This window comes from Dromiciops gliroides, chromosome 5 (genome assembly GCF_019393635.1).
Source record: "Dromiciops gliroides isolate mDroGli1 chromosome 5, mDroGli1.pri, whole genome shotgun sequence".
NCBI lineage: Eukaryota > Metazoa > Chordata > Mammalia > Microbiotheria > Microbiotheriidae > Dromiciops > Dromiciops gliroides.
In genome coordinates, this window is record NC_057865.1 from 64,957,314 (window position 1) to 65,245,671 (window position 288,358).

At 38.5% G+C, this 288,358-nt stretch overlaps 4 protein-coding genes and 2 pseudogenes across 14 annotated transcripts in view; 2 read left to right on the forward strand and 4 right to left on the reverse strand.

The window, feature by feature from the left end:
- The window catches only part of ABI1 (abl interactor 1), a 111,343-nt gene extending 70,422 nt beyond the window's left edge, over positions 1-40,921 (reverse strand). For 2 of the 9 annotated variants that reach the window (XM_043965707.1, XM_043965703.1), the window contains exon 1: positions 40,616-40,917. In XM_043965707.1, coding sequence (XP_043821642.1) covers positions 40,616-40,732 — 117 coding nt within the window. In that variant the 5' untranslated portion in view covers positions 40,733-40,917. Of the gene's footprint in view, positions 1-40,615 lie in introns of all 9 variants that reach the window. The other 7 variants (XM_043965701.1, XM_043965700.1, XM_043965704.1 and 4 more) reach the window with 7 other exon arrangements.
- Positions 40,922-43,127: 2,206 nt separating this feature from the next.
- Positions 43,128-43,245, reverse strand: LOC122730167 (annotated as a pseudogene).
- Positions 43,246-60,543: 17,298 nt separating this feature from the next.
- Positions 60,544-119,127, forward strand: ACBD5 (acyl-CoA binding domain containing 5). Of its 3 annotated transcripts, XM_043966658.1 has the most exons (14): positions 60,544-60,602; positions 61,800-61,966; positions 68,128-68,248; positions 73,216-73,288; positions 78,961-79,075; positions 79,227-79,259; positions 88,206-88,331; positions 90,878-91,081; positions 93,250-93,356; positions 98,635-98,902; positions 103,377-103,576; positions 110,233-110,277; positions 110,505-110,614; positions 117,105-119,127. In XM_043966658.1, exons 2-14 carry the CDS (start codon positions 61,891-61,893, stop codon positions 117,115-117,117), a joined length of 1,491 nt encoding a protein of 496 aa, XP_043822593.1. In that variant the 5' UTR covers positions 60,544-60,602; positions 61,800-61,890; the 3' UTR covers positions 117,118-119,127. The 3 variants fall into 3 exon arrangements, with proteins under 3 accessions (XP_043822593.1, XP_043822594.1, XP_043822595.1); XM_043966659.1 differs by lacking the exons at positions 60,544-60,602; positions 79,227-79,259; XM_043966660.1 differs by lacking the exons at positions 60,544-60,602; positions 61,800-61,966; positions 73,216-73,288.
- LOC122727916 lies at positions 76,374-77,543 on the reverse strand (annotated as a pseudogene).
- A 707-nt stretch (positions 119,128-119,834) lies between the features above and the next one.
- On the reverse strand, positions 119,835-151,925 carry MASTL (microtubule associated serine/threonine kinase like). Its single transcript, XM_043967445.1, has 12 exons — positions 151,625-151,925; positions 149,130-149,267; positions 145,744-145,883; positions 144,793-144,881; positions 143,671-143,777; positions 143,137-143,287; positions 137,327-137,499; positions 133,368-134,543; positions 131,438-131,579; positions 127,139-127,252; positions 126,945-127,046; positions 119,835-121,453 (listed from the first exon to the last, which is right to left on the reverse strand). The coding sequence occupies exons 1-12, from the start codon at positions 151,871-151,873 to the stop codon at positions 121,296-121,298; spliced, it is 2,739 nt and encodes a 912-aa protein (XP_043823380.1). The 5' UTR covers positions 151,874-151,925; the 3' UTR covers positions 119,835-121,295.
- Positions 151,926-172,519: 20,594 nt separating this feature from the next.
- Positions 172,520-219,917, forward strand: YME1L1 (YME1 like 1 ATPase). The gene is made up of 19 exons (XM_043966628.1): positions 172,520-172,746; positions 176,055-176,186; positions 183,180-183,342; positions 184,727-184,825; positions 186,658-186,767; positions 187,731-187,881; positions 188,520-188,603; positions 190,139-190,221; positions 198,603-198,693; positions 200,034-200,186; positions 201,082-201,214; positions 202,349-202,411; positions 203,231-203,343; positions 204,014-204,169; positions 207,774-207,925; positions 209,019-209,145; positions 209,235-209,308; positions 211,537-211,623; positions 217,997-219,917. The coding sequence occupies exons 1-19, from the start codon at positions 172,714-172,716 to the stop codon at positions 218,138-218,140; spliced, it is 2,148 nt and encodes a 715-aa protein (XP_043822563.1). The 5' UTR covers positions 172,520-172,713; the 3' UTR covers positions 218,141-219,917.
- Positions 219,918-288,358: the final 68,441 nt, after the last annotated feature.

Consider the following 288,358-nt stretch of genomic DNA (forward strand, 5'->3'; position numbering starts at 1 on the left):
CTTCACATAGTGTGTGTCCAATAGGCAGAGACCAAATAGAAGAGGAGAGGGCAAGGAAGGGGAGACAGGGCTGGAACAAAAATCATGAATCCTGATGATTCCTGCCTTTCCCTTTAATGTTTCTCTCAATTCTGCACCAAAGATAGTAATAAAATAGTGGGAATAAACACAAAATCTTGACTGACAAACTGAAAACAAGAGAAGCTGGGAAGGGGAGCTGAAGAAAAAGCAAACGTTACAACTGACTAAAAGGACTGGCTAATCCATGTGGATAATCTAGAAATGATTAATCAGCAAGGATCCTATTTTTGTAAATCACAATCATTTAGAAAAAAAAAATCAACCAAAATCTTTAGACTATTATCTTTTCTTAAAGATTATTTTTGTTTACTCAATGAAAAAAATCCCATTTAAAAAACTTAACATTCAAATAAGAAGTGAAGAGGTTGAACTGGGGGGAGGGGAGAAAAACCGTAGCAAATTTCTCTGCTAAGTGTCCAAGATATATAAATATTTGAAAGATATCCTATATAGAGAGATATTAAAAGGATATGTATATGAATGTAGAAGACCAAGTCATTCCTCAATAGATAAATGGTAAAAGGATATGAGCAGTCTTTAAAAGAAAACTATCAAACAACTTTATAAGAGTTCTCTGAATCAATAATAATAATAATAATAATAATAATAATAATAATAATAGAAATTTAAATCAAAATAACTTTGAGTTTCTCTTCACATCCTCCAAACTGGCAGGCATGCTATAAGATAGGCAAAGTCAATGCTGATGGGAGTATGCAAAGAGAGGTACACTAATGTACTGTTGGTGAGCTATGAATCAAGCACAATAATTTTAACAAGAAATTTGAAATTTATACGAATAAAATGACTAAAGTTTCCATACCTTTTGACACAGAGATTCCACTATTAGCTTATACCCCAAAGAGAACACTGATGATAAGTCAACTATTATTAAGCACCTACTTACTATGTGCCAATCACTGTGAGAAGTGCTAGGGATTCAAATTCTAACATGACTGTCCCTGCCCTCAAGGAGCTTATAAATCTGAGAGGAAGACAAATCCCCCCTCCCCCAAAAAAGGTGATGGGGTGGGGGGAACAACAGTGCACAACAATCCCATGGAGTAGGTCCTATTATTATCCCCATTGTACAGATGATGAAACTGAGGCTGTGTGTTTTAGTAACTTACCCAGGGTCATACAGCTACTGTCTTAAGCAGAATTTGAATTTAGATCTTCCTGACTCAAAGTATACTGTGCTATAAAAAATGATGACGATGGGGGCGGCTAGGTGGCGAAGTGGATAAAGCACGGGCCCTGGAGTCAGGAGGACCTGAGTTCAAACCCAGCCTCAGACACTTGACACTTACTAGCTGTGTGACCCTGGGCAAGTCACTTAACCCCAATTGCCACCCCCCCCAAAAAAGATGACTATGATGAAGACCGAGAAGGATGAAAAAAATTACATGAACTGATGGAGAGTGAAATAGAGCCAAGAAAACACACATTATAATGACACCAATATAACTGGAAAGAACAACCAAAAACAATTAAAAATGAATGTTACAAAACTACAAAGAACAAGCATGGTTCCAAAAGAATGTTGCCCCTTTCCAGAGGTGAGAGGCCAACAAATGTAGTGCAATACACCTGTATTTGGACATTCTCAACGTACTCATCATTTCTGCTGATTTGTCTCTTCTTTTTTCTTTTACAATATCCTTTGCTATATGGAATGGCTCTGGGGGAGATGGAAAATTATAAAGGGGGATGATTTTGGTGATGTTGGGTGATGTTAAGAAACAAAAGAATGAATACACAAGCAGTAAGGGGGAATCTCAGTCTACAGGCTGGTAAAGTAATTTTCTGTTAAAATGCAGCCATTTTCGTTTTGGGTGGGGTTATTAAATGTTTTCCATATCTGATGTCTTCATACTCTCTTAAGAAAAATAGCTATATCTGCAGATAGGAAATTTGTGAATAATATTTTCCAGGGTCATCATCATCTTCACACTGAAGGCCCTAAGCATTATTTTTGATCTTGTCGAGTTCATTAAATTTGCCTACTTCACCCTTTACTTAGAAGCTACATATCTTCATAGAGGTATGCTTGTTTAAGTTCGGTATGACTGCCGGGGCGCAGACCAAACTTCACATGAAGTGATCTTTCTTGTCTATAAGAGGATGAAACCAACTCTTTTTGCTTGCCAGTGAGGAAAACCTCAGGCTGATCCTTCTATTTAACTGCAACATTTTTATGCCTTTTGATATCATTTTAGTAAGAATGGCAATTTATAATAAATAGTAGAGGACGAGAACAGATTTACTTACTACTAGAAACAACACAATTACAATGAACTTAATTTCCACACAGCAGTACTCAAAATGTTATATTTATAAGAAGGCTCACTAAAGCAAAAAGTGATAGAACATATCCTAGCTTTAAAGTAAATTTAAAAGCTGTATCCTATTTTCACTGATTTTGTCTTCACATAAGTACTATTGCACTTGATAGTACTCATCTAAAGCAGGGGTCAGCAAACTATGGACCAGTAGGCCAAATCTGGTCCAACAACAACATAAATAACAATTTTAGCTCCAAAGTCATACAGAAATAGGCAGTGGCTGACTCCTGATCTAGAGTAGAAAAAGTACTCTACACCAAAGCTTGGTCAAGTACAAGTTCTTAAATTGCTACAGTCACTGCGAAATCTGCCACGTTGGTCTACCCAGATCTCTATTTGTCAGAGATCAAAGTTGTATGACATAAGGCAGCTTCATATTAGACCATCCCATGAGATGTTGTGCCACTGCAAAATTGTTCAACATTTCTTTAAATTGTATCTAGCTCTTTAGCCCCAGGGTTAAAAAATGAAAAAAATTAAATCTAACTTTAACCAATGCCATACCACCATGTTTAGATATTAAGTCTGGAATGTATTATTGATTAATTTTTATGGGTGAAGAAGAAACATTATGTACACTAAGTGCTGCATATGTATTATTCATAGTATGAGCAAAGAGTCACTGAAATAAATTACTATTCAGGGAAGGACTATCAAGGACATAAACTAGAAAATAAATTATGAAAATTTACCTAAACTTTAACAAAATTCCTTTTAGCAAATCCATTTTAGCCAAAGTTTCCAGGCAAAAGCAGCTCTTTGTTACTTCCCCATGGCCACAGACAGGAATAACTGTCCTTTCATTTAACCATGCTTTCCAAAATAGCAGTTTCCCTTTCTTCTGGGAATTGGAATTCTCTTGAAAAATTCAACTCAATAACTCAAGATGAATAATACTTATAATTGTAGTTCAAAATTCAGATTGAATAAATATAATTATTCAACTGTAATTAGATATGTTATGCTAGATCCAAATAACATACAACATGTGTGCATTCAATCACAATGTTGAGGTATGGAGGGCTAGGGAAGTCCTTTGGCAGTTTTCTTCATGCTTTTTTGATGTGTAATACAAAACATTTACTTCTAGTTTTGAGATATAATTAGATTAACTGAAATATTTCCCTCTCACTCTCAGGCTTTTGCTCTAAGCTTCCAGCTGCCTTCTTTTTCCCCTAGAAACAATTTAACAACTACCTACCAAACAATTCAGTTATCACTTTTCTACTGATACCTCCCCAATTCTTACTTCCTATACTACAAACCCTCAAAAAACAACATATATACAAAGCCACATTTGTAATCTCCATCCAGCTTTGTCCTCCTAACTTCTTTATTTCTGGCAATGACACTCCATTTACAGGACTTTGCATGTTGAAAAGCTTGGTGTCATCTTTGACTGTCTTCTCCCTTACTTTTAACATCCAACCAGTTACCAAGTCCTGTGTGTTCTACCTCAGAAAGTCTTCTCCAACACCTTTTTTCCCATCATCCCAGAACTATAACAACTTCCTAAACCAGTCTTCAAGAATATAGTCTCTCTTTCTCTTCTATTCCAAAATCACATTCTCCCTCCCTCCTCTCCCCCCCCCACCAATAATCTTCCCTCTATAAAGATCTGATCAAGTCACTTCTCTGCTCAAAACACTTCAAAGGCCTCTGCATACACCTATACTTAAAATGAATCTGCCCTAGTCTTTTCCAGTTGAAATCCTGATACATCTTTCAAGACCAAATGCAAATCCAAATGCCCATCCACTATCTGTGCTGGCATCTAATTTATTTCATGCACTTATCATGATATAGTTTGCATTATTACTCCAACCTGTATAGTAAGCACCAGGAAAGCAGAGACTGTATCTTTGCAAATGTCTTCCAAAGCCTAATACAAATGCTCTAAAGTGTTTACTGAACTGAACTAGACACAGGGACCAAATTCTTATACTCCTTTTGTATCCCACAGTGTGAGAAATAGGTCAGTATAGCAGTAACTCAATTAACAAATATTCTGGGAACAAAACTCCTTTATAAATCTGAAATATTAAAACCAAATTTTAAAAAAACAAACTTTGTAAATTTTTTTTAAAGTCTTTTCAGTCACAGATGAATAATAATACCTCTTTAAAAGGGTTTTGTCCTATTTAGATGGAATAAAGCATATTGAACATAAGCCAAACTGAATTCTTCTCTAAGACTTCCCTTCTGCACAGGGTTCCATGTATCCCACCCCCACCAGACTCCATTTCAATACCCTAAAGTTCCTGTCATATGTAGCCCTTATCAAAACAAAAAATTGTCTTAGTCACTGACATTTGCTCATTGAATGTAAATGTTTGAATCAACATGTTATGCCCTTGTATTTTAGGCTTTTATCTTCAAAATTGTGGGACTAAAAGCTTTTTCTTCATTAACAGACTTCAGTCTTTAGAGGGTGGGTAGAGATTGGGGGGAGGCCAGAGTAGCTCTGATGATTGAGTTCTTTTAGGTTGTCTCTTCCCCCAAGAGTAGTACATCCATCAATCAATAAATACCTACTATGTTCTAGGCACCATACTAGGGGCAAAGAAAGAAGGGAAATTAATAGTTCCTGCCCTCAAGAGAGAGAATAGATATACATACAAGTAGATAAAAAATACATAAAAAGTAAATGCAAGGTAATGAGGCACTAGCAGCCAGGGGAGATCAGACTAACCTCATATAGAAGGTGGTGCTAGAATTAAGTTTTGAAAGAAGCTAGGGATTCTAAGATGGGAACATGAGGTACTACTACATTCCGGACATGGGGGAATTGCGTATCAAGCAAGTAAGCCAGTTTGGCAAGAAGAGCAGGTGATGATTCTTCTGGTGATCCAGGTTCACAATAGGAGTGTCACCCTCAATGCTTCATTTCTGCCTCACCCCATGCATCTCATCTGTTGCCAAACCACTCTCCTGGCGCCCACCCTCATCACTTCTTGCCTCCTGTTGCAGCAGCCTCCTAATTGGTCTCATTCTCCTCTCACCACTCCAAACCAGTTTCTACCAAATTTAGAGGGAATGAGTGCCTGAACTAGAACAATGGTCATATATGAGAAAAGAAGAGATGTGAGAGTTGTTGTAGAGATAAAATCACTTTTAAATGATTGTATCCAGGGGAAAGGTCAAGTGAAGAATCAAGAATGACCTGGATTCTTTAAAAAAAATAAAATAAAAAAGAATGACCTGGATATGGCAAACCTGGGCGAACCAATCAGATCCTTCCCTGGAGAGGTGGGGTTGTCCAGATGTAAATGGTAAAAGAAGTTTTTTCTATATCCAATGGGTTTATTTTTTTTTTGGGGGGGGGGGGGAGGACAATGAGGGTTAAGTGACTTGCCCAAGGTCACACAGCTAGTGTCAAGTGTCTGAGGTTGGATTTGAACTCAAGTCCTCCTGAATCCAGGCTCAGTACTGTATCTACTGCACCACCTAATTGCCATGCTGATGTTATTTTAATAAGAGAGTGGGCCATACATCAAACTGCTTACCCTCTCAGGGAGGGGCAAGCAAGGGGGAAGGAAAGAATTTGGAACTCAAAATGTTTTTAAAAGAATGAATATTTCAACACAAAGTTTTTTTTAAAACTGATGTTAAAATTTTGTTTTTACATACATTTTGGAAAATAAAATTCTATTCAGAATAAAAAAAAGAACGAATATTTAAAATTGTCTTTACATGTAATGGGGGAGGGAATAATTTTTTTTTTTTTAAGAGGAGGCTAGTACAGCAGAAAGAACACTGACCTCTAATTTAAGAAACATTAGCTCCAGTTCTATCACGAGCCAACTGTGGGTAGCAGAATCACTTTAAGCCCTCATTTGTCACAGCCATAATCAACCTATTCTCATTACCTGCGATTATGCAGCTAATGAAAGAGACCCCTTTAGTATTCCTAATTTCCAGGAACATAAAGATAATCAGGGTTCCCTCAGACCTGTTCTCACCCCCACCAAGTGGCGAAGGCAAAAAGAAGGGGAAAGAGCATATTGGTATTGATAAAAACCCTATCTTTTCTGTTCTGCCACAAAGATTTTGCTGCCAGCATTTTATTTATTTTTAAAAAATATATATTGTATGTTTATTTCCACTGAAAAGTACAAGTAATCAAAGATGGAAAAGGGTATAAGAAAATAGAACATGTAAACTGAAACAAACACAGATTTTGAAGTGATGGCAAGTCTTGAACTTTCCTTACTTTACAAACTGCTAATTCCATTTCAATGGATATACCCACAGATCTCAAAGTACTCAAATTGTCATTATTTTCCTAATCCTTTTTTAACTTTGTTTACTATGTATTTAATATGAATTTTCTATTATTACAGTCTGTAACCGCCTAAGTGTATCAACATACACATACACTGTCCTTTTAATTTTGCTTTGCTCCTTCATTACTTCATCTGCATCACTATGTTCCCAAATTTCTTTGAATCTATATTCGATCTTATTTTTAGTGTGATATGTATTCCATTATATTTATGTAATTATTTTTTTTGCTATTCCCTAAATTATGGATATTTAATTTGTTCCAAGATACTGTGGAAATTTGTTTTGATTTGGGGACCCTACCTTTGGGCTGAGATTGGAAAGCCTTAGGCCCTCAGGGTCTCTTCTGTGTGGGAGGAGCTGGTGCCCCTCCCCCCCTGCTTCAGCTGAGCCAAAGAGCCCCGTGGGCTGTACAAAACTCCAGGTCAGACAGCTGGGGGGGAAAAAAGCCCCCAGCTCCCTCTGACCTGAGTGGAGCTATCTGAAAGATCCTGGATAGCCTGTGCTGAGGCACATGAGGCTGGAGCACCCCCCCACACACACACCCCTGCCACAGCCCAGGCTGGCAGATTAGCTTGGTCTGTGGGGGCGCAGGAAGCCCCGAGATTTAAGTGGAAAAAAGAAAGGTATATATAGACCTGGGGGTTAGACTTTGGGGGACGAACAAGAAGAGGTCAAGAGGCTGCTGAGGAGACGGCAAAGGTTGGAGAAGACAGACGGGGCTACACGGATGAGAAGGACTAGGAGCAGAGAAAAGAGAGGCCAAAGGGCAGACTGATGGAACAGACAGACAGAAGGTCGGTGAGAGAGAAACACAGGGGCCCAGCAGTGGCAATAAGGAGAGGAAAGTTAGAAGCAGGGGGATTTACAAAGTGAAAGGGGCTCAGAGTTAGAATAAAGTACCTGAGTGCCCTAAGGCTAACCGCCCTTATTGTATTAAAGAAGTTCCAAAGAGATGCAGAGGAAAGAGACTGCAGGAAAGCAGTCAGGTTGTACATTTTATTTCCCTGTATTCTTAATTTTCAATAGTATCTCATAAATAAACTCTGCTTTGATTATTTGGCTAAGAGGCTTCTTAATATATTGCTTATCAATTTGGGAGTGGAGCAGTGTGGTGGAACTTTATAAAGGGGCCAAGCGAAGTTAATAGCAGTCAGATAGCCAGTCAAAAGTCCCCAGATCAGTACCCCAATCAGATCAGTCCACTGGTCAGATTAGCCCCGAAGTTAGCCCTAGTCATTTAAAATATTTTTACAATACCAAGAGTGTTGCTAGAAATATTATGGCACAGGTCAATCTTTTTCTTTTTTCCTGTCAATAACTTCCTTGTGGGCAGAGTCCCAACAGTGGGGTCACCAAGTTTTGAAATGTATGCACAACTTGCTGCTGAACCGTATATTGCTTGCCAAAAAGGTCTGGACCAAATTCCCACTTCAATATATGTACGAGCATCCCTGTTCTGATGCACAGGAACACGGGACATGTGATGGCTATTGTGTTTCTTCTTTCCAGGACTGCCTGTTCATTTCCTTTCCCCACTTAGCAAAAAGAAAATGGCTCTTACACTAACTAATAAATCTGTGTCAGTTCCTTATAAATTTTGAATGCCAGATTGCTCGGAAGTGTTGTATGCAAAAATGTCTCATTCTGACAACTGAGAGCATACTACATTTTGCTGTGCAAAAGCTATACGTGCATATATAAAAATCAATTAATCTGTTTTATCTTCTACTACTATAATTTCCTGAATGTCCCCAAAAGTTTAATTATCATCTCTCTGGAAACAATTCTGGTACCAAATGTAAACTCTTATTTGGCATTTAAAGCCTTTTACCTGTCCCTGACCCACCTTTCCAATCTTTTTATACATTATTCCAAATCCCTCCTGTACTCAATGGTTCAGTTAAACTGGTTTTCTTACTGTTCCTCACAATACAACACTAACTCTATACCACTGCCTTTGGCTGTCCCTGTGGGCTGCAGTGTCCCTAATGCATTCCCTGCATCTGCACTTCCTTAAATTTCTAGTTTTCTTCAAAATTCAGTTGAATTGCCATCCAACAGAGAAAGTCTTTTCTGATTCTCCCAAGTGCTTGAAGTCACCTGAATTTATTTTGTATATACTTATATATGCACATGTTGTTTCTCCTAACAGAACCTAAGTCCTTTGAGAGCAGAGACTGTTTCAGGCTCTCCTTTTTATCCTTTGCACCTAGTAAACTGCAAGGCGCACAGTACAATGGTTAAGAAATTCTTGTTGGCTAGATGGACTTAGCTTCCTTCCAAAGTTAGCAATCTCCTGTCCTCTAGGGTTTTATGTAATTTAAATTGTCTTATATGTACCTCATTGATCCATTTGGAAATGGTGAAAGAAGTATTTATGAAAGAAAGAATATGTATGAAATTTTTGTCTGTTCCCATTTTTTACCAAAATGCTATCCAATTTTCCCAAAAGTTTTTGCTGAATGACAAATATTTTCACCAGTTGTGGTGTGATCCTAGATTTAGACTACAAATTAGTAGTGTCAAATTCAAATAGAAATAAGATGGGTGTTAACCAAAAATAGTATCACAACTTCATGAGACACTGAGTTGCAACTAGATTTATTACAAGAGAAATGCACGTGCATGTGGAACCTTAAGCCAGGGCAAAGACACAATTCAAACAAAAGATCGCATATTTATGAAATTGTGACAGAGAGAAGAAACAGAAATATCCACCTATTTAGTGGGAGGGGAAGGGAGGAGAGATCATGAATAATTAAGATGGCAAAAGCAACACTACTTTTCCCTTAAGAACTGTTAGACTATGAAGATGGGATGGGATGAAGATAGCCTAGTACGGACTGATTGATGCCTGTCAACTCCCAAGGACACACAAGGAGTCCACCTTGGGGTGCAAACAACACATTATGTCATCTCAGGAGGGGTTTCATCCTTGACACACTGAGGGCCTCCTGCATACTCTGGGTCCAGTGTTTCTGGAAAATATGGGCACTCAAAAAGACAAGTTCAGGGAACCCCTTAATATTCCTTAACATCCCTGTAGGAGCATATTGACTTAGAAAACTACATATCAACTTTATCTATATACTAGCAAATATTGATTTGTTAAATATTTCCCAATTAAATTTTAATCTGGTTCAGATGCACTTAGGAGAGCTTGAGCCACAACTTCAAAGCAACCTTCCCCAGCCTTCCTTTCCTCTGCTCTAGATTACAGTCATATGCTTCTGGCTCTAGCTCTAGATAATAATCTAACCAGACAGACAGACAGATAAGCTTCATTATGTCTCAAGCACCATGCTAAGCTCTGGGGATACAAAAAAGCAAGCAAGTAGTCCTTACCCCCAAGGAGCTCACATTCTAATAGGAAAAGGCAACAACACACAAAGGAGAGCTGGTAATCAGGAGGTGGAGCGTTACAAATTGATATAGTGTGCAGATGGCCTGGAATAAGATGGCAGGCTCCATAGGACAAGATAAAGCACAAGCTCACTGTGGTGGAGTTCAAGGTTAGAGTTAGAAGGCTGAGATGTCATGGTATGGAGACATGCAGGAAAATATGGTGGGCCATGATTCTGACAAAATAACCAGAGACCAGGAAGGACTTGTATAAACTGATGCAAAGTTAAGTGAGCAGAACCAGGGGACCGATTTATACAACAATGACAACGATACTTTAAAAAGAAACAACTTTAAGAGGAATAAGAATATTGATCAATGCAACGGCCCACCATGAATCCAGAGAACCAATGATAAGGAACATGCCTCCCTTCTCCTTAAAGAATGGAAGTGGAAAATGAGGTGTACATTTTTAGATATGGCCAATGTGTGGAGTTGTTTTGTTTGCCTGTGCTTAATGGTTACAATGGAGGGTTTGGGGGGAAAGTGGAAATCAGGAGGAGGCAGAAGAAAGGTAATGACAATAACTGGATGAAAAAGAATGAGCACATAAATGAAGCATTAAAAAACTGCACACAACAGAAGCCTCAAAAGAAAACAAGTGGGACAATTTTGAAACGTAATGAGTGTATTACATGCTAATTAGTGGAAATATTTGTTGTTCAGTCATTTCAGTCACGTCAGATTCTTTGTGACACCATTTTAGGATTTTCTTGGCAAAGATACTAGAATGGTTTGCCAGTTCCTTCCCCGGCTTATTTTACAGATGAGGAACTAAAAAGAATGGGGTTGTGTGACTTGCCCAACATCACACAACTAGGAAGAGTCTGAGGCCTAATCTGAATTCAGGAAGAGGAGTTTTACTGACTCCAGGCACAGCATTTTTTATCTGCCGCACCACAATGAACATATACATTTTCATATATAATCTTTTTCTGTTCTTTGTATATGGAAATGCTCACAATTGCTGTCTGTAAATTCAGAATAACCAAAAAAAATTAAATAGCTTTACTGCTTTACACTATAATTTTTCAAATTTGTTTTTAATTTTTGTATTTTCCAATTACATGTAATAAATACTTTTAACATTTTTTTTAAGTGAGCTTCGAATTCTCTGTTTCCCTACCTCCCTTCTCCTTAATAAGTAATTTTATATAGATTATATGTGAAGAAAGGTAATGGTCTCCTCTCAATAGGATATAACCACCACCATTCAAATTACACTCCTCCGGACCTGTTTGAAGACAAATGTCTCAGTCCCCCTTCCCTCTGGCAGACAGATCATGTGGTTCAAGTAGCCCTGAGCTGGTTTCAATGAGGTCCTCTTCTGGGCTGTCCATATAAGGGAAGATTGAAGGATGTCCCTGTGTTACCTCCCCCACTGGCTGAGAACTCAAAGAATAGTTATGGAAATTAGGGTTAAAAATATTTCATCCTGGGGCAGCTAGGTAGTGCAGTGGATAGAGCACTGGCCCTGGATTCAGGAGGACCTGAGTTCAAATCTGGTCTCAGACACTTAACAATTACTAGCTGTGTGACCCTGGGCAAGTCACTTAACCCTAATTACCTCACCAAAAAAATTTTTTAAAAAATTTTTTTTAATTTTTAAAAAAATAATATTTCATCCCATTAGCTAGCTTTCAAGTGTAGATTGTAACCCTTAAGTAATCAGCCAAAGATGAACATGGGGAGAGTCAATTTCAAGTTAGGAACTAGGGATTAAAACAGGGCCTGCTAGCCCCTATTCTCTTCACCTGCCTGCTGAACACTAATCTTGGTGTCCATTCTCATGAGAATAAAAATAAACTAGGCTTTGACACATCACTGAAAGTTCCAGAGAATTATTGAGCAGGAGTTGTTTTCCTCTCATTATACATCTGAAGTCATGCAAAACATTTCCATATTAGCCATATTACAAAAAGAAAACAGAGGCCAAAAATAATATAGAAAATGAAGAAAGTTTTTTTTTTTTTAAGTATGCTTCAATCTGCATTCAGGCTCCATCAGTTTTTTTCCTTTGGAGGTAGACAGCACTTTTCATCATGAGTCCTTGTGAACTGTCTTGGATTATTTTTATAGTATAATTTGAAATCTAGAACTTCCAGTACCCCTTCCTTCTTTGTCCTTTTCCTAATTTCCTTTGAGTAAAACCATCAAGAAACCATGTCTACTTTCTCACAGTCATATAATAAGATGGTTTTTAGAGTCTCTATTAAATATTTTGATAGCACAGTTATCAACGTAGCTGTTAATAACCTAAATCTGATATCCTTGTTCAATTGCCAACAAGATGACAATCAGAGGAACTGAATCCTATCAATTTTGATACTCATTTTATAAATGAAACTTGGAAAAAAAAGTTGAAAGTTAAATGAAAGAAAGGATAAGTCACAGACTCTCCTTTGAAAGGCAAAGAAAAGAACTGGTTAAGTTGATTTTATTAAGCATTCAAAGAAACATTTCACAGGACACTTGACTGTTTCTTATTGAACCACACTAAGGATAAACATTTGCAAAAAAGACCACCATGGACAACTGGGACACTAATGCTTGGTTGGTTGGCTCTGTGAGCAGAGCCAACCATTCCGGAGAGCAATTTGGAACTATGCCCAAAGGGCAATCAAACTATGTATACCCTTTGATCCTGCAAATACCACTACTAGGTCTGTATCCCAAAGAGATCATAAAAAAGGGGAAAGGACCTACATATACAAAAGTATTTATAGCAGCTCTTTTCTGGTGGCAAAAAATTCAAAATTGAGGGGATGTCCATCAATTGAGGAATGGCTGAAAAGTTGTAGTATACGAATGTAAATGGGATACTACTGTGCTACAAGAAATGATGAGCAGGATGCTTTAAAAAAAAAAAAAAACCTGTAAAGATTTACATGAACTGATGCTGAATGAAGTGAGCAGAACCAGGAGAACATTGTACACAGTAATATCAACATTGTACAATACTCAACTATGACTGACTTAGCTCTAATCAGCAATACAATGATCCAAAACAATCCAAAAGACTCATGATAGAAAATACAATCCACATCCAGAGAAAGAACCAATGGAATCTGAAAGCAGATTAAAAGTATGCTATTTTCACATTTTTCCAGTTTTTTTTCCTTTTGTTCTGTTTTCCTTCACAACATAACTAAAATAGGAATGTTTTACATGACTGTACATATAATCTATATAAAATTGCTTACTGTCTTAGAGAGAAGGGAAAAAAGGAAAGGGAAGGAGAGAGAAAATTTTAGAACTCAAAATCTTATATGAAATTGAATGTTAAAAATTTTATTTACATGTAATTGGAAATAATACCATTTTTTAAAAGACCACCATGAAAGTAATATCATTTTATATGCCAATGCCTACTGCAAGAGATAAAGGACACTGACACAAAGATGTTAGGCATAAGGTAATGGTCTCATATATACCAAATATTTGTAGGAGTTCTTTTTGTAGTATTAAAGAATTGGAAACAAAGCAAATGGTGGTTAAATAAATTATAGTACCTGAATGTAATGGATTATTACTGTGCTGTAACAAATGACAAGTATGAATATAGAGAAACATGGATTTACATGATCAAATACTGAGTGAAGTGAATAGAGTAAAGTGACACAGTGACAACAAACCACAAGAGTCAAAAGTGAATGTTTCAAAATTACAAAGAACAAGCATGCCTTGAGAATGAGAAGACAATTCCCACCCATTCCTTTGCAGAGGTGGGAAGTCCACCGGTGAGGAACATTGCATTGATTTTTGGTTTTTCTTCAATATGTGGCCTTTCCCCCCCCCCCCTCCTTTTTTTTTGGTAAAAAGTATTACTTATATAGCATGGCTCTCTGGGGAGGGAGGGAAAAATACTAGTAGAAATTCTGGTGATATAAAAATAAAAAGATATCAATAACATTTCTGTTTAAAAAGAAATTAAATATAGAGAAGCATTGAAAGACTAATATAAACTGGTGCCAAGTGAAGTAGAACCAGGAAAACAATATATGTAATAACAACAACGTAAAAGGTGAGGGCAATAACAAAAAACTGAATACTGTATAAGTATGATAACCAAGGTGGGAAATTATGAAGGTAGAATAATGTTTACACCCTCAAACTGTTGATGTGTTGGCAAACTTTGCTGAAATTATTTTTTCCCCTTCTTTCAATGTTATTCATTGGAATAAAGAATAGCTCTTTAAATAGGGTAGTGGTAACAGATACATTTGGAAATGAAGATAATGTAAAAACAATATATCGATAATTTCTTTAAAAAAAAACAGAAAAAAGAAATAGAAGAGATAAATCCTACAAACAACTTGATAAGCCCTTCCCCTCGCCAAGCTAAATCCATATACTCTACAACCCTTTTTTTCAATGCAAAGATGGGCAAAAGGAAGGAAAACAAAAATATATTGGTAAATAAAGATTTAACAACAGGAAAAACTTTGAAATAATCAATGGAGAATGTAAACTGGAAAAAGGTTTTGACACCATTATGAATTGGATCATTTACCTTCAAAAACTGAAATTAAATGAGCTGAGCTTAATCTTCTCTTTTCTCTCTTCTGCCTAACCTCTGGTAAAGGTATATGTGACTTTATATGCTTCCTTGAGTTCAATTATCAACTCTACCCAAATTATATGCATTTCTTCTCTACATGGATTTCATACCAACTCAACATGAACTTCCCCACTTCTGTTCATGGCATCGCCATCCTCTCAAGACTCAAAAATTCAGGTTTCTTTGATTCTTTCCTTTCCATCACCCTATGTCCAATCACCAAATTTTGTTGATGCTACATCCACAACATCTCTCTCATCTAACTCTTGTCTTCTTTTAGTGGCACCACCCTAGTTCAAACTTTCTGAAATCATCCTTCTTGTCATTTCTTACAGAACAATAATATTCCATCACAAACATATTCCACAGCTTGTTTAACCATTCCCCAATTGGTGGTCATCCCTTTGATTTCCAATTCTTAGCCACCCCAAAAAAGAGATGCTATAAACATTTACTGTACAAATAGATCTTTTTTCTCTTTTGGGGGATATCTTTGTGATATAGACCTAGCTGTGGGTATTGCTGTATCAAAGAGTATGCACAGGTTCCTAGCCCTATGGGCATGGTTCTGTAAGAAACAGGTAAACTGAGGCAGGACTCCCAGTCTGGTGCAAAGCGGGAAGGCCATTTTATTATGATCTTGCAAGAAAGGGCACACACTTTCAAGGAAGTTGTGCAGCATAAGCTCATCACAGCAGGCCCTTTATTGTGTCTCTAACACAGATTTCCACCCCCATTTCACTGTTGGCTGGCTACTCCAGATGCACACTCTTTGCAACACTCCTACTTCATATTAACTCCTAAACATGTACCCCCACCCTGATCATACTACATATGTCTAATTATAATGTTAAATCTCCACCCAGAGGTGTGTTAGATACTATGCATGAGGCTTATTAAGCAATTGCCATACAATTTGGGGTTAGCTAGGGAACACAAAGGGGCCGGTTTGGGCTAGTATGCTAGTCTTCCTGATTTGGGGGGAGAAATCATCATTGTGAGACAACTTCTGATTGGATGGGGTTTTCGTGGTTCTCCTGTTATCTGACTTTAGATAACTATAACTGCTAATTCAGCAGGAAGAGGAAGAGGGGGGAGCCCCCGGGACTTGAACAATGTGGCCTGCCTAATCTGAGGAGAGCACATTTTATTTATTTCTCTCAATTCCAAATTGCTCTCCAGAATGGTTGGATCAGTTCACGACTCCACCAACAGTGGATTACCGTTCCACCTCCAAACTCATTACAAATAACTGTCTTTTACACTAGGGATGTTCCAGTGAAACTGAACTACCAGCTATTCCTCAAACAAGCTATCTCTCACTTCTGGGCATTTGCTCAGGCCACTCCCAATTAAGGAAATATATTCCCTCCTCATCTCCCTTTTCGATACAATCCAACAGGCAACTATTAAATGCTTACTATTGTCCAGACACTGTGCTGGGGGGAGAGAGGTGATTTCAGAAAGAAGAGGGTGAAGATAGGGAGAGGGGACTACAAAGACAAAAAGCTTACATAGAAAATTCAACACAATATATAAATGTTAATACTGGGGGAAGAACACTAGCAAGTGGAGGGATTAGTTCAGATTCCCTATAGAAGATTATTCTAGCTAAACTCTAAAACAAGCTAGTGATTCTAAGAGAAAGGAGAGGGGAGAGGGATATATCCACAAAGAAATGTGAAGTAACAACAAAAAAGGCATCAATATATCAATAAAATGGGTTTTAAAAAAGGGGTTCTCCCACTCCTCAAGCTTTTCTATGGTAGGCATTGACTCTCTATTGTCTAACCCTCAACATCTGTATTATTTTGAACTGTAAATTATAAATTTAATAAATATCTATATAAATATAAAATATATAAATATCTATCTTTATCTACCAACCCTGTAGTAGACAATAAGCTCCTGTGGTAGACAATGAGCTCCTGCAGAAGCAAGGATAGTACCTTAATATATTTTTGTTGAATTTAAAAACAAATTTAAGGTAAAAGGCCTATATATTATATATCACATGGCATAATTGAGCATAAGAATGAAATTTTTTCTTCCTAAGCATTCAGATTGACCTTATAATCAGTGTATCAAAAGCCTTCCCCTTATCTCCCCTAAAGAGGACCTTAAGCAATTGATGAGTAGAAATCAGACTTTTCTGCTTTTCAAGTACAGCTGAGAGCATTAGTGGGCAGGATGATTCAGCAAATGAAATTAAAAATCTGACCAATTCTGATTTTTTAAACTTAAATGATCAATGTATACTCCTATAATATATCCATCAATTCAATTACTAACCTTGGTGATTAAGAATTTCTTCCAGTTATTGAGCAGGCTACCTGGTACAGTAAAAAGGGCACAGAAGTCAGAGGGCAACTGAAGACTTAGGTTTTGCCACTTACTGTAGGACCCTGTTCACTTCAAAATCCCCTTGAATATCAGTCTCCTTACAGAGATAATGTATACCTGCATCACTCACTTTAGAGCACTACAGAATAGCTATGAGGAAAAATCCTTTATAAATATTTAAAGTGCTACAAAAATTCAAGTTGTTATTTTCAGAAAGTTTACAATTAAATTTAATCATGCAGGTTATCAAAAGCTAAATTCTCAGAGGCAGCTAGGTGGCACAGTAGACAGAGCACCAGCCCTGGATTCAGGAGGACCTGAGTTCAAATATGACCTCAGACACTTGACACTTACTAGCTGTGTGATCTGGAGTACGTTGATTAACCCCAACTGCCTCACCAAAAAACAAACAAAACCACTCCACTTCCTGGTCAGTTAGGTGACACAGTGGATAAAGCACTAGCCCTGGATTCAGGAGGACCTGAGTTCAAATATGACCTCAGACACTTGACACTTACTAGCTGTGTGATCTGGGGCAAGTCACTTAACCCTCATTGCCCCCCCCCAAAAGCTAAATTCTCCACAACTAAACCAATTGTATGTACACATATATTTACACATTTTTCAATGTTTCTTTTGTATTATGTATTTATACACAGTATGGATTGGCAGAAAAAGCAATGGAAATGAAGTCAGAAGACACTTCATTGAACCTCAGTTTCTACATAAACTCACATCACAGGAAGTGGAATGACGGAAGAGAGGGGAAAAGATTTATTAAACCGAAAATAAGCTAAATTTTATAGACTTTATAATATAAAACACTTTAAGTACATTATCTGCTTGATCCCAAAAGCAATATTGTAAATATTGTAAGGGTAACTATTTCCCCTACTTTACAGATAAAAGAGAAAACAACCTCAGAGAGATTAAATAATCTATTCCAAAAAGTGGCAGAACTGGTACCAGAATGGTACCCTTTCTCCTTTGATTTTCTTCTCCAGGAGTTGGGGGGGGGGGCGGGCACGCCAGAGAGAACAACTAGCTGCAATAACACATGTTGCTGCACGTGCTTTCCCAGGTGGCCTGCAAAGGGACTTCCTGGACACATTCTGTCTGTTTTCCTTCCTGAGCACACATATCAAAGACCAGGGAATGTACTTAGCCCAAAAGATGGCATCAGCAGGACCTGTGACATAGCTCCTGCAGAAGCACGTGTGCTTGTCACTAAACCCAAAAGTGAAGTTCATGACAATGTTCCTGAACCCCAACCTCCCAAACTAGAGGCATTTCCTAAGCAGCATAATCCTGGAATCTAACCTCTTAGCAGAAAAGGGTGATTTCTCAGGCAACATCAGGCATGGAGGTTGCCTTGAGAATCATCCCAAATTGCAATGTTTGGGGACCTAACTTCTAAAAGTTCCCAAGAACTGTGCCTCTTGGAGGAAGTAGAGGATTTCCTATGTGGTCCAACACAAAAGTCATGTCATGAGGAGGAAGAGATTAGAACTTGCCCACTCTGGCTCTCCCCTATTACAATGAGTTATCCATACAATGACCATCACAGGAAGACTCATCTTCATGAGTTCAAATCCAGCCTCAGGCACTTACTAGCTGTGTGACCCTGGGAAAATCACTTAAATAAATCAGTCATCTATAAAATGAGTTATTGAAGGAAATGGCAAACCACTCTAGTATCTTCACCAAGAAAACCCCAGAAATGGGATCACGAAGAGTCTAACAAAACTGAAAAAACAAATTCATACAGTGCAGGTATAATGGAAATGGGTGCCCATCTAGCTCCTCCAAAGTGTGTCTGCCTAAGGAGGGAATGTGAGGAGGGAGGGGGAGAGAAGGGAAAGAGAGGGAACATTACAATAAGAACCTAAAAGACTTTATAAGATCTTACAGGAGAACTAGAAATTCACCAGAATGTCAATGTGTGGCCCAAATGTCAACTCCAAGTTCAGTTCTACCAGAAAAATGATAGGATTATAAGATTTAGAGCTGAAAGGAAATGTAGAGGCCAACTAATCCAACCCACTCATTTTACAAATTAGGAAACTTTTTTGCATCTTTTGGATCTTATGAATTTTGCAAAATAAAGTTTGTTCTCTACCTATACATCTCTTATGCATGCCTTAAGGGGGATCCTGTCATCACTTCTGTGGAAGCCTTGATGTGAGCTATTCAAACTACATTTGGAGATTACCCCAGAATAAACTTAAGGGGTAAGGTCACAGCTTCTGGAAAAGGCTGTCCTCCTCCCCCCACAGGTCTCATTTTCTTAGAGTATATTGTTACCTCTCCCTCAATGAGTGGAATATAAGCTCCTAGAGGGCAGGGACTATAAGGATTTTATTCAGAGGGAAAGAATTGTAACAGTGCTATCTTTTTATCTTTAGCTCCATTTCTCCCACAACGTGGGGCAGGGGGACCGGAAGGGCAACAATTTGAACCTTTGCTTTCATAAGCATAAGAAATTCTGAGAGCAACCTCCCTCTAAGCAATAATTACGAGCTCAGCGAATAATGAACTGCCACTGCAATAAGAGAAAGTAACTCACTTAGGCTGATAGTATGTATCTCAGGCAGGACATACCTGAACCTGGTGTTCCTGACTCAAGGCCAGTGGTCTGTCTTTCCAAAGACATGCTAGTTCTCTGCCTCAAACACTGGAGGCAGTTTAAAAAATGCTTGTTGAACATCCAGGGCTCTTTCTGTTATTACCGTTTTATAAAAAGATGGATGGATGGATGGATGGATGACATATATAACATCCTGTTTATATAGGGCCCATGTCCACTCTTCCTTTTATCAAGCACACCTCTAAACTAACTTTGTACTTTCTGATATTACTACTCCTCCTAAAGTACAGAAATAATACCAATACATATGAAATTAACTTTTGTGGTACAAGATTTGCTTTGTTATATAAGAAGCCTGCTGAGGTACCTCCAAAGCAATTAAAACAGCAGTGTAAATATAAGCATATACAGAGTGGGCCAAAAGTCAAGAAGTTTTAATAACTTTTTGAAAATTATTTTATCTTTATTTTTCACCATTTATGAGATTTGATTTTTCATACATCATGTAAATTCATTTCCTGTATACACTGTATATGCTGCTATGGTATTGTAAATTAAAAACAAAAAATAAAGGAGTTATTAAATATTAAAACCCCTTCATAACTTTTGGCCCACCCAGTATTTGTAAATAAATGAACTATCATCTGACCAGCACAACAAAGAGAAGAAAAGAAAATCATTCTAGGAAGGTTCTAGCTCCTTATTATCCCAACATCACAAAGAAATACCTTTTAATAGATACCACCTAAAATTTGTCTAGTTAACCTATGGAGGGAGGGAGGAAGGGAAGGAACAAGTATGTATTAAGCACCTACTACGTGCCAGGTACTAAGCTAAGTGCTTTAGGATCTCATTTGAACCTCACAACAACCCTGAGAGGTAGGTGCTATTATTATCTCCATTTTAAAATTTAGGAAACTAAACAAAGGTTAAACTAACAAAGGTTATGGGTCACACAGCTAAGGAAATGTCTGAAGTTGAATTTGAACTCAGGTCTTAACTCTAGACCTAGCAGCCTCTGTAGCTTATGTGGCTTTCACATTGGATTTTGAGTGTGTAGTTAGTTATCAACTCTCCAAAATTTTACCACAGCTGAAAAACCAATGAACAACAGGGATAAAGCTCAAGATTCAAAACAGTAGAAACCTAAAAATTACTAGAGGCAGAGTAAAACGTAAGAAAATTAAAGAAGCAATGGCTGAAAACTACCAAAGTTTTGATGGTTTTCTTTATGTCCACTCACTTCGGGAATTTTCATTATTGGTCACTGATATATATATTCAAGTATAACCAAACAAGGGATAAAATATCAAAGCAACTTAGGACAATGCAGAAAATATTTATTTGCTAGCAGAAAATCATGATCCCATATTGTTTGTCTGCTGCTGTTTGTTTTACAGAAGTATTCTAAAGGGATGCCCTTTCTTTCTCCTCCCAGGCATTCCCTCTGATAAATCTAATATATTCTCCTCTAGCTCAGGGATTCTTAACCTGGGGCCCATGAACTTTTATTTTAATACTCTGATAACTTTTTCAATATAATTCGTTTCTCTTGTGATCTTACAGATTGTTTATTATGGATTTTAAAATAATACTCTGAGCAACTTTACCAGACTGTCAAAGGGCCCCGACACAAAAAAGGGCAAGAACCCTAGCTGTAGCTACTTTCAGAAAACAGCTGAGATCTTTTTACCCCCCCACCCCCAACCCAGAAAAGTGGGCAAAGAAAAGGAAAGCAGTTGTATTAATCTGAGCTCATCAGTGCTCTACAAATGCAAGAAACATACACTCAAAACAACTTTCAAAACACTGTCCTCACAAAAGTAACAAATTCACAACTTTTAACTCGCACAATGGAAAAGTAAAATCTCACCCACTAATTGTGACTTTGCCAGGAAATTAGCTTAGCAAAAAAAAAAAAAAACACTCATTACATACTAAACATGGGTGATAGTTAACATCCTTATCCAACACTACCATTAATTAATTGATATGACAAAAGGCAAAGTGCTAAAACAAAAAAAAAAATCAAGGCTCTGTTTAATCCTATAAATCATTTCGCTTTATCATGAATCAATTTTCTCAAAAACACAGGATCACAGATGTAGAGGCAGAAGGTCATTTATTCCAACCTCTCATTTTATAAATCAGGAAATTGAGACTGAGTAACCCACCCCAGGTCACAGCGGTCACTGAAGAAGCATGGGACAGTAGAAAGAGAACTGAATTTATGGGTACAGGTCCCATCTCTGACACTCACTATACCTTCATGGCCCCCATATCACAAAGTCCCTGGGCCTCCTCAGATTTCTCATCTGTAAATTGAGAGGGTACTGGGTAAGCAGTAAGGCTAATTCCACTTCAAGAAACTGAGATTGAAAGACCATCAAATGAAATAACATTGAAAGTCTTTATGTTAAAAAGAGAAGGAAATAACCAAAAAACAAAATCCTATATTTATTTTTTTCAATCTTAATAGTATTTTATTTTTTTCCAGTTACATGTAAAGAGAGTTTTCAACATTTGTTTTTATAAGATTTCTAGTTCCAAATTTTTCTCCCTCCCACCTTTCCCTCCCCCCTTCCCAAGACAGAAAGCAATCTGATATAGGTTATATATGTACAATAACATTAAATATATTTCTGCATTAGTCATGTTGTGAAAGAATCAGAACAAAAGGGAAAAACCTCAAAAAAAGGAGAACAACAAAAAAGAGTAGAAACAGTATGGTTCAAACTGCATTCAGATTCCACAGGTTTTTTTTTCTGGCTGTGGAGAGCATTTTCCATCATGAGTCCTTTGGAATTGTCTTGGATCACTGTATTGCTGAGAGGAGCTAAGTCTATCACAGCTGATCAAAATCCTATATTTAGTTGAATTCTTTACTTCCCAGGAACAGTGGGAAAGATAAAGAGGAAAGGATGCAGGAGAGAAAGGGAAAGAAAAAAAGGGAAGTTTATTTCATTGAAGAAATCACACACTCAAAGCAATTAAATAAGTTTAAACTAATTTAATAGAACTAAAGCAAATGATATAGTAATACAAATTAAAATTCTGAAATACTTCATATCCATTAAAGTGGCAAAGATGGGAAAATTCCATATTGGCAGGGATGCAGGAAAACAAGCACACTAATACCTCTGTTAGAGCTGCAAAATGGTCCAATTATTTTGAAATTAATTTGGAATTCTCTAAGATGTTACCCCAAAATTTTCATATTTGACTTAGCAATTCCATTATGAGTTTACACCCTAAGGAAGTTACAAAAAACAAAAGACATATCTGTAGAAAATAATCATAGCAGCACTGTTTATAACAGCAAAGAAGTTAGAAATAAACTGTGTGCCCAACAACTGGGAAATAATGGAACGCATTGTGAGATAGAGATATAGATATATATGTATATATATATACATATAAATAAAAATGGAATATTCCTGTGCCATAAAAAAAGAATTCAAAGAAATATAAGAAGATATACATCAAGAGATAGAATACAAAGCATCACTAAAAGAATATAGGTAAGTAATACAAACTACATAAGTGAAGATAATCTTAAGCAACAACAAAATAAAAATAAAAGCACTGGACATCTTAGTAACAACCTCTCTTGAGGACTGAACACTACTAGAGTAACAGTTCTCTAAAGGGAGAGGGGTCCTTAAGACCCTTTCAGGGCGTCTATGAGGTCAAAACTATTCTCATAATAGCAAGTTTAACTTCTAAGATGGTAAATATCAATAGATAAAACCCACATAAACAAAAACTCTTGGGGTGGTAGGAGTCCTCAATAATTTTTCAGAATGTAAAGGGTTCCTGAGACCAAAAAGTTTCAGAACCACTGGGCTGACTAGTTAAGAGTATAAGAATGAGTATATTTTCACTGTTGATGGGGTTCTGTGAGGATTCAAGAAGTTGGAGCTTTGTATGTTGTTGTTTGTCTATCTAGGGGATCTCAACTTTTGAGCCAATTGGATTTAAGTGAGGCAAAGCTGCATTCATCCTCATTCTCTCCTCCAGTGGCAAGACAAAAGTCAAGACAACTGGCAATGGCCCAGGATGCAGTGGGTGACCTTAGTCTTTGTTGAAATTAAACTTTTTATTTGTATATAATAGTTCAAATACAGTATACAGGCCAATCAGTACCCAGTACTAATGGTTTACAGTTTATAGGAATGTTTTAAAAAGAAATGTGGTATATTACAAAGGATGCTAGATTTGGGAGTCCAGAAAGATGTGGGTTCAAATATTAGCCCCTATCACCTATACCTAACCAGCTATGTGACTATGGACAAGTTTCTGAGCCTCAGTTTCCTTATCTGTAATATAAAGATACTGCTATAGCACAAATGTGAAGTTTTATAAGAATCAAATGAAATGTTATTTAATTATTTAAATTACTCTGCAAACTTTAAGGGATTGCCAGTTATTATTGTTATCATTAATGGACACTGTTCAATACTCAGATAAGATTCCTTATTAAAAACACCAGCAGTTAACTGTCTTCCAGCCTTTTCAGGAAAGGCTGGAGAAAACAAATAATTTCATAAGAAAAGTAGTTCCCAGAAAGAAAAAGTAATAAGTAGCAAAAACTTCGGAAAGACCTAGGAGGAGACACGGGACAAAAGCAATTTTTTGGTTGCTAATTCACTGTGTTAAATGCTATGGTTTTTATGTAAGATATTATTCCAGGGGCAGCTCAGTGGCGAAGTGGATAGAGCACTGGCCCTGGAGTCAGGAGGACCTGAGTTCAAATCTGGCCTCAGACACTTAACACTTACCAGCTGTGTGACCCTGGGCAAGTCACTTAACCCCAATTGCCTCACTAAAAAAAAAAAAAAAGATATTACTCCATATTTGGTTGGCTTGTTTTTATGTTTTGTTTTGTTAATGGCACAACTTTAATAAAATTGAAATGTATGTATTATATTGATTGTTCCTTCCCATTTCCTCTTTTCCTAATCCATTCAACTTCACTCTTCTAATCCCTTGAAGAACAGCCCCCCCCCAAAAAACAACAACAACCCATGAGAGAATTTTCAAATAAAGAGTAACTGGGGGGCGGGGAGAGAGTGGAAAAAAGATAAAGAAGTTACATGAGCATAGCTAAATTCCTGCCAATGAACTATTGAATGAATAAACAAGTAGGACAAGTAGCTATCCATACCAGAGTAAAATTGCCTAACTAGTGAAATAAAGAAAAAAGCACAGGAAATGGTAACATGGAAAGGCTACTTGGTGGTTTTTACTTTTTGCTTCTCTATTCATTTCATGAAACCCTGCCAAAGACTCAAGCTTCACTTCTGCTGATCCTTGATTGTTTTTGCTGATATTTAACTATACATGTATATGTATTTAACTATATTTATGAATTTAACTAAACATAAAGAACTGAAAACAATGGTATATTTAGGGCTAGGATACTCAAAATTTGCAACCCAGATTTTGCCTTATGATGATCATCAAGAAACCACTGGTTCTATAAATAAGGACCCTGTATATCCATTTCCTACTCTCTGGAAATCAAGAAGATTCCCCTGAACACTTCCTCTTCCCCCAAATCCCATTACAGTGTTGTGACCCACACTGATAAAAATACATTAGAACAAAGAATACACCTAATTCACTTGCCAAAAAAAACCCAAAACCCTGAAAAATCAATATAAAGGTTAGTACTCTCAAGCCAAATACACAAATCTTGCTCTACACATATCTTAGCAAAACCCTAAAAACATCTTTGCCTTGCTACTCAAACTTTCTCCTGGGTGACAAAAATCTAGAGTCAGTCTTCCCCCTCCATTTTTGATTAAAAAATCAGCATTAGGGGCAGCTAGATGGTGCAGTAGATAGAGCACCAGCCCTGGATTCAGGAGGACCTGAGTTCAAATCCGGCCTCAGACACTTAACAATTACTAGCTGTGTGACCCTGGGCAAGTCACTTAACCCCAATTGCCTGCCTCTCTCTCTCTCTCTCTCTTTCTCTCTCTCTCACACACACACACACACACACACACACACAATTAGCATTAGACTGATTTTTAACACCAAACCTGCCCTGGAAACAATCCTTCTTAAATCAAGCCCCTGTCACAAAGAAGAGCATTTTCAGCCCAGATTCAAACTATACCTGTTGGAAGACATAGGTGTCACACCCTATAAAATTCAGACAAAACATCTGGAGTATTTCAGAAATCTGAGTGTCCCAGTGGTGAGTCCTTCTCATTACTATCCCATTCTGTGTATTACAGTCAGCTACCACTCAAGACTGAGTCCCAGTCTCCAGCCTACTCCTCTGCCAATCAAGGGATTCTAGAGGAGTAAAAACTAGACATTGTTAACAGTCAGCTCTGAATTCAGAACCAGAAAGGAGAAGAATCACAGAGTGGAATAAGAGCAAGTAAAAAAAAGGGGGGGTTCTCCCTCTCTTCTTTATTTCTGAGGACACAAAGACCATTCCAATCACTACACAGGCCTTGCTCTCCAAGAGCTTAGAATCGAATGGAAATGAGAGGTCAGGTAGACAACTTAACAGAGAACTATGATATAAGAGAGTTAGATAAGTCAAAGAAGTTCAAGCAGAGTATTACCAAAAAAAAATGTTAACAGAGAAAGATCATAGGGGTGAGGTGTCAGACAAGGCTTCATAGAAGAGGAGAAGGCATTGAAGTTGAGCCTTGAAGGAAAGAGAGACATCACACAAAGATGTATGGGAAGAGGAGAGTCCATTCCGGCCACAAGGTGAGAGGGTCAATGTGAAAAAGAGTTGGGATAGAAGAAAAATGAAATGTAGGATAAATAATGAGGCACAGTTTAAGGTAAGCTGAAGCCAAGATTATGGAAGGCTTCAAATACAAAGATGAGTAGTTTGTACTAAAGTAAAGGGAAGAGATACTTAACATTTTAAAAGAGAAGAATGATGCATTTCTCAATTGGAAAGGCAATACTAGTTAGGAGAATATTATAACTATCTGGAGAGAGGAAAAAAAAAAAAAAGAGGAAGCTCTTCCCTATGATGGCTTCAATGGCTAAAAAGAAGGGCCTGAATTGAAATATTGCTAGAATAAACAGAACTTGGCGATTGATTGCATGTATGGGGTGAGGGAAATAGGAAGAGTTAACAATAACTCTAAGGTTAAGCAGAGAGGAAAAAGCATGGTGAAAATACAAACAAAAGAGAGGAGGTAGGAGGGACTAGTGCGAAAATTTTGAGATGATTAATCAAGTTTTGAACACTCAGAAATGTCCAGGTAGAAATAGCCAACAGACACTGGAAATAATAGACTGAAGTGGGAGTCACATAATGCTGATAAATGAGTAAATGAAATTACCAAAGAGGACACCATAGAGAAGGATGTTAAGCAAGTCTGGGGCAGATGTATTAGTTGGTTTTGCTGGATGAGGAGAAGGGAAATATATTCATAAATGTATGTAATTTTTAAAATATGTCAATATAAGTAAGATTTTAAGGACAGGAAGAAAAGCCTGAGACAGTCTTTGATAGAGAACCATATTAAAATGTACTTGGGAAATGTTTAACAGAATAAATAAATGCAGAATATATAACACAGACCATGTTAATTTGTGCCTTTCTAAATCAGTATGAGGCCCACAGAGATTTGAGTTTGACACCCCTGCTATGGACTCTTCTTTCTAGGAGTCCCATAATGCAGGAAGGCAGTAGTAGCGCAATAACTTTAAGTATTAACAGAGTTATAGGAAGGCTTTTTTAGGGTAGAAGAAACAGAGCTAGTAGAAAAGGAGAGATCAGGGATTAATGGAACAAAATCTCATTTGTCTTAAATTCCTCCCTTTTTATTTTCCATGATCCCAACACAGTCACAAAGTCCTACCTGATTTTCCTTTGCAACCTCACACTATTCCCTTTTTTCCCATTCCCACTTCCTAGACCCATAACTAAGATCCTTACAATATTATAGATTCAGTCTAACTGATTTTCGTGCCTCCATGTTATACCCTACTCTGTCACCCAACAAATGTGAGTCTCAAATTACCTGTCCCAGGGGCAGCTAGGTGGCGCAGTGGATAGAGCACCGGCCCTGGATTCAGGAGGACCTGAGTTCAAATCCGGCCTCAGACACTTAACACTTACTAGTTGTGTGACCCTGGGCAAGTCACTTAACCCCAATTGCCTTACTAACAAAACAAAACAAAACAAAAACAAAACAAATTACCTGTCCCAAATCATTTTTCTATGTTACCTTCCTCCCCTCAAAAACTATGTATGCTAAGCCTTGCCAGATATTTCTTCTACTTTCCACTACAAACCCTCTGTTCTGGCCAAACTGATTGATGCATTCAGTCCTGCCCTCCCCCCCCCATCCCCCCCCCCCCACACACACACACACACACGGCCTTTTAACTAAGCTTTTGCTCACACCAGGGTTCCATCTGCTTGAAATAATGACCAACCCCTACTTTATATTAAACAAGATCTTCCCCATCCTTCAAGACAGAGCTCAAATCCTAAATTCAAAAAATATCCTGAAATTCAAAAAATATTTATTAAGCACCTACAACATTCAAGGCAAAAGCACTGTATAAATAAGCACAAAAATAGTCCTAGTTGGGAAAGGGCTTACAAATTCCTCTGGGTCAAATAGAAAAGGATGACAAAGTATCACGAAAGACTTCACAAAGGTGTTGGTACCTGAACTGAGCTTCCTTCAAAGGAAGAAAACTATTCTAAGAGACAGATATGAGGAGGGAATGCATTATAGGCCCAGGCTGTTCACTTTAATACACAAAAGCTGATGATGAAATGTCAAGTTTAGAAAACAACTAGAAGCCTAGTGTTGCTGGAATATATAAGTGATTGAAGGGGAATAATATGAAATAAGACTAGAACGGTAGAAAGGTAGGTTGCAGCCAAACCGTGAGGTGACAAAGGCCAGGCTGAAGTTTGTTATTATCCTAGAGAAAACAGAAGAGCCTACAGGAAGTATTCTTTCCCTTTTTTGTTTCATGGACTCCTGTTGGCAGTCTAATAAAGCCTATGGATGTCTCAGATTAATATCATTCAATGGATAAAATTAAAATACATAAGATTACTAAGGAAACCAGGTATTTAAAGTATTTTATTTAAAAAAGAAAACACAAGGGGACAGCTAGGTGATGCAGTGGATAGAGCACCAGCCCTGGATTCAGGAGTACCTGAGTTCAAATCCAGCCTCAGACACTTCACGCTTAATAGCTGTGTGACCCTGGGCAAGTCACTTAACCCTCATTGCCCCACAAAAAAAAAAAACTTAAAGCAACCAAGTTCAGCCCTATATCCAAGTTTTTGAACAGGGACTAACATGAAATGTGTTTTAGGAATATTAGTATGGCAAACCAGGAGAGAAAAAGACTGGAGAGGACACCGACTAGAAGCCAAGAGACCAACAAGGATGGTGGCCGTATGAGCAAATAAAAGCAGTCAGATGTGAAGGTAAAAGAAACAAATAACTTGGCAACTTACAGCCTTTCATGGAAGGAAGCATCAAATAATACTATGAGAGAGCCTGAGGAATTGATTATCTTATTCCTATAGCCATCATTTGTAAAGGTTAATTGCCAAATTAGTTAAGTGCCAAATATGTTCATTGTTGTTTGAACTATTCCTTAATAATTTTGCTCTTTAACATTTACCATTTTTAAAAAAACAAAAAACATTTACTATTTTTACATCCTGACTTCCCAACTAGACTCAGCATTTGATGTCTGTACCTACAACCTAGAGCAATATCAGCCTTAAAGGAAGCAGCTGAAAAGTATCTAGGGACTTGATAGAGGGGCACCTGGTCCTTCAGCATTCATTCCTCACACCTTATCTCCCAAAACCCTAGCACTGTTCAATTCCTACATGATTTCAATGCAAGTAAATCCATCCACAACCCTCAAACCCTAGCCTCACCTCAGAGTATTCATTTAATTTGCTGCCAATTATTTTTCTCCTAATCTTTCACATTAAATCTTCACCCATTCTAGCAAATAATAAAATAAAGCAGCATCAAATGAGAATGATCAGAACTGGCAAATTTCTTCTGTAATTTGTCACCTTGCAAAGCAAAAAACCAACAGTATCATTTAAGTATTCTCATTGCACAATATCTCTTCTAGATCTGTGGTTCACACTTGTGTGCCAGACAATTTTGTCATAACGCTTGCAAAAAATGAATTATGAGGCAATGAATAGAATAAAAAAAATCTTTCTCTAAGAGAACTGCAATGTTGAAGCAAAGGTTCCTTTTAGTTCTTTTTTTTTTATGAGCAAACATCAATAACCATGAACAAAGCAAGACTTGAGAGCACCACTGACAGCTTCCTCCACTACACAGCAAGCTAAGATTAATTATTAATTCTGCAGCTTAATGGCATAGCAGAAGGTAAAAGGTTTCTCAACCTACAACTAACTTAGCAGCAAGAAGCTGACCAGATTGATCCTTAATAAAAATTAATCCGATTCAATTGTCTACAGAAAGCTCAAAGACTGAATTTATTTGGAGTGGGGGAGAATAAAAAGAAAATGCAGGCTAAAAATGACGAAGAAGTACTTTGGGAAGGAGGTCCCTGCCACCACTTGTTTTATTTTTATAAAAAAAAGAAAAAAAGTCTTCAATTTTGTCACACAAGACACTTATGGAAAAAAAAACCTGTGTGTCTCTAATTCCCCTTTTTCATCTCTCCTCCCATACCCAATTTGGAATCTATTCTACCATTTAACCAGTAGAAGGTTCTGGGGACAGTGAATGAATTACTAAAATCTTTTAGTGGATTAAATTGGGAAGAAGAAACAGATACAATGAAAATATTTGAATAAATGGATTTCCATATTAATGCCAATAAGATTCTTGATGGGAAAAAAAACCCCTCCCTATTCACAAATCAGAACTGTCCTTTGGTCAAAAGTTAGTTTCCTAAGTAATAGACATGCAAAGCAATCATAAGAGCCAATATCATTCACCGACCAAAACAATTAACATACAGTAGTGCTTAAGAGAATTCCTATAAATGCAGCTTTCAAGTTTTAAGAGGAATTACCCAATGGACTTCAAGCTTATGTTCAATATACTCCATTGTACACTAACATATATTCAGCAATGTTATTTAAAATGCAGGCATCCATTACCATAAAATAAAGCCATTAAATTTATCAGGTCAATAAACCATACTGAAAATACTAGTTCAAGGATTAAAAAGAGAAAGTCTAAAAAAGCTTCTTATATGCTTCGGCACAGGTTCTTTCTCATGCCAATGGAGCACTGCCCTTCTTTTTTTTTTTTTTGGAGCTACATAACTGGAGCTAAGTAAATTTTGGATGTTTAAATGTCCTCATCTTTAAAAAAACACACACACCAATTTTATTTAAGTTATTCCTGATAATCTACTTTACATTAATTTCATAACTAAAGAAACTTAGAACTTACTTTCAAGAAAAATAAGACTGGTAACAAATTAGTGGAAAACAAATATCTTGGGGGGGATCAATACATTTTTAAAATATGTTAATAGAACTGAAAGCTGGAGATCAGACCCACTTAATAATGATAAACATATAATACAGCTGGGCTTCTATGAACATAGTTTTAATAAGTTCTAATAGTTAATAACAGAACTAAGTAGAGTTTTGTTATGCAAAATACCCATTTTCAGTAATAAAAGAGGAACCCTCTTATTTCCTCCTATGTTGTAAATAAGGGTTCTCAAAAATGCTCAACTCTTGCCCTTTTACAGAAGCCAGTTAACTGTGAGGTAAGTGCAATTTCATCATAACAAGTTAGTGACATAAAACACCTCTTAAAAGTCTTCTTGAAAACAATTTCACTATCATATGTGGACTTTCTGAACACTGGTGAAAATGTGATTGAAAACTTTTTAAAAATTCATTTGTGACTAAAAATTGACCGCAATCAAAAACTAAATTAAATCATTTGTAAATATCTCAAGACACTGCATCACTGATTAACATTTGGGATGATTTTAATTACTAGATGATGTCACAGTAGTCTCAGAAAAAAATAACTTACACTTTTTTTAATCTTACCACTTAGAAAGAAATAGTCTGGGGTTTGCAAATACATTAAATATAAGAATTACTAAAAGGCTATCTATATAAAGTGAAATTCTATATATCAAGCCCTTTTTTCAAATTCATTTACAGTGAAATCTGGAGATTTTGCCTAATTCCTGACTACTTTTCTCATTACAGTATCAGAATATCAAAATTCTCAAATGGAAATTTTAGTTATGTTAATACTAAGTTATTATAATAGACAGACTTAGAGCTAAAGTCCATGAACTTTTAAAAATATTTTGATAATTATATTTCAACATAATTAGCTTCCTTTGTAATAATCCTATGGACTTTATGAATTTGAAAACACTCTGAGAAGGTGCTCATCCATAGGATTCCTCAGACACCAAAAAAGTGAAGATGCCCCGGTCACAAGTAGGAAAGGACCTCAGGGTGTCCATCTAGCTCAATCCACTCATCTTTCAGATGAGGAAATTGAAAGCCTGGGGAGTTTAAGTGATTTTCCTAAGGTCACAGAGGTAGTTAGTAGGAAAGGCATGGTTTGAACCCAGATCTTCTGACTCCAAATCCAGTGCTCTTCATACTATACCACCCTGCCTCTAAAGGAGGTGTGTTTTAGCCCTGTGACAGGAAGATGAGAGGTACATTACCTGTAGTCTGCTCTAATCAACTTCAAGAACTCAATATAAATACACAAGACTCACTTTTCACCTTTTGCTGCCAAACACCTAAACACTGGACATGTTAACCCCTCAACATGTCTCCCTCAGGAGCTGAAAGGGAATGGAGACATAAGGACAGGACAGAAGTCACTAACAGTATCATCATGGCTTAATAATGCTGGGTTTGATGTGCTCCACCCAGTCCAGGCTGGGAGGTTCCCCGTCCCACAGGCATTGCAATGACCTCAGCCACCTCGCTGGGGGAGGAGCTCTAACAAATTCTGTGCAGGCTCTCTCGGTCATTACTATCTCACTGACTCTTTCACTCTTCCCTTTCCCCTCAAAGATAGACATAATCCCATGGTTACTGGTAGACACTTCACCACAATTATGATGTCTTTGGTGATCTCCTTGGGACACAGGAAAAAAGCAGCAGAAACCAACAAGAGGACATAAAATTCAAAGAAGGCATTTAGGGACCCAGGCCACTCCACAAATTAAGAGCCATGGGGTCACTTCAGTCCAAGAAAGAGTTCCAATGAGATACAGTGGAAAGAGGGCTGCAGCTCAGTCCTCAATCTATGACCACCAAAGTGACCTTAGGCAAATCACTTCACCTCTTTTGCACTAACTTTTCTCATCTGTTAAATGAGGTTTTTTAATTAGATGGCCTTTTTAGTCTCTTCCAATTGTAAATCTATGATCCTATTTTTTTATTGCTATGAGAAAATTCCTCACTTAAAAACAAATACTATGCTAACCTATTTGCAAAATAAAGGATTCATGAATTTCTCTGAAGTTCAAATAAATTTAGTATTACACTTTCTTATAATTCAATAGGTAGGGGCAGCTAGGTGGCACAGTGGATAGAGCACCAGCCCTGGAGTCAGGAGGACCTGAGTTCAAATCCTGCCTCAGACACTTAACGCATACTAGCTGTGTGACCCTAGGCAAGTCACTTAACCCCAATTGCCTTACCCCCCCCAAAAAATTCAATAGGTAACATAAATCGTTGCAAACTTTTCTTTTGCAATTTCCTTCATGAATATCACTGTTAGTAGGAAGCCAATTTCTGTTAAAGAAAATGAGTATTATTTTATTCTACTAATGGAAGACATAAACAAGAACCTGAGTTAAAAAGACTTTGGCTTTGATAACATACTGTCAGTAGTACTAACAAATCTGTCTCCTTAGTAAACAGGAGACATACTGTTCAAACCACTAGGAAAGTTACCTTCTCCAAAAAAAATCACTACTGTTTTTTCTAGTCAATCAGTAGCCCTCCTATAAGTAGTTTGAGATCACGCACCATGTGTTCCCTATACTGTATAAAGCCACACTTTTTAAATATATTTTCATATACCTTGACTATACTGAAAATTATTTCATTCAACGTAATAAGTACCTAATGGGGCAAGGCAATGAGAGGTGCAAAGTGCTACTAAGGTTTATTTTTTCTTTCTGGTAAAAGCATATCAACAAACACTACAAAAAGAAAAATTCCACTAAGTTCTGGGATTTTTTTCCCTTTACCAAAGCCTCAAAAGTGCCCCTAAATTACAGTTTAACTTGTTCCTGTTTTTACCTCTTCTTCTCTCATCAGCAGTATTTTATGTACTTTACAGGAATATATTTGCATATTCTTCTCAATGTCCCTTCAGTTTCTTTTTCTTCATAATAGTAAGATTCTTTCCTTCAGGACACATCTTGGGCTTTTAACTCATGAATGCCTAATATTAAGTCTAAAATTTCACTGAAGTTATAGAGGAGGGTTTCTTCAAAGTCAGATCACAGCACAAATGACACATGAAAGAGTCATTTTCCACTCCAAGAAGTGTTAACATACTCCGGAGATTAAATCAGCAGAGAAAAGCATGAGAAAATATGATTTAAGTGTTCTCATGATTAAGAGAATATTTTAGTAATTATTTTTTTTAAAGATTCTCACCAAAAGCATGACAAAATCCTATAGTAGAGCCAAAATTATCAGAAAAATGCTAAAAAAAAAGTTAATGAAATCTAATTAAATCTTTAAAAAATTTAAATATACTTTAGGTCCAAAGAAAAAAGATACTTATTTCTAGATTGAATACAAATTTCAAATAGCATATTGTCAAATGAAATATCAAGTCATTTGACTGGGCATAGAAGAGTACCATTTATGAAAACACAAGAATTACCTCATTAGGCCAGATCCATGATCTACCCAACCCTACAATCTGTCTGACAATCACAAAAAATGTGTTAATTTAGAAATTCATTTGTGAACCAGTCACTCAAAGAAAAGAGTTAAACTTTTGTATTTCTATGTCTACTATATTGGATCTCAATGGAAGAGAGTTGCACTCTGGAGTCAAAAAATCTGAGTTAGTATCTTAGCCCTCCTCAAGCCCCACCCCCCCAATTTCCTCATTTGTACATTGAGTTGGTTGAAGTAGATAGACTCATAGATCCTATGATCTTAGAATAATGGATAATTTAAGCTGCCAGCCTGGCAGAATGGAGAACCTAGTCTTGGGTTCAATTCCATCTCAGAAACCTACTAGCTTTGTGACCATGGGCAAAGTCATATAACTTTTCTGGACTTCAGTTTACCTTTTTGTAAAAGAAAGATCATTGCTATAGTAACCACCTAATAGTTCCTGTGAAGTTCAAATGAAAGAACATATGTAAGGAGCTTTACAAACTGTGGAATATAAATGTAAGTTGTTATTACATGTTGGGTAATGTACCATTTCCTTTTTATTTGCCCCAAGCTACCTTCAAGGGATATCCCTCTGCTTTCCCAAAGTTCCTAATATGGTAATATACCTTCTGATAAAACTAGACCAAGGGTTCTTACCCTCTTTTTGTGTCATGGACCCCTTTGGCAATCTGGTGACAGACCTCTTCTCAAAATCATGTAATAAAATAAAATACAAAGAATTACAAAAGAAACTAACTATAATGAAATACAGTTATCAAAATAGTTTTTGATAACAAGTTCAGGCCCCAGATTAAGAACCTTGGATATAGTTCTCCAGTTCCATCAGGTTTAAGATCGGAAATGCATAAGCCATAGAATTCCATGGACCATTATTCCATGGTTTTGTATAAAAGTAGGGCAGTGCTTTCAGATATTTTTCCCATGACTTCTTTTTTGATGGAGCTCAGTATTTTATTTATCTCTATCAATTCTTCTACAAAGGTCTCTGATGCAAGCTGTGAACCAGAAATCAAGCAGCTGCCCAAAAAATGAAGGACTCAAATAAGGTTGTTAATAGTATCTAATGATAACTGCTACAATTCAACATCTCACACATGAAAATAAGGTGCCACCTTTTGGTAGTACTTAATGATTCACTAATTTAACATTTTTTTAAATGTACATCGCTGCTACAATGAAGGTGATAACCAAGTTTAAACAATAATTTGTGGAATTTATGCACAAACCATAATATAGACTAATAAATGGTAAGGATACTAGCAAGTTGCCCAACAAAGTGTTATGTGAGGAGGGAGGGAGATCATTTCAAGCATTAAGAATAGCACAAGAAAGGCACAAAAACTGTCAGGAAAACAGTGTAAGTTCAGATGCAGAGTTCTAATATACTTTAAGTACAAACTCTGTTTCAGCAGTTTGGCTGGAAGAAAGCACATGGAAGTTAGCATTATAAAGAAGACAGCAAAGGTAAGATGACATGTTATTATGAATGGCCCTGAATGAACTCAAAGGTGTTTCAAGTATACATAATGATTAACAGGGAATCAAGTAAGACTGGGAAGTGAAATGGCCAGACCTGTACCAAAGAAATATTGGTTTATAAGCTATGCAAAAGACAGAGAAAGGAAAAAGAAAACAGAAGCAGTAAGAGTAAGACTTGTTGGCCTACAAATGACTAGACTCGAGGGATGGAAGAGCAACAGCAAAAGGAAAGATGCATGCCACATTATAGAAATGGAGCTTGGTAACTGATGAGAAGGGAGAAACAGGAAGGAAGCAAAGATCATTCAGGCCAATTCAGTCTGGCTACACTTGAGAGGATAAGCCAAAATGGAGACTCTAACATCCTTTTTCACCTGTATCATACAGACTTTCCAACATACTTTAACATCATCTTCTAATAACCACTATACCAGCAAATTATTTCAGACACCGGTTTCTCAGACAGCAGACAGTGAATTCCATGATACTTAGGTGCAGGAGATTGTAAAGTCATTTCCAGTCTTACAATCCAAACTGTGACTATGCAGCCATATTTTCACTACAATGAATTCACAGGACATAAAGTTATAGAAAACTGCTCTAAAAACTAATCTGCCCCACAAACACATGGGCATTTACAAGGAAGTCTAACTGAAGTGCAGTAGAATCAGAATCTGGGAGTGGAGAGGGACCTTAGAGGTCATCTTGTCCAACCCTTATTCTAATTCCCAAATCTCTGACAAGTGGTCATTCTACTTCTCTTTTAAGACCTGAAATGAAAAGCTCATGACAATACAAGGTAGTCCATACCATTTTCTAACAGCTCTGTTAGGAAGTTCTTCCTCATACTTTTTACCGAAATATTTTGCCTTCCCATAACATCTATCCATTGCTTCTAATTCTCTCTCTCTCTTTCTCTCTCTCTCTCTCTCTTGGTGAGGTAATTGGGGTTAAGTGACTTGCCCAGGGTCACACAGCTAGTAAGTGTGAAGTGTCTGAGGCTGGATTTTCACTCAGGTCCTCCTGACTCCAGGGCCAGTGCACCACCCACTTTGCCACCTAGCTGCCCCAGTTCTAATTCTCTTGAGAGCCAAGAGGCCTAAATATAATTCTGTTCTTTCAAGTGACAGTACTTCAAATATTTGAAGGCACTGATGAATTCCCTAAATTCTCTTCAGGCTAAATATCTCTGGTATGTTCAACATTACCCAATCTGTAAAAAGGGTCAAACCTGCATTCAAGTTACCATGTAAAAAACCATAAGGCTTCGGCTCAAATTCACCTCAGGACATACAATGTTTCTTTCAAAGAATTGTATAGGGGCAGCTAGGAGGCACAGTGGATAGAGTACCGGCCCTGGAGTTAGGAGGACCTGAGTTCAAATCTAGCCTCAGGCACTTAACACTTACTAGCTGTGTGACCTTGGGCAAGTCACTTAACCCCAACTGCCTCACACACACAAAAAAAGATTGTATAGCAGCACATCATCATTACCCTATTCCAAGATATTTGTTTACATAGTGCATTGGTTCCTAACATTAGAAAGCACACTAAAGGGGCAGTTAGGTGGCACAGTGGATAGAGCACCGGCCCTGAAGTCAGGAGTACCTGAGTTCAAATCCGGCCTCAGACACTTAACACTTACTAGCTGTGTGACCCTGGGCAAGTCACTTAACCCCAATTGCCTCACTAAAAAAAAAAAAAAAAAGAAAAGAAAGCACACTAAAGGTACACAGAAAGGTCACAGAAGAAGCTCAAAAAAAAAAAAGTCATTCTCCAACATTTAGGTCAAACACAGGAGAGAACATTAATAAGAACCTCATGCAGCCAAAGCAATGACAAGAACAGCAGTGGTGATACCTTCTACCAATACCACTAACACCACATTCACTCTCTACATACTCTGGAGGGCAGGATGGGTTAAGGAACTGGGCACAAGCAGAGTCTTAAAAGGTAAAGGGCTAGGGCAGCTAAGTGGCGCAATGGATAGAGCACCAGCCCTGGAGTCAGGAGGACCTGAGTTCAAATCCGGCCTCAGACACTTAACACTTACTAGCTGTGTGACCCTGGGCAAGTCACTTAACCCCAATTGCCTCACCAAAAAAAAAAAAAAAGGTAAAGGGCTATATTCTGATAACCACTGTTACATGCACCTGGTGTTATTTTTTAAATATATGATTTACTGGTGCTCAACTGATAAAATGAAAAAAGTTTGGGAATCACTAATGGGATTCTTAGCTTTCTGGTTTTACGAGGGAGAGTAAGTATAGAACATGAGGCAACTTACGTTAATAGAGGACACTACCTGTAGAGTTTAAATTGCTTCCAAGTTTTGCAATAGAAAAACAAAAAACAACTACACTGACAAAGAAAAAAAAACTAGACAGGTTAAAACATGCATTAACATACCACGTAACTGCCATATTTCCCAACATATAAAACCAAATGGAACCTCCCCTTTTTGAAATACCTATCTAACAGACTTTAGAAATAGGCTTTTACAAGATTCAAATAAGGTATTTTATATTCTGACTTATAAGATCCTTCCAATTTTCGGGGCAGCTAGGTGGCGCAGTGGATAAAGCACCAGCCCTGGAGTCAGGAGGACCTGAGTTCAAATCTGACCTCAGACACTTAACACTAGCTGTTTGACCCTGGGCAAGTCACTTAACTCCAACTGCCTCACCAAAAAAACCCCAAAAAGATCCTTCCAATTTTCACCTGAATTTTCAAGGCTTGGCTTTGTATCAACAGTTCACTGTGTATTTTTCATTTTGATGAACTACAAAATTATTTGTTAGTTTGCAAAATGAACTTTTTTTTTAAATCCATGTTATCAACGATTAAAAATAATTATTAATAATCTTTGCACAATGTCTAGCATATAATAGGGGCTTACTAAATGCTGAAATGAATATGAAAATTGAGAAAGGTTCTAAATATTTACAAAAGCAACTACTCATTCTGGTTAGTTTTAAGGAGAGATAAAGTAGAGGAAAAGCAATATTGGAACTACATTCGATTTCCAAAAATTTTCTCTATACCTCCTCATTATTGAGGTAACCCAAACCTTGAAGAAGCCCTTATCCCCTATGACTATCCAGTATTTAGGGAACTCCTTACCATATGTTTAATATGAAGTGCCTCATGTAATGTATCAGCAGCGTCCACCACAATTTGTCCATTATTTCCACATCCTAAAAATTTACAGCTGAGTTGTGAGAAATGCATTCCCATCTAAACTCAGTTCAAAACCATTAGCTGACAAGCACTGATAACAATTCTCCAGACATTCTCTAGGTTTCATAACTATATTAGTACATGACTTTTACATTATTAGAAAAGGTGTCCCAAAAGTCTTAGTACAGTTCTGACTCTTGGCACACCCAGAAAGTGTGTATATATGTAGGCATATAGGTGTGTATAGATATGTTTGTGTCTCTTTTTACACACATACATGTGAATGTAAATATGTACATATATATTGTTTTCTGCTCCAGAGACACTTTTTAATCATCCTAACCCTAACCCTCAGTTGGAAGGAAAGGAAAATGCGCTCAGAAAACAGGAAACCCAACAGAAAGAAGAGGCTCTAAGTTCCAGATAAATTCGGGAGTTTTAAGAACTTTTTTATTTGTGATGGAGCCGGGAGAAGAGCGGTCATTCAAGGCATCTCTCCAGTGGTTAAAAATAATTCACCACGAATAATTCTACCCGATCACCCCAACCACCCTCCCGCACAAGACGCTTAAGCAAAGAGCGGAAGTGAAACCGATGATGGGGGGGAAAACCAGCCGGGAAACCGGGGAGCCCGAGGCCAAGTCCGGGGGTCAAGGGGGCCCATTCACTCTCTCTCCCCGTCCAGAGCCCTCCCCCAAAGGCCCTTCTCCCCGGCGAGGTGACTCATGACAAATAAAAAAATAAAATAGAATACAAGGCACACCCTCTGGGGCGAGCTGACATAATCCACCCCCCTCCCTCCTCGCTCACCCCACCCTCTCTCCGACAGTCACACTCACACTTACACACACTCTAGAACACACATACACATGCAATGACACACGTACAACCACACACAAACACGCACGCACGTACATACAGTCTCACATAGTCTCACACATACATACAATCACACATACAACCACAACCACACAACCATACATACATACATACATACAACCACACACACATCCATACGATCACACACACGCTCACCCCCCGCTGCCTCAGTTTCCCTCCCCGTGCCCCCGGTCCTCCGGACCCGGGGGGCCACGGGCTCACTTCGGGCGAGGCGCGCCGGGCGGCAGCAGCGCCGGTGGCGGGGGCTGCAGCAGCCGGAGCCCGAGCCCGAGCCCGAGCCCGAGCCCGAGCGCGCGGCGGGTGTCAGCGGGGCAGCCCCGCAGCCCGGCGGGAGGGCGGGCGGAGAGCCAGGCGGCGGCGGGTCCCCTCCGGGCGCTCGCCCATTTTCTCGCTCTCCCCCTTCTCTTCCCACCCCAGCCCACTTCCTGTAGTGGAGTCCGGGCGGGGGGCGGCGGGAGGGCGGCAGCGCCGGTCCCCGGGGCCGGGGGCCGGGCCCGGCAGCCGGGCGGGGGCCGCCTCTCCCCTTCCCTCTCCCCTCCCCCTCTCACCTGTATGTAGTTGTTCTCACAGTAGTCCGCCACCCGGGTCAGGTTCTGGTAACTCTCGATCAGCGCCCTCTTGCCGGACGGGATCTCTTCCTCTAGGAGCATCTGCAGCTCTGCCATTTTCCACCCCTCCGCATCGCTTCCTCTCCCCTTCCAGAGACAGCGAGCGGCGGCAGCGAAGCGGCGGTGCCCGAGCCTCAGAGCCTCCGAGCCTCACAGCCCGGATACAAGCCGCCTACCCGCCCTCCCGCCTGGTATTGTGGGACATCACCTCCTCCTCTTCCTCCTCCTCACCCCCACCCGCCGCGGCCTCGCTCTCGCGACGCGCGAGCTTTCGGCTTCCCCTTACCCCCCCCTCAACCCCCGCGGCTTCTGGACTGGGAGATTGGGTTTTCTCTTTTTGCATTGCCTTCTGGGAGTTGTAGTCTTCCCTTCCCACCACCCCACCCCAGGGACTTTCCCCGGATGACAACTGCGCACGCGCGCGAGCTACCGGCGGGAGAGAAAGAAGGGAAGTGTGGAGGTGAGAGGAAGGAGGAAGGAGCGTGGTGACTTTATGTGCGAGCCCGCCGAGGGGCCTGCCTGCCTGCCAGCAGGTGGCACCTGAGAGGGCGAGAGCGGGGCGTACTCTTAACCACCACAGGCAGAATCCGAGAAGAGAGACGCGGATGGGCGTGCCTTGACCTTAACCTTGCCCTTCCTCCGGCTTCGGGGAAAGGGGCCCTTCTCCGGGAGACACAAAGCAGCCTCCTCCCTCTGCCCAGCCGAGCCCCAGCGCCCCTTCCCCTTCTCTTGGGAGCACGTTGCTCCTCCAATCCCTCAGTGCTTGGCACGTAGTAGGCGCTTAATAAATGCATATCTCCTCTCTCCCTCTCTTTTAATCGTCTCCTCCGCGGGGACGGGACCAGGGCGCTCCCTACACGTTTGCTGCCCCAGATGCAATGACTGCAAACTAATTTGGAAACTAGTTTGAGCTCGTATTTAATTCCGACTCACGTAATACCGGCAATTGGCAGGTGAACGAGCATTTGTTAAGAGCCCACCTATGTGCCAGGAAATTGTAGCACGCGGCACTTGAATGGGGAATTCACTAATTGGCGAGCATTTATTGAGCTCTTGCTGTGTACGAAGAACAGGCTCGGGAGATGGGGGTACTATAAGTAAAACATTAAAACTTCCCTCCGGGAAACCTGGTCTCCTTAGTCACAAGGAATTACATTGCTTCTTGCATTTGAGGGAAAACTTGCAGTTTTCACCCGTATTAATAATAACTAGCATTTATATAGCACTTTAAAGTTGGCAAAGTGCTTTTCAAATACTATGTTTTCATCCTTACGGCAACTTTGAGGCGTGTGGTTCCTAGATAGGCAGCTTAAGTGACTTGCCCAGGTAATGTGACCCTGGACGAGTCACTTAACCTCTGTTGGCCTCAGTTTTCTCATCTGTAAAATAGAAATATTATGACACCAACCTCCCAGAGTTGTTATGAGGATCAAATGAGATAATATTTGTAGATGCTATATAAATGCTAGCCAGTAGCAGTAAGTATTTGAGGTCACTTTTGAATTTGAGTCTTCTTTGAATCCAGGTCTATAGCTCTTGTCCTAAGACGCAGCTAGGTGACAATGTGGATAGAGCATTGGCCCTGGAGTCAGGAACACCTCAGACATTTACTAACTGTGTGACCATGGGCAAGTCATTTAACCCCAATTGTCTTAAACATGGGGGCCATCTCCAGTCCTCCAGATGTATATCTTGCCACTGGACCCAGATAGCTCTAGAGGAGAAAGTGAGGTTGGTGACCTCGTACAGCCCTCCCTCACTCAAATCCAATTCACTGCAAGTCATGACATCACCCCAATGTCAAGGTCATCTTCAAGAAGGAAGGACAAACAACAATAGTTCTTCCCATTGTGCCACCTACCTGAACTTCAATAAAATGGGCATTTTCATATCCGCAGTAGAAGACAGAAAGACTGCATGAAAGTGCAGATCTCTATTATGTACTGCTTGCTTTTCTTTTTTTTAATACCCCATGAGATGTTTTTGTGGTAATCCTTATTGGGTTTGTTTGTTTGTTTGTTTTTTGTTTTGTTTTTAGTGAGGCAGTTGGGGCTAAGTGACTTGCCCAGGGTCACACAGCTAGTAAGTGTTAAGTGTCTGAGGCCAGATTTGAACTCAGGTCTTCCTGACTCCAGGGCTGGTGCTCTATCCACTGCGCCACCTAGCTGCCCCTTGCTTTTCTTTTTAATAAATTCAACCATACCTTTTTCAAAGCTGTTATATTTGTGCTTTCTGGCCTTCTTTACAATATAAAGCTCAGAGCTGTTTTGATATGGAAACTTCCCTCCACTGGTTTGGGGGGGGGGGGGAGTCAATTGGGTTAAGTGACTTGCCTAGGGTCACACAGCTAGTAAGTGTCAAGTGTCTGAGGCTGGTTCTGAACTCAGGTCCTCCTGACTCCAAGGCTGGTACTCTATCCACTGCACCACCTAGCTGCCCCATTTTTTTTTTAAGCCTACAGCACCCGGTATTCCCAGGTGGTCTCCCAACCAGGTACTAACCAGGCCCGACCTTGCTTAGCTTCCTAGATCACATGAGATTGGCCCGATCAGGGTGGTATAACCATAGACCCTCCACTGATTATTAAGCCAATAAATCCATAAATGGATTATTTTCCAATTCATATTTAATCATATTGTGCACATAATTTTAAAGTAGTTTAATATGAGTTATATTGGTTATATCCTATACATCTTGGCCTCTTTAGGAATAAAGGCTAGACCTGTGATTTCACTAGTATACCCAATCACCCAGGTGAGGAAACTCCTTCCATCAATGCTGGTTAAGCAGTTATAGTTTTTTGAGAGTTGCCTGGGTAGAACTGCACAGCAAAAAAAAAAAAAAAAGTATTTAAATATAATGGTGTATTTGAACAATGTAATTTTTTACAATACCGATTAAGAAAAATTTCTCACTTGTCTACAGGGCATTGCCATTTTCAAAGTGCCTTTTCTTATATCTCATTTAATCTTCATAGTAGCTCTCTAAGGAGAGCAGAACAGGTTTGAGAATCCCCATTTTAAAAAGAAGAAACTGAGACTCAGAGAAATAACTCGGTCAATTAGAAGCTAAGTGATTTATCCAGGTTGACACATTAAGAGGCAAAACCAGAAATGGAACCCAATTTTCAGGTTCTGAATCCACTCCTTCTTCCACTAATCGATGCTACAAGCACTTGCAATATGTAAAAAATACGATCCGTTAGAGCATTCAATCTGTAGTCATGGTGCCGTTATTTTCCAAGCTCCAGGTCAACAAATATCATCCAACAGAATATTTTTTTTATTGACCTATAGGGCAACAGGATCGAATATTCTAAATCAGATCTAAAATGTTGAGGTGGATAATCATCAGGCCTTTAGTGAGTCTCCCAACTTTAAGGGACTCTGAATGAATCTCCTACAACTAGATTAGTGCCTCTTTCTGGGAAAGGAGGGAGGGGTTAAAACCTGAAGCTATGGAGCATAGTTTTTATAGATTCCAAAATTTAAAAGCTTATATGCTATAAAACTCATAATTGTAGAACCATATTCTAACAATTTGAGCTAACTGTGCCAGATTCTTTAAAATGTATAGCAATGATAATAATAGCTAGCCTTTTTTATAGTACTTTAAGGTGTGAAGAGTACTTCTCACATTTTATCTCCTTTTATCCTCACAATAAGCTCTAGAGGTAGATGGTCTTATTAGCCCCCTTTTACAGATGAGGAAACTGAGGCAGACAGAAGTTAATTGAGTTGCCAAGGGTCATTCAGGTAGTAAGCACCTGAAGCACTATATTAACATAGAAATATTATTACTTATTATTGTCATAGCATCTTAGAATCTTAATAACTGGAAGAGATGTTCCCAATTATCTAGTCTGGCCTCTTAATTCAGAGTCCCTTCCTTGGCATTCCTAATAAAGGATCATTCAACATTCTCTTGAACACTTTTTTTTTTTTTGGTGTGAGGCAATTGGGGTTAAGTGACTTGCCCAGGGTCACACAGCTAGTAAGTGTCAAGTGTCTGAGGCTGGATTTGAACTCAGGTCCTGAATCCAGGGCCAGTGCACTGTGCCACTCTTGAACACTTTTTGACAGAAGACCATCAGTCCTCTGCTTAAATATTTGTGGAGCACCTGGCACATAGTAAGTGCTATATAAATGTTAGCTATTATTATTTATTATTATTATTTACAATGCCAGAGAACTCACTACTTCACAAAGGAGCCCCATTCCATTTCTGATTGTTAGAAGCTTCTTACTCCTATTGTACTAAAATCTGCTTCTCTTATCATTTCAACCATTCGGCCTAGTTCCACCCTTATAAATGATGCATATTTAGTCTTCCACTTAACAGCCCTGTGATATATCCTGCATACATATATCCTTATATATGGATATATTCTCTTCAACAAGTTAAAAATACACAATTCCTTCCACTATTGCTTATGTGATGTGGTTTTCAGATTCTGGTCATATTCCTTCAGGCATATGTCAATGACCCCAGAACTGAATCCGGTTTTCCAAATGTGATCTTACTACCGAAGAATACAGCAGAACTATCACCCTTCTTTTTTCTGAAGACACCCTTAGGTACTGCAGAATCTGTTATCTCCCATATTTTCTCCTTGGATACTAATCCCAGGCTGTCTGAATCTTCCTGTCCAATGTGATTACTGTTAGTGTCTTTCAATAAATATATGAAGAGTCCACCCAAAGTACTGAATGCCTTTTCTAGGAATTTTAATTTTGTGTGACCACCTGTAGAACACACGAGCTGTTTTAACAAATCTAACTTTCTCTTTTTTTGTTTGTTTGTTTGGTTTTTGCAGGGCAACGAGGGTTAAGTGACTTGCCCAGGGTCACACAGCTAGTAAATGTCAAGTATCTGAGGTCGGATTTGAACCCAGGTACTCCTGAATCCAGGGCTGGTGCCTTACCACTTCGCCATCTAGCTGCCCCCCAAATCTAACTTTCTAACAATTAGATGTCAGCACTTTTTGAGATTGCCTTAAAATGCAATGGAGCTCCTTGTGAAGTGTGATATTTATTCCTTAGCATTGTTTTCCCTTGCTCTTGCTATGTGACTGGCTCATTTCCTTTTCTAGTCTTACATATGCTTGATGATATCTCTTTTTGAAATTTGAAATTTTTTTTGAAAATTTGCTTTGACATCTTTTGTTTTTATATCATCCTCATTTCTCAAATTTCTGCTTCCACCACTGAAAATTTTTTCTTGTTTGTAGATTCAGTTGTGTCTAACTCTTCATGACCCCGTTTGAAGTTTTCTTGGCAAAAATACTGGAGTGGTTTGTAATTTCCTTCTCCAGCTCATTTTACAGATGAGGAAACTGAGGCAAATAGGGATAAGTGATTTGCCCAGGATCACACAACTAGGAAATGTCTGAGGCCAGATTTGAACTCAGGAAGAGGATTCTTCCTGAATACAAGGCTGGGCATTCTATTCCCTGTGCCACCTAGCTGCCACATCTCTTGTAACAAAGATTAAAAAGAATAGGGGTAGGGGGGGCAGCTAGGTGGCTCAGTGGATAAAGCATCGGCCCTGGATTCAGGAGGACCTGAGTTCAAATCCAGCCTCAGACACTTGACACTACCTGTGTGACCCTGGGCAAGTCACTTAACCCTCATTGCTCCACCACAAAAAAAAAAAAAAAAAAGAATAGAGGTAGGAGGGAAGGAAACAGTTCAGCAAAACTACAAGGGAGAGAGGGAGGCATGGTATCTTGGCATAATGTCTCTTCGTTAATAAGCACAGGTATCGTACTGATGCAGCTTTCTGTTTCCAGGTGAAAAGGTAGAGGGAGAGGCAGCAGAGAATACCGTCCTTTACAATTACGTTGTCATCATGCACATTGTTTTCCTGCTTCTACTGATTTCACTCTGCCTCAGTCAGGTTTCCACAGGGTTTTTCTTGTTCATTATTTCTTATGGTACCATCACATTCATGTTGCACAATTTGGTTAGTCATTCCCCAATCGATGAGCATCCTCTATGTTTCCAGTTATCTACTGCTACAAAAAGTAACGCTGGAAATAATTTGGTGTATATTGGACCTCATGTTTATTGACTGATCAATTTGATCCCCTCGGGGAGCCACTGTAGGCTCTCGGGCAAAAGTTATGGAAACTTTAGCCTCTCTCTTTTTGTTTGGCACAATCCCAAATTGCTTTCCAGAATGGTTGGACCAATTACAACTCTACTAACAGTGCATTAGTATTCTTGTCTTTCCACAAATGCTCCAGTACTGACTATTCCCAACCCTCCCCCGCTTTTAGTTACTTTTGCCAGTGTGCTGGGTGTAAAGTTAAATCTCAGATTTTTTAAAATTTACATTTCTCTCATTAATGATTTGGAACACTTTTTCATATTATTAATAGCTTGCAGTTCTTTTGAGAACTGTTTTTTCATATTGTTTGACCACTTGATGATTTTTGTTTTTACGTTTCTTGCATATTAACTGTCATTGGTCATTTGCTTCAGGCTTCTTACACTATCCATAGCTTCTCCATTTCTCTTTGAGTTACCTGCAATTTTGATTCTTTTGAAATCCTGAGGCTTCATGTTTTGCAGCCTTATAGCATTACCCAGAGAATACTGATGATAAAACAATGCACTCTTTGTGTCAGAAAGCAACTTGGACTCATTGAAAGTATGCAATTTCTAAAATGCAATACAACCCATTTTCTCACCCCGTTTCATTCATGGAATTTGTATCCCAGCCACTAGCACAGTGCTTGTCACATAGTAGGCACCTATCCAAGTCAGGGGGTGTTTAATTTTAAGAAGAGAACATTTTAAGGGGCAGCTAGGTGTCGCAGTGGATAAAGCACCGGCCCTGGAGTCAGGAGTACCTGAGTTCAAATCCGGCCTCAGACACTTAACACTTACTAGCTGTGTGACCCTGGGCAAGCCACTTAACCCCAATTGCCTCACTAAAAAAAAAAAAAAAAAATTAGAACTGTCCAAGAATCGTGTCCTTCCTCAGTGGGTAGTGAGTTCCCTAACTCTACCATACCTGTCTTCACTCAGTGATTGCTTCCTAGGTAAGTCCTGGGAGTAGGGTGTAGCAATCTTTTCTTTTACAGATTGAACTAGACAGCCTACGGGGTCTCTTCCAACTCTGACATTCTGCAACTGTACAATCACCCTTCTTCTATAGAAGCCCAGGGCTTCTTAAACTGTTTCCATTCCCAACCTGTTTTTTGCCCAAGAAATTTTTATGTGACCTCGGATATATAGGTATATGAAATTGGGATATATGACCTTTTACTGTTGCCAAATTTTTCACAACCCCCACATTCAGTTACACGACCCCATATGGGGTCACAACCCACAGTTTAAGAAGCTAGATTCGAGCCTAATGGCAGAATTTTCCATCAGCCTTCCCAGATCTTCCTGAATCTTCATTCTGTCATCCTACATATTAACTAAACTGCCCAGCTTTGTGGCATCTGCCTTTGGCTACTTCTCAAACTGGTTGATGGGAATACTAGTTGATCTTGACCTTAATCTAAGTGAGTATTTAATGATTTCCTCTAAAATAGGAGCTATTGAAAAGAGAGATCTATCCCTAACTTTATCCCCACTAAGTTTAGTCTTCACTGCTGCTTGCCAAAATGCCGACTTCCTGAAAAAATCTGGGATGATATCCAGGGAATGTGGTTGAAATGTTGCTATCATTCTTACTGATAAACATCTACAAAATAAGTGCTCTGCATTTTCCCTGGTATAATACTTTGACCATAAATCCATCTTAACCAAATAAGATCGGAGACTTTATATCAACATTTACTTCAGAATGACTGTATTATGGTGCTCTCTGGGTTTTGCCCTATCTATAAAAAGATTATTTTTCTTACTTCTAATGACCTAACATGCAGCCTTTCTATACAGTAGATTAAGAGCTGGGATTGAAGTAAGGAGGACCTAGTTTCCAGTCCCAGCTCTGACACATACTGGCTGTGTGACTCTGGGTGAGTGATTTAAGGTCTCTGTGCCAGAGGCAGTTCTCTGGTACCATCAGTTGCAAAGCAGGTACTAATTTGCATCAGTGGACTAAGTTTCCATGCCAGAAATTCTCCAAATGAATAAAATCACAGATCCTTGACAAAAGGCATTAAATTTTTTTTCAAAAAGCCTGCAGAAAAATTTTAAATTTCATAACAAAGTAAACAAACATTTTCAAAAACAAACTTGCCATTTTTAGATACCATTAACTTTAAATAAATTTAAAAGAACGTTCCTGACATATCATGTTGAGTGATATAGCATCAGTAACATTTATTTGTAGAGGACCTTAACCTTTTGCAAAACTCTTTCCTAACAGCCACCTGTGTGGCAAAATGGTTTCAGTGAAATGGAAGTAATGATGAGTATACAGTGTAGGAAGACTGAAAAGGTGAGGAGAGGGAGTTATGAAGGACTTTCAATGTCAAACAGAAAATTGTAGTTTTGATCCTGGAGGTGATAGGGAGCCACTGAAGTTTATTAAGAAGGGGAGGGGGCAGCTAGATGGCACAGTGGTTAAAGCGCTGGCCCTGGATTCAAGAGGACCTGAGTTCAAATCCAGCCTCAGACACTTAACACTTACTAGCTGTGTGACCCTGGGCAAGTCACTTAACCCCCATTGCCCCACAAACCCCCCCCAAAAAAAACCAAAACAAACAAAAAGAAGGGGAATGACATGATCAGACCTTAGGAAAATCACTTTCTTTGCTGACTGGAGGCTGGATCAGGATGGTGAGAGACTTGAGAAAGGCAGACCCACAAGCTGGCTGTTGCAATAATGCAGGTGTGAGGAGATGAGGGCCTGCACAGGAGGATGACAGTGTCTGAGGAGAGAAGAGGGCAGATTCCAGAGGTACTGAAAAAGTGAAATAAATCCTAACATTTTGACAAAGTCCCACAGGCATTATGTGTGAGCCTGGAACCCAGGTCTTTCTGGCTACTACACTACAGCTGCCTCTCGAAATCACAGCTGTTCCTTCTCCTCCTCCTTCTCCTCCTCCTTCTTCATTAGCTCCTGTCCCAAAAAAGTCTGTACCATACATTTCTGCTCTTAGGTTTATACTATTGTGTCTGATCTATTATTGCCTCTAACATTAATCTGGTATTTCCAAGTAAATGGGAAGTTGAGTATACAAACTGGCTGGAATATAGGGACTTGAATGCATTCAAAAGACTTTTTAAAAAATTTATCTTATGCTATTTTCAGGGCACTGTACTAGTTTTATCTACAAATCTGTCGGGGGGATGGTCCCTGCCTTTTGGGAACTTCTGTTCTAGGGAGCGGAGGGCATGCACCTTATACACAAGTGAGTAGATACTAAAGCACAATAAACATCTCTATCAAGAGCACAGGTTTGACCAGGTCACTGTCCTGGTCAAGAAACTCCATTGGTGACCTATTACTTATAAAATCAAATACAAACTGCCCAGTTTGTCACAACTGGACTCCAGAGTGCCTTTCTAGTCTTGTCCTATGTTCCTCACCTTCACAAACCCTTTGGTTCAGGCAAACCGGCCCTCTTGCTATTGCTGAAATACATCTCCTCCATCTGTCTCTGAGCCTCTTCATAGTGTTAAGGGCTAAAATTCTAGCTAAACTGTCTAAAACATTTAATGAGTGGTCACCAATAAATTATAAGCTTTAGCAAGAGTTAGACTTTTAAGCATTTATTAAGGAGAATAAGAATTTGGTAAAGAGAGAGAAAGGCCTAGATTCCTATCTATTAAAGGGAAAGCACATTTCTAGCTCCACTCTCCACCAGAGTCCAAAGGAAAAAAAGAGTGAGACGGAGCACCAGTCTCTTCCTTCCTCCTCCCACTAGCCCAAGTCACTTCCTGATGCCAAAGAAAAGACTCCTGGTCTTGCCCTCAAAGACCTTCGCTTCATGGGTGGAACTCTTCTACAGTAAGTCTCCAGCAGGTGGCGTCATTCCAGTCGTTACAATAGTCTGTGTCCTGGATGCCTAGGATGTCTGGCCTGCTCCCCTCTGCCTTTTAGAATCCCTATTTCCCTTTAAAGCTCAACTTAGATGTCACCTCCTACCTGAGGCTTTCTTGATCTCCTCAGCCACTAGTGTCTTCCTTCTAAATCACCTTGTACTTATTTTCCTAATATTTTGTATATATTCTATACTTTTATGTTTATATGTACATATTGTCTTGCTTTAAGGAATGGAAGCTTCTTGGGGTCAGACACTGTTTCATCTTTGTCTCCAGCATCTAACATAGTGATACTTTGTAGTGACCTACATAGTAGATGTTTTTAAAATGTTTGTTGGTTTATTCAAAGATTGAATACATTGTAATTTCAGGGGACAGAGAGAGAGAATGCTAATGATGAGTGCTAACAGGGAGGGATAAGATAGGCCTGCTTCAAATTGGAGGCAGCAGGGGGCCCCAAGTTAATGTATAATTGAAATGAATCCTGTTTCTTCATTACCCCTCATGGTGCCACCTCTCAGCATGGAGAACATAGGCGATGCAGCTGGGCATTCCCCACTTGTTATCATCCATTTTAATGCTAATGCCTTTTACTTCATCTCCACAAGTTGAAATCTAACTCAACCTTTAAGGCCAGGTTCATATAGTACTTCTTCCAGGAAGTTTCCCTGGATTCTGGATTCCCCGCCCCCCCCCACCCCCCCCCCCCCAGCCAGAAGTGATCTCTTCTTCCTCAACATTTTCGGAGGACGATGTCAGAAGTGGTTTCTGGTTTGGTTTGGTTTGTTCATTTATTTTTCTTTGTTATTGGGGGAGGAAAAAAAGAGAGATTGGGGAGTTATCATATCATAAAAATGGAAAGCATCAGTCAGACTTTTAAAATGCATTCTTGGGGGGGGGCAGCTAGGTGGTGCAGTGGATAAAGCACAGGCCCTGGATTCAGGAGTACCTGAGTTCAAATCCGACCTCAGACACTTGACACCTACTAGCTGTGTGACCCTGGGCAAGTCACTTAACCCCAATTGCCTCACTAAAAAAAAGAAAAAAAAACAAACAACAAACCAAACCTTTCCTATGCATTTATCATTCCATGTTGTCTCATTTTATATGGACATGCATTACCTCCGATGTTTTGCAACAGGGACAGCATTTTAATTGTTTGCTTTTACCTCTATATGACACAGCATCTAGCAAGGTGACTTGTGAACAGCAAGCACTCATTAAACGTCTATTGAATGGTTGAATGAATGAATGAATGAATGAATGAATGAATGAATGAATGAATGAATGAACAGATGAATGAATGAGATGTGCTGCCGTGGAAAGAGCTCTGGAATGGGAGTCAGGAGTAAATTGAATCCCAGCTCCATAATAACTCCTGTCACCATGCTCAAGTCAATAAATTTCTCCGGGCCTCAGTCTCCTCATTTCTAAAAATGCAGATTGGGACAAATCATCCCAAAGGTTTCTTCTAACTCTAGAATACTATCGTGCTAATAAATCAATTTTATTCATAGACTTCACAACACAGTTATATGGACTTAATTCTATAGGTTTTTATTTAGAAGCTAAAAACTATGCAGTAAGAGTAATTTTGGTTTTCAAAGAGGCAGAGAGCCCAAATTGCCAACATTCTCTGGACTGTGGAGAAAACAAGGGATGTCCAGAAAAACATCTGCTTCTGCTTCATTGTCTACACCAAAGCCTTTGACTGTATGGATCACAACAAAATGTGGCAAATCCTGGAAGACATAGGAATACTAGATTATCCTGCTTGTCTCCCAAGGAACCTGTATGCGGGCCAGGAAGCAACAGTTAGAACTGAACTTGGAACAACGGATTGGTTTAAGATGCAGAAGTATAACAAAGCTACATATTGTCACCTGATTTATGTAACTGCTAGGCAGAGTATATCATGCAAAATACCAGACTGGATGAATCAAAAGCTAGAATTTAAGATCTGGGAGATATGTCAACGATCTCAGGTGTGCAGATAATAGACAGTGAAGAGGAATTCAGAAGCTTCTTAATGAGGGTGAAAGAGTAGACTGTAAAAACTGGCTTAAAACTTAACATAAAAAAACCTAAGATCTTGGCAACTGTTCCTATCATTTCCTGGAAAATAGAGCAAGAAAAAAATGGAAGCAGTGTCAGATTTCGTATTCTTCGGCTCAAAGATCACTGCAGATGGTGACTGTAGCCATGAAATTAAAAGACTCTTGCTCCTTGGAAAGCTTTGGCAAATCTGAACAGCATACTAAAAAGCAGAGACATCACCTTGCTGACAAAGGTCTATGCAGTCAAAGCTGTGGTTTTTCCAGTAGCGGTGTATGGCTGTGAGAGTTGGAGTAAAAGGAAAGAAAGCTGAGTACCGCAGAACTGATGCTTTCAAATTGTGGTGCTGGAGAAGACTTTTGAGAGTCCTTTGGACAGCAAGGAGGTCAAATCAGTCAATAATTAAGAAATTAATTCAGGCTATTCATGGAAGGTCATATACTGAAACTGAAGCTTAAATACTTTGGCCACATAATGAGAAGATGGGACTCATTGGGAAAGACCCCAAAGTTAGGAAAGATTGAAGGCAAAAGGAAAAGGGGACAGCAGAAGATGAGATGGATAGAGAGTGTCATGGAAACAATGAACATGATCTTGGATAGACTTCAGGAGATAGTAAAGGTTAGAAGGCAAAGAATTGGACATGACTAAATAATAAGAAAAACCAGAGTAATCGAATTATTTTATATATGCAAGTTAATTGAAGGGGATACTTGTAAAACCAGAAGGTAAACCATCTCTAATTCAAAAGAGACAAACATTTGTGGAGTGTTTTTCTGTGCTATTTTAGGAAGGGAATATTAGTCACTAAAAGCAAAGCACTTATTGTTTAATTTTTAATAAACTCCTAAAGCTTATGAATTCTGGATTTGCTTTTCCACAAGAAAAACATACAGTATAATTATTTTAATAGGCATTTATATTTTTAATATTTTGTTTATAAATTTGACATGTTTTTTAAAAAGAGACCATTTCAACCAAGCTAGGATAAGAAACTTTTAAATATTTTTTCAATATTTTTTCTTTTGTACTTCAGTCAGTTCCCAATATACTGGCTTGGCTATTTGACCCATTCCATAGAACCCCTCTTTCTAATAAAGGAAAAGTTACAATCATATGTCACATTCCACACCCTTAGTGGTCTCTTACCTCTCTACCAGGAATATGGAAATGCCACTAAGTTAGTTCAGGACCTCAATACATGTGGCCTAGAACAGAGCTTGTTAAACTTTTTCCACTAGTGACCTTTTTCATCTGAGGAATTTATACACAACCTTGAGTATAGAGGTATATAAAATAGTTATACATAACCTTTTACCGGTTCCAAATTTTACACATCCCACAGTTTAAGAAGCTTTGGCCTAGAGTGTAAGCCCTAGACTACTGTAATAACCTTCGGGCCCTAGTCTTTATCTCATCCATGCTAGCCTATCCACTGCTACAGTAATGTTGCTAATGCACATCTCTGATTATATTAAATCCTAGCTCCAAAAGTGTCAGCTGCATCCTATTTCCTTTCCAATGAAGCGCAGACTCCTTTGTCTAACATTTAAGGTCCTCCACAATCTTGCTTCCCCTATATCCTTCCTAGCATTCCTCTCACGGATAACTGAATTGAACCACCTATTTCCCAATTTCATTTCCTTGGTGTTCTATCCCACATACCTGGAATGTACTTTCCTTCCCTATTTACAACTGTGAAGATCCTACCAATTCTTCAAGGCCCAGTTCAAATATCATCCCCTTCAAAAAGCTTTCCTAAACCCCTCCAGCCAGAAGTCATTTCTTTCTCATCTGAACTCATAGTATTCTGTTCACACCTCTTCTATATGCTTAAAATATTCTATTTTGCACGTACGTATTTGTTTCTTATCTGCCCTAATTATAAGTTCCCTGAGGGCAGAGACCACATTTTTGTTTTAATTTCTGTAACTCTAGCGATCATATGTATGTACATATACAGTATACTAGAAATATACAATATTGTATATGCATTCAGATATAGGTATGCAGATACTAATATATACATATGAATAAATACGTGTGTTCATATGCACACACATATACATTCATATGTATATGCACACACCACACATGTGTGCATACACATAAATATATGTGCATGATCTGTGGGTCCATGATTCTACTAGGCTTAAGAGTTTGGACTCCATTCTAATTTAATTCTATATGTACTTTACTAAGTTATATATACACACATATTTATATACATACATTTGTGTACATACAACTTTATATGTATGTGTATATAACTATACATAGTTATACATATAACTTAGTAAAGTGCATATAGAATTAAATTAGAATGGAGTCCAAACTCTTAAGCCTAGTAGAATCATGGACCCAAAGATCATTAGAGGTGGAAGGAATCTCGCAGATCATGTAGTGTAACCACTCTACAGATAAAGAAACTGAGACCTAGAAGAGTAAAAATGACTTCTGATGACAAATCTAGCATTCTCTCCACTGCATGCCATACCACCTCTCTCTTCTCCTGACTGGAATACCTAAAGTTCTTTATTTTGTAACAGAAAATCAATACTTGACTAGCAAAGTATATTTCTTTGAATTCTTCTTTGGTTATTTCATCCCTATCTCATTTCCTTTGAGATAAAAAGCTCCTAAAGAGAAAGAACTGTCTTTTACTTCCTTCCTATTTCCTACCACACCCAACACACAATGTTCTGCATGGGGTAGGGCACTTAACAAATGTTTGTGTGAAAATTCATCTTGTCATTTTTTTTCTTTCAGGTACCACTCTCCTTACTGTTATATTGTATGAAGTATCCTAGATTAATTCTAGGAAGTATTTTCCTAATGAGTAGTATTAGAAGCAAACATTTCTGGAAGTATTTATACCAGGGTACATTATTAAAATACTAAATAATAAAAAAACAACAATGAAGATTTTCAATCCTCCTGTAAATAAAAAGCCATAAAATGCTGAACAACAATCTTTTAAATTCTGCAACAGGAACAAATCAACTTTATTTCCATATGCAATAACAGTTAATATTGCAGGAAAAACTAATTTTCAATGTATAACATCTGTTTATTTTAAAAGAAAAATAACCCTCTTGTTAGCATTTTAAAGAATCAAACCTAAAATAACAGGAGTTTAAATTGCCTTATAAAGAATTATTAAAAGAAACATTTTATAGTTCTTGGCTTTAAATATGTCACTGCAAAAAAAAAAGTGCAGTTGTCGCATTTTTTTTGAATTCCCAAGATGGAAAAACTACACAAAGCGCTCTTTTGAGAATTCAGCAGCTGTGCTTTGAAAGACTCAAAAAGGGCAAATGCTAACATCAACCATTCTAACTACCCTAGAATTCCAAATATTGCAGCTTCTTCCTCAGAATAATGTAAACTTCTCTATTAATATGAAATTCTCTCATTCAATCAGCAATTATTAAGCACCTAGTCTGTGAAAAGAAGTACTGATGCCTATGTTAAAAATACAAAGATGCTTGAAGCATCACTCAGAATCATTTGTCAAAACCTGTTTTGATGTATCTTTGGATGTCACCTCTTTCCCAAGATCCATGCTGCATCACCTTTCATCCTTCAGGATTCCACACTAGGTTGTGCCACTGGCATCTCCAGACTCAAAAAAGGAGAGGACATATGCTAGAAATATTGTGGAGGTAGAATTGACTTGACTTAGCAAATGCTTCAATATGGTAGAGGGAAAATCACAAGATCATAGATTGATTTAGCGCTGTCAAGCACTGGTCCTGAAAAAAGCATGTAGTACTGTAGATTATGTGGCATGAATATTGCTCAAAAGGGTTATGCTTCTGCTTTTAAAAATTCCTGATTTTATCTCATATGGCATTGTGTGATTATAGTACTAATCTAAAATTGTATAAGTAAGTTAATCTTTAAGTTGATTTAATAAGATAAGAATGTCTTTACTGCTGAGCAGCTGAGAAATACCTTTTAGATAATTTTATAAAGCCATGATAAAAAACAATTAGTAGCTCTTCTGTAGTCTCTGTAAAAAGATCTCAGGATTATAGATTTAGTGCTAGAAGGAACCTCAGATTTTACATATAACCAGGATTTCTAACTAGGTCTATGGGACAGATTAAAAACTAATATCAGAAAGTCAGTGTCCTTGGAAAGGGAGTAAAATGGTCCTGTAACATACAGATAAAGAAACTAAAGCCAAGAGATGTTAAATAATTGGTCAAAAGTCACACGAGTCTTCTGACACCAAATATAGCACTTCCTCTCCTAGTCAGGCTTTTTGGGGGTGAGTAGAAGTAGGGCGTTGGTCTGAACTGGTGGTTCTATTGGTTTAAGGCAGGGGTGTCAAACTCAGGGGGCCATGAATGCTTACATAAGGATCCTTGACTGAGCATTGTTACTTAGTTTTAAAATATAACATCACCTATGCTTTTTGTTATTTTATCATTTATGATATTCTCTATTCTTTATGGTATTTTTATTTCTCTTGTTAATATTTCCCAATTTAATTTTAACCTGTTTTCAGTGCACTTGAGAGTCTTGTAGCAAGCCTACTGACTATGTTTGACACGTCCTCAGATGGAAAATCCTTCCACCAATTCAGCAATTCATTCATAATTTATAGCCCTAGAGAACTGCCTAATAAGTTGTCTGGCCCGTGCTTACTCAGCTCGTATAGTAAGAGGCAGGGTCATTATTACTCCAAATCCAGCCCACTCCCCACTATTCCAGGATTCACCAAATATTCATACTGAAAGATCCCAGCACCTTCAGTAGGTTTATCAACCACTTTAAGAGAGGCCAAGAGCTAAACAGCCATGGAAATGAAATCAAAAGTCCTTTACCAGAGGGGCAGCTAGGTGGCGCAGTTGATAAAGCACTGGACCTAGATTCAGGAGGACCTGAGTTCAAATGTGTCCTTGGACACTTGACACTAGCTGTGTGACCCTGGGCAAGTCACTTAACCTTCATTGCCCTGCCCCTCCCCCCCCAATAAACTAGATGCATCTTTATAGATATTCAGAGAAGGAATGAACTAAAAAACATTTCTTACATACTTATGGCGCCGAGTGCTGGGGTTAGAAATAGAAAGTCACGATAGTCCACTACTCTCATGAGTTGGGGGAAATCACAGGCACAGCACAGAGGGGAGGGCCAGCGGTCTGCAGGGTATGATGGCGGGAGCAGATGGCGGGTATAAGTGGTCCATAAAGGACCATGACAGGGCAGAGGGCACAGGTTGGCGGCACTCTGTTGCCCCGTCATCAAGTATTTAGCGAATATTCACTCTGTGTTAAGTTCCGTAAGAGAAACCTTGTCCTAGCCCCCAAGGAACTAACAGCTTACGGAACTCGTACACGGTTAAGTGAAACTAAATACATGCAGATGTATTTGAGGGGCAAGGATCAGTAACAACCGGGAGAATGTGGGGAGACCTTATGTAAGAGGTGAATTTGAACTTGAACTGAGCCTTGAAGAGATTCCAAGAGGAGAAGGTGAGGGAAAGCAATCTCCGCACGAAGAAACAGGCTTTTGCAAGGGCCCAGAGAGTGGAGATGCATGCATGTGGAGTGTGGCAAATAGCTAATAAGTCAGTTTGTTTGGAGGTGAGAGTGTGTGCAGGGAGTGATGTGAAATTGGGCTAGGAAGACAGGTTGGAGCCAGAATGGGAATCGCTTTAAATGCCAAAGAGAAAATTATTATTATTATTATTCCCCAGAGATGATAGGAAGCAACATGGTCAGACTTGTTAGGAATATCATTGGCACCTATGAAGAGAGTGTATTGAGTAGGGGAGAGGCTAAATGCAGCCTGTAATAATAATCCTAATAATAGTCTAGAGTAGAGATGAAGGGGTCCTGAACTAAGGTGCTGGTCTGTGAGTGTAGAGAAGGGGATATATTCAAAAGATGTCATGGGGATAGAATTGACAGGACAGGATCACGTGGTAAGTGTTTGAGGCTGGATTGGAAATTGGGAGTTCCGATGTCTCGCCCAGCCCTCTAGTACTGGGCTACTTAGCTATATCTTGTTTTTTTTTTGGGGGGGGAGGCAATTGGGGTTAAGTGACTTGCCCAGGGTCACACAGCTAGTAAGTGTCAAGTGTCTGAGGCCTGATTTGAACTCAGGTTCTCCTGACTCCAGGGTTGATGCTCTATCCACTGTGCCACCTAGCTACCCCCTACCTAGCTATATCTATTACTGTAAAAAAAAAATTAAAAGCACATGTCCAATGGATAGAATTAATAATATAATTTTCTAGGACATAATATTTTAATTTTTCAATATAGATTTATTATATTTTAATTTAATAATAGTTATTGATATTTTAATAATATAATTTTCTAGGAGGGCACATTATTTTTAAGATTTTCAGCTTCAGTGGGCCAAGTGCTGTGTACAGATAACATTTATTTACACATCCAACTTCAAACTATTGATATTTTTGGGATTCAAAAAGAGTCAGAAGATTCATTGATTGTTCATCACTTGAGAAGAAAGAAGAACAAAATGAGTAGTTTAAAAAAAAAAAGAAATAGAAAAAATCAACCCCCAAACAAACAATTAATCTGTTTTCTTGACATACAACAATTAGTGTACTTTCAGTCTATAGTACAGACCTTCATGGTCTTGGAAGTGACCTAAACTGATATCCCCTTGATCCTGGCAAAACTATACACAAAACAATATGGGTACATGAGAATCTGGGCTAGTTTTAAAAACTGTAGAGAAGAAACTTCCTCTATCGTCTTCAGTCTTTTACCTTACCCAATTCTTCTTTGCAACCATCATTGCCAGGAAATCTAACCTTCCTCTTTCAAACCTAAGCCCTTCCAAACTGCAGTTTCAGAAGATACCTCTTCTTTCTTCTGTTGTCAGATGGTTTAGATTTATACAGAGATAACTATAAGCATTTACTAGAAATAAACACACAAACTGAAATAAGTTTCAATCAAAATTTATTAAGTCAATAACAATTGTACCAAGCTGGCAGTGCAGTGATAGAGTGGATAGAGCCCTAGACCTGCAGTCAGGAAGACCTGAGTTCAAATCCAGACTCAGATACTAGCTGCGTGACCCTGGTAAAGTCACTTCACCCTGTTTGCCTCAGTTTCCTTATCTGTAAAAAGAGCTGGAGAAAGAAATGGCAAACCACTCCAGTATCTGCCTAGAAAACCCCAAATGGGGTCAGGAAGAATCAGATAGTTCTGAAGAACAACAATGTGCCAAGGCACTGTGCTGGAATGTATTCCTAAAAGGAAGAGGACAGAGAAGAGAAAAGAGAAAAGGAGACAGTAGAAAAAATCAATGACCAGGCAGCATGGCAGTGACCCCTTGATCGCCAGCTTCAGGGTCAGCTTCGAACCGCAGCTCTGCTACTATCTACCTGTCTATTCTACCTTCAACAAGAAAAACCCTTTCCTTATCTCTCTCTCTGTTTGACTATCCCAATTTATCCTGTGCATGTGTCTTGCTTGTACTAGGCCTTTTTGCCTTTCTTATACCCAGCAGTACTTTGCACAGTGCTTGGTATATAGTAGGTGCTAATGCATGCTTGTTCACTGACTGATTCTCTGACCTTGGGCGTCAGTCAACAAAATGTCACTTCTTCGATTTCAGCTCATCTGTATTTTGAGGACGTTGGACCAGAATCATGGGTTTATTAGTCATGGTTGACCAGAACCGTGTGTTATTAGCGATGTGGGACACTTGAGGGGGAAATCTGTCTCCTTAGGTTAGCAATAGCAGAGCCTCCCCGACTGAAGGGACGGGACAAGACCCGCTAGGGGGAGCCCTGGAGCTGACTCGATTGGGGAGGGGGAGCCGGAAGCGGTGCAGGAGCTCGAACTACATTTCCAGAAAGCAGTGCGCCGGTGGCGGGGCCGGGACAGGACATTTCTGGACCTGCCGGGCCTGGCAATGCCAAGGTAAATGCCGGCGCCGCTGGGGACCGGGGGAGGAGCCCCTCACCTGTCCACGCCTCCTTCCGCATCCCAAATTGTCCCCAAGCGACGAGTCCTCGGGCTCATAGTGACCTCCGGGGCCTGGGCAGTTCCTCTACCCCTCCTACCCCGTTTAGGGCCCCAGAACACGGGTCCCGGTGTAGAAGAGAACACTTCCCGGGCTGTGTGGAAGCCTTTGTAGAAGGGAATCGAATAATGGGGAGGGGTCTGGGTCAGCCCCTAGTCGGCCCCAAGCGGGGGAGGGGGGCGGTGTGTGGAGGGGAGAGGGGAGGAAGGCGGGCTGCCCAAGTTCCGGCCCTGGGGGACGTCGCGGAGGGTGGTGGGAGTGATCCTCCTCTGCTCACCCGGTAAACTGGTAAATGGGGTGATGCAGCAGCCTGGGGAGTGACTAATGTAGGGGCTAATCTCTCCCTCCTCCCCCCCAAACCTGGGGTCTGTGGACTGGGAGGGCGGGGACTTTGGGGATCCCCTTTGCAGCTTCACGATATACTTTCCGCCTCCCCCCCCCCCGCCCCTGCAGCTTGTGGTCCTGGTCCCGTTTCTTCTCCCCCCCCCCCCGCCCTTCTGCATATTCTATCAAATGGGGAGGGGACGGTATGCGGCTGTCCCCGTCTCTGAGTACGTTAAGGGTTGGGGTCGATCTTTCCCAACAAAGCCTGGAGAAGAACCCGTTGGTGACCCCCTTCCCTGTGCACCCGGTCCAATTGGTTTTGGGAATTTTGGTTTTGTTTTCCTCCTGGGGAAGATGTTGAATCGGGGTCACGTCCCTTGGCTTCTCTGAACGAAGACAGCGGGAGAGAAGGAGCTGCACCTTGCTGCAGCCAGGTGGGCGCAGGGATGGGACACCCAGCGGTGGGAGAGGTCCCTCTATCTCCCGGGCTGCCTCTCCTGTGCCGGTGCTCCCTGCCCCAAGGCGTGCCGTGGCCTCTGGCTATTTGTGCTTTCCGCCCCCAAGCTGGGCCTGGTCATTGGCGGGGGGAGGAGGCTGCAGCAGCTGTAGCAGCAGCAGCAGCATGCAGGGTCATCTGAGTCCCGGCACGAGCCCAGCTCCGGAAGGGCCGGACTGAGCAGATCGCTGGAGGGAGGGTTGACCGGCTCGTCGGGTCCCCTCCCCCACCCCCCCTGGGGGAGATGTTAATCCGCGGCTGCGCTTGGTGTTAGTTTCATGCAGGCTCCCGGGGAAGCTGCTGTTGCGTGATTGCTGCCCGTAGAGATCGGGACGTCGAGGGCGGGCCGGGGCTGGTGCCTGGAGATGGCGGATACCCGATCTGTTCACGAAACCAGGTTCGAGGCGGCCGTGAAGGTGATTCAGAGTTTGCCGAAAAATGGTAGGTGCATACAAGAAGTCCTCTCTGCCCGCTGCCTCCTGGGACCTTGCCGGAGAGGCCTTGGGCCCCGGGCTACTTGCTAACTTCTCCCTCCATTTCTTTAGACTATTAGTTGGATTCTGCCGAATATATAGACCGCACCTTTACGCAAAGGAGAGAACGTAATTGGGGGAGGAGGGAGCGGCTGAGACCTCCCAGTTGCTTCTCTGCTCTGAAACACCTCCATTACCCAGTTTTAAACTACTTCTCGTGGTTGGGATATGGTTCTGCTTTAATAAACAGACTTTCAGACTCCCTTGTACTTGCTGCCTCTGGATTGGTACTGATGAAAATAACTGACCTACGGAAACCGGCTCTGGAGAGCCGCGGCCTTGATATGGAAATCCCTCAGCACTATATAGGATCATAGATCTAAAGTTGGAAGAAACTTGAGTCGTCGTCTAGTTAAATTCCCTCATCTTACAGAGTAGGAAACTGAGGCCCAGCATAAGTTCAGTGATTGGCCCAAGGCCAAAGAGGTTGCAAATGACATTTTGAACTTAGGTCCCTGCCTCAAATTCATCATGGTTTCCACTGCACCAAAGGAAAGGAGCAAGAATCTTTGGCAGTACTGTACTGTTTATGAATACATGCATATGAGATACGGTTCTTTCATTTAAGCTTATGATTTAGGTCGCAATAATTTTGTTTTATTTTCCTCTTATATACTATGCAAGTTTACTAGTGTTGCAAAAGAGTGCATATATTACAATATTACCAGGGTAATTGTAGTATTAATTGTCCACTTATACATTCTTACAAGTAATGTACACCTGTATCATATAAAAAACAAAACAAAACAACCCAGTACTTTTTTTCAAATCCCAGTTCTTTGTTTCTACACAAAGTAAAATGGACAAGACAAAATAAAAGCCCAACCATTTTCTCCCATTAGTAGCTTTAAGGCCAACTTTACTTTTTTTCTCCTGTTGGATAAAAAGAAAACATGGGGAAGGTAGAAGGTTAAGGAAGTGAGAAAGGCAAGTAGGGAAATGATAAGGGAATTGCATTGGAATCGTTACTTAAAATGTTTGACCAAGAGAGGTTTTTTTTAATGAATGTAATTTTGAGAGTTATAAAATGGTTTGTCTGTCATGGAGTAAGGTAGAGAGTGCTGGACCGAGAGTAAGGAAGTTCTGGGCTTAAATCTTACCATTTCATGTTTGACCTCCACAAATCTTAATTTTGGCGTGTGCCTTTGGCTCTTTCCGTGGCAGGATTCATCTGTCAGAGATTGGTCTACAACCTTTTCTTTAGTTGGAAAGAGTTCTTAAACCAGTCCTTCCCAAGTGCTTTTGGAGTAAATAGCTAACTATCTCCCCGCCCGCTCCCCTTTTCCCCTGTCTTTGCTGACTGGAAAAGTTGTATTTTGAAGCCCTTAGCTTATAAACTCCCATTAGCCTCTCGCCATTAAATAGAATTTACTAAGTACAGGGTTATGAATGACTGGTCACTATACAGAACAAGTTTAACATGATTGTCTTCTATTTAACATGTGCTCTGGACAGCATAACTTTTTTTTCCCTCTATGCATTCTTTTTTTCCCCATTTTTTTCTAATAATAAGGCTTTTTATTTATAGTTTTGAGTTCCAAATTTTATCCCTCCTTCCCTCTCTCCCCTGCCCCCTCCCTGAGGCAATAAGCATTCAGATGTGGGTTATACGTTGACAGCATAACTGTAGAATCAAACCCCGTGAAGTTTTAGCCTAAGGGTAATTTTTTAAATCAATCTTGTGAACCAAGAGTAAAAGGATCAGCATTTGGAAGGGATAAAGCAAGTTATGTCTATTCTTCTCCTTGAAAGGTGTTGCGGCTACTTGAAAATATTATGTAAAAGCTTGAACTGCAGCTTATTTTCCTTATTCCTTAATCCTTAATAAGAGACTATAATAAACTTGAATCCTCTGTAGAGCTTATGTCTAGCATGTCCTTGGCCTTTAGGAACTTAAATTCTCAGGGAGTAATAGGGAGATGTTATTAGACATACAAGCTTATATGCATTCCATTTTAAAATTTTTTGCTTAATTAACAAAAGAGATGGAATGGAAAGAAGCTCTTTGGTCTTTTAAGTTAAGATTGTTTCCCAAACAGGTAAAAATATGTAACAGCAGTGCTCCCCCCCCCAGTTTCTTTTCTTCCTTGCTAGATATATGTTTTATAGTTACTCTTAAATACATATTTACTGTTCATTCAGCAGTTATTAAATGTTGGTGTGGTGGGAGATGGAAAGATAAATAAGGAATGTTCCCTGTCTGTCAAGTCACTTATCTAGTAGATGGATCAGATATATATGATATAGTAATTGTAATGCAATAAAAATAGTATGATAAGTACACATAAGAAATTTAACAAGATTCACAGTGAGTTTAAAACTTTCAAAGAACACTGGAAATTGACAGACTTTTATCTTTTGGCTAAATTGGACAAAATGTCTTTTAGATGTTCTTACTGTAGAATTAATCATAAGGAGGATACTTTTGTAATTGTTTCTTCTCTCTCTCTCAAGACTAAAATAAAAACCGATGGCTTTGTCTGTGATGTCTAGCAGAGTTCCAGCCTTAGATACATTAGTTGTGTGACTTGGGGCAAGTCACTGAATCTCTGTTTCCCTCAATTTCTCATCTGTAAAATGGAGATTATAAGAATACTTACCTTTCAGAATTGTTGTGAGGATCAAATAAGATAATTGTAAAGTGTTTAGCATAGTGCCTGGCACGTAGTAAGCACTATATTAGCTATTATGATGATTATTTATAAGAATTGATAAGTAAGAGGTACTACCTCAACACCTATCAGACTGGTTAATATGACAGAAAAGGAAAATAATAAATGTTGCACGGGGCAGCTAGGTGTTGCAGTGGATAAAGCACCGGCCCTGGATTCAGGAGGACCTGAGTTCAAATGCGGCCTCAGACACTTAACACTAGCTGTGTGACCCTGGGAAAGTCACTTAACCCTCATTACCCCACCCCCCAAAAAAATGTTGGAGAGGATGTGGGAAAATTGAGACACTAATGCACTGTTTGTGGAGTTGAGAACTGATCCAACCATTGGAACTATGCCCAAAGGGCTATAATATCATGCATACCCTTTGACCCAGCAAGAATTGATAATAACTGTCCTATCTATGTTTGAAATAACATATCTCATTTTATACATATATATAGAGAGAGACAGACAAACAGAGACAGAGAGAAACAGAGAAACAGAGGGAGGGGAGGAAAGGAAGGAGGGAGGGAGGGAGGAAAAGAGATTGTACCAAGGTCACACAGAACTTTTCTCCCTGCAACTTTGTAGAAAATGTAGTATAAGTGTTATCCTCATTTTACCCATAAGGTAACTGAGACTCAAAGGTAGAGTACCTGTCTGTGACCATATATATAGCTAGTATTTGTGGCAGGATTCACACCCAGAGTTCCTGACCTCAAGTCCTGCACTCTTCACATTAGACCATTCTGCCCCTTATCATACAGATTCTTAATATAGTCTTTGTACAGTTTTTAAAGGTTAGACTTAAAAACAGATTTGATGATAATGGGGGAAATAGCAATATATGACATTAAGAGGAAAATGCCTTCCTGTGCTTCCTGGGGTTCATCATATCTGTCACTTCTCACAACACAGGAAGATTCCATTACATTCCTGTTCCACAGTCCAGTTAGCCATTCCTTAATCAGGGAGTATCTACTTTGTTTCCTATTCTTTGTTGCCAGAAAAAGTACAGCTATAAATATTTGAACATATATGAGGCCTTGCTTTTTGTTATTGACTTTACACACTACATTTTTAATCTTCACCAAAGAAAGAAGGAAAGAAAGGAAGGAAGGAAGAAGGAAGGAAGAAGAAAGGAAGGAAGGAAGGAAGAAGGAAAGAAAGAAAAAGAAAGAAAGAAAGAAAGAAAGAAAGAAAGAAAGAAAGAAAGAAACTAATCTTGAGCATAGCAGAAAAGTCCCTGCCTCATGAGGACTGGGTTCTGACTCTGCCACAAACATTCTGTGTAACCTTTTGTTTGTTTCTTGTTTTTTGTTGGGGTAGTGGAGGTTAAGTGACTTGCTGAGGGCCACACAGCTAGTAAGTATCAAATGTCTGAGGCCGAATTTGAACTCTGGTCCTTCTGAATCCAGGTCCGGTGCTCTAACAACTGCGCCACCTAGCTGCCCCCTCTGTGTAACCTTTAACAGTTTATTTCCCTGGATCTCCAGTTCCTCATCTATAAAATGAAGAAACTGGCCTTGATTTCTCAGCTCTAAAAGTCTCTTCTAGCTTTAAATGCTTCGGTTGTCTCTATGTGGGTCAGGTGAATCAGGTGGCATAGTAATTGGTCTACTTTTGCTAATTCACTTCTTGGGAAAACATTTTCTAATTGTTGTATGTTCCATTGTGGCATGGGGCCTGACCTCACTGGAAGAAGTTGGTATCAGATTTGATTATTATTCTCACTAAAATTCCCTTTGAATAACTCTTGGATAACTGTCCCAGTCTAAGACCGAGTCCCCCAAATGAGCATTTTTGTCACAATTGAACTAGTTTCTTCTAGTTGAAAATGTAGTTTCTGTATGTTACATATTATTGGTAAAAACAAAACAAAACGTGAATTTTCTCATCATAGCTCTTAGTAAACTAGTTCTGCTAATCATAGGCGCCATAACTTTGCCTGTGGTAGCCTTTTTTTGTCCCTAAAGCTGAAATAAAATTCCATTATGTACAATTGTGTATTGCCTTCAAAAGCCATGTAGAATTTGTAACCATTACATCTACAACCTAAGTTATTAACATGGAAAAGTAGACATAGACTTTATGGAGGACTTTGTAATTTTTTTTTTTTAATTCAGAGGTGTTTGGTAAAGGATCCAGCCATAACTATCACCTGTTTATTTGTGTGGCTGGATTTCCATACATTTTAATTTAAAGCCCATATGCTTTTCAGACTTATTTTATTGTGATTGACAGCCATAGTATTAAAATGTCTGTTATAAGGTTAAATGTAAATAGAGGCAGGAGTTCTCTTAATATAAACGGAAATCATCATACTATCACAAGATGTCTGTTTGCTGTTATGCAAAGTAAGCATCATAGATCATAGATTTAGAGTTAGAAGGGACCTTAGAAGCCATCGAGTATAACTTTGTTAATTTACAAATAAGTATATGGTTGTTGTCCTTTGCTCTCAAAGAAGACCAAGATGCCATCACTGTGTTAGAGTCAGGGTACTGTGTGTCTGCCCATGGCTGATCAGATCAATGTGTCTGCCTGGCGCTCTATCCACTATGTCACCCAGCTGCCTGTTCCTGGGATAAAACACACTCTCTTTTGGCTCCAAGCATTTCCCCTTGCTCTCCCGCATACGCTCCCTCCTTGTCTTTGCTTCCTAACTTTTCTGCATTTCTTCAAGTCCCAACTAAAATCCTGTATTCTACAGGAAGCCTTTCTCAACTCTTAATTCTATTGCCTTCCCTCTTATTATTTTTATCTCATGTAGCTTGTTTGTACATATTCGTTTTCATGTCTTCCCCGTTAAATTGTAAGTTCCATGAGGGCAAGGACTGTCTTTTGCTTCTCTTTGTCACTGTACACAATGTTTGGCACATAATAGGCACTTAATAAGTGCTTATTGATTGACTGCTAGAGCTCCAAACATGAAACTCCTTACCCTTAAGGAGTTTACGTTCCCCTGGGGATATCACTAGTAATAGAAAGTTAAGAGTTTTCTCAATATGGGTTGAGGCATTGAGGGGATCTGGAAAGATAAGCTTGTGGGAGCTGGAGTATGAATTGCCCTTTGAAAGAAGCTAAAAAACGTGAGAGTGAGGAGGGAACACGCTTCAGACATGGTGGAAACAGGTTATACAAAGGCAGGTTCGTGGTGGAGGGAAGGAACACTGGGTCAGGAATCTGATGATCTGGGTTCAAATCTCAGCTCTGCTCCTTATTCCTTGTGGGCAAGCTGCTTCCTCTCTCTGGGCCTCAAATTACTGAAATGAGAATTGTGGGAGTTGGATTAGTAGACTGCCAAAATCACTTCCGGCTCCAAATCTCTAATCCTGTAGGATGTATTATCAATATTAAATCATCATTCGCCTCTCCAGGATCAAAACATTGTATTTTAAATTGTTTTCCTTAGGTTCATTCCAGCCCACAAATGAAATGATGCTAAAGTTCTACAGCTTCTATAAACAAGCCACAGAGGGACCCTGCAACATCTCGAGACCTGGATTCTGGGATCCCATTGGGAGATACAAATGGTACTTATGCATGTGTGATGAGGGGGATGTAGTTGTTATGACAGATCACTCATTTCTCCACCATCCAGGTAGAAAACACCCAGCCTTTCATGAATCTTCGATTGCTACCTTCCAAGATCTTAATTTTTAAACAGAATCATACTCATACAGAAAACATCTTGGCAAAGAGAGAGGGAGAAAAAACAGTAAGAAGAACCAGGTATCCTAATGGCTCAAAATAATTTTTCCCCTCTAGAAAAGCAAATAACACCAAAAGAATTTTTTCGTAGTCACCAAAGTCTATATTGGTTTATTTCTTCAAGTAAAATGTATGGTAAAATAATTTGTTTACCAACAAAAGTAACTTACTTTGGTATTTCTTTTTGATAGCAATTAATGTGGGAGGGAAGACTAAAACTAATGTGGGAGTATATCTAAAATTCCTCTCCTCTCCCACTCTGCTGGAAAATGCACTGCATTACTTTTTAATAGGCATATGAAAAGAGTCACCAGCTACCAGGAACTAACCCTGCCACTGTTCCAGAGCCAGAGTCTGACTAAAGACTGTGGGGACACTTTTCTAAAAGGCAGTCTGGATAGCCCCCCCGCCCTTGCCATTTCCTGAGATTGCCATCACTTTTTGAAAGACTCCATATTTTATGAAAGATACTGATTCACTGGAGGCAAATCAACCAGAATGGTGAAGGGTCGTGAGTTCTGCTACATCAGGAGTAGTTGAAAGATTTGGTAAAGGAGCATTTAGCTTGAAGAAGAGAAGACTTAAGGAGGGACGAGAGAGCCATCTCCACATACTTGAAGGTCAGATGGCAGACGTGTCTTCCTTGGCCCCATAGGACAGAGCTAGGAGGAATGAATGGAAATTTCTAAGAGGCTTTAATTAAAGATGTCCAGACATGGAATGAGCTGCCAGGAGGGTTGTGGCTTCTTAAAGCAAAGTCTGGGTGACTACTTGTTTGGTGTAGTCAGCAGTTAGTAAGTATTTCTTAAGTCCGTACTATGTGCTACACTGTGCTGTCTTGGGTTTGCATCTGTGAAAAAAGAAAGTCTCTACCCTCAAGTAGTTTGTGATCAGATGAGGGGAAACAAAACACAGAAAGCTGGAAAGGGGGGACAGGAGGAGGTACTCTCTAGCTAGGCCTAGTAGAGGAGTCAGAGAAGTCCCCAATGAATGTAGCCAGATGAGAAACGAGATGTTCCCATCTGAACTCTCTCCTTAAATGAAGATTTGGAATTCATGGCCCCACCCTCTAATCCAGATAGTGGTGAAATGGAGTTTCAAGGCTGATGGGATTTTAGGATGCTGGGATTCTCCCAGGAATGAGCCTTCTGGGGAATGGATGGTAAAGTGAGCCATGTGCTGTGTGGTGGAAGAAATTCTTTTGGAATAAATAGCCTTTGAAGTCCCTCCTACCTCTGAAATAAACAGTGGTTGTCTGACTTTTGTTTGTTTGGGTTTTTTTAGTGAGGCAATTGGTGACTTGCAGCTAGTAAGTGTCAAATATCTGAGGTCATATTTGAACTCAGGTCCTCCTGAATCCAGGGCTGGAGCTCTATCCACTGTGCCACCTAGCTGCCCCTTTTTTGTTTTTGTTTTTGTTTTTGTTTTTTTTTTTTAGCGAGGCAATTGGGGTTAAGTGACTTGCCCAGGGTCACACAGCTAGTAAGTGTTAAGTGTCTGAGGCCGGATTTGAACTCAGGTACTCCTGACTCCAGGGCCGGTGCTCTATCCACTGTGCCACCTAGCTGCCCTTTTTGTTTTTCTTAATGCACTTATTATAAACTTATTAACTACTGTCAACAGAGGCAAGCACCGTTTTACTGGAATTTAGAGTTCTCTTTCCCCAAAGGGGAATACTGAAGAACACAAAGGCCAGTTCTTGAGATTTAAATCCCATTCTTCCTAAAAGGGAAGGAAACAGAGAAACACACTGCCTATAAAAATTAAAAGAAATGTTTTAAGGGGGCAGCTAGGTGGTGCGTTGGATTAAACACTGGCCCTGGATTCAGGAAGACCTAAGTTCAAATCCAGCCTCAGACACTTGACACTTACTAGCTGTGTGACCCTGGGCAAGTCACTTAACCCCAATTACCTCACCAAAAAAAAAGAAAGAAAGGAAGAAAGAAATGTTTTATTAAACAGGGAAGAAAAATCTAACATGATCATGGGTGCTATCCAGCCCATTGCCAAATGGGACACCATGCAATAGATTGCAAGGGTTTATATACAGTTTAAACAGAGAAAGGGAAGGAATTTGAGATCATACTTTTTTTTTTTTTTGTGAGGCAGTTGGGGTTGAGTGACTTGCCCAGGGTCACACAGCTAGTGTCAAGTGTCTGAGGCCGGATTTGAACTCAGGTACTCCTGAATCCAGGGCCGGTGCTTTAACCACTGTGCCATCTAGCTGCCCCTAGAAAGGGAAGGAATTTGGAAGAAAGGTGGGCTTAGAAAAGCCCACTCCCAAAGGGAGGGGGTGTGTGTGCATGCGCATGTGTGCATATGAGTAAGTTACTGATTTCATGCATGTCCAGCTAGGTTTTTTCTCTGCCACACAAAGGATTGTTGTTGTGTTAGCCAATGAAGCTAGTCCCCATATAGTTGTTCTGGTTACCTGGATAACTGGGGGCTCAACCAAATCAAGGTATCCATTTTAATATGTGAAACCAGAAACTTTTATCATATACAGTTTGTTTTGTAAGGTATTAGCTTTTTTAAAAAGCATATTAACTTTAACAAGGGAGGATAGTAACTACTAAACTTGTGATTTCATTGGTATAGTGAACTTTTTTGGGGGGGGGGCTGGGCAGTGAGGGTTAAGTGACTTGCCCAGGGTCACACAGCTAGTAAGTGTCAAGTGTCTGAGGCTGCATTTGAACTTGGGTCCTCCTGACTCCAGGGCTGGTGCTCCATCCACTGCACCACCCAGCTGCCTCCTATTTCTATGCACTCTCAGCTTTTTCTCCCTTCTGTGCATTTTCCATATTTTGTTGCTGTTGTCTGCACAGTTGTAACCAATGTGTACGCTCTTGTTTTACTTCTGCTTGGTTCGTTATTCACTTCTTCATATGTCATCCCATATTTCTGTTTGCATATTTGTATGAATCTGTGTCAATTCCTTAGTATTTGGGGTATTGTTTAAAAAAATTAGAAATGTTAAAAAGCAAAGTTTTTTTTATTCCAATCTGTTTATTTCTTCTTTATTCCGAATCCTATTTTATTGTGTAAAAGCCATTGATTTTCATATAATCAAATACATTTTGTCTGGCCTCTGCTACATTTTGTTAAATTATCTTTTGTCAGAAGGAAATATAATATTCCTCATTTGACTAATATTAAAATGTCCTATACTGAGCACAAGCACATGAATACGCTCACAGAACACTAAACACATTTTTGTCTATTTTGCACAGTCTGCTGTATAAGTTTTGCTAAATTTTTACTTTCCCACCACCTTCCCTACTTGAGATATGAGTGTTGTTCTGGGGTTGCCTCTCTGACCCAACGTACCTTCCCTGGCCCTTTTTCCCCCCCTCTCCATTATCTTTTTTTTGGGGGGGCAATGAGGGTTAAGTGACTTGCCTAGGGTCACACAGCTATTAAGTGTCAAATGTCTGGGGCCCGATTTGAACTCAGGTCCTCCTGACTCCAGGGCCAGTGCTTTATCCACTGCACCACCTAGCTGCTCCTCTCCATTATCTTTGAAGCCCAAAGTCAACTCTTTGCTCTAGTCCTGTTTGCTTCTTTTTCTTCTCAAATGGGTCTATTTCATTCACTTGTTTTTCACACAAAGCCAGCTGCTATGGCTTGTCATACCATCATGGTGATCCTCTTGGGTTAATGTCTGGTTCACCTCTATTTACCTTGAGGCATTGCCATCTCTTCTCTAAAGATATGAAAATCTGCTTTAGGATTATTTCTGGCCAGATGTCTTTAGACAGTCTTCATTGTTTGAAGACTAGACAAGATGGGCTTTCATTTCTATATGAGAAACATGGAGATTATTAGTACTTTCCAATGAATGGCTTATAAATTCTTCAAAGGCTCAGAGTGGATGAATAGTTAAACAGATGTGTATTATCTATCATCTAAGAAAAATTTACTGGCTTAAATTGACTATATTTTCCCCAACACAGATTTTCTATAAAATTAAATTACCTCTGGATGAAGTTTATAAGCTAGAGAGAAGGGTATTTGTATACATTAAGTGATGTTTTCAGGAGTCATTTTCACCATAACTTTGCTGTTCCAAAATGATCCTGAAGGCTAAAACATAGCCTCATAAACCTATCTTCATTATTAAAGTTCAAACATATCATATGTGAAATCTTCGTGGTTAGGGGAATGTTGGTATAGTAGAAACAGCTGAATTTGGAGTCCATGTCTGCCCCTTTTCCATTGGGACTTTGTCAAGTTTCCTGAGCCTCTTTCTACATCAGCAAAATGGGGGTCATAATATCTCCTCTGTTTTCCTAATAGAGTTATTGGGAAAGAATCAAATGAAAACTTACCAAAAGTTCTTTGTGAAATATTTAAATATTGGTTAGTGTTGGTATTCTCTTTGATGCTAGCTTGTAACCAAAATGTCTCTTCATTTAATAATCTACTCTAATAGCTTATTTAACCTCCTCAAAATGTCGACATCACTGATCTTTCCTTTTCTTCTATGCAATAATTTAATAAGCATCTTTTAAAGAATTCTCGGAAAATCTTCTTTATAGTATTATAGATGAGATGTGGAGTAATTATGAATTTGGCTTTTTTAATCCACAAGTTTATTTACTACACTATCTTTCTTTGGGGTGAGCCAGTTAAGAAGGCCCCTCTTCCTAGGATGGCTCTAAAAGAGCCTGTTTCCAATTAATTGTGCCATGTAGTTTGGCTGTAGGTTTTACCTTGAGCAAATCTAAAATCAAAGGTAAGGTCTAAGACATTCTTGTGGGCTTTCTTATTCCAATATTTTAATTTCTAGGGATGCTTGGAGTTCACTGGGGGATATGACCAAAGAAGAAGCTATGATTGCATATGTTGAAGAAATGAAAAAGGTAAGAAGAAAATAATTCAGTGTAAAGGAAGTGTGGTTAGAACAATTCCTAATTTAATTTTCTTAACTTACAAGGTTTAATTTAATTTGAAAGTCAGTGTGGAAATAATCATTTGTCATGTGAAGCTGAAAACTGGGACCACATTCACTGGACTTTCAATTTTCAATGGAGAGCAGGTTGGCAGGAGTGGGCCAGAAAGGTGCTGATTTGGTGTCATGCCCATCCCCCATCCCCATCATATTACCTGGAAAAATTCTTAAATTAGGGAAATCTGTTGGTTTGGTAGTTTTCAAAGTCATGTGATTTTTTCCCCACAGATTCTAAGCTTCTTGACATTAGATACGGCTTTCATCTACAGGAAATATGATTTAATAGAGTTGGAGATAGGAAGACCTGGGTTCACATCTTACATCCGGCCCTCATTAGAGCCTCAGGCACTTCTTTAAGACTAGAAGTTGAATTTGGAAGGAGTTCCCACACCTATAAAATCTAGGGGTTATAGGAACATAGATTTATAGCTGGAAGGAACCTTAGAGACCCTGCATTCCTACCTCTTGTTCTTTTTTTTTTTTTTCCATGGGGCAGTGAGGATTAAATGACTTGCCCAGGGTCAGTAAGTATCAAGTGTCTATAGCCGGATTTGAACTCAGGTCCTCCTGAATCCGTGGCCGGTGCTTTATTCACTATGCCACCTAGCTGTCCCCCCAGGCCCAGGGAGGTAAATTACTAGCCCAGAGTCATACAGGTATTTAGTGGAAGAGCTGAACTTTGAATCTTAATCCTGTAACTTCAAGGACATCTTTCCTACTTTGTCGTGTTAGCTTTCTCCCTCAGTGCATCACTGCATCCAGCTCCTGTGCCTTGCATATATAATAGATATATTATATAGTAATTTATAATTTGAATATGCGAATGCATGATTTCAGACAGGGAATACTCCCTCTTCCAATACAAATGCAAGTTTCTTTATGATCTTTATGCATTTCTGAGACCTAAAATTGAACAACCTGTGGTGAATGTGGTAATTAGTATTTCCGCACCTGACTGGGCTGGTTCTCAGGTGCCAGACATCTAATTTATCCTCAAGCCTTTCTAGTCGGGAGGGGGGCCTTACTCCATGGAGGCATCCAATACTTAGCACATGCATATTGAGTTGCAGCTCAGCTTATTAATACTGCCACCCCACCCACCTCCAAGAAAGGAGAAGCCACTTGAATGGCATTGAAAACTGGGATGCCAGTGAACCTCTCATTCAGGGGTAGCACCTGGAAATTTTGTCCACATAAAACCAGCTGTTATAATGGAATCTTCTATCATGAGTGAGCTCCCACTGTTCAGTATGTTTTTTAACAACACATTTTTATTGATATCTTTTGTTTTTATATCACCTAGATTTCCCTGTTTATTTCTTCCCTTTCCCATTCCTAGAAAGCCATCTCATATAACAAAGAATTCTAGTGTCAATTTTAGGTACTTTAAGGAGATGACCACTCCTTACTGTTTGTTTATGAAAAAGAGGTGTGTATGTGTTGGGGGGAGGGCAAGATTCTGTATTCCTTATTTGATTTAAAGCTAATTTCAGATCTTAATAAGGAATTTTTTTTTTAAATTAAGGTTTGATGGGGGAGAAGGAGGAGGGAGGTAAGAAAAAAGGAAAGAAGAATGGACCAAGGAACATGGGTATTTTAAGACTAATCCTGAGAAGATAGGAAGAGTGGCCTAATGTGACCCCGTAGTTACTGGTGGAATCTGGACCTTGGGGGTTCCTTACACAAGGCCACAAACTTTAAATTTATAAAACAGAATAAATAATCAGTAGGACCATATGTATTTGGTCAATATCTTCATGTATGTTTGGTAGACTCAGAACTGATTTTTATCTTTTACACTTTGACCTAAGTCTTGCTCTTGGTTACATTTTCACAACGTTGGCTTCATGGACTTTGTCAATGCTTTATTTGGCGCAGAGGTTAGTTCTTTTAGGTATAACCACCAAGAAGTGAGAATATCATAATTAAAGATAATTTAAATATTTTTTCTCCCTGGATCTTTTGGTTAGTTAAGTTTCTGCTTTATTATTTTCCTCCCTTCCCCCCTCCGCAAAAAAAGTTGCATTTTTTTTTAAAGTGGGGCAGTTGGGGTTAAGTGACTTGCCCAGGGTCACGAAGCTAGCAAGTGTCAAGTGTCTGAGGTCAGATTTGAACTCAGGTCCTCCTGATTCCAAGCCAGAACTCTATTCACTGTACCTCCCAGCTGCCCCTAAAAAGTTGCATTTTTAAAGAGTGTATCTTTTCTTGGTAAAAGTTTCATTGACACATATATGGAACATTGCACATTATTTTCAATTTTGTTTATATTTTGAAATTATCTGCACTCTGCCTGTGGAAGACTTTGCTTCATTGGCAGAATGTAAAGGACTCAACTTAATGGCTTGAATTGTCTACATTCTAAATTCAGTTCACTCTCACTTTCTACCTTAGCAGGAAAACTTTTGTAAACTAAAACACTCAGCTTTTTCCCGACAGGTCTAGGAAAGAACAATTTTGTGTAAACTTCTGCAGATAGAAACACTGATTTTAGGTGTTAGGATTATCTTTAAGTCTGACTTTGTCAATTAGCCATAATCCCAGTTCTAGAAAGAAAAAAGTTCTAAGAGAAGTCAATTCTACATAAGCTCCTGCTGAGAGCCAAAAATAAAAAAAAAATCATACACTTAGCCATATTCCAATTCTAGAGGATGTCTGAGAGGCCAAATTTGTGTAAGATTCTACTGAGAGAAAGCAGACAGTCGTGTGGCATGGACTTGGGCTACAGCAGGTGTTAGCAGGATGGGATAAATTGAATTAGCAATTAGGACACCAGTTTCCATAACACATTTTTGTAATTTGGTTTGAAATAAAGTCCAGTAAACCTATTCATTGTTGCCACCACCAACTCATTGAACACTTTTTTTTTTTTTTGGCAAGGCAATGAAGGTTAAGTGACTTGCCCAGGGTCACACAGCTAGTAAGTGTCAAGTGTCTGAGGCCGGATTTGAACTCAGGTCCTCCTGAATCCAGGGCCGGTGCTCTATCCACTGCGCCACCTAGCTAGCTGCCCCTTTGTCTGGATTTTTGCTGGGTCTGTAGATCTTTTGGGCCAGATCTTTGCCACTTCTCCATGCTTAATCATAAACATTACATTTCATCTTCTCCACTAGCAAAACCACTGACTATCCCTTTAGTCTGGTTATATAGTCTCTGGCCATACTGACGTCATTGGAAGTCTGAGGAGTGGGCACACCGAGAGCAGTGACTTCACCGATAGCTTGATCCTCTTTTCTCTCTAGTTTTGGCCTCTTAGCAGGAGCTACTCTGGAAAGATTTCCTGTCATGTTGTCTCACTTTGAAACTGTCATGTCCTATTTCAGCCTGTTCCTGCGCTTCCCCATGCTCTTTTTCTCCATGGGTTTTGGTTCCAGCTCTCCTGAGCTTTCTGGGCCATTTCTCAAAGCTTCTCTTCATGTTTCTCCTTTTCCTTTTGGGCCATCTTTTTCTCTGCATAGGCCCACATCTCCACTGCCATTCTAGCAGGTGTGACAAAATATTTATCCTCTCCCATCAACAGCCGCATGTTTGTCTATTGGAGCAGTGTGGCACTTTGCATCTTTCCAGTTTGAAACACAGGGAGGAATTTTCCCCTCTTGCTGTTCCTTCACAGTCGTCTTTCGGCTAGGAGAATGCATGACAAGTGCAGGAGGAAAAGGAGGTCCATGAGGAATTTTATTATGAATTTTGAATCTTGGGGGCTCCTTGGGATCTCTTTGCATTTCCATCATCCAAATAACTCTTTGCTCAGCTCCAGAATTGAATGGCTTTCTCCTTGCTGACATGCTGTGTACCTCATATATGAGCTAGAGCTAGTTTTTCTGCATCTTGAACTGGCATAAGCCTCAGTAACCTTCTGAGACACAGATTTCTCTAGGGCTACCTGTGTCTTTTCTGTATTCGCTTTAATGACTGCTTCATCAGGTCTTTGCAGGTCTGGGCCATCTACATTCATAACTTCTTTGGGAATCAGGGCAGTGTACTTGGCTACAAATAAACTTGTCCTTTGATTGTCCCTGTTGAGCAATTTTATTATATTTAATTTTTCACTGGGCATCCACCTGAATGGACTTCTTTCTTTCCATATCCAAGGGGTTCCATCTCCAAAATCCTGACAAATGAGGTGTCCCACTTTTCTGATACCCATAATGGGGAGAGGTTCTCTTCATGATGAGTCCATTGCATCTCTCTTGATGTCTCTGATCTTGCCCTTTCTCTAAGTCTCAAGCTGGTCATGAGAAAGCCAAGTTAGAGCGGGTTAAAAGCTGGTTAGTGCCATCTTCCTCCACCGTTTCCAGTGCTTGTGGTGGCTCACTTGGGAGGGGCTTAGTAGGCCAAAAGAAGAATTTTTAAAAATTTGCAAGCCTAATATAAATGATTTAAAAATGATCTTTTTCTCTGCTTCATTAATATAAGTAGTTAAATGTTGTCTTCAGACTGATAGGGGTCATGTCCTCCACAGCTCAGGACTCTCCTTCATAAAAAAAAAATTTAAACAGTATTATTTTTACTTCTTAACATCTTATATGAAAGAGCACTCATTAATGGGAGCAGTCACTCATGAACAGTTTTATTGGTTATACATTGCCAACATCAAATTTAACAATATTTAAACCAGTAACTGTTGTCATTTCAAGTATATTTAATTTCATTTCTCTCTTACAAGGTAAAACCAGTAGTGGTAATAAGTATGTTCTGAATGAAAGTAATAGACTTATTAGTTTATAACTTAGCAGGAAGTTGTCACCCATGTAGAAGTCATTTGGAAGTGACAATAGTGTTGCCAATCATAATGTTTCTTTTTGTACCAAGCTCCAGAGGACAACCTGATTTTAGGAGAGAAAGCCCCCTTGGTGAGGGGGTGGAGCATGGCGGATGGGGGTGGGGAGCCAAATTCCAGGCATGACCAAATAAAACCAATTTCTTTTCTGGAAAGGGTTTTTTTTTTTTTTTTTAAGTTGTTTTACTTATAAACGAAATCTCAGTTTGCAGAGGAGACTAACTACTTTTGAGACAATACGTGGTTGGTGTATATGCAAGAATCTTAATTTTTTTGTTTTTTGTTGCCTTTTCAACTGATTAACTTCTGTCTAAAAAGTAACAGGCTCTACATGTGATGAAATGTTAAATGGATACTTAATTTCTGGGTTCCATGCTACCCTTTCAGATTTAGGATTGGGGCAGGGTGGGGAGGCTGGAATGAGATGAGTTCTTACATTGTGCACATTTACAAAGCATTATTGCTTAACCTTCTGGTATTTCCAGGGCCCTGGATTTTATTACACTAATAATTAGTTAACAGATCCAAGACAACCATGCCTGTCTTCTGCTTAACAAGTCAGTTGCTTCATAAAATGGACTTCATAGTAGAAACACTTATAGATACTTAATTATTGTAGCCACTGCATTAAATTCATTTAGGAGAACATGTGCACTTAGGTCTACTGTATTTAATGAATTTGGATATTTTATGTAAATGAACTTTATATCTCAGAAGTAAAAAAATACAATTGGAATATTTGAAGCCAGTGTGAATCAAATGAATCCTTTATTTCTGATTTCATAAGACTTGTATTTTGATCACAGATTCTTGAGACCATGCCAATGACGGAGAAAGTTGAAGAATTACTCCATGTAATAGGTCCATTCTATGAAATTGTAGAGGACAAAAAGAGCAGCAGAAGTTCTGATTTAACCTCAGGTTGGAATACAGTATTCTTTGTTATTTAGCAACTGACTATACCATGAGTTGAGATTGTTGTATTTTCAGTGGATGATATATTACATTTGAAAACAGTGCTGTTTTTCTAAGCTACATTAAAAAAATTCATTCTCTTATTTTTATATGCCAGTCCGACTGGAGAAAGTCACTAGGTATTTAGAAGGTAGGAATGATGAAATTTATGTATATGTGTTCTCTTTTTCATTTTTATCTGTCAAAAGAATGCTACTCAAACTTTTGCAACTATTGAACTTGCCACCTGTGAGTTGTCACTTGAAAATAAACATGCTATGTTCAGTTTCAAAAAAGAGATCCTTTTATCTTTTACTGCAGAAAACTCTTGAAAACCTGTCTTAGTGACAAAAGGTACTTGACAGGTTGATTATTATAAGGATGATTTTTTTAAAAAAAGAATACTAGTACGAATAACAATATAAAATATGCCTTTTCTTTGCATACTTGTAAGTACAACAGTAGTCTAAATCCTTTAATCTTAGCTCTGATGGCCATATGCTGTTCATGGTAGTATTTAGAACTGTCATTTTGTAGCTGGCTTGCTTCCCTCCAGGCATGTGTGTTTAAGATGGTTGTTTATTTACTAGGGTCAATATGACATGCAGTGCAAAGAAGAGACTTTTAACTTGTCTAAACATCTGACAGGTGGCAACTTAGTCATTATGTTATTGTGACAAAATTCTTCTTAATTGGTTTTAAGTTTAATACATATTTTCCTCACTCAGAAATCACATTGTAGCAATACTATAGTTGGGATAACCTTTGCCCAACTTACTGCTTTTAGACTGTAAGATATTTTCAGTAAAATTTAACCAAAGTGAGTATGTAACACCAGCAGAGGGAATACCTTGATTGTATCTGTGTATAAAGAAATTTATCTGCTATCTGTGAAGAGTGTATTAGAAGAGACAAACTGACTGCAAGAAGGCCTAGTGGGAGACTTGTGCTGCAGAGAAAATTAGAGCCTTTCAACAGTTTTTTCATGTTTTGATAAGGGATACTCTTGATGCTGAATATATGTCTTCATATATATTTGATAGAGATGAGAAGGTAAATATATAGATAAATAGTTCTTGGTATCTCCTTAATAACTTTTTCATAATGTTTCTATTCTTTTGGAATATTTCCTAATTTGTGATACCTTGAAAACCTATCCCCAAATGCCTTAAAATGGTCAGTTTTAGGGGGCAGCTAGGTGGTGCAGTGGATAGAGCAGTGGCCCTGGTGTCTGGAGGACCTGAGTTCAAATGTGGCCTCAGACATTTGACACTTACTAACTGTGTGACCTTGGGCAAGTCACTTAACCCCAATTGCCTCACCAAAAAAAAAAAAAGGTCAGTTTTAGCAGAGATTCCTTGTGTGTGCTCACGTGCACCTTTATCTATATGTAACATCTACTTCATCATCTTCAGTGACGTTTCCACTTCCTCATGTGGCATATCAGTTATAGATTGCTATACAAATGCTGGTAGATCTGTTTCCTTTCACAGTTATTTGTTGTTTTATTTGTTAAAATTTACTGACTTTTTAAAACTTGTGCTAGGAGTTTATCAAAATGGGATTAGGAGTCTAGACTATAGTAGTAGTCATAGAGTTATTTTTTACTTGGCTGGTTTTTGTACTTAATTCATTTTTTCTTTTTAATCATAAAAGTATTTTATTATTTTCTAGTTACATGTAGAGATAGTTTTCAACATTTGTTTTTATAAGATTTCTAGTTCCAGATTTTTGTTTCTCTCCCTTCCCTCCCCTCCTCCCCAAGACATCAAGCAGTCTGATATAGGCTATATGTATTGTACTTAATTTTTTTTTTTTTTTTTTTGGTGAGGCAGTGAGGGTTACGTGACTTGCCAGGGTCACACAGCTAGTAAGTGTCATGTGTCTGAGGCCAGATTTGAATTCAGGTCCTCCTGACTCGAGGGCGAGTGCTTTATCCACTGTGTCACCTAGCTGCCCCATACTTAATTTTTTTTTTCAACAAAGATCATGCCATTTATTTACATGGGATTGGGGGGATGGGGTAGGGATGAGGAGCCTATTCTCTACTATCTTGGTCTCCAACCCCAGTACTTAATTCACTTTTTTTTCCCAATTAATAAAGTATTTTATTTTTTTCCATTACATGTAAAGATAGTTCTCAACCTTTGTTTATACAAGCTTTACAATTTCAGATTTTTCTCCCTCCCTTACCCCTCCCCTAGACAGCAGGTAATCTGATATAGGTTTTATATATATATATATACATAATGACATTAATCCTATTTCTGCATTAGTCATGTCATAAGAGAAAACTCAGGGCAATGATGAAAAACCTCAAAATAGAAAAAACAACAGCACCAAAAACAAAAGAAATAGTATGGTTCATTCAGCATCTATACTCCACAGTTTTTGTTTTTTTTTCTTGGATTTGGAGATCCTCTTCTATCATGAGTTCCCTGGAACTCTTCTGTGCCATTGCATTGGTGAGAAGAATATAGTCCATCACAGTAGATCAACACTCAATGTTGATGATACTGTGTACAATGTTCTTCTGGTTCTGCTCATCTCACTCATCATCAGCCCATGCAAGACCCTCCAGGTTTCTCTGAACTCCTCCTGCTCATTGTTTCTTACAGCACAATTGTATTCCATTGTATTCATATACCACAACTTGTCCAGCCATTCCCCAGTTGATGGGAATCCCCTCAAATTCCAATTCCTTGCCATCACATAAAGAGCAGCTATAAATATTTTTGTACATGTGGGTCCCTTTCCCCTTTTCATGATTTCTTTGGGAAAAAGACCCCAAAGTGGTATTGCTGGGTCAAAGGGTATGTACAGCTTTATCACCCTTTGGGCATAATTCCAACTTAATTCACTTTTAAAGAATTCATTCAGGGGCAGCTAGATGGTGCAGTGGATAGAGCACTGGCTCTGCAGTCAGAAGGACCTGAGTTCAAATCTGGCCTCAGACACTTAACACTTACTAGCTGTGTGACCCTGGGCAAGTCATTTAACCCCAATTGCCTCACCAAAAAAAAAAAGAATTCATCCAGATGGTCCACTAAGTCATAGTACCATGTTGCCTCCTCCTTGGATGACTAAAGACTGAGAGCCTCTCTTGGATCTCCAGTTCTATCTTAGTACATTTTAAACTGGAGGCGATCTGTTGTACCAGAGTGGTTAAGCAGGCATGATTATATCTCATGACAAATTAAGCCAGTCTTGCCAGTGCTTTGTAAATATTCCACTGAAACCGAAACCTACATTTGTGAAGCTTACATTAACCTTTCTGTGTCCATTACGGTTGAGTCAAAAATCCCACCTGGATCAGAGAAATAGAAAGAACACATTTTAAATCACAGCATTTATGTTTGAGCATATTCCTTTCCCCTTCCCATCCACTTGCCATTTCCAAACTGCCGAATTTTGTAATGTTCACATTTCACAAGCTCAGCAGTTTTGAATCTTGTCCAATTCAGGAAGTACAGTGAGAGATTGAGTAGTTTTTCCATTTCAAGTACATGCAAACAAATGAAGGCGTCTTTCTTCATTTATTATGGACCCATTCCAGGGCTCCCTACAAATAGTAAAATAAGCTAATGCTGAGCCTTACTTATGGTGCCTACAGAACACAGAGAAAAGCTTCCACGGAGAGAGCACACGTCAAGGTATTAACAAGAGAAACGAGCCCGTCTTATCTGGGTGCAGGGAGAGTGTGTTGGTGCTGAGATGTTTGATGTTTGAAACTGTGAATTGTGAAACTGGTAATAGTGACTTTATGTTTTTATGGCAAAATGCTTTCCCAGCAGCAGGCCTTTAAGATGGGTAGTGGGAGGAGCCAGTGTTGTCATCTCACTTCTACAGAGTAAAGACCCTGGAGCTTAGGATCTAACTGCATTGTGCACATCAGAAAGCTAATAAGTGGTTAGAGGCAGGATTTGAACCCGTGCCTTTTTGATTCTAAGTCTAGCACTCTTTTCATCACATCAGGAACCTGGAGGTTTCTAGTAGTAATAGCACTGAAACCAGAAATGACCACATTTCTACAAGAGTTTAAGTCTTCCATTTGATGATACTCTACTCTATCCCAGCCCCACCAGGATATCATACTGCTGTGCCTCTGGGAATGATACTCTTGAGGATTTAACAATCTGACGTGTGTATTTAATTGAAGCTGCCAGCTCTTAGGTGTCTTTCAGGATTCTGTTTAGAAATCGTTTGATCTTGTTCCACAATTTTAGCTTGTTCAGAGATTTGACCAGTGCAGAGTAGGTATTAGAAACAGTTTTGAAAATGGATGTTCACTCGTACTTGCTTTACAGTGCTTGTAGATAGTCACACTATAGCTTCCAAAACAACTGAGTTCCAGACTTTGGAGTCAGGATCTGAACTGTACACTTTCTGTTGCCCTGTTCTATGCTCCTGATTCTTTCCTTATCCCTGCATATGTGTGTATGTGTGTAGAGCTACATTATCATTTTCTCCTAGTAAAGAAGGGAGAGGGAGGACAGAATTTGAGAAGACAAACAGGAGCCTTTTAAATAGTGATCATCTCTTTGAAGATTTTCTACTATAATGGTACAGTAATAGCTTGAATTCATATGTACCTTTATTTCAGAAAATTTTAAATGCTTTGAAATACTATATTACTTATACCTACAAAACACTGGAGTAGGTAAAAGTATCGTTCCTTCCTCTTGATGTGTAGAGTTAAATATTTATAATTTTCATATAATTTTGAGGTCCTTAACTAAATATTCGTACTAATATTAAATAAATCTTAGTGTTAAAAATGACCCTCAGACAGATAGCTATTTGTCTCTTAGCTGCTTTCCACTGGGCTAATAGATAAATCATTTAGGGATAATCATTGTACTTTTACAAACTGTATAATACTGACCTCTTCCTATGTCAGCAGAAGTGATTTTGTATTCAACCCGTCCATGCACAGCTGAACAGTAAATTGGCTCAATAAGATATTTTTCACTAAGTATGGCCTCTTTAGCTTAAGACTCTGTGCTTCATGTGCTTGTTAGAATTTTCAAGGCTACCTCTGACATGACTGTTGACATATTGACACATCAGTAGTAATGGGATCACAGCCAGCGGGGGCTTCCAATGAAGATAACCATATGAAAAGTCAGAGAGGAGCCAAGTTCTCCCACTAGTATTTCAGCAATAATCTAAAAAGAGTACCAGATTTAACACTGAAAAAGGGAAACATCAGCAAGCTCCTTCATCTAGCTTAGAACCTCACAAAAAGATAGGCAAAAACTATAGACACTGAAAGAGGAGACCCACTAGAGTCAGTACCTTGACCGAGGAAGCTGAAAGGGGAACAGAAGACTCAGGATAGCCAACTGTAAGGGTTGGATGAGGGATGTTGAAGAGTGGAAGCATCCTGAGTGTAGACACACCCAGGGAAATGGAAACCAGCACCCAGAATCTAGGAAAGTGAGGTTAGGATCAAACAGGGACTGATCCCACCCATTTAAGGAGAGGATAGAACTTGACCCTGGCACAGTGTCCCAAATCAGGAAGTGAGGCTGGAGATAATAATTTATATAATACTTTAAAGAAATTGTATGGGTCTTGAGAGACCCAAGAGAGAAACTCAGAGTAACTACAGTAACTACAAGCAGAGCCTCAGAGGAAAACATGGCTTTTCTACAAGAGCTACAAGAATACTTGGAAGAAATGAAGCAAAAAAAAAAAAAAAGCATTTGAATTAGAGGTGAAATAAGAACTCTGGAGGAAAGAATCACAAAAAAATAGCTTAGAACAGAAGATGAAAAAACATAACCAAGTATCAGGCTTGATGACAATAAGAATGGACTAACAAGAACTCTGACTCCACAAAACAAAATGAAATATTAGAACAAAATCAAAAGACTTTTTTTGAAAAAGGAAAATCTGCTAATAAAAGCAACTACCCTGGAAAATGGGTCAAAAAGGGACAAGTTAAGAGGCATTAGACTCACCAAAAGCCATGACCACGCAAAAAGCTATATTTCAACTATCAATATTTATTAGAATCACAGGACAAAGTAAAAATAGAATCTATCACTTATCTCTTAAATGAACACCCCCCCCCCCCAATGTCATTGCCCAAATCCAAAGCTTCCAAGTCAAAGAAAAAATACTGCTAGAGCCAAAAAGAGGCCAAATACCAAAAAAATCAGTCAGGATCATACAAGTTGTGGTAGCTACTTTCCAAACTTTAAAGCAGAGCTGTCAAACTCTCAAGGGCCATATGTGACCTGATTAAAATTCAACTGGAAGATGTTTGAGAAAATAGATTAAAATATAGTACAACATAGATAATGTTAATTTGTGCTTTTCTAAGTCAACTGGGGATCCCGTTGAGTTGACACTATTGCCTTAAAACATTGCATAAATACTAGCTATTACTGTTATCATTAAACTTAAACTATTATGGGGGTGGCTAGGTGCCGCAGTGGATAAAGCACCGGCCCTGGATTCAGGAGTTCCTGAGTTCAAATCCAGCCTCAGACTCTTGACACTTACTGGCTGTGTGACCCTGGGCAAGTCACTTAACCCCCATTGCCCCGCAAAAAAAAAATTAAAATAAATATTAAAAAAAACCTTAAACTATTAGCTCATCTTATTTTTAAAGAGAGATAGGAAAATCAAACTACCACTATCAGCAATGAAAAAGGAGAATTCTTTTCAAATGCAGAGAAAAGAAAGGGAAGTGTTAGAGTGTTTTTTCCCAAAAAAAGTTGATCAATGGGGCATATTAGGAATACAAAACCCAGATACAAATGAACATAATGACAGTGTTTGATAGTATATGCAGTATTTTATACCCATTTTTCCCCATCTTAGCAAAGATAAGCAGAAGATATATTTTCACAGTTCTTCTCTAGGGTTAAGTGTTTCCCCTATAATTACACAGTAGTTTCATTTTTGTTTTTTCATTGACGATGCTGCAGTTGTTCTGACATCTATGTCTTTTCATCCTTGGCAGTTCTTGTCCATGTCTTTATATAAATCTTCTAAAAAGTATCTACCCAGTGGGCCGGTGATCTTCCTCTCAATATTTAAATTAATTTCATAAATGCTAAGGCAACACTCCTGTGGCCCATTAGTTATCCTTCACTCTTACTGAAAATAATTTTATTGATACTTTTTGTTTAGACACAAGAATAATTTTCTAGTGTCGGTGTGTGCCCTCTGTTCTCTACTAGTTGTTGTTCAGTTGTTTAGTTGTGTGGGGCCTTCATGACCCCATGGACTATACTGTCTATGGGGTTTTCTTGGCAAAGATAGGAGTGGTTTGCCATTTTTTTCTTCAGTGGATTAAGACAGAGGATAAGTGACTTGCCCAGGGTCACACAGAACTAGTTAGTGTCTGAGACCAAATTTGAATTCAGGTCTTCCTGACTCCAAGCCTAATGTTCTATCCACTGAGCCATCCAGCAACCCTAAGGTACTCTACCAGTACCTTCTCTTGAAAAAAAAAAAAGTTAATTAAAACAGCCTGATAGCTCTTGTAATTGACTAAATAAATAATTAACAGTTAGGAAGGAAGTTAATAGTCTACTTCTTAGCCACATGGACTTCTGCTAATATGAGTGAGGGCAAGAAGTGATACCTAAAGTTGGCATTGAAATTTGACTTCACTGCTTTCCTGTAGAATCACACCTAGTGTGACATAGAGCAAAGCGCTTAAACTGGCTTGTGATCCTATATGGGGTCACATAACTGAATGTGGGTGTCATGAAAAATTTGGCAACAGTAAAAGGTTATATAAACCTATTTTATATAGCTGTATACCTGAGGTTGTGTAAAAATTTCTCAGGCAAAAAGGGCTCACAAGTGGAAAGTTTAAGAAGGCCTAACCAGTCACAAGTATCTGAAGTGTGGAGGAATGGGGGACAAGGGAGAGGGCACTTCAAAATTTTAATTAACTGTTTGGATGATAAAAGAGTCTCTGAAATATTTGGGCTGTGTTCTTCTTGGTGCCTCTTTTGCTGTTTCAAGATACGTATTGAAGAAAGCCAGTGTTTCTACTAGGTTACTATTTGAAATCTACGATATTCGCCAAATCACAGAGTCTGAGTGGGAGGGGATCCCAGAGGCCATTGAATGCCCTGTGTATACCACCAAGAATCTATTCTACAACTTACTTGACAAGGAGCCACCCATTTGTTAGCTGAGGACTTGCAGTGAGGGGGACACACTACCTCTAAGGCCTTCCATTCCACTTTGGGATAGCTCTGATTGGTAAGAGGCTTTACCTTACATGACATCAAAATCTGTGGATCTGAAAGTTCCCCGCATTGTGTATAGCTCTGTCCTCTGAATTAAAGAGAGCTAGCACAGTCCCTAATAAATCGGATCTCTTCTAGATTCACTATGCCCGGTTCATTCAGTCTAGGCCTTATACCTTTCAGGTCATCTTCTCCTCAGTGCTCTCTAGCTTGTCAGTCTTTCCTGTAAGGTTGCAAATATCTAGAGATTCTTTGGTAGAAAGTTGGACACATAAGGTACCGCCTGGTCCCTTAGTGAACTGTGGGAGTTAATATACATCTATAACCACCTAATTTGCTGCTGTGGGATAACTTACGCACTGGAAGGCTTGGTTTCCTTTACCAATTATTCAAAAATCCTTCAATAGAATTAATAGAGGTAATTTCCATTTAAAAAGTAACCTATGGGTAGAAAAAAGAATTCTAACCTTAACTAGTGTTAAATATGTAAATTCTAAAAATAACCTTCACTATAGTGTTGCTACAAGTGATCTGAACTGAAGATACTGCATTTTTGTTGTCAACAGCATGGCAAGCATGACACATTGCAGACCCAATTAGCCACTTTAAGGAGAATTATTCATTTGTAGGTATACTTACTTTGTTGATGCTAATATAGTAAACCCAAAAAAGGAGGGAATAGAAGTTTCATATGTAGTATTTTACAGGAAAAAGAAATAGTATAATCATCACTTCTATATTGTAGTATGTATCACATATTTGCAATTTTGAAATATGTATCACCATCATTGGTTATGCTAAAAGACTATTACAGACTTAGTGATTAAGCAGCCCGGTTGAAGATATTAAATTAAATGTCTTATTTTATATTTTAGATCTTGGCAATGTTCTATCTTCCACTCCAAAGGTCAAAACTGTAAATGGGAAAGCTGAAAGCAGTGACAGTGGAGCTGAATCTGAGGAAGAAGAGGCCCAAGAAGAAGTGAAAGAAACCAAACAAAGTAAAAGTGATAGTTTTTAAAGTTTGTTCTAGCAATTCGCCATTATCTGGGGTTGCTAAACACTGATGAACGGCCTTCATGTCATCCACACTCCCATTCTAATAGGCTAGCTTCCTGCATCTACAGAAGAGGGAGCCCACTACCTATCCCATTTAAGCAACATTTTCAGTTTGAGTTGAGAGGTGTTGAGAAAGACCCCCTTGTCCAAAAAAACCATTATCCCCTGGCTGTCCATGGCACTTGGAATACCACCATTAGAGAAGAATTCTTTTGGGTTAAAGAGTTACTTCCTTGTTAAAATGCATGTCTGTTTCTCCATTTGTAGTCTGTGTGTGTGTGTGGGGGGGTGTGAATCTCAAAAAGAGGAAATAGAAGTTAGAAATATAGCATTTTATAGTATGAAAATAGCATGGGTGTTTGCATTTGTGTGTGTTCATATATATGAGGGAAAAGATAGTAATCCTACATCAACCAGAACCTCATAGAGGTTAACCTTATTAGGTTAGGGAAAGGAGGACAAGGGGAATGAGGTACCGGACTGAGGTACCAGACTGAGGTTTTACAGGTGGGGAGAAGTCTGGATCGTGGCGCATTCCAGTGAGTAAGAAGGAAACATCTTCAGGATGCTGAGTGCTTGAAACCCTGGTCTAGTGAATAAGTAGAATAGATTATAGAAAGGGACAAAACAGGAAGGCCCTTCTGATTCACTGACCTCACAATCTCAGGTGACTAGGGCTAGCTTTCTGCTAATGACATTATCGATTGTGGAACCATTCTGGCCAGGGAGGACTGAGCCATTCTGGGCCAGGGCATCTTATCACAGCCAACTAATAGAATCTTGGGAGAGCTGTCAGTGGGGGAAGGTTGTTTCCAGGCCACATAAAAAACTAAGTAAACATTTTCAAGAGTACAGTAGCCTGCCCTCTTTTACTGTAGTTAATATCTGCATTTTAATTCTGTTTATATGAGTATGGTAAGACTTTTCTAATTTTTTTTTTTTTTTTTTTTAGTGAGGCAACTGGGGTTAAGTGACTTGCCCAGGGTCACACAGCTAGTAAGTGTTAAGTGTCTGAGGCCGGATTTTGAACTCAGGTACTCCTGACTCCAGGGCCGGTGCTCTATCCACTGCACCACCTAGCTGCCCCATCTAATTTTGGTTTTTTACTACCTATTGGAATTATTTGTAAATTATAGTTAAGTAATTGCCTAAGATTATGAGTAGAAGAGAAGGTTCTGCTCTTCGTGGGTAGTAGTTGCTTACCAGGAACTTACTATACTACACCAAGAAGTCCAACTCCCCTAAAAAAAATTGTGAATTTACTATTTTGACCAAAGTATAAATATTTCAATATTTGCTACCTTTCTCAGAACACAGTTCTAAAAATGCACAGGAAAATCTTAAGACTTCATGAATTCAGACTTTACTCATTCAGAATTGGGCTGAAAATTAGCTTTTCAATATCTTTGAATAAAGGATTTATTAAATTAATAGTATTAAGATTGCAGAAGAGAGATGTTATATATTTAAGAGAACAGACTTTCTCATGAACTTTAGCATAGTTTGTAATTTTAGTGTTGCTTCCAGTTGCCAGTATACTTAATTAAGAAAGGAGACCCATCCAGGAAGATGTCTTCTTGGAAATATTTTGCTTTTTGTTTTTTTTTTTTTGCCGGGAAATGACAGTTAAGTGACTTGCCCAGGGTCACACAGCTAGTAAGTGTTAAGTGTCTGGGGTCAGATTTGAACTCAGGTCTTCCTGAATCCAGGGCCAGTGCTTTATCCACTGCACCACCTAGCTGTGCCCGGAAATGCTTTGTTAATAATTTAGAATTATTATGGACACTTAAAGTACCCCAAACTGTATTCTTTTAAAAATAGTCTAGAATTCACACTTGCCTAAATTTTCCCAATTAGTAAAGTTTTCATTTAAATTCCATTTCTTTTTAGAAATTGACAAAATTAGTCTCTGATTATACTTTTATACTACTTTATTCTTGCACTCAAAGGAATTTAATTTACTTAATGCGTAACATCCAGCTGTCCTGATTGTAAGAAAATGTTTCCTGCAAAAGGAGAGAGTAAGGTCTCGTTAGTTGCGAGGAAAGGTGTAGATTGGATTTGGATTTAGACAACTAAATTTGGTTTAAACAACCAATAGTGCATCTTTAGAGGCTTTCCAGTGAGTGAGTGAGTGTGTGTGTGTGTGTCTGAGTCTGTGATTTCCACATTTTCCACATTGTCCAAATATATATGGAGGTGGAGGTATAGAAATTGTGTATGCTTCTGTTACAAGACCAGATGTTAGAAAAGGAGTTTCCTCTGCTTATAACCATGAAAGCAGGTCAGAGGTCAGGGTAGTTCTAACTCCATCTCAGAGGAAGCAGGATGTAGTCCTGAGCTAAAGAAGGGAACCACTTTAGAAGGGATGTTATCAGTAGGGATGACATCTCTTGGTTGAAAGAGATGTATGAAACAGGGATAATTCTCATCTGGATGATCAAAAGTTGACGGTCTGACTTGTATTCATTTCTTTTCTTTATAAAAGGTAAGAAAGTGATGCCAGAGTCACCCGACAATAAAGATTTGGAAATTGTTTTCACGAATGGTTATGACAAAGACAGTGTTCTCCAAGATGTACCGAATGATAATCATGCCGATTCTTCCCTAAATGGCTCAAGCACTGAAGAAGTCAAAAATGGGGACCAAAACTTAAAACAAACTGGACAAACTGCTGTCAGCAGTCATCAAGGTATTGACTGTTGTTCACTTTTCTTCGGCAAGAATGGATTTACCTTAAGATTCAATGATTTCACCGTCAGTCTCTTAAGAGAAATTACACATAAATGAAAACTTATTTGCACAATTAGACAAGTTTGAATTCTAGACTATTTAAAAACAAATGATGCTGTTGGTACTTTTAAGTATGTATGGTAATAAATTATTAACAAAGAAGAGATCTTCCTGGGTCAGCTTTCATGAATCTCTATGTGAGGAATTACATTGTAGCTTTGAAAGCTAATAGTATTTGGGCCCAGGCTAAAAAAAAAAGGTTTTTGTTTGAGGAGTTGGCAAGCCAAATTCTCTGCAGTTGTGTAACATTTTAAAACAACCTTTGTATTTATTTACTTTTGTTCTTGCCCCCCATTGTTCTTTAGCCATTGTAAATCTAAACTTCTGAGTAACTCCTAAGAATATCATTTTGTAAATTAGGTGTTCTACGTGTGGCTGACTGCTGCATTTCTGACTTTGTGCCAGTTCATCTAAGGAGTATTATGGTTATACTTTACCTGACATACTTTGTTAGCTTTAACTCTTGTAACTGCATTGAAAATTTAGGTATATTAGGTATTAGTAATTACAGTTACAGAATTATTATGTGGCAGTATTTCCAGAAGGCCAATTTTTTGTTGTTGTTCAGTCGTTTTTCAGTCATGTCTGATTCTGTGACCCTATTTGGGGTTTTCTTGGAAGAGGTACTGGAGTGGTTTGCCATTTCCTTGTCCAGCAAATTTCTTAGTTGTTATCGTTGACATTATCATTGCCATTGTTATTGTTACTGTTACTGTTATTATTATTAAAACCTGTGATTTCATCAGGTGGGGAGCATCCAGGAAGGAAATCTTTCTACCAGCATAGATCAGCAACTTGTAGTCTTAGACAGTGGCCTAGGTCCTAAGAGATTAAGTGACCACCCTGGGGTAGTATGTATTAGAGGAGGGATTTGATTGAAAGGTCTCCTTGCAGGCCTGAGCCGACCACCCTGCTCTACAGTGCCAGGCTGCCTCTTTTCAAATTTTGCTTCAAAATTCATAATGCATATGATCTCATTTGAGCCTCACTACAACCCTCTGAGACTGGTGTTAACCCCCATTTTCCACTAAAACTGAGGCTCAGAGAGCTTAAACATAGTCACCTAACCAGTAAGCGTCAGGATCAAATGCAGATCTTCTTGTCTTCAAATCCACCACCCCGTCTAAATGCTACCAAAAACCCCCAGCAACTTATGTCAACTGTGATTTTGTGTGTGCGATAGACACATTGAGATCTCCCAGAGAGGCGTTTCAGTGGGGTAGGCAGTGGTATAGCTGGTCCAGCCTTACCTGCTAGGCACAAACACATAGGTGTATCCTCCTCCTTCCTACTGATTACTTTTGACCTTTACTCTTTGGCCCAATATATCAAAAAGAAAATATGTCTATCTAAGACGTTGTGACTCACTATGGTTTTATTTCATAATATCAAAATACCCCAGTTTACTCATGCGAATGGGCCAGAATAATAAGGCAGTTAAGTTTCCTTCTCTTTTCTAGTCCCAGACTGCACTTCTAAATCTAGCCAGCCATTTCCCAAATGTCATCATAAGAATGACCAGGCAAGAGATTACTATGGGTGATTTATCTGTCACTGCAACTAGAAGAAAAAAAAGAAAATCAGAACCCTTGTCAGAGCTGCAGAGGAGTGTCATCTTTATAAGTGAAAAACTACGGCCTTAAGTCACTTACAGAAACCATTTTGTGTTAATAAATATGACCAGAGGCAAAGTTCAAGTTCATCTCAGGAGAGTTGTTGACTTGTCTTTGTTGTGCATTTTGCCAGTTTCTCCTCTGCCCTTTATCTTGTTGGTTGTAATCTATCTTATCAGTATTTTATGTTCTATTGTATTGTTAAGTACTTTCCATCAATTAGTGGTAATCACTTGAAACCTTTTCATATGAACATCATCAGTTTTATCTAAAACTTTGGCAAATTAGAAAAAATAGTTTAAATTTGATATACATTAATTTGTGGGGTATTTTTCTAATTTGAAATTTGAATGAATATTAATTTTTACACAGGATCTTGTGGTAACTGAATTAATGCATATTTCTTCTCTTAAAGCACTGTCATACTAAGTGAGCATTTGTTCATTACATTCAGGCACATATGATGATCATGTTGAAGATATTTCAGGAATTCAGCATTTAACAAGTGATTCAGACAGTGAAGTTTACTGTGACTCTATGGAGCAATTTGGACAAGAAGAGGTAAAAAATGACATTTTTCTGATAGGTAAGTTTTCAAAGTGGTTTATCAGAAATTACATGACCAGCATCTGTTCATCACTTTGAAAACATACCTCTAAACTTTTAAATTATTTGTTTATCATTCAATAATTTTTAAAAATTCTTTGTTTTGTTTCCCTAAGAATTATTTAAATTCTCTAGAACCCTCAACTTGTTGTTAAATATTTTGGGACATATGAATTAGAGAAGTGTTGACTTCTTATTTTCTTTTCTTTTTTTTTTTTTTTTTTGGCGGGGCAATGAGGGTTAAGTAACTTGCCCAGGGTAACACAGCTAGTAAGTGTCAGAGGTCGGATTTGTACTCAGGTCTTCCTGAATCCAGGGCCAGTGCTTTTCCCAGTTCTTCACATACCTGCCCCCAATGACTTCTTTAAGACACAGATCCCAGGGGGCAGCTTAATTTTCATTTTGGTAACTAGTCATTCTATTGTTTGATAATCTGTCCTATTTTCACTGTGTCTGTCTTCACAGCACTAAATAGAAGTGATTTGGTAATTAGTTAATTAGATCACATAGACAGCTAACCTTACTTATCCAGGCCAAAAGGAAACCCCACTTTGAAGTCTGAATTACGGAGAATATTCTAGAGTATACTAAGTCCTATGTATTTATTCTCTTTTGTATTGCTTACTTCAAAGTATTCTCCTTCAAATTATTTTTAATCCCTTGAAAAAAAGAACAGCTGTGCCAAAGATTACATTTTGAAATGTCTTACTAATCAAGTTCAGATGCTTTTTAAAAAAAACTGTTTTTCGAAAAGACAAGATCACATTTAAGCTTGTTTGCTGTTCCTTGTGATGTGCTGGTTATTACCTGATAAAACTCTCTTCCTCACTGAAAGCATAATTCTTTTCTTGGTGTTAAGCAGAAATTTGACTCCTTTTGTAGTGGAAATGTCTATGCCCTTTTCCTTCCTTGGTGTTGAAGTGTCTTTGGCCAGATTCCACCAGAACAACCTTGCAGTTTACTCAAATCAGCAGAAAGCAATCTGACAAGCCATTTGTTTGGTTTGACTTAATAAGTTGTTAGACTAAATTACAAGTTGAGTCATAATGTACATGATGTTATAGAATCTTGCCTGAGTGGTTTCCACCTCTTTTGCTGTTTTAAAATGGTTGTGACCTTTTATTTGTCAAGGGCTATAAATATTTGTATTTTTCTTAATGTGAATGTGGATGTGAATATCCATTATGTTTAATGTTCAATAACAAGAGAATGGTAGATCTTCATGTGTTAATGAGCCTTTAGATTAGTTTCAAGTTCATTGTTTACTGTAAACCAATACATTTGCATTTCTTCTTTACCTACACCTTTCTTTGAATTTTTTTTAGCAATCCTTTGCGCATAATAGGCATTTAATGTTCATAGAGTTGGATTTACAAGGTCATTCAGGAAAGATATAATGATGAAATCAAAGAAATCAGAAGTGTAGTAACCACTCGGGCTACTGCTGGACCATAATGTACAATATCTCAACCATTTATTGAATATTAGCTTCTCCCCAACTTGTAATTTCATTGATACTGGGAACTTTTAATGAGAAAATTCCCTCTATGGAAGCAGATCTTGTTGTTCAGTCACATTGGGACTCTTTGTGACCCCATTTGGTGTCCTTTTAGAGATACTGGAGTGGTTTGCCTTTTCCTTCTTCAGCTCATTTGACTGATGAGGAAACTGAGGCAAACAGGGTTAAGTGACTTGCCCAGTGTCACATAGTTAATGGCTTGAGGCGAGATCTGAACTCAGGAAGGTGAATCTTCCTGACTCTGGGCTTGGCACTCTAGCTACTAGAACATCTAGCTGCCCATAAGCAGATCTGTTCTTCTTTAATTAGAGTTGTCTCAGGGCATCGAGAGATTAAATGGACTTGGCCAGGGCTTACACAGCCAGTATATCAGAAGCAAGACTTGAACCTGGGTCTTCCTGACTCTAAGGCTGTCTCTTTAACCATTACACCAGTGGTATAAAACTCAAATAGAAGCAGGGGTGACTACACCAGAAATTGGAATCCCTGTGGGTCAAACATCTTGACTTTAAAAAACACATATTAACGTTATCTATGTTTTATGGTATTTTTATTTTGTTATATATTTCCCAATTACATTTTAATCTGATTCAGGCCATGTGCTTGACAGCATTTTGTCCCTTGGACATTGGCATATAGAGAAGTAAATTATATGTCACGTCTGTTAAACACTGTATTTTTAAGTACAGGATAAATGTGAACCATTTTAATTTCCCTCTGGCTTTTGTTCATTTTTGCTTCTGTTTCTGCCATATGTCATTGCATCCTATTCTTCTCTGTAGCTCAGCAATAAGAACATAAAAATTGCTGTACTGAACCAGCCACATGATTGATCCACCCAGAATTCTGTTTCTGATTGAGGGACTGAGGACATTTTGAAGAAGTGCAGAATTGTCCTCCTTGATCTCATCCTCAAAGTTGCTGGTGTACCCTGAACACCTTAGTTTCCCCTAGTAACCTAAGGTCCAAAGTACAACTTAAGTGTTCAAGGTTTTAGGTAGACCTTTGCATAGACAATGAGATTAAGCTTCTTCAGCCCAGAAACATGAAGAAGGGGATAAAACCAAAACCTAGAAGAATCATTTGGACAGAAGGAACACAGACTTACTAGTAAGTGCTGGAATATCAACATGGGAGAATGCCAAGATGTTTGGAAGATTCACAGTAAGGGAGCACCTAGCCAGCAAAGGGAGTTTAGATTTCCACACCCAGAGACATGTGACCTCTCAGCCACTTGCTGTTATTTGGGAAATAACAGAAAATTGAAAAGTTGTCAGAAGTCTGGAACCAGGTCAGTGTAATTTCCACGTCACGAAAAAGGGAAAAGGGCAAATTCTGAAAACTGCAGGTCAGTAAACTTCATCTTAACCGCCAAAAAAATCCTGAAAGAATTATTAAATCATTTTATTATTAAAATGATTCCATTTTATTAAAATACTTATTATTAGGGGCAGCTAGGTGGCGCAGTGGATAGAGCACTGGCCTTGGATTTGGGAAGACCTGAGTTCAAATCCAGCTTCAGACACTTGACACTTACTAGCTGTGTGACCCTAGGCAAGTCACTTAACCCTAATTGCCTCACCAAAACAAAAAAAAATTACTATTAAATAAATCATTATTCATCATTAAATTATTTGTAAACCCACTGAAAAGAAGGTTATTACTAGAAGCAAGCACAGGTTTATGAAATAACAAACCATGCGAAACCAACCTCATTTCCCTTTTTGTTAGGTTTGCTAGACTGTTAGATCAGAGTATGTTGTAGCGATACTGTAGGTTGATTTATTTCATCAAAGCATTTGGCAGTTTTTTATTATTCTCTTTTGGACACAGTCATGGGGCAGTGGGGTAGGTGGAATGAGATGACGGTACATTTAAATGACTTTTGTACCTAACAGAGCTATACCAAAGTGGAAGGAGATGTCTTGGGAAGACATCTTGAGTCCCCCCTTTCTGTAGGTCTTCAAAGCAGGTGAGGTTACAGAAGGGGTTTTTATTTGGGTCTGGGCTGGACTTAACTGGTCTCTGGTTTTCCTCTTCCAATTCAGGGATTGGGAGATTGACTCAGTCATCATGGTTGCTCACACAGATCGTCCCCCACATATGTTCCCATGTTCTACTGAGAACTAATTCCAGTCTGTTTCCCTTCTTTTTGATTCTAGAATGTCCTGTTCAAGCAGACAGGCAGTTCTTGGCTCTTTGTTTTCCTCCATTCCTCCCATGTCCTACTCCTCACACTACAATGATCTTCTGTATTAGCCTCAGTGCCTAGTGCAACATTTTGTTACATAAATGTTTAATTAATTCAAATCCTTCTTCACTTTTGTATAAAGATAATTACATTTAGCTTTTGCTGCTCCTTGGACTTTTTGGATTTTGCATCTTCACATTTCACATGGATCTCAGTAGCCCTGTCAAATAACTAGAAATCTATCCTAATTTTTACATCTTTACATAAAAGCATAGAATTTTCACTCTGAGATTGACACAATACTTTTTCTAATAACATTTTTACATTTCTCTGATCTCATCTTTCCTTTAGATCTCGTACCTTGTAAAAACCACACACCATGATGACACTCTTTTATCAAGCTATGTATGACACCTCTATTGAGTTCCTCAGATGAAGAAGTTAATGAGCTTGATTTCACAGTTATATTTCAGCCCAGTTACTCTTCGAGAGGTTGAAGTTTAGTTCACAGGGGATTATTAACAGTTTCTTCATTGCCCAAATTAACAAATCAAAGAGGCCCTATAATATTCAGTGACATGGATAATAACTTGGAAGTTCTATTCTAAACAAACCAAATACTTAATAATTTTAAAGGATATAAACAATCTGCTTTGGTCTATTACCTTAACTATGAAGTTCACATTTTTATTTTCTAAAAGAACTAATAGAATTTAGTTTCCATTTGATCTTGCATACCAGTAGCAAAAGACTTGTATGGGTATGGACGGTAGCTATAGGTTTGTGTATGAGATGGTGATTAATAACTATGCTCTTATCCTGCATTTTATCCAGTTAATATAGTTTTGAATCTTTTCAGCTTTAAATGAATTTTATTATTGTAACATTTCACTATTGAAATACCCACGTGTACTGGAAATGTGGTTTCTCTCCTAAATATATCTAACTTTGGGAGATATGAAAAATTCATTCATTCATTCATTCCTTTACTCAATAAGTATTTACTAAGCACTTGCTATGTATTAAGAAGGCACTGTGTTAAGCACTGGGAAAATGAAGGAAAATGATTACAAAACTTAATGCTTTTAAAATCAGCAAATATTTCCTACCTCACCTCAACCTATATATGACAGAATTTTATATTTTTGTGACACACTGCACATAGACTGTCTGAATTATCTGAAATTTTAACCACCATCCCCAAATTGTTGTAAAAATCATTTGTCAAAGTAATCTTAATGTTTAGGATAGTCGAGCCTTTTTTATTAAATTGAAAACTCTAAATCATTTAATAGGCAGTATTTTAAAATTATCTGCTTTTAAAATTTCCAGCCAGCATAATGAAGTTTAAAATCCTGTTCTAATCCTTAATGTGCCTGCCTAAGGAAAAATGTCGGTATGTTAAACTTGCAGCAGATTGAAAATTACTTGGAGAAATCTTTTTAGAAAAAGGATTTGCCTTCATATAATCATAAACACTTTATGGGACATTATTTTAACGAAATGCTATTTTTGATTTTTAGTCTTTAGAAATCTTTTCATCAAACAAAGGACCATTTAGATATTCATCTCATTACTTGGGAGGAGATCATAGTCAACTGTTGGAAAATTCTGGTCTTCCTGAAGAAGTTTGTATCTCCCCGGGAAACCTTCATGTTGGTGATATGCAGAAGGAAGGAAAAGGGGAAGTAAAGCATGGTGGGGAGGATGGCAGACCCAGCGGTGGAGCCCCGCAGCGAGAGAAACGTGGCGGGGAGAAGGAGGAATTCTCTGGTGTGAGGAGGGGGAGAGGTACGTCTTTCTTGCATTTCTTCTCAAATTGTCTATTTCCAAAACAATGTGGCTGAATCGGTAGTTAATGCCTCAGGACTGTCACAGATGCCATCTGACAGCTGAAATTTTAGTCAATGAGCAGTGCCCAGCATTCTGTTGAACTCTAGAGGAGACACAAAATGAGATAGAGGAGAAGGAGGAGGAAAGGCCCGAAGGACAGGTATCAACATAAAATACTGTTGAGGCATTTCAGTGAATTGCCAAAGACGTTAAATGCAAGGGGAAGGATAACAGACCAAAAGGAGATGGCGAGTTTGGAAGGGAGGACATTTTGTCATGTGAGGGAAGGCACAGACACAGCAGCAGGGCCTAGGTCATGTTCTCAGGGTAAAGAGTAGCCTGGTCTGGTCTGGGGTATCAAGTGAATGGAGGTTAGAAAAGTAGGGAGTGCTAGAGTGTGGAGGGTTGTCAACACTAGCAAGAGGAGTCAGAACTTTGTTGTTTTTCTTCGTCCTTGAAGAGGACCTTGACAGATGTCATGACTTGCAATGAATTGGATTTAAGTGAGGAAGGGCTATGCCAAGTCACCAGCTGCAGTTTAGTTATGTACAAAATGAAACATTTTAAAAGTTTGATTGATGCCTTTTGTTTTTGCATCATAGTCATTTCCAGATGTCCTCCTCCCCTGCTCTCTCACCTGTTGAGCCTCAGACTTGTAGCTGAGAAAAAAAAAGTTAAGCAAAACCAGCCAAAACATAGCCTTTATTAAAAAATGTAATTATTTTGATTTTTCTCAATTAGATGTAAAGATATTTTTTGAGTTCCAAATTTTTCTCCCACCATCCTTTGTCTCCCCACTCCTGAAGCCTTGTTTCATCAAGGAAACACTGCGTGTTCCTCAAAGAAACAAAGTGGGGGACTGTAACGATTGGAGTGATGCCACCTGCTGGAGAGTGACTATAGGAAAGCTCCACCAGTGTTCACTTCCTCCTTCATGTCCTCTTCCCAAAAATGGGAGGTTCTTCAAGCTGATTGGCTAGTGTCATTAAAATTCATTGGTTCACTGGACCTGAAGGTGGACTCGATGTGAAGTTCAAAGTTTTTAGCTTCTGAGAACAATACCCTCTCAAGTACCCTCTTATGTACCAGCCCCATGTGCTTACATTCTAGTTAACTGGAAGTAAGCCAGTCAGCAGTCAGTCACTCTCACCCAGTTCAGTCAGTTTAAATCATTCTCCAGGTGGGCCCCTGAGTATCTGCTAAATCCCCTCATCTACCACATTCCATTATCTTGACACAAGCAGTTTGATATAGGTTATACATTAAAATCATGTTAAACATTTCCACATTAATCAGAACAAAAGGAAAAAAAACACAAGAAAAAATAATCAAGAACAATAACATAAAAACAAAAGTGAAAATAGTATGAACATAGGTTTTTCTAACAGCATATGTAATATTCTACCCTCAACTCCCCACCTTCCCAGTGAGAGATGGGAGATGTATTTCCTCATCTCTCTTCTAGGGCTGAGGTTAGCAGTATAATCATACAGGGCTCATTTTCATTTTTCTGTTCTTTTCATTTACATTGATGTCATAATTTCGCTGGCTCTGCTTATTTATCTTTGTGTCAGTACATATCAGTTTAACCGTGGTTCCCTGAATTATGAATATTTGTTATTTCTTTTGGTGCATTGAAATTAAATTGCATTAATTCCCCAGTTGATGGGTTACCCGCTTTCCCATTAAAGATGTTTTTTTTTAACAGAGAATTGACATGGCCAAATCCTGTTATCCTGATTCTCTCCTTTCGACAGTACAGAGCACAAGAAGTTTCTTGAAATGGAAGGAGAGATGGGTCTACCTCCATACTTTTTGTGGAGTTTTTGAAGTAGCCAGGCTTGTGTCCTCACACAACCATTGTATGCTACTAGTCATGTGGCAAGCCAGCAGAGATTTTTCAATACATGCCAAAAATGGAATTTCTCCTCTAGTTTCCACAAATCTCTCCCTTCCAAACTTTCCCATCACTATCACATCACTGTTACCATCTTCCTAGTCCCTCTGGGTGGAAACCAAAGTGATTTCCAATTCTTCTGTCAGCCATTCCTTAAAGCTACTCCCTTGTAAATTCAGAAAATTGTTCATTGGTCATGTGTCTCAGGTCCACCCTTTCCTTTTTCATTCCCCAAACCAGGAAAGCAGTCCAGGTTTTCATCCTGGACTACAATTAAAGCATTTTAGTTGTTCTTACACAAATCAGTTATAAAAAAATATAATCATAATTTCTAAACAGTATTCCTTAGCAAAATAAATTTTGTTTTATTTATTTATTTATTTTTCCATTACATGTAAAGATAGTTCTCAACTTTTGTTTATACAAGCTTTCCAATTTCAGATTTTTCTCCCTCCCTCCCCTCCCACCCCCCCCCACATAGACAGCAGGTAATCTGATATAGGTTATACACACACACACACACACACACACACACACACACACACACACACACACAATAACATTAATCCTATTTCTGCATTAGTCATGTTATAAGAGAAAAATCAGAGCAATGATGAAAAACCTCAAAATAGAAAAAACAACAGCACCAAAAACAAAAGAAATAGTATGGTTCATTCAGCATCTATACTCCAGAGTTCTTTTTTTTTTTCCTTGGATTTGGAGATCCTCTTCTATCATGAGTTCCCTGAACTCTTCTGTACCATTGCATTGATAAGAAGAATATAGTCCATCACAGTAGGTCAACACTCAATGTTGATGATACTGTGTACAATGTTCTTCTGGTTCTGCTCATCTCACTCATCATCAGCCCATGCAAGACCCTCCAGGTTTCTCTGAACTCCTCCTGCTCATCGTTTCTTACAGCACAATAGTATTCCATTGTATTCATATACCACAACTTGTCCAGCCATTCCCCAGTTGATGGGCATCCCCTCAACTTCCAATTCCTTGCCACCACATAAAGAGCAGCCATAAATATTTTTGTACATGTGGGTCCCTTTCCCCTTTCCATGATTTCTTTGGGAAAAAGACCCCAAAGTGGTATTGCTGGGTCAAAGGGTATGGACAGCTTTATCGCCCTTTGGGCATAATTCCAAATTGCTCTCCAGAATGGAGAGCAATTGGATCAGTTCACACCTTAGCAAAATAAGGAACATTTATATAGCAATTTAAAGTTTGTGAAGCAATTTACATACGTTTGCTTATTTGAACTTCAACAAACTAGGAGAATAGATGCTACAGCTATATTATCATACTAATTTTACAAATGAAGAAACTGAGACTCTTGGCAGATGATGTGCTTGGTCATATAGCTAGTAAAAATCAGAGATGGCGACTGGACCCATATCTCCTGAATGTGAGATCTATCACCCTCTGTACACCATGCAGAAGTTTGGGGCACCCAATATTTGTACCATCCAACAGGAAGAGAATTTCGTTTCATTGGGTCTTGAACAACTCCAGCCCTGAATGACTGTTCAGTGACTAAAATATCTTCAGTTTGATCCAGCTGAATTGTGTTAGGCACCTCCTCTGTGGAACACTGGGGCTAAAAGGACAAAAAGGAAATAAAATGATACCCTCAGGAAGCATATTCCTCTTCTTTTGTTTTTGGTGGGGCAGTGGGGGTTAAGTGACTTGCCCAGGGTCACATAGCTAGTAAGTGTCAAGTGTCTAAGGCCATATTTGAACTCAGGTCCTCCTGAATCCGGGGCTGGTGCTTTATCCACTGCGCCACCCAGCTGCCCCCTCAGGAAGCATATTCTACTGGGCTGATCAGATATAGACACAAATCCAAAATTTCTGCTTAACAATTTTTTTTCTTATTTTCTTCTTTTAATTCTTAGAGGAGAAGAAATGACTGTGATGTAAAAATAATTTTCAGTTAAACTTACTTAAGGGAAAAGAGAACTAAAGAGGAAGGCATGGAACAACTGTGGCCTACCTTCCCTGGCCAGAGCCAAAATCTCCTAAGCTCTTCTTGCCCACCCGGTCCCTTCACTAGCTGGTCTGTCAGGACGCATGCACTCCCTGCTCTAATTCATCCTGCCCACAGGAATTAGGATAATCTTCTTGGCTATTTTTAACATGTAACTCAGTGCTCAAGAACCTAGTTTTGCTTTTTCGTTGCCTCTCACATAAACCCCACACTCCTCCGCCAAGCAATAAAAACCTCTGCCAGCTGTCCTTGCAGGGCCTTCCATTTATTTCACTCACCTCTTTTTTTTTTTTTTTTGCTTAATCCTACTCTGGGAGATAGTGCCCATAAGAAGAGACTTTAGGAATGGCCTGCTGACGCAGAATTCTTATAGCTCTGTGGCCTGTGCTAGGCTCCAATTTCCTGTTTCCCATAAACAGGTCTTAAGATTTGTGTGTAAAGAAACCTACTAGGGGAGAATTAATCGCTCGAGATTGTCTCACCTTTCACAGTATTAATCTTCTCAATGTCTACCTCTTTTGGTTCCCTCCACATAGGCCACCGCATGCAGCATTTGGGTGATGGGCTTCACAGCGGACACATGGGAAGTGGAGGTGATGGAGAACGCTGGGGCTCTGACAGAGGATCTGGAGGCAGCCTCAATGAGCAGATTGCGGTGGCGCTAATGAGATTGCAAGAAGACATGAAGAACGTTCTTCAGAGACTGCACACGCTGGAGACGCTGGCTGCCTCTCAGGTGGATGAATGTTCCTCTTCTTTCCCTCTGATTCCCTGACCTTTTTGTGTTGTGTACATGTACTTTGTTTTTGTTGTTGTTGTTTTTTAATTTACTGTTTTATTTTCCCCCACCTACATGTAAAAACAGTTTAATGTTCTTTTTTCACATTTTGAGTTCCACGTTCTCTCCCTCCTTTCCCTTTCCCCCATTGAGAAGGCAAGCAATTTGACTTAGGTTATACGTGTGTAGGCATGTAAAACCCATTTCCATGTCCATGTACTATGAAAGGATTGAGTGCCTGGTTCCCTAAAATGGAGAATGAAAGGGAAAAGATAGAGAAAGAGATTGGAAGCAGAAGTGAAGGCGACATTAAAGAGAAACTTGTTCAGTTTTGTCTCAGGCTGAAATGTGTATTTGGGCCTAGAGACGACATTGTAAGTTGCTGCTTGAGCTCCTGCTGTCCCCTTACTGTCCTTGTCACTTTGGGCAGGTGGCAGAGCTGCACCTCCTTGCTATTCTGGCTTTTCTTGGGGCCTCTGAGCATGGAGCTCTTGGAAGGAGGTTTTCAGGGGTTCATCAAAGAAGACAACTATCCCTGCTTACATTCTCAGGTGTACATATTAAGTACAGACTTTAATACTTTGTTCTCATCAGTGTGGACACACCCTCACATGGATCAGATTGCAGCCTGTCCATAACTGGCATCCTGTGCTAATAAGCTCCCTGCAGTAGCACTTACAGGCTCTCTGCCAGTTATACCTCCTTCTTGTTTATTTGATTATTACCTTTTTTTCTGCTCACAAGTCTCTGATGATGTCCTTTGTGCCACTTCTTTGTTGGTAATGCATTGCAGCCCACCATCTACCTCCCTTTGGTTGACTTACCCCTTTAATTCTCTGGAAACTGGGATTCCATGGCTCATAACCAAACAGCATAACTGGAAGAACAGTGATATTGAAAGGATGGGTCTTCTGGGCCAATCTGTGTTCCATCTGCAGTGTTTTTCTAAGGTGTATGTACTGGTGGATCAACTTCATAGGCTGGCCATCCAACCATGTAGTATGGTCTGGACAATAAGGATCCTGAATGCCTTGAGGCTAAACTCTTTGGAGTGATGATGGATCTTATTTAGGAATCTTTGCACGGTCCTAGGCCTTGATGCAGTCAGCACATCACCATCCATAAAGGGAATTGTCTGAAGGACTTTATCGGACTTGGCGTTAGATATCCTCCATGATATCGGCAAATACTTTCGGTGTGCAGACACGTTCCTGTTTTTTGCTTCACATGACATGACTAATCGAAGGGTCAGTAAACAAAGATATCTTTGCTATTACATCTTTCCAGCAATTACGTCTGATTTTCACATGTGTAGAGCCTTTCAAGATGCATTTTGTTGTACTAAACAAAATTCTTTTAATAGTCAACCAACAGTAAACACGGTGGGATTTTGTATTCTCTAACCTTTCAGTGAGTTTTGTGACTGTAAAGATGAGGATTGCTGTAAAATATCATTTATAAAAGCAGAACTAGTCCATACAGTGATTGTGTTCAGAAGCGTAGATCTCTTCACCTTGTGCCCATCATGTAGTAGATACTTAAATTTAGTAGAAACTTCCAGGTTTTGTATGACCCTTACTGCATGTACTTGGTACTTGACCCAATTCTTTCTGGATGCCTGAAATATATTTTCTTGAACATGGGAGCTCTGGGTTTTGATCAGTATATTCCTGGGATTTTATCCTTTGGGTTTTCTTACAAGAGGCAATAGGTGGAGTCTTTCCACTTTTACTTTGTCCTCTGGTTCTAAGAGACATGGGCCTTAATATTTCTTGAAATAGCGTTCAGGTTTTTTTGTTTTTGTTTTTCTTAAATCATGGTTTTCAAGGAGTCTAGTGATTTTCAAATGATCACTACTTGACTTGTTTTCCAGATCAGTTATTTTTATTATTACGTATCATACATTTTTTTCTGTTTTTTCAGTCTTTTGATTTTGATTCATATTTTCTTGTAGTCTCATGGAGTCACTGATTTGTATTTGGTTTATTCAGAAGTTCAGTTTGTTGGGTAACTTTCTCTTCTAGGCTGTTTATTCTCCTTTGAAACCTTGTGGAAAATCCATTTTTCCTTTTGAGTCTCTACTTGCAGTTGGTCTGGAGTTAGATTTTTGATGCTGGTCAGTGTTTTCTTAGATCTCTTCATCTCCAGCTTTAGTTTCTGAATTGGGGCTTTATGTCAGGGCCAGGCTTTGCTCTTGCTCACTGTGCTCTTAGATGGAGTGGTCAGCCTTACTTGTCTTGTCCTGGTTTCTTGTACTGACCTCCACCCCCTGGGTCTTTGGGATTCGGAGTGCTGAATCTTCAGGATTCTCTCTAGTGTCTCAGGACAGGTGCTAAGGCCCTCAGAGTCCCCAGGCCTGTGTTGTCTGTCCACTGTGACACCACACTCTTCTGCTCAGCACCTTGCTGTCTGCCACTGATCCCCGTGGCTTCTAAGATCCCCACACTTAGGCTTTCTTAAAAGAGCCCTCTGCTCTTGCTATCATGATGCTGGCTTGGCTGGATCCAGGTCAGGAGAAAGGAGGATAGCTGACCTTTTGTGTAGATACGGGATGGAAGAAGTCACTTACTGTAGTTGCTCTTTGTGGTGTTGAACTTTAAGGCTTTTCTGGAATAGGTATGTTGGAGCTGAGTGTCCCACCTTCGCTCAGGCCGCTGTCTGGACAGGAAGTAGAATGCATCCTTTCTAAACATTGTATCTCCCCCAGGACCTACAGTAGCATAGACACAGTTTGTGCACTGGTCAGTGGTTGTTTCCCTGCATTGACTTATTGGTCCCGAGTCCCTTGGTTTCTAAATCCTCTCCTCTTCAATTTCAGAGGAATGTGGTTTGTAAGATCATGAGAATGTGGGCCTCTTGGTTGAAAGGTGCCGTGCCTACACGGTATTTTTATAACACCTGCAACATTACAATGATTATCACTTGTTGAGCCAGATTCTCCCAGGGTTAGGCTATTATTTAGTGCACCAAAGCCATATCAGAAAGACTAACATCACTGTGGCCTGACCAGCTTCGTGAAGGGCGTGGTACCTGTTTTACCTAGTCTGAGCTGGCTTTCCTTTAAGGGGGTGGGAAAGTTGTTCTTGGGATCATATTTGTTTTGGCTTCCTTGTTGCTTGAAAAATAAGACCTCACCTATACCATGAACAGCTGGGGATTGAAAGTTTTAATGGAATTCCCACTGCCCTAGGGAGAACCTGCCTTTTCTCACTGAGCAGCCAGTTGCCATGGTGCATTTTCAGGTGAAGGGAGTAACCCTTTAATCTGAGTTACTGTCTTATAACCTTAAGTACCATAACCTTTTACTCACTGATTATGAGCAAAGTCATTTTATTACATTTTATAGTCTACAAGTGTCTCATTATATTCTTTTTTTTTTAGAAAAGTATTTCTTTTTAGCATTCTTTTAAAAAAAAATTGAGTTCTGAAATCTCTCCCTCCTGTCCCTTTTCCACCTACTGAGAATGGAAGCAATATGGTATCAATTATACATGTGAGGTCATGCAAAACATATTTCCATATTAGCCATGTTGGAAAGAAAAGAAAAAAAACAGGAAAAATAAAGTGAAAAAAAGTATCCTTTACTCCTCAGTAAGAATTCATCAGTTCTCTTTCTGGAGGTGGATAGCATTTTTCATCATAAGTCCTTCAGAATTGTCTTGGCTCACAAAACAGCTTAGTCATTCACATATGATCATCATTACAATATTGCTGTTACTGTATATGGTGTTTTCTTGGTTCTACTCACTTCACTTAGCATCAGTTCATCAATGTCTTCCCAGATTTTTCTGAAACCATCTTGCTTGTCATTTCTTATAGCACAGTAGTATTCCATCACAATCATATTCCATAGCTTGTTTAGTCATTCCCCAATTAATGGACATCCTCCCAATTTCCAATTCCTTTCCACCACAAAAAGAGCTGCTATAAATGTTTTTGTACATTTGGTCCCCCCCCCTCTTTTTTTTTTATCTTTTTAGGATATAGACCTAGTAGTGGTATTGCTGGACCAAAGGGTATGCACAGCTTTATAGCCTTTTGGGTGTAGTTCCAAATTGCCCTCCAGAATAGATGGACCAGTTTGCAACTCCATTAACAGTACATTAGTATCCCAGTTTTCCCACATCTCTTCCAGCATTTGTAATTTTCCTTTTCACCTCACTGAATTCTTTTTGGGAGGGGGGGGCAATGAGGGTTAAGTGACTTGCTCAGGGTCACACAGCTAGTAAGTGTCAAGTGTCTGAGTCCGGATTTAAACTCAGGTCCTCCTGAATCCAGGGCTGGTGCTTTATCCACTGCACCACCTAGCTTCTCTCCCCCCCCCCCCCCACCTCATTGCATTCTAATCCAAATCACTGGCTTTGCCCGAGTTATGCCTGGTCCAAAATACACTCATAAAATATAGAATCTAGCTTAATATTTTATGTTCATTGTTATTCTGAAGCAATAAACCATAAACAAATTTTATTTCTTCAGAAATCCTTTCACCAGCCACTGTTCACCACTGTGTATTGTGTCCTATTCTTTTGATGTCTGCTCTTCAAACACAGGACTATTTCACTTCTGTATCTGTAATCCCAGGCAATAGCTCCTGGAGCAGAACAGGCCCTTTTAATCAATGTGTTTTCATTTATTTGGTTGTATCCACATGGATTGCTAAAATTTGAGCATCTTTTTTGGGGGTGGGGTGGGGCAATGAGGGCTAAGTGACTTGCCTAGGGTCACACAGCTAGCATCAAGTGTCTGAAGCCGAATTTGAACTCAGATCCTCCTGAATCCAGGGCCAGTGCTTTATCCACTGTGCCACCTAGTTGCCCCATAGCATCTCTTTTGTTAATCCTCATGGCATTCTTCTTAAGATAAGTAAAGTTAGACTAGAGAAACTGATGTAACTGTGCCAGGATGGGTACTAGTCTTGAAGAAAGGAAATCATGATTTCAGTCTCACTTCTTCCACTTACTAGCTGTTTGGCACTGGTGAGTAATTTCACTTGTCTGGGCCTCAGTTTCCCCATCCATAAAACGGCAAGGGATTTGGACTAGATGACTGAGAAGTTTCCTTCCCATTGAAAGTTCCTCGTGTCAGGGGCTGAGCTAGAGATAGAAGAGGGCTACTCAGTGTCTGATACAGCATTTAGTGCCCTGGCCTAATTGGCCACTTATTTTTTTTTAATTAATAAAGTATTTTATTTTTTTCCCGTTACATGTAAAAATAGTTCTCAACTTTTGTTTATACAAGCTTTCCAATTTCAGATTTTTCTCCCTCCCTCCCCTCCCTTACCCCTTCCCTAGACAGCAGGTAATCTGATATAGGTTATATATATATGTATATACACATAATAATATTAATCCTATTTCTGCATTAGTCATGTTATAAGAGAAGAATCAGAGCAATGATGAAAAACCTCAAAATAGAAAAAACAACAGCACCAAAAACAAAAGAAATAGTATGGTTCATTCAGCATCTATACTCCAGAGTTCTTTTTTTTTTTTTCTTGGATTTGGAGATCTTTTTCTATCATGAGTTGCCTGGAACTCTTCTGTGCCATTGCATTGGTGAGAAGAATATAGTCCATCACAGTAGATCAACACTTAATGTTGATGATACTGTGTACAATGTTCTTCTGGTTCTGCTCATCTCACTCATCATCAGCCCATGCAAGACCCTCCAGGTTTCTCTGAACTCCTCCTGCTCATTGTTTCTTACAGCACAATAGTATTCCACTGTATTCATATACCACAACTTGTCCAGCCATTCCCCAATGGATGGGCATCCCCTCACCTTCCAATTCCTTGCTAATTGGCCACTTATTAAAGCAACACAGATATGAAGTGGCTATAAAGTAGCAGGACGCAGCCTTTTGTAAATGAATACTGAAATGTCATCTCGCACCTGGTGGGTTTTAGGATGAGGGGTTCCTTGTTGGGCCCAGAGTGGATTTCATGAGGGCTGGCTAGAGACTTGCCAGTCTGATCCAGAGACCTTGAACCTGCTCAGTTCTAGGTGTTCAGGGCTAAAATTCTAGCTAGTCTGTCTAAAATATCCAATGAGTGGTCGCCAATAAATTATAAGCTTTAGCAAGAGCTAGGCTTTTAAGCATTTATTAAGGAGAATTTGATAAAGAGAGAGAGAAAGGCCTAGATTCCTATCTATTAAAGGGAGAGCACATTTCTAGCTCCTTTCTCCGCCGGAGTCCTCAGGAAAGAGAGCAAGACCGAGTGTTAGTCTCTTCCTTCCTCCTCCCACTAGCTCGAGTCACTTCCTGACACCAAAGAAAAGACTCCTGGTCTTGCCCTCAAAGACCTTCACTTCATGGGCGGAACTCTTCTACAGTAAGTCTCCAGCAGGTGGCGTCATTCCAATCATTACATAGGCTTGTCCCACAACTCTTATCCTCAAGGTATAAGAAACAACACGAGGAAGAGCTCTCTAGATTTAGTCCTGACCCGCAAGCAAGGCCTGGGTGATTGAATGAAGGGGATGGGACTTGGGAGAATTCACACACAGTATTTTTTTTCAACAGGGTTTGACAGCTTTTTGAATATGAACTGAAAAAAAGTTGCCACAATACTCAATTTACCGTGTTAATTATTTGCTTTTGCTTCTGTTTGTAGGCAAAGTCACCAGCATTGCAGACTGATAACCGGCCTCCCTCATTGGTAAGACTTTCCTTATGAGTATTTTGAATTGTCACAATGAATTTAAAAGGTGTCATTTCCCATTTCAACACATTTGGAAAGAATTCTATCCCATTGATCCAAGTATGAAATACTTATATAAACTTCATGATCATCTTTTAAAATTCTGAGCACTTGAAGTAAAACGTAGCCTTCTATCTGACCATAACATTTGCTGATTGGTGACGAGTTTGTTTTACTTTTCACAGAGACCATCGTGGTGGCCATTTGAGATGTCTCCTACTGCATTAACCTTCGCTATTGTATGGCCTTTTATTGCTCAGTGGCTGGTACACTTATATTATCAAAGAAGGAGAAGGTAATACTAATTGTTGATAATTTTGTTATTAAAAATGTTTAGTTCCTGCAAGAATGGCTAGAGTAACCTTTGTCTACCTTTCCGTGACGTTGAGGGAATGTTTATTTCACAGATACTTAGTGAATTGCCACATTGTAAAATTTTTATTGAATATAAGAACTAAATTTGATTGAAAATGAGATTTCTTCATTTCTTCATCTATTCTTTGGGAGCTTTTCTCCACTTTGCACAGCTGGGGTTTGGGAACTAGAAAGGACAAACACTACCTCATACCCAGAACTTTGGGGCAGTGCTTATTGTGGAAAATCATATTACTTTGGGGATGTTCATGAGAAAACAGGGAAGAGCTTGATGTGCAGAGAATGTCCTTTTGCCCTCAAACTGTAGACTAGCTTGTCTCTAGTGTAAGTCTACGCTTACACCTCAGTGTTGGATCATCTTCAGTTCAGAGGGTCTCCAAAGGAGAGGTGAAAAACTTGGACATTATGAGACTGAGGAAGTTCTCTAATTCAGGCCTCCAATTCCACTTCAGGACTCTTAAGAGATTTCTGAAGCCTGCCTAAGGGCAGAATTGAATTGACTCCAAGGTGATCCTAAAACTGACTGCTAGCAGGCACAGTGGACAGATCTCCCAGCCCGGAGTCAGGAAGACTCATCTTCCTGAATTCAAAGTGGCCTCAGACACTTAGTAGCTATGTGACAGTGGACAAGTCACTTCACCCTATTTGCCTCAGTTTCCTCATCTGTCAGATGAGCTGGAGAAGGAAATGGCAAACCACTCCAGTATCTGTGCAAGAAAAATCCAAATGGGGTCACAAAGGGTCAGACATGACTGAAAGCGACTGAAAAACAACTGATCTAGATTTCTTTAGATTAGGGATGACATGAAGCCAAATATTTGAAGCCTTATATGTGTGTGTATGTACTTTTCCCAAAATGCTGAGCTCTTTTTGTTACCAAAATTTCCAATATTTAAATATGTGCATATTGTAACAGTATCTCAGATTTATTTAAGCTTTATAGTTTACAAGAAACTTCTCCACAGCCAGCAGGTAGTCAAGTATTAGGGATAGGTACTGGGCCTGTGATTCCATTGGTATAGGGAATGTCTTAGTTGAGTTGGCTCTCTTGGCAAATGCAGCTCAACATCTCTGGAACCTGTTGTCTTTGAGGGTTGCGTAGAGCATTGAGAAGTCAAATGACTGGCCCAGGGTCACACAGGATGTGTCAGAGGCAGAACTTGAACCCAGGTCTGGCTCCAAGACCAGCCTGCTCTCCACTGTGTATGTAGGTCATACTGCTTCTTCAGTGTTATTATTCCTTTGTTACAACTGAGGCAACCTCTGTTGGAGGTCACAAAGCCAGCAGGTCATATTTGAAGCTGGGCTTTTTGAGTCTCACTATGATGCTAAAGGTGCCTCTCAGACTGCCGGCACTCATTCCTTTGAACAAAAAGTAAACAAATGCTTGCTTTCTCCGGTGTGTTTTAATCATTTGAGGGCTTGAGGAAAAATTCAGGAAGCCAGGGGCAGAAGATGGGGAATCTCTTCACTTGCTTCAGGGGGAAAGATTTGTGATATCGATTGGGGGAATGACCTGAGTCTAGCTTGCTTTGACTGTGTAGCAGTTAAATCACAGTATTGTGCAAGTTTGATTCAGGTTTACTTACACATTGCTATAAGGGAGTTCTAAATGCCAGAGAGGGCCTGTTAAGCAACATTTCCAGAAGATCCAATGCAAAAAGCACCCACAGGCACATGTTTGCTTTCCAAGGATTTCCCCTTTTTTTTTTTTTAAAGCACTTGAAGTGTCCATTAGTTGTAACTTGATAATCCAGCCACATCGTTCAGCTGTCCAGGCAGACCTCTGATCTGATCCTGCTGCTTCCTCCCTCGCTGCCCTTCTTGGCAGCTGGCTCGGTACATTAAACCGATGGTTACTACTTGGCTTTCACTGATGGTGGGGATAGAGTAGGGGTAGGGGGAAAGCATGGAAAGACTCAGTTAAACACAGGAGAACGCTTGCCTGAAGAACTGGGAGTGCGTGAACTGGAGGGCACAAAAGCACTTTGAGTTGTGTTGCAATACGTTCTCTTTTCCACAGTCCTCCTCCCATTTCTTTTGTACAGGGCCAAGGGTTGGGCAAGAGATTTGGGAGTAGAACAAAAAAGACTACAAGGGCACTTCTGTTAACAGCTTGCTTCATTTCTAAAAGTGGAAAGGCCAGTCATTCATCATAAAAAATATAAGGAACAGACTGCACCCTGCTCCTGTCACCAAGACAGACAGCAGGATGGTGGCATATCAGAGGAAAGAACATCAGAAGACCTGGGTTTGAATCCCACCTCTAAGGCTTATTGTGTCAGGCATGGGCAAGGGAATCAGCCCCTCTGAGCCCCAGTTTACTGATCCGTAAAATGGAGATATTACTTGGAGGTACCTACTTTGCAAGGTGAGGGCCAGTCAAAGGAGATGATGAAGAGCATAGGATCACAGGGGCAAAGCTTCTTAAACTGGAGGTCATATAATTTAATGTGGGGGTCTTGAAAAGTTTGGCAACAGGAAAAGGTTATGGGTACCTATTTTATACACCTGTATACCTGGGGTCGTGTAAAAATGTCTCAGGTGGAAAAGGTTTAAGAGGCCCTGGGATAGAGAAGGTCCTCAGAGGCCTTCTAGTCACAGTTGAGTGACTTGTATTACGTCATGTAAATTGTAAACTTGAGAGGGGGGTTTTGAACCCAGGATCTTGGACTCCAGAGCCATGGCACCTCCCCAGGCATTTCCATTACGGGCCTTAAATCACCATATACATGTCAGGTGGTGGTGGTTGTTGTTATTTTACTGAAACTTCTTAGTATATAAATTACTAACAGTACTTCCACTCTGATGGAAGAAAGAACACTCTTGATCCATTGTTTCCTTAAAATAGCACTTTAAGTTGAAAGGTGAATATTGAATATATTTGTCACCAAAAGTTATTTTTAATTCTTTTTTGTTGTTGAATGTTTAGAAAGTCCTTGGGTGCGGGTCTTGAGGTTTTAGACTCCTATAAAGCTCTTCACCTTTCTGGAGCCCTCTCTGGGCCTCTGGGTAGTGTTGGGGTTCAGCTGTGAGCTACATGGAGGGTAAGGAGAACACTGTAACCTTGGAGTCCATGGTACCAGGCACATTCTTAGTAAAAGTCCCAGCTATGGAGGGACTTAGGCACTGTTTAGGAGCCTGTCCTGGAAGGGGTGGGGATTACATGGGAAGTGGAAAAAAGGGGAACTGGCCCTGAGGATTCACCATAGCAGCAGTAGGAACAGAATGCATGCAAGGAAGGACATTGGTGTAAAGCCCAGGAGAAAGATGGGGGATGAAGGAGAAATTATTTCCTGCTAACAGTGGGAAAGGAGGAAATAGGAGAAAGGACCACACTTATAGAGGCTGGATTTCAGAGTGTGACCTCAAACTGGTTCTTATTTTTCCTGCCTTCTACTTGAGGATAGAAAACTGTACTGACATGAGATGATAAGATCATAGAGTTAGAGCTAAGGAAGAGACTGTAGAGAAGGCTCATCTGAGCCAACACTCACCTTTTACAGATCAGGAGGAGGTTAGGTGAATTACTTAAGGTCACACTGGCAGTAAGTGAAAGAGCTGGTGTTCCCACTCAGATCTGATTCTACGCCGAAAGCTGGCACCTTCTACTGTATCATACTGCTTCCATGGAGGAGAAACTTATATACTGGGGGCAGTGCATACATATGTGTACATGTACTCATGCCTGCCTAGCTCTGGATGAACTGTTGTTCAGACCTCTTGTCTGATTTGGGCATACTCCTTGGATATGCCTGTCCAAAAAGAAAGCCATTTCTGGGTTGAAATTCTTGGGTTAGAGAAGATGATAACTTCCCAAAGGAGGCTATTTATTTTAATTTTTTATTGATGCCTTTTGTTTTTACATCACAAGAATTTCCAGATAGAGCCTTACCTCTCCCCTTGTAGCAAAGATTAAAAAAGCAAAACAAGGGGGCGGCTAGGTGGTGCAGTGGATAAAGCACCGGCCCTGGATTCAGGAGTACCTGAGTTCAAATCCGGCCTCAGACACTTGACACTTGCTAGCTGTGTGACCGTGGGCAAGTCACTTAACCCCCATTGCCCCACAAAAAAAAAAAAAAAAAAAAAAAGCAAAACAATCGATAAGCAGAACATACAAACACATCAGCCACATCTAACAGGATGCAGAACACCACATCCACCATCTTTCACCTCTGCAGTGTGAAGAGGTATATTTTTTCAGTTCTTTTCCAAGGCCAAGTGTGGTCACTACAATTCTGTTTTAAAATATCCAGTTTCCTTTCCCCTGTTCTTTCCGTTTACATTGCTGTAGTCACTTTATGTAGTTTTCCTGGTTTTGCTTACTTCCTTTTGCATCAGTCCATACTGTCTTCTCAGGTTTCTCCTGAATGCTTCAGAAAACGATTCCTAAAATGCCCATGTATGTTACACAGAAAAAGGAGACCCTTCAACTGTGTCCCATTACAGTCAACCACGGGTTCTTGATGAGGTTAAATAGTTGTTATCTTAGAATAAGTGACAGAAAACTCAGTGGCAAAGAAATGGATGATGGGGCAGACAACTAAGAAGGGGTTTTCAAGGAGGGCAAAAATGGGAGCAGAGAAGGGCAAGAACACGTCATTGACTCCAGAGGAGTCATTTTAAACTAGTGAAACAGCCCCCAGTGGGATGGGCATTACCTTTGTGTTTCATTGGAGTGGATACTCCCTTCACTAATACAGTTCTGCAACCACAGTCTCCTGGTGGATGGTTTCACTGGGGTCACCTTGTAGCCAAAGCCTTGATGCTGAGACTCTCTCTTGGTGTAATTGTGCTATCTCCAGACAACTTTGAGGAATACTGGGGTACCTGCACACCACAATCAGGTCAGATGCCATGGGAGTTACACATCATATTATATAAAGGAAGGTGTGGGGACAGTACCGTGTTTTACTCTTTCTCCTTCATATTTCTCTATCTTCCCTTTTGTCCCTGCCCCTGCACTTTCTTTTTTCTTTGTGTATCATCTTGAGTCAGAGAGGGGGAAGATGTAGAGAATGAAAATGAAGCAAAGAGCGAGCAGCAAAGAAGTAGGGGAGAAAGGTCACAGATGTGGGAGAGGGTTTTAACACAAGAGCTGGTAGATTAGTGTTGGCATCGCAATGTGTCTCTGCTAAAAGATCAAGTTGGAAAAGACCACAAAATTTTTTTTGCAAAAAAAAAATTTTAAGGGATGTAGGGAGAAAATGTATCCGGGAGGTGGGAAAAGACCAACTGCATGCTTCACTGTCTTGCCTGTCAGCTCTCTATGATATATACACTTTATATGTATACATATGCACATGTATATGTATATGTTATGTATAGAGATATACACATATTTATGTATTCATATGTATATGCAGACAGTGCACAAACCACTCCATACGCAGACATATATACAGTGTTTATCCTCTGTCGGTTAAGTATAAGCTTCTTGGGGGCAGGGAACAAGTCCTCCACTTCCACTGTAGCTATTTAGAGTGCTTCAGACAAGTATTTTCCTGTATGAAGGAGCTTGCAGAAGAAGGGCTTGTGGATCAGCTAAGCAGAAATCTACTGATGTGGGCCATTCCATCTAGGCGTCACAGTATTTTCTGCATGCAACACATAAGCCCTTTCCCTACTTTTCAGTAACAGAACTCTCAAATTTTCTTAAAAGATCCCCTCAATCAAAAGAAAAATGAGGGGGCAGCTAGGTGGCACAGTGGATAGAGCACCAGCCCTGGAGTCAGGAGTACCTGAGTTCAAATCCAGCCTCAGACAGTGACCCTGGGCAAGTCACTTAACCCCAATTGCCTCACTAAAAACAAACAAAAAACAACAAAAGAAAAATGATCTGACAAATTAATTCACACTAATGTGATGAGCTGTTACCTCTCCAGGGAATGACCACTTATTCTCTGATAAAATTCCAGGGATGATGATACCTGAGATGTCTGGGCAGGGGCCTCTGTGGGTTGTACCACATTGGGATAATTGCTTTGCTAAGCAATTCATCTATCCAGCATCCAGGGATACTGAAAAAAAAAAAAGTTTAAAAAATTATAATTGTATTGTTAAAAAGCGGTCCTGAGGTGGCAGAGGGGAGTGCTGGCAGACTTCAGACACTGGCTGTATGAGCCTTGGGCAAGTTACTTGACCTGTCTGCCTCAGTTTCCTCATCTGTAAGATAGGTGTGATAATAACACCTATCTCCCAAGGTGGTTATGAGGATCAAATAAGATACTTTAAAGTGCTTTACAAATCTTAGGTGTGAGACAGTTTTGTAATAATCATTTGCAATGCCACCATTTTACTTTTAAATCATGCTATGACGATGCCTGAGCAGTGTCATTCTTTTGTATTGAAATGTGCACTATTCAGATAGAATTTAGGCTAACCGATGTCTGCCCTTTTTTTTTCTTAAGGAAACTGAACTGAGTGGGGGAGATGCTGCTTTGTCCAAGACGGCTGGGCCTCAAAGACATCGGAAAGAAAGGAAGCATGGTGTGCCCCCAGGAATTGCTTTTGCTGCTTCAGCAGCCTCCGTGGGGCAGGGGAGGGGGTATTGGGTTTTTGTTCTTTTAGCACTACAAAGACGATATCTTCGAGACTAAATAACAGTACTGATACTTGAATGATCATTCTCAACTAGATCACAAATAGCATACCTAGAATTATCCCACCCTTTGACTTGAAGGACAGTAAATTATTAATTATTGTTTGGTAACATATTTACCTGATTATCTCCAATGTAGAAACACGAACTGCTTTTTCAGCACACAGCAATGATGAGACCAGATTTTTGAGGAAATTTTGATTTGGTTTTTGGTTATGAGCTAATGGTGGGGGGTGGGAGGGAAGCCCTGAATGTGTGAAAGGATTTGACTCAGGGGCAAAAACCTAGATGTCAAATGAAAATAAATTGACTTCATATCGTAGTCACTGGCAAATTACCCTGGCAGAGGACACACTGCCAAGGGAAGCTGTTTCAGAGTTCACTTTGTGGACTGCACTGCTTCGTTATCCTAACAATTGGGGGCATTTAAAATCCTGACTTTATTTTGGCATCTTCCTTCACTACGTAGGTGGGTTCCAGAACTCCCACCTGGCCAAAGTGGAAAGGATCTCCAATCATTTTGTTTCCAGAAACTATTCAGGGGAGGTGCATGTCCTGCATGATAGAAGTGATGAGTTGGGTGTGATGTTTAAGAGTATAGACTGATGCTGCAATGTACAAATAATAGTTTGATTCAACCACTTATACCTATTCCTTGGTAATCACTTTCTTTAGGGGAAGAACTAGTTTCTGCACGGGGTGCTTTGAAATATAAAATGAAAACTTATTTATACTGTTTTTTCTTTTCTTTTTTTTTTACAAAGTACAGAAAACTCATGACTTAACAGTTGCTCAAAAAATGATTTTCAGTAATTCATGTTGCCATGAATAAATCACTTAACCTCTTAGTGCCTCAGTTTATCCACCTGGGGATATCTGCAATGTACCTAACCACAGGGATATTGTGAAGATACCTCAAGTGACAGAAACTTTCAAAGGCATGGTAACTTTTGGATTTTGAGGATAGGATTTGAATTGATGCCCTGGGAAGCCCTCCTTTGGGAATGATTACTTCTAAGTACGAAATAATCCTTGTGACAGGAGTCAACCTCTGCAAAGTCCTTGGCTCATTCTTTACTAGCATGTGCTTCAAGACTCATGGATAAAAGTCACGGTCTTGCCTATTTGTACCCTGAAGAATGGTACCCATCACAGCAGAGCACTACACTGAGTACCATATGTTTTTATCAGAGAAACTAATCTAACTCTAATTCACAAGGATGGCCTTTTTCTAGAGGGAAAATCTATATATTTTTAAAGTTGGCATTCTCCAGTCCATCCTTTCCCTTACATATCCCTTGCTTTTTCTTTTATCCCATCTGTGTAAAAGGGACTGATTACGAACATCTGCTTAAGGAACAAACAAGCAAGCAAAAAAACCTTTTTGAGAAAAAATAAAAGCAGGTCACTGAATTGCAAATGAAAAAAGATCAAACCAATACAGATGAAGCAGCTATAAAACTATTTTTAAAAAGGGTAAGCCAACGAGGGGCTTCTCTTAGGATGATGGGAGGACCCAAATGACCTTTTTGGCTAGTTTAATCAGACTTTACGAATGTAAGCCGCTGTGATCAGCTGCAGGTAGTTCAGGGGTTGGCTGACATCTCTTGGGGTTTCTATCCTGTCCCAAAATCTTATTTTGTAGTTTGAAAAGCACTTTGCACACAGCTCTTGTATATAAAAAACAAAGATGTAATTTTAGGATTTAATGTTCATGCTTTGTTTAATGAAACCTGATTTTAAATTGACAATGGTATTTTTTTTAATGAAATATTTCTTCTTTTGTTTCTTTGCTGTAAAGCTGAGTACAAAATAAAAACAGTAATGAGAAATCACTTTGCTTATGTTCTTATAATCTGAATTAGAATTCAGAGGATCCCTTGTAGGGAGAAAGACAAAGAAGCAGTCTGTCCTTAAAGGGACATACATTTTACTGGGGAAATAGAACATGTATACATAATTCCATACAAAAGATAGACAAAGTGATTTGGAGAGGGAGGAAAGCGGGCAAGGCCCTACCTTGGGGGTATTTAGAAAAGGCAGTGGTGACTGAGGAATACACTCCAGGCATACATAGAGACTAGATGAAATATGGCCAAAATCGGATAGATGTGAGGGACCACAGAGGATGTGAAGAGAAGAGCAGTGTGTCAAGGGAAGGTTTCTCTAGAATTGGGAAAGAACTAAAATGTGTAGGAAGAGAAGGCAAAGGAGGCACAGTGAGGAGGATCAGCTTTAGGTAAGGGTTAAGTGACTTGCCCAGGGTCACACAGCTAGTAAATGTTAAATGTCTTGAGGCCAAATTCGAACTCAGGTCCTCCTGAATCCAGGGCCAGTGCTCTATCTACTGCGCCACCTAGCTGCCCCCTGGAGACAATTTTTAAAAAAAGATATGGGGGCAGCTAGGTGGCGCAGTGGATAGAGCACCGGCCCTGGAGTCAGGAGGACCTGAGTTCAAATCCGGCCTCAGACACTTAACACTTACTACTAGCTGCGTGACCCTGGGCAAGTCACTTAACCCCAATTGCCTCACTAAAAAAAAAAAAAAAAAGATATGAGGAGGAAGGAACAGGAGATAAAACTGAGGAGCTTTCCAGGCTGGAGAAGGGAGTGAAATTCAACAAAAGCATTCCCTATGTGCAAGTTGCTGTCCTGGGTGCTGGGGATATGAAGATAAAAAGTCAGCACCCTTACATTCCTCAAAAGTACAGTAATGGTCTACTATATCTTCACTAACACACCTAGTGCTTCAAACAATTGAATCTCTAACAATACTTAAATGTAAAAATTACAACAAATTTTTAAGAACACAGCATTTAATTGTTTTCTCTTTAGCAAAGAATCTACATTCAGTCTTTTCAAATTTGACGTTTACTTTTATCTTTTAACAAAGTGCACAAGGTTTCTGAACAAAGATGAGATTTTAAAAATCCACATTAAAATTTTTGATTAACACTGATTTTTAAAAGACTGGTACTTTCTCAGACTGATACATGAACTATTAAAATGTGTTACAATTAATTTTATTGGTCATTTTAGAGGTAGGCTATCAATGTTGCTTATTAATATTTTTTCCTGCTCATTTTATAATAATTTTTTTTGGGGGGGTGAGGCAACTGGGGTTAAGTGACTTGCCCAGGGTCACACAGCTAGTAAGTGTTAAGTGTCTGAGGCCAGATTTGAACTCAGGTCCTCCTGAATCCAGGGCTAGTGCTCTATCCACTGCACCACCTAGCTGCCCCCCTGTTCATTTTAGATAAACAAAATATCAAAACACTTAAAAATTGAATACACTTATAAAAATACTACAAACACAGGAAGTTCAAAGATTTTCGGCAACATTACTAAGCATAATACCTAGTTGCAATTGACCTAGGTTGTTAATATATACATCTTCTGTTCATTTCCAATTCCTCAAAAGAATTACAGTATGAAATGGAGTTTTCTGCTGCGTTGGGACATAAATTTTGACAGTATATCTTAGACACAGCCTCAGATTTTGTAACTAACCATATACAACCTAAATAACATTTAAGCACATCAATAATGTTTTTCATTGCAAACAATTCTAGAAACTGGATGCATTGATAAGAGCAGCAGATAAGGGGGAGGGAGGGAAATCAGGTTCACTCTCTCTAAAGTGATATTTCAGTTTTGCTAATATTTTAGCTTTTGTAAAGTGCAATAAAAATAAAGGAGAAAAAGAAAATTTGAAGATATGTACAATAATTTTTCAGAGTAAGATAAACTATTGATTTTTATAACCTGAAATATTGAAAAAATGCAAATTTCAAAACATACAGTAATCTCTTAGATGAAGATAAATCTAGTGATTCTACAAATTTGCCTATCTGTAGTCACTATAAAACAAAAGCAGACTGATCCAAATTAACATGCAATTTTCCTTAAACTACTGACTTAATATATTACACAGAAAATGTAAGCCCATTCTTAACAAAAGGTTGATCAAATAGTAAAATTAGTTATTTTCTTCATAGTACTATAAACTAAATCCCGATACAGTCAAGTGCTGAGCATTGTTCCTGGCTTCAAAATAGGAAGTGTCTGTTTCATCATCTGGTTGAGGTATGAAAGGCATTGTTTGATTCGGTAGATTCTCCCAGTCCACATCCCTGAAGAGAGGATGCTGTTTCAGTTCTTGAAAAAAGAGAACAAAAACCCAGGTATGACATTACCAGAATTCTGCTTCACTCAATGCATATTCATGTTAAAATATTAAATGTAAATATCTCCCAATGGAATTTTCCTTATTATGGCACACCTGTTTCATGGAAGTATAAAATAATTTTCTTGTAACCAAGGACTTTCTCCCTCTTCACCAGCCACCCCTTTGCCAAATGGGAAGGTAGGAAGAGAGATAGCAACCTAGCCTCCCTGTGACAGCCAATCACAGAACTTATCTCTAAACCCACTCCATCCATCCTTGTGCCAACAATCCCTCACTCTGACCCCATTCTCCACTGTATGAGTCCCAATGACCTCATCGAGACAGTTATAGTCTATGGGAAGAACTTAACAAATCTTAAACGCTCGCCGTTATAAACTATTATCCAGGGACCTTCAACCAACTTAACAAGTGGCACTGGGAAAATCGGCTTCCCCACCCAGCCAGGGCAAAGAGCAGTGAATAAAAGCTCCGCTGTCTCCTTTTCATTTTGGCTTGAATGAGCAGCACAGGAGTAGCAGACGTGGATGGTGTTTGCACGATGCACTGTAGCTCTTATGACACCATCTTTCCCCACAAATCTATTCCTCTTCCAAATTTCCCTCTTTCCTTCCTGTCATCCAGGTTTGAGGCCTCACCCTGCAAAGTCAATCAGCAGTTCTTATCACTTCCAAGTCTACATTTCTCACACACACACACACACACACACACACACACACACACACACACACACACACACACACACACCTCTCTACTCATAGGGGCCACAATCCTGATCACCCACTACCTCAACTATTTGAAGAGGCTCCTTAAAATGGTCTCTCTGACTCCGGGGTCTCTCATCTCCAATCTGTCCTCCCCTCGGCCACCAAAATGAATTTGCTAAAGCACATACCTGACTATGTCACTTCCTTACTCAAGTTCTAGTGGCGGCTTTATTGACTCTACAATCAAATAGTATTTCATCTTTGTTTCTTCCTTTGAAATGTCTATTTTTTGCGTAAGTGATTGTTTTTGTTGTTTTGGAGGCAATCAGGGTTAAGTGACCTTCCCAGGATCACACAGCTAGTACAACATGTCTGAAACCAGACTAAACTCAGGTCCTCCTGACTGCAGGGCTGGTGCTCTAGCCACTGTACCATATAATTACCCCTTGTATAGCTTTTGCAATGTGCGTAATTAATATAGTAGTAGAGGAATATAATCTTCAAATGTGTAAATACACACAAGGATGATACATACAGAAAATTTTTTTATTTATATGCTTAAATTGAAAATTGTAAAAAAGGCTTCCTTGTGGCCCAATAATATTCAACTAGACTAATTGTTCAGCCATTCCCCAATTAACGGGAACCTACTTTGTTTCTATTTCTTGCTACCACAAAAAAAACACGGATATGAACGTGAAGCAATGTGACATAGTAGAAAACAAGCTGGCCCGTGAGTTGGGAAGAGCTGAGTTCAAACCCCCTCTCAAATGAATACTGACTGTATGATCCTGGGCAGGTCGCTTAACCTCTAAGGGTTCTAGGCAACTCTCTAGGAACATAAAGTTGCAGAGGTAATAACCTCTGTTTGTAGAGGAAATTGGGAAGACAAAGAAAACTTTAGCTGCCAAAGAAAAAGACACAAAGAAGCAAATAAACTAGAAAAAAAAGTGACTATGAACAAAGCACTGGAAAAAAGCCCACTGAGGTGAGAAAGAAAAGTGAGGCTAGAGAGATACTATCACTTCAATATTGTTTTTCTTAAAATAGAAGGAATGGTGTTGAAAAACAATATGGTAAGGGAGCAGCTAGCTGGCACAATGGATAAAGCACTGGCCCTGGATTCAGGAGGACCTGAGTTCAAATATGACCTCAGACACTTGACATTTACTAGCTATGTGACCCTGGACAAGTCACTTAACCCTCATTGCCCCACAAAACCCCCCCAAAAAAACCCAATATGGTATTGATAAAACGCATTCAAAGAACCTAGATTATTAATTCAAATCTCTGAAAGGGTCAATTCAACCAAGATTATTTTGGAAACCTGACTTCACAACTATGTGTATCACCAACACTCAGAACAGTGTCCAGCACCCAGATGGCATTAAATAAATGCTGACTGACTGTCAGGGTGACACTGAAAATCAGAGCTCCCAAATATAAGCACGCTTCCTGAAACGGCAAATGTGCTTATGAGAAAAGAATGGTATTAGGCAGTGAGAGACACAGAACTAACCCTCTGGCCAGTGGAAAGTGGAAACTGTCCTTGTCTTTAAATATTAGAGCAGATCCTCCAGGCAATGATGACGAGATGATCTTGCCATTACTACCTTGCAAATCTGGCCCAGAGGTTTATTCTTGGACTTTCGGCTGCACTGAAAGTTTAACAGTTACCAGCTAAAACATCTCTAGGTAAAATCTGACAACCACTTTGACACATCAGGTCTTGTGGATCAAGACTTCTCAGCTGAGCAATCCTCAGAGCTCAAGTCCCTATAGCTGGACTGGAGGTCGGGGCGCGGTGTCTTTGGTCTTTGGTTGTCCTTTAGGATTTTCATTGCCTTTGTTTTCCTGGCAATTGCTTTTTCTTTGCTTGCTTCACGGTAGGGTGACATAATCACATCCAGTACAATGAGGCTGTTCAAAAAAAGGCCTAAGAACCCAACACTAAAAGAATGGAAGCAGAACAGGAGGCTACATTTTTCCTCAGGCTCTCACTAGCCATGTGACCCTGGGCAAAGCATATAACCACTCAGCCTCAATTTCCTCTTCTGTAAACAGGGATAATGGCACCAATCTCATAGGATTGTTGTGGGTATTAAATGAGAAAACATGTAAAGCACTTTACAAACTTTCAAGCCCTACAAAAAGGTTAGCTATTATTTTTGTTGTTGTTATCTTAGCCTAATCTCAGAAAAAGAAATTGAATAAGCCATAAATGAATTCCCAAAGAGAAAGAAATCCCCAAAGCAGATGGATTTATAAATGATCTACCAAACATTCATAGAACAATTAATTCCAACATTATATAAACTATTGGGAAAAGGATTCTAGCAAACTCTTTCTGTAATACAAATACGTTCTTTTTTTTTTTAAGTGAGGCAATTGGGGTTAAGTGACCTGCCCAGGGTCACACAGCTAGTAAGTGTTAAGTGTCTGAGGCCGGATTTGAACTCAGGTCCTCCTGACTCCAGGGCCGGTGCTTTATCCACTGCACCACCTAGCTGCCCCTACAAATATGTTCTTGATCTCTAAACCAGGAAGAAAAAGAAAATGAAAACTAGAGATCAATATTCCTAATGAATTACAAAACAATTTAAATACAATATTAATAAACAAGCAACATATCATGAAGATTAAACACTACAACCTGGCTGGATTAAGAGCAGGAATGAAGGCTTGGTTAAATATTAGGAAAACTATAAATATAACAGACCACAGTGCTAACAAAAACAATACAAATCACGTGAGGACATGAATAGCTGCAGAAAAATCTTGTGATCAAATATAATACTCATTTCTGTTTTTTAAAAAAAGAGACAAAAATCTCATTCAAAGTAACTACATCATAGAAAAGATATTTTGGTGCTTATCAAGACACAAAGAGTAACTATACAAATACAACTACAAAACACTATAGAAAATAAGGCCAATCTAATAACTGGGAGGATCAGACCAAAATACTAAAGGTGAAAATATCAGTTAATTTAATTATTTATTATTATTTAGTATCTGAATAATCAAACTACTAAAAGATTACTTTATACAGTTAAAAAATATGATAATTGAAATTCAGTTGGAAGAACAAAAGAGCAAGATTCTAAAGGGAAATAATGGAAAAAAACCACAAAAAAACCTAAAAAACAATGGGAAGAAAGGAGGTCTCAAATGAATGCAGTAATTATCACAACTACTTGGTGATGGTTAACAAAATAGATTTCCATCATTGGAATAGATTAGGTGCATAACTTACAGAAGAAAAAGAACACAACAATATAGTGCTTGATAAACCCAAACATCCCAATTTCTGGAGCAAGAACTCATTTATTTTTCTTTTTTTTTTGGTGAGGCAATTAGGGTTAAGTGACCTGCCCAGGGTCACACAACTAGTAAGTGTCAAGTGTCTGAGGCCAGATTTGAACTCAGGTCCTCCTGAATCCAGGGCTGGTGCTCTATCCACTGTGCCACCTAGCTGCCCCCAAGAACTCATTATTTTGAAGAACTGAAGGGAAAACTGGAAACAGTCCAGCAGAAATTGGATTTAGACTAACACATTACAACATATAATGAGTTAAGTCCAAAATGAGTATACATACTAGATATAAATGGTCACATAAACTAATTAGAGGAGCAAGGAAGGATATATCATTTATGCTATGGACAAGGAGGAGTTGGTGACCAAACAAGGAATAGAAAAAAAAAAATCACACACAAAAAAGAAAAGGGATAATTTTTCTTACAGAGAATTGAAAAAATGTTGAACAAAATAAAATGAAGTTAAAATTAGAAGAGAAGCAGTTAAGTGGGAAAAAATTCTTTGCAGAAAAGTTTCCCTGATAAAGGCTTCACTTCCAACATATGAACGTAATTAATTCAAATATATAAGAATGATAGTAATTTCCCAACAGATAAATGACAAATAAAAATAGATAAAGGAATGAATAGGCAATTCTCAAAAGAAAAAAATTCAAACTATTAACAGTCATATGGAAAAATGCTTGCCTAACAAGATAGGCAAGGATGACAAAAAAGAAAATGATAATTGTTGTAGAAGTATTAATGCTCTATTGGTACACTTGTGAATTGGTCCAGTTTTGGATCATAAAATTCCAAACTGCCTTCCAGAATCATTAGAACAATTTGAAACTCCCCCAACAGTGGATTAGGCATGTCTGCCTTTTTACAGCCTCTTTGACAATAACTATTTTAATTTTTTGCCAATTTGCTGAACGTAAAGTGAAACTACAGAAAATTGTTTTAAATCACATTTTTTCTTATTATTAGTGATTTGGAGCAATTCAAATTGGTTAACCACTTGCAATTCTTCTTTCAAAATCTTTTTGCTCATATCCACAGGAATTGCTGTTGCAATGATATTTATCTATGTTAATTCCCTATCTTTGATACTGGACATTAGCAGAGATGAAATAATCTTTTAAAAATGAGATATGGAACTTAAGCAGAGAAACACATTTCATGAAGTAAGGAGCAGACAATATAAAAGGAAAAAACAGGTTAAAAACAAAGGCATGGGGGCAGCTAGGTGGCGCAGTGGATAGAGCACCGGCCCTGGAGTCAGGAGTACCTGAGTTCAAATCCGGCCTCAGACAGTTAACACTTACTAGCTGTGTGACCCTGGGCAAGTCACTTAACCCCAGTTGCCTCACTAAAAAAAAACAACAAAAAAACCAACCAAACAAAAAAAACCCAAAGGCATCAAGAAAACTTAAAGTAAAATGATACTAAATCTTACCTTTTAATCCAGCTCTTTTTGAACTATCTATTGTTAAAAGGACTTCTATTGCACTCTGACAATTATCAGACAATTTTTCTTCATCTTCAGGCCAAGGAATATCTATAAATATAAATACATATACAGATTTGTCAATTACTGCTCAAATAAGTAAAACATTTTAGTAAAACAGGTCTTAATAGAAAAAAAATTACCCCTTTTCAAAATATTCTGGAATACATGTTGCGGTGTTTCATCATTGAAGGGTGGAATTCCTGTTAGAAACTCAAATAAGCAAACTCCAAGTGCCCACCAATCTACTGCAGGACCTGAAATTTAAGAGGAAGTAGCTGAAATTGTAGTCATTTTCCTGGGTCAAAATATGACTTTTATTGAATTTTCCTTCAGACTAGATAAAGGCCAGACAATCTTTTCAAATGAAATAATTCTCTTTTAATGCTTCCTTTCCTATCTTCTAAGAGGTTTGGGTTTATCTATGTCACAAAATTAGCCAAAGAAAAGGTATTTCTTGGTTGGCCTTAATTTAGTCATCTATACTAACATGCTGTCTACTCTTTTTTTTTTTTTTTTTGCTGGACAATGAGGGTTAAGTGACTTGCCCAGGGTCATGCAGCTAGTAAGTGTCAAGTGTCCGAGGCTGGATTTGAACTCAGGTACTCCTGAATCCAGGGCCGGTGCTTTATCCACTGCACCACCTAGCTGCCCGTCTACTCTTTATATGGCATCTTTTACATGAAATTTATAATTTGATGAAGTGACTGAGAATAAAAAATCATTAAGAAATAAGAATTACATCTTGATCTACTACTGCTTCCCATTCTACCACTGGGCAATTTCTCCCATTATTTATTCTTTATGTTCTTTTCCTGTACATAATCATGATTAAAATCTTAGCACACAACCAAAACAAAGACAGGATAATAAAAATAAGTTTCTTCCTAAAATCATTTCTCTATTTAAATAGTCAAACAATGTGCATTATTTCAATACTGATGTAGGTAAGGTAGCTAAAAAGGAGACAACCCCTGTTTTGATATGCTAAAGTTCTTTTAATGTCAAAGCTAGTTATCTCTATGTCATCTTGAATAGTTTGCTGTTTCAATTTAATAGTTTTATTTTATAACCAAATCCACTGACTTTGGGCCAATTGATAGGAAGTTAAAATGTGAATTTTTTCCAAGTCTAGTTTCTACTTTAATTATGTGTAATAACCCAAATCAGGTTAACGCAATCATTCAAACTATGGCTTTAAGTACTGTTGTTGTACAGTCATTTTTCAGTTTCGTCTAAATCTCCCTGACCCTACTCACTAGAGTAGTTTTGCCATTTCCTTCTCCAGCTCATTTTACAAATGAGGAACTGAGACAAACAGAATTAAATGACTTCTTTAGGGTCACACAGTCTGAGACCAGATTTGAACTCGGGAAGTTGAGCCTTCCTGACTCCAGGTCCAGTACTCTATTCACTGTGCAACCTAGGTGCCCTTATTAAGTACTCAAGGGCTCTATTTTAATGGATAAGCTGATTTTTATATAGCATGTAAAATTGTGTGCAGATAAATGTTTGCTTCTAATGTATCTAAGGAGTTATTTAGAAAAGTATTGCAAATGATGATAGCAAAATATGGTTTACATTTTTGACTTGGTCTATATTTGAAGAAGTCTGCTAAGTAATGTGAGAAAATCATTAATAATAATGGGGTTTGGGGGTAGTCTCCCCCAACTCGAGGGCTTAAGTCAGAAACCTTAGCTGATCTCTTTCAAAGACAGCCAGGGAAGAGCCTGCAGCATAACAAAAGTAATGCAGATTGACCTTTCTGACTACCTAGAGTAAGGAAACTCACCTTGACTACCTGGCAAGTCATGTCAATCAATGGAGTTAAAGGATACTAACCAATTAGCTTAGATCAATGTATGGTGACCCACCTCTACCTAAAAGATAAAAATTCCGGGATACAGGAGAGTTGCTCTCTGGCCTCTCCTACTCTCTTATGAGCTTCTCTTACTCGGGGGCTGACTCTCCCTGCAATAGCCTCTAATTTATAAGTAGCAATAAATTAGAAATCCCAGCCAAGTTCCCCAATAATTTATAACAGAGACAGGCTGGCCCCCAATATTTCAAATGACACAGTAAAATAAACTTTGGCCCAGGCCCTATCTTAATTAGCACGAGTTGTATGTAGGAATTCTAATGTACTACAGTATTAAGATATAAGATTAAGGTGGCGCAGTGGATAGAGCACTGGCCCTAGATTCAGGAGGACCTGAGTTCAAATGCTGCCTCAGACACTTAACACTGACTAGCTGTGTAACCCTGGGCAAGTCACTTGACCCTAATTGCCTAACACCCCCCCCCCCAAAAGACATAAGATTAATTTGTTTAAATTAATCAGAAGATAATTTCAAAAAGTTTATAATTTTAGTCAAGCAACTGCCACCATTTCAATATAAAAGCAGGCAAAGCAGTACGGAATGTGCCAATAGGATGAAAAAAGTGTGCAACTTAGAATGCTTTTGCACCTATAATATGTAATAATCTTACCTTCTCCATAAAGGACATAAAATAGCTACTTGGTAAGCATAATTCTCTTGAGTCTTAAAAGAGTTAGTAAACCACTACTTCTGTAGTTCTGAGTCTTTAAAAATATTTTAGGCAACCGAAGCTTCATTACATTGAAATAAGAATAGGAAGCCTGGAAAAAGCACATTTTTAGTTTTTTAGAGATAGAAATTAAAGCCCTTTCCCAGCTAAGCCCAAAAGTGCCTTACACCAAAAATAAATAAATGGATATCTACAAATATATGCCATATATGCACATATACTTTAGTCAAAGTCTAATAAGATCACAAGTTTGGAAAAAGGACATTAATGATGATATACACTGCTAAATAGAACACATCAGGTCATCCAGCTAAATAGGGAGAATAACTTTATGCTTTACAAAACATGAATGCTAAGAGGAAACCCCATTCTAAAACCTGAAATGGTAAAATGAAATGTAAATTCTTATACATTCCTATTTTTGAATCGTCAAGGAATCCAAGTGGATTTAGAAAAATTTCCTAACTCTTCATTTGAGTTTATTTGTTAACTGCTCCCTTTATTACAAGGTGGAAGATTCAACTTATGTTACTATTATAACATGCTCATTCTTCTCTCCACCGAAGATGAATCTTGCCACCATAGTCCTATCTAGATGCCTTACTACTCATGAAACAGTAAGGTAGTTGACTTATAGATTTGAAAATCAAATAAAAAATAATCTCCTTAGTAATATGATCTAGTTATACTTTGACTGTTCTGTTTAGTCAGATATACTTTATAGAAGTTCACTCACCAGAAGTCAGAAATCCTGCATATAAGAGAATAGCAGTTAGGCACAACATTTACAAGTCTTGAATAACAGTATATGAAATGTTAATGAGAAGGATCTCATCCCTTATTTAGATTTTCTGCCATTATCTAACACACTGTGGCACAGTGGATAGAGCACTGGGCCTGGAGTCAGGAAGACCTGAGGTCAAATTAAGCCACAGATACTTAATAGCTTTGTGACCCTGGGCAAGTCATTTAACCTGTTTGCCTCAGTTTCCTCATCTGTAAAAGGGGGATAATAAGAACACCTACCTCAGACAGTTGTGAGGATCAAATGAGATAATGATGGTAAAGTCCTTAGCACAGTGCCTGGCACATAATAAGTGCTATATAAATGTTAGCTATTATTATAATTATTATTATCAAGCATTTACCTGCTAAAATCAGTCAGTTGTTCCCTGAAATATAAATACTATTAATCAACTAATTTTGTTATTTCAATAGATTAAAAATAAACAAATGTTTCACAAGTCATTTTTCAATATAAAAAGGAAACAATATGGAGAGGTAGATTTTTGAAGTCAACCACAGAGTGCCAATTAGGGTTGAATCAGAGACGTGGGCCTGGATTCACAGTCCCATGTCTGTACTGGAAGGGAACAAGCATTTATTTAGCACCTACTGTGTGTCAGGCATTATGCCAAGGAAGTACTTTACAAATATTATCTTGTTTGATCCTCACAACAAACCTATCCTTTTTACAGCTGAGGAAACTGAGGCAGAAAGTGGTTCAGTGCCTTGCCCAGGGTCACCTGGCCCAGGTCAAGTATAAAAACCACTGGAACAATGGGCTAAGAGAGCTTGGTTCTTAGCCCTGGCTCTGTGATCATTCGTTCTAGGGAGGCTTCAGTTTTCTTATATGTAAAATGGGAATTATTATTGATCACTTTTCCAAAGTTCTATCTCTAATCACAAATTAATCTAGTCTTATTTGGATGTCATCTTCCCCCTTTTAGGGAGGAAACTGAGGCCAAGAGAAAAGTAACATGCCTGACATCACCCAGCTGTGTGACCTTTATAAGTTGACCTTCAACCCCAAAGCAGAATGAAATAATTTTATCTTAAAATACAAATAAGCAATAACAAACACTTCAAATAACTGAGTTTTTGTATCCTACCATGGGAACTGCTCAACAACAGCTCAGGTGCCAAGTAGTCAGGGGTTCCAAGAATTCGTCCACCATCCACTGGGGCTGCTCCTCTTCTCACACTCTTTGGGGTTCGGTATGGAGTCCCTGACTTTGTCTGACGTGGAGTCTGCTACAATAGTTTAAGAATCACAGTAAAAGTCTTTAATATTTAAACATTATAGTACTTTGCTACCCCAATGGAGAATGAAAGATGCTAAATGACAGCCTGTTAAACATATAACACGTAGCTGAAAAACGCTCACTTATATGAAATCATAACTGTTAAAGCACATTTTCTTTCTCTGCAAGTCTAATGAACAGCACAGTCTGCCAGAGAGGATAACGGATCCTTGAAATGACCCAGGTGCCAGCTCTGTCACTTATGTGGTAACCTCAGTTTCCCAGTCTCCTTGTCAGTAAAAGAGCACTAGCCTACAAACCTTAAGATTTGTTACAACTTCTAAAGAGATACTGTATAGAAAAGTGTTCTGTAAACTGTGAAACACCACCCAAGTACATTGAAGTAGTAACGTTTAAGGTGAAATGGTGCTGCCAGTCTAGCCTATGCACATTAAGAAGATTTAGACCGTAGCAGCAGACAGAACATGCTTCCTAACAATAAGAGATTGATTCATATACTAGGACCCATTAAAAAGAGCGATAAATGAGCTAAGAGGGCAATCGAACTAGAAAGAGGAAGGTATAAATAACCTTTTACATGTCTAAGGTGCTGTACAACTTTCCAAGTATTTTCTTAGTCCTTTCATGTGAATTATCTCATTTGTTCTTTGTAACACAATACCACTATGAAATGGTCAGGATTCTTCTTTTCACTATTTAACAGATGAGGTGGCTAAAACTCAGAAGCTGAGGGAGTTGCTCCAGCTCACTGTGCTTATTAAGCTACTGCCTCTTAAAAGTGAGTTTGTAAATACAAAAACTCTGCAAGTGAGTATTTTTTAAAGAATTTATATTTATTAATTGAATTTTTGTCATGGAAAGAGAGCCTGTGTTGGGGAAAAAAATCAGGGCAGCTAGGTGGCCCAGTGGATGGAGCATGGGCCCTGGACTCTGGAGGACACTCAATAATTGCATGACCCTGGCTAAGTCACGTAACCCTGATTGCCTCTCAAAAAAAAGGAAAGAAAAAAAAAAGAATCCAAATACCTAATATACAAAGTATGCATAGTTATTATTGTTTGTCCTTCATTTTCAAAGAGGATCAATGATATCACAATTAAGACAATGATATCTTAACCTGCGTGATAATTGGATTAAGTAAGGTAAAGTTGCACAAAGTTATTAACCTCACTCTCTTTGGAGAGAACAAATTGTTCTCATTCACTCATTCCACTTGGGGAAGTCTTCACATGCTTGGGGTAGACACCCCCTCCCCCCAACTCACTGATGGGTTTTGAAGCCTGTTGGTTACCTGTGGCCTGATTTAGCCTACGTGCCAAGACAGTCTTAGTGGGGTGTGGCTGCTGTACATGCTACAGCTTTTTGGTCACAGGAGAGAGTTGGGGGACAGGTGGACACCAAAGATGGATGAGCAACCCTGAAAAGGGCTCAGCAAACTCTCACACCAGAGGTGCTTCCTGAACACCTCATACTTGAAACAAGTAAAAATGGAGTGGAGTTGCAACACCTAGATTTTAATCTAGTTCTTACTGCAGGACAGATTCACCTTGCAAAAGTAACTTAGGATCTCTGTAGTTCAGTTTCTTCATCCAGAAAATGAGAACAGCATTCATTTATCTCATAGCTATACTGCTCAAATGAAAGAAGTCATACAAAAACACATCAAAAAATATTGTCTTATACAAACATTAGGCGGAATTATTGTTCCATACTTTATGAGGTAAATACTTCTTTGCAATTAGAAGGTAAAATTCCTTTAGGAAAATTAAATGCATACCTGATATGCCAAAGATGACTTCTCTTTTTGAGCAGGAGTACATGACATGGGATAAGAACCAGTATGAGCATAGGAAATGTCCATTCTTTCCAAAGAAGCAATACTAATTTTTGATGGTTCAGAAGCATTGGATGTATTTATCTGACTGTTATAACTTCGAAAAACAACAGCATTTTTCTTAAAGAAATTTAATGCTTTTACCACCTCTGATGAGGAAGGAGCTAGCATGCTATAAAGTTTAGCATCCTGGATATCCTCTCTGGGAAAGTTATTTTCCTGATAGCTTGGTGGTATGGTCAGGAGGTCTTCAATTTTTGATTCTTCAAAAGAGAATTCTTTAATACCTTTATCCTGATCCAAGGAGTGGTTTTCTAAAGAGCTTTCAGCAACAGACATTCCAGGGAAAGACGTATCAGACTCCATACATATACTTTTCTGAGCTCTATCATCATCAGAATATAGAAAACTAGAACCCAAAGAATCCCTCTTACTGTTTTTTTCACAGTCTTCATCAAGTTCAGACATGAGATTTTTCTCTATCATTTCAGTAACTGAACTTTCTAGTGTCTGTTGCTCACAAACAGAACTGTTGACAATATTCTCCTTGTTATCATAGTCAACTTGATGGCTTCTGTCTCCAGAGAGTGCAAGGCAGTGGATGTCGGATGTCAAACCTGTATCTTGATTTGAATAAAAATCGACGGTATAACCACGTCTGTATTCTGAACTGGTTTTTTTGTTCTGGATGATCTCCTCACAGGGACTAGACTCAACTAATTTAAAGCTCCTTTTTAAGCCTTTTTTCTCTTCATGCTCCTTGACCATATCACCTTTGCCAGAATCCACTAAAAAATTATCTGGCTGCTGGAACCCAGGCTCCACAACCTCAGCACTCATACACCCTTTATTTATTGAAAGTTCTTTTGCTTCCCAAACTTTATTTTCAGAAAGGCATTTTCTAACAAGATTTTTGGCTTCTGAAGTAACTGATGAAGCAGTCCCGACATCACCAGGTATGAAACCATTACTAACACCAATTGGAGAAATGGCTGACTCAAGATCCTTTTTCTTTAAACTTTTGGTTTCTTTAGCATTCACAAGTTTGGTACTTGAAGGCTCTTCCCCTGCATCATTACTCATTTTCATAGATACAGAACTGAGTGCATCATCATTCTCCTAAAGAAAAACAAAAAATTACAACTTAATAATTCCACACCAATTTTTGATAAGCTATTTCATATCCCTTCTTTCATTCAAACAGACTTTCAAAAACTAATGTTAAATTATCTACTACATATTAGCACTATGCTAAGCTTTGACGGGGATTTAAAGTCATGAAGGTTAATTTCTTTCTTTATGGAGCTTACAATTTAGCAGGGACCACAGTACATACGTAAATATGAATATGCAAATTATATAAAAACCATAGTGTAGAAAATGAATAGTAATTTCACAAGAGTTCATTGTGCTTTGTGTGATCAGAGCAAGGAAGGATGGATGATTCCCTCGTGGAAGGGATCAGAAAAGACTTCTTGAGAATTGGCATTTGAGCAGGACCTAGGAAGATGGTAGGGTTTCAAAATTTAAAAGGAGATTAGGAGCTGATGGGGAGAATGGTGTGGCAGACACAGGAAATGCAATGAACCAAGGTGGAGAAAACAAAGTGCTTGATGGACCTAACTGACAGAAGAGTATGGTTGGGATAAACAGAGGACATGTGGAGGGGGTAGCATAAGATAAGGAAAAGAAAAAGAGACACAAAGCTGCAGAGGGCTAAGACAGGCTAAAACATTTGACAAATAGGAAACCATTGAAGCAGAAGATGTATACAAAAGAAAGATTACCCTGGCAGTATGAAAGAAATTAAAGGTTAGAGAGGCTAGGGGCAGGCTAGAGCATCCACCACAATAGCTAATGACTTCAAGAATACTTTAGCATTGAGAATGAGGAAAAAATGAGAAGCGAATCATTCTATTAAGCTGGAAACTTTCAAAATAATACCATTATAGGGGCAGCTAGGTGGCACAGTGGATAGAGCACTGGCCCTGGAGTCAGGAGGACCTGAGTTCAAATCCGACCTTAGACACTTAACACTTACTAGCTGTGTGACCCTGGGCAAGTCACTTAATCCCCATTGCCTCACTAAAAAAAAACAGAAAACAACAAAAAAAATTATACCATTATAGGAGATGGAGATAAGGGCTGGACCCATTATATTACTGGTACAGAGAATTCATTCCCTCCTCCAATTCAAGGTCAGTACCTTCTCTGCACTTTATAGTCCTAGTTGCCCAGAGCATTGAAAAGTTAAGTGACCTTCCCAGGGGCCAATGCGTGTCATAAGTGGGACTGGAACACAGCCTAACAATGAAGCCAGGCTGAACTTGGATAACACCACTATGACAAGATCAAATCAACTTATGGGTAAGTACAAAGCTATCTCAACACTTTATCACTTTTCTATGAAATTAATTTATTTAATCTGAACTGGAGCTGTGATTTTATCAATGTAGGGAATTCCTGGTAAGGAAACTTCCTCCTTCCTAGTTAAAATCAACCCATGCTTTGTAAGTTGCCTTTCTGCAGATAATTCACTGGAGGCACTAAAATGTTATTCAGTTGGCCCAGGCCCACCAGCCAAGCCAGCATCATGAGACAGAGGCAATACCTGAACCCAGGTCTTCTTGACTAAAAGCTGGCTCTCTGTCCATGTGGGTGGACGCTAATGACTATGGTCTCCTCTCATTAGGTCATCTTACAGATTATTATAAATTTTAATCGCATGTTAGTAAAACTCAGACTTAATACCAAAACATGTAAATTAATGTAAAATAAAGTTGAGGAAATAATCTTGCTAATAATTCTCCTAAATTAATTTTTAAAACCATATTTGTGAAGGGCAGCTAGGTGGCGCAGTGGATAGAGCATTGGCCCTGGATTCAGGAGGACCTGAGTTCAAATCCGGCCTCAGACACTTAACACTCACTAGCTGTGTGACCCTGGGCAAGTCACTTAATCCCAACTGTCTCACCAAAAACAAAACAAAACAAAAACAAAAACAAAAACAAGAGTATATTTGCATTAAATTAGTAGGTAAAAAGCCCTCTAAACTAGAAAAAGTAACCACTGTGATAAGGATATAGAATTAGCTTCCTCTCAATAAGTTTTGTTTGCTGAGGGTAAAGACTCATTCTTTTAGCTTCTCATGGTTTTGTTTTCTCTCTGTTGTTATGATGAAAGAAAATCTCATTATTAGTTACAGCTCTTATACCTCTGGTAACAACACAAAACCCCATCTTATTTAATTTTACTTTTAAATGTTGCCCTTAAAATCACAAATTATATGTAGTTGTACTTATGGCAAAATATAATCTGCATTAATAGACAGAAATGTTGGGAGAAGAAAAAAAGAAAATATAGTCTAATAAACATCTATGGATCCCAAGTAATTTCTTAGAAACACAGGAACCTTAGTGAGGATATTACCTATTGCTCTTTTTAATCACTAATATTTGTAGAGACCATGAATATTTAGTTAAAGGTGGCAAGTACAGCTATCACAACCAAATGAACTAATTATACCAAAATACTGAATGGAAGGTGTGGGATAAGCTCAAGACTCTGTAAATTAAGAAAATGAAACCTTAGTGTATAGGTGTAACAATAACAATTTAACACTTTTAGGATCTATAATCCATCAAATTAATTCAAAATTAAGCTAGGAATATTTATTCCAAAAATCGTTTTCAGAAGACAGTCTATAAAAGGATTTCATCCAGCACCCAATCTAACAGCACAGCTAGCAGAATAGAGAATACAAATGATCAGAGAACAAAACTCATTCATATTGTGGATTAAATATAAACAGCTAAGCAGTGGAGCACTGTGATTTACATGACATACATTAGGGGGGTTGGGGGGGGGGTGAAAAAGACGAGAAGGGAAACTGCTACTTTAACCTGGTTGTCCTGTTCCCATCTGGGGCTGCTGCAGCACTCAGACTCCAAACTGGACACAAAAGTGTGAGACTGGCTACTGGTACTAGAAGTACCAAGCATGTTTCTGGACTGTAGTAGATTAGGGGTCAGATATTTCACTGGCATCCCAGGATTTAAAACAGTAGGATCAAGACCTTGAAATGAAGAAATATTAAAAGTTCATGTATTTCAACATTAAAATTTAAGGTTTATGCTTCTATTTCTTTTATTCTAATTGAACTTTTCCCTTTGTCTACATTCAACAGAATACAATCATCTATGCTAGAAAGAGAACTATTTCTTTTATAAAATTAACACTTAATCCAAAACAATATTACCTTTTCCTACCAAAGATACATATTGGTTACTACATGTGTAATTTACAAACATTTTCATGAAGACTGGTTAATTATTCTTTAAATGCTAAAAAATAATGAAAATCCAAAGTTAAATCAAGAGTCTGTTAGCAGAGGCAAATGATCAATAGTCTTAATCAACCAGTTTGTTTTGTCCTGAATTTCTCCTCTCTTTCCCAGCCAAACTCCTAGGAAAAGCTGTCTAAAGTCCATGTCTCAATAGCCTCTCTTCTCACTCTTCTCTTAAGCCACTGCAATCTAGCTTCCAGTTTCATCATTCAACTAAAACTATTCTCTCCAAAGTTACCAATGATCTTTTATTTGCCAAATCCAATGACATTTTCTTTTTTTGTTGTTTTTTTAATCATAAAAGTATTTTATTATTTTCTAGTTACATGTAGAGAATTTTCAATATTTGTTTTTATAAGATTTCTAGTTCCAAATTTCTCTCCTTTCCTCCCCTCCCTCCCGCCTCCCTTAGACAGCAAGCAATCTGATATAGGTTATATATGTACAATCACATTAAACATATTTCTGCATTAGTCATGATCTGAAAGAAAAATCAGAACAAGAAGGAAAAAAACCTCAAAAACGAAAAACAAAAAAAGTAGAAATAGTATGGTTCAATTTGCACAAAGATTCTGGGGCAGCTAGGTGGTACAGTGGATAGAGCACCGGCCCTGGAGTCAGGAGTACCTGAGTTCAAATCCCGCCTCAGGCACTTAACACTTACTAGCTGTGTGAGCCTAGGCAAGTCACTTAACCCCAACTGCCTCACCAAAAAAAAAAAAAAAAAAAAGAAGTATCATGGCCAGAGGGGCAGCTAGATGGCTCAGTGGATAAAGCACAGGCCCTGAATTCAGGAGTACCCAAGTTCAAATCGGGCCTCAGACACTTAACACTTACTAGCTGTGTGACCCTGGGCAAGTCACTTAACCCCAAATGCCTCACCGCCCCCCCCCAAATAAATAAAGATTCCACAGTTCTTTTTTTCTGGATTTAGAGAGCATTTTTCATCATAATTCCCTCGGAACTATCTTGGACACTATTGCTGAGAAGAGTCAAGTCTATTACAGTTGATCAAACCAATGTTGTTGACACTGTGTACAATGTTCTCCTGGTTATGCTCATCTCACTCAGCATCAGTTCATGTAAGTCCTTCCAGGTTTCTCTGAAATCCACCTGCTCATCATTTCTTACAGCACAATCGTATTCTATTACATTTGTATACTGCAACTTGTTCAGCCATTCCCCAATTGATGGGCATCCCCTCAATGACATTTTCTTGACAGTAATTCTTCTTGACTTCTCTGCATCCTCTGACACATTATACTCTGCTTAATAGTCTCTTCTCTTAAGATTTTTGAGTCACTGCTCTCCCTTAATTCTCTAAACTCTTACCCATCTGACCACTCTGAGCTTCCTTTGCTGGATCTTCTTTCAAGTCATGTCCACTAAAGGGGAATATCTCCTCTGTTATGGGTCTTATTCTTTTCTCCCTTTATACTATTTCATTGGTGATCTTATCAGCTTCCATGGACTCAATAATCTTCTCTAAGTAGATAATTTTTCAGGTTTATTTATCCAGCTCTAACTTCCCCTGACATTCAGATTCTATATGGGGAGATGAGAAAGAATGAGGAGTCCAGGATGATCCTGACCTAGGTTGAGAGCCTGGGTGACTGGGAAAATAGTGGTACCTTACTCTAAAACCCTTCCCACTTCCAAACTTCCCTATTAGCATCAAAGGTACCACTATTTTCCCAGTCACCCAGGCTCTCAACCTAGGTCAGGATCATCCTGGACTCCCCATATAGAATCTGTTGCCAAATCCTGTTGATTCTACTTTCACAAAATCTCTCCTTCCTTTTTTTCCTCTCTAGTGTTAAAAGCTCAAGTTCATTTTATTATCCTGTGTTTTGTTGATTTTGATGTCAGTGTATTTTTTAAGACTTATTTATTTTTAACATTCCTTTTTTGTTTAAAATTTGTGGTCCATATTCCCTCTAGCCCCTCCCCCACCCATTGAGAAGGCAAGAATATGATATTGATTATACACATGAAATGCAAAACATATTTCCATATTAACCATGTTATAAAAATAAAATCAATAAAAATAAATAAAATGGGAAAAGTAGGCTTTAATCTGCACTCCTATTAGTCCTCTTTCTGGAGATCAATAGCATTTTTTCATCATGAGTCCTTTGGAATTGTCTTGAATCATTGCGTTGATCAGAGAAGCTAAATCTTTCACAGTTGATCATTGTTACAATATTGCTTTTACTGTTCTGCCCAATTCACTTTGCATCAGTTCATGTAAATCTTTCCAGGCTGGTTCTTTGGGTTTATCAAACACAGATTACTATGGTCATTACTATTGTATATCATGTACCATCTCTATTCCCCTGACCCAACACTTTGCCAGTAACAGATTATTTTGATGAAATCTGATGCTGTTAGACCACCTTCACCTTTTTTTCATTGATTTCCTTGATATTCTTGACCTTTTGTTCTTCCACATGAGTTCTATTATTTTTTTCCAGCTCTATAAAATAATTATTTGGTGGTTTGATTAGTATAGCACTCAATAAGTACATTAGGTAGAACTGTCATTTTTATTATATTGGCTTTATGAGCAATTAATATTTCTCTAATTGTTAGATCTACCTTTATTTATGTGAAGTGTTTTGTAATTGTATTCACATATAGTTCCTGGTTTGTTTTGGCAGGTAGATTCAGGCATTTTATATGGTCTGTGATTACTTTAAATGAAATTTCTCTATCTCTTTTTGCTGGGTTTTGCTAGTAATATATAGAAATATTGATGATTTGTGTGGTTTTATTTTATATTCTATAACTTTACTAAAGTTGTTAATTGTTTCAAATAGTTTTTTCACTGATTCTCTAGGATTTTCAAATAATATCATCATATAGTCTGCAAAGAGTGAAATTTTGTTTCCTCATTGCCTATTCTTATTCTTTCAATTTCTTTTTCTTGTCTTATTGTTATAGCTAGCATTTCTAAGATGATATTAAATAACAATGGTGATAACAGACGCATCTTTGCTTCACCCAATATCACTGGGAAGGCTTCTAGTTTATCCTCATTACAGACAATGCTTGCTTTTGCTTTTAGGTAGATATTAATCGTTTTGAGAAAGACTCCATTTATTCCTATGCTTTCCAGTGTTTTTACAAGGTATAAGTATTGTATTTTGTCAAAAGCTTTTTCTACATCCATTCACACAATCATATTATTTTTGTTGTTTTTGTTATTGATATGAACCAGCCCTAAATTCCTGGTATATAATCTTTACAGTGTATTTCCATAATCACATTTCTAGTATTTTATTTTTAAAAACTTTGCATTGATATTTATGAGGGAAACTGGTCTACAGTTATCTTTCTCTGTTTTTCTTTCCCTAGTTTATGTATCAAAACCATATTTGTGTCATAGAATGTATTTGGTAAGGCTCCTTTTACCTATATTTTCAAATAGTTTAGTATTGCAATAATTGTTCTTTGAATGTTTGGCAGAATTCACCTGTAAATAAACATTTTTTTCTTTTTGCTATTGACATGTATTTATTATTTCATCATCATGATTACAGAATTTTGTCTTATTGAATTATTTCTTATCTTCACTTCCAGCTGATATTTTACTAATGGATTTTTTTACTCCAACAGAGACAGTACATCTCCTATTTAAACAAAAATTCATTTTCTCAAGAACTCCAAAATACACATTTGTAATTTTTAAAAAAAGGTTCAATAGCCCTCCCAAACCTACTTATTACAATGATATTTATCAGAACATGCTAAGTCTCCCCAATGTATTTTATACAGAACTAAATATCAGTATATCCAAAGATTCACTACATGAAGCCTTCCTGAAGACACAACTCAAATCAGTATGAATGTTGTTCTGAAATTCTAGGCTTTTGGTTTTTATTTCCCTTAAGGCAACAAGCTAATGAAAAGTACGTTTTGTTGCTATCATGTCTTCCTTATATGTCCCCCTTTCACCTCTGACAAACGATGCCACCCTGAGGTAGGTTTTCTCCCCTACAGTCTCCTTGCCTCTACTCTTTCCCACTCCATTGTCCAGTCAGCTGCCAAAGTGATCTTCCCAAAATGAAGTTCTGATTATGTTACTCTTTACTGGCTCCCTCTTACCTTCCCAGTCTTTTCCATGTTACTCCCCTCTAAACATTCTATGATCCAGGGACACTTGGCCTCCTTGCTATTTCTAGTACAACACACACCTTCTCACAACTGTGCCTTTTCACTGGCTGTCCTTCACCATAGAGTGTCTATAAGCCCAGCCACACACCTGGCCAATTAGTGTTCATAAATCTTTAAGGACATCTGAAGAGCAGGAAACCATAATGATAAGGATTAATGGCAGAGGTGAAGAGCAATTTAACCTAAGATTGCACTGCTGTCAATGACATATTGCAACCCTTGCATGGCTATGGGTGCCTGTATGAGCATGGAAGAGGCTGGCACAAGACCAACAGAAACCTTACAGACTCAAAGAGAATGTTTCTTAGAGTAACATTCATACTCTAAGTACTTGCTTCTACCCAAGATCTAGCTGGCTGCAACTCAATTCCCCAATAATTCCTTTAATAAATCTTAGCATTATATATGTATCTGATTGTGCTTGGACCTTGCTTTTGCCTTTATGTGATGCAAGGGTGTTAATATTCACTGAATGAATATTAGCTTTTCAATATTGGGAATTGGGAAGGAAATTCTGATCACCCCTCCAGCCCTTGGAATTAGCCCTATAAATCTGGAATACAACATGACTCAGTATAATAAATAGGTGACTATAGATGTAGATGTTTCACAAAATACATCACTATTTTTAAATGTATGAAAATACTGTTATGATTAATAAAACACAAATCCATTTAAAGACACTACTAAATTCAGAGAAACCTTTTCATGTATTTTCCTTAATTAATGGATACCAATAGTATGACTTCTATCTCACAGAAGTCCATGGAATTTCTCAATATCAAAAAATGGTGGCTACACCAAAAATGCTAGGAACCGTTGGCACAGTATATAGTATGGTATAATTTGATCAGTGGTCCCTCAAACACTTGCAGATTATGATGCATTTTTCCTCTAACTATAAAAACACTATCAAATTGTTGACCTAACAAAGTTACCACAAAGGATATTTATGTACATAATTTGATATGTCAGACCACTCCAAATATTCTCAAACATTTAAAATATGATTATTGTTATCAGTTATTGGAGATTTTATATTTTTATAGAGCTTTGCAAAGTAAACATTATTTAAAGGAAAGCATTATTTTTTACTTTAAATCATTCATTCAATAAATATTTATTGAACATCTCACCTGCAAGATATTATAAGCCATAAATTATTTTCTTGGTATATTTATATATACTCACATGATGGAAGAAGTTTACTTGAATATAGAGCACTATCCTTTTGATCTATAGACATAGGACAAGAAGAATCCTTAGAAAGCTTTGAAATTTCAGATACAGGGGTTGAAATAGCCTCTACTGTTTCTTGCATTTTCTCACCATTTGGTGTGTACTATAAAAAAAAACAACACACAACACCATAAAAAAACACCCCACTGTTGAAAATTCAATAAACAGAATTAGTTAAATATACAAAACATTTAAATTTGGCTAGAATTCCCTTTTGTACTTAAAATTTTATTTATCCTAATTTTGATCAAATGTTTTTTAAAGTATGACATATAAACCCTTAAAAAAGTATTTAAATGGGAGGCAGCTAGGTGGCGCAGTGGACAAAGCACTGGCCCTGAATTCAAGAGGATCTGGGTTCAAATCTGGCTTCAGACACTTGACATTTACTAGCTGTGTGACCCTGGGCAAGTCAATTAACCCTCACTGCCCCACCAAAAAAAAAAAAAAAATTAAATGTGTTTGGAAGGGATGGGTAACACTTACAAATCCCAAAGAGCTGATGAGAGATAAAACTTGTCCTGGAGTTCTTGAATAGTCCTGTCTGGGCTTAGGCATTGATGGTGTTGTAAGAATATCCAGCATGTTAATCTCTAAATAATTAAGAGGAAATAATGCTATATTAATTTATTTTAAAATACTCATCTGTCGGGGGCAGCTAGGTGGCGCAGTGGATAGAGCACCGGCCCTGGAGTCAGGAGTACCTGGGTTCAAATCTGGCCTCAGACACTTAACACTTAGTAGCTGTGTGACCCTGGGCAAGTCACTTAACCCCAATTGCCTCGCTAAAAAAAAAAAAACAAAAAAACCCCAAAAAACCCTCATCTGTCACTAAATCAATAGTTACTTATTTGAAAAAGCCCAACATATAACAAGCCCTCTAAAAAAACCTATTTTGCATTATAACAATGTACCAGCAGAGGTCAGTATGTCATAAACAAAGAAAAGGAATGATACTAACCAACTAAATAAATTTACTGAATAGTTGATATGACCAAGCTTTTCTAATGCAAACTGGAGTTCTCAGTTGATTATTTGTAAATACCAAAGTGCCCAACAACTAGGGAAAACTGCTTAACTATGTGGAGAAAGATATACCTTGGAAAGTCATTTTGTGCAATAACAACATTTCTTTAAATTATGACATTGTCATTATATGAATCATCATTATGACTCTGCAGGTTTTTCTACTTTTATTCATCCTTCACATTTGTGAAATAGTACCAATGGATACAGAAACACTAATGGATGGTGTCTAACACTATTAAAAGGATTCCAAAGAAACATACTTTAATGGACCAATAATTTCTAAGGGACAAGTATTATCACTCAGAGACACCTAGAAGTATTCAAGGCATTGAAATTCTGAGTGTCTTTCACTAAACATCTCAAATAAAATATCTACCTTTGGAGATATAAGATTAGGAGGTAAACAATTTCCTCATGACTCATCTTTAGTGAAAGAAGATATCATTAGAACTTTACACTACACCTTGGAGTGAATAATCATTGGGTTCCTCACAGGTGTGAACAAAGAAAAAAGTCAAACAATAAAATATAACTAAAAAGGTTTGTGTTTTTTCCTTATTTTACCAAATATTTTCTTACCTCTATTCAATGTAACCTTGGAAAGGCCAAAATCTGTCAGTTTAATATGACCTTCATTAGAAATAAGCATATTATCTGGCTTCAAATCCCTGCATATTAAAAAAAAATTACACAGATCTAAAGTTAGTTGGTAGGGAAAAAAGCTGGAGTGAACATACAAATCTCTTGAAGAAAATGGAAAGCAATTCATAGATACTAACAAGGCCAGCTTCTTGAGATTTAAAAGTCTTCTCACCCTCTCCAAAATACATGCATTTTACACCATACCTTTCTAAAAATCCCACCTAAAAATGCACTAGATAAATGATTACAACTCAATAACAAAATATTCTCTGTAATTGCCATTTTGAATATCTAAGCTGGGATAAATGCCTACTGATGCCATCCTGAATGTTTTGAATCATATATTCTAAATTAAGTCCCAAACCAAGTTTACCTATATGGCCTATATGATCCTCCCCATATTTCTCTAGAGGAGGCAGAAGAGCAGAAACAAAGTTTTAAAAAGTTGAAAATACAAGTGACTTCATGAATCAGAGAACTAAATGAATTAGAGCTTAAAGAAAGGATACTAAGATTAAGAAGTTCTGCTTTAACACATCTACCTCATTAAAACAACAGGCTAGCTAGGCTAGGCTAGTTCAAGGCCCTGCAGGAGGCAGCAGAACCAAGCACTCAATACCAGACCTACAAATGCTATGCTATAACCCCAGCAACTCTTCCAGAGCAGTGATGGAGGGAGTGCTGGGAACAGGCAATAACCTGAAGATAATGGAAGAGTGAAGCAAACTCCCAAATTCAGCCAGCCTGCTACTGGACCTTTGAGTCCCTGCTTGTATAGGCAAGTATTTATATGTAACAGAAGCAATTCTACAGTCAATATAGTACTGTGGTATAAACTATCACATTATTAGGTAAATATTTACAGAGAGTAAAATTGTCAGTCTTTACCTGTGGATTATTCCATGTCTATGAAGGTAATCTAGGGCTAGTGCTACTTCAGAAATATATTTTACAGCCATTTCTTCATCAAAATAACCATATATATGTAAGAGAGATTTGACATCTCCACCAATTAGATATTCCATCACCTGTCACAAAAGCATTTGTACATTTTACAGCAAAAATTATAGTTATTTTAAACATATTAACCATCTAGCATTATAATTTGCAATCTAATGAAAGTTAAACATTTAAAATTACATGATAATGTGCTACAATATAACCATAAAACTAAATAACTAAGAATATACCATATAGGAAACTTCAGTATCCTCTAGACAATGGGCTTCATGCAACCTCACATTGTATGTTTATTTAGCACAGCAGTGTGAATAAAGAGTTGATTGTAGGGGCAGCTAGGTGGCTGGGTGGATAGAGCACTGGTCCTGGAGTCAGGAGTCTCTGAGTTCAAATCTGGCTTCAGACACTTAACACTTACTAGCTGTGTGACCCTGGGCAAGTCACTTAACCCCAATTGCCTCACTTAAAAAAACAAAAACAAAAACAAGAGTTGATTGTAGAGTCTGAAAGACATAGTTTCAGGTATTACCTGATATCTACTAGCTGTGTGACCCTAGGTCATGAAGAAGAGAAAAGGAAATGTACTTCCCTCCTTCCTTGCGGAGGCAGGAAACAGTAAGTGTGAAACACTGTAGATCCTGTCAGACTCAGTTGATATGCTGAATAGTTTTGCTGAATTGCTTTTCCCCCCTTTATTTTTTATTCTTTGTCACAAGGGATAGCTTTCTGGGAAAGGAGTCACAGTATTTCCAAAATTTTAGTGTAGTTTTAAGCTATTAAAACTTAGAGTTTGGGGCACCCTATAGTTGTAAATGAAAATGAAAAACAGAAGGTATCAATAGACATTTTAAAATATAATAAATGTAAACTTAACAACATCTAGTTTCATCTCTAGAACAAACTTCTCACTTGAAACAGATAATTTACCAACTAAAATATAAATTTCTTGATGATAGGGAATGTATCTTGAACTCTGTACCCCTCTAGTGCCCAGCACATTTGCATATAGCAGGCATTGGATAGATACATTTTTGGATCAAATCCCACCACTAAAATGGAGCCCACAAACAACAGTTTTAACAGGTCATCTTCAGAAGTTCACATAATAACAAAAAAATTCTCTGTTCAAAATTGTATTCTCTTAGAGGGCTAGAATTCCCCTATACCCATCTTTATGTTCCCTAGCACCTAGGACAGTGCTTGGAGGATGGCAGGCACTAAACAATTGCTATGGACTTAATTGTAGGATGTCTTCATGTTCTTGCCTAGATTTCCCTGTTTAGACTAAAATCAATTGGGCTACATTATCTGCCTTTTTAATATTCACTGTTCCTGGTTATCCAGACCAGAATACCTCAGATTTAGAACCAAGTAAGCTATAGGAGGAATCAGTCTTTTAGAGCTGAAAGTTTACAATGAACAATTAAATTAATGAAATGATTAAAGCAACAATTACTGAATTTGTTCAGTATATCAAATAATCGACAAGCATTTAATGAGGACTTATGAGATAGCTAGTACTAGGATACAAAAACTGATAAAAACAACTGGAGATACAAAGGCAAAAAATGAAACTGTTCCTACCTACAAGCATTGATTCTATCAGGAAAGATAAAGAATGTATATATCAACATATAAAGATTATACAGATAACATTCACATAGTGTTTTGGAGAGGGAGCTTAGCTCTAGAAGAGAAGGAGGATGGGAATCAGCAAAGGCTTCTTGTCAAAGATGTTACATGAGCTGAGTTGTGAAGAAAACAAGAAATTCTAAGACATAGAAATGAGAAGAAAGTTCCTTCCACAATTGGGAACTAGATATGGAGTATTGTATCTGAAAAACAGTAAGAAGGCTCTTGCTGGACTGCAGAAGGGAAGTAATTCATAATGTGGCTGGAATTAAAATCTGGTGGCAGACATTTAGTAACTCTATAACCCCAAGCAAGTCACTTAACCTCCATCTGCCTCAGTTTTCTGATCTGTGAAATGGGAATAATAATAGCAACCATCTCCTACGGTTGTTGTAAGGAAATAAGTTAATATCAATAAAGCACTTTGCAAACCTTAAAGCACCATGATTGTTAATTATGTGAAAGGCATAACAAATAGTGAGCCACAGGAATCTATCAGGATACTAACAAGGTTAGGACTGTACTTTGGCAGCTGGGCTCCCCAATTTTGCCCTATCCCAACTTTCAGCTCTCTACCATCTCCAAATTATTTTATCTCCTTAACTACTTGTGAGATTATAAACTGGCCTGCCATACTCCACTTGCAGGAAGAACGCAGCTGTTATATCTGCTTACATGTTCATGATCCAACTCTCCCATTAGATATACATGCAATAAAAATCCCTTGGCTAAATAACGAAAATCCAGAGTGCTTTGTATACCAAAACGTTAATGTCTGGTGATATTTAGAGTCAGTAAAAACATAAAAAAGAACGAAAAAACCCACAAGTTCTGTTTTAGATATGTTGAGTTTGAGCCATCTCTGGATTATTTGGTGCCCCAAGGCAGTTAGTGAGGTGGAATCAGAGTTCAAGAGAAAGACTAAGGTGGGAAATAAAGATCTGAGTATCATCTGCATAGACAATATGAAAAAAAGAGAAAAGGGCCTAACACAAAGCCTTGGGGTATGTGCAACCACAGTTAGAGGGTCTGATATGGATGATGAAAGACCAAAAAAGGCTGAAAAGTAGTGGGACACAGGTAGGAGAACCAGCAAAACCCTGGGAGAAGGGAGGATGAGGAATGACCAATGGACCTGATAATTACTTTAAGAATGTATGGGGGGCAGCTAGATGGCGGAGTGGATAGAGCACCGGCTCTGGAGTCAGGAGTACCTGAGTTCAAATCCGGCCTCAGACACTTAACACTTACTAGCTGTGTGACCCTGGGCAAGTCACTTAACCCCAATTGCCTCACTAAGAAAAAAAAAACAAAAAACAAACAAACAAAAAAAGAATGTATGGACCATCAACTCCATCTATTTTTATCTACTAAAACTACCTACCATAAATTTCTTCAAAATTATTGGGAAGGACAGTACTGTTCTTAATGACATACCTAACCTGCCTAATTTTTTAAGTACCACAATTCATTCATTCATTTCAGAAATGAAAGCACTGTCATACATTAGTATGATATCCTCAAAAATCACTTTAAAAATCACTGCCATCTCCTACTGCTGTCTCTTAGAACTCATACAACATTGGAACAATACTTCCACCTTTTCTCAAGTGCAAGGCTATAAACATTGGGTACTCACACCTTTATTTTATTCATAAAAACATTTCCATTGCTTTACTCACCAAGTAGACATTGTTGGCTGATTGTAGTGAATAGTACAAATGGACAATGAAGGGACTTTTGCTGAGTGCCAGTGCATCTCTCTCAGCTTGCACTTGATGAGTCATGTTTTTGTTGATCATATCTGCTTTTTTGACAACCTATAAAAAGAACTATGATAGTTAGTTATGAATTTTTTCAACTATAACGTGTTCATATTCAGACACTTATACCTTATATATTTCCACTTGCCCAATTCTAGTTTTTAAGGAATGATTTTCTTCAGTAAGATTTTGTACCTCTTTTTCCATTTAGCCAATTCTGCTTTTTAAGGAGTTTTTCTCTTTAATAAAATTTTGTACTTTCTTTTCCATTTGGCCTATTCTGCTTTTTAAGGAGTTCTTTTTTTTTTCCAGTGAATTTTTGTGCCTCTTTTACCATTAGGTGAATTCTGTTTTTTTAAGGTATTATTTTCTTTGGTATTTTTTGACACCTCTTTTACCAAGCTGCTAATTCTCTTCATAATTTTCTTGCACCACTCTCATTTCTTTTCCCAATTTTTCCTCTACCATTTATCTTTTTTTAACTTCCAGGAGGGGCTTGGGTTCAATTAGCATCTTCCTTTGAGGCTTTATGTGTAGCTGTTTGCATATTACTGTCTTCTTATGAGTTTATGTCTTAGTCTTCCCACAATTGCATTTAAATTTTTAAATTTTTTTTTATGAGGCAATGAGGGAGTTAAGCGACTTGCCCAAAGTCACACAGCTAGCAAGTGTTAAGTGTCTGAGGCCAGATTTGAACTCAGGTCCTCCTGAATCCAGGGCTGGTGCTCTATCCACTGCACCACCTAGCTGCCCTCACAACTGCATTTTTAAAAAGATATGTCATCTGTATTTTTTAAAAGTACTTATAATACAGACAGAATTGAGTTTTAGATCTGGATTCAAAACTCCATTTTTTAACACTTACTAACTGTGTGACCTTGGCCAAGTCACAACTCTGAGCTCCAGGACACTAACAGACTAGAAGGACAGATGGATACCAACAAACTCATGGTTCCTTGATATGATACAGTGAGAATGAGAGATAATATGATAGTTCAAATGTGGGGAGAAAATAGGTAAGGGTGGGCATCATTAAATATACATAAATTTCAAGTTACCTCTAGTTAATAGTTTTCAGTTGCAAAGGTAAAAGCTGGGTAACATAGCCTTTATACTTCTTAATGAGTACCTGTTGCATATAAATTTGTTTTATGCCTTTTAATAACCTTTCACAATTATCAATTATATTCACCATTTAAATTCAGAAATAATCTTCATACTCGCCAACAAACTTTTTGTTTCAGTAAAAAGTAAAAGATCAAAAGAAAGATAGCAGCAGCACAAATAGTCCAATTCTAAACAGTCTAATCAATATTAATGATTAGAAGAATGTAGCAAGTGCCTTTCAATTGATGATGCCCATGTCATTGTGATTTCTTTTACTCATCTTTAGCTCCTCAAGAGCAATGGTACAAACTGCACAACATGAAGTAAGTCAAATAGCTACGATTGTTTCTGAGGAAATGACATTCTAGAACAAAACTGGCAAATGTCAAGAGTTGACATAGAAATATAGGCCTTTTAAAAAATCAAGGTATTATCATAGTATGATAACATGCAAACTTGTATGGCCTTCTTGCTATTGCCAAAACTTTTAATTTCAATTCTAGCCTAAGTAACTTTACCCAATCTGACACTCATACCTGAAATGTAAGGTTCCTTAGAAGCAAGGACTATTTTTTGCCTTTCTGTGCATATCTACCCCAAACTTAGCATAGTGCTTGACACATACTAGGAGGTTAATAAACCCTTAGTGACAGAATGCAGTGTACTGGCTCAACACTACGTCTATATGCTTAGATTCCTTTAAAGCCCACCTGAGGCACTGCTTCCTATGTTAATCTCTTCCAGTTTTTCTTCCCCAAATTATCTTGTTTACTTATCTGCATGTTCGCAGTATTCCATAGGTACTATTTTCGTTTTGTTTGCGTATTCCCCATGCCAGCACGGTATGTTGCACAAAGTAGACATTTAAATGCTTACTGAATTTAATACTAAAATGGCTCTGGGACCCCAATGATGCGGGTACAACCCCATGTCCCCCATGACATCCTTTACCGCAGCTATTCTTCAAAGGTCCTTGTTTGTACAGTATTGCAGTCTGCTCAAGCCCACCATGAGCCTCTCCACCATCATCATCATAGCTAGCCTTTATATAGGCTTTGAAGGTTTCAGAGCGCTTTACGAATATCATCTTACTTAATCCTCAGAACCACCTTAGGAGATGGGTACCGTTACCAGCCTCATTTCACAGATGAAGACACGCTCTCTTCAGGGTCCGTGCCAGGAACTGGGGCTCCACACCTCCTTCCCCCGCCACTGGCAGGGTGTGAGCCGGCCCCGCCCACAGGCACCCCGCAGCAGGGCGGACCTCGCCCTGCTTCACCCCACCTTCTCCTCCGCCCCCGCCTCACCTTCACGGCGTATAGCTTGCCGCTTTTCCTCGCCAGATACACTTTCCCGAAGGCCCCCCGGCTGATGGGCTTCATGATGGCGAACTCCTCAATGGAGGGGGGCCTCGGCACGGGGATCTGCTTCGGCTGCTCCTCCGCCGCCTCACCGCCATCGTCGCCTCCGCCGCCTGCGGACGAGGCTTGCTCGGCCGAGGCGCTCGGCGTCTCGCCACCCTCCGGCTCCGCGCCGCAGGCGCTCGCCCACTCCATGGCGGGCCTCCCTGCAGCCCCCCAAAACACAGGCGCCTTTCTGAAGCCGCTACTCCCGCCCCTCGGTTTCAAAATAAAGCGCCCGCCCCGCCGTTCGCTTACGGGAGGACGTGTGCAACGTCACCGCGCTTCGTCCCATCGGGCGCTGGGACCCTCCCTGTGACGTAATGACGCTGGCTTTAGGGGGGTGGAGGGGGTCGATGACGCTACGCGCTTTCACAGCCCCGCCCACAACTTCTGGAGGAAGGGCTGGGTTCCGACCTCGGCATCTGCCATCCTTGGTGTCCTGTTCCCGCCTTCTCAACGCACCTTTGAGGAGAAACAGCACTTAAAGGCCTTTTTCGTGTTTTTAAAAATGCTTTTTATAATCATTTCTCTAAATCCCAGTTAGCACGCGATTGGCTTTGGCAACAGCGTGGATGGGGGGGGGGGAGGAGGTTGGAGGAGTGTGAGGCCGACTCCTAGCTTGGGAGCTCCGGGGGCCGGGAGGAATTCTGGTTTGGATGTACTGAGTTTAAGATGGATGCTGGGGGGCGGCTAGGTGGCGCAGTGGATAAAGCACCGGCCCTGGATTCAGGAGTGCCTGAGTTCAAATCCGGCCTCAGACACTTGACACTTATTAGCTGTGTGACCCTGGGCAAGCCACTTAACCCCCATTGCCCCGCAAAAAAAAAAAACAAAACAAAGATGGATGCTGGACTTTGAGTTTGTAATGTCTGAAAATCAGAGGTCTGGAAATAGAGATTGGGGTGGGAAAGGTAGATTTGCGAGTCATCGGCATAGAGATGGTAATTAAATCTATGGGAGCCGCTGTGAACACCAAGCACAGAGGGCCCAAGTCGGGGCCACAAAGCCTTTAGTGTCATAACTCTTTCCTGCCTCTCCTCCCTTTTCCTTCTCAGTTTCCATCGGGGAGAGGAGCCCCCTAGTTATGAAGCTTCCCGAGGCTCTATCCCCATGCCCTCCTTTTCTTTTTTCTCTAGACTCTTTCTTGATGACTCCAGCAGCTCCATGAATTCAATTTAGGGGCAGTAGGTGTGGCAGTGTACTGAGCATATAGTTCTGGAGTCAGGAAGACCTGAGTTCAAATCCAGCCTCAGTCACTTAGTAGCTGTGTGACCCTGTGTGAATCACTTAACCCTTTTTTGCCTCAGTTTCTTAATCTGTAAAATGAGCCAGAGGAGGAAATGGCAAACCACAGCAGTGTTCCAGGCCATCCTTGAGTTTCAGTCCTGAATCATTAATTGCCTGCTGGACATACCACCCTGGATATCCCAGAGACATCTCAAAATCAACACATGCAAAAGTGAACTCATAGAATTGTCCCCAAACCTGCCCCTCTTCCGTATTTATCTATTTCTGTTGAAGTCATCACCATTACTCTAACCTCTCAGGTTCATAACTTCGATATTATTGCTGCCTCCCCCTTCTTCCTCAATAAACATATAGGTGGTAGTTTGTTAAATATTGCCATTTCTACATCCTCTCAGATCTGACTGATAATCTTTACTCACACACGTCCACCATCTTAACCTTAGTAGACCTCTACCTAGTTATCTTTGTCTAAAGTTTCTACTTTGGTCCATCCTCCACACTAGGGCAAAAGTGATTTTCCTTAAGCACAGATCTGATCATGTGACTCTACAGCCTGATTCCAGCAACTACCTATTGCCTCTAAAACAGAATATAAACTCCTCTGTTTAGCTTTTAAATCTCATCACAAACAGGCTCCAACCTTTCTAGTCTCATCTGACGTTATCCCCCCCACACACACACTCTGTGATCCAGAGGGATTGTTCTCCTGTTTACACAATAGTCCATCTTCACTCTCTATGCCTTGAATACTTGCATTACCACATAGCTAGAATGCATTTCCTCCTCACCTTTACCTCTCAGAAGCTCTTTTGCTTTAAAATGTAGTTCAAGTAACACCTAGCATTTATCCTGGCTCTCTGAAGGTTATCAATGACCTCTTACTTGCAAGATCCAGGGGCTTCTTTTCAGTATAGTTTATTCTACTACAATTCTACCAACATTTAACAAAAGGCTACTGTGTTTAAGGAGCTATGTTAGTTGCTAGTGATTCAAAGACTTAAAAAACATTAGTTCCTGCTCCAATTGGTACAACATCTAAAAATTTTAAAGAAGTTAAATGAGTTAGAGCAGGAAATAGACAATAAAATTATACTAGTGGGGGACCTCAACTTTCCCCTCTCAGAACTAGATAAATTTAACCAGAAAATAAACAAGAAAGAAGTTAAGGAGGTGAATGAAATTCTAGAGAAGTTAGATTTGATAGATCTCTGGAGAAAACTGAATGAGAATAGAAAGGAATAAACCTTTTTCTTAGCAATACATGGCACCTACAGAAAAAATGACCATGTAGTAGGGCATTAAAAACCTCACAACCAAGTGAATAAAAGCAGAATTATCAAATGTAAGATTTTTAGAACATAATGCAATAAAGGCACATTCAATAAAGGGCAGTGGAAAGATAAGTTAAACATTAATTAGAAACCAAATAATCTAATCCTAAAGAATAAAACAAAGAACAAATCATAAAACAATCAATTTCATTAAAGAAAACAACAACAGAGATAACATGTCAAAATTTATGGATGCAGCCAATGCATAATTAGGAGAGAATTTATATCTGAATTCGTTACATCAATAAAACAGAGAAAGAGCAAATCAGTGAATTAGGCATACAGCTAAACTAGAAAAAGAAGAAATTAAAAATCTCCAATGAAACACCAAACTGGAAATCCTGAAAATTAAAGGAGATTGATATAATTGAAGAATTAATAATAAAATTAGAAGCTGTTTTTATGAAAAACAAAGACATAAAATAGAGAAACCATTATTAATTTGATTTTAAAAAGGAAGAGAATAAAACCAAATTGCCTAGTATCAAAAACAAAAGGGTGAATTCACCACCAGTAAAGAGGAAATTAAAACAATTATTAGGAGCTATTTGTCCAGTTATATGCCATAAATCTGACAATCTAAATGAAATGGATTGTAACGATTGAATGACGCCACCCTGCTGGATACTTACTGTAGAAGAGTTCTGCCCATGAAGTGAAGGTCTCTGAGGGGCAAGACCAGGAGTCTTTTCTTTGGCATCAGGAGTGACGCGGGCTAGTGGAGGAGGAAGGAGAGGACTGGGCGCTCAGTCTCGCGCTCTTTCCTCTGGACTCGGGTGGAGAGCGGAGCTAGAAATGTGCTCTCCCTTTAATAGATAGGAATCTAGGCCTTTCTCTTTACCAAATTCTTGTTTTCCTTAATAAATGCTTAAAAGCCTAACTCTTGCTAAAGTTTATAATTTATTGGCGACCACTCATTAGATATTTTAGACAGTTTAGCTAGAATTTTAGCCCTTAACAGGATGAATATTTACAAAACTAGAAATTGCCCAGATTAAGAGTAGAGGAAATATAATATTTAACCCAACCTTGGAAAAAGAAATTGAACAAGTGATCAATGAGCTCTGTAAGAAAAAAAATCACCAAAAAAAAAGAAAAAAAGGGGCAGCTAGGTGGTGCAGTGGATAGAGCACCAGCCCTAGATTCAAGAGGATCTGAGTTCAAATCTGGCCTCAGGCACTTGATACTTACTGGCTGTGTGACCCTGGGCAAGTCACTTAACCCTCATTGCCCTGTTAAAAAAAAAAAAGAAAAAAAAATCACCAGGGCCAAATGGATTTACAAGCAAATTCTACCAAACATTTAAAGAACAATCAATCCCAATACTATGTAAACTATTTGGAAAACTAGGTGAAGGAGACCTGCCAGATTCCTTTTAGGACATAAACATTGTGCTGATACCTAAACCAGGAAGAGTGAAAACAGAAAAAGAAAACTATAGACCAATATCCCTAATGAATATTGATATAAAAATTTTAAATAAAATACTAGCAAGGAGATTACAGTAATATATCACAAGGATCATATACTATGATTATTCCAGGAATGCAGGGCTGGTTCAATAAGGAAAATTATCAGCATAATTGAACATATTAATAACAAAGCCAACAGAAATCTTATGATTATTTCAATAGATACAGAAAAAGCCTTTGACAAAATACAATACTTTCCTATCAAAAACACCAGAGAGAGGGGCGGTTAGGTGGTGCAGTGGATAAAGCACTGGCCCTGGATTCAGGAGTACTTGAGTTCAAATCCGGCCTCAGACACTTGACACTTAGTAGCTGTATGACCCTGGGTAAGTCACTTAACCCCCATTGCCCTGCCAACCCCACCTCCCCCCCCAAAAAAAACCCCCAAAACAAAAACACCAGAGAGCATAGGAATAAATGGGTGTGCATGTGTGGGAGAATATGCCCCAGATTTGTGGAGGGAGTTATTTTATAACTTTTCCTTTTATTATGTCATCTTGGTAAAGGGATTTGCTTTTTCTTTTAAATACATTTTAATTGATATCTTTTGGTTTTATATTATATACATTTCCTATTGTAGCCCCCCTCAACCACCTCTGAAAATAAACAAAAAAGGGAAAACAGCAAAAAAAGTTCAACAAAATTAACCAAAATATCAAAAAAGTCTCACATTATATGCAATATTCCAGATTTTTGGACTCCAGTTTTGGCAAAGGAATTGAAGGAGATATCTTTTCATATTTCTTCTTTGGGACTAAGTTTGGTTATCATAATTACAAATTCAGTCTTGATTGTTTCTTTATCATTGTTGCTTCCACTTACATAGCTGTCATCATTTTGTATAGTTCTGGTTTTCTTGACTTCACATGGTATCAGTTTGTCTTACTTATGCTTCTTTGTCTTTATCATGTTCATTCTTTCTTATGAGAGAGTAATATTCCATTCCATTAAGGTAGCACAACCTGTGTAGCCATTCACCAATACCTGAGGATCCACTCCATTTATAATTCTTTGCTACTATAAAATTTTGGTGTATATGGGGGTGTATCATTGAACTCCTTGAGTTGTAGGCCTAGCAGTGTAATCTCTGGGTCAAAGGCTAAACAATTGTCACTTTCTTAGCATAATTTGAAGTTGCTTTACAGAATGGTTGGATCAATTAACAATATATTAGTGTACTTTTCTCAAAGCCCTTCAACAATGGCAATTCCCATATTTTATCACCTGTGCCAATTTGCTGATTGTTAGGTAAAACCTCACAGTTGTTTGATTTATAGTAAATGCCTTTGTTGAGAACTGTCAACTGACAGACTGTTAAAATCAAGCACACTAGTAAGTCATGGTATTAGAGTGCAGGCTCCAAGAACCTGGGAGTAACGTGAGGAAATATTCACAAGTATGAGTAAATAGCCTATTTAAAACATGGTAGGGAGCAGAGCCAAGATGGCAGTGGAAAGACTGTGACTCTCCCATGCTCCCAAACAAACTGTCCACATACTCCAAAAATAATGCCATAAGACAACTCCTGGGAGCAGCATAATCCACAGAAAGAAACAGAGTGAGACTATTTTACAGCCAAAGACATCTCAATTAGGTGACTGGGATCACCTGATGTTCAGGGCAAGAGAGAGAGCACAGTGTGGTACAGAACCAGCCCTGGCAGGCCATGCCTCCAGAGCCTCAAATCTTCAGCAGAGCCTCTTCTGAGCTCAGCTTGCAGACTGTGAGGGGAATAGCTGCAGGTCTCTGCTGGGAACTGGGGTGGGGTGCTCATGTTCTGAACCAGCAAGCAACTCACACCAGCAGACCACCCAGTTGGGGAGGGGCACAGGAACAGCAAGCTTCCAACCATAGAGAATCAGATTTCAATCAGACATCTGCTTCCTGGTCAAAGAGAAAGCAGGCCATGGTTACTTATAGGTCAGGCAGGCTGAGGATGAGCTTAATCACCCCCTGGGTCACGCTGTAGCTTGGGACAGTACATCTGTGGAAGCAATGCTACATGTTAGAAGAGTTAAAAGCCAAGAAATAGCAGTCAAGATGATTAGGCAGAGAAAGCAAGCAGACCATAGAAAGCTTCTTGGGGGTAGGGTAGACCAGACATATACCCTCAGAAGAAGATAATAACAAAGTTAAAAGCTCCTACGTCCAAAACTTCCAAGAAAAATATGATTGCCTGAGGACTGGAAAAACTCAAAAAGGACTTTGAAGACAAAGTAAGAGAGAGGGAAGATTTAGAGAGGAAACGGATAAAATGGAAAGTGAAATGAGAGCAGTACAGGAAAGTCATGAGAAAAAAGTCAACAGCTTGAAAAACCAAATGAAAAGGAGATACAAAAGCTCTCTGAAGAAAATAATTGTCTAAGAATTAGGATTGAAAAAATGGAAGCTAGTGGACTTTATGAGAAATCAAGACACAATAAAGCAAATCCAATGAATAAAAAAATAGAGGGCAATATGAAATATCTCCTTGGAAAATAGATCCAGGAGAGATAATTTGAAAATCATTGGACTACCTGAAAACTATGATCAAAATAAGAGTTTAGACATCATCTTCCAAGAAATTGTCAGGGAAAATTGCCCAGATATTCTAGAATCAGAAGGTAAAATAGAAATTGAAAAAATCCACCAATCACCTCCTGAAAGAGATCCCAAAAGGAAAACTTCCAGGAATATTGTAGCCAAATTCCAGAGATTCCAGGTCAAGGAGAAAATATTGCAAACAGGTAGAAAAAAGGAATTCAAATACTGTGGAGCTACGGTCAGAATAACATAAGATCTAGCAGCATCTACATTAAAGGATCAGAGGGTATAGAATACAATATTCTGGAAGGCAAAAATCACCTACCCAATAAAACTGAGTATAATCTTTCAGGGAAAAATGAGACTTCCATAAAAAAGAGGACTTTCAGGCATTTGTGATGAAAAGACCTGAACTGAATAGAAAATTTGACTTTCAAATACAAGACCCTAGAGAAGCATAAAAAGGTAAACAGGAAAAAGAAATAATGAGGGATATTAAAAAGTTAAACTGTTTACATTGATACATGGGAAGATAATACTTGTAACTCATAAGAACTTTCTCAGTATTAGGGCAGCTGAAAGGAATATACTTAGAGGGCACAGGTGTGAATTGAATATGAAGGGATGATATCTGTAAAGCATTTATTATGAGGGATATTAAAAAGTTAAACTGTTTACATTGATACATGGGAAGATAATACTTGTAACTCATAAGAACTTTCTCAGTATTAGGGCAGCTGAAAGGAATATACTTAGAGGGCACAGGTGTGAATTGAATATGAAGGGATGATATCTGTAAAGCATTTATTTTTTGTTTATCCTTGTTTTTTGTGGGGCAGGCAGTGTGGGATAGCTTATGTCTGGAGCCAGATTTGAGCTTGGGGCCTCCTGGGTCCAGGTCTGGTGCTTTGTCCACTGTGTCACCTAGCTGACCCATGATGACATCTTTAAAATAAAGTTAAGGGGGGGCGGAGCCAAGATGGCAGAGAGGAATCAGCAAGCTGCCTGAGCTCTCCTTCTGTTCCCTCAAAAAGAACATTAAACAAGCCTCTGGACAGATTCTGAAACTACAGAACCTGCAAAGAGACAGAGAGACACAGTCTTCCAACCAGAGATAATTTAGAAGACTTCAGGAAAGGTCAGTCAAAAGGGAGGTGCAGCACAAGGCGGCAGCGCCGCGCCGAGGGGGGTCAGGGCAAGTCAGCAGGAAGCTATGGGCAACAGCCGAGCAACTGAGGCCCCTGGATCCTGGCCCAAAAACGTGGTGGTGCAGCAGGACAGTGGAAAAATCCACCTGCACCAGCCCAGAGGGTAGGTTGCCAGCTGGAGGGCCACGAACAGGATAGACGTGACTAGGCCCACTGATCCCAGCACGCTGGGATCAGATGTGCAGGGTGGGGGAACTCCACACACTATAAAGGCCTCAGTATAAAAAGCCAGTGACACAGCACCTATACCCCAGCACAAGAAGCTCAAAGCAGGGACCCTGGTACCCCCAGAGCAGACCTCAACTTAAAAAATAAATAAATAAGCTGCAATAATGAGTAAGACACAAAAAAGAGCCCTCTCAATTGAGAGCTTCTGTATCAACAGGGAAGAGGCAAACACAAACTCAGATGAGGACAATACTCTCAAATTGCCTTCTCAAGAGGGAAGGTAAATTGGTCTCAAGAACAAAAAGCCTTCCTGGAAGAGCTCAAAAAGAATTTTTAAAATCAATTGAAAGAGGTAGAAGAAAAAATGGGGAGAGAAATGAAAGCAAAACAAGAAAGCTATGAAAAAAGAATCAGCAGCTTGGAAAATTAAGCACAAAGATTGACTGAAGAAAACAATTCGTTAAAAAATTCATCTGGCCAAATGGAAAAAAAGGTGCATAATCCCATTGAAGAAAACAATGCCTGAAAAAATTCATTTGGCCAAATGGAAAAAAGGTGCATAATCTCACTGAAGAAAACAATGCCTAAAAAATTTAAATTGGAAAGCTGGAAGATAAGGAATCCATGAGACACCAGGAATCATTCAAGCAGAATCAAAAGAATGAAAAAATAGAAGAAAATGTGAAATACCCCATTGGAAAGACAACTGATCTGGAAAACAGATCCAGGAGACACAATTTGAGAATCACTGGACTGCCTGAAAGCCATGATCAGAAAAAGAATCTAGACACCATATTCCAGGAAATTATTAAGGAGAACTGTGCTGATATTATAGAATCAGAGGATCAAATCATCATTGGAAGAATCCACCGATCACCTCCTGAAAGAGACCCCATAAGGAAAACTCCAAGAAATATTGTAACCAAATTCCAGAATTATCAGGTGAAGGAGAAAATACTCCAAGCAGCCAGAAAGAAGCAATTTAAATATCATGGAGCCAGTCAGGATTGCTCCTGACCTGGCAGCTTCAACATTAAAGGACCGCAAGGCTTGGAATATGATATTCCAGAAAGCAAAGGAGGTTGGATTGCAGCCAAGAATCTATTACTCAGAAAAACTGACCATTCTCTTTCAGGGGAAAAGAAGGACATTCAATAACATTAGGGACTTTATGAAAAGACCAGGACTGAATAGAAAATTCAATCTTAACATACAAGATTCAAGAGAAGTTTAAAAAGGTAAACAGAGGGGAAAAAAAGTTACTCAATTAGGTTAAACTGTTTACATCCCTACACAGGAAGATAATACTCATAACTCTTAAGAACTATAAATGTATTTGGGCAGAGAGAAGGACTATACATAGAGGGTTTAAATATAAATTGTCTTCGATGTGATGATACAAAGAAAATTAAGGGGTTAAAAAGGGAGTCTATGGTGTGGAAATTTATTTTGATTTGGGGACCCTACCTTTAGGCTGAGATTAGAAAGCCTTAGGCCTTCAGGGTCTCTTCCCTTCCCCCTCTGCTTCAGCTGAGCCATAAAGCCCCGTGGGCCATACAAGACGCGAGGTCAGACAGCTGGGGGGAAGAAAAAAGCCCCCAGCTCCCTCTGACCTGATCGGAGCTATCTGAAAGATCCCGGATAGCCTGTGCTGAGGCATGAGCTGCACGAGCACCCCCCCACACACACACACACACACAGCAGCTGCAGCCCTGGCTTGCAGATTAGCTTGGTCTATGGGGGTGCAGGAAGCCCCGAGATTTGAGTGGAGAGAAGAAAAGGTATATATAGACCTGGGAGTTAGACAGCAAGGGGGGCGGACAAGGATAGAGGGGTTCAGTCAGACGGGGGCAGACGAGAGAGGCTGAGGAGATTAGAGAGCCTGACAAAGTACAGGGGCTAACAGGAGGATTGGAGGCCTGCGGACAAGACTAAGAGGTTCGGACAAGGAGGGGGGGGGCGGGAGAGAGGCTGAGAAGAGGTCAAGCGGTGGCTGACGAGACAAAGAGCAATGTGGGACTAGGAGCAAAGGTGGCAGAAGACAGACTGAACAGGAGGCAGCGGAGAGCACAGGAGCGTCAGCACAGGGTACAGGTTGGAGAAAGTGAAGATTAAGAGGAGTTAGAAGAAAGTAGCTGAGCAGGGAAAGTGTAAAGTGCCCTGAGGCCGGAGGTAGCTAAGGCCCTTATTGTATTCAAGAAGTTCAAAGCGCAGCAGGTGGGAAGCAGTGGAAAGAGACCGCAGGAAAGCAGTCAGGTTGTACATTTTATTTCCCTGTATTCTTAATTTCAAATAGTATCTCATAAATAAACTCTGCTTTGATTATTTAGATAAGAGCTTCTTAATATTTTGCTTATCAATTTGGGAGTGGAGCAGTGTGGTGGAACTTTATAATTGGCCCATATTGAATTAAATGCAGTCAGATAGCCTAGCCAGTTAGTCAACAGTCCCAGATTAAGTACTCCAGTCATATTAGCCCCCCAAATTTAGGCTAGTCATTTAAAAATATTTTCACAATGGGGAGAAGAGGAAAGGGGAGGTAGAATGGGGTGAATTACATCATATGAAGAGGTGAAAAAAAAACCCTATTACAATAGAGGGAAAAGAAAGGAGGGGTGAACATTGTTCCAACCTTACCCTCATCATATTTGATTCAAAGAGGGAATAATAATATACGTTTATTGGGATAAAGAAACTTAGCTCATTCTTTAGGGAAGCAAAAGGGAAAGGGAAAGGGGGGGACTGATAGAAGGGAGGACAAAAGTAAGGGAGAAAAGGGTAAAGAAAAGGGAGGGGGGTGATAAAAAGGGAGGGCAGATCGGGGGAGGCAGGGGTAAGAAGTAAAACGTTGATGAGGAGGAATGGGTGAAAGAAGGGCGAAAAAGTACAAAGGGGGTAAATAGAATGGAGGGGAATAGACAGTAATAATAACTGTGAATGTGAACGGGATGAACTCTGCTATAAAATGGAAGTGAATTGCAGAGTGGATTACAAACCAGAATCCTACAATATGCTGTTTACAAGAAACACATTTGAAGCAGAGAGATACACACAGAGTAAAGGGAAAAGGCTGGAGCAGAATATATTATGCTTCAGCTAAAGTAAAAAAAGCAGGGGTAGCAATCCTTATCTCAGACAAAGCACAGGCAAAAATAGGTCTCATTAAAAGAGATAAGGAAGGAAACTACATCTTGCTACAATGTACTATAGATAATGAAGCAATATCAATATTAAATATGTATGCACCAAGTGGTATAGCATCCAAATTCTTAGAGGAGAAGTTAAATGAGTTACAAGAGGAATTAGACAGTAATACTATACTAGTGGGGGATCTGAATCTCCTCCTTTCGAATTAGGTAAACCTAGCCGAAAAATAAATAAGAAAGAAGTGAAAGAGGTAAATAGATTACTAGAAAAGTTAGACATGGTAGATGTCTGGAGAAAATTGAATGGGGATAGAAAGGAATATACCTTTTTCTCAGCAGTACATGGCACATTTTCAAAAATTGACCATGTATTAGGGAACAAAAACATTATAGTCAAATATAGAAAGGCAGAAATAGTAAATGCATCCTTCTCAGATCGTGATGCAATAAAAATTACATGTAAGAAAGAGCCATGAAAAAGTAGAATGAAAATCAATTGGAAACTAAATAATTTCATTCTAAAGAATGAAAGGGTCAAACAACAAATCATAGAAACAATCAATAACTATATCCAAGACAATGACAATAATGAGACAACATACCAAAATCTATGGGATGCAGCCAAAGCAGTGCTTAGGGGAAAATTTATAGCTCTAACTGCTTACATGAATAAAAAAGAGAAAGAGGAGATTAATGAATTGGGCATGCAACTTAAAAAGCTAGAAAAAGAACAAATTAGAAATCCCCAATTAGATACTAAACTAGAGATCCTAACAATTAAAGGAGAAATTAATAAGATTGAAAGCAAAAAAAACTATAGAATTAATCAATAAAACTAAGAGCTGGTTTTATGAAGAAAACCAATAAAATAGATAAAATATTGGTTAGTTTGATTTTAAAAAAGAAAAGAAAAAACCACATTACCATATCAAAAATGAAAAGGGTGATGTTACCACCATGAAGTGGAAATTAAATCAATAATTAGGAATTATTTTGCCCAACTGCATGCCAATAAATTTGACAATCTAAATCAAATGGATAAATATTTACAAAAATACAAACTGCCCAGGTTAACTGAAGAGGAAATAAAATCCTTAAATAAGCCCATAATAGAAAAAGAAATTGAATAAGCCATTAATGAACTCCCTAAGAAAAAATCCCCAGGGCCAGATGGGTTTACAGGTGAATTTTACCAAGCATTTAAAGAACAATTAATTCCAATATTATACAAATTATTTGGAAAAATAGGTGAAGAAGGAGTTCTATAAAATTCGTTTTATGATACAAATATGGTGGTGATACCAAAACCAGGCAAAGCAAAAACAGAGAAAGAAATTTATAGAGCAATTTCCCTAATGAATATTGATGCTAAAATCTTAAATAAGATATTAGCAAGGAGATTACAGCAAGTGATCACCAGGATAATACACTATGACCAGGTGGGATTTATACCAGGAATGCAGGGCTGGTTCAACATTAGGAAAACTATTAACGTAATCAACCACATCAATAAGAAAACTAACCAAAATCATATGATTATCTCAATAGATGGAGAGCAAGCTTTTGACAAAATACAGCACCCATTCCTAATAAAAACCACTAGAGAGCTTAGGAATAGGTGGAGCTTTCCTTAAAATAATAAGCAATATCTACCTAAAACCATCAGCAAGCATTATATGCAATGGAGATAAGTTACAGGCCTTCCCAATAAGATCAGGGGTGAAACAGGGATGTCCATTATCACCCCTATTATTTAATATTGTACTAGAAATGTTAGTTTTAGCAATCAGAGAAGAAAAAGGAATTAAAGGAATTAGAATAGGCAAGGAGGAAACAAAACTATCACTCTTTGCAGATGATATGATGGTATACTTAGAGAATTCTAGAGAATCAATTCAAAAATTACTTGAAACAATTAACAACTTTAGCAAAGTAGCAGGATATAAAATAAATTCACATAAATCATCAGCGTTTTCTATACATGACCAACAAAGTCCAGCAGCAAGAGATAGAAAGAGAAATTCCCTGTAAAAGTAACAGTAGATAATATAAAATACTTAGGAGTCTACTTGCCAAAGAACAAACCCAGAACTCTATGAACACAATTACCAAACACTGTTCATACAAATCAAATCAGATCTAAATAATTGGAAAGATATCAATAGCTCATGGATAGGCAGAGCTAATATAGTAAAATGACATTGCTATACTAAATTACGTTGTACTTATTTAGTGCCATAGGCCATCAACTACCTAAAAATTATTTTATAGAGCTAGAAAAAATAATAACAAAATTCATCTGGAAAAACAAAAAGCCAAAAGAATATCAAGGGGAAATAATGAAAAAAAAATGCACAAGGAAGGTGGGTTAGCTGTACCAAATCTGGAGCTTTACTATAAAGCAGCAGTACATAAACTATCAGGTACGGCTAAGAATAAGAGTGGAATAGGAAGTAGGAATAGGCTAGGCACAGGAGACACAGTAGTAAATGATACTAATGTAGTGGTTGATAAACCCTAAGACTCTAGGCTTCTGGATAGGAACTCAGTATTTGACAAAAACTGCTGGGAAAACTGGAAGATAGTATGGCAGAAATTAGGCATAGACCAAGCATCTTACACCTCATACTAGAATAAAGTCAAAATGAGACATGATTTAGAGCATAAGAGTTGACACCATAGGTAAATTAGGAGAGAAGGAATAGTCTACCTCTCAGATCTTGGGAAAGGAGAACAGTTTTGACCAACACAAGAGATAGAGAATATTATGAATGCAAATGGATGTATTTGATTACACTAAATTAAAAAGTTTCTGTACAAAGAGAAGCAATGCATCCAAATTAGAAGGAGGCAGAAAAGCTGGGAACATTTTTTATGGCCAGCACTTCTGATAAAGGCCTCATTTCTAAATATATAGGGAACTAAAGTCAAATTATTAGAATCCAAGTCAATCTCAATTGAAAAATGTCAAAGGATATGAACAGGCCAGTTTTCTGATGAAGAAAATCAAAGCTTCTATTCCCATATGAAAAATGCTCTAAATCACTATGATTAGAGAGATGCAAATTAAAACAACTCTGAGGTATCACCTGACAGCTATCAGATTGGCTAAAATGACAAAAAATGAAAATAATAAATGTTGGAGAAGCTGTGGAAAAATTGGAACACTAATGCATTGTTGGTGGAGCTGTGAACTGATCCACCTTCTGGAGAGCAGTTTGGAACTATCCCAAAGGGCTATAAAGCTGTTAATACCCTTTGACCCAGCAATACCTCTTTTGGGTCTTTTTCCCAAAGAGATCATGGAAAAGGGAAAAGGACCCACATGTACAAAAATATTTATAGCTGCTTTTTATGTGGTGGCAAGGAATTGGAAGTTGAGGGGATGCCCATCAATTGGGGAATGGCTGGACTAGTTGTGGTATATGAATATAATAGAATACTATTGTGCTGTAAGAAACGACGAGCAGGAGGAGTTCAGAGAAACCTGGAGGGTCTTGCATGGGCTGATGATGAGTGAGATGAGCAGAACCAGAAGAACATTATACACAGTATCATCAACATTGTGTGTTGATCTACTGTGATGGACTATATTCTTCTCACCAATGCAATGGTACAGAAGAGTTCCAGGGGGCTCATGATGGAAGAGGATCTCCAAATCCAGGAAAAAACAAACTGTGGAGTATAGATGCTGAATGAACCATACTATTTCTTTTGTTTTTGGTGCTCTTGTTATTCTATTTTGAGTTTTTTCTTCATTGCTCTGATTTTTCTCTTATAACATAACTAATGCAGAAATATGTTTAATGTTATTATACATATAACCTAGATCAGATTACCTGCTGTCTAGGGGAGGGGTGAGGGAGGGGGAGGGAGGGAGAAAAATCTGAAATTTGAAAGCTCGATAAACAAATGTTGAAACTATCTTACAGTGTAAACTGGAAAAAAATAAAATACTTTTATCAGAAAAAAAAGTTAAGGTGGGGGCAGCTAGGTGTGCAGTGGGATAAAGCACCAGTCCTGGATTCAGGAGGACCTGAGTTTCAAATCTGACCTCAGACCCCACACGTACTAGCTTGGTGACCCTGGGCAAGTTACTTAACCCTCATTGTCCTGCCAAAAAAAAAGAAGATTAAGGGGTAAGAGGAATGCACTGGAAGAACGAAAAGAGGGAGAGGTAGATGGGGTAGAAGTAGCTCACATGAGAGAAACAAGATAAAGCTTATGAGTAGAGGGGAAGATGGGGAAGGAGGGAGGGGTGAGTGAGCCTTACTTTCATCAGAATTGGTTCAAAGAGTGAATAACATAGATCTCAAGTGGGTATAGTAATATATTTGCCCTGAGGGAAAGTGGGGAGGGGAAGGGGAAGAGGGGAGTAAGAGTGAAGGAAGGGAGGGCAGATGGGGGAGGGGCAGTAAAAAGCAAACACTTTGAGGAGGGATAGGGTGAAAGATATAGAAAATAGAATAAATATCAAGGGGAGGGAGATAGGAATGGAGGGTAATACATTAGCAATAGTAACTGTGAAAAAATGATGAGCAGGAGTGCTATTAGAAGGATGTATGAAAATGCAAATCATCAATAGAGAGAAGAACTGATAGTATTTGAATACAGAAAAATTTTGTTAGTTCCTCTTTCTAAAGTTGTCTATGTTCTTTCAGAACTTTGACTAATGTGAAGATGTTTTGCATAACTGCACATGTATGACTTATATTGAATTGTTTGATTGAGTAGGGAGGGTTGAGGAGGGAGGAAGAAAATTCAGAATACAAAGTTTTTTTGAAATGTGAAAAAATTTGTTTTTTTTTCTTTTTTTACATGTAACTTGGGGAAAATTCTAAATAAAATTTCTAAAAAAAAACATGGTAGGAAATGGTGGTAGGTAATGGAATATAGGGGAACCACAAGTTATCCAACTAGCTGAAACTCAGGGTTAAGGGAAGTGTATGAATAAGGTTGGAAACATATCATAAATTTCAGATTTAATGAGGAGCTTAGAGGTTCTCTAGTGTAATGATTGGAATGACGCCACCTGCTGGAGACTTACTGTAGAAGAGTTCTGCCCATGAAGCGAAGGTCTTTGAGGGCAAGACCAGGAGTCTTTTCTTTGGCGTCAGGAAGTGACGCGGGCTAGTGGGAGGAGGAAGGAAGACACTGGCGCTCGCTCTCGGGCTCTTTCCTCTGGACTCTGGCGGAGAAGGGAGCTAGAAATGTGCTCTCCCTTTAATAGATAGGAATCTAGGCCTTTCTCTCTCTCTTTACCAAATTCTTATTCTCCTTAATAATGCTTAAAAGTCTACTCTTGCTAAGCTTATAATTTATTGGCGACCACTCATTAGATATTTAGACAGACGAGCTAGAATTTTAGCCCTTAACACTAGTCAAATATGTGGATGAACAAGATTCTTCTTTGCAATGTGTCTAACAAGTAGTCATCCAGTGAGGGAGGGTAGTGAAGTCACTACCTCCCAGGACATGATTCCACTTTTGGATAGTTGTAATTTGTTTGATTTTGCCCAGAATTATTTATTTTAATGATTGGAATTGAAGTTAACATACATATTCAAAAGAAGACAACAGAGTGAAGACATTCAGGTTCATGGAATCTCAGTTCTATCAATCTAAAAACCGTAATTTTAGTATCACCAAGGATCACTGTTGACCAGCAGTGTGGCTCAGAATACTGCCATTCAAGAATAAGAGTTTTGAGTGATGGTCTTTTATATCACCTTCACTTCTCAGCATATGCCTCCTCTCCTCTCCCCCAATACCTTGAGAGCCATTCCATATAATAAGGAATAAAAAATAAAGAGGGGAAAAGACCATCTAGCAAAATCAACCACCACATCATGAAGCTGATAGTATATGTTGTGTCACACTTTCATAGGCTTCATCCTCTGTAAAGAAGGGAAACACAATCTTATTGTGTTTGTTTTGCTGTTTCTGTTTGCTTTACTTTGTATCAGTTCATATAACTGCCTTGCCTCCCAGTATTCTTCCTAGCCATCATTTTTTTTTTTTAGACTTGCCCAGGGTCACACAGCTAGTAAGCGTTAAGTGTCTGAGGCCGGATTTGAACTCAGGCACTCCTGACTCCAGGGCCAGTGCTCTATCCACTGCGCCACCTAGCTGCCCCCTGGTCATCAATTTTTAGAGGACAGAAATATTATATTACATTCATGATCCATAGTTTGTTTAGCCATTGCCCAATTTTTGGGCATCTATTTTGCTTCCAGTTCTTTGCTACTGCAAAAAGTGCTGCTATTTTTGATCTTCGAGCTCTTTGGAATATAGGACTAGCAGTGGAAATTTCTGGTTCAAAGGGTATGGACATTAGCATAATTCCAAATTAATTTCCAGAATAATTGGACCAATTCACTGTTCCACCAACAGTATATTGATATTTTCACAGATCCAGCCAATGGTATTTTGATATTTTGCCATCTTTATCATTTTTGGACAGCTGTAATTGTTCAGAAAGTTTCCTTATATCAAGCCTGAATTTATCTAATTATCTTCTATCCATTGCTGCTATTTCTGCTCTCTGGGACAAGCAGAACTAGTCTTCTCTCTCTATGAGTCATTGTTTCAAAACTTGAAGACAGGTATCATATCTCTGAGTCTTCCCTTTTCCACACTGAATATTCCCAGGTTGACCAGTGCTCACATAGTGTAATCTGAAGGCCCTTCACTCTCCTGATCAACTTCTTCCAGATAATCTCCAATTTACCAATGTCCTTCCAAAAAACATGGTGCCTAGAACTGAACACAATACTCCAGAAGTAGTTGGACCAGAGAATATAGTGGGATTGTTACTTCCTGTAATGATTGGAATGACGCCACCTACTGGAGACTTGCTGTGGAGAGCTCCACCATGAGGAAAATGCCTCAGAGGCAGTGTGGCTTTCCTTGGCGTCAGGAAAAGTGACGCTTGCTCATGGGTGCTTGTCTATCAAGTCTACCAGCCAATCACTGGAGGAGCCTCCTATGGTCTGGGAGGAGACAGGAAGGAGGAAAGGGAGCCTGCGCAGAGAGCGCGGGCCTTTTTGGCTTCCGGACTTGATGGTGGTGGCGGCAGAGGACTTCACAGGAGATTTGAGGAAAGATAGGAATGCAGACTGTTAGAATTCTGTTCTCAATCTTTTTCTTTCTATTTTCCAATAAACCCTTAAAAACCTAAACTCGTTTTATCAGTGATTTTTAGTCAGTTTCCCCCAAACTGGGGAGCACATTAGAATCCACATGTAGAATCTTAAATTACACATTCCCTAGACCTGGATATGATGTCTCTCTATTTAGCCTACGACTGCATCCAATTTTTAGGGATGTCATATCATATTGTTAAGGTCACACTGAACTAAATAGAGCCCCCTCTTTTCAAAAGTGGCTGTTCCATGGGGCTTGTAAAATTGATTAAAAAAAAAAAAATCTGGGCAGCTAGGTGCGCAATGAATAAGCACTGGGCCCTGGAGTCAGGAGGACCTGAGTTCAAATCCGGCCTCAGACACTTGACACGTAATAGCTGTGTGACCCTGGGGCAAGTCCTGTAACACCCATTGCCCCCCCCCCCCCCGCAAAAAAAAAATCCAACTCTGAGTTTATCTGTATTACAGTTAAATACTCAGCCTAACTTCTAGCATGTCAGGATTTTTTTGGATACTGACTTGGTCAATGAAATGTGTTAGCTATCACTTCCAGCTTAAGCATGCCATTTATATCTTCATCCAAGTCACTCATAAAAAAAAATAAATAATAGCACGGATATCAATAGCCTAGATTTTGGGGGGGCATTCGACTGGAGAACTCCTTCCAAGTTGACAGCCTGAGAGTAATGACTACTCTTTGGGGAAGACCATTCAACTGGTTCTGGATCAAATCAATTATACTTTGGCATAGTTCACATGCTTCCATTTATTTGTCACAAAAATAGCACCAGACTTAGCTATCTTGGTCTTCCTAGGACAAAGTCCATTATCAGGCCTGTCCCTGAAGCCTCTGCAGCTTGGCAGAACTTGCACAGGGCTTATACTTTACTGACATTGCTTTTGAGAAACCAAGGTCAACTCCATACCAGGGGTCAAAACCAGGACATTAGTGAAGGGATTTGCATATTAGGCTTTTAATAAGAATTTGTTGCATTGAACTGAAGACAGGAAATGAAGGGGATGGAGGAAAAGAAAGTAAATAGAATGGAGATCATCCTCTGCTACTTTCTACCTATGTGACCTTTATCATGTCACTTCTGTGTCTCAGTTTCCTTATCTGTAAGTCAGGGGGGTTGGCCAAGATAGCCTTCAAGGTCTCTTCCAGCTGTAAATCTTTATGGGACAGGGACTGGAATTGTAATTTCATTGGGGCAAACAACACTCAGGTGAGAAAACTACCTTTACCAAAGAAGGTTGCTGCCTTCTCTTTAATTTATATTCCCAGAGTTATCTAGAGCTTTGAGGTTAACTGACTTTCCCCTGGGTCACAGATCCAGTCCGTGTCAGTAGTTGGACTAAATCTATGTTCCTGTATAAGGAACTTTAAAAAATTTGAGGTAAGAGGTTCTTATGCTCTCTCCCTAAGGGCTGGTTTGTCAGGGGCTACATGTGAAAGATCACAAAGACTGAAAATAACTTTTATTTGACGGGTCTCCTATTTCCTTTTTTCCTGCCTTGCACTGGTTAGACAGTTCTGATGTGTGTGTGTTGTTTTTTTTTGGGGGGGGGGGGATCTTTTAATGGGTAAAGAGAGTTGGAAGAAAGGGGTGGGGAAGAATGTGGAGTAGAAAGGAAGGAGGGGGGCGGCTAGGTGGCGCAGTGGATAGAGCCCCGGCCTTGGAGTCAGGAGGACCTGAATTCAAATCCGACCTCAGACATTTAACACTTACTAGCTGTGTGACCCTGGGCAAGTCACTTAACCCCAACTGCCTCACTAAAATAATAATAATAATAATAATGATAATAATTTTTTAAAAGGAGGGGGGCGGCCTAGGTGGCGCAGTGGATAAAGCACCCGGCCCTGGATTCAGGAGTACCTGAGTTCAATCCGCCTCAGACACTTGACACTTACTAGCTGTGTGACCCTGGGCAAGTCACTTAACCCCCATTGCCCTGCAAAACAAAACAAAACAAAAAAAGGAAGGAGGAAAAGGGGGAATAAGGGACGAAGTAAAGAGAAAGGGAAGGAAAAATCAGGGAACGGGAAAGAGGAGAGGAAGAATAGGAACACAAGTTGGGTGCGATGGGTAGAACTTTGGGCTTGGGGTTAGGAAGGCTGAAATTCAAATTCAGCCTTGGATCCTGGTTCGCTGCGTGATCCCGGGGAAGTCACTTAACGTCCCAGTCTCGGGTCTTCCTCGGTAACTCACCTCTCTGGGTTACTGTGAGGATAAAATGTAAACATTTGTAAAGCAGTAACCAGCGAATTATATAAACCCTAGTTCTTAGTCCTTATTAAGAAGATAGAGAGTAAGGGGAGGAGAAAATAAATGAAAGGAAGGGGAAAGTGTGGGAGAGGAAGACTACGGGAAGAGAGAAGGGGAAGAGGAGGGCGAGGGCAGGAGGGGAGCGGACGGGAACGAATTAAAGAGAAGTGCAGGAGGAGACGAAGGAGACCAGGGAGAGAAAGGCGCAGGGAAGCGAGCGATCCCGGCACCCCAACGCCGGATGGCGCGGCCCGCCCTGTGCCCCGGAAGCGCTCTCCCGCCAGGCCCCGACTTCCGGGGCAGTGCTGTCGTTGCGGAGGCCGCTGGGCGAGGAGGCCATTTTCCATCTGTGGAAGGAAGGAGGGAGAGAGCGGGCGGGCGAGCGAGCGAGACGGGGAGGGAAAGAGAGAAGCGGGCTCAGCGCCTCCCCGGCCGAGGAGAGAGGGGCAGAGCCGGCGGGTGAGGTAGCTGCGAGCCCCGGAGAGATGTTCTCTTTATCGAGCACGGTGCAGCCCCAGGTGAGGCCGGTGGGGTCCTTTCTGCTTCCCTCGGTCCCTGTCCTCAGCCTGGGTCCCGGCGCCCCTCGGTCCGTCGGGCTCTGGGCTGCCGGGAGAGGCGATGCCCCCCTCCCCCCAGAAACACCCGGCTCCGGGACCCCGGGCTCGGGGGCCCGCCTTCGAGGGCGGGGCCGCTCTGCGCCCGTCCAAGTCTTCCTGCGCTGGGGGGGGTCTATTTCCGGGGGACAGAGCTCCCCTTTTAGAAGGGGAGGCAGCTGTGGGCAAAACAAACACGAATCCGGCCCGGCCCCCCAGCCCACCGTTAGGTAGCGCTTTAGCAGCGGCCGAGCCCCTGGCTGGGTGGGCGTGGGCCTCGCCTTGGCGTTCCCACTTTACCAGTGAGGAATCCGAGACTGAGGCTAGCTGACTTGGCCAGGGTCCGAGGTCCCACAGGTCCGGAACCCGGCTTTCGAAAACCCAGGTGTCGGGAGTGAAAACACCGGCCTTACCCATGTCGGATCCGAAATTGTTCCAGTTTGGTATCAGGAACCTTTTAAAGGGGTTCTTAACCTGCGGCCCGGGAACCTGTCTAAAAATTATTTTGATAGATACTTGTTTTAATATATTTGGCTTCCTTTGTAATCCCGCAAATTTTATGTTTTGGAGACTTTCCGAAGAAGGTATATAGGCTTCACCAAACTGCCAAAGGGGTCCACAACACACACACAAAATAAGAACCTCTGTTTTAAGATATATGGTAACGTTTACTTAAAATTCTTGACGGGCACTCAAAAATACCTAAGATTTTGAGATCTTACTGTTCATATGTTTTTAAGCACTGTCGTTTTTTGGTTAGGGGGATGGGTAGCTCCATATTTTTATAAACGTTGACTTTCTGCAGACCTTAGAAGACTACATTGAACTTTAATTTTTTATTCATTCAAGGGCTAGAAAGAGAGGAAACATCCAGATCGCTGTTAAGGAAAGTAAATTCTGGTTAAAAAGGAATGAAACTTTTTTTTTTTTTTTTTTTGCGGGGCAATGAGGCTTAAGTGACTTGCCCAGGTTCACACAGCTAGTAAGTGTCAAGTGTCTGAGGCCGGATTTGAACTCAGGTACTCCTGAATCTAGGGATGCTTTATCCACTGCGCCACCTAGCCGCCCCTGGGAATGAAACTTTTTGACAGCCAGAGGAGGTAGCTTATTATTTTGATTTTGTACTCAAGGTTATAAGAAAAATAAAATATTTTTTAGAAGTCATGTATTAAGAAGCTTTTTGTTAGCATTTTTCTCAAATCCCCAAATGACTATCATAAACTTACATCACATATTTCAGTTATTGAGAAGGGTGTTATTTCTTGATGTAATGATATGATTGCATTTAGTAAGGCGTTTTTGTTATCAATTATGGCTTAAAATTGAGTAAGATGTGGTTTATTGAACAGGGCAGTAAAAGCTTTTAAGCTCTAATTCATTACCTTAGTTCTTTCTAAAGGCAGCTAGGTGGTACAGTGGATAAAGCACCAGCCCTGGATTGAGGAAGACCTGAGTTCAAATGTGACCTCAGACACTTGACACATACTAGCTGTGTGACTCTGGGCAAGTCACTTAACCCTCATTGCTCTGCAAAATAAATAAATGAATGAATGAATGAAGTGGTATGGAATAACTGTACCAGAGAGTGTATCTATCAGTTTTCTGTTCATCTTTGATTTTTATCTGTGTAAGGATTTCCTCCGCTGGATGCAACAACTACAACTTTTGTGTAATTTGCATGTAAGGGGCCTAAAATTCTAGCTAGTCTGTCCCAAAATATCTGATGAGTGGTCGTCATAAGCTTTAGCAAGAGTTAGACTTTTAAGCATTTATTAAGGAGATTAAGAATTTGGTGAAGAGAGAGAGAAAAGCCTAGATTCATCTATCTATCTCTCAAAGGGAGAGCACATTTCTAGTTCCACTCTCCACCAGCCTTGTCCCTTCTTCCTCCCACAACCAAACCTCACTTCCTGATGCCAAAGAAAAGCTGCATGGCCTTGCCCTCAGAGGACTTCTCCTCATGGTGGAGCTTTCCTACAGTAACTCTCCAGCAGGTGGCGTCATTCCAATCGTTACATGCAGTTGGAGAAAGTTACTTGGGGTACTGAAATTTTAAGTGACTTTCTTGTGGTCACTGCTAGTATGTCAAAACTTGAACCCAGGTTTTAGTGGCTTCAAGGTTGTTTAGATGAAAGCTTCTTATCCTCATATGGGGTCCACCTAACTTAATGTGGGGTTGTGAAACATTTGGGCAACAGTAAATGATTATGAATACCTATTTTTATATACTTGTATACTTTTGGTTATGTAAAAATTTCTCAGGCAAAAAGTGATTGGCAAGTGGAAAAAGTTTAGAAGCCCTGATCTAGATAACCACTAGGCTGCACTGCCTCTTATTACATATAGATATATAGAGGAAGGTGAAAGTCTATATCATTAGTAACCTTTCTATAATAGTATGGCCTGATTTTTGCAGAATATAAGCCTATATTCTAAATGGGTTTGGTAAAATTGTGTGCTAACAATAGAATTGTAGGATTTAAGAACTTTCCTCAGATGAGGAAACTGGGATTGAGAGTAAAATTTATCTCTCAAGATTTCTAATGTCACACACTTGTTTATTGGCATGTCTCAGAATAGAGTCCAGATGTTCTGACACACTCCCCTCCAATCTGATATACTACATTTTTTTTCCTTACAGTAATAAAGACTATCTTAATAGGCTTACATGTGAGACCCTGACATAATTATGATGCAAAGGGAAAGGCAGTGAAACTTAGGATAATTGTATTTTCATGTATACTTATGTATATACATATTTCTATATGCACATTCATACAAAGACATGTATACATATGTGTGTATACATACACATATATTATGTCTACTGGATCCTAGTTGTACACAGTTCAATTCAGTAAGCATTTATGAGCAGGGCATAAAAAACCAAGTGAAATGCCCTTGCTCTTAAGGAACTACGTTCTCCATGTTTTTTCTCATATGAAGTTCTCACATAGTTTATAAAATTAGGGAAGAAAAGGGGCAGCTAGGTGGCGCAGTGGATAGAGCACCGGCCCTGGATTCACCCTGGGCAAGTCACTTAACCCCAATTGCCTCACTTAAAAAAATTAGGGAAGAAAAAAATTAATATCTTTTAATTAGCAAGAAAACAAACTTTCTTAAAGTGTGAAAATGCTTTGGTTTATGAAGGCAGGTTGGATTATATAAGGGAATTTAAAAAATTATCTAATGGAAAAAACCACACACCACTATAAATCTTTAATTTGATTCAGGTTACTGTTCCTTTGAGTCATCTCATCAATGCCTTCCATTCACCGAAAAGCTCATCTGTACCTCTAAGTGCATCAATTTCTCAGAATCAGCATCGAGAAGCAGCCCCTGAACATGAAGCTCCAAGCACTGAGGTATTTTCAGTTTTACTTCTATAAATGTGCCTTTAGAGTGGAGTTTACATTTATATCTGGTTGAATGCTTTAATTTAATTTTGAATTTGTTTTCCAGGTTTTCAGCCTACAACTTAATCTATATTAAAAATAGAAATGTCTTATACTAGGTTTATACTGAACATAGACTTTTTTGTATCTCTTTTAGTAATCATTAAAAATGTTTACTTTTGCATGACTAGGAAATTTGCTATCTAGGCAATATATCATTGACTAGAAATTGTAGTTTGTTCCATCTGGATCTTTATTACTTGATGCCATTATTAATGGGATGCATAAAGAAACCATGTCTTCATTCTTATCCAGAAAGACAAGAAGAGATAAGATTGGAAAAGAGAAGAGAGTTTGTTTTTAAGTAAAAAGTGCAAGACAAAGAAATAATGCCAAAATTTATGCTCTAGTCCTTAGACTTATTTTAAAAAGGGAACACAAAATAAATTGATCAGTTTTCCAAAATGTTTGGTGAATGTTTTTATAATATGATCCAGACTTGTGATTTCACCTCTGAGAATTCTCTGAAGAAATTCTTACCAGCACATACGAATCTGTCAGTAAGCATTTTTAAAGTACCTAACGATAGTCTGGGTACTATGCTAAGCAGTGGGGATTTAGAATGAGCAAAAAAAGTTCCTGACCTCAAGGAGCTTACATTCTGATGAAGACAACATGTACCTAAATAGGATATATAAGCTGCATACACAGTTGATAATAGGTAACCTTTTCTTCATCTGGTTGTCTTAGAGTTTTCCATATGGTTTTTTTTTTTTTTTTTTCCTGGTGGGGCCATGGGGGTTAAGTGACTTGCCCAGGGTCACACAGCTAGTAAGTGTCAAGTGTCTGAGGCCGGATTTGAACTCAGGTACTCCTGAATCCAGGGCCGGTGCTTTATCCACTGCGCCACCTAGTTGCCCCCTTCTATATGGTTTTAACTGGCTTGCTCAGGGACATGCCATCAAACTATATTAGGAGTGGGACTTAACTCAGGTTATCCTAATTCCAAAGTTGGCTCTCTATGTTCCTAAAATAATGCATACTGTTTGAATAGTGAAGCAACTTAAAAGTCTCATTGATGAGAGACAAAGTTTTATTTCTTTGATACTTTGTAATTTGTACTTTATAGTCTTCAGACAGTCCTAGTATTCAGGCCTGCTGTAGCCACAACTTTTTTGAAGGATGGAATATTAATAAATAACAACTATGCCATTATGAGCTTTCAATTGCTACTCTTCCTTAGTTAAGAATAAATGACTATAATATAGAATTATATATGGTAGAGTGGAAGTGATTTGTTGTTTTAATATGTGGTACATGAAATTGACCCTTTTTATGTTAACATTTCAAAATACTCCTTTTTTACTTATGATATCATTCATTTGTATGGCATTTAATGTTTCAAAGCCCTCTTATATACATCTCATTTGCTTTCATAACACTATAAATTAACTGGAGAAAGTGGGTTTAATACTCATTTTACCCGTAAAGAAGAAAGTAAAAGAGAGTGCCTTGTCTGAGTTTATACAGGTTTATGACTTCTAGTTCATTGCTTTTTGTTCTGTTAGACCACTTCTCCTTTGTTGTATTCATCATAACAAATTGACATTGTTTGGGCTGGCATAGGGTAATTATATAGAGTGATTACTTTATCATTTATGTCTCCCAGATAATAACCATAAACTTGCCATTTAGCTAATGAGGTCAAGGAAATAGATCTTCCCTACAAACCTGCAATTTCATATTTCCAACTAGTTCCCCTCCCTGACAACCAATTTCGTATTGTGTGTTGTTTCCCTATTTGAATGTAAGCTTCTGGAGAACAAGGACAGTTTTTGCTTTTTAGCACTTAGCACAGTGCTTGGTTTGATAAATGCTTTTTTGTTCATTCATACCAAATAATGCCAATAAGTTCCACAAACGCAAAAATCTGAGGCCATGGTCTGCCAAAAAAAGATAACCCCCAAATAGTTTAAATTTCTCAGCTACAATGCCCTCTTGTACTAATTGATTGTATTTAAGATCCTTCCTTTTCTAGAATTGATTGTTTTTAATATGGAATCCCTCACCTGGGTTTCATTAGTGGCATGGGAAGATAAGGTGTCTGTTGGTAACTTAACAGGAGGGAAGGGTATAAGCATTTCTATAGCACCTGCTATGTGCGAGGAACTGTGCTTAGGACTTTACAAATACCTCCAACTTTGTTGGGTAGGCATTATTATCCACATTTTACAGTTGAGGAAACTGAGACAAACAGAGGTTAAGTGACTTGCCTGGGGTCACATAACTATTGAATTTCTGAGGCTGGATTTTACTTAGACCCTACTGACCCCAGGCTCGATGCTCTATCCATTGGGTCACTTGTCTGCCTCTACCTAGCAATAATACCTTTATTAAATGCTTTAAAAAAAAAATCTCTCCACAGTGGCAGCAAAAGTATCTTTTTTATTGTTGTTGTTTGTGTGTCCAACACTTCATGACCCCTTTCTTGGCAAAGATACTGGAGTGGTTTGCCATTTCCTTTTCCTGCTCATTTTACAGATGAGGAAACTGAGGTAAACAGAGTTAAGTGACTGGGGCAGGATCACAACTAGTAAGTATCTGAGACCAGATTTGAATTGCATTCTTCTGGACTGCAGGCCCAGCACTATGCCCCCTATTAGGGCTTTTTAAAGGTATAACAGATGGGAGCCATAAAATGTAGCATGGAGAAACTATTAAAATATGATTTTTCAGTACAAAGCAATGTTAGAGCTGGGCACGGACCATTTAATTTAAGTGTTGGTGATGATTGCCTTACCTTGTAGGCTACAGCCTACTTACCTCAGCAAATAGATCCCCTCTCACATGATTTTTTTTTTATATATACACATGACAAATGGATGACTTTTTAAACCCAACTAAGAATTAAGGTAGTTTATATCTAGGCTAGTAAAAGACAAGCATTTCTCATTTTATTAATAATTGTTCTTAGAGATTGGCTTGGGGCGGAGCCAAGACAGTGGAGGAAAGACATTAAATGTATAGGGCTCCTGATACAATTACCCCAAAAACAGCAATAGAAAAAGAAACCCCCGGAGCAGAAAAACCCACAAAAATACGGGCTGAGATTATTTTCTAGCTATTGATAGATTAAAGGGGGCCGTGCTGGACTACGCGTAAAGTCCAGCCCCATGATTGTGCTGACAGAGACCCCAGGCACTCCACACTGGAGGAATTTACTTCTGGAACTGAGCGTGTGGTTGGATGAAAGGGCTGAACGGCTGGCCGGGGTGGGTGGGTGGGTGGGGGGGAATGCAGGTGTATCAGCGGGACATCAGGAGGAATTTGGCTGTCTCACCCCATCGGGGAACCAGGAAGAATTCCTGAGCAGTGGGAGGCCCAGGTGGGGGAGGGGTACAGGCTCGTCAAAGCTAAAAGCCACCACAGCGCCCTGCTCTCTGGTTAACTAGCAAGTTGGCTTGAGGTTATCTTGGGACCAGAGAACAGGCCAGGCAAGAGAAAAACCCGCCCTCCCTCAAACCAAAACACCTGGACCATCTGAAGCTGGGAACAGTAGTGTAGCCGAGAAGCAGGCCCCCCCCCCCCCACGGGGAGTTTAAAGTCAAGTAAAAGATGAGCAAGCAAAGACAGTTCAAAACTATAGAAAGTTTCTTCAGCAACAAGAAAGATCAAGTGCACCCTCGGAAGAAGAAATCAACCACAGGGCTCCCACATCCAAAGCTTCCAAGAAAAATATGAACTGGTCTCAGGCCATGGAAGCTCTCAAAAGGGACTTTGAAGAGAAAGTAGGAGAGATAGAAGGAAGATGTAGAGAGAGGGAGGAAAGAATGGAAAAAGAAATGAGAGCGATGCAGGAGAGTCATGAGGAAAAAGTCAACAGCTTGAAAAGTCAAGTGGAAAAGGAGAGAAAAAAGCTGTCTGATGAAAATAATTGCCTAAGAATTAGGATTGAACAAATGGAAGCTAGTGACCTTATGAGAAACCAAGACACAATAAAGCAAATCCAATTGAATGAAAAAATAGAGGACAATGTGAAATATCTCCTTGGAAAAACAGCTGACCTAGAAAATAAATCCAGGAGAGGTAATTTGAAAATCATTGGACTGCCTGAAAACCATGACCAAAACAAGAGCTTAGACACCATCCTCCAAGAGATTGTCAGGGAAAATTGTCCTGATATTCTAGAAGCAGAAACTAAAATAGAAATTGAAAGAATCCACCAATCATCTCCTGAAAGAGATCCCAAAAGGAAAACCTCCAGGAATATTATAGCCAAATTCCAGAACTCCCAGGTCAAGGAGAAAATATTGCAAGCAGCTAGAAAAAAGGAATTAAAATACTGTGGAGCAGGGATAGGTGGCGCAGTGGATAGAGCACTGGCCTTGGATTCAGGAATACCTGAGTTCAAATCCGGCCTCAGACACTTGACATTTACTAGCTGTGTGACCCTGGGCAAGTCACTTAACCCCCATTGCCCCGTTTTTAAAAAAAAATACTGTGGAGCTTCAATAAGGCTAAAGAAAGATCTAGCAGCATCTATGTTAAAGGACTGGAGGGCATGGAATATGATATTCCAGAGGGCAAAGGAACTGGGACTACAGCCAAAAATCACATACACAGCAAAACTGAGTATAATCTTTCAGAGGAAAAAATGGAACGTCAATGAAAAAATTTGTGATGAAAAGACCTGAACTGAATAGAAAATTTGACTTTCAAATACAAGACCCTGGAGAATCATAAAAAGGTAAACAGGGAAAAGAAATCACGAGGGACATTAAATGGTTAAACTGTTTACATTCATACATGAGAAAATAATACAACTCATAAGAACTTTTTCAGTAAGGAATACAGAGAAGGCACAGGTCTGAACTGAATATGAACGGATGGTATTTGTAAAGCATTTATTTTTTGTGTATCCTTGTTCTTTGTTAAGCAAACAGGGTGGGTTGTCTAGTATCTGGGGCCAGATTTGGACTCTTGGCCTCCTGGGCCCAGGGCTGGTGCTTTGTCCACTGTGCCATCTAGCTAACCCATGATGACATCTTTAAAATAAGGTTGAGGGGTAGGAGGAATAGACTGGGGGTGGGGGAAGGGGAGAGGTGGACTGGGGAGAGGTAGCTCACATGAAGGAAACAAGAAAAAAAGCTTATGGAGGGGAGGGGAAGAGGGAGAAGGAGTGGGGGAATAAGTGAACCTCACTATCATCAGAATTGGCTCAAAGAGGGAATAACATACATACTTAAGCGGGTATAGTAATATATTTTTGCCCTGAGGAAAAGTGGGAGGGGAAGGAGATTGGGGGGGGGTGGGGAGAGGATAAGGAGGGAAGGGAAGTTTGGGGGAGGGAGTTGTAAAAAAGCAAAACACTTTTGAGGATGGTGAAGATGTTCTGCATAACACCACATGTATGACATATATTGAATTACTTGATTTCATTAGGGAGAGTTAGTTGAGGAGAGAGGGGGGAAGAAAAATTTAGAAAACAGAATTAGCTCAAAGGCCATAACCTCATTAGAGTGGGCTCAAGGAGGGAATAACACGCATACCCAATTGGGAAGAGTAATCTATTTAGCCCTATAGGAAAGTAGGAGGGGAAGAAGATATGGAGGGAAGGGTGAATTAAGGTCTAAAACTCAAAATTGCCAATGCTTTTAAATATTACTTTCAAGGGTAGAGTGGGGGAGGGGGCAGTCAATAGCAAAACACTTTTGAGGAGGAATAGGGCAAAATAAGATAGACAATAGAGTAAATATCATTGGAAGGGAATGGGATGGAGGGAAATAGTTATGATTGACTACAATGTCAAAACGCATGGTACCTATTCTGCTGGGCTATTGTGAAGAAAATTCTTTGTCAAGTTCAAGGTACTATATAAAAATTATGATTAACAGGATGCTATCAGAAAAACCTGGAAAGATCCACATGAACTGAAGCAGAGAGAAATGTACTGTATACAAAATAACAGCATTAGTGTAAGATGATCTGCTGGGAAGCACGTGGTTATTTTCAGCAAGGCAATGAGCCAATATAACTCTGAAGAACTTAGGAAAATTGCAGTCCATCTACAGAGAAAGAACTGATGGTATCTGAAAACAGACTGAAACACATTTTTTTTTGACAGTTCCTTAATCTGAAGTTTTGTTTTTATCTGTTTTCTCTCACAACTTAGCTAATGTAGAGTTGTTTTCCATGACTACTCATGTATAATTTATATTGAATTGTTTGAGTTCTTGGGGTGGGGGTGGGAAGGGAGGGAGGAAGAGAAGTTGGAACACAAAGTTTAAAGAAAAATCTATGTCCAGATTTGCTTTTACATGTAATTTGTAAAATAAAATTCTAAAAAAAAAATAGTAGTTCTTAGCCCTGAGTTACCATTTCAAAACTCTTTTCTCACAGCCATAAAATGACAGCTTCTTTGCATTTTTGCTCATATATAGAAATACTCAGATAATGATGTGATATGTTTGTTTTTTGGCTTGCTGTTTACCTGCTGCACTACATAATTAACATTTCCTTTCATAATTCCTAAAAATCTTTTATGTATAATTTTAGTAGTGATATTGCTGCAAGGTAGCCTGATGAAGTGTCTAGAACTAGCCTTGGGTTACAGAGAGGTGCTGATTTGCTTTGGTGGAGGAAAGTTTTTCACTGAACCAATGAAATCACATGAGTGGTCTAAAACTCAAAATTGCCAATGCTTTTAAATATTACTTTCAAGGTTTTAGAAACAAGTGACATGATCATTGTATGTGACTGACGTCAGTAAAGCCACGATCACAAAAAAATTTTCCTTAACAAAAGAGAAGGAATTTTAACCTTTGTAAAAAAATATTGGGCAAGAGATTGACTTTATGTTCAGGTTTGGGATTTTAGAAAATTTGCTTTGTTCCTTCTGGTAAAAAATACTTTTTGTTGTAAATATCCCATGATGATAAAAATTTTTCTCTTGTTGCTTTACAGCCTGTGCTTAACCTAAAGGACCTGGGCTTATCTGAATTGAAAGTTAATCAGCTTGATGAACTAGTTGATAGTCTCCTTCCTGGCTTTTGTACAGGCAACAGAGTTTCTTCTCGATGGCATACATCTTACATCTCTTCACAGTCCTTCTTTGAAAATAAACATGGTATGTGAAAGTGTCAAGTTACTTTAGTTTTCTAATGAAAATGAAAGCCAACTTAATAATTAATTAACTTAATTGCTCTGAAAAGAATCTCAGTTGCTGGAGTTGTTTCTAGCAGCTTTGTAGAGTTATCTAAAACAAGTAATGTAGCAGGAATCAGATGAGAAACCGGTAATGATTTTGTTGGACTGAAAAGCAGAGAAGGGGAAAAAGGGGTGTTTTTTTCTTTTTTTTTCTAGGCAAAGGAAGCTACAGGGGTTCGGGCCACAAAGGGCTTGAGAGTAGATAGATGAATTTCAGGAAAGATGTTGAGCACTGAAGTAGTGTACTAGTTTTTTCCTCTCCTTATGCCTCCTTATTCAACTGGATGCTTGGAAAGTAACAGGAAGACATTTATCAAGTTCTTTAACATTTTCAGGGTGCTTTATGCACATTATTTCCCAAGTGGAGATAGAAGCACAGGAGAAGAAAGACAAGTCATTTAGGGTGGGATTTAGGGTGAGAATTGTGTTATCGCTTCCTTCCCTTTTGTTGCTGTCACAGTTTCAGCAGCCATTCAAAATGTGCTTTGTAGCAATATCTCCTTTCCAGGTTTAGGGAAGTTCTAGAAGAGTAGAAGGGGATGCCCTGTCTAACTTCTTGCTTTCTTTTCAGTGGGTCCCTTACCTGTACAAAACTTAAAGCCATGACTCAGAATTTCTGGTACATAGTCTGGTTTTACAGCTCTTTTCCACTCAACCCTATGTACTATTGTATATTTTCTTGAATTTAGGGGAACATTTTTACTTGGATAATAATAAATAATAATAAAGGAGAGACCTAGTAATGAGAATTGTTATGTGTAGTTGAAAGTATCCATTTCTTTCATGTATGAAAAAAACCCTTCACTATACCAGCTATACAGGGAAGCTATGACTAAGGAGGAAGAAAGAACTGCTACAAGTGCTTTGTCTGAATTAGAAATAATGAAGTTGCTTACTCATTTTTTGGAGCTATTAGAATTGCTCCTAGAAAGACAAATTTTTATCTTTGTGCTCTTGAAGTAAACTTATTATTCTACAGAAAACATTCTTTTGAGTATCTTAATTTGAGGTACAAGCTTAATTGGAAGTCCTATCTCAGTTAAAATATTCTTTTGAACTGTTGACAGATCAGAAGAACCATGAAAGATGTTGAGATCCCAAGTAATTCAGTTGTTTTTAGAAATTTAAAAAATTATGTTAAGGAAGGAGAAGCCTCATAAATAGAAGATGTAGCTAATTTAATCTTAATAGTTTTAGAAATATAGTATTCTCATTTGACTTTTTATTGGGTGTACTTCAGTAATTTTTCATGTGAAATGTTATATTTGACAGAAAATGTTTTCTTTGTACAATTTTATCCCTAGGTTTCTTAGACATATTTAGTACCTTACGTTCCTCTTGCTTGTACAGACAACATCCTAAAACTGTTCAAAGTATTTGTGCAGATCTTCAGCGGTGGCCAGGTATGAAACAAAACACTATTGCATAAGTAAATAAATTTTAAGTAGTAGCCTGATTTTCTCTCTTTAGTAATAGCTAGCATTTATATAGTGCTTTAAGGGGAAAGATTTTTTTGGATGTGTTCAGTGTAAGGGGCTAAAATTCTAGTTATACTATCTAAAATCTAATGAGTGGTCACCAATAAATCATAAGCTTTAGCAAGAGTATTTAAGTGTTTAAGTATTTATTAAAGAGCATTAGGATCAGAGAGAAAGGTAAAAATCTAACTATTTCTAAGAGACCCTATCATCTGACCTGCCATGGTGAGGTCAGGAACCAAAACAGGAAAAAGCCCTCAGCCAGCATCCACTTCCTACTTTGTGTCCTCCTCCCAGAAATGGGAGGCTCCTCCAGTTGATTGGCTGGTAGCCTTGATAGACAGTACCCACGAGCAAATGTCCCTTCCTGATGCCAAGGACCTGAGTGCATGGCTTGCCCTCAGACACTTTCTTCTCACGGCGGAGCTTTCCTACAGTAGCTCTCCAGCAGGTGGCATCATTCCAATTGTTACATCAGTTTGGGATGCCTATGGGACATCCAGTTGGAGATACCCAAAAGGTAGTTGATGATGCAGGTTTAAAGCTCTGGAGAGAATATATTATATATTCTACTATATAGTATAGACTAGGGCTAGTTATGGAGGCAGCTATGGGCTCAGTGGATAGAATGTTGGGCTTGGAGTCTGAAAGCTATGAGTTCAAATCTAGCCTCAGACACTAGCTTTGTGACTTTAGGCAAGTCACTTAACTGTGTTTGCCTTAATCCACTGGAGAAGGAAGTGGCAAACCACTCTAGTATCTTTACCAAGGAAACCCATGGACGATATTGGTGTGGTATGGTCCACAGGGTCACAGAGTCAGACACGACTGAAGGACTGAATAGGACTAGTTATATAGTGTTTCAGAAATCTTAGTGCAGTTTTTTTGTTGTTGTTGTTTTTGGTTTTTTTTGGTGAGGCAATTGGGGTTAAGTGACTTGCCCAGGGTCACACAGCTAGTAAGTGTCAAGTGTCTGAGGTCGGATTTGAACTCAGGTCCTCCTGAATCCAAGGCCAGTGCTTTATCCACTGCACCACCTAGCTGCCCCTTAGTGCAGTTTTAAGCTACTAAAACTTAAAAAAAAAAAAAAGCTTGAAACTGCTCTCTGACTTTTGGGTCATCTTATATAGCTAAGAATCATCTACCTAGAAATGATCATTGAACCCATGAGAACTGATGAGCTCACCAAATAAGATAGTATAAAGGGGTGGATTAGGTTCAAGACTTAGATAATTGTGGGGCAAGTCATATAATAGCTCTTAGTATTTGATTACCGTTTAAAAGATTATTTCTCCTAGACTTCAAATGACAGCTTCTTTCTACATTTTTGTTTTTATTTAGAAACACTCAAATAATTGTGTTGGATTTTTTTTTTGTTTTATTGTTTTGCTGTTTACATGTTGTAATGGATAATTTATGAACCTTTTTTCTTTTCATAATTCCCCAAATCTTTTCACTTTAATTTTCCTAATGATATTACCATGAGGCAGTCTGGCAATGTAAATCATCTTTACAATTGGAATTAAATTAATTATTGAAAATTCATGTGGGAGAGTGAATAAAATGTCAAGGTGCTTTCACTTTTGGGGGAGATAAAGGCAATAAGAAAGTACAAAGTGTATGGTATTAGGTGTTAGTAAAATGCTTAAAAAAGAGGATAAACAGATTACATATGTGGATTTTCCTTATTTTTATTTTTTTCTTTGCATTCTATTTTAGCAGAATGGAAAGATATGTAATAAATATTCTTTGTTTAGTTTTTGTACAGTCTCGGGGTTTTAAGACTTTGAAATCAAGGACACGGCGATTGCAGTCCACCTCTGAACGACTCACAGAAACACAACATGTGGCCCCATCATTTGTAAAGGTATTTGATTTGTGTTAACATAAGGCTCCAGAAAGAATTATTTTTTCAAATTATGAAAACAAGCACATTTGGTATCATTTGTTTTTTGATTGGCCTTTAACTTTGTGTTCCTTTTTCAATAGATTTAGAATAATTGTAGTTTATCACATTTTTTTAGCTCATCTATGTTTATCGCTAAAATTTAAATTTATCTTTTGTTCAGAAATGTTTTCTAGCTCTTTGTATTTGTGGTAAAATCACTAATATAGCAACCTGAAATTTTAAGTAAATTCTTTCCTGCTTTTATTTATTTATTTTTTTAAAGATTTTAGACTTAGGGTAATTTAGGTGAAAACCATAATGGTAATATTGGAGATCAGTTGCAGTGGTAGGAATATACTGTACTTCCAAGTAAGCACAGGTATCTGGGTAATTCTTTCAAAGTTAGGAGTCTTATAACTAGTGATTCCACTGTAGTATTTCATATTCCCAAGACAGATCTACAGCATAGATCTGTTAGTTGGTTTGTCTTAAGTTGATACAGTAAACGTTTGGTAAAATTTATAGTCAACAGTCTGAATTCCTGAATCAGCATTCTGTTGCTTATCGCTTTGGAAAAGGATGGGATCTTTGATTTCATTGGTAAAGAGAATTCCCTGGCAAGGAAACACTACCGATGTAGAGCAGCACTTTCTTTGCAATTTCAAGTCATAGAGAAATGCCAAAAGCACTGAGAAGTCATATGACTTTCTCAGAGTCACATGGGCAATATGTGTAAGAAGTGGCACTTGAACTGTGACTCTGGCTTTGGGACTGGTTCTTTATCTACTGGGCCATACTGCCAGTTTGGAATGGGGGTAAATAGAACTAAAGCTGGAGTAATTAGATCTGAAAAATCCCTTTGAATTGGTCTGTAGCATGTATTTGGTTTGTAAGTATTGTCATTTCTATACTTGCTAAATGCTCATACATTTGTGTCTTTAGGGGTTTCTTTTGCGAGACCGAGGATCAGATGTTGAAAGTTTAGACAAACTTATGAAAACCAAAAACATACCTGAAGCACATCAGGACGCATTTAAAACTGGCTTTGCAGAGGGCTTTCTGAAAGCACAAGCATTAACTCAAAAAACAAATGGTAAGTTGACTTCATTGGCTTTTAGTGCTTGTGAAATTTGCTTAGAAGGAAATCACTGCTAAAACCAATTACTGATCCTCTCCCCTTTCATCCTATTTTCTCTCCTCCTTTTCCCAGCTTTGGAAGAAGAAGAGTGGATTCACCCCACCCCACCCCCAAACCTGTTTTTTGGTTTCTTTTAAACTTTATTTGGAGTAATTAAAAGCAAGAGAAAGAGCATTTGTGAGGTTTTGGCACAAGGGGTCTTGTGAGATAGCTCTGAGCATATTATTTTAAGATCTGGGCTGAAAAGCAAAGGACTTACAGAGTTCCACAAAAAGATGTATTTAGCCACAGTATTCTAAGATGGTACAGTGGGACAAGCACCAGCTCTGGGCTCAGAAGACTTCAGTCCAAGCCATTCTTCTGATTGTTACCCTTGTGACCTTAAGCAAGGCACTTAACTTCTCTTGGTTTGTTTCCTCATCTGCAAAATGAAGGGTTTGGATTAGGTGAATTCTTGGTTTCCTTTACAGGTTTACACCTGTAAACTTCATTTTTTCAGTGCCAAAGATTGCTTATAATATATATTTGAGGGTGATCCTGCCTTTGACACATCTTATTTTAAGCCTGCCTTTTGTTTATTTTATTTTTTTCAGATTCCTTAAGACGAACTCGTTTGTTCCTCCTTGTTCTCCTGCTGCTTGGTATTTATGGACTGTTAAAAAACCCATTTTTATCAGGTAAAGGCTCCTTTTTCTTGTATTGGTTTGTTAACTTTTCATTCCTTTAAATTTGTACTTCCTTGCTCTCTATTTTCATAGAAATGTTACATCATCTAAGAAGTAAAATATGATCAGCCATTCTAAAGCTAAGAAGATATCAATAGTTCAAATACTCTCAACCAGGGCTTCTTGAACTTTTTTCCACATTCGACCCCTTTTCACCCAAGAAATTTTTACTTGACCCAAAGATATATAAAATAGGTATACATAACCTTCTATTGCCAAATTTTTTGTAAACCCCTCCCCCCTGCCCCCATTCAGTTATGTGATGCCATATGTGGTCTCAGCCCATAGTTTTAGAAGCTAGACTCTAAACCACATCCATTAGATTTTTCTTAGTTTGGAATTACCTGAAAGTACTTCAGGTAGAGTTAGTATGGGGATATGCATTCAATCAGTAAGTATTTATAAAGTGCCTACTATGTGTGAGGCACTGGGGATAGAAGCCTTCATCACCCCTTTTGTATATGGTTGTAACCATTAAGGAGTCACAGGCAGCAGTTCACCAGTGATTTCTAGTTTGGAGCGGGATAAGAATTTAAATACAAAGTTAAAATGGCTGCTTTCTTTCAGGCCAGACGTAGTATTTTTAGATTGTAGGCTTGTACCTTTGCAGGAAAGATTTATTATCCATGTGTTAAAAAAAATAGTGTAAGAAAATACCTTTTTTAAAGGGAAATTAAGTAGCCAAGAAGAAAATGTCACAAGTTGTAAATTATTCTCTGTACAAACGATAACAGAAATTAAGACTATGATTCAGGAGGTTACATTTTTCCCTCAGTTCCATGACTGATCATTTCTTTGGCCACAAACAAATCATTTAAATCTTTTAGGGCCTCATTTTCCCCTTTTGTACAATGAAGTTAGTTGGGCTATCTACACAATACATACATACATACACACACACACACACACACACACACACACACACACACACACACACACACACACACACACACACAAATGTATGTGTATATACCAGGTGATCCAAAAGTCAAGAAGGGTTTTTTGTTTGTTTGTTTTTTGGTGGGGCAGTGAAGGTTAAGTGACTTGCCCAGGGTCTCACAGCTAGTAATTGTCAAGTGTCTGAGGCTGGATTTGAACTTAGGTCCTCCTGACTCCAGGGCCAATGCTTTATCCACTGAGCCACCTAGCTGCCCCAAGAAGGGGTTTTAATAACATTTTGAAAATTATTGTTTACTTTTCACCATTTATGAGATTTGATTTTTCACATGTAATATAAATTCATTTACACACACACACACACACACATATATACTATATATGATGCAATTGTCCATTAAAAACAAAAAATAAAGGAGTTATTAAATACTTGTGACTTTTGGCCCCCACACTGTACATTTATACATAGACACCTGTGTATATACACACATACACATATAAATATATATGCATATATTACTTAAGACTCTTTCCAGCTTTAATATTTTATGATTTTGTGAAATGTAATGCTCTTCTTTTCTTGCCTATAGTCCGATTCCGGACAACAACTGGACTTGATTCTGCAGTTGACCCTGTCCAGATGAAAAATGTTACCTTTGAACATGTTAAAGGAGTAAGTTCAGAAGTTTTATTTGCTTCTTTCAAATAATACTTGAATAACATTCTACATGCCTTTGTGCTAGCTGTCCTCCATGCCTAGAGTGGTCTCCTTTCTTACCTCCATCTTTTGAAATCCCTGATTTACTTAAAAAACCCAGCCCAAGTAGCACTTTCCTGGTCCCAAAACTCCTGATCTCTGCCCCCTCCTCCCCCTTTTTTTTTTGGTGGGGCAATGAGGGTTAAGTGACTTGCCCTGGGTCACACAGCTAGTAGGTGTCAAGTGCCTGAGGCTGGATTTGAACTCAGGTCCTCCTGAATCTGGGGCCAGTGCTTTATCCACTGTGCCACCTAGCTGCCCCTCCCCCCTTTAATGCATTTTGTATTTATATGTTGTGTGCAAGTTGTCTCCCTCATCAGCAAAAATAAAAAGTACTTGACGGGACGAGTTTTCAGTTTGTATCCCCAGGAAGAGGCTAGCGGAATACCTGGCATATAATGCTTTTTGATTGATTATGTTATAAAGATATATTTTACCTTTTCTTCCTTCACTTTAATTCAACAAACATTTATCAGGTACCTACTCTGTGTAAAGCTTTTTGCTAGTTGGTGCTTCAGTTATAATTCTTAACTCTTTCATAATGTACAGAGGTCTAAAGATTATACTACTGTTGGATAAAATGCAAGATATAATACAGTATTTGCCTAGCATTTTTACCGTGCTACTCCACTGAATTCTGTGAATTATGTACCTTATACTATACTGTACTAAAGTAGAAGAAAGAAGTTGTGTGAAGTATTTGCATAGCTTCATTCTTTTTCTCTTTTCCTGCTCACTTCTTTTTCTATGTAGTTTGGGATGGGGATTAGATAGGAACATAGATACCAGAAGTCTGGAATGGACCAGTTTGTTGTAGAGAAATTGGGCTGAAATAGTGAAGTCAAGTTTGCAGCTACACAGAGACATCTGAAGCTGCCAGAATCTTTGATAGACTTCTATTTTAATGCTGTTTACAAGAAACACATTTGAAGCAGAGAGATACACACAGAGTAAAGGTAAAAGGCTGGAGCAGAATATATTATGCCTCAGCTAAAGTAAAAAAGGCAGGGGTAGCAATCCTTATCTCAGACAAAGTGCAGGCAAAAATAGATCTCATTAAAAGAGATAAGGAAGGAAATTACATCTTACTTAAAGGTACTATAGATAATGAAGTAATATCAATATTAAATATGTATGTGCCAAGTGGTATAGCATCCAAGTTCTTAGAGGAGAAGTTAAATGAGTTACAAGAGGAATTAGACAGTAATACTATACTAGTGGGGGATCTGAATCTCCCCTTCTCAGAATTAGATAAATCTAGCCAAAAAATAAATAAGAAAGAAGTGAAAGAGGTGAATAGATTACTAGAAAAGTTAGACATGATAGATGTCTGGAGAAAATTGAATGGGGAAAGAAAGGAATATACCTTTTTCTCAGCAGTACATGGCACATTTTCAAAAATTGACCATGTATTAGGGCACAAAAACATCATAGTCAAATGTAGAAAGGCAGAAATAGTAAATTCATCCTTCTCAGATCATGATGCAATAAAAATTACATGTAAGAAAGAGCCAGGGAAAAGTAGAACGAAAATCAATTGGAAACTAAATAATTTCATTCTAAAGAATGAATGGGCCAAACAAGAAATCATAGAAACAATCAATAACTTTATCCAAGAGAATGACAATAATGAGACGACATACCAAAATCTATGGGATGCAGCCAAAGCAGTGCTTAGGGGAAAACTTATAGCTCTAAATGCTTACATGAATAAAAAAGAGAAAGAGGAGATTAATGAATTGGGCATGCAACTTAAAAAGCTAGAAAAAGAACAAATTAGAAATCCCCAATTAGACACTAAATTAGAGATCCTGAAAATTAAAGGAGAAATTAATAAGATAGACTTCTACTTTAGCTAAGTTTGCCCTTTTCACTCTCATTTTGTTTTTTGCACCTTTCTCTTCACTCTGACTCTGAATACTCATTGCATTTATTCCATCTCCTACCTCACCTACAACAGTCTGAATTTTTCCCCTACTGCAAGTCAGAATTTTTATTCTTGTTAATATTAACAAGCTTCAACTAGCCATTGATTTAATCCAAGTCAAGTATAAGTGAATCCTTAGGATGTAGGTAGGAACACTGTGCCTTTTTAATTGGGAGGTGCTGGGTGTGTGTGTGTAAAATCCTTTAGGTGTTCCTTGTTTATTTTTACTGACTGCTCGACACAGTTGATTTGATCAAGACTTGGAGACCCTTTGCTACAGATGACTATCTAAATGGCAATAGACTACCTTACTCTACAATAACTCCTTAAGCAAAAATCTGAGATTCACCCTAGACTGAATAATGATCAAGAAATCCAATGAAAAATGACAGTGACTTCCATCATAGAACTACACAAAAGCCAGTGGAAGCCTACAGGCAGTAGGAAAGGAGGCCTGCCAACAAATCAAGTTCTGGTACCAGACACAAGCAAACTAGTAGTCTCCTATCCCAGCTAGAGTTGGGCCAGAAACACTTGTAGCCTCTAGAGTGTGTGTCTAGAAACGGCAGGAGTTGTGTGTGAGCACAGGTTCCCAGAGCCTCAAAGGTCCCTAGCACTCTGTCCTGAGATGACAGAGGCTCTAGTCCACTGTTCTGAGATGCTATACGGCCCAGAATATCCAAGGATCAGGATTAGGGGTGGGGAAAGGGAATAATTCCCACGAGTGAGAAGTTGTATAGGAACCCAGGCTAGCCAGGGCAAGACCCAGCAGAGCCAACTGTCCTACCCACACATGTGCAGCAGGGGCAGAGCCTGGGATTGGCACAGAACTATAATTCAAGAACTAAATCTGAAGTGAAGAGTAATTCAAAGAAGACATCTACCAGTATAAGATATTATAATACATTTGGAGCTCTTCAAGTATCTAGCCTAGAAAGAGAAGTAACAACTGTAAACAGATGCAAAGGGAAAAAGTGGATTTTCTGCAAGAACTACTTGAATGCCTAGAAAAAATGAAGCAGGAGATTAAAAATGAAATAAAAACCCTGGAGGAAAGAATTGGAAGGAGAATAAATAGCATAGAAGAGAAAATGATCAACCTTGTCCAAGTAATGGACTTCAGAAAGCTAGACTAGATCAGACAGAAACCAATGACTTTAATGAGACAGTGAGAAATATTAGAACAAAATCAAAAGATTGGAAAAAAAATAGAAGAAAAGGAAAGATGGTATCAAGGAAAACTTGCCAGGAAACTGGGACTAGGAGACATAGTTTAAGAATGATTGGATTCTGGAAAGAACAGCTACCACAGAATGTTGAAAGTGAATGTTGCAAAATTGCAAAGAATAAACTTGTCCCCAGAGAAGAGATATGAAAAGATACCTTCCCCCATTTCTTTTCAAATGGGTGAGCAGGGAAAGGGTGGTTCATGGATATGGAAGATTGCTCATAGATTTTGTTTTTTGGATGCATTGGTTTTGTTGATTTTTTTTTTCTTCCTTTTTTTCGTGAAAAATCTTTGTTAGAAGGGATGGTTTTCTGGGAAGGGGAAAAGGTTATAGGAGGAAATTTAGACTGTAAAAACAAAAGAACAATATACTTTTTTTTTTTTTTGGGTGAGGCAATTAGGATTAAGTGACTTGCCCAGGGTCACATAGCTACTAAGTGTCAAATGCTTGAGGCCAGATTTGAACTCAGGTCCTCCTGAATCCAGGGCCAGTACTCTACCCACTGTGCCACCTAGCTGCCCCCAAAATTATTTTTATTTTATTTTATTTTTTGGTGAGGCAGTTGGGGTTAAGTGACTTGCCCAGGGTCACACAGCTAGTAAGTGTCTGAGGCCAGATTTGAACTCAGGTCCTCCTGACTTCAGGGCTGGTGCTCTATCCGCTGCGCCACCTAACTGTCCCCCCAAAATTATTTTTTAAAAAGATTCAGGGGGTGGTTAGGTGGCGCAGTGGATAAAGCACCGGCCCTGGATTCAGGAGTTCCTGAGTTCAAGTCTGGCCTCATACACTTGACACTTACTGGCTGTGTGACCCTGGGCAAGTCACTTAACCCCATTGCCCCGTAAAAAAAACAAAAAAAAAGATTCAGTAGCCTTCCTAAAGAACAATTTAAAAAAATACCTAGCCTCTATAATTCATGAAATCATATATGAAAATTCTACAGACCTATTAGAGAAGCAAATTGAAAAAAGATAGAATATACCAATCATGAACTGAAAAAAAAAGCCTCCAAAAGGAAAAGTCCCAGGAATATTGTGGCTAAAATTCAGAGGTCCCATGTCAAAGAGAAAATATTGCAAATATCCAGAAAGAAGTGGTTCAAGGATTAGAGAACTGCAATCAGAATTCCACAAAACCTGGTAGATTATCATAAATGAGAGAAGCTCTTGCAAATATTGCAGAAGCAAAAGATACAGGCTTATAAATAAGAATAGTTTATCCTTCAAAGCTTAGTTTAATTCTATGAGGAAAAATGTTGAAAAGATCTGAAATGAGCAGGAACTTTGAATACCAACACAAGATTAAAGAGAAGTCTACTAAGATTAGGTTTATATAAACAATGGAAGGGTCTGTATGATGATGTACTTTTACTGTTCTAATAAGGAGAGGAGAAACAAGTTTCTCTTTAGAACCATGATGTTTTCAAAGGCTAATGGAGGGAGTTAGATGAGACAAACAGGGAACCTGACTAGGGGATGGATTGATTCTTTTTTTTTTTTTTTTAGTGAGGCAATTGGGGTTAAGTGACTTGCCCAGGGTCACACAGCTAGTAAGTGTTAAGTGTCTGAGGCCGGATTTGAACTCAGGTACTCCTGAATCCAGGGCCAGTGCTTTATCCACTGTGCCACCTAGCCGCCCTATGGATTGATTCTTAATGAGGATTTTGAGAGGAGAAGGAGAATGGAGATTAAAAGGAGGAATACACTAGTTTAAAAAGGAGCAAGAAGGGAGTAGAACTTGTTATATTTAAAAAAAAAAGTTTTTATTAATATTTCCTGTTTCTTATATCACCATAATATCCCATGCATCTCTCCCCCTGTTCCTCCCTGAGAGCCATCCCATTTGACAAATAATATTTTTTGGAGAGGGGGGAAAAAAGGGTCAGCATAACTGATCAATGCATTGAAAAGGCCTGAAAACATGTGTGATAGATAATACCTGTGAACCTCCCACCTATACAAAGAGGCATGTTATTTTCTCATATCTCGTCATTCAAGTCCCACTTGATCTTTATAATTTTGTTAGATTTACTTTTGATTTTTTGCTCTTCCATTCCCTTTGTTGTGGTTACTGTGTATGTTGTTTTCTTGGCTTTGCTTATTTCTCTCTGCATCAGTTCATACAGATCTTTCCATGCTTTTCTGTTTTGAACATTTGTTTTTGCTTTATCAGATAGCATAATGGCAACTCCTGCTTTTTTGGATTCACTTGATGCATATTTTTTTCATCCCTTCAGCTTTATTTTGTGTAAATCTTTTTTGGGGGGGTGGGAGGGTGAGGCATTTGGGGTTAAGTGACTTGCCCATGGTCACACAGCTAGTAAGTGTTAAGTGTCTGAGGCCGAATTTGAACTCAGGTCCTCCTGACTCCAGGGCTGGTGCTCTATCCACTGTGCCACCTAGCTGTCCCCATCTTTTATTTTTTAAATGTGTTTTTTGTAAGTAGCAGATTGTAGCATTTGGTTTCCTTATCCAATCTGTCACTTTCATTTTATTGGATTGTTTAATACTTTACATTTAAGGTTATAAGTTAAGTTTATGTTTTCTTCCATCTGGTTCTAATTTTTTTTTCAAATTATGATCTCACCCCCCATTTCTATCGTAAATACATTATTATTATGTTCCTTTAGTTCCTTTAGTCTTTTTTTTTTTTTTAAGGTAGCTCTGTTGCTACTGGTTCTCTTCTTGTCATCCCCAACCCCTTTTCATTTGTTTCCCTTTTCTCTTTAGGGTTTTGTTTCTTAGTTCCTTTTTTTCTGCTGCTTTTATTTAGTTATTTTTCTTTCCTTGCTTTTTTCTTCTCAGTCAGATAGATTTCTCCTTCCTCTCCTCCTCTTCAGCTGTCCTGTTCATCAGTTTCTTAAATTTCATTTTCTTTGTACTCCTTTCCAGAAAGTATTTCTCTCATCCTCTTCCTTATCCATCCTTTTTGTCCTATACCCCCATTCTCTGTTTCATGAGCCCTGTAATTATCTAGTCTCTCTCTCTCTTGGAATTTGCAATTTCTTATATTTGAGGTGAATGAGAAGAGTATAAAAACCTGGAAGAAGAGGTGGGGAGAATGGGTATCAAATGAACTTCACTGTTATCTGAAGTAGACTAAGGAAGGTTGAACTCTTAAATACGCACAATTTTGTTTAGCCGTACATGAACGTGAAAACAGGGCAGGAAAGAGAAGAGAACAGGGAAATAACAGGCCCAAGCAAAACAGGTGCCTTGTTTTATGAGTGGATTAAAGCAGAAAAATAAAAAGCAAAAAATTAGCACATAAGGGTGTGCCCATTCACTTGGAGTGGTTTATGAATATAGTGGGATATGATTGTTCCTTAAGAAATGATGAGGGGCAGCTAGGTGGTGCAGTGGATAGAGCACCGGCCCTGGATTCAGGAGGACCTGAGTTCAAATCCGGCCTCAGACACTTAACACTTACTAGCTGTGTGACCCTGGGCAAGTCACTTAACCCCAATTGCCTCACCAAAAAAAAGAAAAAAGAAATGATGAAAGAGTTGATTTTAAGATAATCTTGGGTAGTATGAACAGATGCTGAGTGAACAGAACCAGGAGAACAACTTACACAAAGATAGTATTGTAAACAAAGACAGCTTTGAAAGACTTAAGAAAGCTCTGATTAGCACAATGACCAGCACTGATTCCAGAGGACCTATTCCCCATATCCTGGAGGGTAGTGATAGACTTAAGGCAGAGAGAGAGATACATGTATTGGGACCATGGTCACTGTCAATTGGTTTTGCTTGACTGTGCTACTTGTTAAAGGCACTTACCTCCCCGCTTCCCTGTGAGCAATAATAATTCTGAAAAAAGAGCTGTCGAAATATTTTTTAAAATGCACAGAGAGGAAGAAAGAAACTCCAAAAGAGGCAAGCAGGGCAGTTTGGAAAGTAACCTCTGGAATTTATTCTGTACCTGATGTATGAGTCATCTACTTCACTGGGTTGTTGTGACGATTATATGAGATAATAATGCTTTGCAAACCTGGCTATTGTTTTATTTTAAAAATTATTTAAAGTTCCCAGTTTTCTCTCTCTCCCCCTCCCTCCTCCATTGAGAAGAAAAGAAATATGATATGATACCAATTGTATTGTATATTAAGTCATGCAAAACATATTTCTGAATTTAGCTGTTACTATTTTTAAAAGCGAGTGGTATGAAGTAGAGATTCAGTTCCATATAAAATACTATTTTGATGTTGTATGTGTACAGACAAATGCTCATTTTTGATGTTTAATTTCAGAATAAAATGATTCTGGGAGGAGGGACAGATAATGGTCCTACTGTCCTCTACTGCTCAGTGCATATTCACTTAGTCTCTATTCAGTTGTGGCTATTATATCTTAAGCTGAACGTTTACAGGCTTGTCCAAAGAAAAGCAAACAATGGTGAGAAGCTATTTAAAATCATGTTGTTTGGGCATGCTTGAAGAGACTAGAGCATAAGTTCTTAACTTCCCTTTGTGTCATAAACCGTTTTGGCAAGTTGAGTAAAACATAGGGAGTCCTTCTTAGACTGGTGTTTAATAATTAATGATAATGAAAGGAAATGCTAAATTTCACTTCAATGTTAATGAAAATCAAGATGTAATTCCCCCCCTCCCCCAACACACACACTCACACATTTATGGGTCATCTTGGCAATCCATGACCCCCAGATTAAAAACTCATGGAAGAGAGAGGGGGCATTTAGTTTGACCATTTAATCTATAAAGTGTAACCAAGTTTTTTTGTTTTTTTGGGTTTTTTTGGTGGGGAGGGTAGCAAATAGAGCAGATTGGTACATTACTTAACTGTTTCACTTAAATGTTTCAGTCTTGGGCCTGATCATTGTAAGCAAGCCCCTTAGCTTCTCTGTGTTTCAGTTTTTCATCTGTAAAATGGGCATACTATTTGTACTAGACCCCTGGTAATTGTTGTGAGGAAAGTGTTTATAAACCTAAAAACACTAAATATAAATTGTTACTATTGTGGGGAACCCATTGTGAGGCATGATAGTATGTAAGCCTCTTTAATTGAAATTGGAAAGAAATCCAGTTATAACACAAGATGAGTTTTTTTCAGTGGAAAAAAAATGGATGCTATAAATTTTGTATGTAAACATATGCACACATATTTAATTTGTTTGTTATAGGTGGAGGAAGCTAAACAAGAATTACAAGAAGTTGTTGAATTCTTGAAAAATCCACAAAAGTTTACTGTGCTTGGAGGTAAACTCCCGAAAGGTAAGAGAATAATCCTCCTCTAATCATAATTCAAGTTAAAAAGACAATAAAACCTAATTAATTCAGACTTCACTAATTTAGAATTTATCCTCCATTAGGACAGTAGCTGAGCTAGTTTACTTTTCATATAAAAAAGAATAAATCAGTGCTATTAATAATAGGTGGAGAGTTTAAACCAGTGCAGTAGATGTGTTCGTGCTTCCTGTCTTGATACACCGATGTGAGCAGAAGCATGGTGTAGGGTTACCTGATATTGGAATTGGAGTCAGGAAGACTTGAATTCAAATACTGCCTCAAGACTCTGACTAGCTGTGGGAAACTGAGCAAATTATGTATCCTCTCACTGCCTTATTTTCCTCATCTGTAAAAATGAGGGCATTAGATTAACTGGCCTCTAAGGGGTTTTTTCCCAGCTCTAAAATCTGTGATTCTGTGATTTTTGTGAAAAAGTCTCAGGGAATGGAGACAACAGCTGTGTTGATATGTTCATTCATTACAGAATAATTTTGGAATATGTCAGTCTGATGAAACTGACCTTTAATAAAATCTTAAATGTTGGGATTTTGTACTAATATGATTGAACACCTGTCTTAGGCAACCCATGTCTTCATAAAAATGGAGGAACTTTATTTTTCCATGACCTTAGGGTAGGGCTTTGGATTATAAGGATGCTTCTGAGTGTAAATCTATAATCTTAAGGGGGCCCTGGATTCAGGAGGACCTGAGTTCAAATTTGGCCTCAGACACTTGACACTAGCTGTGTGACCCTGGGCAAGTCACTTAACCCTCATTGCCCCGCAGAAGTAAATAAACAAACAAACAAATAATCTTAGTTGTTTTTTTTTTTTTAGGGTTCTTTAAGGTAGTGTCTACAGACAAATCACTTTAACTTTACTGAGGCTCAGTTTCTCTGTAAAATATCAATAACTGGATTCACCTATCTCAGGGTTGTGGTGAGGATTAATGTTCAAGTACTTTAAAAACTTAAAGGGTTAAGTTCCTATATTGATCCAAAATAAGTTATGGGAAACAATTTGAAATGAATCATTGACAAATATAAATTTTTAAGACAATACCTAGATCAGAAATTTATAGACTCCTCAGAATAGTGGTTTTAATGCATGAAATAAAATACATAGAATTATAAAGGAAAACAATTATGTCAAAGTACAGTTATAAAAATTTTTTAAAAAAAGTCACAGACCTCAGGTTTAAGAACTCCTGACCTAGAGAATGATATCTAGTTTCTTTTAGTTCTAATACCCAGTTTTGCTTTTAGAAACTGATTTGAGAGATTTTTTCCCCCTCAAATTGGTTAACATGAATGTTTTCTTTTTTAGGTATTCTTTTAGTTGGACCCCCAGGGACAGGGAAGACACTTCTTGCTCGAGCTGTGGCTGGAGAAGCTGATGTTCCTTTTTATTATGCTTCTGGATCAGAATTTGATGAGATGTTTGTGGGTGTGGGAGCCAGCCGTATCAGAAATCTTTTCAGTATGTTATAATAATATACTTATTAAAGATGCTAGAATTATGTATTTGCGATGGATGGGGAGAAACTAACTTATAAGGATTTCCACTTCAAAAGCAAGGACTCTCCACTTGAACTGATTAGTCACGAATGACTGTGGGTCAAGATCATTATAGTTGGGCAGGGATTGATTTTAGGGAACTTGGTGGCGTGAATTTGCAGCCTTCCACAAAGCCAATATTACCCTAGGATTTAGCATAATGTTGGTGGGTTATCTTGGAATGTGGTTGGGAATAGATTAGGTTAGGGGATGCTAGAGAGGACTGAGGTTTTTCCCTCCTCATTATAATTCATTGATATAATAATATGTAAATAAGGATTGATAACTACAGCCCTTATGGTATATAACTTCCACAGTTGAATATTTTTGTGTTTGCTAATATTGTATTACTATGTTATCCTCTTTGACTTGTTTAAATGTTACTGAAGGTTATGTTAAATTTTAAAGATATGTCAAGTTTTTTCACAATGAGCATTTTTTTTGGCATTCATATATATTGTTGGTCCTTGACAGTTGTATATTGTAGTGGCAAATTTTCTTGTTGTTCAGTCATTTTTCAGTCATGTTTAACTCTTTGTGATCCTGTTTGGGGTTTTCTTGGCAAAGATACTAGAGTGGTTTGCCATTTCCTTTTCCAGCTCATTTTACAAATGAGGAAACTGAAGCAAACAAGGGTTAAGTGACTTGCCCAGGATCATACAGCTAGTAAGTGTCTGAGGCTGCATTTGAACTCAGATCTGCCTGATTCCAGGCTGGTATTCTAGCCACTGTGCTACCTAGTTGCCCCTACTTGCCTGTTTGTAGCAAATGTGTACCTTTTTTAAAAATCTGCTTGGATCTATTTTCTCATTTGTTAGGGGAAGCAAAAGCAAATGCACCTTGTGTCATATTTATTGATGAATTGGATTCTGTTGGTGGAAAGAGGATTGAGTCTCCGATGCATCCATATTCAAGACAAACCATAAATCAACTTCTTGCTGAAATGGATGGGTAATTAAAAGCTGTTTGCTTTGTTCTTACACAATATTAAGATTTGAACGAGTTACCCACTTTTTTAAGAGTTTAAGAATTTCATTTTATTTATTTATTTATTTATTTATTTATTTATTTATTTATTTTTGGTGGGGCAATGAGGGTTAATGCCCAGGGTCATACATCAGTGTCAAGTGTCTAAAGCCAGATTTGAACTCAAGTCCTCCTGAATCCATGGCTGGTGCTTTATCCACCGTGCCACCTAGCTGCCCCCAAGTTTAAGAATTTTAAAGAAAGTTTGCATTGATAAACCTAAATTTGACAAATTTAGCTACACTTCATATTTGTGTCTGAGCTATTTGACAAAGTTATTATTCTCTTCTGAAGGTGAACAATAGGAACTCTTTAAAGTGCATGTTGACCTAATGATGTGTTGTTTTATTCTTAACATTACTGAGTTGTAAGCTACCATTTTTGAAGAGTTAGCCATGTTTTTCTGGCTAGTTAGCTCCTACATTTGCTTTGTTTTTTTTTTTTAATTAATTAAGTATCTTATTTTTTTTCCCATTACATATAGAGATAGTTCTCAACTTTTGTTTATACAAGCTTTCCAATTTCAGATTTTTCTCCCTCCCTCCCCCCTCCCCTAGACAGCAGGTAATCTGATAATCTGATATAGGTGTTTCATATATATACACATATATACACACACACACACACACACACACACACACACACACACACACACTAACATTAAACATATTTCTGCATTAGTCATGTTATAAGAGAAAAATCAGAGCAATGGCGAAAACCTCAAAATAGAAAAACATCAGCCCCCAAAACAAAAATAGTATGTTCATTCAGCATCTATATTCCACAGTTCTTTTTTTTTTTTCCCCCTGGATTTGGAGATCCTCTTCTATCATGAGTTCCCTGGAACTCTTCTGTAGCATTGCATTGGTGAGAAGAATATAGATCTACTGTGATGGACTATATTCCTCTCACCAATGCAATGCTACATTTGGTTTTAATTAAGTAGTATTTAAGATGGGAAATAAGCAGCCTCTACATTAGAATTTTTGAGTTTTATTGGAAATAACAATGAAATACGTGACTCACTTTTGTCATCATTGTGATTTTTTTTTAAAATAGTTTTAAGCCTAATGAAGGAGTTATCATCATAGGAGCGACAAACTTCCCTGAAGCATTAGATAAGTATGTATAAATAGTTTTTTACTAAAGCTTCCTATTAGAAATCTTTATATTTGCTTTGAGGAAATTTCTTAATTAAAAAAAAATTGCACTGAAATTTCCCCCTTTGTTAAATATTGGCTTATTTCTGGGTATTACTAGATAGTTAAAACGTTTCATTTTCAGTTGATAGAGTTTGTATATATACAACATGCATGTATGCATACATACACATACATGCATACCATCCTTCTATCCATCCATAAATACATGTCAGTTTACTAGTAACTCTTGTCCCAAACTCTTCTTTCCAAGTGAGAAGGGCTAAAGTTCTCATCCTGTCTTAATAAGCAAATAGTGATATTGTTTATGCCTTAAATCAGGGGTTCTTAATCTGTTTCAGTGAAATTATTTTTAAAATATATTTTGATAACTATTTCAATGTAATTGAGTTTTAAATTGTGTGATTCTGTGCATTTTATTTTATGCCTTTTAAACACAAAAAGAGGTTAATAGGTTTCACCAGACTTCCAAAGGAGTCCATGATAGAAAAAAGAGTTTAAGAACCTTTGCCTTAGTCCTTTCCCTTATTTACTTGTGTTTCTGTGAATGAAGTTAGAAATGAGCTGTGCCCTTACATTCAAAGTAATGGAGACTATTACTTGATTATTTTTCCAGAAACTACTTGGTTCGGCAGCCTATCTATTCTAGTTTCTGACTGCTATCCACTGTCTTCCTTTTTTCCTTTGTTTGAAATAAATCTGGGGAGGTCTTAAATTTCAGTGCCAACTTTCAGTTTATTCAATCTGGATTGTGGATTTTTTTCTCACTTTTTGTTTATAGTGCTTTAATACGTCCTGGTCGTTTTGACATGCAAGTTACAGTTCCAAGGCCAGATGTAAAAGGTCGAACAGAAATTCTCAAATGGTATCTGAATAAAATAAAATTTGATCAATGTAAGTTCAAATTCCAGCTGTTTATTTTTTCTCTCAGCACAATAATAATAGATTGGTGAATGTTTTAAAAGATCCAGAAACCCCCTCTTATCTCTATTTTATGAATTAATTTCTAAAAACTGCATGCCAGAAATCCGTTTATTATTTTTAAACTTTTTCTGATCTAAAATTGTGGTCTTAATAGGTCTGTAAATGTTTTTTACTATATATGGACATACTTGGTTTTCAAAATGATTCTACCCTCTGTGATTGTAATCTCTGTAGACTCATGTCTGAAATAACAGTGCTGGACTGCCAATCTTTTCCACAGCACCATAAGTTTTGTTTTTTGATGATCACTTTAGGTAGTATTTGAAGAAGTTGTTCTTGTCTGTAACTCATAAATTTGTGTTTAGATGAAAGTTTAGTATACAAGGAGCTTCAGCTTCATCAGTATTTGCAGTCAAAGGCTAACAAAATATATACTTATATTTTGAATTTGAATATTTTGACAATATTTTCCATACTTCATAGTCATTAATATTGCAGGAGTAATTGTTTTTCTGAGCCCTTTCAAGAGTCGACAGTTATTTAGTCTGGGATGACCTCATAAACATCTTGTTATTTAATAGTAAATCTACCCTTGGCTTCTTTTTTAAAGTTTTAGTGTTTATATTCTTCTTTTACATAGCTGTTGATCCAGAAATAATAGCTCGTGGGACAGTTGGATTTTCTGGAGCAGAGTTAGAGAATCTTGTGAATCAAGCTGCATTAAAAGCAGCTGTTGATGGGAAAGATATGGTTACCATGAAGGAGCTGGAATTCTCCAAGGATAAAATTTTAATGGGTATGTTTCTCTTGTACTTTGACTTCCTTACTCTTCAAGTATCTGAAATCATTTAGGCAGTAAATTGTTTTCATGCACATCAATTCTAGTCTCACATCTTCCTTTGATTGTGTGTGCCTTTCATCATTAGACCTCTCTGGCAAGTCACAACTTCTCCATGTCACTCTGTCATTATGTAAAAATAAGAGGAATGAATTTCTAAGGTTCCTTCCATTTGTAAAATTAGGCATTTCTAGTGTTCTTTGGAGGTAAATATATAGGTAAAGATTTTTCATTTAAAAAACCTGGAATTTCATGTTTAGAATTTTTGTAAATGTTAGAGTATGAGTTAAATACTGTTGAGCAGTATTTTATTTTCTTTGCAAGGTACCAAAGCTGTCTATCCCTACAGTTTAATTTTGCACTTGGTAATAAGTACATTGGTTTGATTTTAAAAGCCTTCCCTTCTGGCTGAAGAGAGGCAGAATGGTCTGAGCTATTAATCAGGCATTATATTAAGCATCTACTATGAGGCAGGTACTGTGTTGGGGTTAAGAAAACAAAAATGAAACAGTTCTTGCCCTCATGGAACAGTTGTGTTTAGGTAGATGACCTGTGTATGTGTAAATATCCAGAATGGTCAATTTGGGGGAGGCACTGGGAATTGGATCAGGACAGACCTCATGAAAGTAGTAACATTTTAGAAAAGCCTTGAAGAAAACTAGGGATTCAAAGAATTGGAAGTGGGGAGGAAATGCTTTCTGGGTAAAAGCAAAGAAACAGGAGATGGAATGATGTATAAGGAACACCAGGAAGGCCAGTTTAACTAGACTATAGGATGGATGAAGAGGAATAATGTCAATCTAGGGTGGAAAGGCCAGATTGGAGCTAGGTTATGAAGGACTTGAAATGACGGAAGGGTTTGTATTTGATCCTAGAGGGAATAATGAACCTCTGGAGTTTGAATAGGGTGAGTGGCATAGTTAGATCTATGCTTTAGGAATAAACCTTTGGCAGTACTGTGGATGATGGATCAGAGTGGGGAGAGACCAATTTGGAGGCCATTGTAATAGTCTTGGCAAGTGATGATGATGAAGGGTATGGTTGTGTGTAAGATGTTGTCATGGTAGAGTAACAAGATTTGGAAACATAGGAAATGAGAAGTGAGGGAAACTGAAGAATCGAGGATAACACTGAGGTGGCAAACCTGGTTGTCCAGAAGCAGGATGGTGTTTTCTTAAGAGTTGGAGAAAAACTACTGAGTTCTGTTTTGGCTATGTTGAATGTGAGATTCCTGAGGAATTTTCAGTTCAGAAATGTTCTCCTGTGGGTTCATGATATGGCACTAAAGGTTGGGAGAAACACCACTGGAAGTCATCTCCAAAGAGATGATAATTGAACCCGCGGAAGTTGATGAGCTTACCAAAGAGAAGAGAAGATGGGCCCAGGGCAGTTTTGAGAAGGAAGAAAACCAAGAGAAAAGCAATGTCACAAGAACCCATAGAGGAGAAGCATATACAGAAGGGGAATGTTTAGGCATATCAAAATATGCTCCATAGAAAGTCAAGAAGGAGGAATACTGAAAAAGTCATTCAGTTTGGCAGTTAAGCAGTTAATAAGTTACTGGAAATTTTAGAGAGAAATTTGTTGAGATTGTAAGGGGTGGAGAAGTGAGTGAGAGAAGAGAAAGAAAAGTCATGCTTTTCTAAGTTTGGCTGTGAAAGAGGCAAGATACAGAATCTTAGGTTTGGGGAATGGTGGGCTCAGGTGAGAATTTTTAAGTATGAGGGATGTTTATAGACACCAGAGAATGAATATGAATATACACACATATACAACATGTGCATATTCATATATAGACACAACTGTATACATATATACATGCATGTATATATAAATATGTGTGTGCATACACACATATAGACATACATAGCTGGGGAGAAGGCTAGATAGTGAGATGGGGTGTCGCTATGCATGCTGTCTTGGTAGATTAATAAGATTTGAAAACTTATCAGAATTGGGGGCAGCTAGGGGGCGCAGTGGATAAAGCACCGACCCTGGATTCAGGAGGACCTGGGTTCAAATCTGGCCTCAGACACTTGACACTTGCCAGCTGTGTGACCCTGGACAAGTCACTTAACCCCCATTGCCCCACAAAAAAAAAAAAAAAGAAAACTTATCAGAATTGAGGAATGAAGGATAATGAAGAATCAAGGATAACAAACCTGGCTGCCTAGAAGGGTGGTGGTGTCTTGAGGGTTGGAGGAAAAAAATACTGAGTTTTGTTTAGGGCATGTTGAGTGTGAGATTGCTGAAGAATTTCCAGTTCAGAATGTTCTCCTATAGGTAGTTCATGATATGGCACTGAAGGTTAGGATAAGTGATAATAAGAATCACATTTGGGTGCATAGTACCCAAACTACAATTCCATGTTTGTGGCACAGAGGCATATTTGTTTGAGAGGAATTGAGTAAAAATATTTCTTTATTTGTAATCTGTTTTTTTAATGTAAGATATTCCATGTCATCATGTATCAGGTGCTAGAGCTCAGTTTCAAAGACCCATGTAACAACTGAAAGAATAATTCTTGTTCTGTTTTCAGTACTTGGTTTTGAATTTTTTCCTTCATCCTTGACTTTTGTTTGCTTTTTTTTTTTTTTTTTTTTTAGTGAGGCAATTGGGGTTAAGTGACTTGCCCAGGGTCACACAGCTAGTAAGTGTTAAGTGTCTGAGGCTGGATTTGAACTCAGGTACTCCTGACTCCAGGGCCAGTGTTCTATCTACTGTGCCATCTAGCTGCCCCCATCCTTGACTTTTAAAATATCAGTTTTATAAATTTTTTTTTTTTGGTGAGGCAGTTGGGGTTAAGTGACTTGCCCAGGGTCACACAGCTAGTAAGTGTTAAGTGTCTGAAGCCAGATTTGAACTCAGGTCCTCCTGACTTCAGGGCCGGTGCTCTATCCACTGCACTGCCTAGCTGCCCCTATAAGTTTTATTTTTAAAGTTCATTCTAAACATATTGTTATTACCATGAAGAAAAATAAATTCAAATATCTAAATGATAAAAGTCTTTTGTTCTTATGTTTATATTAGCTTTGGCAGGAATGTAACAAAACCTGTTTGCTTTTATGATCCCTTCTGAACTTTTTCTTTCTCATAATTCTTCTTGATTTAGTTGCTCTTAGTATTTTAATTATTTATATAGTTGCAGTTGGCACATATATTATTGTTCTGATTTTGCTTTTTTTCATGTTGATTTGTTTTTGTTTTTTTGAGGGGGAGTAGATCGTAAATATTGCGATGTTTTCGATTTTTGTTTTACATGAAATAGCACATGTATTTTCTAGAAATTGAACTGGGTTCATTTCTTAAAGTATTGTATGCTTTAACAATGAGGGTAATTTGACTTTCAGTTATTGCAGAAGTGGCATCTATTGTTCAAGGGCAAGATTATTTCAGAACTGACTTTATTATCATAAACTTACTTTATCTTGTTTGCTTCCACCTCTGACATAACAATATCAGATAGTATAACACCTAATATTGTGTTCAGATAACTTCTATTATTCAATAAAATATTACTTCTTGATTATACTGTTTCAACTAAGTGATTTCTTATTTTTAGGTCCTGAACGTAGAAGTGTAGAAATTGATAATAAAAACAAAACCATCACTGCATATCATGAATCTGGCCATGCTATCATTGCATATTACACTAAAGATGCTATGCCTATTAACAAAGCTACAATCATGCCAAGAGGACCAACACTTGGACACGTGAGGCTTTAGAAACTTTATTTGTTGATTTTCAAGATCAAGGTCCCCATAGCAGTCATTAATGAACCCTCTAATAAAGTCGTGTAAGCTTTCTGTTGAAATGTCGTATGTTCTAAAGGGGAGAAAATGCTTACATCTTTAGTTGAAATTGTTTTTGAAATTTTCTTTCTGAACCTCCTTGAAGAGGTACCAAAGACTTCTGAAGTGTATTTTTCCTGATGAGTGCTTTTTGCTATTTAGATACAGATTCAGAATCTGCCCCGTCTTTAATTCTTGGATAACTTTTCTTTCTTGAAAATCGCGAAAGCAATGACTGGATCACACTATTTTTTACTGGTTCAATATTTGTCTTAACTGTTCCAGTTTTAGGATCATGTAGCACAGGTACCATTCTAATATTTCTTCCTAGCTGTAGAAATTTTAATCTCAATTCATCTTTGATGACAACATAGATGTAATCATAGTATTAGACAGCCTAGGAGTAGTCAGGGAGTCAGTAACAGCTGTGTTCAAATCCTTCCTTAGACACTTACTAGCTGTTTTAGTGGCTCTGGGTGAGTCACTTAAGTTCTTTTTTTTTTTTTTTTTAGTGAGGCAATTGGGGTTAAGTGACCTGCTATGGGTCACACAGCTAGTAAGTGTGTGTTAAGTGTCTGAGGCCAGATCTGAACTCAGGTCCTCCTGACTCCAGGGCCAGTGCTCTATCCACTGTACCACCTAGCTGCCCCGTCACTTAAGTTCTAATGTCTCAGTTCCTTCATCTGTAAAATGGGGATAATAATAGTATCTGCCTTACAGCGTTGCTTTAAGGATTAAATTTAATTATATTTGTAAAGGATTTTATAAACTTTAATAAGCTACATATAAGTACAGTTATCATATAATCATCATTACTGTTATTATCCTTATTCACCCTGTTGGTATAAAATAAACATTGGTTCTGAAGTTGAAATCATTTTCATTTTGTTTTGCTACTTTTCTAGTTAATTGGTTCGGAGCATAATGCTATATGGTGAATGGTAAGATTTTTTTGGAGAGTTGTAATCTGACTTTTTCTTTCTATTATAATTTGAATGTTTCCCAAATTTTGTAGGTGTCCCTTCTACCTGAGAATGATAGGTGGAATGAAACTAGGTCCCAGCTGCTTGCACAAATGGATGTTAGCATGGGAGGAAGAGTTGCAGAGGAGCTTATATTTGGAACTGACCATATTACAACAGGTTGATTGCAAAGTATTGCTGTGTTTCAAATATTGGTTTACTAGTTTAATAGCTTTTAAAAATACTGATTTACTTATTTTTAATACTAGGTGCTTCTAGTGACTTTGATAATGCTACTAAAATAGCAAAGCGAATGGTGACTCGATTTGGAATGAGTGAAAAGGTAACAGCTCATTTTTATCTCATTTCTTTTTTATTAAATTGATTCTTAGTTGCCTCTAGGAGGGCACCACCCCTGGGGCAGACCAGCATCAAGATCCTTCCTCTAGGGGCAGTGACCAGAAAGATTTATTACTATAGCATCCCAGCAGCAAGGCCCCACTCCTGGAGCAGGCCAGCAGCTAAATCCCACATCCAGGGGAGACCAACAGGGAGGATTCATCCCTTAGTAAAAGCTAGAAGAGAAGCTTACCCTACTGAGAAAGCAAGCGTCTAAGCCCTGAAGCCCAGTAAAAACTAGGAGTAAGACCCAGAGCCCCAGCACACAAACTTGCGATAGGACTAGAGCCCAGCTGTTACATAAAAACAAGTCACATAAAAGGGCATAAAAATTAGCCCCCCCCCCCAAAAGAGCTTTATTTTAGTTGCCTCTAGGAGAAAATGTTGAAGCATGTGGCATTATAACCAGTATTTAGACAGTATGAGAATTTGAGCCTTCCAAAAATGGAGTGGAAATAATGACTTCCAGTAGAATATGACTTTTTATTTGTTTCGTTCCACTGTATTGTCCCAGTTGTTCCTCTTGGACTGTATTTCTAGTTTGGGAGAAATACGAAAGAAATTATAGGATTGTAGGATTCAGAGCTGGAAGGGAAGGAAGAGATCATCTAGTCCTGGACTTAAACTTTTTCTACTTGTGACCCCTTTTTGCCTGAGAAATTTTTGTGCAACCCCAGGTATATAGATATATATAAAATAGGTATACATAACCTTTTACTGTGCCAAATTTTTGGTGACCCTCCACATTCAGTTATGTAACCCCATATGGTGTTGTGACCCACAGTTTAAGAAGCTTTGATCTAGTCCAGTGGTTCCCATTCATGGTTCTTGATGATGGCTCAGAATTTATACAGAAAACTCTTTAATGGCACCTTGAGCAGTAATAACTTTTAAGATAAAATAAATAAATTTTAAATTACCCTGGGTATTTACAACATTTTTTTTTTTTTTGGTGAGGCAGTTGGGGTTAAGTGACTTGCCCAGGGTCACACAGCTAGTAAGTGTCAAGTGTCTGAGGCTGGATTTGAACTCAGGTACTCCTGAATCCAGGGTCACTGCTTTATCCACTGTGCCACCTAGCCGCCCCTACAACATATTTTTTAAAAAAGAAATTCACATTGGGAACGCCTGATCTAATTCAATCTGCTTATTTTGCAAATATATATTTTATATATATTTTAGGAAACTGAAGACCAATGAGGTTCATTAATTGACTCAGTGTCATAGAAATGGTTAAAAGCAGAGCCTAGACTTTAATCCAGATACTCTGATTTCAAGTCCACTGTTCTTTTCTTTGTATCATAAAACTCTGGTATTCATGTTCAATGATACCATATATATTTAACTTAGAGGGAAATTCAACCCTAAATACTTGGCAAAGAAGGAGGAGAAATAATAACTTAAAAGATTCAGCTTGCCTTTCCACTCGGTATGAAAATACCTCAAATGAGTGTAAAATGGGAGGCATGGACCTTTGTTTTTCTGTTGGTTTCCATTCCCATTGCCTTTCTCCTGCATTGAATGAGATTCAGAATCTGTTTTTCATCATTCTCATAGACAGTCTTTATTCATCCATCTTAGACTGTTAGAATTAAGGAGAGGGACAATCTTGGTTGGCCTTTCTTCCTTTCCTGGTCAGCTAGAATTATTCATGCCATGTTCCCTTTGATATTCTTGTGTCCTGTCTTGCCTCATGGTGAGGCAGGGAAAAAAAACCCAATTATGTGGTATGATCAGTCACCCTGTGATATGATCATACTTAGATGTGAAACTCTTTCAAGAAGATTTTTTCACTAATCAGTGTGTAGGGATTTGTTTTCTATTTGAGTAGAACCTGTTTTGTCAAGTCTTCTGATTATCTGGGTGTATTAAAAAATAAAATGTGTATCTGGTTGTCTACATAACAAATGTTTCAGATCATTTATTCTCTGTCACTGGCAGAGGTCTTTTAAAAGGTCTTTTTATCTTAAAGATAACAGGTAATGAATTTTTCAAAGGTAATTTTAACTTTATGGAATTTTTGCCTCTTGTTGATTTTAGTATGTGACCTTATATTTGACTTTGCTCTGTTTGTTAGTATTTATGTTTTATCCATGAAAATTGTGTTTCTTTTTATGTGATGGGAGAGAGATTAGATTTTTTTGATCAATGTTTTTTTCTATTTGGTTTCAGCTTGGAGTCATGACATATACTGATACAGGGAAACTGAGTCCAGAAACTCAATCTGCTATTGAACAAGAAATAAGAATACTTTTGAGGGTAAGACTATTCATTTTCTACTCTTATTTATATAACATGAAGGCATGGTGTTCATGAGTATCATTAGTGTTCTTCATCTGTTCTCTTATTTTGACCAAGACTGAGCCACTGTCTCTCTTTGAGATCATGCATATCCTCACTCATACTCCTTATGCCACATCTTGTAGATAGGTGGGTCATCTTTGGAAATATGCCACAACTTAACTTGTGTGTGGCCACTCAGTGTTTCTCTGTTCCCTTCAGTTCACTTGTAAATTTGATTCTTCAGTGACTGTGGTGTTCTAAGGTTCGCAACTCTATAATATCCATGGGGAGAACATTTATGTTAAAAACAGAAGATGGATTTATACATTGAAAACCAGCTTGGAAGCATTCTTCAGTTTCCAAATGCTCTCCAGCCCATGTCTGTCTTTAGTGTTTGTCCCCAGTAGGTATATAAATTCCACTGGACTGGACATCCAATTACATAGCATAGTCTTAAAAATGGATGTCTTGGGGGGCAGCTAGGTGGCGCAGTGGATAGAGCACCGGCCCTGGAGTCAGGAGGACCTGAGTTCAAATCCGGCCTCAGACACTTAACACTTACTAGCTGTGTGACCCTGGGCAAGTCACTTAACCCCAACTGCCTCACCCAAAAAAAAAAAATGGATGTCTTAGTTTTTCCTTCACTTAAATAATTATGTATCTTGTAGAGAGCATCCTCTCAATCACATTCTGGGACTTGATTGAACCAATGCAAAAGCATCTATAAGCAGGAGACACTGGAATACCTCACCATCGTTAGGGAATCTCTTCCATTTGGACCTTGCTTATAACAGTAGTTAGCTTCTGTCTCTTTTTGTGTGACTTGCTCATTTACTCAATTAGTGATTTGTTATTTCGATAATTGCATTTACCAAGAAATCTTATATGATCTTAATATATGTGAAAGACTTCTTGTTGGAGGAGAGCCTTTAAGAGTACGCCCTGCTCTGCTGAGTCAGAGGCTTTTTTGTTGTTGTTATTTATTATTTAAATTTTGATTTCCAAATTCTCTCACTCCCTTCAGCCCCTCCCCTACTCATTGAGAAAGCATATTATATATCAGTTATACACATGAAGTCACCAGTATGATATCAGTTAGACATGTGAAGGGATGCAAAACATTTTCATATTAGCCATGTTGCCAAAAAAAGTGAAACAAGTATATTTCAATCTGCACTCAATTCATTAGCTATCTTTCTGGAGGTGGATAGCATTTTTTGTCATGAGTCCTTTGGAATTCTCTTGGATGATTGTATTAATTAGCAAATGCTTTCTTTTAATAAATAATATGACAGGATTTTAACATTTCTGCTGCCCAACTATTTATATGATTGTTAAGATGTCACTTTAACATTTTCATCAAGTTGATCATTCCTATAAATACTTTATAAAGAGAAAATGCACATACTATTCAGTTATTGATGTTCTTTTGTAAACAAATTTATTTCTAGATTTTACAAACCAGAGTTTATTTCTTTGAGCAACAGAGATTTATCTTATGTTATTTAGTCACAATAGACAGAAGTAACAGTTAATTTTATTGAAAGTCTTACAATGGAAATCTAAATCTATTTTTAAGATATTCCTACATTGGTTAATTTGGAATGGTTTCTACTCAGAAATATCTCCCAAGTACAGAGATATTTCATGGAAGGAGGAGAGGTCTAGGTGAAAACTATGTTCTCCAAGATAAATCAAGAAGGGGAGGGCGAGGGATTAGATATTCATCAAAATGTTATTAATAAGTGACGTAACTGTTCTGGGCTTATAAGTATAATATGTTTTCCAAATCACAGTTTCCACATGCTGTGATTCCATAATCTCTTTATGTGTAGTCCAAGGCCCTGTTTAACATAACCACAAAGTATTACATGATCCATGGATGGATAAAAGTCTATAAAAGGCAAGTATTGTGGCTAGATCAACTGCCAGCCATATCCAGTCCTCTGAAAATGTGGGTTTGGTGTGAGTTATTAAGATTACACAAGTCACAATATACTGAGTTATGCAGTTTTAAAAAAAATAGTCCTGTGTAAAATCCAACAATCTTCAAGGGAGAAAATCATGTCTTGAAGTCATTCAACACTGATGCCATGTTCAATCAAAATAGAAGTGGCACAGTTGGTCTCTTTCTGGACAAGCTCTTCAGTTTTGTCATCATTTTATTTTAAAATTTTTTATTCAGAATGTAAATACCAAAAATAAAGAGCATTTCCATACACATTACTGAACACAAAAAAGATTTTATGTGAAACTGAATCATTTCAGAGCTCTTGTTTTTTAAAATAAATTTTGCATGTGTAATTTAAAAGCTGTCTTGTTTGTCTTTTATTTCCTTCTGAATTTCCATCTGTTCTCTTCTGTGCCTTAAAAAAAATGTTAGAATGACCCTTTTTTAGTCAACACTGTTGCTAACTTCCCTTCCCCTTATAATCTTATAACAGACATAGTCAGGGAGAACATGACCTACTATGTTTCATTGCATGTCCTTTGGAGATGTGGTCATTTCATCTAAATTTGATGTCATTCTAAATCTTTCAAAAGTGCTTTTCTTTATAATGCCCTTTTGGAAATAATTTTGCAGGTTCTCCTTAATTTCACTATGCATCAGTTCATACTATTCATGATTTTCTGAAACTGTCTTTTGTCATTTTTTAAGGTCCAATAATATTCGATTACATTCATGTGCCATAATTTGTTCAGTCTAGTGGTCTAAGAGGAAATCTAAGGTACCCTTAGATTCTAGTTCTTTTTTCCTATATCCCTTTTAATTTCCTCTTCATGATCAGAAAGTTTTGTTTTATTACTATTTCCTCCTGGTATCATCTTCTCTCTTAATTCCCTTTCCCTATCCTCTGCTGAGTTTGCTGTATTTTTTACACTAAACGTGTGTGTGTGTGTGTGTGTGTGTGTGTGCGTGTTCTCACTATGTTCAGTAGCTTCTCTTGAATGCTGAGCCTGGAGTCAGGAAGACCTGGACTAAAATCCTGCCTCAAACACTTAACTAGTGTGTGACCCTGAACAAGTCACTTAACCATTGTTTGCCTCAGTTTTCTCATCTTTTCTGTGGAGATAATAAAAACACTTGACTGCTAGGGTTGTGGTGAGGATCAAATGAGATAATAATTATTAAGCAATTAGTACGGTGCCCGGCATACAGGAAGTGCTATATAAAAGTGCTGGCTGTTCTAAATGCAGTGGGATTTCCTTCAAGTGTGTCAAGTGAGGCAATTGGGGTTAAGTGACTTGCCCAGGGTCACACAGCTAGTAAGTGTTAACTGTCTGAGGCCGGATTTGAACTCAAGTCCTCCTGACTCCAGGGCCGGTGCTCTATCCACTGCGCCACCTAGCTGCCCCTCTTATAGAATATTGTTAATCAAAACCTCTTCCTGTTCCCTTCTCATATCTTCATTAAGGATACACTTGGTGCATATGTAGATTATTCTCAAAAAATTTGTATGGAAGAGAAGGTATTGCTGGATGTGGTGGCTTACACCTGTGAATCCTTGCTATCAGGACTGGTGAGATGAATGAATTACTTGGGCTTAAGAGTTCAGAGCTTATAGTGTGTACCTATATGGGGAATCATTCATGATGGGGAAGGATGCTCTGGATCCAGCTGTGTAAGCAAGGACAAATCAGCCCAGGTTAGAAAAAGAGGAGATCAGAGTGCCCATGCTGATCAGTAGCAGAGTTGACACTGGTCTGTGAATAGCTCCTGTTCTTCCAGCCCAGATAGGGAGACCCACTCTTTAAAAAGTTGCATGGGCCTTTTGGTTGCTTTCTGGTGGCTTGAGGCAATAAGATATATTTCCCCCACAATGCTGTGTATTTCCCCCATGTCATGTCTTTTAGAAACAGTGCCTTCTGTTACTTCCAGCAAGATCCTCCTTTGTATGTACCTCATCGAGCTGTTTTTTCCATCTTGTTTTCTTCAGTAATAGTACCATTTTTGGGGTAGCAAATCTGGGCCATTGAGTCTGGATGTGGTGGTTTCATTATCCGTGATAGTGAAAAGAATTAATTATAAAAATCTTTTTCATTTTCATCTATTTGTTGTCCTTTAAATTTTATCCTTTAAATGGCCATAGAATGTTTTTTTACCAAGCTTTCTTTAAACATGATTTTTCCTTCTATTAATTAATAGAATTAATAATAATGTTTTGTGAGGTGATACTCCTTTTGATGATGTTTTATTGATACATTTTATTTTTGTCACAATTTCTAGATATTGTGTCTACCTTTTTAATAGACAGTAGTTAAGTAAAACCAATTGTTCTAGTGATTCTCTGACAGTGTATGTGGTATTCCACATTTTTCATTCCCACTTCTGTCAAAAGGAGGAAGATGCTACCTTGTTAATTTTCCAGAGACAAGATTGATCATTATACTCACTCAGCATGCAGCTTCATTTACACATTCTTCATTTTTTTTAGCATTATTGTGGTCAGTGTGTATATTGTTCTCCTGGTTTTGTGTACTTCACTCCAATCATTTCATTTAAGTCTTCTCATGTTTCTCTGAATTTCTTGTAGTCATCATTTCTTTTTTTTTTTTTAGTAAAGCAATTGGGGTTAAGTGACTTGCCCAGGATCACACAGCTAGTAATTGTTAAGTGTCTGAGGCTGGATTTGAACTCAGGTCCTCCTGACTCCAGGGCTGGTGCTCTATCCACTGCACCATCTAGCTGCCCCTGTAGTCATCATTTCTTACACTGAAGTAGTTTTCCATTTTGTTTACATGATAGTTCGTTTCCCTGTTGATGGATCCTTGCTTTCTTTCCAGTTTTTTGTACCACAAAAAGAGTTGTTGTGGTAAATATTTTGCTATATGTTGGATTTTTGTTTATGTCTTTAACTTTCTTGGGATACATGCTGAATAATGGAATCTTTAGGTCAAAAGGTATAGTTGAGTGACCTTTCTCATATAATTCATATTTGTTTTCCAGAATTATAGGTTCATTTCACAGTTCCACCAACAGTGCATATGTGTACCTTTCTTCCAGTCTTCATATTTTTTGCAAATGAGTATATTCTAAACTGGTGTTTCTCTTGGGTGCTGTATTTTACTACTTTATAGGGAAATCAAGTGTTTACTGACTTAGATGATGTGTTGGCTGTCTTAGAGGTCTTATTGTAGCAGTTGATTGACATTGGTTAAACTGCTTTAATAAATTGACAAAGTTGGTGTTGGTTGTCCATTCTTCTATTTTTCCTCTTTTAGTGTCATTTTTTTATGTGGGTCACTTAGTTGTTTAAATTTCATGTCATATCTTTACATTTTTATTCTACTTTTATATTAACTTTGACTGTTGTTCTAAGAAGTTACTGATCTGACCTTCTAGAAATAGATGATTTGGGAATAATTCCTACATCTTTTCATAGCTGGTAAAGTATGATGCTATTTTCAGCACTTTCTGAAAAGAATGACTTATAGGCATCAGACTTCTTTATAGTCTTTTATAATTCTTTATAAATCTTTGGTTTCTCTTTCTTCTTACTAACATGTTTTTCACTATCCTTTTCTAATGTTCAATTTTACATTATGGTCATTAAGTATGAAAATGTGTTGATATAATTTAGAAGGTATCAAATTCTTCATATAATTTTTCTCCTTTGCAACAGAGATGTGTACATTAATTGCACTTATTTTTATGGTAGTATTTTTGCCTACTTATGAGTACTACAACAGAATAGCAGATAATCTAAGAAATGTTGTTTCTTGTTGCTTTTTAATGTACAAGCAAAACTACTCTACTAATACTTTTTGACTCTCAAAGAATAACCTATCATGCTTCCATTTAATAGCAACTTCTTTTTGTCTTCTAGTTTTGTGTCTGTGTGTAAAGACTGATATTTTTTAGTTCTTATTGTACCAATCACTAAATGAATGTTTATAGATAACTCTATACTATGCTTGTTAGCATAGTCAGCTCTCATTCTTGTCACTGGCTACAATTCTTGCCAGTTAGAAAAGGTGGGAGGTGAGTGGAAAGCACAGTTTTTATTTGCCACTTTGTTAGAAAGGTTGTCATAGCCAACGACTTAATTACTAAGCATTTAGCTTATTTGTTAATGAGCCCCTCAGTACTTGGCTAGGTTGCTCCTTGTAAAGCAGATGTAATATGTTGCTGAGATTGTACTCAAAGCCCTTTCAAGATTGTAGGACCCAACAAAACTTGGGTTTTGCTGGTATACCCTTGAGAATGCATAATCCCCTCCTGACCATAATGAAATGTTGGGACTAGGATTTTATGGAATATAAAAATCACATTTTATAAATTATTTTCCTTTTTAATTTTCACAATAGTAAATTTTTTGAGATTTTTTGTTTTATCTTTGCATTTCAGGACTCTTATGAACGAGCAAAAAATATCTTGAAGACACATGCAAAAGAACATAAGAATCTAGCTGAAGCTTTATTAACTTATGAGACTTTGGATGCCAAAGAAATTCAAATTGTTCTTGAAGGGAAGAAATTGGAAGTGAGATGATAAAGCTCTTCTTATGGATTCATACTTGGTTTTATTTGCAAGAATGTAAATCTAGCAGTGCAGTAGTCTCCTTATGCAACAGCTTTTTTTTTTCCTTCCTGATGCGTGCTGTAATGTATTAATGATGTTTTCAAGGTTATAGTATACTTTCTTGTGAGCCTTTTGTTACATTATCTGATTTCAGTTATTCTCATTGACACCTAGAACAAATAAGCTTTCCATAGTAAAAATCATTATAGACAATAAAGAACTATCAGGATTGAATACAGTTTGTTTGAGAGACTTCAATCAGACCTTAAGTTGGAAGTAATGCTGCAGCATACTTTTCAAGGCTAGCTAACTATGCTGCTAGATGTAGAGGGAAAATGATGCCTCATCTTTAGCTCATGTGGGGTATTTTGAGCCTGATGACTTAAGTTGTTAAAGGATCACCTTTGTAACTTAATAGTATCAATGGTTTTTGGCACAGAAATGACGTTACTTAGTTGTAAACCCTGTATTTGCCAATTTCAGAGGGAGAACTCATAATCCTGGTTATATAATAGAATTACAGACATTTTTTTTTAGATCTGAAAATTAGGGAATTTGTGGGCATAGGGGCAAATGCAAAAATTTGAAACTTCATATCCTTCATGTTATCTATATTTTGCATATCTCTTTGTATCACCACGCTTATCACCATTATAAGGGGAAATTGTCTTATCCCTCAAATTTTGTTATAAACAAAAAATGAACAACTCCCCCGGCCCCCCACCCCACCCCAAACCCTGCCTGCCCCAAATTCTTATCCTTGTGTACTTATGCTAGGAAGCAAAGAAACACAAACATTTGGTTTTGAAGGGTCCATTAACAGTACATGTTGTCAGAAATTGGGAGTTGCTTAATTTGAGTCAGAATTTGGCTAACTTAAAAATGAACCACTTATTCTCTGCAAAGATTCTTGAATACATTTTATTTAAACCCATAGAGAAATATTGTTTCAGAGCAGTGTCAATATTCTGCTAGTATAACAAAAATAGATCCTTTAAGTGATTTTTATTATTAAAAATTTATGTTTTTTTAAAGAGCTCCAAGATATGCATGTTCTTCCTTGTAGAAGATGTATATAATTGAATGTCTCTCTCAAAGATATTCTTGACTTACTTTAAAATCTCATTTCTATAAGGATTTCAACAAAAATATGTATACTTGGGTTACATAAAATCTCATTTACCATTTCATTAAGACATTCAAACTTGTCAAAAATCAAAACCTTCATGAACCTATTATGATCAGATTAAAAAATGTTGGTTTCAACAACATGTTATGTTTCTAGGTTTTTTTACATGCATTTTGATGGGAGTACTTGGTTATTTCATGACTACTGGTTATGAACATTTCTAACTATAAGTGCAGAAAATTTTAAACATTAGCATACTTTAAAAAGTTTATACCAGTGAAAGTGACAATTAAAGATCTGAATAAGCACCTCACAAAGATGGAATAAGGATCATCTTTTTCTACAAGAAATTTTTCTTTTTTGTAATTATGCCACTGAACCCCATTTTTTAGCCAAGAATATGGTTTCCTTTCCTTTCAGAACAAATGCTTAGTACAGCTTTATACATGGTTTACTCTGTTTTCCAAATAGTCTCAAGAATCTTGGTTTGGGACATTATCACAAATGAGAAGCTAGCCTGTTAGAGTTAAATGTATTGTGGTAACTGTGCTTTAGGGAAAGGAAGCTCAAAAATATGCTTTGTCTCTGTTTCTGGAACAATAAAAAATTTTAATTAGGTGTTGTGTGTATGTGTGTTTTTTTTTTCTTTAAGAAATAACATGATTTGTAAATTTTAACTTAAAATTCTTTAAATTATATGTGCAGTAAAAGCATAATTTATAATTTTAGACAAATGAATGAGCCTTAAGAGCTTTGATTCTCCTTTCATGTGATAAAATAGAAATTTATTTCAGTCTGTCTATGGGGAACAAAAGTATCATCACTGATCAGCAGTTTGTCTCCTGATAACGTATAAGATTGACTACAAATAATCAGAATGCTTTTTTTGTTCTTTGATTTCCCTGTAGTTACATTTTATTTGTTTAAGTTCAGCATTGATTTCTCCACCCTCCTCGTCTTCTGAGTCTTCTGTAACCTCATCAGAGACATAGTAAAAAAGTCTTTAATAGAAAGCTGTTCTGGATCTTGCTAATAATATATGATAGTTTGCATCTATATAGCTCTTGACAAATGTTCTTATATGATTTTCACCAAGAGGCTTGTGAACTGTTAGTATAATTAATATTCTCCCCATTTTACAGATACAAAATTGAGGCTCAGAGAGGTGGTGACTCACGGTTCTATAACTAGTAACTGGTACGTAGTTTCTAAGTTCCTTACTTTTTCTGTCATTTCATAAGTTTATTGCTGAAGTTCTGTCAAACTATCTCTTCACATTCACTGAAAATGGCTATCTTGTTATTACCCAGAGATTCTAATCTTTACTTTTAAAAGAGTTTAACAAAAGAGCACCATCTATACTAAACAGGAGTAAATATTGCCCATTTGTTACAAATGTGGAAAGAGAAAAGATAAAGTACTGGACCAAATGTGGCAGGAAGAACTTCAAATATAGCTTCTTTGAAAAGAAAAAAATGGATATATACTATATATGGAGTAGCTGAAAATCACACACACACACACATGCATATACTTAAACTTTAAAAAATATTTTATACTGTGCAGTGGATAATGGCTGGCTTGAGGTTATGTTTTCCTAAGTTCAGATCTGGCCTCAGATACTAACTTTATGACCCTGGACAAGTCATTTAACCCTATTTGTTTCAGTTTCCTCCTATGTAAAATGAGCTGGAGAAAGAAAAGACAAATCACTCCAGTATCTCTGTCAAGAAAACCCCAAAATCTGGTCGCAGAGTCAGACATGACTGAACAATTATGTAATCATAAAATAAATTACTCATTATATAAATCAATTTCATAAAATCACCATATAAAATAACTTTCAAAATTAAAATGTATTTGTATCATTGCTGCTCTTTGAGTTTCTTGCTCTTATTCTCTTTTTGGGCTTTCCACAGTATAATTATAGGTAGCTTTGAGTTTTATGCAAGTCAAACGTGGAGGAAAAATTCTGACCTGTTCAGACCAATGTATTACTGTACTTAAGGCCACCCAGTAGTATGTATTATTCTGATTTAATGAGTAGTTAATATTTCCATTTTTTATGTACGAAACTTAAACTCCTAAAAATAGATTTACCCCATAATTTTTGCATGAAGAAGTTGGAGTAATCCTTTGTATTTGCTACTAGGAAAGAATCTAGTTAAGAGTTCTTGGTCATTATTTTGACCAGTGGTATCTGGTGGTCTTGTTTTTAAACTGATAGTGTTTAGATTCATGTTTTATGTAATGCTAGTCTTTTGAGATAGACTGTGTTCATTAAAGGGAAGAATATGAAATCTACACACTACAGGCCAACTGAACTTGACTAATTGGTGACAGGATTTTAGAGCCCATTATAGATAATAATTAGTAAACATTTAGAAAAGGAAATAATGGCTTCAGGGCCAACAAAGCTTCAAGAATGTTAACTTCCATTTCCTTTTTTGATAAGGTTACTAGGCTGGTATGTTAGGGGAGCCCTATGTACAGTTTACCCAGATGTTCTATATTGTTGGTTAGTGTGCTCCATAGAAACTTATTAAATAATTTTGTGAAGTATGTTATGGGGAAAAATCAGAATCATGACAAACTTAAGAAACAGGTTAAAAATTTAAAAATACCTGTGTTGTCATTCCATTCATGTAGAGAACTCCCAAGGAAGAAATTGCTGAAACAGGTCAGCAACTACTCTGCAACTTAGTCTTATAGTCAGGGCCATAAAGAATAGATAACATAAAATGATTTTAAAAAATTAGTGTAATTCTGTTTTAGTAAATAATAGATAATCTTTCTAAAGAATTCAAAGATGTTAAATGCATTTTATGTAATAATGTACAAAGAGACAGATACATGTATAGTTCAGGTATTAATCTTGCTGTATTTTGTAGTTCTCTTTGATATGGAGAAGATAAAGACTAATGCCTGATGTTTTGTTTGTTTTTTTTTTTTTTAGTGAGGCAATTGGTTAGTGACTTGCCCAGGGTCACACAGCTAGTAAGTGTTAAGTGTCTGAGGCCAGATTTGAACTCAGGTACTCCTGACTCCAGGGCCAGTGCTCTATCCACTGTGCCACCTAGCTGCCCCATGCCTGATGTTTTTAAAGTTCAGTAAAATATGTACTGTTTAGAGTCCTACAAATATGACTTAAGATTTCCCCTCCGAAACTACTAAGCAGCCTGGTCTCCCTATCCCTTACCTTAAAAATGCATTTCAGAGTTACTGTCAGTTCAAAAGTACATTTATCATGATGCTACTGCCATCAGTAGTTGAGTGCCAGTGAAAAATTGTGGAAAGATGGCAGAATAAAGTTGGAAACTACCTGGCTGTCCCCAATTCCCACACAAATTAAATGATGCCTCAAGCTAAATGCTAGAGTGGCAGAAATAATTAAAGGTGGGGTAAAGCAATAGTCCAGCCTAGGAAAATTTGTGAGGATTTAGGAAAGATCTCATGTGGTCTGGCCTGACTGTGAAGCACAAATACCTCCAGGCAAACACCACAGAGTCAATAAACAGCAAGCCCTAGGGACAGCTGGGTAGGTGGTAGCCTCAGCTTCTGGAGCTGTAGGTTTGGGGGTTAGGCTTTTATTTGTCCTCAAAGAGGATCATGACATTAGGCTGATGTCATAACTTGCACTGAATTGGATTTAAGAGAGGGAGGGCTGTGCAAAGTCACCAACCTTACTCCTCCAGAGCCAATTGGGTCCAGATATATATTAAGATGACTGGAAGATAGCCTCAGATGTTAAAGGCAATTGGAGTTAAGTGACTTGCCCAGGGTCACATAGCTAGCAAGTATCTGAGGTCACCTTTAAACTCAGGTCCTCCCAGCTTCGAGGCCAGTGCTTTATTCACTGCACCACCTTGGTGCCCTTGGGTTGGGCACCTGATCAGGGGAAAATTTTCTGCTGGTGCTGGACAAGGGGCCCAGGCATGCTGACAAGACTTGGTTCCAGGCTGTGGCTGCCTGTGAGGAGGAGCAAGCACATGCTGGTGAGTGTGTAGGAAGAGGGATGGGCACTTGTGAGAGAACAGAGTCCCTGGTTTTAGTTCCAATAGCAGTGCTGGGGGGCCCTGGTCTTGGCTCAGGGGCGGAGGTGAGTATATGAGGTCATTTATAGACCAAGACATGTGCAAGAGGAGCCGTGACCACATCTGGTCATCTTGGATTATAGAGCATTGGAAGAACCAAGAGGTCAAAGGTTCTCAGATAGAGCTCAGAAAATAACAGCATGAAAAAACCTGAAGGCTGGGACAATATCCCTCACACCCTGGGAACAGAGCTAGACTCTAACATAAAGTTAACCCCACTCCCCTCAAAAAAGGCCATTTAAAATGAGTAAAAAAAACAAAACAAAGAAACCCCTGACCATAGATAGCTACTATGATTAGATCAGGGTTCAAACTCAGAAGAAGACAAAACAGATTCTAAAGCTTCAAAGAAAAATGCCAAATTGTTATAAGCTCAAAAAATGTTCTTGGAAGAGCTTTAAAAGGACTTTTAAGAGGTTGAGGAAAAATTGGGAAAATGAGAGTAATTCAAGAAAATCAAGAAAATTATAAAAACAATGAACCAATTGGGAAAAACTAAAAAACTGACTGAAGAAAATAACTCAAAAATTAGAATTTGGCAAGGAGAAGCTAGTGATTAGAGACATCAAGAAATACAAAAACAAAAGAATTTTTAAAACAAGATAATGTGAAACATCTCATTAGAAAAACAATCGACCTAGAAAACAGGTTGAGGAGAGAGCATAAAAATTGTCAGAGTACCTGGAAGTTATGATTTTTAAAAAAGTTATGTAGATTCTATACTTCAAGAAATTATTAAAGAAAATTGCCCTGAAGTTCTAGAACTAGAAGGTAAAATAGAAAAAATACACCAATCATTACCTGAAAGAGATCCCAAAATGAAAACTCACAAAAAAATTGTAGCTAAGTTTCAAAGCTCCCAGGTCAAGGAGAAAATATTAGAAGTAACTAGGAAAAAGAAAAATTTAAATATTGTGGAGCTACAGTCAGGATAACACAAGATTTAGCAACTTCTATAATTCTAGACTGAAGAGCATGGAGCATAATATTCTGAAGCACAAAGGAGCTGGGTTTGCAACCAAGAATTACCTAGCCTGCAAAACTGAGTGTAATCCTGCAAGGGTTAATCAATGAAATAACAAACTTTGAGGTCAAAATGAATGCATGACTTAGATGTAAAGGGGAGTACCATAAGTGAATTAGAAGAATATGGAACATATTCCCTATCAGATTTATGGATAGGAGAAGAATTTATGAATAAAGAAGAGATAGAATTATGAGATATAAAATAGAAAATTTTGATTAAAAAGGGTTTGTACAAATAAAACCAATGTAGTCAAGATTAAAAGGAAAGCAGAAAACGGGGTGGGGGGATGGGAGGAGGATATATAATTTCTCAGATAAAGGACTTATCTCAAATATAAAGAAACTGTCAATTTTATAAGAATATGAGTCATTCCCCAGTTCATAAAAATGGTCAAAGATATGAGTGGACTGTTTTTGAAGGAAGAAATCAAAGCTCTATATAGTCATATAAAAAAATGAGGTTGAGAGGGAGGAAGGGAAATAGCTTGGAACTTAAATGTAATCTAAAAAGATTCAGAGCGTTTTCATTTACATTGAATTGTAGTAACTGGAAACTTCTTTTTCAATAAAGGAAATCAATTCTGATGCTTTCTGGCTTGTTCTTGAGAGTAAGGATGACTTTTAGTTTTGTGAAATATATAGCACTGACAGATCTTCAAAATTCCTCTGAATGTCTTTATGCTTCTTCTAGAGCCTGAGGGGGATGATCATGTTGACCACAGCCAAACCCTTCAGATTGGCATTACCTGAAAAGGAATTTAATTGTTTGGTTTGACATTTGCTCTCCCCTTTGATCCTATTGAATAGACAGAAGTGTTTCTCACAACTTAGAGGAATTTAGTTGCTTTATTTTTACTTCTAGAGCCAGATGACATGGAAAATTTTGGGTAGCTGAGCCACTGCATTATTTGTGAGTGGTAGCCAAAGAAAGGTCTCATGACAAAGGGGTTATATATGATGACTTTACATTTGTGCTCAACTTCTGGTTTCATTACTGACCTTATTGCTGCTTTGTCAACTATTCCATGTCGCCAACTTGGAGATTCATAGACCATAGGTTCATTAATAGAGATATTAGTCTTCAGAGTTGATACTCTCAGTTGTACTTTTTTCTGGGTCATTATAGGACACTTGTTAGCAGGAGTGCAGAATCAGGAATTGGCATGGACACATGGTTCCCTGTCTTCTAGTATCCACTCCAACTTGCCTTGCTCATCAAATTTCATCCAAGCAGTATCACCACCAACACATCATTTTCTAGCCTGGTAGTGCCATGTTTATCACAGGCACTAGGGAAAACAGCTATTAAGTCGTACTTCTGAACCTCAGAATACGTGATCCCTCAAATCAACATTTGTTCAGGAAGTCAACTATTTTCCTTGGCAAATCTATTATTCTGAGAAGAAAGCACTTTCCTCCCATGAAACACTTTCCACTCTATCCACTTCCAAAAAAAATAATCTCTAGGCCATCAGTAAAATGAATGAAAATCTGCATTGCAGGCCCAGTTATTGATTTAAAGATTTTTTTTTAAAGGACAAAGGGTAACCAAAGGAATGAAGAAATGCTTTTGTTGTTGTTCAGTCGTTTCAGTCATGTCTGACTCTCTGTGACCCCATTTGGGGTTTTCTTGGCAGAGAATGGAGTGGTTTGCCATTTCTTTCTCCAGCTTATTTTACAGATGAGGAAACTGAGGCAATCAGGGTTAAATGACTTGTCCAGGGTAATGCAGCTAGTATGTGTCTGAGGCCAGAGTTTGAACTCAAGAAGATGAGTCTTCCTGACTCCAAGCCCAAAGCTCTCTCCTCTGCACCACCTAGCTGTCCTGAAGAAATGCTAGGAATTGTATCTTGCCTGGGGCTTCTCAGACTTGTATTCCCATTTGTGACATGATCTTTATGCTGCTCACTGCATCATATGTATTTGGGTTCAATGCTGGTTTTAGGCAAAGGAGAAGCAAGAAAGTCTCATGTGGAAAGGAATGATATGCATTGCTTAGCCTTTCACATACCCTAGATAAGGAGTTTTCTCAAAGTCCTTCTCTGACATCCATTGACTCCTCTGGTTAATTCTATTTTGGGGAATTGGTAGAGACTGTTTCCAATTATGATTTTGTTCTCAAATCAGGCCACAGAGGTGAGATTGGTTAGAGCTAACCAGCATTTCTATTAGAGCTTCCTCATCATGCCATGTTCTACCATGCTGTTAAGAATGTCCTTGTTCTTTTCCTCTTTGTTACTGCATGTATGGATTTTATCCACTTGGTGCATCTAGGCATAACTTTTCACAAAAACTCAAAAGAGTTTCCAAGGTTAGTTATTCAAAGTGTTCTGGATAATTGGGGAGGATTAGTTTAGACTTTCTTGTAGCTGGGGAAGTATGACTGGATTGGAATTTATCAATCATCAAGCATTTATTAAGTACCTGCTATATACCAGGCACTGTGTTAGGTGTTGGAAATATCAAGCTTCATGTTAGTAGTATAATGTGGCAGCCAAGAAAACTCCCATGATTTTAGGCTTCATGTAGAGGAGCATCCATCCCACATCTGGACTACCAAGTTCTAGGTGCCATGTTTTAGGAGGAACATTGATAAGCTAGAAGATGTTCAGAAAGGGGCACCTGGGAAAAGGAAAGACTTTTAGATGATGTCCTATGAGAACTGGTTGAAGGAAGTGGATTAGAGAAGACCAGACCCAGAGAGGGCAAGACAGCTATATTCAAGGGTCTGAAGGATTTTAGAAGAGGGTTAGATTAAATTCTGCTTGTCTCAAAATTATCATGGAGATCACATGAGATAATTGTAACGTGCATAGCATAGTGCCTGGCACGTAGGAGATGCTATATAAATGTTGGCTATTATTTGCTGGGCACTGTGCTATGCTCGAGCATACAAATATAAGCAAGTATGCTGTCCTTCCTTCAAAGAGCATGCCTTCTGTTGGAAGGAGATATCACATACATTGAAAGCAGGATGGAAGGAGGCAGCATTGTGTGGACTGGACATAGAGTCCTTGGAGGCCTGGCAAGAAAAGGTTTGAAAGCTCACCCTCCTGAACTGGCATCCTCAAGCAGATGGGAGGTTTGGCTACAGTAGTGGCAGTGTGCCATGAAGATGGCCTGATTCCAAGCACTGACACAATAACAGCTCACCCATCAGAGTGAGGCGTCCAGTGATCAGGGCAGTACTGTTGGAAGTGCCAGCATCTTCTGGAAGCCCCAGTGAGGGGTTGGTTCCTATTTTGTACAAAGCCCATGATGCTTATGGTCTTATAAATGCTCTCAAATATTAGCCCCTTAAACAAAACTTATCAGTTTTTACTTGGGAGAAGGGAGTCAGCATAGTATAGTGGACAGAGACAACCTAGAAGTCAGCAAGACCTGGGTTTAATCCCATCCACATTGTGACAAAGAGTAAGTCCCTAGATCACTCTCTAAGACTAGGTACAGATATGTTGCTGGTCTGTATCTGGGGATGTAGTTTCTAGATCAGAAATTCCCTACAGGATGAAATCACAAATCTAGATTCCTTTCTCCGCCCTCTTTTTTTTTGGATAAAAGCTAATTTTTTTTTTTATATTAAACTTGTAGTTTTATTCAGGTTTGATTTTTAACAGATGTGTCAGGGAGAAAACCGCGAGGGATAAAAGCTAATTTAAATTCCTTGGACTTAAATTCTATAGCAAAAGAGTCAGACAATTGTTCAAATAATTGAGAGTGAAAAATCTGTCTTTGTTCAAATCAGACAACTTGGTTTTAGTGATCTCCAGCCGGTGGGCTTTGGAGTTCTTTCTGAAAGGGTGTTGTTGATTCATTTTTTAATCCATAGGTATACCAGATGTTTTCCTGTCTTTAGCTTCATTGAAATATTCATTGTATCAGCATATAACAAATAACTAAGCATGCCTTTAGGTACCATTTGATCTCTTGGTAAATAGATTTTATTCTTAAAATTTCCACTAATTATTTTTAGGTTTATACAGGGTGTCCTAAAAGTCTTAGTGTAATTTAAAATTTTTATAACTTCAGAAATGTTTCTGATACAAACTTACAACAATATCATTTGAAAATTTAATTGCATTTCTTTTACTTTATTAGTTTTGAGAAATTTCAATAATAAAATTTAATATTAATTTCTAACAAGATGGAACACTCTGTAATTGTGTCTCGTATGTGTGCAATAGTTTCTTGATGACAGACCTGTGGATCAGTAGAGGAGGTCCTTGGTCCCCTTGCTTGGTCACCTGAGTCACCTGATCTATTTCCATTAGATTTTTTTCTTGTGGGGTCATGTCAAAATTATCGTGTATGCATCAAAACCTTGTTCTTCAGATGATTTTAAGGCTAGGATTATAAATGCAATCCTTTTAGAAACTGAGCAGCAGCTAATGAAAATTTTTACAAAGTTCAAAAATTGACTATCGTGACATATAGCACAAGACAATGATTCTGATGAATTTTAATAAGAAACATCAATATTTAAAAATTTTATATAATTAACCTTTCAAATATTTTTAATGCAAGTTTGAAGGATTTGTACTTCTAAAATTGTTAAAACTTAAAACTACGTAGACTTTTTGCAATTATAGGGATATGTCAGATCTAGTTTTACTTAGAGGAGGTCCATGCTGGAGACAACATAGGGTCAATTGCCAAGGAATCTAAAAGAGGAGAGTAAAAGAAATCCAAAGGTGTAAAAAAATGAAAAATTTTTTTCATTTAAAAATTAATATTGTGTATCTTTTGTTTTTGCATCGTCTACATTTCCCAATATGCCCTTCTCTTCTTGCCAGAGAACCTTTTTATCACAAAGAATACTTGGCCTGAATTTATCTTTTCATTCTCATTGTACATTTCTTTTCCTCTTTCACTCTGTTAAATAGCCAGACTGAACTTTCTCTTCTTCAGACAAGACGCTCTAGCTTCCTGTCTCCCTGCCTTTGCACTCGCTATCCTTCCTGTCTGAAATGCACTCCTCCCTAGCTTATATTCTCTTTTTCCAAGACAAAGCTCATTCAAAACTTTCCTGATCCTGCCAGCCACACCTCCTTATATTTATATAATATTAGCACCTATCTCAAAGGATGGCCATGAAGACCAAGTAAGATAACACACTTGAAGAGTTTTGCAAACTTAAAGCGGCATATAAATGCACACCTCCTTATATTTATATAATAATAGCACCTATCTCAAAGGATGGCCATGAAGATCAAGTAAGATAACACACTTGAAGAGTTTTGCAAACTTAAAGCGGCATATAAATGTTGGCTATATAATAACCTTTTATTTATCCTCTGCGTATTCTTTTTATACTTATATATGTAGCCATTATCTCCCATGTTAGAATTTGAGGTCCTCGTGAGTAGGGATTGTTTCTTCCTCAATATCCTTAGCACCTATCACAGTGCCTGTCATATAGAAGGCACTTAATCAATGCTTGTTGATTGGTTAATTATATAATAGTGACATAACATTATAGCTATGGATTAACTTTGTAACGATATTTCTTAAGTGATGTGCCAAGGACATGAAAGATAAAAAGTCAAACACTAAACAGTTTATAGCCTGAAGGAATTTACAACTAGATTGGGGTGTTAATATGCACATATGGAAAAATAGCTGCAAGATAGTTTTGGCACTTCGGGAGGACAGGAAAAACTTGAAACAGAAGGTCGTATTTCAGCTGAGCCTTGAAGGAAATAAGGGATTACAAGAGATAGTGGTGTGAGGAAGAAGTGCATTCTAAGAATGGATGTCAATGAAAAGGCATGGTGATAGCAAAGAGAATGTTGTGTATGAAGAGCAGTAAGTTGGTCAGCTTGGCTGGACCATGGTGAATGTAAAGATGTATAATCTATAATAAGACTCATCAGGTAAGTTGGAGCCAGGTTGTGAATGACTTTAAGGCAAATTGGAAGTAATTTTGGAGAGAAGTTAGTAACAATTGGTATTTGGGTGGAAGAAGAAAATGGAAAAAGTTTCAGTTGTGTAATGTTAGAAACCAGAATATAAAGCATTGGGGAGAGGAGAGGAGGCAGAAGCATAAGACAGCTTCTAGGGATTTCAGTCATTTTCATTATATTGGCATGGCCAGACCAGGAGTAGTGAATATCTCTCCAATTATGTCTTCCTTTATTTCTTTTTTTTTTTTAGTGAGGCAATTGGGGTTAAGTGACTTGCCCAGGGTCACACAGTTAGTAAGTGTTAAGTGTCTGAGGCCGGATTTGAACCCAGGTACTCCTGACTCCAGGGCCGGTGCTCTATCCACTGCCCCACCTAGCTGCCCCTCCTTTATTTCTTTAAAGAATGTTTGTTGGTTGTATTGAAGTAAATTTTATAGTGACTTAGCAGGTTAATCTGAAATATTTTATGTATTTTGTGGTTATTTTGAATGGAATTAATTTCATTCCTGGTTTTTATTACTATTGTATAGAAATGCTGATGATTTTTAATGGATTTATTTTGTATCCTGCTCCTTTACTAAAGCTATTAATCTTCTCAATTGATTTCTTCATGCATTCTGTTTTGTTTTGTTTTGTTTTATTTTTTTGTGGGGCAATGTGAGGGAAAAATCCATCTTCTTCTCAATAATTCTCGGGAACTCAGCAGCCAGGTGACAAAGGCTCTTTATTTTCTTCTCATGAGAAGGAGGCATCCTAGTGTGCAGCTAGTGGGTGCCCAGAAAGGGGGCTCGCAGACCCTGTTTTATACCCTAGTCTCTAACGCGAATGGACCCTCCCCTTTTTCATCACTGGTCTGATTACTCAAGGGTTACAATCTACAAGCAAAAACTAGCTAATCAGAACGCAGTATTCCCACTGCTCTTCCTTGTATGGGCATAACGCAGGAGTGGACCTTATACTTCCTTATATGGACACAACTCTGGAGCAGACCTTATTGAGACCAGGGTTCCTTGAACCATGTGACCTTGCTAACCTGAGGGGGAGTAGGGGATCTGAGACCTTTTTCCTACAAACAGGTCAGGGGGACTGTTATATCCACATTGAGAGGAGACAACTACCCATTTCTCACAGGCAGTGAGGATTAAGTGACTTGCCCAGGGTCACACAGCTAGTAAGTGTCAAGTGCCTGAGGCCAGACTTGAACTCAGGTCCTCCTGAATCCAGGGCTGGTGCTTTATCCACTGTACCACCTAGCTGCCCCTGATTTCTTCAATCTATGGATTTTTCTAAGTATATCATCTTGTCATCTGCAAATGGGGATTTTTTTTCCCCTCTTCTCCAGAAGCAAATACTTTTAAATCTGTTCTTTTCTTGCTATAGTTAACTTTTCTAAAACTATGTCCAATAGTGTGGAGAAGAGGGCACACTTGCTTTATCTTTATTTATACTAAGAAAGCTTCTAGTATTTCTACATTGTAAACAATTCTAGCTCCAGGTTTTAGGTACATTTTGTTTGTTTTTTTTCATGGCAAAGGTCCCTTCTATGACAATGCTTTTTAGGGTTTTCACGCAATTGAGTACTGTATTTTGTCAAGGGCATTCCTGAATGTTTTGAAATAATTATGTTATTAATTATGCTAATTGCTTTCCTAATATTGAATCATCCATTTATCCCCAGATTGATGAATTCAATTTGCTAATAGTGACTTTCTGAATGTATTTCTACATTGCCTGTTAAGGATTTTATTTAAAACTTTTACAACAATATTTGTTAATGAAAACAATCGAGTTCTGAGGACCATTTCAATGCCTTTTAAGGGAAAACTAGCCTAACCTCCATGGGGTAAAAGGTCTTAAGAAAAATCTCACTCATTATTCATGGTAGGAGACTCTAGTAGATATTCCTCCTTTCACAGAAAGATAGAAGGAAAGACTTTCCACTAGAACTATGCAGAAATGAATCAGGCTCCTTTAGTTGATAGTGTTTTCCATCACTGAAGAACACTTGTCAGTGGTTTGTTGGATTAGATGATTTCAAATATCATTTCAAATTCTGGATTCCATGGATTTGTTTCTTGGTCCACTTTTTCTGTTGTTTTAAGAAGTTCTCTTGTACCCTGTTCTGCTCTTTCGTAGCTGTCTTGGCACTGGATCAAGTGGGGTGAGTGGGAGAGCTCTGGACTTGAAATGTGGAAAGCTGGGTTCAAATATCACCTCATATACCATACCTAGTTGGGTATAATCATGGGCAAACCACTTAACTTCTAGGAGACTCAGTCCCCTTGTTTAAAGTGAGGATGATAATACTTGTACTACTTGCTTCAAAGCTGTGAGGAAAGCACTCTGTGTGGTAAAATATGAAAGTTTTTAACAGTCGGTTAGGATAACTGAAAGACGCCAGTTTTTCAAGGACCACCCTTTTGGGGAGGAGATGAACAGTCCGCCTGCTGCGCATGTCAGACTGCCTGCCGGGTACAGTCCGCCTGCTGCGCATGTCAGACTGCCTGCTGGGTACAGTCCGCCTGCTGCGCATGTCAGACTGCCTGCCGGGGTTTTTTTGACTTCCGGGGTGGAGAGAAGGGGAGTAGCCTTTTTTGCCGGCTTGGCGGGACTCCTGGCGGCGCGGGACAGACGGTCTGACTCACTCCAAAGGTGGCCTAAATCGGTTTGGTGAGTTTTTATAAGGAATATAGACTAAGCCTAGATTTAAGACGATTTGTACTGTATTTCTATTTTCCTATCCTTCTAATCAACAACACCTTATATACAATAAAGGCTCTATCTAGAAAACCAGAAGCTTCTTCCATTTACTAGTCTGGGAGATAAATTAAGGGAAGGGTTAAGTAGGGGAGATTTATGATCTAATATCCAATTTTAAATCTCACATCTGTAAACCTTAAATTGTATGTGACTTGTTACTCCATCTAACAAATAGTCATTACTGAGTATTCTGAATATAATTCAATATGCATTTTAAAAAAAAATCTTGAGAATCAAGATTTTCAAAGCAAATCAAGTTTGCCTTGAAGTGAAAAATACCTTGAAAATGTTAAGGCTAAAATTCTAGCTAAACTGTCTAAAATATCTAATGAGTGGTCGCCAATAAATTATAAGCTTTAGCAAGAGTTAGACTTTTAAGCATTTATTAAGGAGAATAAGAATTTGGTAAAGAGAGAGAAAAAGGCCTAGATTCCTATCTATTAAAGGGAGAGCACATTTCTAGCTCCCTTCTCCGCCAGAGTCCAGAGGAAAGAGAGCGAGCCTGAGCGCCAGTCTCTTCCTTCCTCCTCCCACTAGCCCACGTCACTTCCTGACTCCTGGTCTTGCCCTCAAAGACCTTCCCTTCATGGGCAGAACTCTTCTACAGTAAGTATCCAGCAGGTGGCGTTATTCCAATCGTTACAGTCCCCCCTGTTGTTCCTCAAGAAACAAAATGTTTCCTTGACGGAACAGTAAAAAGAATATAATAACTATTGCTAACTAATAATATGTGAACAACAATATAGAAAAGGAAGAGAGGAAAGTTTTGTCCAGAGGGGCGATTTTTTTTTTTCCTCATGAACCGACGCTTTGACATTAGTCTTGCAAAGGGAGGGCCTCTGCAGAGAATACATGTTACAGATGGTGTATATTATAACAGAAAGAGAAAAAAAACAACAAAAACAACAAATCAAAACTGTTCATTTAAAGTCTCTGAAAGTCTTTTCTCAGATGTCCTCTAGGTGTAGTCGTGGAATGGAAGTCTTTTCAGGGGTTGATGTGTGGATGCTGGTAATCAGCCAGGAAAATTTCCTACAAAATTGAGCTTAACACAACTTTAAAATAGCTTTGTCAATAATCAAATCAAACAATGAAAGTTCTCAAAAACATGTCTAAGGGAATTCAGAATCTTAGTTGTTACACATGAAACATATAATAAAACAAAAATTAAAACATTCTTTAAAATTATAATATTACTATAGTCCCCCCTTATGGAGGGTAATTGAGAAAACAATTGCTGCAATATTAATTAATAAAAATAATTTTTATCTTTGTTTTATCACTTTTTGCATCATCTGCCTAATTATCCTCATGCCATTATGAGAAATTAAAAAATCTAATATAATTGGTAACAGGTGTCAAGGCCAAATTCAACACTGTATTTATCATGACACCTGAGATAATTATGGGGGTTACCATAAAAGAACAGAGAAATGATGGGATATGAGCATTCCCACACTTGAGCAATATATACTGCCCATGCAGTATGCCAGGTCTAAAATAGGTGGATGGAATATATGTCCATGCCACCGAACATATTGGAGGAAACTGAGTCAGACTTAATCAGATGCATGGGATTGAGATGTCCATGGCATCAGGCATATAGGAGGGAGCATAGAAGCCAGGTGTAGGAGTGAGATGGGTGGGATGAATACTTCCAGCCATCTGTACAATATTGTGGGGAAAAATAAAATAAAATATTAAACCAAGAGAATCCAACCTCAACATTTGTCAAAAGCCGTTCTCTCAGCCATACCTTGACTTCATGCATGTCTCCCCTCATGTGACAGTTCAGTGTCTGCTCTTGCATGTATTCCTCTTGTGATTGGATGGCACCTTGGCCAACTGGCATCTGATAACTCAGAATAAAGGCAATTAATGTCTTAAATGATAAGTTCCCATAATCCAAGTCTCATATGGATTTAAAAATTGAGGATAATAAATGATTGCAAAAAATGTGAATACATCTTGACTTGACACAATATATATTTATGCAACAATTTCAAATAATACCCCTTTTTTTTTACTTAGTATACAATCACTTTTGTGAAAAATCAGAACATATTTAAATACAAGTTAAAACACAACACAATCCTAAAGAAAACTTTTTTTGAAAAAAAAAACTTTTACAAACATTCCCCTCTTTTTTTAAAAATATGCTTATCAAAAATAATACTTCTAGAATCAATTTACACTTGCCATGGCAACCAATTTGCCAAGGAAATACTTTAAAGAGTTTGATCAAATAATCAGTTGAGAAAAAATAACAAAAACAAACAACTCAGAATATGGGAGCACAATACTCCTAGAATTAACATTGTATTATGAAATCAAAACCATCTTGCAATGTTTCAAAATTAGAGAGATGAATAAATAGAAAAAAAATACACACGGAACAATAAAAGACAATGAAATTCAAACTAGGGAAATCTAAATGAATATGAACTTAATAAGAGTATTATAAAATATAAACTTGATCACATGACTAAAAAGCTTTTACAAATATTCTCCTTGTTTTAAAAACTAAGTATAAAATACAATCTCAAAAGCATGAAAATCTCTATAAAAATAAACCCATACCATTAATTTCAAAATGTAGATGTAATAGCATAGAAATCCTATGTAACCTCTGAACTGACATTAATAATCTGAGTGAAGTTAGAACACTTTTGATTCCGATATCTAAAATCCCCAATACTCATATCAATACCTTGCTGCTTACTTCTACATTTCTGTAAAATATATACCCTTCCATGGCAAAAGAAGCGGAGTCTTGAACTATGGTGATGATTGTCATTCTTATTCAGCTTAAGTTTTTCTTCTTTAACCACTCTATATTGTCTGTCAGTCTTTTCACCATACAAATGCTTTATAATATTACTAATTAAAGACAAAAGCAGGTTAGCAAAATTACGAACAAAACGGGCATATGTGGAACTTAAAGGGCTTTCTAAGGTTGTCTCAGAAGCACAGCCAGGCTGGGGAAGGGCTGAGCCTGAAGCTGCAAATGTAGTTAGAGAAAGTTGCGCATGAGCATTAGATTTCTGGACTTCCCAGGCCAGGGAAGCAATGGGCTTGGCCATGGGAGGAGTAGAGGGTGGGGTCTGGAGAGGAGGGGAGGGACCAGAGCAATTTGAATCAGACTTGATTTTGAACTCAGGCCTGGATTCCTCTTCCCCCACTTTGCCTCCAGGTGCTAGGGGATTAAAAGCTTCTAGAGGGTGGGTCATTGCCTCCAGGCATGCAAAATTAGAGCAACAATTAGTGTTAGAACTGGGAAAAGCTGCAGGAATCTCTTCAGGTTTCTCTGAAAAAGCATGGTTGGGAGAGGGAGAGATATTTCCTTGTGTGAGTAAATTGCTGGCTCTTTTAACAAAAATAAAAAGAAAAATAGAAAATCCACAAAAACAAAGCATTAACATGATCTTATCTCCCATTTGTCTGGTTAAACAGACTAAAATCAAAAATAGGGTAATTAGGGAGTTTAAAAGGTCCATTCGAAAAAATTTAAAGGGAAAACACAGCCAGTACACCAGTACTTAGTAGGGGAAATTTCTTACCCAACCAGAAGATCAGAAGACTGAGGTTTAGCTTTCCTCTTCGTGGTCAGCCATCTGTTAAGGCTAAAATTCTAGCTAAACTGTCTAAAATATCTAATGAGTGGTCGCCAATAAATTATAAGCTTTAGCAAGAGTTAGACTTTTAAGCATTTATTAAGGAGAATAAGAATTTGGTAAAGAGAGAGAAAAAGGCCTAGATTCCTATCTATTAAAGGGAGAGCACATTTCTAGCTCCCTTCTCCGCCAGAGTCCAGAGGAAAGAGAGCGAGCCTGAGCGCCAGTCTCTTCCTTCCTCCTCCCACTAGCCCACGTCACTTCCTGACTCCTGGTCTTGCCCTCAAAGACCTTCCCTTCATGGGCAGAACTCTTCTACAGTAAGTATCCAGCAGGTGGCATTATTCCAATCGTTACAAAAAGTACCAAAGAATATTATTATTTTATTGAATTAACATATTAATTCAATTTTTGAGAAGTAGTTATGATGCATTAAATGCATTCAATTTTTTTTCGTAGTACTTTGGAGAATTAAAAAAAAAGTCATGCAAAATATTACAGGCCTGTTGTAGGTCCTTGGTTTAACAAGGAACACCTATAGTATAACAACTATAGAGACTGAGTCACACTTTGATAATGGAAGAATTTACTCTACCAGATTGTCCAGGTGCCTTTTGTACTTCAGAAGATTCTGAATCAAACAGAAGTACCCCAAGAGTCATTTCTGAATCCAATTTTAAATTTTAATAGAATTATATTTAAGTATAATTGACAGAAAGAACCTAAGAATTCTTTCTGTATCACATTTAAACTTTAGCACAATTGTATTTAATTCAAGTATAACCTGTAGCCCCAAATTGAAACTCTGAATTTATTACTGATTGGGTTTGATTTTGAGAGCTTCTCAAACAAACCTCTTTTGGGCCAGTGATCCCTAGCCAAGATTTCCCCTTGGAATATCAGAATTTGGCTTGTGTCTTTCATTTCTAAAAGAAAGTGAAAGGGGTTCTTGTTGCCGTGCAAGTCATGCAAATATAGGATAGACTTTATTCAACCCAACTGAAAAAAAAATGAATAAGGATTCATGCCTCAACCCCCAAAGCAACCTAGATAGCTTTCTTTCTCTCTGCAGTGAGCCTTACTTTTCAGGGACCTATATAGACCTCTAGCTGTATAGCACTTCTCTGGCTGAGTCCTTACCTCCTTTCCACACAAGCAAGGGGAGAGTACTTGGGGTTAACACTTAAGCAGTTCTTCCTTCTGCTAAGCCTCATCTCTCAGGAAACTAGCCAATCTTTCACAATAGCTCCCAGGGTTAAACCCTTCTCTCTTCCTAGAAATAGAAAGTGTTCAGGGTTGATAAAGTTAACTCCTTTCTCCTGACCTGCAGAGTTCAAGTTATTTACAATGAATTATCAAGTGAAGAGCTAAAGAACAAGGTTTATGGTCACTCTACCCTTCATTGCTTATTGGCTCAAACTTTTGTTTGGTGCAGAAACTACATTGGATCATCTGTCATTTCATTGCTTTTCGTTAGCGTTCTTGCTTCTCCTGACTCATCGCAGGACCTTCTTGCAGCCTTCTCCATTCACTGCTAGTTCTGGAGCTAAGTAGTTCTTTCTTTTTTTCTTTTTTTTGTTGTTTTTTTTTTGTTTTGTTTTTTAGGCAATTGGGGTTAAGTGACTTGCCCAGGGTCACACAGCTAGTAAGTGTTAAGTGTCTGAGGCCGGATTTGAACTCAGGTACTCCTGACTCCAGGGCTGCCCCAGTTCTTTGGTGCACATGATTCCTTGGATGGTGTTGGGATCTAAACAGCCCTGGCTTCTGGAACCCACATCTGCATAAATTTGATGCTTCTCTTTGATTTCTCAGCTCAGCTTCTCTTCTGTGCACATGGTTTTCTGGGGCAGCCACTTGATTACAGGTTTGTTTCCCTCCAGGAAATCAAGTCCAAACATGTCTATTCTTATCTCTGATCTCTCAGATTTTGTTTTTTCTTGGACCAACCTCCTTTAAGTCCAGGGCTGTAGCACAAATGAATAGAATGTCTGTGAAAGTTATCCTCAATGTAGTGTCAATGCAGCAACCCAGGACCCTTCAAGGAATTCATACCATTGTTAATTCCATAGTGTTTTGGAGGAAATGAGGGTTTTTATACCTTATATGGGGAAATGTCATCAATGTCAGAACAAAGTCCCCATGAGCATAATCATGCTGTAGTTCTCACTATTCACATAATTGTGCAAACCCATAATCTTGATTTCTGAATTTTTCTGCTGATTATAATCTTCTGCTCAACCATTTCTCCCTTTTCTCTGCTCCTCCAAAACCTATTCTTTGTCTTCATCATGATCTTCAGTATTTCTATCCATCTCTGTTCTCCCAGGCTAGCACCCTTGATTTGACCTCTTTTCCCCCTTTAGTATTTTCCCCTATAATCAGTTTGTTGATACATCATCCCCTACCTTGAATTCCTTCCTTCCTTTCTTCTTTTTTCCTTCCTTCCTTCCTCCCTCCCTCCTTCCTTCCCTTCTTTCCTTTCTTCCTTTCTTCCTGCTTCCCATACCTTGCCAGCCTCCAACACTGGGTTTCTCTCACAGTCTGCCTTTTCCATCCCTATTTGTAGACTCCTGAATACTACTGGAGGAGGTCAAGACAACTGTGTATTTAACTGGTTCTCTTACAAGTGTATGTTATCTTATCTGAAATGGACTCTTTTTTTTTTTTTTTTTTTTGTGGGGCACTGGGGGTTAAGTGACTTGCCCAGGGTCACACAGCCAGTAAGTGTCAAGTATCTGAGGCCGGATTTGAACTCAGGAACTCCTGAATCCAGGGCCGGTACTTTATCCACTGAGCCACCTAGCTGCCCCCTCAAATGGACTCTTATTGTTGCAGAGAAATCCTTTTATTTTTCCTTTATTGACTTTCTATCAGAGACTTTGCTTTTCTATCCTTAAAACTGATAATACTCAACTAGATGACTTTTTCTAGGAGAATACTGGACATGGAGGAATAAAGGCATGAATTTAAGTTCTTCCTCAGACACTAAATTGCTGGGTGACTTTGAGCAAGTCACTTAACTTCTCTCAGTCCCAATTTGCTTATCTGTAAAAAATAAGAATAATAATAGCCTCTAATTCACACAGTTATTGTGAGGATCAACTGAGATAACTTATATAAAGTGCTTGGCACACCTTAAAACATATAAATGGTAGCTATTATAATGCCTTTCCCTCTTTCAGCAGAGAAACTTACCTCCTACTATACTGAAAAACAGAAGCTATTTGTCTGCAGATTTCCCCCTTCTCTTCAACTTCCAGATCTCAAAATCATTATATTGTTGCCTCCTCCCCTCACCCCCACAACGATCTACTAATTTGTTGTAGTTTCTGAAGAAGAGGTGGCTCTTTATATTATTAAGGTCAATCTTTCCATTTATGTCCTTGATCACATCCTCTCAAATCACCTCAGGGAGTTTCCATCATGCCTCCTCTCTCTCTTCTTCAGTTGCTTTTTATCTACTACAGTATCTCTTCCTGTCCCCTACAAATAGACCCTATTCTTTCCCTTAATTTTTTTTTCACTTTACCTTTTCATCTCGTCAAGTTATACTCTTACATCTTCTCCATTCTGTAGTCAAACTCCTAGAAAAAAATCATCTACTCTCATTGCCTCAACTTTCTTATCTGATACGCAATCCTGAACAAGTTGGCTTCTGGTACCATCAGTGGACAGAAGTCATTTTCTGCAAAATTATCACTAATTTCAAATGATAAACCAGATAGACTTTTCTCCATCCTCATCCTACATGACCTTTCTGACCATTTTGATGCAGTTTACCCCTTGATTCTTTTCTCTTTGTGATACAGCTTTCTCCTTCACCTGCCTATCTGACTGTTCTTTTTCAGTTTCCTTTCCTAGATCATGATCTCCTGCCTCCTAAGGGTGAATATAATCCAGCTTCTGTCCTGAGACCTTTTCTCTCTTTACCTTATCTGTCATAGTGGGTTGTTTTTTTTTTTTTTAAGTGAGGCAATTGGGGTTAAGTGACTTGCCCAGGGTCACACAGCTAGTAAGTGTTAAGTGTCTGAGGCCAGATTTGAACTCAGGTACTCCTGACTCCAGGGCTGGAGCTCTATCCACTGTACCACCTAGCTGCCCCACATGTTTTTAGTAACTTTTATATGCTACATTCTAATCTTGATGTTGATAATTCCCAAAGCTATATATCCAGATCGAATCTCCTGAACTCCAATCTCACATGATCACCTGCCTACTGGAAGGCTCCTAGGGTACTGCTGGTATCTCAGATTCAACTGGTTCAAAATAGAACTCTTCATATTCCCTCTAAACCTGCTCCTCTTTCAGACTTCCTTCTTCTGTCAAGGGTACCATTATCCTTCTAGTCACCCAGATTGATGACCTCAAGAGTCATCCTTGGCTATTCTCTCTCCTCTGTCCCTGAAATCCAATCAGCTGTAAAATCTTATCAACTCTATCAGGGCCTTATCTCTCACCTCAACTATTTTTCATCACCTTTTAACTGATCTATGTGCTTCTGATGTAGGAGGCAAAAAAGGGTTAATAGAAAAATCTAAGACCTAAGCTCTAGTACAGATATTAGCTCTAAAAGGGAGTCAGATCTCAGTTAATGTATAACTTATGTTAGGTTCTTGTACCCATAGTGATCAACATCCATAACGGACCAGAACGGGTCAGGTCAAAATTACAATAAAGGAAAAAGACAACCTATAGAAATTCTAATGAAAAATGATTCTGTTTTGAAACTAGCCATGGGAATCAGAAAGAGACATGCGCAGAAAAGACCAAATTTGTCCCCAGATTCACCTTATGATGTGTAAACCCCCAAAACACACCTCCACTGAAAAAGGTACCCGACTCAGGGGTTGGCTTAGGACCCCCAGGAACTCCAAATTAGGATAAGCCCTCTCTTGTAACACCCCTAGGTGGAGAATATTATAATGAGTAGCACAGGCCCTCCCTTGTACCTCCCCAAGGTGGAGATTATTATAATGAGACTGATAATCAATTTACTCATACTATAAATATAACTGTCTTTCCTTTCCTTATTTGAGAGACACCTTTCCAATATTCTGGTTCTTTCCCTGTGGTCACCCACAGTATTGCAATAAAACTTAGGAAACTGAGTCACTGAGTCTTGTAATTCTTTTGGGACGACTCATAATCAATTGGACCCCAAATTCCATCCCACATCACTTCCAAGTCTTTTCCTCCTCTAATCCATCCTCTACATAGCTGAGATAATAACCATCTTAAGGCATAGGTATGATCATGTCTCTCTCCTGCTCATGAAGCTTCAGTGGCTCTCTATTGCCTTTCACATATATATGTATGTATACATGTATATACACATATGCATGTATGTTTATATATAATACATACACATATAAATAAATAAGTATATACATATACATATATATGTGTGTGTGTATATATATGTATATGTATATATATGTGTGTGTATATATATATATGTATGTATGTATGTATGTATGTATAGAAGAAGTCAGATAGGCTAGTGAAAGAAAGTTGTATCACAAAAGCCAAAAGAAGAAAATCAAGTAAAAAAGTGCCCAAAGGGTCAGAAAGGTATGTATATATGTACATTTATATTCCTCAGCCTAACGTTTAAAGCCTTTCTCAATTTGACTTTAGCCTACCTTTCCAGACTTTTTTTTCTTTAACATATTACACTCCTTCATGTACTCCATGTTCCACATAAACCAGTCTATATGATATTCACTGAACGAACTTGACATTCCATCTTCTGTCAATCTACTCCTAACATTCACATATTGGAACCCTAATCTTCCTTCAAAGCTTAGATCTTGTCATCCTATGCAGTGTCTTTCTTGATCCCTTCAGTTTTTAATGCTCTCACTTTCATCAAATTGCCTTGTCTTTACTTCTCTGTGTATGTTTCATTCCCCCCAGCAAAATATAAGCCCTTTGATAGCAGGGTTATTTCCCTTTTGCCTTTGTATTCCAAGAATATAGAACAATGTCTCATACTTCATAAATGTTTGTTGAGTTGAAAAAAATCAGATACAATCTAAAGGATAAGTATGACCCAGTGACTTAACATTCTTTAGGAGAACTAGACTCCAGAGCATTGTGCCAAGAACTAGACTCCAGAGCATTGCATAGTAGCAGTGAAAGGCTTGATTAAAGATAAAATTCCTACCAGCTACTAAAAAGTAGAGAAACAAAGGCTATAATAGGTTTCTGTTTACCAGAGGACTACAAGTAGAGACTGGACCACCAATTGTCAGATATGTCAAAGAAAGGTTTCTTCATTAGGGTCAGCTTGAACTAGAAGGCTTTGGAGGACCTTGACTACTCTGAGGATCCATAATTCTGTGATCCTAAACCAAAATCTTTTCCTATGATATATACTCTCCAAACAACCTTTCTAATAACTTTTTTCTTTTCCCAGTAAGACAAGCTATCCCATACTAATGTTGAAAAAAAATTTTTTTGTTTGCTGCAGGAATTTGTGTGCATCTGATTGTTTGGAACTATTTTATAGTAATAATGAGTGTCTATATATCTTTAATATAATGTAGGGTTCTAGCTAATAGTCCCTTTGTCTTGTAAATATTCTTTTGAAATTGTTCCTGGAAACTTTTTCTGCTACCTGAATTCTTGTAGACTCTAAATATAGATGTTACGATATTTGAATCCTTAATATGTTTGAAATCTGAGTCAGAGAGGCATAAAATGGCGAATTAACTATTTACCGTCCCCAAAGCACCATGTTTCTCATTTTGTATTTTTGGTTTTTAATTTTCACTTTTGTTCATTATTCTTCCTCCAGCTATTTTAAAACTAGTCATTTGCTTTATTTTTATTATTGTCTTCATTGTTGGCTGTTTCATTTGATTTTTCATCCAAAAGCAATTTTAAGGTCATCAGAGTTGCATCAGGGTCAAGTAGTTTGATAAGAGGAACATCCACCCTTTTGTCATGGAAGAGCTTATTTTTCAGGGTCATAGCTGTCATAGAATCCATGCCAAGTGACATAAGAGAAGTGTCCAACGAAATGTCCTTAAGATTGGTATTGGTGAATTCATTTGCCAGGGAGTTGATGTAAGCTTCTATTGACTGAGAGGAATTTTCATGAGCAAATAAATTAGACTCATCCAACTTCTTGGTTTCTTCTTGGAAAATTGTTGAAAATCGGATTTTGAGAGATGGAACCTGAGCAAAATAGTAATCTTGCAAATTTTTGTAATCAAATTTAATAATTGCTTGCTGAGGATTATTCAGAAGTAAGCATTTCCGAAGGTACTTATAAACTTCAGATTTCTGAAGAGTAAGTATTCCTTTGCTTGCCAAATATTTTTGAATGTTCTCTTTATTTAGCAATAGCCCAATATTCAAAGCTCCCCAGTTAATGGATTGACCGGCAAGACCGCAGTTCCTCCGATAATGACAGAAGATATCTAGAAAGGAGTTAGCAGCGGCATAATTTGTTTGGGTCGCATTGCCAAGGAACGAAGTAACCGATGAATGACAGACAAAATAATCTAGCTCATGCCCTTTAGTAGCACAATGAAGATTGATTGCTCCTGCAACTTTAGGACTTAGTACTTTCTCAAAGCGAGTGAGGTTCAGAGCTTCGAGATGCCCATCATCCAACGCAACTGCACTGTGGAATATCCCTTTGATTGTACCCTTCGGAAAGATATTGCCGATGTAATTGAACACCTTGTTCACCTCCGAGGTGGTGCTTACATCACAAAGCAAGCTGATTATCTTGCAGCCTTCATTCTCGCTTTCGAAAGATTGCATTTCTTTGCGTTGCTCAACATTTGGACTTTTTCTTGAAAGAATCACCACGGAGCCGCCTCCGTTCTGGACAATAAACCTGACTGTTTCTAAGCCAAGGCCAGAGAGTCCACCAGCCACGATATACACTGCATTTGCCTTAAACAATTTCTTTCCTCCTAGATACTTAGGTATGTCTGAAATTTCACTTTCTGGTAACCTTCCTCCCAGCACAGCGAGGGGAATAGATGTACAAGTGAAGTAGGAGACCAGAGCCGACTCTGTGCATGCAAAGGACCTGTTTTGTTGAAAAACAGAGTAGTCTAAGTTTGTAATCTGTTTCAAGTTTATTGAATATGCCCATTTGTAGACGGCCATATTGGTGTGTAGTAGAGCTGATTTCTGAAAAACCTGGCTCAGGTTTACCGTGTGAACCTGAATATGTTGGTGGCTATTATGAAAGAGCTGTGGCAGAAATTCAGGCTGTTCACTCCCATAAACAAACACCACATCTCTGATGTGGGAAAGACCTGAGAGCATTTCTAGGCAGAAGCTCGTTAATGGAGGCAGAAAAATGAGAGTCTGGCAGTGCTTCACATTATTCCACAGATCAGAAGAGGGCAAGACATGATTGACTTTCCAGTCATCTCCTTTAGCAACCAAGTTTAGCACTTTGCTGAGAATAGAACCTGATGCCGGGGAGATGAGAGCAAGAGAAGCAAGAGGCTTTGCCCTTGGAAATAATACCTGAGTGAGAATCTTCCAAGCTATTATGAAATATGACATACAAGGTGTACTTCTGAGAACTGTGAATTTGGTGGTGTTGAGACAGACAGCCTCAGGAATTAAAACCCTGGATGATGCCACAACTGGGAAGCACGTGGCAATATGATCCCCAACCTTTACTTCTTTGACTCCTTTGCCTATGTTAATTACTGTACCACTGAAGTCCAGGGCTAGTAATTTATGTTTTCCCAAAGAGTGCTTAGTCCAGTACAGAGTCTTTCCAAAGGTCAAACTGGAGGTACTAACGGGATAATAGTCTTCTGAATGTAGGCATATTTTTTCTACTTGAACTTCAACAGTATGGTTTTCGAGGTAAGTAACCCTGGGATCTGATAACTGGGCAGACAGATCCATTGCCTTATATGGATCTGCTGTGTATAAAGTAAACATTTCAGAGCTCTGAAGGTGCTTTAAAGATGGGACATCATCAGGGTCTTGAAAAGGAGTGTGTTTGACTTCAATAGTGTAAATTCTTCCCTGATCAATCCAGAGTTCAGGATAATCTTCCCCTTTATAGTCAACAATAGCTTGTGCTAAGCTCTCTATGTCCTGTGTACTTGTAAAACTAATGTCTATCATCTTGAATGTAATCTCTGGAACTTCCACAAAACAGCTTCTTATCATGCCAGGCAGAGCATATCCAGGATTAATATGATTCACATTTCTTGAGGTGGTTCTGTAAGTGACAACTGTCACAGAACAATGACAGTTTTGTTCTCTCAAGGCCAAGATAAGTTGACGAAATGCCTCACAACACTTAGCTAAGTGTTGCATGATTTGTATTGCTGGCGTTTCCTCACTTAATCTTTGAATTCCCCACATGAATAACACATCAGGGAAGCCCCTGATCACCTTTCTCATCATGTCACCTGTCCTTTCAGAATTTTGAGTTGTTTCCCATTCCTCAAATGTAACATACTTGGACTTGTTATGTAAGTGCTTTTTTAGCAGTTGGGCTACTCCAAATTGGTCAGCAAACACGATGAATTGCGGTGGTTCATCTGAATTCCTGGCCACTGGCGTAGGAGAGATTTCTGTCCATTCATTTTCTAGAAAGACGTTATCACTGATGCCCATTTGTGTCACAAACTTGAACCCTACATTCTTCAGTTCAGCCAAAACTTGACCATGCTTATCTGTAAAGCACCCACACATTTCTACGTAGTTCTCAGTGCACTTGCTGGTTTTTACATAGATCTGCATTTCCTCTTCCAGGGGTCTGAAGACTGCGAGGCTGCCGATGGCAGTTGGGTATCCGGGTTTTCCTTCAATTTCTATGCTTTTTGTGGCCATCACAGCTGTCATTTGCAAGAAACAGTCTAACAGCACCGGATGGATATGATAGTCATATATTTCCTTTCTGGTTTCTTCATTTACTATGATGGTTGTTATGCCTTCCTTTAGCTTATCGCAGTATAAAATATTCCTTAGTTGTCTTAAAATAGGACCATATTGAAAACCAGTAAGGGAGAGTGTTTCATAAACTTTATTAATGGCTATTACTGATTTGGACCTTTGTATGATGCTCTCAAGGCAGAGATATGTTTTTTCATTCAAAATTTCAGTCATTTTTGCAACCCTACCCGTTGCATAAATTGCAGATGATAAAGAGAGTATTTTGAATTCTGTTGCTGTTTTCCCTGATTCTACTTGGATCTTCAAATCTAGGAAATTTTGTTTTACCATACAGGGAGCTACAAAAGTGATGCTCATCTGACATCCCTTTAAAGGTATTTTGGGTCTCAAACTGTTCATTGCTGAGGCTAAGCCAAGCTCTACAAACAGGGCACTCGGAACCAAGGGCACACCATTGTTTCTGTGCTCATAGGACGTATGGTGTGGTATCCTGGGAGATTGTGCAGGTGAATTCCAAGTCATTATTTGCATGGATAACCAGACGATGATTGACTCTGGCTGTGCTTTGATGCTGCTGAAGACTTTGCAGGTATTCTTTGAAATTCTGATGATCAAACTGATATCTAGGGTAGTCTGTTGGAATTGCTTTCAACCCATCATAGAAGTGTGGCCAATTGAGATTGTATCCCAGTTCAAATAGATTTTCTACCAGAGCAAAAGTGTCTCATAATTTTTCTCCCTTTGTAGGGAAGGTAAAACAAGTGTCTGCTCTCCTAAAATGTCCTTGATGATTCTTCTGAAGTATGGCTTAGGAGCTATTTCAACGAATACTAGGTTTTTCCTTCCTTGAGATAAAGTTGTGATGGCTTCTGTGAAAGCAACTGGCTCTCGAACATTTCTGGCCCAATAGTTGCCTGTAGTTAAATCTTTTTCAGAACTTTTTCTTCCGGTCACTGTTGAAATCATTTCTGCTTCTGGCTCCTGCTTCTCCAAATCTCCTATATTCTTTGTAATGTCTTTGACTATTGGATCCATCATATAGCTGTGATAAGCAGCTGGAACAGGTAAGATATATAGGAATATGTTTCTTTTCCCAAATTGCTGAGCTAGTTCTCCATGAACAGCACTCACAGAATCTGCATCTCCAGACAAAGTACAACAATAGGGACTATTGAAGGCTGCAATGCACACCTTTCCAGAGTGAGGGTCCAGGGCTTTTGAGATTTCCTCTACAGGGATGTTTCCAACTACCAACATTTTCCCTCCAACCACCTTTGACTGAAACAGACTCCTGTAATGAATAACCTTCACAGCATCTCTGAGGGAAAGACATCCAGCACAGTGAGCAGCAGCTACTTCCCCAATTGATGAACCTAGGACAGCAGAGGGCTTAATGCCCCAGAATTTCAGGAGGTATGCTAAAGCCACCTGAATTATGAAAAGGAGTGGCTGGGCAATGTTAGGCCTTGAAAAATCATCAAATTCTTTTTCTATTAAGTCCAGGAACCTGGTTGGTTCATATTGAAGAAAGAGATTAGCAATTTCTTGGCACTTTTCTTTAAACACTGGTTCAGAATTGAGCAAGACCTTGCCCATCCCCTTGTAATGGGCCCCATTACCACAGAACACAAATACTAATTGAGGAATCCCTTTTGTATGAGGTATTTGTGCTTTAGCTGCTGAATTAAGCCCTTGCTGCAGATTCCCTAGGGAAGTGGTCACAAATGCTTTTCTATATACATGATTGGCATGGTTCCTCCTACATGCTGATGTATAGGCCAGATTCTGCAATGAATCTTGGTTTCTTTGGCTCAGTTGTTGAGCAGTGTCTTCTATTGTGAGCTTGAGGGATTTGTTGGAAGCTGCAGAAAGTACAAATATTTCATAGGGCCTTTTAAGAGGTATATACTGAGGTTGCTGCTTAAACTGTCTGACAACGATATGAGCATTGGTCCCCCCAAATCCAAAGCTGCTTATACCTGCTACTCTGCCAAATTTTGTGGACTCTTCCCATTTCTCTACTGATGTTGGAATGGAAAGATTTAACTTTTCTGTATTTATGCTACTCACGCTCTCTGAATAGTGGAGAGATGGGACAATCTTTTCATGTTTCATCATGAGAAGGACTTTAATTAGGCCTGCTATCCCAGCAGCCGACTCAGTATGACCGATGTTGCCTTTCACAGAACCAATCTTCAGAGGAGGCACATCACTAGATCTTCTTCTCCCAATAATGTTGCCTATGCTCTCTGCTTCAGTAGGGTCTCCAGCAGGTGTTCCTGTCCCATGAGCTTCAATGTATTGCACAATTGATGGGTTGATGTGAGTTGAATAAATGCTCTCTAGGAGTTTCTCCTGTTGCTTCTGAGAGGGCCTAGTGATGGGAGTCACTGATCGTCCATCCTGATTCACTGCACTGATGCTGATGATACCCCAGATTTTATTGCAGTCTTCTTGTGCCTGTAATAGAAAATATGACTCAGTAACATGTAATGGTATAGGTTTCCTAATTTAAAAAAATCCAAAGGGGAAACGGAACATTTTACTTTGGTTTTTTGGTGAGGCAATTGGGGTTAAGTGACTTACCCAGGGTCACACAGCTAGTATGTGTCAAGTGTCTGAGGTTGGATTTGAATTCAGGTCCTCCTGAATCCAGGGCCGGTGCTCTATCCACTGTGCCACCTAGCTGCCCCCAAACATTTTACTTTGAATGTACAATTTGCCATTTTGGAAGTGGTATATCAATTTACCTTGCCATTTTTGCAGTAGCATATCAATAGAAATGTAAATTTATATTTTATGTATGTATATATGTATATGTGTGCATAATATTTATTCATAATATGAGAAAGCAATTTAACTCAATCTATTGTGTTTGAGAGCTATGGAGATGGGCAATTGACCTCTATACCATGTTAGCTTTCATTTTATGATTTGTAAGTTAGAATATTGAATATTGATCTGAAAAACACAGAAGGAATTTAAGATTTAGCCCTTTCCCCCACCCCACCCCCCATGTATGCTTTCATACTGTCTTCTATTAGTAGGGTGCTCAGTCCTTCACTGTTTTTCTCTATGGGATGCTATGGGATCAGAATAGTGATGTACAGTATATATCTTTAACATGGGAAGCTATGAGTTGTAAGGAGTTGGCTCCTTTGATATAGGGGGTCCATTGCAGGGTTGATTTCTGGAGTCCTGAGTGACCCTGAGGCATTATAGGGTGGTTCCAAGTCTCCAAGGACCATCTCAGAGGTACTGGGAACTCAAGACAACTAGCTCTGGAACTGTTCTAGTCTCTTAAAATTCTGGATATTGGGGGATGACCTAGGCTAGGAATAGAGTGTGATAGATTGACTTAATTATATTTTTTTGGTAATGGTTTTATAGTCTATTTTGACATGACAGGCACTTGAAATGTTTGCTTTTCCTTTTTAAAACTTGGTTGGGGAAAAGAGAGTTAGCAAGTTATCAGGGAGTACCCAGGATTAGGAATGTAACCATACTCTGCCTTGGCCAGACCATATCTTCAATACTGCTTTCAGTTCTGGGCATCATATTTTAGAAAGGACATTAATAAGCTTAACTGTGTTGGGGTGGGGGGAAGAGGGTAACAGGGTGGTAAAGGGCATAGGGACCATGGTACAGAAGCCAGGGAGCAGAGTGAATGGCTTTGGGAGATTGTGTAGTGTTGTTAATGGCTCCAAGCTTCTTGAAACAAAGGCCCATCTTTTTAGCACTAGTATTCTTCTGGTGACGCTGTATGGGCACAACTAAAAGAATACTACAGTCGCTAAAGTATTAAAATTCAGAGCAGCCTAAAAGATAATGGGGAATAAAATATGAGGAGATTATGATATACTACCAACAAACAACCATGCAAGAGGAGCATAAGCAATATTACTAGTTCTCTGTAAATGAAGGTGGGGCAGCTAGGTAGGGCTGTGGATAGAGCACTGGGCTTGGGAATTCAGGTCCTCCTGAGTCCAGGGCCTGTGCTTTATCCACTGCACCACCTAGCTGCCCCGGAGAGCTTCTTTTTATTTCATGTGACTCAGATGCCTTCTGCTACTATTACTCCTTTATCCCTGCTTCCCATGAAGAGGTGGCCCAACCTCTCCCCATGTACAAGGGATCCCATTCCATTTCATGTTCTCTAGCAGACTTTGTCCCCTGACATCCCCACTTTCTCATCTTCTCTCTCTCCCTGTTTACTATCTGCTTTCCCAATGCCTACAAACATCCCCATGTTTCACTCATTCTTAAAAACAAATCCCCTCCATCTTTGATGGCTATCATCCTATATCTCTCCTCCCTGGGGTTTAAAGTTCCTTTTTGAATGAGAGCACGTTTTGGAAAGGTAGAAATGAAAAATTAATTTTTAATGAATGTGAAATGAAAATATCTCATGCTATGTACGTGCATGTGTACTTAAAAGATGGAGTCATGTGACCTTGACAGTATGATAATTAGGTGAATTAAGAAGCAGATGAATGATTAGACCTAAACAATAGTCATTAATGGTTGAAGGTCAGGTCTCTAGTGTCCCAGAGGTCTTAGGCTTGGTGCCATGCTATTTGTCATTTTTACCAGTGGCTTGGATAAAGTTATAGGTAGCACATGGATCAAAGTTTTACAAAGTACCAAGCTGGGTGGGAGAGCTGTGTTTTTAAAAATTAAATTGCTATTGCTATAGTCACCAGTTTTGGGTAAACATACTGTTAATTTATCAATATTATACCAGTAAAGAATGGACCTCCTATCTCCCTAACTTCTCATGGTTTCAGTGCATGTGGTAGAAAAGCAGGAACAGAACTTCACCACGCCAGTTAGTATGAGCAGGAGAAAAGCTCCAAAAAAACCCATGCTGTCTCATGTGGTCTCAAGGAACCAAGAGAAGCTCAGAAGATGCCTCAGAAGTCCCCAGAAGACCTAGAAGATGTCCTGTGGTGTTTTCCAAGGGCTTTAAAAAAATCCTTTTTTATTTCATTTGTTTAATTTTTTTAAAAGCTAAATCACATTCATGGCCACAATTCTGCAAAGGATCCATTCTAAGGATTCTGGATTCAATCAATAGTAACTGGGTTTTTTTGTTTTTCAGGGCAATCAATGAAGGTTAAGTGACTTACCCAGGGTCACACAGCTAGTAAGTGACAAGTGTTTGAGACTGGATTTGAACTCAGGTCCTCCTGAATCCAGGGCCAACACTCTATCCACTGTGCCACCCAGCTGCCCCCTATTTCATTATTTTTATCCTCTTTTGATAGAGGCTGCTGATTGGTTAGCATATTTCAATTCCATTGGTTGATATGACTTGAAGGTGGTCTACATTAAAATGCACTCTTTGGGGAGAAGAATGCAAAAGACCCTCACTCAAGTTGCTTAAGGCAAAGTCCATTATCTAGGTGTGGTTTAATCCCATCTGTCTTTCACTGATCTAGACAAATAATCCATCTCCATTCCTTTTGTTTGTGTCCCAGATGAGATTGGATGAAGTTTCTCAAGGAGAACTAGACTTTCTGTAGTGGGAGGAGAAAGGACTGAGAAAGTGATCACTGGGTCACCTCAAGAAATTTGTTATTAATAATTATTTTTTCACAGAGCTAACAATCAGGATCTGCCAAAGTCTTGTTAGGCTAGAACATTAGGCCACTTCTAATAACTTCAAATTTAGTAGGGATAAATAAAAGATAGCATAGTTTCAAAAATCAACTTCATAAGTACAGGGTGGAATAGGCATCTGAGAAAATTTTGGGAACTTTAGGGAACTGCAAGTTCATTATGAGTTAGCACCCTGATATGGTGGCCAAAAAAGCTAACACCACCTTCAGTAGCGTCAAGAAAGCCATAGCATATGGTTTGGTAAGGTGATCGTCCTCTCTGGCTCTGTCTTGTGCATATTACACATGGAGTATTTATGTTCAGGTGTGTGTACCACATTTCAGGGAGGACATTGATAAGATGGAGACTGTCCAGAGGAAGGAAACCAGAACAGCAAAGGAACTGATCACATATGAGAATTATGCGATATAAGTGGGAATATTTAGCCTGGAGAAGAGGAGACTTGGGGAAGATATGAAAACTGTATTCTTCTACTATTCGAAGGACTGGAATATTTCAAGAGGGCTTGGATATGTTCTACTTGGTACCATAAAGGGGAGAAGAAGGAGCAACGGGAGGAGATTTCGAAGAGGAAAATTTAGGTTTGATAGAAAAACTTTCTAATCGAGAGAGTTGTCAAAAATGCAATGGGCTGCATTGGGGTGTGCTAGGTCAACCCTGACTGTAATAAGTCTTTGGGAAAAACCTAGATGACTGCAAGTCAGCTATATTGTTCAGGTGAACCAGGTAGCTTCTGAGGTTCATTTCAGTACTGAATTTTGATTCTGTAGGCATAATGTCATGGGAGGATTATGAGCCCCTGATTACCCCAACAGTTCTCTGGGGAGTTCAAGGAACTTTTTCCTTGAAACCTCAGGGGTTTTCCCTTGAAATCAAGTAGGCCTCTTCTTGAACTCAATCTAGGACACACACACACCCAAAAGAGATAATCTGCACCAGATCAAACTGAGCATGCTCCAGGACCACCACCCTACATTCCAGTCCTGAGCACCTGGATGAGGTAATCCAGGAGAAGACCACCTGGAACCTCCCATCAGCAGACTGCTTAGACCCATCAGGACAAAATTGACACCCACCACCAGATCGCTCACGAGGGATTCCTCCTACCCTAGTGCAAAGCGGGAGGACCCCCAGCCCCTCACCCAATAAGAGACTCTTACCCAGCCCATCTAAACCCTATAAAATGGCACTCCCTGAGCTAGCCAGGGAGCCATTTTGTTCATGCAAAACCTTCCTTCTGGCCAGTTTCTCTTGTACCCCAATAAACCTGTTCTTTTATTCCTAATTAGGTCTTGTGCAAGAGTGTAATTCTTTACAGAGGAATCCTAAGGACCCACATGCTTTCTCATCCTGGTTTCCCCCCCCCCCCCATATCAATAAGAATTGGAATTAGTTGAACTGAGTTGAAGTCCTTGCTCTATTACTAACAGAATAAATTGTTTTAATCTCTCTCATCTTTAGTGTTCTTCTTTGTTTTTCTACCTATCTCATTGAGGGTGGTTGTAAGGAAATCACTTTGCAAATTGTAATGTGTTGGTATAATGTCGAACAACTTAATATTATGAGCAGAATGAATTTTATTGTTGTTCAGTCATTTTTCAGTCGTGTTTGACTCTTCGTGACCCCATTTAGGGTTTTCTTGGAAAAGATACTGGAATAGTTTGCCATTTCTTTCACCTGCTCATTTTATAGATAAGAAACTAAGGCAAATAGGGTTAAGTGACTCGCCCAGAGTCACACAGCTAGTAAATGTCTGAGGCCAGATTTGAACTCATGAAGTTGAGTGAATCTGCCTGACTCCAGGTCCGGGTCGGTGTTCTATCTACTATGCCACTTAGCTGCCACTAGAATGAATTATATACATATTAAACAATTGGGGGGGGGGAATGAAGGTTAAGTGACTTGCTCAGGGTCACACAGCTAGTAAGTGTCAAGTGTCTGAGGTCTGACATGAACTCAGGTCCTCCTGAATCCATGACTGGTGCTTTATCCACTGCGCCACCTAGATGCCTCAACAATTTTTATTATGAAAAATTTCCTCCAAATCTTACCTTCTTTAGTGGCTTCAGTAAGACAATGCCACAGCCTTCACCTCTTCCATAACCATCTGCTTTTATAGAAAAGGGTTTACTCATCCCATCTGGAGATATCATCTTGGCTTTACTCAACATTACATTAACATGAGGATCTAAAATGCAACTCACTCCACCACAGAGAGCTGCTTCACAGTCTCCTATAGTGAAAAAAAAAGTAATAATAAAAAATAGAATATTGGCCTAAAAGAAGCAGACTTTGATTTAAATAAAGAATGATGATCTTTTTATTTTATTTTTCTTTTTACTTTCCATTGGACAGGATCTGGTGAATGTCAAAATAGCTTTTTCTAAAAGTGATTGCTCAATAATCTGATAATGTTTCCTTCCCCCCTTAAATCTTTATCTTTTCTATTTTTAGCTACATACTCCTCAACCCTGTTATAAGTGTATGTTCCAGGGGCAGCTAGGTGGCGCAGTGGATAAAGCACTGGCCCTGGATTCAGGAGTACCTGAGTTCAAATGCAGCCTCAGACACTTGACACTTACTAGCTGTGTGACCCCGGGCAAGTCACTTAACCCTCATTGCCCTGCCCACCAAAAAAAAAAAGTATATCTTCCTATTGATTATTAACATTTTAATGTAGTAGATCTTGTGTTCTCAGCTATAAGAGTGTCAATGTGTCATTGGATTTTTGGAGTCTAACAGGAAGAAACACTTTTCACTGGCTAGACCTATTTTTATTCTTGTTTGTTATTGCTCAGTCATTTCAATTATGTTCAACTCTTTCATGAGTCCATTTGTCGTCTTCTTGGAAAAGATACTGGAGTGGTTTGTCATTTCCTTCTCCAGCTAATTTTACAGATGAGGAAACTGAGGCAAAAAGGGAGAATGCACTTAAAAACAAACTAGGAAGAGTGAATAGAGGGGGCAGCTAGCAACATGTAGCTACCCATTTTTCAGATCAAATTAAATTTGGACTTTGGATGTGTGAACAAAGCATGTGCATATGACATGAGGAATCCCTTGTTTTAAATGTTACTTAAGAAGAATAGTAGTGCTAAGGAGGTAGTGTGGTGCTGGGGAATGGGAGGGGGAGTGGTGCCAAAAAGTGAGGATCATCCTGCTTCAGATCTTACCTAGTTCACTTCTGAGCTGTGTAATCATGATGGGTAAGTCCCTTAACCTCACTTGAACTTTAGTTTAGACATTTGGGACAATGATATTTGTGGTATCTCACAGTGCTTCTGTCTCAAATGAAATAATGTATGTAAAGTGCTTTGTAAACTTTAAAGTATCATTTAATGTCAACTCCTATTTATTACACAGGATGTCCCCAAAGTCTCAGGGAAGTTTTCAGCTTGGCATATTGTGCTTGTCACAGTGCAATGGCATAGTTCTTGGTATATAGTAGGCACTTAATAAATGTTTGTTGATTGAGTGATTGACTGAAGTTCTAGTCCTACTCTTTGCCATTAACTACCTATATCACCATGACCATCTCTATTCACTCTTTTTTGTTTTGTTTTTTGTTTGTTTGTTTTTGCAGGACAATGAGGGTCAAATGACTTGCCCAAGGTCACACAGCTAGTGTCAAGTGTCTGAGGTCAGATTTGAACTCAGGTCCTCTTGAATCCAGGGCCAGTGCTTTATCCACTGTACCACCTAGCTGCCCCCTCTATTCACTCTTAAATAAAGAGATTCAATGGAGGGCCCCTTTCAGTTCTTATAATGTCTCTAAATTCTGCAATGGTTTTTCATTATTTTTTCCTCAAAAGAGAACATTACACGTAGAGAACGTAGACATAGGATTTGAGAAATCTAGTACTGGTTCCCAGTTTGTTTTTAAGTGCTACACTTTCTGGATATGTCTGACTGAGCAAATCATGTGATGTTTCAACCAACAACAGATAACCTCAATTGCACCATTCTTGCTGGCCAATAAATGGAAGGAAGAAAAGTTTTTCATTCTGATCAATGTAGTAACTAATCCTGACTCTTGAAGATTGATGTCAGGTGAAATATGTTTCCCATCAAGATAAATGTGGCAGGTGTGGATGAGGTATGTGTTTTCAAAGAAAGACAATGTTTATTTGTACTTTTGTTACAAAGGGAGGCTTCTAGGAGAGGGAGAGGGAAACCATTGGGAAGAGAAAGTGATGTTTAAAAATATATCAATAAATTATTAAAAGGAAAAGAAACCCCAGTAATTAGTAATAAAGTTATCATCAGTTATACAGCATTATTTTATAGGTTACTCGGATAATACCTTGTTTAATTGAAAGGAATGCATAATGCAATGCGACAAGAGATGCTGAGCATGCTGTATCCAGTGCAATTGACGGTCCAGTTAGATTGAATGCATATGAAATCCTGTTAGCAGCGAGACTCATTGAAGATCCAGTGACATTATAATGGTTCAAAGATTTTGGGATTCTGGAGGTCATGCACTCATAGTCTCGATTCATAAGACCTATAGAAAAGAAAAAAATAAGCGAGAGACATGAGAGGAATATGACATGAATGTAAATTCTGCATCGAAATGATTTTTCAGTTCTGAATATCTATCATGTGAATTTTCAGTGAATGTTTTCAGAAAATAAAGCCATATTAACCTATTCAGGCACCCTTACTTCAATGGAGTTACAGGCTTTCTAGCAAGGTTGGCACTAAAATTGACCTGTGTGAAATGAATCTTATTTTACTTTTTGCTGACATGAAACATGCACATATGGGGGTCCACACACACACACACACACACACACACATACAGCACTGTCTTCTAATAAAATGAATTGAAAACTGTTAAGGAAGATTGGTTGAAAGACATCTGGGGCAGCTAGATGGCGCAGTGGATAGAGTACTGGCCCTGGAGTCAGGAGTACCTGAGTTCAAATCCGGCCTCAGACACTTAACACTTACTAGCTGTGTGACCCTGGGCAAGTCACTTAACCCCAACTGCCCCTCAAAAAAAAAAAACAAAAACAAACAGAAAGACATCTGAAAGGGTAAGATGACATACAGGCTTTCTGAAGTGTACTTTTAGTTAAAAGTCTTTTGTTGGATTTCATTAAACATCTGCTTTTATTAACCATCCACTTCAGTTCCAAGAGCCATTAAAAATCTTCTTTTTATTGATATAATTTTTTAATATCACTTTCATTTTCAAACATTTCCCTCTCCCTCCTCAACTCAGAGAACCATCCCTGGCAACAAAGATTAAAAAAAAAAAAAAAGAGGAAAAAAATCAGTGCAGCCAAAAAACCAGTGCAACCAATGCTCCTTCATAGAGCTCTTGAGAAATAAAGGCAATGTTTTGCGAACACTGCAAGATGTCACAGTTCTTACCATTCTGGCATCAACCTCCTCTCACTCCACTGAAACTCCTCTCTAAAATTGCACCACTGACCATGTAGTCACTAAATCCAATGGCTTTTTCCCTGTAGTCTTTCTTCCTGGTTGTTCTATGGCTTTTGACATTGTTGAGGATTTTGGGAAAACCTGCTTGGCATATGGCTCACTTCCTGTTTTTTCTTCTATGTCTTTCCTATCTATGTAATTACTCCTTTTCTGGCTCCTTCATTGGCTCCTCACTTTCCTGACCTCAACAGGTTTTGTCTTTCATCTTTTTTTCTTGTCTCTAGATGTTCTTCCTCCCTTGGGTAGCCTCAATCCTTCCATAGGTTCAGGGTTTTTTTGTTTTGTTTTGTTTTGTTTTTGTTTTGTTTTTGTTTTGCGGGACAATGAAGGTTAAGTGACTTGCCCAGGGTCACACAGCTAGTGAGTGCCAAGTGTCTGAGGTCAGATTTGAACTAAGGTCCTCCTGAATCCGGGGCTGGTGCTTTATCCACTGCGCCACCTAGCTGCCCCTGCTGTTTACATTTTAATTGGTTCCTGAGACTGAAAATTGTCTGTTATAGATCATTCCATCCCTACTGTCTCACCAATGAAAACCCCAGTTCTGGAGCCTGACACTTCATCAGTAGGGATTCCAGCACTCTCCAGAGCTCTGTAAGCACATTCCAAGAGTAGTTTATGCTGGGGGTCCAGACGCTCAGCTTCTGAGTCACTGATTCCAAACAGTTTGTTGTCAAATTCATTAAACCTGTGAAGGAAAAGGAGGGAAAAAAGAGCATGAAACAACTTCTAATGATGCAGTTACTTTTGCAAAGGTGTGTTTCTTGAAACATTACAAGAGTTGGAGTCATATTAATCTCATGCCATACCTTTATTGAAGGCACCAAGGAAGCTGAGCATCTTTGCTATACATGATCAATTCCACTAAATTCCTCATTGGTTATGGGTTTTTAAAACCATTAATAATTAGGTATGTAAAGTTTATGTAAAGAAGAGATGGAAGATGATTTCAGAGAGGAAGGGCTCCTGGAGAAGGGATTTGAGTTGAGTCTTGAAAGAAGCCAGGAAAACTAAGAGGCTGAGATGGTAAGGGAGAACATTTCAGGCATGCGGGACAAAGGTATGGAGATGGGGCATGGAGTATCATGTGCAAGGAGGAGCAAGTAGGCTAGTATAGCTGGAGTGCATATGAAAAGGAGTAAAGTGGGGGCAGCTAGGTGGTGCAGTGGATAAAGCACCGGCCCTGGATTCAGGAGGACCTGAGTTCAAATCCGACCTCAAACACTTGACAATTATTAGCTGTGTGACCCTGAACAAGTCACTTAACCCTCATTGTCTTAAAAAAAAAAGGAGTAAGGTGTAAAAAGATTGGAAATATAGGAAGGGGTCAGGTTATGAACCACTTTACATGACAAGCAGACCCTTTATGTTTTATCACAAAGATTATAGGTAGCCACTGGAGTTTATTGAATGTATGTAGGGTGACATGGTCAGAATGTATATGGAGGGTGAGTGAGAGAAGTCAAAGATGGCACCAACTTTACAAACTTGGGTAACTGGGAGGATGGTGGTATACCAGGCAATAATAGGGAAGTTTGAAAGTGGGATCATTGGAAGGGGATGATTAGTTCTACTTTAGACATATTGAATTCAAGATGCCTACAGAAAATCCAGTTCAAGATGTCCAAAGGCAGTTGATGTTGCAAGGGAGACTGAGAAGAAACAGACAGATATGTAGGAAGAGAACCAAGACAGAGCAGTATCACGAAAGTGAAGGAAAGGAGGAAGGGGTCATCAACATCAAATGCCATAGAGGCGTCAGGAAGGATGAGAACTGAGAAAGGTAAATTTGGTTTTAGGAATTAAGAGAGCAGGTTTAGTGAAGTGCTGGGATCAGAAGATAGACCGAAAGGAAAAGGGAAATGAAGGAGAGGGGAGGAAGTAGAAGCAGGTGTATGGACAACTTTTTCTAAGAGTTTGTTTAGGAATGAGAGAGAGAGAGAGAGAGAGAGAGAGAGAGAGAGAGAGAGAGAGAGAGAGAGAGAGAGAGAGAGAGAGAGAGAGAGAGAGAGAGAATGATATCTTGAGGGAATGACAGAATTAAGGGAAGGCTTTTAAAGGCCTGGGCATGTTTGTTTGAAGGCAGCAGAGGAGGAGTTAATGGATGCAAAGATTAAAGAGGAATTGAAGATTAGAAAGAGAAAGGGAATTATTGAAGAGATAAGCTCCCAGAAGAGGTAAGACACAAATAGGAGGGCTAGCTCCTTAGCGACTGGGGCAAAGGAAGAGAGAATGGGAGATCATTCCAAGTGATTTTGAGGTGTAGTGTTGAGGAGAAGGAAAAAGATCAGAGAGAAATGATATTCTAGTTGGGAATGGTTCTGTGGAAGATGTGCCAAGGAGAGAAAGAAATTGGCATTCCCAGCAACAGAAATGTGTGGGAGGATGCTACTAGGGGAAGAGTAAGCAAGATGACTAGATGAGTATAATCATGTCTTCTCTTTATTCAAAATCTTTTGGTGGTTCTTCACTGTTTACCAAGTAAAATTTAAACTCCTGACTTTAATAGTCAAGACCTTTCATGATTCATGTCTAACCTACCTGGCCTATTTTTATCTCATACATCTCTCCTTCACATACTTGACATTTCAACTAAAACAAATTTTTTCTCCTTCATTCTCATCTTTTCCTCTTCCATCTCTGCTTTTACTTCCACTGTCACATGTATTTGTAAGAGTCTCCCTCCCCCACCTCATCTTTTTCCATGGAAGTCCCTTCACTGAAAGCCCAACTCAGTTGCCACTTCCTTCATGAAAGTCTTCCCAATACCTTTTCCCTCTGTCCCAGCTCAAAGAAATCTTTCCTTCCTTTCTTCCAGAGGCAATGGGGGTTAAGTGACCTGCCCAGGGTCACATAGCTAGTAAGTGTCTGAAGCTGGATTTGAACTCAGGTCCTCTTCACTCCAGGGCTGATAGTCTATCCACTGTGCCAGCCAACTACCACCAACCTGCCTCTTAATCTTTCTTTTCTTGAATCTCTCATAGCATCTTGCCTTGGTCTTCTTTGTCCCCATCACATTCTACTGTAACCTGTAGCACAGGATCCCGAGTTCTGAGCTTTGTCTTAGCTCAATCAAATCATAGCTATCATCCTCAATGATGTGTAAATGAGTCAGGCAGTACCCAATCCCAAGAGTATTCCTCACGTGCACAAAAGAGATGTAATAGATGGGGATGTAAATACCTTCCACTGAGAGATGTCTTCAGAGGCTTCATCCTTTATTCTGGTAAATTAGCATGGCTCTCCCATCACAACTCACATCATATTTATTTGCATATATGTCTGATTCCTTTCAGCTACACTCCTATTAAATTGTAAACTCTTTGAAGATTAGCACAGTGTCACTTTTCATTTTTGTATCCCTTTGTAATATCCCTTTGTAATATAGCTAGTGCTTCATAAGTGTTCAGGGTAACTAGGTGGTACACTGACCCTGAAGTGAAGAGGACCTGAGTTCAAATGTCACCTCAGACACTTACTAGCTGTGTGACCCTGGGCAAGTCACTTAGCCCCAATTACCTTAAACATCTGGGACCATCGCCAGTTGGTACTGATATATATCTTGCCACCGGACCCAGATGACTCTGGAGGAGAGGGTGAGGCTAGTGATCTTGCACAGCCCTCCCTCACTTACATCCAATTCACTGCAAGTCATGACATCACCCCCATGTCATGGTCCTCTTTGAGAATGAAGGAGAAACAAACCAAAAAGTGTTCATTGAATTTTATCAAATAAGATTGGTTAGAAAAAGTAAAAAGATGGGGGCAGCTAGGTGGTGCAGTGGATAAAGCACTGGCCCTGGATTCAGGAGGACCTGAGTTAAAATCCAGCTTCAGACACTTGACACTCACTAGCTGTGTGACCCTGGGCAAGTCACTTAACCCTCATTGCCTCACACACACACAAAACAAAGAAAAAGTAAAAAGAGGGGGAAGCTAGGTGGTGCACTGGCCCTGGATTCAGGAGTACCTGAGTTCAAATTTAGCCTCAGACACTGGACACTTACTAGTTGTGTGACCCTGAGCAAGTCACTTAACCCTCATTGCCTCCAAAGGAAAAAAAAAAAAGTAAAAAGAAGGAACAGGAAAGCAAGAGGAAATCAGTGGAGGTTAGTTTATCTCGTCGGTGATTAAATTAGAACCTTCAAAAGGATTTTAAGAATAATGTCTTGTTTGGGAGAATTATAATCTGCATTTACAGACATTCTAGAAATAATCTTACCCTTCAGCAAGTGCAGCTTGTCTTGTCACACTTTTACCAGGTTTGTTCTCATCTGGGTCATACCATTCTTCGACATTAAACCTTTCACGTGATATCTCTGTTGTACAGTTTCGGCCTTCCACAAGCACTTGCCAGAAATTGTCAGTTCCTTCTCCTGTTAAAATAATACCATTTTCCCTTTTCTTTGTTTTTCGTAATTATTTGTATTGCTTTCAGCTAAATTAATTCCTTGATTTCCTTCTAAGCTCATCTCAAAAGCCATTCGGAACCCTGAGAGATTAGGAAATCTCCAAAGGGTCTAGTGTCTGCCCCAACAAGCTGCCTTTTATGTGTTTTGGATATAAGTATATATTATGTTGTCTCCCTGCAACATGTTGTTTCCCCTCTATGAAGTACAAGATGCTTGAGGACAAAGACAGTTTTATTTTTGTCTGCGAGTGCTTAGCACAAAGCCTGACACATAATAGGAATTTACCAAATGCTTTTACGATGGCAAAAGTTTCTAAAAAATGAAGTAAAACAACAACCAAAAATAACAAACAAACCCAAGTAAGGAAAGAAAGAAGAAATAGAAGGAACTTACCGACATGGAAAATATTTACTCTGAGGGATTCACATGTAAAGTAAATGCAGGCGAAAAGTAGGGTTTATATTTTTGAAAATGCTCTACTGTCTTGAACATAGTAGGACCTTAATAAATATTTGTTGAATTTAATAGTATCATGCTTATGTCTTGGGGAGGGGTAGGGGAGTGAGGCAGAAAAATTTAGAATGCAAAATCTTAGAAACACTAATTGAAAACTATCTTAACATGTAACTGAAAAAAAATACAATTAAGATTGAAAAAAGGGGCAGCTAGGTGGCACAGTGGATAGAGTACTGGCTCTGAAGTCAGGAGGATCTGAGTTCAAATCTGGCCTCAGACACTTAACACTTACTAGCTGTGTGATCCTAGGCAAGTCACTTAACCCCAATTGCCTCACCAAAAAAAAAAAAAATTGAAAAAAACAATATCATGCTTAGAGACTTTCATAATTTATCTTCTTGAGCATTATAATTCTGCCTCCATGGTATCTTATGAATATACCCCTTTTTTGTTGAGATTGTCAGCACCCTATAACTCATTTCTTATTACCTCTCATCTAGCCTGGGTATGCCAGGCTTGAAGTCAAGAAGAACTATGTGACTTGTGGACAGGTCACATATCTTCTTGGCCCATTTCCTCATCTATAAAGAGGAAATAATAATGTACCTTTCCACCATATTATTCTAAAAAGGTTGAGTGATAATTATGCATTAGGTTTTGGTCTCCTATCCCTCACAGAGATACTAGTTATAACAGAGCAGAAGCAACTGAATGAAGTATCTTTCAGATAGGTCATCTAAAAACAGAGCATCTGGGCAGAAGGAATCAGTGTTTCCAAACATATCAAAAGTAGGTCAAGGAATTTTTTTTCCTAGCACATACATCTATGAGACTGGTTTTGTGATAGATTGGTGATCACTCTCCTGGTATTTAGGTCTGCTTTACTTCAACCTGACACACATTAATTTAGCATCTTCTATTGTTGCCTTGCGCTAGGTGCTAAGGTTAGAAAGATGGAAAAACAGTAAGTACCATATCTCCTCTAGATACACACACACACACACACACACACACACACACAAAGATAAATGCAAGACAAAGTGTGTTGGGGACAAAGAAAAATATGAAAATAGTCCCTGCTCTGAAGGAACTGACATTCTGCTAGGGGTGGAAGGTCAGGAGATACAACAAGCATATGGTTAAGTAAATAGAATTGAGGAGAGAGAGAATTGTTACTATTGGGAGAGAGAAGCAGGAAAGATTCCACATGGGTGAGCCTTGAAGAAAGCTAGACATTCTAGAAGGTTCAGGTCCCATTTGACATGTAGATGAGGATATACAGCAGATAGTGGGTGATCCAATTAAAAAAATTATTAAGCATTGATCATATGCAAGGTACTATGCTAATACTGAGGGATGCAAGGGGATACAGAGATAAAAACTGAAGAGTCTCTGCCCTCGGGAAGTTTACATTTCACTGAGGAATTTCAAATGTACACAACTAAGTCTAGAACAAGGGTAACTGAGGAAAAAAGAGCATCAATTCCATGACAATAGGGAGGGAAGGGGAAGCTAGGTGGCGCAGTGAATAAAGCACTGGCCCTGGATTCAGGAGGACCTGAGTTCAAATCCGGCCTCAGACACTTGACACTTACTAGCTGTGTTACCTTGGGCAAGTCACTTAACCCTCATTGCCCCACCAAAAAAAAAAAAAATAAGCAAGAGACAATAGGGAGGGAAAGGGATCAAGGAAGGCTTCAATGAGGATATAACATCTAAGCCAAACCTTGAATGGGGGCAAAGATTCTGAAAGGTAGAAATGAGGAGGGATTGCATTTTAGTCATGAATAACGGTTTATGAGAATGCATAAAGGTAGGAGATTATGTGTGGGTTTTGGGGGATAGCTAGAAGTCAAATGCATCTAGAACACAGAGTTCATAAAGAGGTGTAGTATGTAGTATCATCAACATTATGTGTTGATCAACTGTGATAGACTTGATTCTTCAGTTCCAAAGGACTCATGATGGAAAATGCTCTCCAAATCCAGAAAAAAAAAAAAGAACTGTGGAATATGGATGCAGATCGAACCATACTATTTCTTTTGGTTTTTTTTGGTGATGTTGTTTTTCTTTTTTGAGGTTTTTCCCTTTTGTTCTGATTGTTCTTTCACAACATGACTAATGCAGAAATATGTTTAATGTTATTGTACATATATAACCTATATCAGATTACTTGCTGTCTTGGGGAGGGGGGGAAGGAGGGGAGGGAAGGAGAAAAATTTGAAACTGGAAATCTTATGAAAACAAATGTTGAAAACTATCTCTTCATGTAACTGGAAAATAAAAAAATACTTTTATAATTAAAAAAGAGGTGTAGTATGAGTTATGATTATGTAGTATGAGATCATGGAGTCTGAAGTGACAGGGCAAGGAGTCCATCTTTTATCTTTGAGGCAATGGGGAGCCACTGAAGATTTTTTATATGGGGCACTGACTTGGTTAGAACTAGACTTGAGGAAGGTCATTCTGGCAGTGATTTGTTTAGGGAGTGAGAGAGAAAGGAACGGTGCCATGGGAAATGCCTTCAGGAAGCTGTAGGAGAGAGGAGGTACTTGGGAGGAGACTCGAGATCAAAGTATTTAAGGGTTGATTGGTGGTGGTCCTGCTCTGTGATGAGTTAGTCAAGGCAGTTTTGAACTGGATTCTCATTTCTACACATTGACTGGGAGGGGCTTCTCAGTCTGCTTCCTGAGTTTCCAACGAAAGACATTATCTACTGGAAGTGATGAACATAAAATGGGAACTATATTGTTCATTTTACCTACTCCCAGAGGAGCAGCAATGGGTAACTTACAAACTGAAACTGGAGTCTGAAGTGCAGGGTTTTGGGTAATCCTTTGTATAGTCTTGGCACTTGCAGGGTCTTGGAAATCCCCAAATTGTCTACAGCAGTTGGGTAGAAGTTTTATTTTTGCATCACTTTATTATTTTTATGCCTTGTTTACTGGTTTTGAAATTTTGATTCTTTGCTAAGTAAAACACTGTATACAGTTAAATATGTTCTATCTATTCATGTGGGGAGTCAACTATATATTAGGAAATAGAGGAAGTTCAGGGAAGAGGTGGGGTTTGCCAGAGATGGAGACTTGAATCCAGGTTTGGACTCAGGTTTCCTGACTCCAGGTGTGGTGCTCTACCTTCTACACCTTTAGCTGAAAGTCTTAAATTATTTTAAATTAATCTTATTTTTAGCTCTGAGTTCTCCTCCCCCCCCCACTTCCCTTGCCTACTCATTGAGAAGGCAAGAAAACCAAGATCTGTTATAACTGTGTATAGTCAAGCAAAACAAATTCCCATATTAGCTGGTTCCCACCCACCCATTCTGAGGTAGATCCTCAGAAATATTAAACTAAAAGAACTTGAACTCTTCTCACATCTTTAAAGTATATTGGTAAATTAAACTTCTTTGTTAAATATTTTTATAGGTGAAGCACTGGATGTTTATACATTTTATAAGTTCCCCAAATTCCGTCAGATATCATTGTCATTACCACACTCACCTCCTGGAAAATTGCATCCTATTCCCACAATTGCAATTTCATTGTTGGTTTCCATCATTTCTCAAATTTGCTTTACAACTGCAAAACAAACAAACAAATAAAGGTCATGGAGATAAAGTGAAATCAATCATCTCAGATAAAATAAAAATAAAATGTATTTATCCAATTTGTAAACTTCTTCTTCTTCTTTTTTGTGGGGCAATGGGGATTAAGTGACTTGCCCAGGGTCATACAGTTAGTAAGTGTCAAGTGTTTGAGGTCAGATTTGAACTCAGGTCCTCCTGAATCCAGGGCCAGTGCTTTTTCCACGCACCACCTAGCTGCCCCCAACATCTTCTTCTAAAAAGAAGGATTCTGTTTGTCAAAACACACCACAGACATTTTACTAATTGGAATTTACTCTGCATCTGTTTATTGGCCTGTAAGAGCATTTGAAAACATTCTAATTTTTAAAATTACAAGTACTTGCAAGTGGTTACTTGCCTTTTTATCTGGGACTGGTAAAATATTTATGCACTTGGCATTAAATAGTTGATTTAATTTTTGAATTATCTATATACTTCCTTGGAATAGGGTAGCTAGTGAGAAAAAAAATGGATGAGAACATTTTAGGTGCTCACATATTGAAGTAGTGGGGTCTTTTGTGTGTGTGTGTGTGTGGGGGGACCATGAGAGTTAAGTGACTTGCCCAGGGTCACACAGCTAGTAAGTGTCAAGTGTCTGAGGCTGGATTTGACCTCAGATCCTCCTGAATCCAGGGCCAGTGCTTTATCCACTGTGCCACCTAGCTGCCCCCTGAAGTAGAGTTAATTAATAGAAGTAAATATTTGGGGCATAGTGATGTAATAGATGATCATTTATATATATATATATATATATATATATATATATATATATATATATATATATATTTTTTTTTTTTTTTTTTGCAGGGCAATGGGGGTTAAGTGACTTGCCAGGGTCACACAGCTGGTAAGTGTCAAGTGTCTGAGGCCGGATTTGAACTCAGGTACTCCTGAATCCAGGGCCGGTGCTTTATCCACTGCGCCACCTAGCCGCCCCCCATTTTTACATTTTAAGAATATAGGGTCATAGAATTTAGAGCTAGAATAAATTTTAGAGATAATCTAGTCCAGGATTATCATTTTAGGGATGAAGAAGCTGAAAATAGTGAAAATAAGTGAAATAAGTGAAAATAAGACTTGCGCAGGTAACAGGTACCAGGTACCAAGTAAAGCATAGGTAAAGACTTGCATAGGTGACAGGTAACAGCACAGATAAAGGTAACAGAAACTATATAGAAATACTGGGAAGAGAACCTGGAAGCTGGAGTGAAAGAAACATTCTGGTCCAAGGAGCTAGAGGGAGAAAAGGTGAGTAGTGACTCTACTGTTTCTCATCTTTGTAATAGTTCTAAGCTTGGTACCTTGCTTATGTAATGATTGGAATAAGCTCCACCATGAGGAGAATGCCTCAGAGGGCAAGGCCATATGGCTTTTCCTTGGCGTCAGGAAGTGACGTTTGCTCATGGGTGCTGTCTATCAAGGCTACCAGCCAATCAACTTGAGGAGCCTCCTATTTTCTGGGAGGAGACAGGAAGGAGGAAAGAGGGCCTGTGCGGAAAGCTCTGTCTCTTTTGGGTTCCTGACTTGATGGTGGTGGTGGCGGCAGAGGACTTCACAGGAAATTTGAGGAAAGATAGGAATGCCAGGCTGTTGGAATTCTGTTCTCAATCTTTCTCTTTCTATTTTTCAATAAACCCTTAAAAACCTAAACTCGTTTTATCAGTGATTTTAGTCAGTTTCCCCCCAAACTGGGGGAACAGATTAGAATCCACATTTAGAATCTTAAATTACACACTTATATCAGGCTTATTATTTGTGTGATATTGGGCAAGTTGCTTAACCTTTTCTATAAAATGAGAGGATGAGGCTAGATAGCTTCTTAGGTTCTTGCCCACTCTAGATCTGTGATCCTTTGGGGAGGAGATGGGTGGAGGAGGATGGGTGTAGAAATGCCTAGCTCTCAGGCTTAGCATTCCATGGCTACACTGTGGTCCTATGCAGGTGCTTAATGGATCCAAATGAGATAACTTGTGCAAAATGCTGTTAGATATTATAATTAATAATCAATTGAATTGGATTGGTGGAGGGAGAAGGAATAATCCTAGATTAGAGATAAATCTCGAATGGGGATGATGTAGATATTGGGTCCTCTGGCGCTATCAGGGGAATATTATATAGTTTCTGTTTGGTTCTTGGCCTTATATCCCTAGACCCTAGTGCAGTAATTTGTCCTTACTAGGCATTTGTTGTGTGGTTGATATTGCCACTTCATGGCAAAAATAAAAATATGGTTTCAATTTAATACCTTTTTTTGTTTATGTTCTTTATATATATATATATATTATTTATGTTCTTTATATATATATATATATTATATATATATATATTTTTTTTTCAGTGAGGCAATTGGGGTTAAGTGACTTGTCCAGGGTCACACAGCTAGTAAGTGTTAAGTGTCTGAGGCCGGATTTGAACTCAGGTCCTCCTGAATCCAGGGCCAGTGCTCTATCCACTGTGCCACCTAGATACCCCAATTTAATATCTTTTTATAGGCTTTTAAAAAAAGTTTCTCTGTGTGACCCTGGGCAAGTCACTTAACCCCCATTGCCCCGCCAAAAAAAAAAATTTCCCATTAAAAAAGCCTTAAGGGGGGCAGTTAGATGGCACAGTGGTTAAAGCGCTGGCCCTGGATTCAGGAGTACCTGAATTCAAATCCGGCCTCAGACACTTGACACTTACTAGCTGTGTGACCCTGGGCAAGTCACTTAACCCCCATTGCCCCGAAAAAAAAAAAGCCTAAAGATATGACATAGTAGATAGAAAATGAAGAATCTGGTTAGTTTAAAGTAAACTCATATTCCTAATATATGTTCTTCAATCAGTATATAGTGGGCTGCAAATGGATATATCCCCTAGAATTTGAGAACAAGATTTTTTTAGAAGTCACTGTTTGAAATTGAGGCTAAAATGATGGTATATAAGTGGGTTATTGTTGATGAGACCAGAGGGTATTGAAACTTTCTCTGGGAGATATATTGGTAGTAATAATAACTAAGATTTATATAGTGCCTTCAATTTTATGAAGCATATTAAATGTCATCTCATTTGTTAGATGAAATTAAGGTATAGCCAAGATTAGAATTTAGAGCAGGAAAAGACTAGAGATAATCTAGTCCCTGATGCATATCCATTTGTATTGCAACATGTCTATTATGTCAGTGTTGTCATAATGGAAGGGTGTTGGTCAGCTGGCAGTCTGGAAAATTGAAAGGAAAAGTAATTTATGTGTCAACAATACTATTTAGGAGAGTGGATATGAAGTTCAATGACTGATACTGATTGACTAGTCATATATGCATAGAATGGAGAAGCATAATTCCTTTACTTGTCCCTACTTGATAGAAATATACTTCAAGATCATTCAACTTGTGTTCCTAATTCCACGGTCACCCAACAACATTCTGAGCTATAACTTTGTTTCCTATGTGAGTCAACATCCTAGGAAAGGATACTAATGCTAATTATTTTGCCAACGTAATAGGATGTTGGAAATAAATCATCTGCTCATGGATCTACATTTCCCAGTATTTATCTACCTTGGACAGTAGAGAGATTGTAACTAACAGGGGCCTCAGACAGTGAATTAAATGGCAAGGGGAAGAATGTGAATGTGCTAAGAAAGGTCTATAACTGAATCAAAGCTAGATGTATCAGGCCCAGAGAAATTGGAGCCATTCCTACTGTTGATAACAGAACTGTAAGGGGGGCAGCTAGGTGGCACAGTGGATAAAGCACTGGCCTGGATTCAGGAGGACCTGAGTTCAAATCCAGCCTCAGACACTTGACACTTACTAGCTGTGTTATCCATGGCAAGTCGCTTAACCCTCATTGCCCTGCAAAAAAAAAAAAAAAAAGAAAGAAAGATAACAGAACTGTGAATTTACACTTTTTCATCCTTTGATTCATTTTCTTTGCAGCATTTCTCGCTCAAGTCCCATTCACCTTGTGAGCCTTCTCTTCCTCCTTCCCATAAGATGAAATAAAAGCTAACCATTCACTCACCGTTTCATCACTCTCCAAAGTCTCAGGTGAATAAACATTGTAAAACATCAGGTATCATTTTCATTTTAAACTTAATAAAGTGACCTGGATTAAAAATCAGTCTTTTGTTAATTTGGTTAAAATCAGCCCACAGAGTAGAGGATGAAGATACTTAAAGTCTTGTGAACTCAGAACTATTGGTCCAATAAGAAAGTAGCCAGATAACCTTTTTCAACACACACACACATACACACACACACACACACATACACACGCACACACCACATAGCTGGAAAAAATACTAGAAATGGCTCAAGAGACCTAGGGGTTTGGGTTTTCCAGGCAAGATGGTAGAGAGAAGTTGGAAAGGGTTCAGGCATCTCATATATTTTTCAGAAAACAAAAAATAGAAGTACTAAAGAAGAAAGAAATACCTAAAAGCCCATACAAGAAAATAATTCACCAAAATATAAACTTAACAAAGAAAAATGTTGATACAGTTTTGTTTTGTTTGTTTTTTTCAGGGCAATAAGGGTTAAGTGACTTGCCCAGGGTCACACAGCTAGTAAGTGTCAAGTGTCTGAGGCTGGATTTGAACTCAGGTCCTCCTGAATCCAGGGCCAGTGCTCCATCTACTGCGCCACCTAGCTGCCCCTGCTGATACAGTTTTAAAAATCCTGTGTGTGTGAAACAAAAACAAACTATGAAGTTCCAAAAGTAAAGCAGATGGAAAAAAGCAACAATTCAAATACATAAATGGTTTAAATAAATGAAGAATCAATACAATTAAGAAAAGCACAAGATCAAATGAAAGTTTGGTGGAAAGAAAGTTCTAGATATCATAAGAGGGACTTAAGAGGTGCTAAAAAGATTTGAGAAAAGATTTTGGGATAATGATTAATATGGAGAATTTACTGGACAACCTGAAAGAGCTTGTGGAATTAATTAGCTGGCAACAAAGTCCCTATGAAAAAAAAGCACAATTACAATGAACACAGACCAACTAGAGAAATACTTAAGGAGAAACCACATACTCAAGAAGTTAATGGGTTATCCAAGGAATTGGAAAATAAGATGAACCAAAAGATGGATATAAAGGATAGGCCAAGAAATAGCAATGTCAGGGTAACCAACATACCAGAAAATTTGGAAAAATAAAAGCATCTAAACATATCAGGAGGAACCATAAAAAAAAAAAACTTAACAGAATTAGCAAAACCAAAAATATACAAATGAAAAAAAATCCATAGAACTCCAATAAGGAAGAATCCAAGATCCAACTTTTTCTAGATACATTATAAAGGCCAGCATTTTAAAGACTAATTAAAAAAACAACTCCAAGCTGTCAGAAGACAGAAATTATTTACTAAGGAAAATTATAAAGGGTCATTGAGAATTTCTCAAAGAATGATCAGAAAAATTGGGAAAATGAAGAAACAGGCTGGGTACACAGGATCATCTATCCAGCATAACTCAATATGCTTCATTAAAGAAAAAGATAGTGCGCAGCTAGATGGTGCAAAGGATAAAGCACCAGCCCTGGATTCAGGAGTACCTGAGTTCAAATCTGGCCTCAGACACTTGACACTTACTAGCTGTGTGACCCTGGGCAAGTCACTTTAACCCCCATTGCCTGCAAAAAAAAAAGAAAAAAAGAAAAAAGATAAACATTTGATAAACATTTAGACATTTTAAGATTTGCAGAGATATTTATGCCCTTCAAGAAAGCCCTGGAACTACAGTTAAATTTCTGAGCCAAAAATGATAAGTACTTAAAATAACTGACACTTCTCAAAGCCAGATAAGCCAGTTGCCAACAAAACAACAATTACATCACTAAATGTTTCAGGAGGATGTTTCAGAGAAAAAGAGGAAAAATGATATGAGTATGTGTGTTTGTGTGTGTTTGTGTGTGTGTGTGTGTGTGTGTGTGTGTGTGTGTGTGTGTGTGAGAGAGAGAGAGAGAGAGAGAGAGAGAGAGAAAGAATAAAAGAGAAGAATGGGATGGAGCTAGGTTATCTCACAATGCAGCTTCTATCTTTGACAAAGCATCCAAGTTACAGAAACCTATACAATCATTAATAAAAGACAATGAATTTGTTTAGAGCAGTTTTAAATTTGAGTTCATAATAAAAATATTAAGTATTCCCTTCCAGTAGAATGATTGAAATGATGAGTCCAACAATTTTTAAGAAATATAAATGGATTAAGTTCTCCCCCCAAAAAAGAATAGTGTATTTATTATAATTATGGGGAGGGAGGATTTTTTTTACTAATCAAACATATGTAAGAAATGATTGCAGAAAAAATTGATGGGCTTGATACCTATCAATTACAATATATCTAAAATTAAAGGAAAGATTGGGAAAATATTTTCAACACATATCAGACAAACATCTGATCTACAGTACCCATAAAGAAACTGTTCATAGCTATAAGACTAATAAACTCTCCCCAGTAGAGTAATGGACAAAGGATATGAATGAACAGAACCTGAGGGAGAAAATATAAACTACTAAAAATCATATGAGAAAAATTCTGGAATAGAAAAATGCAAACCCAAACACTCTTATCTTACTCCCTTTAACCCCCAAGAACAGGTAGCCAAAATGATAGAATTTAATTTAATATTGGAGTCCAGAGCTATTGTTATTGTTTTTGTTGTTTATCCTCCATTCTCTGTGGGTTTTTTTTTTTTATGGTGAGACAACTGGGATTAAGTGACTTGCCCAGGATCACACAGCTACTACGTGTCAAGTGTCTGAGACCGGATTTGAACTCAAGTCCTCCTGACTCCAGGGCCGGTGCTCTATCCACTGTGCCACCTAGCTGCCCCTATCATTCATTCTCAAAAAGAACCATGACATCAGGGTGATGTCATGACTTGCAGTGAATTGGATTAAAGTGAGACAGGGCTGTGTAAAGTCACCAGCCTCACTTTCTCCTCCAGAGCCACCTGGAAGATATACATCGGGATGACTGGGGATGGCCCTGGATGTTTAAGGCAATTGGAGTTAAGTGACTTGCCCAGGGTCACACAGCTAGTAAGTGTCTGAGGAGACAATTGAACTCAGGTTCTCTTGACTCTAGGGCCAGTGCTCTATGTACTGTGCCACCTAGCTACCCTATAGCTATAGGTCAACTAGGGCAAGCAAGCAATCACTCAAGCATTTATTGAGTGACTACTATGTACCGGGCACTTACTGGATACTAGGGATAAAAACATAAAGAATTAAACAATCTGTTCTCACAAGGAACTTACATTCTAATAGGGGAATCAACCAAGACATATATACTGCATGAAAACAAAGTGAATAAATATAGCTTTGTATATCCCTGGAATGTACTCCTTCTTTCTTTACCGTTGCTTCTCTTCCTTTAATATGTAGCTAAAGTAACACTTTCAGCATGAAGCCTTTCTTGGTCTCCCACCCATTGGTACCCTCAGTCCTAAGCCACTGTGTATCTTTATTCATTAACTACTTTGTATATGCTTGTATTTATTCACTTTATATTTTATTTAGTGTACACTTATATATGTCCTTATGTCCCTCATTAGGATGTAAGTTCCTCAAGAATAGGAATTGTTTCATGCATTATATTTGTATCCCTAACAGCTAGCACAAGATGCTTAATAATGGTTTTGATTAATTGATAGGGTGAGCCCCATTTTCTCCAAAATTCTCCAGTTATTCAGCTTTATTGTATTACTCTGAGGTTGAGGCTCTTCCTTAATAGGAAATAATTTGTGACTGATAGAGACTTGACCCTCCTTTTTCCCTTAACCTACATAGTTAGGCCACTTAACTCTTTTTGGCTCTTCACCTTGCTCTTCTGAATAGTCCAAATAGTTTATTGTGTCCGTGAAGGACAAAGTTTGGGATCATGGCTCAATTTGTTGTTATTCCTCAGCTTTAGCTCCTGTTTGGTCCCAAAATTAATCCAATTAATCCAGGAACCCCTCTATCTGTGTAATTTGCTGTTTCCTTGTTGCACGTGCTCCCTTGGAAAGGCTGTGTGGAGGTACAGGCAATTGAGTCTGAATTGGGGTATATATCTATCTGGCTTTCTGGTTATCATTCTCTCATCCTTAAAAGGTTAAGTCTAAAGGCATAGTACAGGTGCATGAACTAATTATGAATTAATCAATAATCCACAGTGTGGTATTTAGGTGGCAAGAAAAGTAAATGTCCAGGACCAACTGATTTTACACCTTATCAAAGAGTGACCTTGACCAGAGATTTTAACTCTTCATTAATGATACACAAGAAGGGTTCAGGAGACCCCTACTGTTCTCCTGGGCACACCTTTCTTTATAGGGGGAAAAGACACACATACAAATAACTGATACAAGGGAGAATACAACAAATGTGAAGGGGATTATGAAGGGCTTTGAAAACCAAACATAGTATTTAATTTTTGATCCTGGAGGTAATAGGGAGTCATTGGAATTTTTGAATAGGGAGGTGATATGGTCAAATCTGTGCAACAGAAATTTCAGAATTGTCTGTTTCTGTATACTCAGACCACGGAATGATTAAAATAGTTAAAATAAATACCAATTTATGAAAAAAACCTCACCTCATATCATGTGACTATAGTGGTTCCTTCCTATACAATTTATTTCAACAAGATGTTGCTTCTCCCCCAAATGGGACTTTAACAAAGTAAAAACGTTATTGTCATTTCATAGTGAAGTTTAACTGATGAAAATAGTCCCTATAAACAAGGAGGCCAAAAGAACCCAGAAATCACTTTAGCCAACAATTTCTTTTCCGATTAGAGAGAGAAGGCAGTCAAGAACAAGATATTGTTTAGAGTTCAGGCTTATTCACAAAACATTGCAGGAGGAAAATGGTGGAAAACTCTGAGAAATATTGGTTTGCAAAACAGTAAAAAGGAGTAAAAAAGAAAACAAACCTGTTAAAGAGTATGGCATCTGATTCAGCTAAATTGTGTCACCCAGAGAGCATTTGTAGGTGGTGAAAATAAGAGGGGAATAAATGGAATCAAAATGAAACAGATCTGCCAACATGCTTATAGCAAATATTTCCATTAGTGCTGATAGTGGAACCACCATGTTTAGAATCTACCTCCTCATGATCTTATGTAGCATATGGGGGAATCATAATGACACTTAAGAAAAACAAGTCAGGCAAAGTTCCTGACCTGACTAAATACACATCGAAGAAATCTGTGGCTTAGGGGACTCAATTTAAAAGACCTTCAAAAGATGATGTTTTTCAAAGAGAGGAAGATTCCAAAAGAATGAAAAATATAGCTTGCATTTCTTTAAAGAAAAAGTTGGCTAAGAAGAGATTATAACTGCTGATCTTTATGTCTTTTTTTTAGACTTATAAGAATCTTTATAAGAATGTTCTCATGAGAATATCTTTGATGAAAGCACGAGACAAGGATAAGTAGGTCTAATTTGGGTTTCAGACTGCATTTAAAATAATTTTTATAATATAATATAAAAAATAAAAAGAACCAACAAAATAACTCGAATGAAACCACAAAACCAGAACATTTTGAAAAGAATATATACATTGAACAAAAACAACTTATTTATCCTGTGTTCTCTTCTTACTTCTTTTCAATCTGTGAATTTCTTTAGTTTTGTTGCTATTTTTATATAGTTGTCAGGATATAGTTTTTTGTTTTGTTTTTGTTTTTTGGTGTGGCAAAGAGAGTTAAGTGACTTGCCCAGGGTCACACAATTAGCAAGTGTTAAGTGTTTGAGGCTGGATTTGAACTCAGGTCCTCCTGAATCCAGGGCTGGTTCTTTATCCACTGTGCCACCTTGCTGCCTCCCAGGAAATAGTTCTTAAAAAAAAATTCTAAACTTGCCAAGACCCATAAAAATATTCAATAAAAATGCTTATGTATTAAACCATAATTTTTTGTAATTTACATTTCTTTTAAAAAAAAAGAACTACTTTCACAAGGTAGTAACAAAATGATTTATTTGTTAGTGTGCTTCCTTCTGAACTATTTTTCTTTTGTGTATTTTCTGGATTTATTATTATTATTATTATTATTATTATTATTATTATTATTTTTGGTAAGGCAATTGGGGTTAAGTGACTTCCCCAGGGTCACACAACTAGTAAGTGTCCAGTGTCAGAGGCCAGATTTGACTCAGGTCCTCCTGAATCCAGGGCTGGTGCTCTATCCACTGTGCCACCTAGCTGCCCCCTGGATTTATTATTTTTTAACACAATTTTACACAATAATATACTCCCTTGATGCGTTAACCAGGATTATCTTTCTACTTAAATGCCTTCACTGGCTCCCAATTTATACTAAATAAAATTTAAACTCCTGACCCTGTTATTTAAGGGCTTCCACAAATGGGCTCCAGCCTACCTGGCTCAACTTTCTTATCTTAATCCCTTTCGCAAAGACTATGTTCTAGCCAAACTAGACTTTTCTTTCCCTCATTCTTATCCTACCCCTTCCATCTTTGTGTCTTTGCTAATGGTCCCCCATATTTGTAATATATACCACTCCAATTCTTTCCATCTATTTTCTTTCGAGGCTCAAATGAAGTCTTCTTTTTCACCACTCTCTTCCCACCTGTTTAATATGAATAATCCCCAGTGATGGTAAAAAGATGCAAATCATGGAGTACCACAATCTTGAAAGAGTCAAAATTGCAGTTAATCCAAATAATAATGGAAAGACATATAGTGTGTTTAAACAAACTGTCACATCTTACCAATGATGACTTATATGGGACAAGTGGTGTAAAAGGGACTGTTAAGGACAGGTGTGACCGGAATAGGAGATAGATTGAGTGCTACATTTATACCCCAACATCTTAAATGAACTAGGCAGAGGCCTCTGGAATACTAGCTAGATTCTCTAAGGCAAAACATCATATAGAATAAGGCAGAATCAATCAAGCAGTATCCAAACCAGTGAAAACATGGATCCATCCAATATAAGCACTGATGGTTTAGATTTTGTCTTTTCTCAACTGCTGGCAAGCACCATTTAGAACTCTTGGGATAGAAATATATTCTTGTAGTGCTTTGTCCTTTTGAAAATTTTCTTCCTTTTTATTAGTTTATGTGTTCATACATATGTTGGCACTGTTACATGTGATTGTTTGAAAGGTATTTCTGGTTTGAAAGACTGAAAAACAGCATAGCTTCATAAGTAACCAATTGTCTCTTTAACTGAAATCTATTCATTTTTTTAAACTGAGATTGGTAGTAATGAAGTTTGACTCCTATACTTTGTTGTCATCAAAATAGCATAAGATTGGGAGTTTGAACTGGGTTCCAGACCTGTGGCTAACTAGTAATATCATAGATAAAAATAAGTTCCCTTATTTCTCTTGGCCTCACTCTTATCTGTAAACTATTTGGGATGCATCAAAATATGTTATTATTTAGTCCCAGGAATGAAGAGGTATCATAACATAATGGGGAGACTGCTTGACCTGGAGCCAGGGGGACAGGTTCAAATTCAGTCTCTAGCACATTCTAGTAGGTGGCACCCTAGGTAAGTCATTTAACTTCTGTGTTTCCAGCAACTCTCTAGAACTTTGGGCTTGGTGGAGGGATTTATGGCAGCAGGAATTGTCTGTGCTGATGAAGTCACAGATGATTTGTGTTTATGCATTTGCATACCAGTAATGAACTTTGACTTCTAAATTTTCAGTCCTGTCTTCTCATTTGGGTTCATGTTTCCATATGCCTCATGAACATTTACACTTGCCTATGAGTTAGCTAGCTGGTGCAGTGGATAAAGGGCTATACCTGGAGTCAGGAAGACTTGAATTCAAGTGCAACCCCAGACACTTACTAGTTGTGTGACCCTGGGCAAATCACTTAGCCTTTGTTTGCCTCAGTTGTCTCATCTTTAAGATGGGGATAATAATGGCATCCGCTTTCATGAGTTGTTATGAGGATCAAATGAAATAATATCTGTAAAGCACTTTGTAAATTGTAAAGTGCTATATAAATGTTAGCTATTATTCTGAAGATGATCGGTGATGGCAATGATGCGGATGTCAAACTCAACATGTCCAAAACTGCATTTGAATTCCATTAACTCTTCTCCCCAAAACTGTCCCCACCACCACTCTTCCAGTCACTTAAGCCCCAAACCAAAACCTCATCATCACCCTCATAGATTTACATATGCTTTTTCCATTAAGATGTTTCTTAAGTCTATTCTTTTTTTTTTTTTTAGTGAGGCAATTGGGGTTAAGTGACTTGCCCAGGGTCACACAGCTAGTAAGTGTTAAGTGTCTGAGGCCGGATTTGAACTCAGGTCCTCCTGACTCCAGGGCCGGTGCTCTATCCACTGCGCCACCTAGCTGCCCCAAGTCTATTCTTTTTAATCCATTCCATCAACCTTCAATTTGTCTATTCTTTTATTATCTCACACCTAGTAAAATAGCCTTTCAATGAATCTTCCTAAATTCGATCTCTCCCCTGATCCACTCTGCATACTACCACCAGGCTAACTTTTCCTTAAATATAGCTTTCAGCCTATTGTTTGCTCACTTTTCCTACTCTATCCAAATCTAAACCCTGCCTGGTTTTTAAATCTCTCCATAACCTGGCACCATCCTATTCAACCTTATTCCCATTATTCCCCCCATGTATATCCTCAACTTAAGTCAGTCTCGCTGTTTTATACACACACACACACACACACACACACACACCAGATCCCATTTCCCCTTGTCCTATAATACCCATTCCCTCTCAAGAATGTTCTTGCTTTCCCCCCTCACCTTTCCAAACCCTACTCATCCTTCAGGACTCAGCTCAAATCCTACTTCTTCCATGAAATCTTCTCCGACTGTAACAGCGCACATCGATCTCTCCTGTCTCAGAAATCCTTTATCACTTACCGTCTGTACCACACAGTTTAGCACATAATCATATATTGTCTTGTATGGTTCTGTCACTGTTTCATCATAATGAGGCCCCAACTAGATTCTAAACCCACCAAAGGCAGGAGCTATCTTTTATCTGTCTTTCGTATCCCTGTAACACTCAGCACAATATAGCACACACGTTGGCTTTTCAACAAATACAGGCTCATTGATACATTCCTTTAAATATTTTACTGGTTTTTGTATTTTTTGGGGAGGTTTGATTGAAAGCAAAAGTTGGATTAATTTATTAACAGTCATAAATGAATCAAAATGCTAGTAAGGTAAATTTCAACCATTGTCTCATCTGGCATAGAAGTGACCTTGGGCGGGGGCAGTTAGGTGGCACAGTGGATAAAGCACTGGTCCTGGATTCAGGAGGACCTGAGTTCAAATCCGGCCTCAGACACTTGACACTTACTAGCTGTGTGATCCTGGGCAAGTCGCTTAACCCTCATTGCCTAAAAAAAAAAAAAAAATGAAGTGACCTTGGACTCTCAGAGACTTTATCAGTGGAATAGGAATTATGATAGGTCCTACCAAGGTGGAAAAGCACTGGATAGAATCACAGTGAGCAATTTTGATGCCCATGGCAAGTAGTACAAAATGTACCTTTAAATCAATTTTGTAATTGTTGATGTGAAAATAATAAAATGAATTAATTAATACACATTCAGTCAGATAATGGAAGGAATTAGTTACTCTAGTGCCCCACAGATGGACCAGTAGGTAGTGTCCTGTTTTAACTAATTTTATTCTTTAATAACTAAGTACTAAGCCAACTTGTTTCCACCTGCTGAAGGAATACATCTGTAAATTTTTATTCTCTCTAAATTTTAGTGTTCTGGGGAAACTTCTCCACCCCACCCTTGTTAGAATTTAGGGGATATGTCCATCCTGAGAATATGTATTCATGTGATTTGGGGGCCAGTGAAATTCAGAGAAACTTACCCATTGTCAAAAGTTTGGTTACTAAAGTGATGATTTTTTTCCCAGCCTCAATGTTATGAAGACAATCTACCATAGCATAGATGACATGGTCTATCAGTGTGAATTCATTCAGTCACCTAACCTCCATTGGTTTCAGTTTCTTCATTTGTAAAAGGAAGAAAGACCACATGACCTTGAAAGTCTCTTCTAGCCCTAAGTCTATTAGTTATGAGTTTCTTGATTTTTTTTTTTTTGAGGCAATTGGGATTAAGTGACTTGCCCAGGGTCACACAGCTAGCAAGTGTCAAGTGTCTGAGGCCGGATTTGAACCCAGGTACTCCTGACTCCAGGGCTGGTGCTCCATCCACTGCGTCATCTAGCTGCCCCGAGTTCCTTGATTTTTAAATAACATGAGGTAAAAGAAAAAAATGGTTGATACCTTATGGTAGATTTTCATTCTCATTCATTAGGATAGAAAGAGCTCTTAGCTTGTGTGAGCTAATATGGTGTACGGGTGTGCTACAGATTTTAAACCTTGTCTTAAAAGGGAACTAGATAGCATGAGGATGGGTTTTGTCTTTTCTACAGGGCTCATAGACAACTAGTTTCACAGCTATTCATTGTAATTTATACCATCTTTTTTTTTTTGGGGGGGGGGCAGGGCAATGGGGGTTAAGTGACTTGCCCAGGGTCACACAGCTAGTAAGTGTCAAGTGTCTGAGGTCAGAGTTGAACTCAGGTACTCCTGAATCCAGGGCTGGTGCTTTATCCACTGCACCACTTAGCTGCCCCATAATTTATACCATCTTAAAGGTTCCAAAAAGAAACATGAGATAGAGAATAGTCTATTTAGTTAAGATTAAGGTTGTGTTCATAATATTTGTACTTTTAAACTCTTCAGATGGTTTAGAATATTCATAATAAATTGGCTTTAGATATAGCTAAGAGCAACTGTTCAAAAATTAAAATTTAGCTTTTAAATAGTGATAGTGTAAAAATAGCCAAAAACTAAAATAAAATTATGTTGGATTCTCATTTTAGACTTTTAGAAACTGAACTGATGAACTGGTGAGGATAGGAGACAAGATTGTGCCATCCTTAATCCCCCTCCCCCTACCTCCTGCCACACAACCTCTATGACAAAATAAGCACATAGAGTTCCTCAAAATAAGGTCTTACTTCTTGCTGGATACAGTTTTTTATGTCATGAACTCCCTTGTCTATCAGGTGGGGCATTTGCACCCTATCTCAGAATAGTATTTTAAAATGCATAAAATACATAATGCTACAAAGGAAACCAATTATATTGAAATAAAGATGTAATTTTTCCCCATCCAAATTCACAGACCCACTTGAAATTTTTCCACAAACTGGACACCAGGTTAAGAAGCCCTCATCACTTCTTTTTTTTATCTTTGTGAGGCAATTGGGGTTAAGTGACTTGCCTAAGGTCACAAAGCTAGTAAGTGTTAAGTGTCTAAGGTCGGATTTGAACTCAGGTCCTCCTGAATCCAGGGCCGGCGCTCTATCCATTGCGCCACCTAGCTGCCTCTCATCACTTCTTCAGATGCTGTAGTGGATAGAATGTTGGAATCAGAGTCAAGAAGAATTGAGTTTGAATTTTCTCTAGTTACTTCCTAGTATGATAATTAAAATATGAGTAATAGTTTCTGGGTAATGAAATCATTTTATTAATAAGGTCAATAGGTTATTAATATGGGGCAGCTAGATGGTGCAGTGGATAGAGCACTGGCCCTGGATTCAGGAGTACCTGAGTTCAAATCTGACCTCAGACACTTAACACTTACTAGCTGTGTGACCCTGGACAAGTCACTTAACCCCAATTGCCTCACCAAAAAACAAAAACAAAAATAAAATAGGTTATTAATAAAAGGATAGTAAATGGAAATCTCTCTGAGAACAAATACCCCATGTTGATGAGGAAGAGGGTTTTATACCTTTGAAACAGTAGGTGGACAATGGGGGCCACAGATTGACCCCTGCACAGAGAGATTATCTCTAGCCTTGTGCTATCAATTCAAAGAATGTCTTCCTTTTCAATTGGGGTGCAGTCCAGGATGATTCCTCCTCCCCTCAACTTGGGACTGGCCCCTTTCTTCCATGCAGAAGCCTTTAGTTATCTAGATAAATGGGTCTGTCTCCACCCAAGATTCCTTGTAAGCTTGGATTGGGTCTGACCCAGATGAAGAGATTCAATGTAATCTTACTTTCAAGGAGAATTTGGACCTTGGAGAGAAGAGAAAAGACTTAGAAAAAAGGGGGTAGCTAGGTGCTTCAGTGAATAGAACACTGAGTCCCCCCTCAAGATATAGTTTATATTATTCCTCACACTAACTGTGTGATCCTATGCAAGTCACTTAGCTTCTGTCTGCTTTAGTTTCTTCATCTATAAAATGAGAAGAACAATAATGATGGAGGAGGCTAAAAAGGGTTAACAGATAACTTATCAATAGTACCTAAAAGGGTTAACAGAGAAACTAAGGTTTGAGTTTTTATCAACTGTAACCAAGAGGGTTTGAGTCCCTATCAACCAACATTGTCAACAGAAGTTTAGAGAAGGTAACCATGGACCATTAACGATTAATAGCCATTAATATTCCTAGATGACAGAACACCTAGAAACCGGATCTTAAAGTAAAGAGATATAAAAAACAGAGAGACCCTCTGGCTCTGACAAGTCTAAACATGTCTTTAGGAACATGTGCAGAAAGATCAAATGTGTCCTTATGATGTGGGCTAGAATTTGGGGTCAAATTGATTGTCCCAAAAGAATTACAAGACTCAGTGACTCAGTTTCCCAAGTTTTATTGCAATACTATGGGTGACTACAGGGAGAGAACCAGAATATTGGAAAGATATCTCTCAAATAAGGAAAGAAAAGACAGTTATATTTATAGTATGGATAAATTGATTATCAGTCTCATTATTATAATCTCCACCTTGGGGAGGTACAGGGGAGGGCCTGTCCTTCTCATTATAATATTCCCCACCTTGGGGTGTTTCAGGGGAGGGCTTATCCTAATTTGGAGTTCCTGGGGTCCTAAGACAACCCCCAAGGCAGGTACCTTTTTCAGTGGAGGTGTGTTTTGGGGGTTTACACGTCATAAGGTGAATCTGGGGACAAATTTAGTCTTTTCTGGGCATGTCTCTTTCTGATTCCCATGGCTAGTTTCAAAATATAATCATTTTTCATTAGAATTTCTATAGGTTGTCTTTTTCCTTTATTGTTATTTTGACCTGACCTGTTCTGGTCTGTTATGGATGTTGATCACCATGGGTACAAGAACCTAACATAAATTATCCATTAACTGGGATCTGACTCCCTTTTAGAGCTAATATCTGTATTAGAGTGTGGGTCTTAAGTTTTTCTATTAACCCCTTTTTGCCTCCTACATCATTAGGACCCCAAGAATTCCAAATTTGGATATGAACCTCCCATGTACCTCCCTAAGGAGGAGATTAAGATAATGAGGAAGTAACCTATTTTTCCCACTATAAATATAACCATTTTCACGTCCCTATTTCAGACACCTTTGGGTGATTCTCCCTGTGTTCAGCACAATATTTCAATAAAACTTGGGAGACTGAGTCACTGTGTCTTGTAATTCTTTGGGATGCCTCATGATCAATTTGATCAGTTCAACTCATCCCCCACATCCATAGCACTTACTTCACAGGATTTTGTGAGTGTAACAATAGGTAAAGGGCTTTGAAAAATTTAAAGCACTATATAAGTGTGTGTTCTTGTTCTTGTTCTTGTTCTTGTTCTTGTTCTTGTTCTTGTTCTTGTTCTTGTTCTTGTTCTTGTTCTTGTTCTTGTTCTTGTTCTTGTTCTTGTTCTTGTTCTTGTTCTTGTTCTTGTTCTTGTTCTTGTTCTTGTTCTTGTTCTTGTTCTTGTTCTTGTTCTTCTGCTCTTGTTTCTGCTTCTGCTCTTGTTTCTGCTTCCCTAGACATTTTAATAATCCCTCATTTGTCTGCCTGCTTCCAGTCCTTCTCCTCTTCAATCCATCCTTTTGCTGCTAAAATAATCATTGTGCTTCTCTGGTCACTTTTTTTCCAAGACTGTCTACACTTTTTCTCATTACTCTTTTGTGTGTGTGTGTGTGTGTGTGTGTGTGTGTGTGTGTGTGTGTGTGAGAGAGAGAGAGAGGCAATTGGGGTTAAGTGACTTGCCCAAGGTCACGCAGCTAGTAAGTGTTAAGTGTCTGAGGCCGAATTTGAACTCAGGTCCTCCTGACTCCAGGGCTGGTGCTCTATACACTGTGCCACCTAGCTGCCTCTCTCATTACTCTTTCCCCTCCTACTCCCTCCCACTTAAGGGTAGGAATGGGAGAATACTTCTTGTTCCACATTGTCATGTCCAGACTCTTCCTCTACCACCATCATTCAGCATCTCTTTTGAGTTTACACTATTCAAATTTATTGCCCAATTCAGATCCCAGCTCTTTATCTACTGACTCCCAGGTCATTCTTATTTCCTCAATGAATTCAGTGCATCGCTCAGCCTTTCCTCTCCAACTCCTGTCCTCATACTAGTGAACTTCAACATACATATCAAAGTTTCCTCAAATACCCTAACTTTCCAGTTACTCAATCTACTCAGTTTCCACGATCTATTCCTCCACTCTACCTAATACATGCAGAGACTGTCATCCCCTTTGATTCTGTTATTACCCACAAGGGTTCTACTTCCATTTTTGTGAACTTTTGGGCCTTGTACACACTAGACATTTAATAAATGTTTGCTGAATTGAATTAAATTGGTTTCTTTGTATCACCTCATAAAAATTATCTGTCTGATTGAATGTAAAAGACTTTCGATCTAGATTGATGGAGAGACTACAAACACCCATGAAAAATTGCCAGTGAACTATCTCTCTTGAAAAAGAGTAGTTGGTCCTTGCCTTAGGTAATCATTCTTCTCTGCTGAAGAGATAAAAGTTTTGGAGTATACCTCAAATTTCTTTTATATAGGCATGGAGGAAAATGGATTACATAATGTTCTCAGTCCTCCCAGGTGATTTGCAAAATGCTTAAAGGGTATTGAATAAAGTCCAGGAAAAATTCTAATTAATTAATTCAGCATTGTAAATAACTGGTTGGAGTATCATCTGACAAACATACCCAGATTCTGAAACCACGTAAGAATAAACGCTTGTTTTAGAGAATGAACATTTTTGAGAAAAAGACCTATTTGTATAAAAATATTTATAGCAGCTCTCTCTGTGGTGGCTAAGAATGGAAATCAAAGGAACGCCCATCAATTAGGGAATGGCTAAACAAGCTGTGGTATATAATGGGGATGGAATATTATTGTGCTATAAGAAATGACAGGCAGGATGACTCCAGAAAGGCCTGGAAAGACTTGTATCAACTGATGTATAGTGAAGTGAGCAGAACCAAGAGAACCTTATACACAGAGACAGCAATATTGTTGTTTGATGAAGAATTGTGAATGACTTAACTATTCTCAACAATACAATGATCCAAGACAATCCCAAAGGACTATTGATGAAACATACTATCCACCTCCAAAGAAAGAACTAATATTGATGGAACACAGACTGAAGCATGCTATTTTTCATTTTTTCTTTTATTCAAGTTTTCTTGTACAAAATGACTAACATGGTTATGTTTTACATAATTGTACATGTATAACCCATGTCTGACTGTTTGCCACCTCAGGAAAGGGGGAGGGGAGGGAAGGAGGGATAAAAATTGGAACCCAAAACTATAAATAAAAATGTTTACTACTTAAAAATAAAAATAAAATAAAATAGATACTGAACATTTAAAAAATCAACTTATAAAATTTGAAAGAACAAAAGCATCCAAGAGCTTTAGAGCCATTCAGCCAGAATTCTGAATTTCCCCTTAAAGAACATGCTTTAGTCAGAGTAGGTGATGAGGTAAATGGCAACTATTGAAGGGTTACTTAAGAAGCTCCACAGTCTGTCCCTTCCATCTCTCAATTCTATGATTCTCTGATCCCCAGATATCTCATCCATGGCACTTTCCTTGAATCAGCCCTCTTCTGGGGTTCCCCAAGGTTAGTATTTATGCTTACATCAAAGATGGGAGAATTTTCTCTAGAAGGACCACTTTCTCTTGTTTTTTTTTTTTTGTTTTTTAGTGAGGCAGTTGGGGTTAAGTGACTTGCCCAGGGTCACACAGCTAGTAAGTGTCAAGTGTCTGAGGCCGGATTTGAACTCAGGTCCTCCTGACTCCAGGGCCGGTGCTCTATCCACTGCACCATCTAGCTGCCCATGCGCCCCCCCCATCACTTTCTCTTGTGAGCACACATGTGTTCATTATATCATTTACTCATCACTTTGAAAACCACTAGGAATCTAATTTGGAGGGGAGGAGACAAAAGGCAATGGGGATGGGAGCAGGATGTGATAGTGATGGTGGGTGAGTCCTTGGTGACCTGAGAGCCTGTTTTAAGGAATCCAGGCTTATTTGGAATGACCCAGGAGCTCTAGGTAAGTAAGAATCAACCCGAGGATACTGTTTGAGAGTAGTGGAATTTCAGAAACCAAAATGGAGAAAAGACACTGAAATGGGAAGATAAAAGGGGAGTGATGACATGGAATGCAAAAGGAGGTAGTGACAAAGTATGAGTAGTACTCAACATCGACACACTCTCACTTATCTTTCATTTCTCCTTGCCTCCTGGTTTCTTCCCTACTTCCTACAAACATCCCATGTCTCCTCTATCCTCAAAAAAACTCTCGCTTGATCCATCCATTCCTGCTAGTTTTCTTCCTAACTCTCTCCTCCTTTTATTGGCTAAACTCCTTAAAAAAGCCATCTACTACAGGCGCCTCCACTTGCTCTCATTTGACTCTAAATCCACAAACATTTATTAATTAACTATTATATGCCAGGCACTGTGATGAATGCTGGGGATATAAAGAAAGACAACAGTCTGTGCTTTTGAGGAGTTCACAAACATGAAAGCAATTATGTATATGCAAGATATTACAGGATATAATGGAGATAATTCCAAAGGAAAGGCACTAAGATTAAGGATGACTGGGAGAGGCTTCTTGTAGAAGGTGGGGCTTTAGCTGAGACTTGAAAGAAGACTAGGAATCCAGGAAGCAAAGATGAGGAGGGATGGTATTTTAGGCATGGGGGAGAATCTGAGATAATTCATGGAGTTGGGAGATGGAGTGTCTCTGGATCAGAGAGTATATGAAGGAGAATAAGAAGATTGAAAAGGTGGAAAGGGTACAGATCATAAAGAGCTTTAAAAGCCCCAAAGGATTTTATATTTCACCGTGGAGTTAACAGGGAATCACTGGAATTTCCTGAATTGGGTAGTAATATAGTCAGACCTTCATGCTAGGAAGATTAGTTTGACAGTTGAGTGGAGAAAAGACTAGAGTGGGGAGCACCTTGAGGCAAGGAGACTAACCAGAAGTCTATTGTAATTGTCCAAGTGTGAGGAGATGAGGACCTGTATGATGATCATTGTAATATTAGAGGAGAGGACAGGGAACATATGAAAGATGTTATGAAGGTGGAAATGACAATACTTGGCAACTGATTGGATATGGGTGCAGATTTAGAGAGTATGAGTAATTGAGGGTGGCTCCTGGTTGTGAACTTTGGCAACTGGTAGGGTGGTGGTATCTTTTACAGTAATAGAAAATGTAGGGGAGCAGCTAGGTGGCACAGTGGATAAATCACTGGCCCTGGATTCAGAAGGACCTGAGTTCAAATCTGGCCTCAGACACTTGACACTTATTAGCTATGTGACCCTGGGCAAGTCACTTTACCCTTAGTGTCCTGCAAAAAACAAACAACAAAGAAAAAAAATTAGGAAGAGGGGACGTCTTGAGGGGAAGTATAAGCCATTTTTGAAGTGTTAAATTCAAGATGTCTACGTATATCTAGTTAGAATTATTTAATAGGCAGTTTGGAAATGTGAAAGTGGAGGTCAGGAGAGAGGTTAGGTCTGAATAGTATACCAGCATATAGATGACAATTGATTCTATGGGAACTGATGAGCTCACCAAGCTAAATAGTATAGAAAGAGAAGAAAAGAAGAACCAGTAGGGAAGCTAGGGTATGTCTACAGTTAGTAGGAATGATCTGCATGAAGTTCCAGCAAAGAAGACTGAGAAGGAGTGGTCCGATGGATAGGAGGGTAACCAGGAGAAAGATATGTCATGAAAATCCAGAGAGCATAGACCATCAAGGAGAAGTGTCAAAGTCTGTAGAGAGGTCAAGAAGGATGAAGACTGAGAAAAGACCATTAGCTTTAATAATTAAGAGACTGGTAACTTTGGAAAGAGCGATTTAGAGTCAAATGAGAGTAAGTGGAGGCACTTGTAGTAGATGGCCTTTTTTTTTTTTTTGC

Coding starts and splice junctions, on each gene's coding strand:
- YME1L1 (XM_043966628.1), top strand. CDS start 172,714: ATGTTCTCTTTATCGAGCACGGTGCAGCCCCAG. Junction 176,187..183,179: donor ATGAAGCTCCAAGCACTGAG/GTATTTTCAGTT, acceptor GTTGCTTTACAG/CCTGTGCTTAACCTAAAGGA. Junction 201,215..202,348: donor CTTCTTGCTGAAATGGATGG/GTAATTAAAAGC, acceptor TTTTTAAAATAG/TTTTAAGCCTAATGAAGGAG.
- MASTL (XM_043967445.1), bottom strand. CDS start 151,873: ATGGAGTGGGCGAGCGCCTGCGGCGCGGAGCCGGAGGGTGGCGAGACG. Junction 143,288..143,670: donor TCATCAGCTCTTTGGGATTT/GTAAGTGTTACC, acceptor TTTTTTTTATAG/TACACACCAAATGGTGAGAA. Junction 134,544..137,326: donor GATGGGAACAGGACAACCAG/GTTAAAGTAGCA, acceptor GTTTTTCTTTAG/GAGAATGATGATGCACTCAG.
- ACBD5 (XM_043966658.1), top strand. CDS start 61,891: ATGGCGGATACCCGATCTGTTCACGAAACCAGGTTCGAGGCGGCCGTG. Junction 61,967..68,127: donor TCAGAGTTTGCCGAAAAATG/GTAGGTGCATAC, acceptor TGTTTTCCTTAG/GTTCATTCCAGCCCACAAAT. Junction 103,577..110,232: donor AGACGCTGGCTGCCTCTCAG/GTGGATGAATGT, acceptor TTCTGTTTGTAG/GCAAAGTCACCAGCATTGCA.